This window comes from Epinephelus fuscoguttatus, linkage group LG21 (assembly GCF_011397635.1).
Source record: "Epinephelus fuscoguttatus linkage group LG21, E.fuscoguttatus.final_Chr_v1".
Lineage (NCBI taxonomy): Eukaryota > Metazoa > Chordata > Actinopteri > Perciformes > Serranidae > Epinephelus > Epinephelus fuscoguttatus.
The window spans coordinates 37,132,807-37,380,400 of record NC_064772.1 but is presented as its reverse complement, the minus strand read 5'-3'; the positions used below and the strand labels follow the sequence as shown (position 1 = coordinate 37,380,400).

The following is a 247,594-nucleotide window of genomic DNA, read 5'->3' as shown; positions in this document are numbered from 1 at the left end:
TATATTACATTTATTACAGGGACCATCATCATTGAAGCAGGCAGGGGAATAGCTAAACACAGCAGAGACCGAGAGTGAGTGAAAGACATCGCTAACTGCTAAACTAAGTTGGCTGTTCAGGTTTTATTTCCTCGCCCCTGTAGCGAGTGAATCTGCCTGTAGTGAAACCGGGGCTAACCGGTGCTTCCTCCTCAGGCTCCACTTCACTCAGCTGCCCCACAGACCCGCTGCTTCTTCACACTTTAACCTGAATAACAAACCGGAGCTAGCTGGGAGCGGCTAGCGGAGCGTTAGCCGCAGCATGACCGGAGGGAAGCACAGCCAGTTAGCCTCCGCTAGTCTCTGAGCTAGCCCCGGCTCTCCGTTTGGATCCAACCGGAGCACCGAGCCCTGGTTTGTTATTCAGGTTAAAGTGGGAAGAAGCAGCGGGTTTATCGGGCAGCTGAGTGAAGTGGAGCCTGCGGAGGAAACACCGGGACCGTCTGGATGTAATAGTCCGTGGAGGTGCTGCGGTGCTCGGCTGCACAGATAGGTAACGAGGCGAGTGGGGTGGGGGGTGGAGAGCAGAGGTAGAGGGAGGAGTGGCTCATGACACACTTTGTTTTGCTCTACAGGCAGTGCACAACAACAAACCTAGCGGTGAAATGATTTGGCTTATTGCCCCTTTAAGGTTTCCTGGAGAAAAGGCAGACCTCCCCAGCTCTGTGCGGACTCTTGGAGTTATTAATTGTAACCAATTACTAGAGCAGGTATTATGAGTGTTAGTGGACTGAACAAGCAATGAAGAAATGTAATCAGGAAGTCTGTCAATGAGGGCCTTGTAAATGAATATGAGCATGTGGGAATCACATCTTTGAGCTAGGACTACCCAACTAAATCATACAGAGAGCAGTGATGTGTGGAATAGGCAGCTCCAGTGATAACCTTGAGGGCAGAGTGGTAAATGGTATCTAAAGGTTTAAGCACAGAGGTGAGGGCATGAGTGTAAATAAGATCGCCATAATCTAAAACAGACATAAAAAGAGCTTCAACTATTCTTTCTTCGTGACATGGGAAAATCTGATTTATTTCTGTGAAGGAAACCAATTTTTTGTCCACGTTTTTTGACAAGATTGTCAATATGGAAACTGAATGAAAACTTACCATCGATCCAAAAACCCAGATATTTGTAGACAGAAACTCTTTCAATATAAGAGCCATGTATAGTGGAGATATGAAGATAATGGCATGTGTTACTAGCTTTGGAGAACAGCAACCATTTGGTTATTTCTGCATTCAGTACAAGCTTAAGTTCAATAAATGCTGCCTGAAGGGCGCTGAATGAAGGTTGTAGGTTTTTTATAGCTAATTCAGGGAGTTTGCGACACAGTATAAAATAAAAAAGTATGTCACATTCAGAAATATAAAGTGCATCAGGCCATAATGTTCACTACATCACATTAATAGAAAATAATGATAATAATAATAATAATAATAATAATATGAATAAGCATGTGAAATGTGTACAGTTCATTATTATTGTTGTTTGTTTGTTTTTACAAAAACTAAAATACGTCTGAAAGTACACATTCACATAGATCCATCATATCAACAAAGATAAATCAGCCTGTTTGTTTCCAAAAAAAAAAAAAGTAATCTAAAAGTAGTGGTGGGGTGTAACTAAGTACATGTATTCATGTACTCTACTTTAGTACAAATTTAAGATACATGAGTATTTTCTTTTCAGGTCACTTTATACTTCTCCTCCCTACATACAGAGGGGAATATTGTACTTTTCACTTCACTACATTTATCTGACAGCTTTAGTCACTTTACAAATACTTTTTTTTTGCATAAAAAACATCAGAAGAGTTTATAAAATATGATGTTTTGTTGTAAATGAATCTACCCAACAGTTTGTACAGGTACTGCTGAGACAACTGGTCGATTAATCAATTAGCCGACTGACAGAAAATTAATTGGCAACTTTTTAGATTTATGTGCATAAGGTACTTTTACTTTTTATACTTAAGGTACATTTTCCTAATTATATATCACATTTCAAAAGTTAAAATATGGAATTCGAATTATGAAAATAATTTAAATATGTTTGATTTTTTTTTCATTGTTTTTTGTGTATTTATCATGTTTTAGTTTGCTGTATATTTTCTGTTTGAGAGTCACGTAAGCTTTCTGAAACGGTTTAAACTAAAAGATGCTTTTATTTTGGCGAAAAATCCGGGTACTTCCGGTACAGTGCTGCACATCTTCACTCTTGACGCAGCTGAAATGTTTAGCGCGCAGATGCGGAAGGGTCAGAGCAGAAATCACTCCCTGTGTGATTCAGAGGAGATGATCAGAGCAGAGCTGCTGACAGAGCTGTGTAGTTTCCAGAAGACTCAAACCAGTGAAATAAACCCACAGTGGAGCTGTTGTGTAGCGTCACACTGACTTCAGTCGAAAAACTAATGAATATGTCAACATTTAATATGAAACAAAGAAGAGAGGAAGGACACACAGGCCACAAAGTGGATCTTAGAACTAACCTGGTCCGGTGTCAAAGGCAAGACAACATTCACTCCACACAGACAGGTGTGTAATACAGAAAAAGCCTTTAATGGAGAAACACTCATTAAACACATTAAACACACATTAAACACATGTTAAACACACAAACACTTTAAACACTCATTAAACACACATTAAACACAAATTAAACACACATTAAACACATGTTAAACACATTAAACACACATCAAACACACATTAAACACACTTTAAACACATGTTAAACACATGTTAAACACACAAACACTTTAAACACTCATTAAACACACATTAAACACAAACACATGTTAAACACACGATAAACATGTTAAACACACAAACACTTTAAACACTCATTAAACACACATTAAACACATGTTAAACACATTAAACACACATTAAAGACATTAAACACACATTAAACACGTTAAACACATTAAACACACATTAAACACACGTTAAACACATGTTAAACACATTAAACACATTAAACACACGTTAAACACATATTAAACACTTTAAACATATTAAACACACATTAAACACATTAAACACACGTTAAACACACGTTAAACACATGTTAAACACAATAAACACACGTTAAACACATTAAACACACAAACACATGTTAAACATTTTAAAGACACAGTAAAGACACAGTAAACACACATTAAACACACGTTAAACACATGTTAAACACATTAAACACACGTTAAACACACGTTAAACACATGTTAAACACATTAAACACACGTTAAACACATTAAACACACATTAAACATGTTAAACACATGTTAAACACATTAAACACACGTTAAACACTTTAAAGACACAGTAAACACACATTAATCACACAACAGAGACAGTTTAAAACAAGTACACAAACAAACACTTGTCTTTATCTGGACACATTTTCCCCACAAATACAACATGCTAACGTTATTAGCACAAGCCTATGGCATTTTACATTGTATAAATTAGCATAGCAGCTCCCCAGAACACCTCCCCAGAAATGTAACTACACGTCGCAGTGACTGTAAGCTGAAACCAATGTTAAACACATGTTAAACACACAAACACTTTAAACACTCATTAAACACACATTAAACACAAACACATGTTAAACACACGATAAACATGTTAAACACACAAACACTTTAAACACATTAAACACACATTAAACACATTGAACACACATTAAACACACATTAACGCACATTAAACACATTAAACACACATTAAACACATTGAACACACATTAAACACACATTAACGCACATTAAACACATTAAACACACAGTAAACACATTAAACACATTGAACACACATTAAACACACATTAACACACATTAAACACTTTAAACATATTAAACACACATTAAACACATTAAACACACGTTAAACACACGTTAAACACATGTTAAACACAATAAACACACGTTAAACACATTAAACACACATTAAACACATGTTAAACATTTTAAAGACACAGTAAAGACACAGTAAACACACATTAAACACGCGTTAAACACATGTTAAACACATTAAACACACGTTAAACACTTTAAAGACACGTTAAACACACGTTAAACACATGTTAAACACAATAAACACACGTTAAACACATTAAACACACATTAAACACATGTTAAACATTTTAAAGACACAGTAAAGACACAGTAAACACACATTAAACACGCGTTAAACACATGTTAAACACATTAAACACACGTTAAACACACATTAAACACACGTTAAACACATGTTAAACACATTAAACACATGTTAAACACATTAAACACACATTAAACATGTTAAACACATGTTAAACACATTAAACACACGTTAAACACTTTAAAGACACAGTAAACACACATTAATCACACAACAGAGACAGTTTAAAACAAGTACACAAACAAACACTTGTCTTTATCTGGACACATTTTCCCCACAAATACAACATGCTAACGTTATTAGCACAAGCCTATGGCATTTTACATTGTATAAATTAGCATAGCAGCTCCCCAGAACACCTCCCCAGAAATGTAACTACACGTCGCAGTGACTGTAAGCTGAAACCATTTCCCTCAGTGGAAACAAAGCTTGTATTTATTTTAATTTCACAGATAAGAAACAATAAATTGTGAAGACAATAAAGCCTCCACTAAAATAGCATTTTTGTGTGATTTATCCTGGCTTCATATGTGCTAGCCGCTATGCTAATTTATACAATGTAAAATTCTATGGGCTTGTGCTAATAACGTTAGCATGTTGCATTTGTTTGGAAAACATGTTTAGTATGAAAAAAATCATTGTTGAGATAATTAGACTAATAAATAATAATGATTTCTAAACTGGAGACTGTCTTGCGATGGGATCCCACCAGCCGTGAAGCTGGTTGTTGACATTCTGGGACGCTGTGTCAACTTCAGCCTGTTACATGCATTGTCTGTTTTCAAAATACACTTCTGTTTTCACAGGAAATGTACAGTTTGATACAGTCTCTTTCAAAATAAAAGCACTGTCGTTTTTTTGTTTTTTCCTTCAACAACAAACGGACATGGTAACCTTTTGTGAAAAAAAAAAACTTTACAGTCACACAGGAAGCAAACACCGACCTCCCAGGTGAAAGTCAGTGGTTGTTGGATCCATCCACCTCCCCTCCCTCCTGCCCCACTCGGACTTTCGGTACCTTAACTTTCAATTTTGTTGCGCTGCGTTTTTCCCCTGACGTCATGTATCATGCTTTTCTCATCTGTGTCTGACGCCATAAGTCACTGCCTACGCCGGTTTTCGATGACTTTGGAGTGAGACCAGGTTGAACCTGTGACTTCCACAGACAGACAGACAGACAGACAGACAGTTCCTGCCACAGTAGGTGTCTCCAGGACTCCATCTTGCTGTGATGACACACACACACAGCCTCACAAAGTTAAAACAATATCAGCCCTGCTGTTGCAGCTGGAAATAATAACCTGCATGTTCTCATCTGAATCATATTTATATCATTACTGAACACATTAAATGTAAAAATCGTCAACGCTGCAAAAGACTACGAGTCTCAACCTGTGAATATTTTCCAACTCCAGGCTTTTATTTGCTGGCTGCCTGAGCTCACCTGTGAAAGCTCATTTCATGCTCAGCCAGCACACTGCACCTGAAACAATATAATATATTCCTGCGTATTTGTCAGAGCAAGACTTCCTATCACCTTCAGCCTTGTCAACACATGGCTGCACAGTCAAACTCTCTGTCGCCTCGAGGACTCAAATAACTGTCATAACACAAAGTGAGAGTGCGGGCTAACACGAGGGAGCTGTGTACAGATGGAACAGTCATTTGCATAATGCGATCATAATCTTTATTTACTGTAGTGAGGCTGGCCGGCAGGCTGCACTGACACACAGCTCCACCAGCAGAGGACCAACCAAAAGATGTCACTGTTGCACAAGCCATGCTGCGTATCACGCCTCAGCCTGTCCCCCATAGATGCATCCTGGTCATTGATCACAGGCTGCACTTCTCTCTCTCAGTGTTTATCAGCACAGCTGCTGCCGCACATATTCACCATTCCTTCACTCCACAGCAAACACTGCTCCTGACAGAAGAAAAAACACTTTGCTTTTTTCAAGTCTTACATATTCTTAGAATAAAAATTGCTTTTCTAGGCTGAAGGAGCCAAAGATTCTCCACTGCATTTGTTCCCCTCAAGAAAAACACATCTTTTGTGATCCAATTTTACCTTTTTTATATTCTTACAAAACACACACTGTGAGGGTGCAGCGACAATTATATCACACAGACATCAACATGTCAACATTTCCCCTTCGCTGTCATCATCTGACCCAATAACTCCACGACAGACAAATCTAGGAGGTTACACAGAAAAAAACGAAGAACAGCAAACAAAGAGCTAAATTTATAAATGCAAACATTGCTCAGATCGGTTATGCACCAACACCTCTAAACACATGTCCTTCTATCACACACACATTCTCATAAAGTGCAGTTTAAAAAACAACCAGCAAATCAATTTTGCATTCGGCATTTCCCCATCAGCTGCAGAGGTCCACACATGATGACGAGCTGTTTTACTTCACACGTTCTTCTTTCCTTTGGTGAAGATATTTCAATACAAAGTATGTCACAAACAAATAAATGTAACCATTGTGAGTAATGTGTCTGTAATGGAAGGTTTGCTGTATTGTGTCTGGAGATACATGATGTGACGTCCTTTGCACGAGGTGTGTCGCACATTATTTGCTTTCATACAAAACACTGTGGCTGTTTTAATTGCTCTTTGTCTTACATGTTTAGCTTATGTAGTGTCTATTTGAATGGCCGGGGGGGTTTGACAAGAAGGAAATGGACATTAATCAATTCAGTTTCATTTATACATATACCCAATATCACAACTGACGATTTGACTCAGAGGGCTTTACAACATACGACTCTGTGTTTCCCTCCTCACATCAGATAAGGAAACCTCCCCCAAAAAAACACAGGGGAGAAAGGGGGGGGGGGCTGTGTCATGCACTGAGCACTGTCTCTGTTAACCTGTAAATAAAATCTGAATAAAAAGACCTAAAAGAAGAGGAATATGTTCAAGTGAATGCAGAGGTTTCCATTGCACAGTTAACTTTTATTTATTTTCAGTGAAGTCAGGAAATATGACATATGCTATCGTTGCTATCAGTCTGTAGGAATAATTAGCTAGTAAGAAACTAGGTGTATTACATTGAGTGTCAGACTCAGAATTAAATGAAATTTGTGTAAATCTGTGTTTGAAATGTTTCTGTTTATCATTAATGTTTGTAGAAGTGTTGTTCAGAATATTGGTGGGTTAGGGTTAGTCCAATATTAGAAGAATTCTTTTGGGTCATGGGATTAGAGCTCCTCTCAAAGTAGAATGGATTTTGTTGGGTTAGGGTTAGTAAGCTTCAGGGTTTGTCCAATATTAGAAGAATTTCTTCGGGTTATGGGGTAGGCCTACTCCAGAATTAGAGGAATGTTGGGTTAGGGTTAGGGTAGGGTCGCAGTGCCCTTAAAAGGGCACGGGCTCTCGGGGGCTCATAAATAATTCAATGAAACTTGATGCTCTTAAAACATGACCACAAGGTCCTTGTAGCCCTTTAAAAAAACATGTTAAAAACAAAATAAAAATAAAAATAAAAATAAAAAATGAAAGTCAATTGGACTTCTAGACAGATGGAGCAACAGGAGTTTATAATTTATCAAATATCTCCCGCTCTCCAGGGTCTTCCAATGCAACCTACAAGGGTGGTGAATAAATTATGGAATCATGTGTAAAGAAGGAGGGTTGGTCAAATAAATACGAAGGAAGAATAAATGACATAATAATGAATTTCATAATAATAAAAAATAAATAGAAGTGCCACACAAGTAATAAATAAGTGAATGAATAATCAATAAAATCACAAAGAATAATAAAAAAAATTAGTTAGTCCAGTATTGGAAGATTTTTTTGGGTTACAGGGTTAGAGCTAGTCCAAAATTAGAGTGGATTTTGTTTGGTTAGGGTTAATAAGCGTTAGGGTTAGTCTAAAATTAAAAGAATTTGTTGGGTTAGGGGGTCAGGTCTGGTCCAAAATTAAAGGAATATTGTGGGTTAGGTTTAGTAAGCTTTAGCGTTTGTCCAATATTAGAAGGATTTATTTGGGTTATGGGTTAGGGCTACTCTAGAATTATAGGAATGTTGTTGGGTTAGGGTTTAGGATTAGTAGGATTTAGGGTTAGTTCAATATTATAAGAATTTTGGGGGTTAAGGAGTTAGAGTTAGTCCAAAATTAGAGGAATATCAGTTGCTTAGGGGGTTAAGGCTATTAAGAGTTAGGGTTTGTCCTAAATTAGATGAATTTCGTGCAGTGGGGTTAGGGGTCAGTGCAAAATTAGAAGAATATTTTGGGGTAATGGGGTTAGTGCTAGTCCAAAATTAGAATGGATTTTGTTTGGTTAGGGTTAATAAGTGTTAGGGTTTGTCCAATATTAGAAGGATTTATTTGGGTTAGGGGGTTAGAGCTAGTCCAAAAGTAGAATGGATTTTGTTGGGTTAGGGTGGGTTGGGGTTAGGGTTTGTAAGGGTTAGGGTAAATAAAGCTTAGTCCAAAATTAGCAAACTTATGGTTGGTTCCAGGGTTAGATTTAGTCCAAAAGTAGAACAATTTTCTTTGGTTAGTGAGGGTTAGTAAGGGTCAGGGTTAGTCCAAAATGAGAAGACTATCAGTTGGTTAGGGGGTTAAGGTTATTAAGGGTTAAAGTTAGACCTAAATTAGATGAACTTTGTGCAGTGGGGTTTGGGGTCAGTGCAAAATTAGAAGAATTTTGGTTGGTTGGGGTTAACGCCTGTATGGGTTAGTCCAAAATTATAAGACTTGTCACCTTAGGGTTAGTTAGGTTTGGGTTAGAATGCAGCGCTCTAAATGGGAACCATGGGTGTTAAAAACACAAATTGGTTAACTAAAAGCTCACCATAAACAAATTTCATTGAAAAAGAATTAAATTACATAATAACTGAAGGTTTAAAAGACCACCTGCACAGGTGGGGCAGCCCTGCACTTTACTTTTTATTTGTTTTTGTGTGTTTTTGCATTGTTTCTGTTATTGTATTTTTTGTATTTTATCTTGTGAAGCACTTTGTGAGTACTCTCTGTGAGAAGTGCTATATAAATAAAATTTACTTACTTACTTACCTTAGTCTTTATTTTTATTAAAATTCTCAGGGCTCCCATGGGTTAGTGAGGGTTAGGGTTAGTCCACCATGAGAAGGATTTTGGTGCAAAGGATCCAATTTTGATGAAAGACTTAAAAATTGGAAAATACCACCTCTGGAGGAGAAAAATCATTCTTGATTATCGAAGATTTGTTGAGAAATTTAAATATATTCAACTGGCAGCAGTTAATTCTCAGAGTTTCTACATTTTCAGAGAAGCTTCTCATGTCAAGACCACAAAATATCCAAATGAAATAATAACAGGAAGAAGAGGAGGAGAGGACAAACCCTGGCTCTGTCACTCATGGGGGGGGGGGGGCATTCCCAGCAGTGAGTCTCCTCTTGTATCGACTGATCCCAATAAAGCCAAGCTGTGGATAATCAAGTTGTGACGCATCAACTAAACTGACTGTCAAATTGTGCATTTTCTTTGGAATCGATGATGTTTTACTCCCATCTCACTTGTGTCGATGTGTCATCACGTCGCTTGCTCAAACATCACCAATTATTCCTAATGGACAGAAGATAATCAATACTTATTGATCCATTCTCTCCTCTACAGTAACAATTACTGCGAGTCTTCCATTCGCCTGGGTCAGATTGTTCAGTCTGCACTCAGCGCACGTACACACTCGCATATGCACACACACAGCGCCGCACATAATTATCTATTCAAACACTCCACGGGATATTTTTTTCCGTATTTTCTCTAAATGCACAGTGCCAATGGCATTACAAACAATGTGTCGTTCCACTTTTGGCATTTTGCAATTCAAAGCGATGTGAGCGCTGCCTGAGCGGAATACTGAGGAGCGGAGAGAGGCGTTCCAGCCAGCAGCATTAACATACAGGAAGCCATTATCACATCTGGCCTTTGCAGCCAACAGGAAGGCTGCTGCGTGTGTGTGTGTGTGTGTGTTTGCATGCATGTTTCAGTTTGATTGCATGTTTCTGCCTTGTGTGTCTGTGTTAATTGTTTTCATGCATGCGTGTGTGTGTGTGTGTAAATATATTCATCTACATGGGTGCGTGCTGTGTGAGTGTGTGTCTTTACTGGTGCATATGCAGGAAGCACATGCAATACATGTTTGTATGTGGTGTGTGTGCCTGTGCAAATTACATATGTGTGTGTGTGTGTGTGTGTGTGTGTGTGTGTGTGTGTCTCCCCGTCCCCCACCTTTCAGATTAGAGGATTCTGTAATGGTTCTACAAAGGTCAGGGTTTTTCAGTGGTTGGGATGTAGCGGCAGGCCGTGTTTAAAGGTCACCACGCCACACCATTGCATTATCTCCCTGCCATTTCATACCAGTTTGTCTGTCTGATTGATTTTTAAAAAAAAAGCTTCACCTCCTCCAAGGCTCAGTGAGGCTGCTTTTTCTTCCCCAGTGAAAGCAGGTAGAGTGGAGGAGGAGGAGGTGATGGAGGAGGAGGAGGATGTGTTGTTACTGCTCCGTGAGTGTTTGACCGGAAGAGCCATGTCCAGTTTCTGTGCCTCTGATGGGGATGTTGACGAGAGCTGGTTGCTGTACGGGTGGCTGCGTTCTGTCTGGTTCACTGTGATGCTGTGCGCTCCGTCTGAGCAGGTGTGGAAATCAATCGTCACGTCGGTCAGTGCTCTGGCTTTAACATGCCGCTGGTAAAAAGTGAGGGAGTATTTGTGGTGGTGTGAGCCTGCTCCACGGCACACAGTGGGAGAAGACAAGACCCACAGAATAATTTATTCTATAAATATGTAAACTGTAAACCCTTCGTTAAAAAGAGACCTTCTGTTTTTATTCTAGTTTATTCCATTCCTTTTTATTTTTTATCAACACTTAAAGGGGAACTCATGTTTTTTTCCACCTAGGCCCTATTTTCCGATCTACTTTTGTCTAAATGAGTGATAGGATGTTCAATATGTGACATTTCTCCAGTATGAAGCTAGGGCTGACCTGCCTGCAGCCCGTGAGCGCACGCTATATTAAATAACAGGGCACTCAGACAGCGTCAAACAACGTGAAAATACGACCACTAAAAGTACATTTTTTTCACACAGATAGGCTCGGATTGTTAGTATAATTATCCGACGACATAACGGAAAGGAGAAATGAACGTGTGTGTTTACCCTTAGCTGGATTCAGACTTGTTCCTCTGCCTGTTGCTGCTCCCTCTCTCTCCTCGTCCGCTCTTCGTCCGTGCACAGGTAGTCCAGCTCCTCCAGGATGGCACATACATACGTGCAGTCACCACAAGGTTTGCTGTGTCTCCCAGCACAGTCTCAAGAGCATGGAGGAGACACCAGGAGACCGGCTGTTACACCAGGAGAGCTGGACAGGGCCGTAGAAGGGCATCAACCCAGCAGCAGGACCGCTATCTGCTCCTTTGTGTGAGGAGGAACAGGAGGAGCACTGCCAGAGCCCTACAACATGACCTCCAGCAGGCTACTGGTGTGCATGTTTCTGACCACACTGTCAGAAACAGACTCCATGAGGGTGGCATGAGGGGCCAACATCAGCTTAATCATTCACCAGAGAACACCAGAAATGGCAGGTCCACCATCGGCGCCCCGTTCTCTTCACAGATGAGAGCAGGTTCACACTGAGCACATGTGACAGGCGTGAAAGAGTCTGGAGACGCTGTGGTGAACGTTATGCCGCCTGTGACATCATCCAGCATGACTGGTTTGACGGTGGGTCAGTGATGGTCTGGGGAGGCAGATCCTTGGAGGGTCACACAGACCTCCATGTCAGAGCCAACAGTAACCTGACTGCTGTTGGGTACTGGGATGAAATCCTCAGAGCAACTGTCAGACCTTATGCTGGTGCAGAGGGCCCTGGGTTCCTCCTGGTGCAGTGGGCCCTGGGTTCCTCCTGGCGCAGAGGGCCCTGGGTTCCCCCTGGTGCAGAGAGCCCTGGGTTCCTCCTGGTGCAGAGGACCCTGGGTTCCTCCTGGTGCAGAGGGCCCTGGGTTCCTCCTGGTGCAGAGGGCCCTGGGTTCCTCCTGGTGTGGGACACTGCCCGGCCTCATGTGTCCAGTGTGTGTAGGCAGTTTCTGGAAGATGAATCCAACTGGTAGGAGGCCCCGGCGCAGACCCAGAACAATCTGGAGGGATTATATATCTTGTGTGGCCTGGGAATGCCTCAGGATCGTCTAGAAGGAGCTGGAGAGTGATGCTGGGGACATGGATGTCTGGAATACTTTGCCCCTGCAACCCAGCTTTGGGGAAGCGGTTGAAAATGAATGGATGGATGGGAATTTTGCACTTAAGCTATTTTGTTTACATGAGCTCCAGTTGGCTTCATGGAGCAGATTAATTTGGGCCCAGATTGTTCATTTTTCATCTACATATGTCTTTTAAATGTCGGTCAACACTGACTGGGCCTGTAATACTGGTTGAAGCAGCTCCTCCCACAACAAAATGATGAACTGGTTTGATCTGACATACAAATAACAACAATAATAAACACATTGACGACCTGTCGATATGATCGAGGAACCTCATTACACGAGAGGTGGATTGACCCACAGCTGATTCTTAATAAAAGACAAGTATTGACACTCGGACATATTGGTGTAACCCGGCTAAGACTCCCCATGTCCTCCACTCAGCAGATAACTGGCACACTATCAGGATCACCAGCAGCATAATAATCAGATCAACAATCCCCAGGCCTCCTCCAACAATGGTTTACGTAGATCACTGCTGTCAAACTGCTTTTACACACTGTCACGGCCATTAGCCCACACAGGCCTGAGTGGCTTCTTGCTAAGACGCAACGAAAAAAATCAAAGCAAATGGAAAACATCCACTGTGACTGTTTGCCCTGTGCCACGTCCAAAATGACTAAAGTAGAAAAGCATTACTGACAATTATGGCACAACTCTTGTGTTCGTCGGTTACCAATGTTTTTTTCTCCACCCGCCTCTCCATCCATCCTCTCTGTCTAATGCTGAATGAATTGCTCTTGTCCAGGAAATTGCTGCTAACGGTGGCAGGCAGCTCCAAACATGTTCCACTTAAAGAGAGGGAGAGAGACAGACACAGAAAGAGATTAAATGGGGGAACTTGGCCACCTGGATGAATGCAGGGACTGAACAATTAAAAATCAATTTACCGTCAAAAAGCTTTGCCTTCTAATTAGGACCGCATGCAGGCCAGAGGGGCTTTTCTGTTGAAGGGCACCACTTTTTTTTTTTGCTCCGCACACATTGTTTCATATTTGCGTTAATGTTTTCCCCCTAACTATCCCATTGTTTTTCATCCTCTGCCTACATGCCCTCATAATGATAATGCAGCGGTAAATAGTGTATTATTCAGACACGGACTGGTACAAAGGGCCTAAATGTATCTGCCATATGGAGAGACATTTGTTTTGATTCTCAGCAGGTGTGCAGTGATTGGACCGGTCTTTATTCTGATGGAGATGACAGCGTCTCGCACGGCATCAAACTCAGAGCGCTTGTACTGTACCAACAAACACATAAACGTTGCAGGGAAACAAATAAAAGCACTCTCAGCGCGATGTGAAAAGCCCGATCCAGCTTTCTCATTCTTTATAAGAGGAAGTGAGGATTTGTCTCTTCGCCTGACAGTTTGGTTGGTTGTGTGGCAGCCACGCTGTCGATCCTGTCACAGTGATGGAGTGCTTTGTTTTGACTGGTTTAACCACTATGTTTCATATTTAAAGGAAATGGCAAAGAGGAATACATGCAGTCACACAAACATAATATTCTGGACACTTTGGTCTCAACACTTTTATGCTGTGTGCTCTCACATAGTCAATTTTAATTCTGCACAAAGAAAAAAAGATTGAAACATCACATGTATGAAGCATAGAGAGAGTCACTGTGATGTCATTATGTGTATTTATAGGCAGTGCAGGTGATTTCAGTTCTTACTAAAAACACCTGCTGTAGATGTTGAATGAAGCTATACTGGGAATTATGTGACATCACTAGACCAATCAGAATCCAAAAAATGCAAAGTCCCGTAGAAAGATGTGAAACAAAATCAGCCCCGTCGCCAGAAGAACATCTTGGCATCTTATCATATCAAAATGACAAAAAGCTCTCTGGCGCCCACTCAACTACCACGACACCACTGAGGGGAGTGGATGTGGAGAGACAGAACATGACGTCAGCAGGAGGAGAGCTCGTTAAGTTAGCTGTTAGCAGTTAGCAGCTGGTTCTCATTATCTCTAAGCAGCCAGTCAACAGCTCACCCAAGTTCACTGATTTACACTGTGAAGAGTTCAAGCTGTTCTCATGATGTGTTCACTGTAATCTTGTAAAATGTAGCTTTTGGTGAGAAACTTGAATAAATCAGCTGTTTGAAGGAGAAATGTGTCGATGTTTTCTCAGCACTATAAAACACATATTAGAGAGGGAATGATGATGTATCACGTACAGTAAAAAGGCTTTTTGCTTATTTATTTAAAGATGTTTTTCATGTGACAGAAGGTTCTGTTCAAGGTTGTTTCATAGATGTGTATTATTGAATTTGTGCTCATTCAGAGGTGTGAAGTGTGATGAAGGACTGAATGACTTTAAAACTGTTCATTTATTTTTTATAGTGTAGGTTTATGTGTTTACGTGGAAACAAAAGAAAAATAAATAACAACAAAAAAGTAAAGAAACACCAATATAAAAAACACTGGTATCAACTATTGGTGAGGTTTTTATTTTGAATAATACGTATCAGTATCGGCCTAGAATTTCAAAATTAGGTGCAACTCTAGTTCAATTACAAAGTTCATTTGTACATTTTATTTTTATTTTACCATGTCATACATTATTTTATTGTTTATTTTTCTGAGGGACTTAATCTGTGATTCTTTTTTATTGATTATTGATTTATATGATTATTGTAACACATGATCAACATGTTACTGAAAACTAATTAGCACATATTTTAATCTTAATTTATAATGTTTGCTTGGTTGGTCATTTGCATTTTTGTAACAAACGTGCAGTACTTTGACTGTTGAGCTAGAGCGCGGTGCACAGAGAGGCAGAGTTCAAATGACGTTTTTCGAATGTCAGGGCTTCAGGACACTTGGATAATTACGGATGAGCAGTATGGAGATATTTTGTGGTTTCAATTTTGTGTTTTTGGACGTTAGTCTGGGGCGCCGTCAGCCATTAGGTGTGCTAGTAGCTCCCGCCTTGGATCTCTGCAAGTGATGTGAGGACTCTAAAACTTCACCTGAGCCTCCCTCGGCATATGGGTGAGTAGATAATGGCTGAATTTTCATTTTTGGGTGCACTATCCCTTTAAAATCAAGACGACCTCATGACGGCCATCCAGTTTAGATACTTGTGTTTACCCTTTGATCTTTCCATGTGATCCAGTCTCTAATCTTTAAAAAGTCACCTTACTAACGAGTATTCAGATTTGCTATGCATGGTTCCCAGATGATATTTCCCAACGTTCCTGGTGACCTGCTGACCTTTTCTTCAGCACCATCAGGGGAAATGCCATCTTGGTGCGCAAAACATGCCAAACCCAACCCATCCTCACTGTGACCTCGTCACACGTCCACGTTTGGTCATGGACTTTCCATACATATGGCGTCCAAGGTACCCTGGGTGTGTTGGTTGTTGACATTCTGGGACGCCGTGTCAGCTTCAGCCTGTTACATGCATTGTCTGTTTTCAAAATACACTTCTGTTTTCACAGGAAATGTACAGTTTGATACAGTCTCTTTCAAAATAAAAGCACTACGCTGGTTCAACACCATGAATTGCTGTTTTTTCTCCTTCAACAACAAACATGGTTAGGTTTAGGAAAAAAGAACAGGGTTTGGCTTTAGTATCTTACGGGACGGTCTCGGTCGAAACCTCTCAGATGAAAGTGGATGTTTGTTGGACCCATCCATCACTCCTTCCGCCCGTCCCACTCGGACTTTCAGCGCCTTAACTTTTGTCCTTGTCCGGCCATGTTCCCCCCCTTGGCGCCATTAAACTACAACAGCAACCGGCCACATATCATGCAGACGTTAAAGGATGCCTTTTTTCATTGGTTTCTGACGCCGCAAGTCACTGCCCAAGCGCTGGATTTCAACATCTTCGGAGCGAGACCGGGCTTCAAAACTCAACTGACAGAATTCTTGGTAGAAAAAGCTTAGCACATGATTTAATGAACCCATGACCTTCCTGCAAGCAAATTTTGGAATCCTAGGACAGTAATGGCATGACCTTCCCTACTCCCCCTTCAACTGGTTGCCTTCGTTGGTTGAATTGGTTAGGTTTAGGCAAGAGGAGTGGGACTGGTTAAGATCAAGTTAAGAATGTCAGAGTAAACCAGTCAGAGGTAGAGTGAGGCAGAGTAAGATGGGCCATTTCTTCACCACCTAGGATATTCAAATTTACTTCCTGCAACATGTTTATCTTTACACTGATAGGGCGCTAGAATAGCACAATGGTGAGCCTGTTCCATCCTTCAGCTTCTGTGATGAATATTCCAGTCTCTATAGGCCACCAGAGGGGCTGTGAGCCTTGTTTATTTAATGCATGATAATTTATGATGTGCGGTCTATTCCTCTCACTGAAACCCTGCAGTATGCACAGCTGTCTGGGCATCAATGTTTTCTCTTTGCAGTACCGCTGCTCTGCCCACCACGTTGACTTTGAGAAACAACCCAGCAGACAGAAGTCTATCCGTCAGACAACAGAGACTTTCTGAGCCGCCAGTGTGGCCGCCCACTTACTGCATGTTGCAGTGTAGTGAGGGCATGGAATAGATTTGCACAAATTGAAATATTTTTCCAACCAGAGATCTTTGTTTTGTTTTTTAATCAGGAGACGGTTTCAGTAAATGAAAATATCTCATTAGAATGAATATTGTGCACCTGGAAGTTATGGACGTTCTAGCTCAGGTATAAAACAAAGGATTCAGGGTTTTTCAGCTCCATGTGTACGCAATACTCATGCCAATAAGTCCATGGATTCCTGAGGCTATCCCTTCATAGCACGGCTACGTGTAAAAATGCAGTCAAGTTAATTCAAATGGAGTGGGCATATTCCAAAGGTGCAATCTGTTAAGTGCAAAATTCCCTCTTTGTGTTTCCTCAGAATGTGGTGGGAGGATGCACACTGGTCATTATATGTGAGTTTGTTGATGTAACACTGACAATGAACCAACACTGTGTGATCAGTAGTTTATAGTGACTAACGTTAGCACATTAAGGTAGATGTTATTGTGTAACCGACATGACTGAGTCAGACTTTATGACTTCTCTCTACTTGTGCCACTTAAAGACACGTCGGTATACAGAGTGCATCACTGCTGAATGTAATTTGAGGGGAGCGTGGGACCGGGCTGTGGGATAGACACATGGTTCAGGCCACTTCCTGCTTTTTTTCTTTTCACTGTCATTCCCCAGGATGTCCCAAATGTCACTGCTGCCAACACACACTCTAACAAATGTGACTGCAGTTGTCCACTCCTTCAAGCGTAACTATTCTCAACCTGCTGTTACGAGTTACAAGTTTCACTGTCACGCATCACTGAAGAGTGGGAGTAATTATCAACAGCTCTCAGAGAGTTGCCCTGTAACCTGTGAAATCAGATTAAATCCAAGACTTTGTTTGGCAGAAACAAACCAAAATAGGCTTCACTAAACACTGAGTGAGAAATAAGATACATGAGAACACAGAGAAGCTTGATACAGGGCTGAGATAACGACTTAAAAAAACTAGAATAAAAGTCCTGTGGTTGTATGACTCCGCCCACCAGTCCACCCTCTGGTTTATATGACTCCGCCCACCAGTCCACCCTCTGGTTATATGACTCCGCCCACCAGTCCACCCTGTGGTTGTATGACTCCGCCCACCAGTCCAGTGTCTCTGACAGTCTCCATCCATGTCAGTGAAAACATGGATGCTTCACACACAGAAGATCTATACAATCAGCACAGTTTAAAGATTAGAGTCACCAATTCAGTATCTGACCAAATGTCTCCCCTTCTGTTCCTGAGATATGACGCTGAAAAATGCCCAGAAAACAGTTTTATAAAGATCATTATGATGTCACTGTGAAGTTGACCTTTGACTTTTTGGATATAAAATATCATTGCTTCATTATTTTATCCTGTTAAACATTTGTGTGAAGTTTTGTCATAATTAGCGCAGGAATTATGGCCAAAAACATGTTTTATGAGGTCACATTGACTTTAGACCACCAACATCTAAGGTCATTATTGCGTCCAGTGAGCACTGGTGCCACATTTGAAGAAATTCCCTCAAGCTGTTCTTGAGATATCAGGTTCACAAGAATGCGATGGATGAGGTCACAGTGACCTTAATCTTTGACCTTTGACCACTAAATTCTTACTAGTTTATTCTTGACTCCAAGTTGAAGTTTGTTCCAAAGTTGAAGAAATTCCCCTGCAGCATTCTTGAGATATCGTGTTCATAAAGATGGGACAGATATGTCCAGACAAGCCGAAAATATAATGTCATAATAAATGATAAATTAATGTGTAAAGAGCTCCAACTGTAGCCCTAGCCACTGGCTGTCACCTCTCCCCATTTTTGTAATGGCTTTTGCAGCAGCTATGGTTGTACGTATTGAAGTGACTGATGACTAAAGCCGTGGCTGTATGTCTGTTGCTGCAGCTACAACATTAGCTGTAGCTGTGATCGCGACTGACCTGCTACTGTTTCAGCACATATGAAAGTCACTTTGGCCAAGAGGGTTGTAGGACTTGACTTACACCAGGATTTGAATCTGGTACTTATAGCGATACAACGATTTCATCTGTGCACATTGCCCATATTGCAGCAACAAAGACCTGGTTGAAAATAAGTATCCCTTTAAGAGGGGGTGCAGCTACAACAACTCCATCTTAAATTGTCCAGCTGTCCATTAGTGAGTCTTTGCAGACTGTTTCCTGGCCAAGTGTTCAGAGTTCTCTTTGAGAATGGTGACGAGCTCTCAGGGAAGCAGAAGGTGCGTGTCACGTCCACAACTCTTTGTCATCAGTGATCATCTATCAGTGATCGTCATCTCGTGGGAGCGTCCCAGCCAGCCTGCGCAATATAAATGTGAGAAGGAAAAGTATGCATTCATTCATGTATTTATGATACCTAGCTTCTTTTTTTTCAATGACCTCAAAAATGTTGAGATGGAAATAAGGAATCAGGAATGATTTACAAACCCTAAATATGTGTGTCTGACCTGCAGGCACTAAAGACGTTAGAAAACCATCTGTCAGCTTGTTATTGGAGAGTAGGAGTGATGCGGGGGTCAAACCACAACCTGCGTGGAGGGCTATGATTAGCTTAACGTTATCAGAAAATACCACGGGTTCAGACGGGCCAAAAAGGACAAAGCACTGCTCCAACTGAGGTATTAATAACTACACTACAACACTACAGCTGTCAAGCAGCCTTTAGATGAGAAAGCAGAACGGGATACGTCGTAGGTATATGAATGGAAACATGTGGAACATGCTAACGCACAGTAAGGCATCATCCAGACGTGCTGATCACCAGGATTCTTCTGTAACGTAGCTAATGATGATGTGACAAAACACAACAAGCTTTAGGGGGTATTTGTACTGGTGGCGCACTGGCGGAAGTGAAGCCGTGTGGACGAATGTGTGAATGAAAAGTGGTAACACGTTATGTGACTGTGATTGTAAATTTTACTAGAAAATGCATTTCCTTGGGAAAATGCGTGTGGATGCTGAATCTGAAATGAATTCAAGACTATGGGCTCTAGTTTCCCGGCGCAGCACAGGTGGCGCAGGGTGGCAAACCCTGAGCAGAGCTAGTTTCGAGCAGCGCAACCTGAGGCACGTTCAGTTTGGTAGTTTGGCAGACCGAGGTGCGCTGAGATGGGTGTGGCGGTGCAGCAGGGGGAGGTGTCGACAGATCCAGCTTGGCGCAGTGACAGTTTCGTGCCAAAAGGCTTCGCCAAAGGTGCGCTAAAAGCTCACCAGCTGAAACCAGGTCTACTGTCAGCGCAGGGGGAGTGCAGCCGGTGTAAGCCGAAGTTTGGCTGACCGGCGGACAGTGCACACACGTCACCAGAACCTCACAGGCAGGTTTCCAGAATGTCAGGCACATTAACGATGCAATAAGTAGCCACAAAAACACTATTCAATGCAACTATCTGCAATCAGCACATAAATGTATCTCTATATCGACTGTCCCGTCACATCTGATGTCAGATCAAAGGGGATTGGCACCGTTTGGCACGTTTGGCACGCGTAATGGAAACCCAACCTGATTTGATTAACACAGCTGCAAACTAATGAGTTCACCTCTCAGCCAACCACAAACAGCCACAGCATCAGATAGGGAGTATATATTCAGCATCTGCCATCTTAGAAAAGCCAAAAGAAAAGAAACAGAGTGAGACTGCGAGAGAGAAAGAGAGAGCGTGCGCGCACGAGAGAAACGCAACATTGATTTACAACTGTGGTGACCTCCTCCCAGGCTACCTTTGCATCATCAGCCCGTGGAGGTCTGCTCGCAGTTCCGTATATTCGCACACTGCGAGCTTGGACCTCCCGGACCAAAACATCAGTTTCCTCCTGGGAGAAGTTTGGCCGTCTGACGCTGCTGCTCTCTTCTGCCATGGCGAATTGAGTAAACTCTCATTACGCCTTCGCGCGGTGCATTTAAGGGCGAGGAGAGGGGCTCATTTGATTGGTGTGATGTGTGTAAAACCCACTCCACGCCTTCTCTCCTCCCTCTTTCTGACTTGCGCAGGTAGGAGGGACGGAGGTGGGAAAGAGGAGTAGCTGCGCCAGGCGCACAGTGTGCCAAACTTCCAAAATCCGCCTGGCCACACCGCCTCGCCCGGTCTGCGAAACTAGAGGCCTATGGCTGAAAATGCAAAAATATTAGTAATAGTAGAAGTTGTTCTAGTAGTACTAACTGTTGCAGTTGTTGAAGTAGCAGTAGTAGTATAAGTAGTAGTAAATGTTGAAAAAACTTTAATATCATACAAAGTAAAAATAGTAAAAAGACAAAAATATATCATAGAAATGTTGTCAAAGAGCAAAACATTTTGATGTTTGTATTGTATCTGTAGCATAAAGTATACAGAAGTAGTTAGATGCCAAAAAAATGTCAGGAAAGGGTGAACTAAGTAACCAAAATAAAGATTTTAAGCACGCAGAAGCATCCACACTAATAATATTACCTGAAACAGAGTCTGCAGCAGGTAACCCACAAAAGATATGTAATGGGTAAAAGTGAACTCCATGCGAACAGGCAGTGGGTGAGAACAAAAATACATTTTTTATTTTTCACAATAAAAGGAATAAAAAAAGATGTGCAGTATATGTAATATTTTGACATCTAAATAAATCAATTACACCAGTGTAACCTTTGACCCCGTGGTCACATTGGTCACCGACGTGGAGGACTCCAGCCATGAACCTTTGCAGCCCGAGGATGAGGTGGCAGCCTACATGGAGTTGGGATCCTTTGGAGGTTTGATGGTGGTGGAAGGAGCATGCTAACATGTTTCCTAACCTGGCAGTGATTGAATGATTTCACCATCCAGTCAAAGAGACGTCCAATTCAAGAATGGAGAACCAGCTTCATGTGAGGGACTGGAGCCTGGGGGGGTTTGATCATGGGTGCCACTTGGGTTGCGGGACTTTTATTAACGGGTTTGGGCAGGTATGGTTTTGACTTAGACATAATGACTGGTACCGGTGCAGGTTTTCAAAAATGGACCTGTGCAGGACTCTAACCTGAAATCTTGCTGGTTTCTACTAAAAAGTAATATATTACTGTTACAACCTAAACACTGTTAGGTTGTGACATCAGCTGACCAAAATTCAATGTCAGGACAACGTCTAATGCCTGGTTCACACTACACGATATCAGCCCGATTCTAGCCGGACGTATGGTGTCGGGCTAGATCGTCCGCATGGATCGTGAATGACAATGAGTGTCGTACACGATAATCCATCATTTCATCTTGTGTAGTGTGTCATAGTAGACAGGAAGTTGTTGTGGAGGATTTGATTGTGTACAGTACTTCAAATGTAGCTCCTGCTGTCTGGTGGCGCTTTTTACGTTACTACAGCAACAGTTCAGCTGGCACATGAACAGACACAGTGACTGAAATAATAGTGATAACAATAGAATTAGATTAACCCGATGACGTCACACATGTCGTGAAAGATGACCGGGGATAATTGGTGTGGACCATCGTGTAGTGTGTCATATCTGTCGGCCAAGTCACACCAAGATTTTCTGACTCCACAATCGCGTAATGTGACATAGTGACTGTTGGAACAGACAGAAATCTTGTGTCGTGTGAACCAGGCATAACGTCAACGTTAACTTGATGTAAAATACTAACGACAGATAATATTTTGATGGTTTTAAGTGGTGTTGTTAAGTAACCAAAATCCAACATTTTCCAAAGATCAGCATCTTGTTCAGTCCAGATTCACAATAATTAGAAGCCAACTGAGCCGTGAGTGAAACAGACACCGTCAGAGACAGAGCCACTGTAAACACTCCAAACGGTGAAGCACTAATACCACAAAGTTTCTGTCCATGCAGAACATGGGAGAGCGTTTAAACCTCAGAGGAGGAATTAATAAAGCAGCACAGCAGCATGGGGATTAGGAGTGTTTCCACTGTTGTTCCCCCAGTGAGACTCTCCCCACCCCCAGTCCTTCCATTAGCTTTTTGCTTGAAAGCATCTAAGGCCAATCCACTTGTCCACCTGCTACCTGTGTATCCAGCAATACTCCATCACATTAACATTCACTCTCTTTTATTTGTCGTCTTTCTCAACCCCCCCCCTCCCCCCACCACCACCCACTTTCTCCATCTGTCTCTCTCTCTCTGTCTCTCCCAAGCTTTCTGTCTCTTCAGTGCAGCTCAGATCTATTTACCGGCACAATTAACATTTATCAGTGTTGAATTCATTAAAAATATATCTCAAATGTCATTTTATTTCTTCAGTGGTCTCTTTGTAGACTCAGATTACCTGCAGATTTTTATCATCCCCAGCCAACTTGACCTTTGGGTTTCTTTATTCAGTTTAATGTCTTGTCCCTCCATCCCCATTTCTCTCCGTATCTTTATTCTTTTCCCCTTTACGCTCTCTGTTGCTCTCTCTAATACAGTGCATATTGAATTTGTCTCGTAGTGAAACTAAAATGTTCAACCTATCTCTAAATTCTTGGAGGCCAATACAATACGAATATTGTATTCATAGATTAAATGTGTCTGAGGCTGTAAAAAAGTGTGCCGCAGCCAAATGGTTGCTCGGTGAGGTAAAGACCTGTAGCTGCTGAATTATACACATAAAATCCTCCATTGGCTTGTAAACAGCACCAGCCCATTTCCTTGGACCTGTCTCACCATGAGACATTAGCATGTTACGAAGCTAGATGGGGGTTTTGATCCCATCCCATAAAGTGCCTTGTTTATAACTAGAGCATGCCTGATAATGGATTTTTTGAGGCTGATACAGATATTTGAGAGTTTAAAAAGATAATATTGAATTGGGTGATTTTTTAAAGCATAGACATGAGGACTGCTTAAAGGTGAGGCATAAACAAATCTGGAAAAACATCATATCCTCATATAATGTCCTAAAAATTAGCACCCGACAAAATGCAAGGCATTAAAAGTTCAGACAGACAAGCAGTCAGTGAAGGGAAGCTAAAAATAGTGATGGCCAAATGAAGCCTCATGAAGCATTTTCTTTATTTTCTGAGCCCACTAGATGGCGCTCATGGTTTAAAGAGAGAGGCTCAAAGAATGGCAATTCAGTGTGCTTTCAACCTTTTGTTGAACAAAAAGCGCCATCTAGTGGGCTCAGAAAATAAAGAAAATGCTTCATGAGGCTTCATTTGGCCATCACTAGCTAAAATACAGGAGCACACTCTCACTCCAAAGTTGTCAAAATCCGGCACTTGGGCAGTGACTTGCGGCGTCAGAAACCAACGAAAAAGGCGTCCTTTAACGCCATGATAGGCAGCCGGTTGCTGTTACAGTGTAATGGCACTCCATGTTAAGTTAAGCTGGCGAAAGTCAGAGTGGGGCAGGCAGGAAGGGTGGTGGATGGGTCCAATAAACACCGACTTTCACCCGAAAGAGCGGTGTTTGCGTCCCGTAACATTCTAAAGCCAAACCCTGTTCTATTTTCCAAAACCTAAACACTTCCTTTTGTTGCCTAAACCCAACTGTGTGTGTTGTTGAAGGGAAAAAAAACGTCACTTTGCTGTGTTGTACCGACGTAGTCTGTTTATTTTTAAAGCAACTGTATATAAACGTTAAATTTCCTGTGGAAAAGGAAGTGTATCTTGAAAGAGGAGAACTTGACATGTTGTTCCAGAATGTCAACAACCAACACACCCAGGGTACCTTGCACTAGTGATGGCCAAATGAGGCCTCATGAAGCATTTTCTTTATTTTCTGAGCCCACTAGATGGCGCTCATGGTTTAAAGAGAGAGGCTCAAAGAATGGCAATTCAGTGTGCTTTCAACCTTTTGTTGAACAAAAAGCGCCATCTAGTGGGCTCAGAAAATAAAGAAAATGCTTCATGAGGCTTCATTTGGCCATCATTACCTTGCACGTTGTATGTGGACCTATATCTTCAGTAGCTAGCTAGCTAACCCTACACTTTTCAGGGTTTGATTTTGGTTCTGGAACAGGGACAGAAGGACTCATTTCTGTTTTAATAAGTCTCATTTAACAACTTGCTGAATCACACAGTGTAGCTCCTGATGAGTTGCTCAGAAGTTGATTCAGCTGTTTGAGCTGTTGCACTGCTGTTAAGATCAAGATCAAGATCAAGATGTCAACATGCCAACACAATAATGCTCGACATCAAACCATCACAATCCAGTGCCAATTCCAGCTTTACCTGCCATTATTTAAAAGATTTATAGACACAGGTATAAATTAATTAAAAATAAATAAGATGTTCAGTCACGTTGTGTTGGTCAGTGAGATTATCTGATTTTTTCTGGAAGAAATTGCTATATTCATCTACAATCCACAGAGAAATAAACAGGAAGCAGCAACAGAACAGCTGGAATAAACTATTTAAACACTCAACAGTAGCAATCGACTGTCTTTCATGTTGCTGTCAGAAGCAGTGTACAGGTTACAGGATTAATGTCGACAGTCAACCATCTAATCTTTCCCTAGATGTCCACTAAAGAAATTTCTCTGCACTATCTAATGTGTTAGCTTCTCCTCTTCATCATGTCTGCCTTTATTTTTGCTCTTTACCTCCTCCCCCCATCTTTCCTCTCTGCTCCTCATCCAGAAGGACTCATTATGGCAAACTCAGCCTGTGTTGCACACACACACACACACACACACACACACACACACACACACACACACACACACACACACACACACACACACAGGATCATAGCAGCGCAGTGATGTTTTTAGGTGGCTGGTTAATTATTCAGGAAAACAAAGTGCTGCAGTCCCATCAGCAGGGGATCCAGCCATGTTTAATCTCCATAATGTTTCAGAGGACAAAAATACAAAAAACATAAACATTATCTATGTGTATTTTTTATCTCACCAGATGTTTGGGTCGGGGTTTCCTGGGGAAAGAATGCCTCAAGTGGATGTGAATGCTGACTGTTCTCAGGCGCTGTTTGTACGTTTTCCTATGAAAAGTAAAGTTGATACGTATCCCACGTAATGAGCCAGTAATTCCTACCAGTGTGCTGACGGGAGGTAAGAAGGAAGCGGTCCAATTGACCTATGGCTAAGCCCCGCCCTCAAACGCGATGAGCCAATCACAGTGCGTATAGCCATTCCCATACACTGGGACATTCTCTGCCTGGACGTCCATTGAAATGCATTACAGAAAGTCAGTTTGTTCGGTTTTATGAGCTTTTTCTGAGATTTGAAGTTTAAAAATGGTCAAACGGTGTGCATGGGGTACATGCAACTCTGACACAAGGTATCCTGAGAGGCTGGGCGACCAGGTGTATTTTTACACTTTAAACCACATCTCAAGCGAGAAAAGTGTCTCCTTTGGATAAAGTTGTGTGGTAATGTTAGACCACAACATCAACTCAACGTGAATAAGATTAACAATGATGTCTACATCTGTTCTAAGGTAAGTCAACATTGTGTTTGAGGCAACATATTGTCACTTTGCTGCAAAGAAATATAAAGTTATCTTTAACATCTCTAGCTAACGTTAGCTCCTAGCTGCGTTGTTCATCATGTCACCTTGTTTGCTGGGAGTTCATTAGCCTATTTTGTTCTAGTTTTGTACTTTGGTGATGGTACATCATTGTTAGCTGTTGTCCAAAGGGCTCTAGTTAAGCTAACGTTAACTTCTGGAGCTTAGCTTCATTAACTTATCTGTAATGGCAGAGATAACAAAGGTTGGCAAACGTTATGCTGAATGATTCAGTGTAAATACTGTAGCACCAAACTAACGGAGAGACACTCTTGGTAAAGATGGTAAAAAGGCCGTTATCCTTTTCTCATATTCTGAGCCAAAAACCTTAACTTCAGTGGCACTTTAACTTGTTGTCTTTGATGGTGACGGCAACCAGATGCGGTTCACAAGCGTACACTGTGACCTGTAAATGTTGGCTTGTAATTTAAGCTTTTCATCGACCTTCTCAACAATAAAATGATGAATATATCCCTCCAATGCGTAGTTTAGGCCCTTTTGGTTACTTCTCAATGACATCTGATCGTTATGTCCCCAAAAATCATCAGTTGCCTCCTGTGAAATGTCGTGTACTGTGACACCTGCCATAGCGCCGGGCACTGAATGTTGATAGTTTGTCTGAGTGAGTGGAGGGGGGCGTGGCTTAGCCATAGGTCAATTAGGAGGTGGGTTGAGGTAGGGGATGGGTCACAATACACCGGACTTTTCCCCCTTTCCTAATCCTTAGGATGCACACATTGATACTGATGGTTCTGTCCTTGTAACTTTACAGTCATGAAAAGGATCTGTATCACTTTCAGCCTGCGCAGATGATCCAGTACTCAACACCAGAGTAGCTTTGAATCAGCTGGTGCTTAATGTTCAACATTATCTGATCCAGTTGTGTTAACCCATCAACGGTCAGTGCTGCTAATGTAGCCTAGCATTTTTAAAACCCCCAGAACTTTAATGTGAGTCCTACTATAAATAAAGTGTCTTAAGATATCAAATATCTCAGACAAAACTTGGGGGAAATGCATCTGATGTTCAAGACTTTTAGAATATTCCTGTTGATGGAATTCTGAAGCCATAAAAACACAGAGTCTCTGCAAGTTGATTTGCACATAAAAACCTTGGTACTAAAAACCTATGACGGATTCATGAACTCTGCAGGAAGCTCAGATTTGATCGTAGGCATGTGTGTATGTTCATGAATACCAATCAACCATAAACTGACAGCACGCTCCCACCAGTCAGCAGTTAGCATACACCACCATATTCAGAGGTGATAATTACGATTGATATGTGCATCCTGTCGACCTGTGAGCGTCGAGAAAAGAAAGAAAGAGTGACACTGAAACTGAAGTTTTTTTAGGGGAAGTGGGGTTGAGAGAAACATTTTATTTTCTTCTGTTAGTAGTGGTCTGACAGGAACAGGTAAATCAAAGGCCTGGAAAGAGGTAAGTGATGCTGTTAACACTGTACCCTCTGTTGTAAGAAGCATCCAAGAAGATAAACAAAACTGGCTTTGATATTATCCAAAAAACGCACATGCACACGCACAAACACTTCAAGCAATCAGAAGCAGGTATAAATTTTGTAAAGAAAAGATTGGAGCTATACATATTGATGAATGCCGAAACATGTACATTTCCTTGTGTGAACAGTTCACACACAAATTTGTTCTGTTCACAGCTCATTAGTGAGACCCAAAGAGTCCTGTGTTTGAATATTTCACTCAGTTTGAACATCACATAGCAATAATCACGACCCGGAACAAGCTGGTCTGATACTGTCTGAAGACGATTGTCTCTGTTCAAAGATGGACTCTGGTGTCAGATGCAGATGTCTTTCATGATCGTCCACTGACTCTGAGTTCACCTACAGATAATGTATATGTTTCTGGTGTTGGTTTAGTCTTGTGTGGGGTCGTCGCTGTGTCACTGATGTAGTGTTTTACACAGCTGTCACATGTGATCTCACCTCGGGCCCTTGGCGTGGTGGGATGGGCTCCATCTCTGTAAAGCACACGTGCAAGTGCTGACGCAAAATAGCAATGATTCAAAAGTGTCTGGATTCTCAGTTTACTGCTGACTCTGGGAACAAGAGTTTATGGAGTCAACTACTGAGTCTTTTTTATGTACTGTAGGAAACAGTGAATGAGGGAGTTATTTCAGACACAGCCTATAAATGCAAAGTAAAGACAACAGACAACTTAACGTACAATATTTCATGTCACTGGAGGACAGTTTTCTTGGCCACAAAACAAAGATAGGATACAACCTTCAGTACATGGCTTGGTGCCGCTCTGGCATTGCGCTGCTGTTTGAGTGCACCTGCCGCGTGTCTACATTGAAAATGATGAATTTGAGGGCACAAAAAAAAGCAGCGTGTGTACGTCCCCTTAGCAATCTTAGTAATTGGCTTTTATTTGACTTTACTGAGCCTGAGCCATTATTTGAATACTGGAGGTTCATAAAGAAGAATTAGATTGTACAAAAGTGTCTTTTTCCAGCCACTGACACCCACCTTTGAAACATCCACTGTCCTCTGTGTGCCTCCCTGTGATTGGGTTCTAACCCCACACACCATAAAGCTGGTGTGAACATTTTTTTGTGTCTATGGCAAATCCAAGATGACATGAATTCAGCATAAGTGGACCCTGCAGCTTTTCATCTGCTCGCATTAATGTGTCACCTTTAGTTTTGAAGCTGCATTGTTTGCCAAACATCAAAGTCGGGGTTCAAACACTCAGACAAAAAGCCATGTGTTGCTACCTGCCCGGACTCACTGCAACACAGCCGAGCGAAGCGCTCATCAAAAGACAGGAGAAGCCTTCAGACATCATTAGTCTGGAGTGCTGCACACTGTGTGGACGCGTCAAACACACAGTGTGTTTGGCTGTTTCTGTGTGTATGAGCGTCTGTAACAGTGCTTTGTGCATAGAAGTGCAGACACTTCTGAAATGTGTTTCTGAAAGCTTGTGCATGTGCTTCACGTGTATACATGTGTGCATTGTTTAAAAGACAAATGGTCTTTGTAGGACTGAATGTCGAGCATGTAGGAGGAGTGTGAATCTCCTGGAGCATCCTGAGGACCATGGTGGTGATGAGGAGGTGGTGGGGTGTGATTTTGTAGTACAACAGTTAAAAAAAGAAAGGTGATTGGTAAATATGACAGAAGAACTTATTAACGAGAGAAACCACTCCTGGTCTCAGAGCTCCACTCAAAATCATACACATATCAACCACTAGGGACAGCGAACATGCCCTGAGTACAGTAAGGTACACAAGGTTTAGGAAGCAGCTTTAAAATCTGAAAGGACGCAGCGGTCTTACTATCAACGTGTCCGCGGGACGCACTATTATTTTTGTTACCGATAAAGCTACATTATGAAGATTAAGACTGTATTTAATTCACTGGCGTAGCATGACTTTCCTTACTTTGAAAGCATTTCTTGTGTCACAGAAACCACTTAGCGTGAAGCTTGTGTTCTGGGTATTTTTACCTCTGCCAAGGAGGTTATGTTTTTGCCGGCGTTGGTCTGTTTGTCTGTTTGTTTGTCTGCAAAATAATTCAAAAAGTTCTGGGTGGATTTTGATGAAATTTTCATGAAAGGTTGATAATGGGACAAGGAACAGATGATAAAATTGGTGGTGATCAGCTGAAATGAAGTAGATAAAATAATAAAATGGCGGGAAATCCAAGCTGCTTGGCGGAGGTCTGCGCTCTCTGTGTGCTTTTCTAGTTATCATATTGTTCATCATGTGTCGGTTGTCCTTGTCCCAGTATCCAAGCACGGGAGGGGAATCCATTTATTGAGCCAAGTATGTGCGACTCCTCTACGATAGGTGGAGATATGCCCCCTTTCAGCTTGTTAGTATTGGACCTTTTTCCTGTTGACCTATTACGTCACAGACCAAACAATGGACAAACAAGTTAGCTACGGTTAGCTAGCTGCTAACTGCTACCATGGTGGACAACTTTACAGCTCTGTACATTTGGTCCGTCCAAAAAGTCACGGCTCTGGATGTAGATTTCTCCATGTTGTTACCGGCTTCTTCTTCTCTTACACATTTAATGCTATTGGACTTCCGGGTCAAAGCCCGGGGCGGAAACTGTGGAGCATGCTCAGAGCGCCTCGGCCAGTTTGGGTCTGATTGACTGTACACATGCAGGAGTCACATGATCTGGGTGTGTTAGTCCGACTTTGAGAAATTCGATTTCAGTCAGACATACTGTGTTTCTCCCTGATAATGCAACATTGTGATCATGTGATTTTGCCACTGATCAATACTGTTTAGACTTGTGTCGCTGATGACCCCATGATGCTTTAGGCTACTGTTCAGGGGATGCACCCTGTGTTGAAAAAAAAGATAATCAATGACAGCCACCATTTCCTACCATAAATACCGTATATGTTGCAAAAGACAAAGAAATCTTGTTTTGTTTATGTGTTATGTGTTTGACAAACAAGCAGTAACAGTTCACAAGTATGTGAGACTCCTACAAGCCTTCTCACATACATACATACATTCAAAGGTGCTTCCCATCACTTAAGCTGCTGTTTCCTGATATCTAGATAACCAGTTCTGGGAACATCCCACTGAATTTCCCTCAAACAACCAGCTGTGGGTCGCAGGGACTCACGACACTGAAACTCCATCAACATCACTGAACCAGGGTTGACTGTTTGTTGGAAACAGGAAACAAAAGCGGTCTCCAGTGTAAAAGTCTGAAGTTTTGTTAACCCATCCATCCACCTGTGGACTGACTTCACTCCTGTCATAACCACGACTGCAGGCTTTGTCCCTGTGGGCTGAGATGACTCATCACTAATTGGCTTTTCCATCATGAGCAAATGTGATCTCATCCTGTACACGCGCTGCAAGTAGCTTTCCACACAACAAAATGACACAGTCAGGTTGTCCACACTGATGATGAGGCAGAGGTGTGCTGGTTCTCACCACAGTCAGATCCTGTCACCTCACTCTGACTGCTCGTCTTGTTCCATTCTTCCCTTTCAAACAGTTTCATCAGCTGATGAAAAAGCGCAGAAAACGACTGATTTATGGATCAGAAGTGACCAAATTGTGGTGAAGCACACACTGACCCTCATTTACAAACCCAACACATGACAGAAAACTGGGTGTGTGGTTATTCAACACAAAGCTCAGTATTTTTTAGTGTGGACGTGAGAAGCAACTTGTGAAGCAACAGCTGGCTGAGTTGGAGAATTATTATCACACCATATTCTGACTGGCATCTAAGGACCTGCAGCCACATACAGAATTAATTAAAAATCTATAGCCTTTGAGAAAATATTTTATAAAGGCCTACATTATGCACTCACAGTATCTTCATCTGTGGGACTGGCTCCAGGCTGACCTCAGGCTCTGATTCATCTGAAACACAACACTAAGAAACCTAAGCATGTTTATATAATGTATCATGAAAACATTATAAACAATGAAATTAATTAACCCAGCAACAGTGTAATCATTTAAATACTAGTAGCCCAGGTGATTACATTTTTACTGTTTCTAGATCAGACACAAGAAGTGTGTGTATGGCTCTTACGCAGACCAACATGGCCGCGTTCATCGGTCTTGGTCAATTGCAGATAGTTTCTGCACCCGGATCGCCACTGGCTCGTATGTTAGATTGATAAAAGAAGGTCAGCGTGGGTTTCCTCCAGGTGCTCCCACATGTTCTCCCTGTGTCAGCGTGGGTTTCCTCCAGGTGCTCCCACATGTTCTCCCTGTGTCAGCGTGGGTTTCCTCCAGGTGCTCCCACATGTTCTCCCCGTGTCAGTGTGGGTTTCCTCCAGGTGCTCTGACATGTTCTCCCCGTGTCAGCGTGGGTTTCCTCCAGGTGCTCCCACATGTTCTCCCCGTGTCAGTGTGGGTTTCCTCCAGGTGCTCTGACATGTTCTCCCTGTGTCAGCGTGGGTTTCCTCCAGGTGCTCTGACATGTTCTCCCTGTGTCAGTGTGGGTTTCCTCCAGGTGCTCCCACATGTTCTCCCCGTGTCAGCGTGGGTTTCCTCCAGGTGCTCCCACATGTTCTCCCCGTGTCAGCGTGGGTTTCCTCCAGGTGCTCCCACATGTTCTCCCCGTGTCAGTGTGGGTTTCCTCCAGGTGCTCTGACATGTTCTCCCTGTGTCAGCGTGGGTTTCCTCCAGGTGCTCTGACATGTTCTCTCCGTGTCAGTGTGGGTTTCCTCCAGGTGCTCTGACATGTTCTCCCTGTGTCAGCGTGGGTTTCCTCCAGGTGCTCCCACATGTTCTCCCCGTGTCAGTGTGGGTTTCCTCCAGGTGCTCTGACATGTTCTCTCTGTGTCAGCGTGGGTTTCCTCCAGGTGCTCCCACATGTTCTCCCCGTGTCAGTGTGGGTTTCCTCCAGGTGCTCTGACATGTTCTCCCTGTGTCAGCGTGGGTTTCCTCCAGGTGCTCGGACATGTTCTCCCCGTGTCAGCGTGGGTTTCCTCCAGGTGCTCCCACATGTTCTCCCCGTGTCAGTGTGGGTTTCCTCCAGGTGCTCTGACATGTTCTCCCTGTGTCAGCGTGGGTTTCCTCCAGGTGCTCCCACATGTTCTCCCCGTGTCAGTGTGGGTTTCCTCCAGGTGCTCCCACATGTTCTCCCTGTGTCAGTGTGGGTTTCCTCCAGGTGCTCCCACATGTTCTCCCCGTGTCAGTGTGGGTTTCCTCCAGGTGCTCTGACATGTTCTCCCTGTGTCAGCGTGGGTTTCCTCCAGGTGCTCCCACATGTTCTCCCTGTGTCAGCGTGGGTTTCCTCCAGGTGCTCCCACATGTTCTCCCTGTGTCAGCGTGGGTTTCCTCCAGGTGCTCCCACATGTTCTCCCTGTGTCAGCGTGGGTTTCCTCCAGGTGCTCCCACATGTTCTCCCCGTGTCAGCGTGGGTTTCCTCCAGGTGCTCCCACATGTTCTCCCCGTGTCAGCGTGGGTTTCCTCCAGGTGCTCCCACATGTTCTCCCCGTGTCAGTGTGGGTTTCCTCCAGGTGCTCTGACATGTTCTCCCTGTGTCAGCGTGGGTTTCCTCCAGGTGCTCTGACATGTTCTCCCTGTGTCAGTGTGGGTTTCCTCCAGGTGCTCCCACATGTTCTCCCCGTGTCAGCGTGGGTTTCCTCCAGGTGCTCCAACATGTTCTCCCCGTGTCAGCGTGGGTTTCCTCCAGGTGCTCTGACATGTTCTCCCCGTGTCAGTGTGGGTTTCCTCCAGGTGCTCTGACATGTTCTCCCTGTGTCAGCGTGGGTTTCCTCCAGGTGCTCTGACATGTTCTCCCTGTGTCAGTGTGGGTTTCCTCCAGGTGCTCTGACATGTTCTCCCTGTGTCAGCGTGGGTTTCCTCCAGGTGCTCCCACATGTTCTCCCCGTGTCAGTGTGGGTTTCCTCCAGGTGCTCTGACATGTTCTCCCTGTGTCAGCGTGGGTTTCCTCCAGGTGCTCCCACATGTTCTCCCCGTGTCAGTGTGGGTTTACTCCAGGTGCTCTGACATGTTCTCCCTGTGTCAGCGTGGGTTTCCCCCAGGTGCTCCCACATGTTCTCCCCGTGTCAGCGTGGGTTTCCTCCAGGTGCTCCCACATGTTCTCCCCGTGTCAGTGTGGGTTTCCTCCAGGTGCTCTGACATGTTCTCCCTGTGTCAGCGTGGGTTTCCTCCAGGTGCTCCCACATGTTCTCCCCGTGTCAGTGTGGGTTTCCTCCAGGTGCTCCCACATGTTCTCCCTGTGTCAGCGTGGGTTTCCTCCAGGTGCTCCCACATGTTCTCCCCGTGTCAGTGTGGGTTTCCTCCAGGTGCTCCCACATGTTCTCCCCGTGTCAGTGTGGGTTTCCTCCAGGTGCTCTGACATGTTCTCCCTGTGTCAGCGTGGGTTTCCTCCAGGTGCTCCCACATGTTCTCCCTGTGTCAGCGTGGGTTTCCTCCAGGTGCTCCCACATGTTCTCCCTGTGTCAGCGTGGGTTTCCTCCAGGTGCTCTGACATGTTCTCCTTGTGTCAGCGTGGGTTTCCTCCAGGTGCTCCCACATGTTCTCCCCGTGTCAGCGTGGGTTTCCTCCAGGTGCTCCCACATGTTCTTCCCGTGTCAGCGTGGGTTTCCTCCTTCCGCGGATAGTTTCTCTCCTGCATCCTGTTTGTACTTTCTTCATCTGGTTCATTTCATAGATTCATGTTTGCTTTCAGCCGAGCAAGAGTTGTGTTAAGTTACTGCTGATGAAACCCAACTGAATCAGTGGACATAGTTTTTGGCTTTTCTTCAGTAAAAAAGTCTAATAATACAGCAGGGAGGAAGAGTAAAATCAGAAACAGCCACAGTGAGATGTTGATGAAGAGCTGCAGACAACAGGCTCTTACTGCACCTCTGCAAACAGCTCACCTCCAACAGGTAAACTTCTTTTACCTGCCCTGCGGTGTGACGGAAAAACACTGGCAGCAAAATAATGAGGGACGTTAGCCATGGATCATCCCACTGCTTTAAAACATCATCAACGGCACCGTCTTCAAGCATCCCTGTTGTAACGAGACCAAATCCCTGCCGCGCTGGCCTGACGTGCCAAAACCAAAAAGCCAAGCCAGCATGACAGTGAAAAAAGGGTGCTTGTCTTCCTGTCCTCCTCCTCCCCTTGCCCAGTCTTCCTCCATGAACAGACCTCTGATCAGATATGATCTGACCTTTCCTTGGCTCCTCCTCCACCTCTCCTTCTTTTTCTCTGACTCCTACTTTGCATTCTTCTCTTCCTCCCCTCCTCCTCTTCAACATCAACATCTCTTCCTCTCCTCTCCTCAGTATTCCCCTCTTCCTCCTGTAGTCACTCTTGTCTACAAGTGTCTGTCCCTGAAACATTCTCTCTCCATTCTCCCTCTTTCCCTCTCCTTCTCCTCCTTCAGTCTGACCTCCCTTGTTTGCTCTCTCACTCCGTCCTCTTCTCCATCCTCTCTTTGTCTCCCTTCTTCCTTCTCTCTCGTCCCAGTGTCCCATCAGGCCGAGCCAACCTAATTAGGAGTGTTGTGCCTGTTAGAGGGCTCAAACACCACTCCTGTTTATTGCAATTAGCACGGCCATTAACAAACACTTCACAACACCGGGGGGCGCAGAGCTCTGAATTATTTATAAAATGTAGAGGGCGGGATGGAAAGAGAGGAGAGAGGGGGAAATGAAAGCAGGATGTTGCTCCTGTCTTGGCTTTTGGTTTCCTTTTCTCTCCTCCCCCCGTCACCTCCCTGCCCTCGTTGTACCCCCACACCTTCTCCTTTTCCATTCATCTTCCTTTCCCTAACATTAGAGGGGGAGCTATTAAAGGGAAAGTCTCCTGATTTTTTAAACTAGCTCTGTGTCATCACAGTGTGGGCAGTGTGTGCAGATGAATGCTGTTCCCTCTGTGCCGCCAGCGCCCAAAGATCCCTACCCATCCCACAGGTCTATCAGGTGATTCAAAGTGTGTCATCATTGACCTAGTTTGCACCATCAGTGACACAGAGCTGGTTGAGAATCTGCAAAGTTTCCCTTTAACTTCGGCCCATTGTTTTTCATTCAGAGTTTTGAGGCCTTTTCCTCCCACATGAGGAAAAAGACCACGAGACTTGGCATTTGATCCGAGTCACTGGTACAACTGAGGTGAAGAAGGAGATCTGTTACTGTTTTATCAACACATTCTCACTCCAGTCATGGACTTTCCACGTCCACATATGACGTCCAAGGTACCCTGGGTGTGTTGGTTGTTGACGTTCTGGGACGCCGTGTCAACTTCAGCCTGTTACATGCATTGTCTGTTTTCAACATAAACTTCTGTTTTCACAGGAAATGTACAGGTTCCATACAGTCTCTTTCAAAATGAACACACTACGCCGGTACAACACTGGGAATTGACTTTTGTTTTTCCTTCAGTAACAAACACACGTGGTTGGGTTTTGGATAAAATAACAGGGTTTGGCGTTACAATCTAACAGAGAGTGTTGGACTCATCCATCGTCCCACCATCCTTCTTAGACTTCCACCCCCATAAATTTCATTGTTGTCCCGCTGTGTCCCCCTGATACTGTTGGGCACCATTAAACAATTATGGCTACCGGCTGCATATCATGGTGACGTGAAACGATGGCTTTTGTTCCTCAGTGTCTGACACTGGAAGTCACTCACCAAGCCCCAGTTTCCAATGACTTTGGAGTGAGACCAGGTTGGTTTTATTACACTGAACAAAAATATAAACGCAACACTTTTGTTTTTGCTCCCATTTTTCATGAGCTGAACTCAAAGATCTAAAACATTTTCTATACACACAAAAGACCATTTCCCTCAAATATTATTCACAAATCTGTCTAAATCTGTGTTAGTGAGCACTTCTCCTTTCCCGAGATAATCCATCCCACCTCACAGGTGTGGCATATCAAGATGCTGATTAGACAGTATGATTATTGCACAGGTGTGCCTTAGGCTGGCCACAATAAAAGGCCACTCTGAAATGTGCAGTTTTATCACACAGCACAATGCCACAGATGTCACAAGTTTTGAGGGAGCGTGCAATTGGCATGCTGACTGCAGGAATGTCCACCAGAGCTGTTGCCCGTGAATTGAATGTTCATTGCTCTACCATAAGCCGTTTCCAAAGGCGTTTCAGACAATTTGGCAGTACATCCAACCGGCCTCACAACCGTAGACCACGTGTAACCACACCAGCCCAGGACCTCCACATCCAGCATGTTCATCTCCAAGATCGTCTGAGACCAGCCACCCGGACAGCTGCTGCAACAATCGGTTTGCATAACCAAAGAATTTCTGCACAAACTGTCAGAAACCATCTCAGGGAAGCTCATCTCTATGGTGGCGGTGGGGTTATGGTATGGGCAGGCGTATGTTATGGACAACGAACACAGGTGCATTTTATTGATGGCATTTTGAATGCACAGAGATACCGTGACGAGATCCTGAGGCCCATTGTTGTGGCATTCATCCACGACCATCACCTCATGTTGCAGCATGATAATGCACGGCCCCATGTTGCAAGGATCTGTACACAATTCCTGGAAGCTGAAAACATCCCAGTTCTTGCATGGCCAGCATACTCACCGGACATGTCACCCATTGAGCATGTTTGGGATGCTCTAGATCGGCGTATACGACAGCATGTTCCAGTTCCTGCCAATATCCAGCAACTTCGCACAGCCATTGAAGAGGAGTGGACCAACATTCCACAGGCCACAATCAACAACCTGATCAACTCTGCACTGCGTGAGGCAAATGGTGGTCACACACACTGATTGAACAAGCTCTTCTGGTTCAATCAGGTACATCACAGGTGCATACAGTATATCTCTTGTCTTGTCTTCGACTCAGGTCTAGTCAGCTCCAGTTGGATCAAACAGAGCTCAGCCCATTTAATCAAGGTGTAGTTCTTAAGTGTGTAAAATGACACAGAGTGAGCAGGAGAGGAATCATTGGGTCATAGACCAGGAAGGTCAGTTCATTAGATCACTGTTTATTCAGCAGCACAGCCTCTGAGTCAACATCCAGCATCCTGAGGGAGGCCAGCTGGGGATGAGACAGCGAACGCTCAGTTTATGCTGTTAGACACAATGACTCCTCAGTGATTCCTGTGGGGAAAATGAGGTCATATGCAGGAGCAAAATATGATACAGCAAAGATAAGTATGATGTAAACACAAGCCAAACTAAACACATTTACAATTCACTTTTTACTACCTGCAGTAAAAGATTACGTTTTCATAGTCAAGACGTTAAGTTGATTTTGTTCACCCCTCTTTATGCATGAAGTCAAATAAATTTTTCATTTCACGTGTTTAAACTGTGTGATTTCATAAAACCTTTGTAAAATAAGATGTTTTATCTCTTCAATACTACAAGACACTTCCTTCCTTAAAGCACGCCTACTGTTGCTGCTTCCTCTGCAAGCTGCTTTGCAACCTGCCTCCACCCCAGCTCCTCCTTTTCATGTTGTGTCTGACTTATCAATGTCATTTCTGTTTGTCATCGATGCTGCTCTGTTCTGTTCGCGAAGGTTTTTGCTGCTGCTCTCCCTGCCTTAGGCTTTCCGTGTAGGCGCATGGAAGGGCAGACAGGTGTGCTATCACTGTCTCAGGCTTTCCTTGTTTGCACATGGAAGGGCAGAGAGGTTTGCTCTCTCCACCTTAGGCTCTCTGTGTAGGCCCAAAGAAAGGCAGAGGGGCCTTTTTTTATAAACAAGCTCTATTTTGATCCTTTTCTTTGGCGCTTTATGTACAAAAAAAGTACCCAAAAAAAGTCAGTGTAAATCCACTTATTTTCATCATGAATTCACCCTATTGCCGGCCAAATTTTCTTCTTTTCTTTTGTAATAGACACATATTCTCATAATATTAAGGATTTGTGTTTTAATCCACTAATTATTATGTTTCTGTTGTCAGGTATTGAAGGCCTAGATGGATTTTCTGTGCTCCTCTCCAGATTTTTATGTACAGAATTTTTCTATAGCATTTTCTATGATATTTTTCTATTGTGTATGGATGTATTTTCTATCATTGTGTATGGATATTTTTTGTGTCAGCATTATCTCTGATTGTTTGTTTTCCTACAGAGAAACATGTATTGACCTTCACTATTGTATGCATTTTTCTGTCGTAAAATATAGACAGTCTCTCAGTCTTATTGTATGCTATTGTCATCTACGAGGGTCTTAAGAAGGTTTTGTGATTATTGTATTTAAATTATTATGTATTTTTTGTACTATTCTGTCATTTTCCACCATTTTTGTTGTGGGAGGTCCTTGTGATTGCTTGTTGTGTGCAGCTTGACATGATTGACTTATTGCCCTCTGTTTGCTCAGTCTCTGATTGGCTGCATCTCACAGAGTAGGCTATATCTGCTTGGTGTGTCATTGTGTCTTCATCTCTGCTTGACAAAGGTCTGAGGACCGAAACCTTGCTGTTAATAAAGTACTTTGCAAGTTGAAGGACTTTTGTCTGGACTCTATGCTCCTACGCACCTGTCCACGAAAGTTTTTCAAGGTGTGCATCAGCCTGAACAGACTTTTAGTACTGAGAGCACTACAACATAAGCTCATTAGGGTATAAAAAAGAAGCACATTCTGTGGGGCCACAAAGTCAGGCTCCCATCCAGCAGCTCCAGATGTTTAACCTATGACATCACAGGTTTGATGCTGTCTTCTCCGGTTTCTGACTTTGGGAGAGAGATTCACAAATATGGATTGAACCCTCGTAGGCCATGGACATAACATCTTGGATTTCTTCATTTAGGTAGGGTTCCCCTTTAAGTCAGATTCCTGCACTCTCCTTTTGAAAACCCAAGTCCTTTTTAAAAACCAACACCCACCCATACCTGTAAAGCTCAGTACCAGAACCGACCCGCAACCTGACTAGCACCGCTTATTAACCCCCCCAGGCTCCAGTCCCTCACATGAAGCTGGTTCTCCGTTCTTGAATTGGACGTCTCTTTGACTGGATGGTGAAAACATTCAATCACTGCCAGGTTAGGAAACATGTTAGCATGCTCCTTCCACCACCATCAAACCTCCAAAGGATCCCAACTCCATGTAGGCTGCCACCTCATCCTCGGGCTGCAGAGTTTCATGGCTGGAGTCCTCCACGTCGGTGACCAATGTGACCACGGGGTCAAAGGTTACACTGGTGTCACTGACTTTCAAAATAAAAGGAGCTGCAGCTTGATAATAGTGATTTAGATGTTAGAATATTACACATCTTTTTCATTTGTTTTATTCTGGAAGGTAAAAAATGTATTTTTGTTCTCACCCACTGCCCGCCCGCGTGTAGTTCATTTCTACCCGTGAATTTATATCAACATTTTTTTTTTTTTTTAAAGATCATTTTTATTGGCTTTTTTGCCTTTATTGACAGGACAGAGGGTGAAATGGGGAGACAGAGAGAGAGTGGGGACTGACATGCAGCAAAGGGCCGCGAGCCAGATTCGAACCCACAGCTGCTGCAGCGAGGCAATACCTCTGTACATGGGACGCCGACACTATCCACTACGCTACCGACACCCCATATAAAGATATTTTTAACCATTACACAGCTTTTTGTGGGTGACCTGTCGGAGCAGGACTCTGCTTTAGGTGCATTTAGGATAATATTCACCTTTAAATGCTGGCCTGACTGGGCCTGAGCTGACTTTAGTCAAAGCAGTCCTGTTTTCACATGATTCACGAGCAGAGAACTTTTTGAATTAACAGTGAAAGGTGAAACTGGATTATGGGAACATGAGTACTGTAACAGGAAAATAAAAGTTCATAAAGCTGAGTTGGTCATGACAAATTAACCCAAAATGTAAACCAAAATGTGATAACTCCTGTCTCAGGTCCGTGGTGCTGACCATTTTGAAATGATGGTGATATAATGTGTGGTCTATATTATAGAGGGCCAATATGAAGGCTGTGAAAAGTGCATTTGGTCCACTTCCTGATAGTGGCCATGGTTGGCCTAGGCACACTGCAGATAAAGTGGGGTCTGCTACTCTGCTGGAATGCTAAAATGTTGCAGGATGAGATGGAGGGAGGTTTATCAGCCTGCTCCGAAGAACTCTGGGTTCCACTTCACTGTCCTCTATGAGCTCAGAGGGCAATGGAGCATCTAGAGGGACTGAATGATCCACAGAAACTCCGGGGGCAGAGTGAAATGGCGGCTCATGGACAGCAGCGAGCCTCGGCACATTGCCAACTGGAATCACTCCTAAAAATCACTTTGCCCCCACCTATATGCATATAAATTGTCCTGATAACAATAGCCAGAGCTAATAACTTGAATTGGAGTCATGAGATGAAAGATCCCAGCGAAGACGCGGCTTTAATCAGAAGCCATGATGGATTTCTGTCCCACTGGACAAAACTGAGATGCTGGTATCAGGCTATTGGTCCCAAAGTTTGATTTGAAATGCAGTGCTAATGATTGTCTTTCCCCCATGATGCACACACACACACACACACACACACACACACACACTCTTGTCACTGTAATTATTAGGTGGTTTTTAAAAAAATGGGAAAATGAAGCATAAGAACAAACATCTACATTACTCACACGAGTCTTAAAAAAGTGAAACCCTATTTGACAGTTATTTATGTGAACTACACAGAAAGCCATTCAATGCTTCATTTGTAAAGTGATTAAAAACTCAGTGGGGCACCTGCAATCATGCTGCTAAGTCTGGGAAAGTACGCATTTAATTCTTTCTTATAAATGACAGCAGCACTGTGGGAACCTGTGGGTAACGTCCTCTAAAGATTTTATTAGACTGGCCAATTTATAGTTCCCATGTGTCCTTGGGGTCCACATCAGGCCCCAAGGAACACTGCTCAGCCTTGTGGCCAATTTTTCCCAGGAGCCACTTGCAGTATTGCAGCAAAAGAATCTCCTGCGGCCCAAAAAGCGTTTTCTCCACAAACCACCACTACAAAAGAGACATCTGTGCAGCTATTGACACAACACCTCGAACTGCAAACAAGGTCCCTTTTGACTCTTTTTTTATTTTCAATTTATAATCCTTCGAGAATTTGTATTTGTAAAACTTCCCTAGAGCCAAAAAAAGCTATTTAAAAATTTGTGACATCATTACCAAACAGACTGCACGCGTAGCAAGTGCACGACCGCCCATGCTGCAGTCTCTTGTCCAAAACAGTGCGATCAAGCCAGCCACAGCCACCTCACTACTGTGAGGTTAGTTTTACGTTGCATATTCAACAGACGTTCACTTCTGACCAAGCAGCCTCTTTTTAGTTTCACTGCCATCGCTGTAAATGAAAGGATGTTTTGCTGCCTCTCACAGCAGCTGTAGCGGAGAAACTAATAACTTCATTCACTGGGCCGACTGCCGGCAACTTTTAAGGTGGAACGTTAACTTGTAATGTTACTCAATGCATGAGTTGATGACGTGAATCCATCAGCACACCTTAAATTTCACTGTGACAACTTTGACCATCACTTTAGTTTTTATATGACACACACTTTTAGTAATGACTTTAAAAATATAGATTCATTTGGAGCGGATTATGTGAAGGTCATATATTCTAATCCAGTTTCGTTCTGTGGACGATAAACCCGGTGCAGACTGATAATGGAGGATATACAGCGAGTGCTGGACGGAGCAGTGAGTGACAACAACCCCGCCCACATTTAAGAGGACTGTCTGAACACACCGAGGGTCTAGGTACCATGTCTGAAGGCTTACTGCTGGTTCCAGAGGTGCTGGACTGAAAGGGTTTGGTGGAGACGGGGCTTAAATACTGCAATTTGTATTCGTGGATGAGTTGAGTGTCCATGGCTAATTGACCTATGGCTAAGTCCCGCTCTCAAACGCGATGAGCCAATCACAGTGCGTATAGCCATTCCCATACACTGGGACATTCTCTGCCTGGACGTCCATTGAAATGCATTACAGAAAGTCAGTTTGTTGGGTTTTATGAGCTTTTTCTGAGATTTGAAGTTTAAAAATGGTCAAACGGTGTGCATGGGGTACATGCAACTCTGACACAAGGTATCCTGAGAGGCTGGGCGACCAGGTGTATTTTTACACTTTAAACCACATCTCAAGCGAGAAAAGTGTCTCCTTTGGATAAAGTTGTGTGGTAACGTTAGACCACAACATCAACTCAACGTGAATAAGATTAACAATGATGTCTACATCTGTTCTAAGGTAAGTCAACATTGTGTTTGAGGCAACATATTGTCACTTTGCTGCAAAGAAATATAAAGTTATCTTTAACATCTCTAGCTAACGTTAGCTAAAGTTAGCCTAACGTTAGCTCCTAGCTGCGTTGTTCATCATGTCACCTTGTTTGCTGGGAGTTCATTAGCCTATTTTGTTCTAGTTTTGTACTTTGGTGATGGTACATCATTGTTAGCTGTTGTCCAAAGGGCTCTAGTTAAGCTAACGTTAACTTCTGGAGCTTAGCTTCATTAACTTATCTGTAATGGCAGAGATAACAAAGGTTGGCAAACGTTATGCTGAATGATTCAGTGTAAATACTGTAGCACCAAACTAACGGAGAGACACTCTTGGTAAAGATGGTAAAAAGGCCGTTATCCTTTTCTCATATTCTGAGCCAAAAACCTTAACTTCAGTGGCACTTTAACTTGTTGTCTTTGATGGTGACGGCAACCAGATGCAGTTCACAAGCGTACACTGTGACCTGTAAATGTTGGCTTGTAATTTAAGCTTTTCATCGACCTTCTCAACAATAAAATGATGAATATATCCCTCCAATGCGTAGTTTAGGCCCTTTTGGTTACTTCTCAATGACATCTGATTGTTATGTCTCCAAAAATCATCAGTTGCCTCCTGTGAAATGCCGTGTACTGTGACACCTGCCATAGCGCCGGGCACTGAATGTTGATAGCTTGTCTGAGTGAGTGGAGGGGGCGTGGCTTAGCCATAGGTCAATTCTGACATGATGTAACAACAGTAAAATGGAAAAAGGGTGTGACCAGCCCAGACAGGGAAGACCTCTCTCATGGTCTGAGAGCTGTTTTTATATACGCCCTGAGAGGGTCACAAAGTCAAACCCACTTTCCATCAATCAAACCAAATATCTAAGCAAAACCCTCTTGTAATTCAACCCTGCCAAAATATTGTTTCACTGCTGCTCCCTGGGTTTAAAATGAGAGTAGAGAGTTAAAATCCTGGGTGCTATTTATCACAGCTCTGCAAACCTCACTTCCTTTCACATCAAGGCTGAAGACTTTTCTGTTTGCAGCAGCCTTTCATTAAATCAAATAATCACTCATTTCACACTGTAACTTTTATTCTTGTATTTTATGCCTGTCTTTGAGCTTGTTTTCATTTTCTTTGACCATTCTCTTGACTCTTTAATGAGTTTTAATTGTATTTAAATGTCCTTTTATAACGTGTTTCTTCTGCACTTTGTCTCGATGCTTTTGCTGTTTTATGTGAAGCACTTTGAACTGGCCTGTTGCTGAAATGTGCAGTTGCCTTGTTATATGAGACAAAAAAGAGAGTCTTCATACTCTCCACTTTTATCCCTACATCCCATTCCCCTCAGTCTCCCATTTTCTACTGCTACCCCCCTTCTGTCTGTCTGTCTCGTTCTCTCTCTCCGTCACACAGAGCGTGGGTGGCGGAGGAGGAGGACGTAGCCACCTGGCCGAGCATGCAGGGATCCACATTAGCCTCCTGCTGTGCAAACGCCCTCCTGCATCCAACACCGCCGCTTTAATTGTCATGGAAATCAGGTGCATTTGTGTGTGTGTGTGTGTGTGTGTGTGTGTGTGTGTGTGTTTGTAGTGTGTCTTTGTGCAGCAGCTTCAAGGTGTGTCCATTTGTGTGTGTGTGTGTGTGTGTGTGTGTGTGTGTGTGTGTGTGTGTGTAAATGTGTGTATGCTTCTGTCTCGGTCTGGGCTATATATACATTGTGCATATGGTACGTGGATTTTTCATGGTAATGAAGTGTTTGTGATGTGCATATTTTATTGTTGTTATGCTGCTCTTAAGTGTGTGTGTGTGTGTGTGTGTGTGTGTGTGTGTGTGCGTGTGTCTGTGTGTCTGTTAAAATATGTCTTGGTAAGTGGTATAAAACCCTACTGAAGCTATTTACAAAAGCATTAGAATAATATAAGAATATTATCAAATATTTCATGACTGAAGATAAGAACAAACAACAAGCTAATACAGATGATTTCACTGGTCCTCTTAGATTTTACAGAAACATAAATACCTCAACCTTTCATGTGCATGAAAATCAACATGGCGTTCCAGGCCTACAAATTTGTCCACTTATGCTCTGTTTGGTCCAGAGGAAACCACAGAGGCTGCAGACCAGTTGCACAAAACACCTTAAGTTTTCTCCTTAAGTCTTAATTTCTCCTCAGCTGAGGGACTTACACAGTTACACAGGGTCCCTCAAGAGGTCTCCTTAGATAAGGAAAAACGTTAACTCAGAGAAAGATATATCACAGCGGTAAAAGTTTCCATGGAGATTGTTCGTTTGTTTGAACTCACGCTTGTGACCCCTGTTATCATCCGAAAAAGTTAGCTTAAAGTTAGATAATGAAAAAAACGGCAAAGGAAAAGAAGACAAGAAAACCATACTGGTCAGAGGAGGAACATATTTTACTTCTGGAGGAATACAATCATAGAAAGCACAAACTACAAAGTAAACCTGATCCCCAAATACCAGAAACCCAAAAGGAAGAAGCAACGAAAATGAATTCAGTCTGATCTAAAGTGTAAAATCAAAAGTGTATCCGTCGGGTTCTCCTGGTTGCAGAACACTTCTCTCGGGGTGTGTTCGTTTTTTCATTTAGCACCATAAACTCAGCAGTTAAGACAGAGTCAGAGGAACCTGTAGTGTTTTTCTGTACCTTGCTTTGGTTGCTAAGGTCTTTTGTGTAATGGTCAAGGGATTCCTTAAAGGGATAGTGCACCCAAAAATGAAAATTCAGCCATTATCTACTCACCCTCATGCTGAGGAGTCCTCACATCCCTTGCGGAGATCCAAGGGGGGAGTGGTTAGCACACCAACACAAAGTATCTCCATACTGCTCGTCCGTAGTGATCCAAGTGTCCTGAAGCCCCGACATAAAAAGCTGTTTGGAAAAACGTCATTTGAACTCTGTTTTTAGCCTCATCTTTTAGCTCTGTGGTTACCGTTGTCTCCCCCTGCGGTGCACGTGTCACGTGATGTAAACACGGGTGAGCAAAGCTCATGCTTTCGCTGGTCTCGCGCAGGCACGCACAGAGAGGCAGTCAGAGCTACAGGCTACAATGAGGCTAAAAACAGAGTTCAGATGACATATTTCCAAACAACTTTTTATGTCGGGGCTTCAGGACACTTGGATCACTACGGACGAGCAGTATGGAGATATTTTGTGGTTTCAATTATGTGTTTTTGGACGTTAGTCTGGGGCGCCGTCAGCCATTAGGTGTGCTAGCTGCTCCCCCCGCCGATCTCCGCAAGGGATGTGAGGACTCTAAAACTTAACCAGAGCGTTCCTCAGCATGAGGGTGAGTAGATAATGGCTGAATTTTCATTTTTGGGTGCACTATCCCTTTAAGTATAAGACCAAGACAAAGAGAAAAGCATTAATACTGAACATTTTAAGGAAACCATAAGGAGAAGACTTAATGTTTTGTGCAGCCAATTTTATTATGAGGAAACCTAAACTAGGACTTTAAGGAAATCTTAACTTAAGGTGTTTTGTGCAACCAGCCGCAGTTCCTTAGTGCCAGTGGGCAGTCACTGAGGAATCATGATCTTGTCACTTTGAAATAAAACATGATTCATACTGTACATAACAGTTTATGGGTATGACACCATGGAGAAGCACAGTATCCTGGGAAACCCATGCATCTCCAAAGCGTCAACTTCTCAAGAGCTGAGAACAGCTAGCTATCTTTGCACCTTTGTGACGATTGATTTTTCTCCGACTTTGGGTTTTTAATGTTTTTTTTGCTCAAGGAGAAGCGACATTTTCTTGACCCAGAGTTTGTTTCTGATATGTCATAAAAGCAGCAGTGTTAGGAAGGCAGCTCCGTCATATATGAGGCAGATGGCAGTGATTCCACCATGTTCTACTTTAAAGTAAAGCCCAGCGTGGCGTCCCCATAACTTGCTAACCACTGGCTTTCTGAGTTTAAACATCCTAATAAGTAGAAGCAACCTGCTGCCTCGCCACATGCATCGTACACATCAAACCTCAACTTTCTACATCAGACTGCACACTCTGAACACCCAGCTATGAACACCCCGATATATAACATCTCACACACAAACACACACACAAACATGCACACGCCCAGTAACAGGCAATCTGATCGGCCTCTCGTTGCAACTGGTGCTTCCTTGTTGGAAATTAGAGTGTGGACAGCAGGCTAATGATCAATAGGCAGGCCCACTGGACGGCCACCACTGGGGCTCATTAGGAGCTACATGTGACCACACTGTCACACAGACACACACACGCACACACATCCCCAGAGAGACTTGCTAATCAAACATTGCACCAACGCACACCTCCTCCCACAGCGACCTGAAGACAGCGAGGAAAGAGGCAGAAGGCCGAGGCATTTACCAATCTGCATTTCTGGATAGAAACAGCAGGACAAAGTAAATACTGACAGTGCTTCGCTCCTGATTAAAGTTCACACAGTGGGCACAAAAGTTTTTCTACAGGGCCAAGTTATAATATATATGTGGATTTTATACATGTAAATAAAGGCGATATGTTCACTGAAAAAAAAAGTAGGAAAAAAGAGATTAAAGAGAAGCCAGTGTATTTTTAGCATCGGTGATGTGTGTCCCATTTAATGGCCTTAAAAGATCAATTTGCAGTGGCGTGGCGTGGCGTGGGGAAAATTTTTGAGGAGGCCAAGAGACAAGACCTCTGATCTATGCACATGCCTGTTATCTAACAGACACTTCAACACACGCACGCTCGTGCGCACACACTTGCGCTTACCGATACACAAGCTCTCTCTCTCTCTCTCTCTCTCTATCTGTCTCTCTCTCTCTCCGTCTCTCTCTCTCTCACTCACACACACACACACGGTCCTCCAAAACAACTTACTAATCCATGCAACTCCGCTACCCAAATGCATGACCGGCCGCTTAATACACAGTACAAATTTGATAATCACTAAAAAAATCATTCATTCATAAACTCAATCAGAGAGATGTTTCAAGTTTTATGTTCACATTATGAAGTATCAATACGCTGCATGTATCAAATACATGACTTACAAACCCCGATGTATATACTCGATAATGTTTATAATGTCAAAAGAGACTATGAACAACCTCATCTATTCAGGTAACCTGGCCCTGTGGGCGCTGTCCGGGGTGCTTACAGGAAATGTTATGTATGTAAACAACCGCAATAAAACAGCTCCTTCAGTGGACTGACAACACATACAGCTAAATCCAGGTAAGCAAATAACCACATCAAAAAATGCACAGATAGCCACATAGGCTGTTCAATCAACAGTAAAGTCACAGAGAGAGGGAGTGTACATTTAACTCACCCTATTTGAAGAGGAAGGCCATTCTCCTGTCTTTCTGGGTTGCAAAGTGGTCAATAACTATGTCGTAGAATTTCTCACTGGCCTAGTGACCCAAGGATTGTTCAGCGAGCATGTATCCTTGTCAAAAAGAAGACAGGGCCAGCAAAATAGCCGCTGAATGTTAGCGCTACCAGCTAGCCACTCCGTGCGTCCCTTTTTTCCTCTCCGTCCACAGCTCTAGTTTTGGTGTTGGTCTGCCGTCTGATTTAATTTTAAGTTGCTGCTGTAAAAGAAGTTTCACAAAATTGTTTTTTACCAAAAACTCCAAATCGCCACCCTCCATGACTGCAGTAAAGTTGCTAACAGTTACCTTGGTTACCTCCCGGCGTTCCCTTGGCATAGTCCTGACTAATCACAGTTTGACGTTGGCATGACGATAACCTCATCTGATTGGTTAATATTTCATTTTTTTTTTCACCAAGGGATGCCAACTTGGCCTGGCTTCCCCGCAGACAAGACAGTCTACCGGAGTGCAATGTAAAGTGCAGTACTGTGTTTCACCTCACATTCATTTAGAGGGGCGCTGTTTCACTCATTGTAAAATACTCAGAGAAGAGATGACAGCAACAGCACAGAAGACGTACCGAAACTGTTAAAGTGTTTTTATTAAAATGACAATTACAGTCTGAAAAAACAGAGGAAGCTTGGCTTCCCTTGGCCTCCGGGAGAAAATGCCACTGTCAATTTGTTTTTCAAAAGACAGAAAGAGAAACCCTGGAGTCAGGTTTATCTCAAAATCTGGTTGTATTTTTTGGGTAATTCTTTTGAGTGAATCAACGCTTTAAAATGTCAAAAAATCGAAGGCTTTACAGTTTGTGATGAATCTAAGGGAAACATGGTAACTTTTATTTTGCTGCATTCACATGGAATCAGGCAAACAGCAGACGGCAAACCGGGTGTCATTTAGTGGACGAGAGAAGGACGATAAAACTTAGGCAAGGCCAGCGGAGAATACCGTCCACGGCAACAACAGACAGCAATGCTGTCCAAAGTTAAAATATTTTAACTTTTACTGTTCACCAGCCATCGGATATGACGTAGTTCCAAAACAGAAAAGAAAACATGGCTGAACTCGACAACGAAAAGCTTTTGGTGCAGCAGCACCCAGAATTATATGACCAAACTTTAAAAGCCTACTGTGATGCTTCCAAGAAGGCGTACATATGGGACGTGATTAGCGCAGAGCTGGGTGGAATACCAGGTAGGTAATATGAAAGGTAACGTTATGAATTGCTTTATTAGCTTAGCGAGCTATCTGGCTCATTTTGCCGTCGTGCCGTTCCATCGGACCGCTTGTTTATTTCTCCCGTTCCGTCCAGCAGATGTCTCCCGTCTGCCGCCTGCCTGATTCCATGTGAATGCAGCATTAATCATACACAATACCTGAGCAGAGGGATGCAAATATTAAACATCCCCCCCAAGTCCAACACCGATAAAAACGTGGCAGGAACAATTCTCTTTTATTTTTACACTGCAAGTAGTTGGCGGCTTCAGCAAGGTTTGACACACAGGAGTACATCACCATGTCATCAGTATAAAATGAAATTGTGTAACTGTCAATAAATGCCAGAAAACTGTCCACGGGCTGTCTTCTGATATGCCTATCCATTCAGTAACACCCGTTACACTGTCAGAAGACTAGTGAAGCGCTATACAGGTGCAGTCCATTTACCTCCATGCGTCTTTTCTGAAAGCGTAGACGCAGCTTAAAAATGGTGCTCAAGGGCAGAGTCAAAGGTCTCGGGTCATACTGACATGTGGACAGAGAATTCTCTTCAGTAATTTTACTATATATTGTTACATATTAGTGATTCGTTCTATTCCACCATTGTTTAAATGTCTTCATGATGTTTATTGTTAGGTTGTTCACCTCAGCGAGATATTCACCTACATAGACACCCCTGCCTCCAGGCCACAGAGATGTTGGTTTCACCGATGGCTCTCAGTATATGATGTAGCGAACAACACACAGACTGCTTCCTGCACACAAGGTTGTGTATTTTGTCTGAGCTATTGCTAATGTATTTTTGCACTGTCTTGTTTCTACTCAGACATGACACAGCAAAGCGAGGACCAGAAGGAGAAAGTGATCAGAAAAATGTTGCATGTGTTAAGGTTTCACTTCAAAAGGACTCAAATGCAGCACAGCAGGCAAGTTTTAATGCAGCTGGTTAAAATCATCCAAAACAGGCAGGCAACACAACTGAAGATGGCAGCAAATGTAACTCAAAAACTAAAGTGAGAACAAACCAGGATGGCAGGATGAACAGAGGGAAGCAATCCAAAGGAGAACACAAGAGACCAACACAAGCAGAGAAAATGAAACCAGAAGATGAACTGACAAAGCTCAAAGGAAAAGCCAGGTATATACAAAGAGAGCTAATCACAAGAACAAGACACACCTGGAGTAGGTGGGCATGGGCATGAGGAGGGAAACACAGGTGGTGCTTGTTAAAGTCGAGGAAGAATCCTTAAACTGCTGAAGATTAAGGAGGTTACATGATTGAATCCCGCTGAAGGACTGTTCCAATCTCAAGGATCTTTCAAATTCTAATGAAGACTGAGTGTGAGTGTTTCCTCAGCAGGCGTGACATACCCACAATTCTTTGTGCACAATTTGCCAGAATTGGTAGGTGGGGCCTCTTCAGTGATGCACACATGGGCACTGGCAAGCTTGTTCTAATATGTATTCACCAAATGCTAGGAAGGGGTCTTGCTAGCCTCTGTAGGACCCGGTATAGAAGGACCCATCCTATAGGGAAGCATCCTTGACTTTGAGAAGCACCAAGAGGCGTCTTCCATTTTCCAGTTTTGCACCTCTTTTAGTCCTCGATCCTCAGGCCCAAATCGTGTCAGCATCTCCATCTTGAAGAATGCTTGAATTCCTAAAATGCATCTCAAGGATTGAGGAGGAAAATACACGTCTGTGCAGACTAGACCTCAGTCCCTCACAGTCCTGCATTAGAGTCATCATTCAGTTCAACAGAATAATCAACACCAGAAGAACCACATGGAAATTTCGACCTTCGGTGCTGTGCAGGTGTGTTCTGATCTTACTCTTGTGATAATTCTTGTGATTGTTCTTCGACTTCTTTTCTAATAAATAATATATAAACTTATGATCATCACTTTCAGGATTAAAATATAATGTCTCAGCGTATTCTCAAAGAACAGTTTGTATGATATCCTTCAAATTTGCGCCCCATGAATGACGTAACATCCTTAAAGCCACAGTGTGTAGGAATGTCTCCCATCTAACATTGAAAACATATATTGCATTCAAACACATAGCGCACTCTAGCGCCTCACTGTTTCAAACGCGTATTGCAACTACGGTAGCCGCTGTGTACCAAAAAGCTATGACAACATTGATGAAACCATGTCATCCGATACTTCATGGAGTACTCATTCAGGCTCCTACACAGACACACACGTGACGCGAGTTGACAAACCCCCTCCTCACCATGCTGGCTGTGTTTACAGCGTAGGACTGTTGGGGCGGGTGTAAATCCAAACAAACCAATCACGTCTGGTCTTTTGACAACTGACAAGTGGCTCAGCCTCACACACCTCATCCCTCTCCTCGCATCACTGGCTTGTGACTGCATTACCTTTGTCCTTCAGCAGCTCTCTCCACCTGGGAAAGGCTGCCCTGATGTTGACCCTCGTTTTTTTAATTCGCCGGTCACGCTGCCTTTTTGATTCCCTTTTGCGCTTTCTTGGCGACGAGGATTCCGTCTCCCGTGATGCTGCATGTGCATGATCCTGCAAAATGCTCAAAGAGTGGGACTGTGTTTGAAATTCTCCGGGCAGGCAGTGAGGCGCCTCTTGCTCCTCTCCTTCGGCTCCTCAGTCACGCAGCGCTGACCTGGCTCTCTACGAAAACGCCAAAGGTGGGGCTGTATGTCCCTTACTGGCGGGTGTATTCTCAAGATGGCGAAACGTAATGGAACCCCCCCAGACGACTTGCCCGCACAAAGTACAAACAAATCCGAAATTCTCGAATAAGTCAGATTATTGGTGGAGGTAATGAAACACCAGTGATGACATGTTTATGAATGCAGACATCGATTTTTGCCAGTAAACAACTGAAAATGTTACACACTGTCCCTTTAAGGTACAGTTATTTTTAATTAAGGTTACGGAGGTTAGCTTTAGAAAAAACAGATCCGAAACACACGACTCCAGGGGACCACCACCAATCCACCACCACAACCTGCCTCCTTTAACGCGCTCGTGACTTCCTCCTTTTTGCCTCCTGTCAGCACATTGGTCACGTGATCGCAGGATTTCAAAATATGTGGCATTTAGTACAAATTTGGGAAAAATTTGTGAGAACAGTCTCAATGTCCGTGTAGGCCCCGCCCACATCTGGTTTAAAGCTCACTTTAACAATATATTTTGTTCCTTGCTTTTTTGCCTGATTGTTTTAGTTTCATCCCAGTTTCTATATTAGTAAAATATTTCTTTTCAAAGAATAGACAATTAAAATGTAGTTGACAAAATGTTGAAAGGTATTCATTATCTGTGGCTTGGATTCTATCCATACAACAAGTATACAAATAATTATGTAACCAGATTTTAATGATACAGATGCCAGAAGAGATGATACGACTAAAAAACCACGAGGTTTATTTTCAGTGATCCTCACTGATCTCCTCAGTTAAGGAGTAATGCACTACATGCTTTACTGCCTGAATGCAGGGTATTCTCCAAAACACACACCTCTACCCATCACCTCAGTCCCTGACTCGGCTATCTCCCCACCACCACACACACACACACACACACACACACACACACACACACACCACAGATCCCTATTTAGGCAGGACTGGGGATTAGCGTTGCCCTTTGTGGATCTGACATTCACCAATTGGACTTAATTAGCAGTGCTGAGCCTGCCGCTGACCTTTTGTCATGCTAGCTGTCATTGAAAACCTTTCTGTTGACTTGAATGGTGAATGCTATTTGTTAACGTAATCAGAGCCCACCCTGCTCAGGCTGATGCATATAGCATTGTCTTCTCACTGTCTGCACAAAGGTTTAATGCAAAGATAAGATCCCTGACTAATATATAGAGCCCGTATTGGCTTGTTTTATTTAGTACACTTGAAGCAGATATCCTATATGTCTCTTCTTGTCAACACATTAAGATACACTGCATGTATCCTACCAGTGAGAAGCGTGTGCATATCAAAGGCTGATGTGTCTCCTTCCTCTGTTCCATGGAGCTGCGCTGTTGTTAAAAACCTATTAAAAACACATCAGTGAGGCACACTGTTGCACTGGCTGACGTGTTCCTTCATTTCCATGAACACACACAGGGTAGTTTATTCCGACTCAATCCCACATACGCCATCCTGCTGCCACAAATACTTACTACAGCGCTAAATGTGGAACACTCCGCCATGACAAATAGTCCCCAACAAATGTTCTATTTCCTCCTGTTTATGAGTTTGTTTTTTTCCTCCAATAAATGCAAGTATCAAGTGTCTTTTGTGTGGCAGGATTTTTAAAGGCATGTTTTCATGGATCACGCCTTTGTTTAGAAAAATTTAAAACAAAAATCAGCATCATCCCCAAAGTCAAAATTCCACCTGAATAGAGGTAGGGCGCTTTTATAAGCTAACATATCCTCATAGAATGGTTCATTTTATATCCTACAAATTAGCGCCCCCTGAATGATGTCATGACCTTAACGTAAAGTTATGTATTTTTGTAGCATAAATGGGACTTAAAATAAGAGAAGCTTAGACATAGAGCTGCACATTTGAGGGTGTTTTAATTTCGAGAAAGCCGTAGAATTGATACATGATGACATTTTATAGTGTCTGACAAACAAGCAGTATCAACAAATATGTGTCACACCGACGAGCCTCCCCGTACACTTTCATTCAGGGGAGTTTCCCGTCACTTAACCTGCTGCTTCCTGAATTTAAATAGTCAGGTATGGGAACATTTGCTTCTCCTCACATACCCAGTTTGGTCAAACTCCTGTCAGGTCATCTGGCTGGATGTGCACGACAGTAATTAATGTAAAGTTAGAGATGTTGAGATGTTGTAAGGTTCGGTTAAGAAAAAGAAACATAGTGGGGACATACCTTAAAACCTAACCTAAAGCCATTTTGCATGTTTCACCTTAAACAAGGGAACTGTTGTAACTTGAGCATACATTGTCCAGTCTGCCTGAAATTTCACTTGTTTTATAAAGTTCCAGGCCTGAAGGCATCAACATGCAAATTAGGTGTCATTGTAATTGCGCCACCTACTGGCAACAAGAAGTAAACCTCGTCAGACAATTATCTATTGATTTACATGGAATTTACATGGTGTGGTCTACAAATGATATACAGCAACACGACATATAATCTGCAGCGACACATTGTGGACAAAGAAAGTAGTATAAAATGTATATAGATATACGTACGTGTCTAACTTTCACAGAAATGACAAGGTGCATCAGCTGGCGTCCTGCCAGCACCCCTGCTGGGCGCAAAGGTGCGAGGGCCCGTTCATCGCTGGATAAAAAAGAAACGTCCTGATCTTGTTTTTCAACATCATTTCCCTGTTAGCCAGATAAGGTTAACAAAAGTAGTGACAACATTGTAGCTGTAAGATAATAAGAACTAAAGCCTCTGTTAAGAAAAACCGAGTTGTTCAGGGTCATCTGAAGACTTGCTGCAAGAGTCCAGATGCAGAGCAAGAAATTGTAGTGGTAAAGTTTCTCTGCAGGTCTTGCACTGTGTGTTTGGCAGTTTGCTGAACTCAGAGGCATCAGCAGGAAGTGGCACGGTGTCTTTTTCATCTTTAAGTGGAACAATGAAAATCTTGTGTCTTCCATTATTGGATACGGTTTTAAGCAGTTTTGCGGACTCAGGTGGGATCACTGTAATTTTTTTTTGTCTGGCCGATACAAGACAACATGAAAAAACATTAGTATTCCAATTCCTAATAATACATTCTTACTAACAACATCTTATTTTAGACATGCTTACTACTGGATGTTTGCTTTGTTCAGTCAGTGCTATCACATATTTACCTAAACCTGCCACTAACAGCCTGAGCTTCTGAGACCTTTCAGGAGTTCTGGTCAGCAGTTTTTGGGACTGTATGCACCTGGAGATTGGCGGCCTTTGTGGATGCTGCTGAAATATATTTAAGTGGCGGAGGAAATCTGTGTTTGCCACCGGCTGGTTCTCTTTTTTTGAAGCCCACGAAAAAACCTGTGAAGTAAATTGAAAGTCTTTGCATACAAAATCTAAACAGCCCACATACACTATATTCATTCTAACCACATTGTCATTTTTTTTATTTTTGCCATTACCTACTGGACATTGGCCTGGCAAGGGAGACTGGCAGGGAGACTGGCCCTGATTCTGAACCTGAACTTGATTCTGACCTGGATCCTGAACCTTTCCTGGTGTACAATCTACAGCACGCCAGGGTACACCTGAAACCTGGACTGTCCTGGGTAAACTTTAACATGTGGTAATTCAATTCCACCAACACATACACCACAAGAAAAGCTTCAGATTCCTGTCACCATTTACGAAGAAAATGTTTAAAAATGTTTATGTATTTTGGTGGACATAGCAACGTTTATACGTCCACCTATTGTCTATATGAAGTGTCACTGAGCTCACCCTTGTTTTAAACTGTGTGATTAGCATACCCTACAAGAACTGACTCAGGAAACCAACCTGGCCCAGCACTGACCCGAACTCAGCATGCTGGATGAAATTAGTTGGGCCGTGTCCGGTTGCCCGACTCGGCTGACTCGGCATGAATGACACCCCAGAATCGGCCCACATCAGCTGGCGTGATTCTGGCTGAGGGCACTGCGATCACTGGGCTGTTATCAAAAATGACCTGGCCCAGCATTAACCCGAACTCGGCATGCTGGATGAAATTGACGATGGCCAAATGAAGCCTCATGAAGCATTTTCTTTATTTTCTCAGCCCACTAGATGGCGCTCCTGGTTTAAAGAGAGAGCCTCAAAGAATGGCAATTCAGTGTGCTTTCAACCTTTTGTGGAACAAAAAGCGCCATCTAGTGGGCTCAGAAAATAAAGAAAATGCTTCATGAGGCTTCATTTGGCCATCGCTAGATGAAATTAGCCAGGCTCTGTCCAGTTGCCCAACGTGGCTGAGATTTGGACGAAATCAGCTTGCCCGATTCCGGCTGCCAACACTTCCATGACTGGACCGTTATCAAAAATGACCTGCCTCAGCTCCGGCCCAAACTCTGCACGCTGGAGGAAATAAGTTGGGCCACATCCGGTTGCCTGACTCAGCTGAGACTCAGCATGAATGACTCGCCAGAAGCCCCATACAGTAGCGGCCACCCATACGACCTTGTGTTACCAGACAATCAAAATATTTACATGTGGTGTGGGAGGCAAGTAATGAATGCGACCAAGAGTAAGCTTATTAAATTCTAACCTGTTACACACGAAAGACCCAAGTCAACATCCTTGTACAGGCACCTGGAGCAGTTGGGAAATTGGTGCCTTGCTCAAGGGCACCTCTGAGGTGCCCAGGAGGCGAACTGGCACCTCTCCAGCTACTAGTCCACACTCCATATCTGGTCTGGACAGGGACTTGAGCCGACAACCCTCCAGTTCCCAACCCAAGTCCCGATGGACTGAGCTACTGCCGCCCCAGAGAGAAAAGAACCAATAACGTCAGAGCTTATCAATACTTTGATTTGATCATTTAGCCCTGGGGCTTGTTTGAGTTTTGGTACCCATCCCTTATGAAGATATTAAAGGCTTGCTCAAAGTATTAGCAGCTCTAAAAAAACCCAAAAAACAACTATAAGCACTGACACAAGTTGACCCTCACTCATCAAAGCATTCTGAGTGCCATCTCTATTTTGGCTGCCCGTCGTTCTCTTTCTTGCACACACACACACACACACACACACACACACACACACACGCATGCACAAAGCAAAGAAAGATTCTCATAAAGCCACAGCGTACACTCCACTCTCCAACAACAAAGAAAGAAATGTTGACTCAATGTTCTTTCCACTTAAATGCAATTCCTCCCCTCCCTCTCGAGCTGCTGTTCCTATTACCATTGAATTATTTTGCTTGTGTGGACAATTGCTAAACGCATCAGCCCGGCCTCCTCCGCAGAATCAATTCTGCATGCTTACCAGCTGGAATTTTTCAATTTACACGCCCTGAAAAACAATCCCAAATCACTAATCACTGCAGCATTGTTCACACTGTTTGGCTGGCCGCTGTGCTCTTTGTGTTTTCTAGTCATAGGTTGGCTTAACATTGGACTGTATTCAGCCAGGGAAGTATGTGTAAGTGTCCATGGACTATGTGTGTGTATGCCCGTGTGTGTGTGTGTGTGTGTGTGCGCGTGAATTTGCAGTGGAGGGGGGATTAATTGGGCTGAGAGCAGTGCTTTCTGGATAATGTCCTGCATATGCCAGGGAAATGGCACTGTTGACGGGAGCTTGTGTATTGCTAATATCCGGTCTGAATTTAATTTGGGCTCTAATAATCAGGGACATTATGGCGATGCACTGGAAGAGATTGAGACGGATACGGCTGCCTCTTTGCCTTGGACCAGCAGGCTGAAGGTAATAACATGTTATCAGCTACAGCTGAAAGCAGGGATGCTTGTGGATGGGACTGGAGGTAACGTCAGGATCCAGATCTGACCTGTTAGGGCTCGACTGATATACAATTTTGGAGGCCGACATATATTTTTCAAGTCTCTTTATTGGGTTTTTTAAGGACAGATAATGTGTACATTGCAAAGGCAGCACTCTGTATCCAACATAAAGGCAACTTAAAGTCATGTCTAGTTCAAACACATGTAGAGAAACAGAAATAAAATGAAACAGTACACACTGAAACAACATGTTATATTTAGTATACAAGAGGAAATGAAAAAATGGGTATGGGTAGGATCCAGTCCCCTCACGTCAAGCACATATGAGTCAATTCACTTCTGCTGGGTTGTAGACCGTTTGTTGAGAGAGTTTCCAGATTTTCAGAGAGATCCTCTCCTTGTTAGCAGGTTTACCCTCACCAGTCATTTTATTAGGTACACCTGTTAGGGTGTTAGGGACCATATTTTGATTTCCAAAAAACAGGACACTCGCCCCGGCCATGAGATAGCCTACTTAAATGATACTCACAGTTTACTCAAAGATGCCTTATAATTTTAATATATTTAAAGTTTATTAGACTCACAAGTCAGTCTTTAGACGCTTTGCTTAACTAAAGACTGATGACTTTCTCCCTGATTTTGTGTTTAGATGGGCGGATACAATTTCAGAGTTTAAAAAAACTCCTACGTTGCAGAACCAATAGTAAATCTGCAGGGTGGTCCTTCAGTGGCTCGCTGAACTCTTGTGCTTGTAAACATAGTCCCACTAGAAACACGTGTAGCGGTACAAAATGGCTCAGCCGTGCTCGCAGAAAACACCGTTAAAGTTAGTGGATGTTTGTCGCGTTTGCGGCGACACATTCTCGCCAACTAAAAGAAACAAATAATCTTTTACAAGGCCATGACTCATCCGTCCGGCCGGACTATAGAGGGAATCGCCTTGTTGTTTACAAATACTTCCGGGTAGAAAACCAGCAGAGCTTTTAGCTATATATATAGCCTATATATCACATTTTCACATCACTGTATCACCGTTTGGACTAATCCGATGTTTGTAAAGTCTATAAACACAATGATTGAATAAACATTACTATTTCTGTGTGCATGTTTAGCTGGGCTAACCGTTAGCTGTTAGCCCTGTTAGCTGTTAGCAGTGTCTGTAATAGGTAATAACTCATTAAACGGTCCGTGAAAAAAATATTTTTCCAGCGGATATCTTAGTTACAACATGATTGAGCTAGCAAAGCAGTTTTGTGTTGCTATGTGTGGTATTTATTCAGTTTTGGGAAATCACGATGTCTAGAAAGCATCAGTGGCTGCAGCTGACAGGGACAGCTAACACTAGCAGCAAAGCTAACATCAGGACGTCATCTGTTAAAAGCCTCCCGTTGTCGGATACGACATGAAACTACTCCAGTTAGCTCAATCATGTTGTAACTAAGACATCCGCTGGAAAAAATATTTTCTTCACGGACGAGCACACGTTTGATAAAACGGAGTTAAATCTCTCGGCATCCATTTTCAAGCTCTCTGTGTGTTTGTTTCCTTGTGGACGAGAAAAGGGGTAGCGCACATTTCCGAGAAGGCGTGTCCTGTTCAAAAATGCAAGAGGCGTTGCTTTGTTGCCGGCCGTTTTCACCGGTGTGTTAAACACACTTTAGAAAGGAGTGTCCCCAGACTATCAGAAGGCGGAGATCTCTGATTGTCTGGTGGTGAGACTAAGAGTTTATATGTATGGATAGAAAATTCAGTTATATTACAAAATAATATCTCTCAAAGATAGAAATTCAGATAGGCTTCCCAGAGGTTACTCAACTTGCTTTTATTATGCCTAAAATAATAATCTTTTAACAAGTTTCAATTGTACAAAAATAAAATAAATGTAAAATAAATGTAAAATCTCTGGAATTAAATAATGACAGAAATAATGTCTCTTCTGTATTAGAAAAATCAACTTGTAAAATAATAGCTATCTTTTCAAGTCTTACTGGACAAATAAATAAATAATATGAAATAATGTTCTAAATAATACCTCTTCTGTATTAGAAAATCCAGCTTTGAGCTCCCCGGCACCTTTATTAGACACAGAATCATATGTGCCAGCTTTGCACACGGTGCACTCAGCCTCCCATATATTCTGACCAGGTCAGGACGGTAAGTTGGGAATTTTTTCTGCAGTTCATCTGTGAAGCTGCACTTGAGCTTTGGCATCTTGGAAGCTTAGAATAATGCTGTGCCGCCGCCAGTGTCTGCTGCTTCCTTGTTGTGAGTGTTGGAGATCCACCGATAAGGCAGCCTCTTGGGGATTACGCGCACACACACACACACACACACACACACACACACACACACACACAAGGAAAACCATCAATTTATAAACACCCCCCGGACGCCCTGGACAGGATGTGGACATGTCCGGGCAAAAGAGGACGTTTGGTCAGCCTGTTGGTCAACACCTGTTCAACTGATCATTAATGCAAACAGCTAATCAGCCAATCACGTGGCAGCAGCTCATTAACATTGAGTCATGTAGACATGGTGAAGACGAGCTGCTGAAGTTCAAACGGAGCATCAGAATGATGAAGAAAGGTGATTGAAGTGACTTTGAACGTGGCATGGTTGTTGGTGCCAGACGGGCTGGTCTGAGTATTTACTGGGATTTTCAGCACAACCATCTCTAGGGTTTACAGAGGATGGTCCCAAAAAGAGAAAATATCCAGTGAGCCAAAATGCCTTGTTGATGCCAGAGGTCAGAGGAGAATGGCCAGACTGGTTCAAGATGATAGAAAGGCAACAGGAAGTCAAATAAGCACTGGTTCCAACCAAGGTGTGCAGAAGAGCATCTCTGAAGCAACAACACCTTGTCCAACCTTGAAGCAGATGGGCTACAGCAGCAGAAGACCACACCAGGTGCCACTCCTGTCAGCTAACAACAGGAAACTGAGGCTACAATTGTGGGATTGTATGAGGTACTTTTCCGTAGACAATTTACTGAATACAGTAGATGTCAATCAGCACTCCACCAATTTGAGGAAGCAGGCTGGAGTCCGACACTGAAGCTAAGCAATGTGCTGCTGTGGACGTGGGTCAGGAATAAAATGTATTCTAACCACCTAAAAAATCAATATCAGTTTTAATATACACTGTATTGAGAGTATTTTCACAGTTTCACCTTAAAGAAAAAACCTTTTTCACGTTTTTGTAAAGCAAAATATAGACTTTAAACAAAACAAAACAACAACATTTTAACTAGAAACACATTAATGGCGACGTCACATAGTCAGGAAGATTTATTTGCAATTTGTACAGTAAGGGAACAGTAATAATAATAATTATATATAGGCTATTTTAATATGATATATTTTTGGCTTATGGGGTGATTTTGAAGGAGTAATTAAGTTAATCTTCTTTAAGTGTTATCTTTCCTCCAAAACTGGCATATTAAATTGATATTAAAACACTTTAAAACTTACACCTCAGGAGTTTTTACCTGTCGGGATCCGTCGGGAAACGGTGGAAGGCCAGGTGCGGGGTGTTCCACTGATAGTTGTTGCAGTTAATTGCACTACACTGTTTTCTTCTACTTTTTTCTCCTCTCTCCTTGACATCTTGCATGTTGTCTGGGCGCAACAGTCCAAAATGGCGGTAGCGCCCCTAGTGGCTGTTGGCAAAAATTCTCGCCTCTTGGTATCCATGCTCTTTGCTTGCGGTTTGAAAATCAATCAGCAAAATCATGCACGAGTTTGTAGGAAGTCCCTGAGACAACAGGACAGTGATCCGTATCACAGCTCCAAATCCACAATGGACGACCTCAAGAGGAGCCAGCTGAAGGTTTGGCCACGCCCCTCACAGTCCCCCGACCTAAACATCATTAAACATCTGTGGATAGAGCTCAAAGAGCAGAGCATGAAGACGGCTCAAGAATCTCACAGAGCTAGAAGCCTTCTGCAGGAAGAATGGGTGAAAATCCTCCAAACAAGAAGTGAAAGACCTCATGATTACGTGGGATATATACAAATTTCGGTGCATTACTTTTTGTATTAAATCGTACGTACAGTGCAAGAGAGCAGCCGGTTTAGGCCTGTGGGAGGAGCACCTGGAAAAAGCACCCATGTTGTCAAAGGAGCCGCCTGGCGGGTTCAAACCCCGGTGTCAGTGCTAACTGCTGCACCATCCTGCCGCTGCATCTTGGTCAGAGCAGTGGTTACTATGCGAGCCCTTGAGCATGTTAATGTGATGTTTTTTCTTGATCCTTGCCATTTCCTGTCTGTTTCTTGTAGAAATCTCCAGGCATTGTACCATCGTGCGGTGGGCTGATTGATCGCTCTGTTCGACTCACACTGCCGTAATGTTGTTAAGGAGGCAGTATAACCAATCAGGTGGCCATTTCCCATCTATCCCGTTCCATCTGAGGATTCGTCTTGTTGATGTTACAAAGCAGCTGGTTTAACTGGAAAAAATTCCCCAGACTATAAGATATGACACACACACACACACACACACACACACACACACACTTTATCCTTTTCTGCCAAATTTAATATAACTTTAATCATCATTGATTGTTTCTTTTTCCTCCAAATTTTTAAATGCTTTACAGATTTACAAATTTTACGTTTGCATCTGGCAGATAGAAATACCATCACCACCACAGCTGACGGACTATGTTAGAAAACCCCACAGAAACACATTATGCTACAGGAAGGCTATTCTTGCCACAAAGCAGTCTCAGCTGAACATAGATGTCTTCTCTGGGGGCAGAAACCAAGTATTTAAAGAAACAAATCTTTACATTTACAAAGTGTTACCAGCTCAGGGGGAGGACAAACGGAAATATCAGAAGAAGGTAGTATCTGCTTGAATGTGTCCGTTGTAACACAAAACACCATCATCAGAGTAATAGCCAGTGGCAGCTGGAGTAATTTTCTCCAGGGGGCGCTATACCAAACTCCAAATATACATATAGGCTACCAAAAATCAAGAAAACATGTATCACACCAGTGTATTTAATGTCACCAAAAAGGAGTTCAGATATCCCAAAGCAACAGAAAACAATCTTTATAACTAACCCAAAAAAATCAGAACAGACTTTGTTAAATAAATAAATGAAAACAACAAAAGCAACATAATGATGACATCATGATGACATGCAGTGTAGTGTTTTACTTTTGGTATTGTCTCCCTCAGTCTGTGGACTGCTGAGTAACTGTGATGTCCGGCTGATCAGGTCCAAGCTCTTTCACTTCGAGCTTCTCCTGCAATGTCCTCCTCTCAAATGGTGCTGTTTTTAAAGACTTCACCGTATTTGCTTTCTCTTTCTCCATCTCTATCTCGTTCTCTGTCGCCAACTCTTGCTCAAACTCCGACAGCTCCAATCTCTCGTATTGAAGAGGAACGAACTGCGCATGTGCAACTTACAATGAGAGTCTATGGGCAAAGATTCTTGCACCCCAGGGAGGAAACACGTGACCAATCAGTAACTTTAGACATCGTAGAACATTTTTAATCTACATTTTTATTGCAGATGATACACTTTACTCACTAACTATCAGAGGTGGAAAGTAACTAATTACATTTACTCACTTTACTGTAATTGAGTAGTTTTTTTGTGTAATTTGTAATTTTTTTCAGTAGTTTTTTAAATCTATAATTTTACTTTTACTTAAGTAAATTTTGACTTTAGTATTGCACTTCGCTACATTGGAGATCACATCCGTTACTGAGTAAAAAACACAAAAACAAAAAACAAAAAGTTTTCGGCTAAATGGAAACCAAAATCTCGGAAATCGCTTGTGGAATTGACCCAGAACAAGCGACTGGTGCCGGCGAGTTACTGGAGAGAGAGGTGGAGGAGGGTGGGAGTGCTTCGGCTGAAGCACAAGCAGACGCAGCAGTTGAAATGAACGACATGAAAGTAAACCCTGTGTGCACAGTGTCGTTTATAATTGGCAGTCAGAAAAATGTGGCCTGAGCCGCGCTCTTGTGTGCTCACCTGTGTGTGTGTGTGTGTGTGTGTGTGTGTGTGTGTGTGCGCGCGTGCGCACTGGGGCCGTCGTGCACGATACAGAGAGCAGAGGAGGATTGTAAAGGTGCGACCATGTAGAGACAGAAATGACATGCCGTCGTGTAAACAATATAAGTCATCACGTTATAAAGTGAAATGTTTCACCGTATAAAACGATAAATAGGACATCGTTATGTTATTATATTAATAATAATAAAGGTTTAGTTTATGAAGAGATCAGACGGAGCCCTCTCCTCTCCTCTTATATGCTTTACTCACAAGTGTGTGAACTGACCTGGATATGAAGCTCCAAAGCACCAAATAATATAACGGTAGTTTCTAAAGAGCTGAGGCAAAAAAACTTAAAACAAATCAGAGGTCATATTTCAGCAGCGGAGCACCACCTGCTAGTTGCATATAGGGGAAACACTGTTGCTCAATGGATTTGTTCTGTTTTGGAATACACAGTATTCTTCCAAATTAGTGTTCGTGTATTTTAATATTCAGAATTTCACTTCAACAAGCTCTCTCTTTTTTGACCATGTTTGCATCCCTGAGAATAATGCCCAACAACATTGCTCAAAAAAGTTGCTCTGTGTATCATCAGTCTGACAGTTGTGTTGGTGAGTCAAAATGAATGAGGGCTGTGCAATATTAGACAAAACTGACAATGCAACGACGATTCTGTATACTGCGATATGTACTGCAATATACAGTGTACTGCAATAAGTTGAATAGCTCTGTTTGGAGAGAAGTCAACATTTGGGATTTGGAAAGGCTGTATTTGCATGAAATATACATTTTACAATCAAACTGTCCTCGAAACTGAGAACTTCACAACCTAAAGTATTAACCAGCAAAATAAGTATGGCATATTGCCGTTGACTAATATCATATTGATATGATGAACTTATACTGCGAGTCTCACACTGTGACATTTGCACAAGAACACATTGCCATGGTGATGCTCTAATGATATTGTGCAGCCCTAAATTGAATTGAATTCTATGGTTTAAAATAACCAGTTTGTGGATTGGATTTATGACCCCTGGACCATTTCTGCACTGCAGAGGAGTGACCCCCATCAAGTTGTTAGAAGTAAGTAAGTAAGTAAGTAACTTTAAACCAACTACTTTTTACTTTTACTTGAGTAGATTTTGAGATGGGTAGCTTTACTTGTACTGTATATTTCAGTACTTTTTCAACCTCTGCTAACTATATCATATTTATCTTGCTCATCTGAAAAATTTATATTGCAAAGTATTTTTATTTTTTAAATGTGGGGAGAGTGGTGGGGCGGCGCCCTCTATTGACCAGCCGCCACTGGTAATAGCTCACACAGCTAAGTTAGCTAACTGAGTTGTCAGTTGATAGAGCTCACTAGCAGTAGAACTGGCGCAGCTACTCCTGTTGGTCACATGGCCCCTCGCCTTGCAGGCTGGAACAATGAAGCCAACATGAAAGTGCCAAAAACTGTTGTTCCTCTAATGTCCTCTAGAGGCTGCCGCCAGAAGCCAGTCAGCCCCCATAGACCGTCATGTTAAAATGCAGAAATAAATATGTTCACAGCCTGGTACAAAAACAGTTTTGGTCTCTGTAGCTAATTTCTGTACTGTGGGGGATTTGTTATATAACTCACCTGTTTACATTTTATTAAGATTTAAAGTTACATATCATTAAGGGCAGGTCGCTTTGAGTGACAGGCTGTCGCTAGAAGTGTCCTCAGAGTTTTTGTGATGGTCCTTCTAAAATGAGCAGTGGCTGAATTTGCTATATTCTGTTATGATTGGGGAGTTGATACGCAGATGCTAGCTAGTGCTTACTTTGCTAGCTGGTTGAAATGTTGAGTACCAAACTACTGTGAGTTTTTGACTGACATGGGATTGTGAGCCTCTGATTGGCCACATTAAAAAATGATTGACAGATACCAGGCCTCTCAAACTGGTGCATGCGTACGTCTAAAACTGTGGCTTTCAAACGTGCGCATGCACATGCTTAAAGCAGTGGCTCTGTAGCTCCTGCATGTAGACATCTAAAGCAGCGGCTCTCCGGCTCTGCAGGTGCATGACACTGGAATATTAGTTTACTTGTAACCATGAAAAATGAAGGTTACGAAGCTTTGTGAGGGTTCTGAGAACTTCCAGTGGTCTTGGACAATAGTGCACACACTATGTGTATTAATGCAAGGTCACTGAGGCTAAAACCTGTCCTTTCTTGAACAACTCTCTCTCTCCTGTTGCTTCCTCTAACACCTCTGTCTCCATCCCCCTCTCCTCAGTCCAATAAAGGCCAGGCCAGGCTGGCTTTACCTGAATTGCCCTTCTGGTCCTTGTATGGCCCAAGTGCAAATAATAACACTTTTTATGGTCTGAGTCACTTTTGAATTTTGAGAAAATTGTATTCAACAGCAGGAGAGAGCTCGTGGCTCGAAATGTGTAATTTGGGCTGAAAAAAGAAATCAATCATTGTGACCATGAGGGCTCAGCCAATATAACTTTCTGAAGGCTGATAGTGGGACTCTGGGATTACAAAGGTAAATTCTGAAAACTTAAAAGTGCCCCCCACCACACAACCACCCACCTCATAGCTAAAGAAAAAGACCACTCATTAAGACACAGTAAAACTCTTTAGCATAACTCTGGATCGTACACTATGGATAATCAACAGTCTGATCACGCCCTTTGCATTTACACCTGGCATTTCTCCTCCGCGTTGTGAGCTGATCTCATTTCTTCTGTGCTCTATGCAAAGCAGGTGAGTAGGTGGAAATGTGGCATTATCAACAAAAACAAACATGGCAGGTGCAGTTTGCCTAGGCGAGGTACTGTACAGCCTGAATATACTTTTCATTTCAGGCATAGAGTGTGGCATTTCATTCACCGGAGGAAATAGTGTTGAGCTGCTCTGCAGCTGCACCGAAAGCTTCTATATATGGATGAGAAAGATAAAACATCACACTTACCAGATCCTGAAGGGTTTGTCATTGCATATTCAGTGTTACAGAGACAGGTACACGATTTAACCATAGATTATTAACTGAATAGATTAATGAAGTTATGTTAAACTTCAGTCAGGACGACTCTCTTTATGCTCTCATTCATTCACAAATCTCTCTTGCTCCCCGCTGTTACTCTATCAGCTGACTATGGGCGTCCACTCTAAGTTAAACTAACAACTTTTCTGAAGAAGAAATGGAGTAAAAGGTGACCACATTTAACAACAGCAAATTTATATATCAAAACATCTTTCAACAAACTATCACACAACTTGTGCAGTATAATCCAAGTCGTATTTATCCAGTCGTATGCTAAGTGCTTCCCAAACACATGCCATTTCACAGTTTCTCAAGATAAAGTTTTGCTGTTTTCAAACACGAACCCCTACGACTCCAATTCATCAAGAATTGTATCAGTTTTTGGATTCTTCGTTCACAGTTGAGGCACCGTTTTCTTCATACAGGAAGTGTTGAGTTTGATATGAACACAATGCATTATCTTTAAAAGGGCAAACAGGAGTGAATTAATCATAAATATGTAAAAATACAAAGGGAAAAATAAATACAGAGCCTGTTTCTAATGTAGTCTGTACCCTCTGCAGTTGTGGTGAGTAAAGGTCCCGTCACTATTTTATCATTTTATTCCTTTTAAATTTGTGAACATGAAAGTCGTGAACAACAAAAACAAAATCAAATGTGCTTGACTTTCTGTCGAGTCGAGCAGCATCATTTGTCGTCTACTATGACACACTACAGCTAGTGATGGCCAAATGAAGCCTCATGAAGCATTTTTTTTTTCTGAGCCCACTAGATGGCGCTCCTGTTTTAAAGAGAGAGGCTCAAAGAATGGCAATTCAGTGTGCTTTCAACCTTTTGTTGAACAAAAAGCGCCATCTAGTGGGCTCAGAAAATAAAGAAAATGCTTCATGAGGCTTCATTTGGCCATCACTAACTACACCAGATAAAACGATGGATTATCGGTAAGACACTCACTGTTGTTCACGATCTGAGCCAACAGTTATAATCAAGCTTATATCATGTAGTGTGAACCCAGCATTACTTGTTGTCCTGACATTGAAATTGGTCATCTAATGTCACAACTTAAATGTAACCAAATATCATTGTCTAACAGCATTGGTAGCCCTCAGGTTGTATGTCACCATCCACCCTAACCACCCAGCACAGTACCTAAATGTAACGTTTCAATGACTCAAAGAAACTCTGAAAATAATCCAGGCAGCGATTATGTTGCCACCACAATGTCATTAAAAAACAATTAAGCAATACTAAAACATAATTTCTAGAAGACAGGGTTGCTAAGACCTGCTCTGTACTTTCAGATAGCAGCCTGTAAAACATTTTGGGGTGAGATGGAGCTTTCAAACAGCACCAGGATTTTCACATTGACCCTAAGAACCACAGCTGACCTCTCTTCTGCTGCAGCCCTTTCAGTTCCAAACTAATGTTTCCACAGAGTCTGGCAGCCACGAGACAGCAGTGCCACTCAGATAAATAACAAAATATCCCTCCACTTCCAAGCCCAGAGGATTTCTGAGGCTGAGTCCCAGTTTTGTTACACCCCCCAACCCATATCAAGGACCTGTCAAAAAATAAGTTCCACCTCGATTCACTCAACCTCCTCCTCTTCCTCCCACCAGCCTACCCCGTGCCCGCCTCCTTCCCCTGCTCTGCGCGATAGCCGATTGCTCATGGATAAACACTGCTAATATGTGCCAGTAAGTAATGAGGGGCCGATCAAGCTCCACCACGGCACCAAGAAGTAGCAGAGAGAGAGACAGAGAAGCTGATAGAGAAAAAAGAAGTGGAGTGGGGGGGGGGGTGACAAGAACCTTGACAGTTAATTATCTGGAGAATATGGCAATCAGAGCAGCAATGAGTGTTTCTGAGCGTCTCTCTGTTATTTGGTCCTCGGGGACGTGTCGTCGAATTCATTCGACAGACAATCTGCTGAAGGCTGAAGGCCTCTCAGCTCCTCTCTGCTCAGCTGTGTCCATTGCCAAACCATTCTACTCTCTCTGATTATTCACCTTGACGGAAATTTCTCTCCTGTTGCCTGCAGTCACGCTTTCACACAAATAGCTCCAGGTTTGTTACCACCATCTGTACACACATTAGGGTTACATCAGTCTATACGTTGGGTCCATATGATAATGAGAAAAGAAATGTTTACTGGTTTGTCATCACGCAGATAGATCATGCTGATTTCTGCCTTGACCCCAGTACAATGATGGTGAATGGGATTTTTGTTTATGGTGCTCACTGCATCAAAGAATGAAGACACTCTTCAACACCGCCAAAACTAGCATATTTATAAGAGTAATGCTGATACGATACGGAGAAACAGAACAGATGAAAGGCATTCAATGGCTACCAAATCAGTCCAAAATATTACTAGATACATCTACAATGCATTATGAGAGCATTCAAAGCAAATTATGATGCATTCATTATGCTGTATGACACATAATGCTGACTGATGCACCATATCAACAGTCTGAAAACATTACAGATGTGACTAACAATGAATTTTAAGTGTTATGTGTCTTACGGAAGCTCTTGACTAGTTATAAAGAGTGTTCGCTGATGGGGCTCATAACGCATCATACTGCATCATATGTGATTGTCTGCCATACACTGGAATACTTAAAAGGACCTTGAAAACCCTTTTCAAAACACTGAAGTTTGAAAACCTGCAAAAACTGGGAATCTTGCAGGGTCACTATTTGCAGAATTGTTTGCTTCAAAAAGGAAAAAAAAAAAAGTCGACAGCAATCAGTGCAGCCCCTCGAAATCCCCAGTGAGTAGGTCATATGCTATAGCTAGCTACCTAGCCAGCTAGCTAACCACTGTCCCCGTCCCAAACAGGTTATTTGTAAGCGTTAACTACTGGAATGTTTTCTGTTAACCAGAAGCTGTTTGTATGTTTCATTTAAGGATTTCTGGCTACAAATATATATGATTACATGACACAAACATTTTATACATAAATGAACCCTGTCCTGGGGGTTGGTGATGGGTCTTCTATCAGAGTCCTGGGAGTTTGAGGGTTCTGCACAGTATCTTAGCTGTTCCTAGGACTGCACTCTTCTGGACAGAGACCTTAGATGTTGTACCTGGAATCTGCCGGAACCACTCTCCCAGTTTGGGAGTCACAGCCCCCAGTGCTCCCATTACCACTGGCGCCACTGTTGCCTTTACTCCCCATATCTTTTCTAGTTCCTCTTTCAGTCCTTGTTATTTTTCCCAGTCCTTGGGTTAGCCATCACCAGTTTGTCAGTTTGAGCAGCTGCATAGCTCAGTGGCTAAGACTTTTGTGATCAGGGCAGGGCAACACATATCCAGTCTGGACCCTAAGGCAAGTTTCTTAACGCTGCTAGCCTACCTCAGGATGAGTGAAACTTCAAACGCAAGAGTCATCCCGGCTTGTACATCTCCGAGGTCAACAAGGTCCATGTAAGATGTTGAGGAACCACTGCAACCTGATGAAAAATGGGCTACTGGAACGAGAGAGATGGGCTAGAGCAGAGAATATCTATCTATATGTATATATGTGAGACTGTGGAAAAGTGGCTACCTGCAAGCAGCTAACGTTAGCTGCTAAAATGAATGCTATAAGGCCTACAAGCTAAATGTATATTTCAGCTGAAGATTGCTACCATCAAAATTTATGTATTATGCAATCATATACGGCTGAAGCTAGAGATCCTTAAATGAAACGTACAATAAGCTTTTGGCTACAAAAACAATTCTAGTAGCTAATGTTAGCTTACAAATTGACTGTTTGGATGGGGGCAGTGGTTAATTAGGTAGCTATAGCATATAGCATACTCACTAGGGATTTCATGGGCTGCACCAATTTCTGTCCACTTTTTTTCCTTTTTGAAGCAAACAATTCTGCAAATAGTGACCTGCAAGATTCCCAGTTTTTGCTAAATCTGATTCTGTCTCATGATATATTGTCTTTAGGTGTGAGAGGGTTTCAGACCTCAGTCTTCTGAAAAGTATTTTCAAAGTCTTTTCAAAGTATTCCAGTGGATGGTAGACAATCACGTATGATGCAGCATGATGCATTATCAGCGAACACTCTTTATAACTAGTCAGAAGCTTCCATAAGACACTTTACAGTTACAATTCATTACATTTCACATCTACAATGTTATTTGACTGTTGATACAGTGCATCAGGAAGCATTATGTGTGTTTATGAGTGTAGCCATAAAGCTTAATGAATGCATTATAATTCACTATGAATGCCCTTATAATGACAATTAAAAGGTTTATTCTTTAACCTTATCCTTTGACACCCATTAAATCTGCAAGAAGTAATTCCTCATGTCACAGAAACAAGTTGGGTACACGACATTCAACTTGTTAGCAGACAAACAGTTGCTTGTTTACACATCCAGCAGTTGCAGAGCAATGTTATCATTCATTAGAAGTTTGTGTCCACCTGATGATTGACAGTCCAGTATTCACTCTCTTTTAGCTCTGTTGGACTCCACCAGCTCATGAGAAAAATATCTGTCTCTTTAGCAGCTAAATGCTCAACCATGTTCACCAGCTGCTCTCTGACTGTGTCTGTCTGCTGTTTGCTGCTGAGCAGGTAGAATACAGAGGGTTATTAAAGCTTTGTCTCTGAAAACAGACGCCTTCTGTGGCCATAAATAAATGAGACCAGATAAACAATGAGCTACCAAACTAACTACAAAGCTCCGTAATACCAAGGGGGCAACAAATGCAGTTGATGATTCTCTGTAGGTTCATCACTACGAGTAACAGCTCTCACGTGACACACGTTATTTTAAGGCTTACACTAGACTTTTTTTTTTTTCGACAGCAAATATGGCCGTTGATACTTCAGAATTCTGGCCATATAGAACAACAACTATGTTTTAAATATCCATATAATCATAGTCTACACTTACACGGCAATAAAACGCTTCAAATTAAATAACTTGGATATAAACTAAATGAAGGAGAAGCCTGTTGAATAATATGACCAATCACAGGTTTGTACACCCTGATATGTTAGTTGTTACCAGGCGTGTGAACTGGACTGCTCAACATGGGCGCTGAAAAGAAGTGGGTGGCGCTCCACAAAATAATTGACGCACTTTGCAGCGCTTCTGTGTCCACTGTGAACCACCACGCCTGCTGTCCACCGTCTGGCTCGCCGTGGTTGAGTGAAGAGTATCTCTGGGCTGTTCTTCCAGGAAACCTGCTGCTGACGGTCTTCCTGGAGAACGTGATCCGTGGTGCCGTCACGGAACTACACCAGGCATGCTGAGGACGACCGTGACCGCCGTGGAAGTGGTGTATACTTTGAGGAGGCAGAGACACACTATGTACAGCTTTGGTGGATAAGTAATTGGTAATTAATGTCCATAAATCTGGTCAGCATCAAATAACTTTGTATTTGAGTTGTCTTGGCAACATATCTTATAGGTCACAGAGTATTAGACTATTTTATGTACTGTTAATGAATTGATTTATTTTTGGGCATATTTTTCACCAGACATTTCGGCTGTTGATATTTCATCTGCAGGACAACTGCACGTGATACCGACCAATGACATACTGGCTAACGTAAGCTCTGGTTATTTTATATATTAGAAATGTTTAATGTTTTGTTCGTATGTAGCCTAACTATACAAATTATTAATTTATGCTAAATATTTGTTTTCTTCGTGACACCAGCCCGTGACACTAGGGATATATTTATGATTCCTCCAGGCTATATAGTCACTCAGGCTTTGCTACCATGTTACAAGCCCACAGGAACAGCACAAGTTGACATAGGTGCCAAACCGTAGAGTTACAACTTCCAGGTTCGTCATATGAAGCTGTTGGGCCCAAAAATGTTTTTTCCCATAGACTTACATTGTAAAAAAGCCGTCTGTAAATCAGCAGATACATTGTTTGATTGTTCCAACCCCAATGAAATAATTATTTCACTATTGAACTTCAATCAACATGAATGAATCAATTTGGTCTAATAACATTTTAAAGTCTAGAAGAGCTGCAGGATTAAATCACGTCATCTCCGCTTAAGTTAGTGGAGGGCTACGCTGAAAGTTAGAGTATGCTCTATGGGCTCAATGATACAAAAGATCCAGGTAATTTTATACCTGCGAAGTTACATTTTTATGGCTTTAGGCACTACTAAGCAACTTTTTATGTTGTGTTCACATGAGGCGCAAATATAACAATTTGTGCGAGTGAAATACATTTAAAGTCAATGTAAAGACGCAACTAGACGCAAATTCCCACCGGGCAGCGCGATGGATGCAATGGATGTGAATGACGCAAAATACGCAAAGTGGGACAATTGAAATAGCACGATATGTTTATTTGTCAAGAGTTGACCAATTTGTTCCAATCAGCATTGAGATCCGGGTACTTATGACGCAATGGAAGAATGGTGGACGTTCATTCATCAATTGAACAATTTCTCATAGTTATGACACGAGTTATTCAAGAGAATGAGGCAAGTCAACACAAAATATTCTGGCATTTACACAGGAGTAACGCAACGCAAACATTTGCATCGCGTTTTGTGTGAACACAACGTTATATGAATGAACTTCCAACGTTTTATCCAGTTCTCTTTATTCATTCATTCCTTGTTACAGCATGTCCAGTGCTGGTGATACAAGCTCATTCTGTATTCCACAGATGTACCAATCTTATTCAAACGTAAACAGTTGCCTGTTTTGAAAGCACTGGATCTCTTTAACAGCTTCCATGTGCCCTGCTTGTATTTAGAAACACCCTGGTTTTCTTACGATTTTACTGTTGCAGCAATCTGATTTCCTCACGTGGATCATTAGAGTGTCATCTTCCATCTTGCTGTATCTTGTGAAAGTCCTGCATAATGTTACATGAGTCATGCAGTGAAGGCAGGCTGGATTGATAATTAGGCTGCTCTGATTCAGTCTAAAAAGTGCCTGCTGCTTGCTGCAGGCCTGGCTGCCTCTCCCAAGGATCGCCCCCGGTCACAGCCCTTCATTTGCTGTTTGGTTTACAGCCATTACACGCCAACACACACACACACACACACACACACACACACACACACACACACAGCCCTCTCTACAAATGGCCGACCCTGACCCACAAACAGTCCTAGAGCTGAGGGTCATTTGAGGGGAGAGAGAGACAGAGAGACGTGCCCAGGCAGGCAGGACCTACGGCAGCTGGTAAAGGTCAATCTTCCTGGTCAATATATGGACAGTTTGGACACAAATAAGCACAGAACAATCCCTGGCTGTCCGCCCACTCTCTGAAGCTCATCTACCTTCAGGCCGTAAATACTGACGGTCGCACCATAGGTCTCTGCTGGCTGTATCGGCGGGCGGGGGGGGGGGTCTGAGCACTTGTGGATCTCTGGAAAGTGATAGGAAACAAGTTTGTTGCCTTTTCTTCCTCATTTCTGAATTGTTGTTGCATTTATGTGTTTGTTTACTTTGTTTTGTTCTGGCTCCAAAAACCAAGATGGCAATGGAGGCTTTAAAACAAGAGTCCACAAACCAGTGGGTGATGTCACAGTAGCTACGTCCATTATTATTGATGGCCATTATTTGGGTTGAGCCAGATACTCTGATGAAATGAGTATCGGGTACAGTTCATATACTTTTTATGAGTTCAGTTCAGGCTCTTAAGGAAAACTAGTAGCCAGGGAAGGAATGTTTAAAGTTTCTTGGTGACCCCAGAGTGGCTGACGTTGCACATCGAAGATAACCTGACCACCAGATTTTACAATTTTCCATCTGACTGGGCAGCTTCAGGATGAATTTTACCGGTAAAAATGAATTTGGGTGGGTTGACAAAATTGTGGCTTTGTTTGCAGATGTGGACATGTTTCATGTTTCTTTAGTATTCAGTCTTTTCTGGCTAATGATGTTTTTGAACCAACCTGGAAACTGCAGTAGCTAGAATGCCACTTTACCAGGTGGTCAACCGCCATCTTGTAGTGTAACGTGTATGTGTTGGGCCCAGATGCAGCACACGGGCACAGAGTGACGTTTGGTAATGACGTTTATACATACACGGAGTACACAGGAACTTGGGCAGATGAAGATATTCAGGGAACAGTTCATTCTTTGGGCTCAGAACCCACACACAGTCTCTGGGTTCAGGAGCCAGGGAACGAACTGGGCCGAACCCGGAAGCGGGGCCAAGAAGGAGGACGTGACTCCTCGGACCTGAACATTTCAGTGTGCTAGCAGGTAGAGGTGACAGAGAGGGAGGTAAGTAGAAGCCAGGCAATGGATCCAGGAGTCGACAGATGAAAGGAGAACACACACACACACAAGGCAGCATGTGGCGTGTCTCTCTGGGCTGCAGCAGGCAACACTTGTGCTGAAACGTCATCGCAGGAAAACACCACACAGCCACAGGCAGACGGAAACTGGAGACGTTGAGGCAGAACTTGTGGTCGGGGACAGAAGGCTGATGAGTTTACCAGGAAACAGACGATGTGGACAGGTCAGAGGTAGGCAGGGTCGGTAAGCGGAGATCAGGCAGGTAAGGAGTGCATGTGGGCAAAGAACTATCTGGCAAAGAGTGTGTGTGATGGAGAGGCTTATATACTGGGCTGATTGTCTGATGACATATCAGACAAGCTGTATGAAGCCTTGTATCAACGCTTCAGGCTGCTGCTGCTGCTGGTGGTGTAATGGTGTGGGGGAGATTTTCTTAGTACCAACTGAGCATGGTTTAAACACCACAGCCTACCTGAGTATTGTTGCTGAGCGTGTCCATCCCTTTATGACCACAGTGTACCCATCTTCTGATGGCTACTTCCAGCAGGATAACGCACCATGTCACAAAGCTCACATCATCTCAAACATGACAATGAGTTCACTGTACTCCAATGGCCTCCACAGTCACCAGATCTCAGTCCAATAGAGCACCTTTGGGATGTGCTGGAACGGGAGATTCTCATCATGGATCAACTGTGTGATGTCATCATGTCAATATGGACCAACATCTCTGAGGAATGTTTCCAGCTCCTTGTTGAATCTGTGACACCAAGAATTAAAAAGGGGTCCAACCTGGTACCAGCAAGGTGTACCTAATAAAGTGGCTGCTGAGGGTACAATATACACTGATGCGTCTTTACACAAATAAGAGTTCCACGGATGATGAATTAAATATTTTTAATTGTGTAATATCACTTGTCACATTTGTAGACGTTGTGTTGTCAGTTGAATGGACACAGACACCACCCTGCCTCCAGCCTGCAGCCTGCAGCAGTTGTGTCCCTCCTGCTCCCCGACTGTCCTCTCAGGCTCTGCACATGATTACCTCCTCCTTCATCCAGCTGACCTCTTGAACCACAAGTAGCATCAGAAGCCCAGGTGGAGGTTCTAGTTATGCAAAGCTCTGTGAATCAATGCCAGAGGTCACCAATCGACAACCCGCAGCGGAGCAGCTCTGCCTCCACTTGGAGGCTGCTGCTTGTTAGCGTAACACCCGAGCTCCTTAGTATTACAGGATGGATCGCTGTTACTCATTAACAGGACGTCTGCAGAGGCTCCGCTGAATTACAGACAAGTGCTAACACATTTGATTGATGTGTCTCCCATTAAGGCTTTGTGCTCGTTGGAACATTTTGCATTTTCATTAAGTGAACATATTTTAAAAATATAAATATTAATGATGCCATAATTTATTCAGTAAAGTATTCATTTTTTATGTGTTAATAATTTTACAGGACATTCAAAAGGCAAGACACAGAGAAGGTGATGTATGGAAAGTAAACTAACACTATATCTACTGCAGTTCCTTTATTATAATGTTGTGTACATGTCGCCTGTGTTGCCTTTTTGCCTCGACAGTGAGGAACAAAACTAACAATGTGATGCTTTTTCTGTTTTCAGTCTGATGATCTTCACTTTGTTGATCCATGCGATGAAGTCACATAGATGGACCGGGTCACATGTCAGGGGAGTGTAAACAGATTCTTCAGAGCATGAAGCAATCAACAGATACCGCAGCTTCAACACATCCTCACTCTCACATCTACGTTTGGTCGTGGACTTTCAACGTTGAGATATGATGTCTGATGCCAAAAGTCACTGACCAAGTGCCACTATTCGACGACTTTAGTGTGAGACCGGGTTGGTTTCTTTTCCAGCACGGACAATGAACATGTTCAGGGGTTTACGGCTTCTTTAGTGGGGTGAGGCAGTTTTACAAACGTCATGATATAGACCGTAGACTCTATATAAAGATGGACAATGCGTCTCCACTTAAACCCACTCTACAAAAATGAAGCTAAAATATCACAGATATGGCCGCTGTCATCTTGCGCTGGTGATGTCATTTGGGTTTGTGCTGAATCAACACTATATGTACGATGTAGGCTCTGCACAGATGTGAACCCCATGCTGCCACCTGATGTGCACCTCCCCAAATTAAAACTAGGGATGGATAGAGTTCGAAATTCTGGGCCAGTACAGATACCAAATTTAGCCGCGAGCTGATACCAATGTTTTTGTTGCTTTGTTGTTATTTATTCCTCATTTTGTGCCAGGGAAACATAGAAATCTACACTGTAAAAAAAAAGGCCCACTTTTGGTACTCATGCTGAAGGGCAGAGCTCTTAACTCTGGCCGTCTCTTCTTGATGTTCCGTTCCTCCTCATGCTCTCCTTACTTTACTTCTTGGCACCATTCTCCTGCTGCTCCCAGACTGGTGTCCCTCGCTATCCGGCGTCTTCCATGTTTCTGTGTAGCAGCCATTTTGTCTCTGTCTCCAGCCTCCTCGTGCCTCATTGGAGCTCCTAGGTGCAGATACTTAAGCTAATCAAGTCACTTCTCTTGGCAGGAAGTAAAAACACATTAAAAACAGGCAAATTTAATTTCATAATAAAAGCATGCCGATAAAATCAACACAGAAATAAATAATCAGAAACAATATGTTAAACCATGTAATATAAAATAACCACAGCAAACAATATAGAAGACACAACAAGCATGATATATAAAGATAATACTAAAACCATTTCTCCCTGTTGGACTCTATTAGGCCATGTTTTGTGTGTGTTTAAGGTACCTGGTGGCTTAGTGGTAGAGCAGGCGCCCCATGTACAAGGCTGTTTCCGCAGCGGCCCGGGTTCAACTCCAGCCTGTGGCCCTTTGCTGCATGTCACTCCCCCTCTCTCTCCCCCTTTCACACTCATCTGTCCTGTCAATTAAAGGCTAAAATGCCCCAAAAAATATCTTTTAAAAAAAAAAAAAGCCCAATCAGTGTTTTTTCAGCATTGGCAGTATAAAAACAAAATCGGGGAGTGCAGCAAAATGCCGCCTACCTACTTTTGTTTATACAGAATGTGCCTTTTTCGGGGCAATAGGGGGCGTGAGCAAGTAACAAAACGTGTAGCTCAGCGTGTGACGTAAACAGTGATGTGGGAGGGAAGCCGCGGCTGGTGATTCTCTCGTAAGTCGGCCCGTCCTTCACCGTCCCCGTCATCTGACGGTTAATGGCCTCTTCGTTTGCGAGGACAAGGAGGGCGCGCAATTCCTTGTCTCCCCAGTTGCTCATCTTTACAGTGTCTGTCAGGTTTGTGTTTCCCTCTTGCTACTAGCTGCTCGCTAATTCCTGCTATCAGCTGTTTCCTGTTTATCCACCGCCAGTGGCTCGCACGTGCGGCGTCATCAACAGCTCCTCCCAGAAGTCTTCAGCAGCTCCTCCTGTTGCGGAAGGCCGCCTCGTTCTGTTTAAACCAAAAAGGTTCCACCAATATGTCTACCCTACGAGGCGGAAAATTGGGCACCTTGGATCAACTCGCCAATCCGGCCCTGTGTGTCTAAACACTCGCAGCTTGCCGGCAAAACAGCCCAACATTCGCCGAAAATCTGTCAGTGTAAAAGGGGCTATAGAAACCCCACCGCCAACTATAACGAGAATTAGAGACACAGAAACACCAATGCACAAGTAAAAAAGCTCACAACAATGTAAGCTCTACAGAGAGGAGTGGACATGACTCACTCTGTGTGTGGACTGCAGACAGGACAGGTGTGTTTTCATTACATTGTTTTATTTGTAATTTGTTTCATTGTCAAGATGCATCAGGCTTCATCAGTGGACTGGACCTGGACCTAGAGCTGCTCTGGTTTACAGTAGGACACACACTGTGATGACTGAGTGTGTAAAGACTAAAGCAGCCTAGTTTGCTGGTGATGACTGTGCACAGTTGATTGACACTGAATTTGTTATTTTCCAAAGTTTGGATCCTGACCTGTCCGAGGGTTTAAAGTGGTCACCATTAAAAAAAGTTCCACCACCACCAGCTCATTAAAATGGCTTCCATGCAATTACCCCTGCTGCCCACACATGTAAGTATTACCATTTAAAATGATTTTTTTTTCGCATGAGGAGGTGGCAGTGATATCAATGCGTTTATTTTTGTTTCAACGGGATGCCCTTTATTCAGTTTCCAGTCAGTCGGTGACTAGTCAGAGCAAAATAAGGCCAAAAGATGATGTTGTAACCATCCGTAAGGCAGGAGGAAAACGCTCCTGTCAGGACTGCAGCAGATGGAGGCTGTCCCAGTACAAATTGGGTGAGAGGTGGAGTACACAAGGAGGTGATATCAGGGCTAGTGGTTCAATTGATGGATGGGCAGATGGATGACCTCTTAGTAACATGGATGTACTCACGGGTCAGTGTATGCACTGGAGCCTGGACAAGATTTGTTTTATTTATTTTATTTATGACTGATAACTTTCAGCATTATTTTTATTCACATTCATCTTCAAGTTTAAAGGCGTCCATTTACGAGGAGCTGTGGGTGTGGGAATGAGCTCAGCCCGTGTGCCCAGCGCCACAAAGATCAACATTTATAAGCCAGACTCAGGCGGCTGTGACAGGGTGACACATATCTATTTTATTGTCTGTTTACCATCTGTTTTTTGTCATTTATAGTCTTCATAAATACTTGTTTATCTTTCAGATGTGTTGTTCTGTAACCTGTGCTGTACCATTTACGTGATGTTCTGTACATGTTCACCATGTCAGTTTAAAAAACAACAACATGATGATCCGATGTGCCGATATTATCATGTCTCACGAATGTTCACAAAACATAATTAATTCCAATGAAAACAAAATTTTAAACATCATATTGTTGTTGGAATTTAGTTTAATTAAATGTCATTATTTTGCTCCCAGTTATATCAACTGATCATGTTTACATACCATGCATATGTGCTTGTATCTTATTTTACACATCTACATGTAAAAGAACAATCTCAAAGCCAGTATTCGAGGAATTAAACAAACAATAGATGAATAATGTGCAGTAAACAGGGGAAACAATTCTAAGGAGATCGATTTGTCTCAGTATTATTTGTGTGAAGACATTGACAGTTTGTGTTTAAATGTCCAATCCTTAAATAAAAAACAACTTATACAAATACCAGAAAAAAATATTTATGAACTCAAAAAACTATTTTGCAATTAAAAAACAGATCTGCAAATATACAAAATTGAAAACAAAAGTGTGCGTAGAATGCAAATCTGCAAACGTAGAGTTTCCTTGTTTTATAACTTTAAAACACAAAAATGTGTTTTAAAGTTATAAATGTTAGGAAGATATTCACAAATGCTTTATTTGCTGGTGTTGTTGCAAATGTGCAATGTTTGCATGTTCTCCCTGTGTCAGCGTGGGTTTTCTCCAGGTGCTCCAGCTTCCTCCCACAGTCCAAAGACATGCAGGTTAATTGACCTATGGCTAAGCCCCGCCCCCTCCACTCACTCAGACAAACTATCAACATTCAGTGCCCGGCGCTATGGCAGGTGTCACAGTACACGGCATTTCACAGGAGGCAACTGATGATTTTTGGAGACATAACGATCAGATGTCATTGAGAAGTAACCAAAAGGGCCTAAACTACGCATTGGAGGGATATATTCATCATTTTATTGTTGAGAAGGTCGATGAAAAGCTTAAATTACAAGCCAACATTTACAGGTCACAGTGTACGCTTGTGAACCGCATCTGGTTGCCGTCACCATCAAAGACAACAAGTTAAAGTGCCACTGAAGTTAAGGTTTTTGGCTCAGAATATGAGAAAAGGATAACGGCCTTTTACCATCTTTACCAAGAGTGTCTCTCCGTTAGTTTGGTGCTACAGTATTTACACTGAATCATTCAGCATAACGTTTGCCAACCTTTGTTATCTCTGCCATTACAGATAAGTTAATGAAGCTAAGCTCCAGAAGTTAACGTTAGCTTAACTAGAGCCCTTTGGACAACAGCTAACAATGATGTACCATCACCAAAGTACAAAACTAGAACAAAATAGGCTAATGAACTCCCAGCAAACAAGGTGACATGATGAACAACGCAGCTAGGAGCTAACGTTAGGCTAACTTTAGCTAACGTTAGCTAGAGATGTTAAAGATAACTTTATATTTCTTTCCAGCAAAGTGACAATATGTTGCCTCAAACACAATGTTGACTTACCTTAGAACAGATGTAGACATCATTGTTAATCTTATTCACGTTGAGTTGATGTTGTGGTCTAACGTTACCACACAACTTTATCCAAAGGAGACACTTTTCTCGCTTGAGATGTGGTTTAAAGTGTAAAAATACACCTGGTCGCCCAGCCTCTCAGGATACCTTGTGTCAGAGTTGCATGTACCCCATGCACACCGTTTGACCATTTTTAAACTTCAAATCTCAGAAAAAGCTCATAAAACCCAACAAACTGACTTTCTGTAATGCATTTCAATGGACGTCCAGGCAGAGAATGTCCCAGTGTATGGGAATGGCTATACGCACTGTGATTGGCTCATCGCGTTAGAGGGCGGGACTTAGCCATAGGTTAATTGATGACTCTGAATTGTCCGTAGGTGTGAATGTGAGTGTGAATGGTTGTCTGTCTCTGTGTGTCAGCCCTGTGACAGTCTGGTGACCTGTCCAGGCCTCTCACCCAGTGTCAGCTGGGATAGGCTCCACCCCCCTGTGACCCCTAACAGGATAAGCATTTACTGATAATGAACGAATGAAATTCCACATCTGTTTTATATTTGCAAAATAGTTTTTTGATTTTGCAAAAAAAAATTTGTATTAGTGGAAGGTGTTTTATATCTACAGAATACACATTCACCGGGTTCCCAGGAACATCCTTTAGCCCTGCTACAATTTTTTCCCAGTGGCCACGTCTGTAAAACTGTTGACAGGACACTTCAAACTACAGATAAGGTCAGCTTTGAATCTTTCTACTCTAAAATGTTGAGCCATTGTAGTTTTATATTTGTAAGACCTTTGTTGAGTCAAAAAAAAGCAATTTAAAAATCAGTGATGTCATCACAATGAGAAGTCTGTGAGCTAATCGGGAGCTAGTGGGCGGAGCTGGCAAGAGAAACACTACTGCACAGTGGGACGCATACTGCAAAAGTAAACCCGGAATCTGCAAAACTTTGTGGCGTATGCGCCAGGCGAGCACTGGAGTGAATGGTTCTTATTAAAATCCGTGATATTAACACAAAGATTGTTGATCTGTTCACACACATAATCACACTAATCTATCTCCAACCATTCACCAATCACCAACCTGACCTCAAGAACTCACGTCAACCTAAATACATCTTTTCTGGGTTTGATGGATAATAAAATACAACGACAAATCAATCACAGATGACAGTGTTCCAAACGAGGGGAGATATGATACAGTGCAGGCCCAGAACAGGTTGGATTAACTTAATGATGTAAAAGGGAATCAGATCTGTCGATCAGAGGTAAACTGACAGCATGAGCTAGCCAGAAGTACTGTAGCTCTGATCCTATAAATGATACTAACCAATAGCTATTTTGGGTACAGCCTTGACATTAAGACCCAGATTTTAAAAACACTGTTCTTTACTTTGGTCTGAGAAACATTTTCCCAAATGAAGGTGACACATTATCCTGTGTGTGTGGAAGTCACTTTCAGCAGCACTGACTTGCTTTGTTGAACACGAAGCTTTCAACCTTCCTCCATCCTGCTGCTTCATGGGATTAATTGGCTGCTAATAGTTTATGGATTTTTCTTTTTCCTGTTACTGTCTCTCTCTGTAACAGTTGTTGCCGTACATGTTGCTGTTTAGATATTTGGCCTTGTGGCGCTTCAAACCCAATTCACTGCCTTTTGTAAGGCTGGCTGCTTTGAAAAGACGAGACCTTCCTGCTGAAGAAAAGCTGCCCACGGCCTCATCACACCCCGATGACTGTGTACGTCTCTCTGTCTCTCTCTCTCTGCCGCTCTCTTTCTTCCTGCAGCTCGCTCTGTATCCATCAATGCAACTGGATTCTCAGTCCAATCTGATTTTCAGGCATGAATGTTGGATGAATGCTTTTGCCAAAACATCTCAATACAGACAAGTTAAAAATGTGTGTGTGTGTGTGTGTGTGTGTGTGTGCGTCATATAAATATTTGAAAACCCAGTGCTGGTATTTTCATATTGAAGCTGAATGTACTTTCTGACAGTGTGCTGTGTTTTTAACGCCGACCAATTTACAGGCCCAAAGAACCCAAGGTGCAGATTTTCCTCCGAATTGTTGTAAATTGAAAACCCGTTTTCAAATCGTAGGGTACGATTCAGGAAGATGCCCCAATCTTTAAAATATTTGGAAATGATTTTAGCATGTGCAGGATGATGATGCATAAACTAACACACTGTTGGGAGACACAAACTGGTAGAGCAGCCCATTTTGTTGTTATAGCACAGAAATGAAAACCTTGTCAAGAGCCCTGATTGTGGGGCAAGAAGCCCCTGAGCTCATAACGAGCGTCTATCTAAATAAAACACACTGAGATCCAACCTCTGACCCATGAAGAGATTATCTAGAAGCCTTTTAGCCTTTCCTTCAGGCTAATCATTTTATTTCAAGATGTTGATTCAGAATGAACGCTAGCAAGCTGTTGAAATCACAATAGTACTAACTATATAAAAACACCTATGACCATACTAGAAAATCTAACTAAATGATTTAACGTCACACGAGGCCTCCTCCAAAGTGCTGTAGACTACTAAAACTACAAAATATTAAATGAACTAAAGGTACAATAAAATTAAATAAAGTAGCTACTGTCATAATACAGTTAAATAAAGTACTGTTGTAGTAAATTAAATATTGCAAAAAAGTTTAATAAAGTATTGTCAAAGCGCTGGTGCTATTATTTTGACAGCTTGTCTCGGGTCGGAGGTGTTGATGTTTTTGTTGTGAACTTGAAGCTTCTGGGCAACAGTCAGACGTTAGCAGTTAGCTAACGTCTAAAGTTAAACTGTTGCCGCCTTTAAACGTGAATATTGATTCACTGTGAACTAGAAACTAACAACGCTTCACTTTATGTATTAATAGCACTTACAAGTCCCACTGGTGCTCCATGGTCACAAAATGTGACCAAATACTCGCAGTCTGGAGCCAAATGGTGGATTGGCCATCGGGACTAATCCAGATGGGCCAGTCACCAAGTGGTGGTCAAAGAAAAAAAAAAAGACTAGTGAATGTCAAGCTAGTTGCAGTGTTGCCAAGTCCGCTTATTATAAGCAACTTTGGGCTTGTTTTTCTGTAAAGTCGCTTACAAATGTTGGTAGTCACGGGTCGCGTTTTTTTTTTTTTTGGGCTTGTCTCTAAAGCGTAGATGTTTATTTGGGCTTGTTCCCAGCTCCATAATAATAAGTTGTCAAGCAGATATTTTTGATATGTTATTTAAACGTAGGATAGTTTGTCTTGCCTGTTCCCTCTGTCCCTCCCCTTTCCCCATACACACAGGAGATGGCAGAGTTTTCTCCCACCCGCATCCTGCTTCTAATTGGCTCTGACCCTGATGGCAATGAGTACTAGCCAATCAGAGGCAGAGCAGGGTCATGTGTGTTTTTTCTGGTTAGGAAAACGTCAGTCCTGTAACTAAAAGAAAAAAGTTAGATGAGTGCATATAAAGCAATAATAAATAAAGAATTTGTGAATTCAGGATGATATTTGTGTGTGCAAATTTTAATTATCAGAGGTTTACTGTGTATATAACGTACTTGGTACATCAGTCTATATTTGATATCCCATCTGTTTTCTAATGTTAAATAATGTTAAAAGGTTGTTTAACTCCCTCTTGTGGTCATTGTCCTGAAGCTCAGGGGGGAGAAAAATAAATAAACTGTGTACCGTGGGTACAGTTTTGCAAAACTACGCACAGTTTACTCATCTGTCCACATGGATGTAAATTGGCAATCTGTACCCACAGTTTAAAATCTGTCCCCACGGACTGTAAAACCGTGCACACAGTTTATTTAATTTTCTCTCACCGGAACCTAAGGGGGCTCCATAGAAAAAGTCGCTTGTTTTGGGCTTGTTGCTCATTTGTCTCGCGACATCTGGCAACACTGGCTAGTTGCTATCTGTCAGTGCTGCAACGCGCGTCCCTCCCATGTTGTTTGCTTGCTGTGGGATGTTCAGAGGGAACATAGGTGTCAATCTTATGTTTTGATGCTTGAAGGAGGAGATAAGAGCGGCCTCCTCCAATACTAAAGAGGCTCTCTTTTTTCTTGAAATCTGATTGGCTCAGCTGCAGTCATCAGTCATCATGGTAGACGAGGCTAGTTTGACCGCTAGACAGAAAACATGCCGGTAAAAAGAATGGGTGGCTAATAAATAATAATAATAACAATAATAAAAAAGCCTAAATCTTTACAAGAAGAGGCAGCAGAGTGCTTCAAAAGAACCAACCTGTTTGGCCGCGGCGTGGGTTGACGGGCCGAGGCCAGTGTTGCCAACTTAGCGACTTTGTTGCTATATTTAACGACTAGTGATGGCCAAATGAAGCCTCATGAAGCATTGTCTTTGCCATTCTTTGAGCCTCTCTCTTTAAACCATGAGCGCCATCTAGTGGGCTCACAAAACAATTCAGCGTGCTTTCAACCTTTTGTTGAACAAAAAGCGCCATCTAGTGGGCTCAGAAAATAAAGACAGTGCTTCATGAGGCTTCATTTGGCCATCACTACTAGCAACTCTTTTTCAAAAAAGCGACTAGCGACAAATCTAGCGACTTTTTCTAATAATAATATATATATTTTTTAATATAAATCACTGAAAGAAGGTTCATTTGTAGTTCTAAACATATTCAGGGTGTTTTTTTACTCAGTTTTTGTCTCTTCCACGACGTTATTCCTCTCTTCTACAGCAGCCATTACAATTACATGCATATGAACAATTATGCGAATTAGGCAATGACATCATTTAGCGACTTCTAGTGACTTTTAGGACAGCCAATAGCTACTTTTCTTACTGAGGAGTTGGCAACAGTGGCCGAGGCTGCTGGTGTTGCTAACGACGAAGATGGAGCTGGAGCCGACAGTGCCATTATAGCAGGTGCATTAACGTTAGCTAACGTTCGTGAGTGTGTGATGTGCAAGTTTGGCTTTGGCAAATTGAAGTCATTGTACTGTACACTGTACTAAAAGAAAATATGTACTTGCTTTTTTCCTGTGGATGCATGCAGTTAACATGAGGTGGTGCTCCCAGTCCCAAGGACAATGACGCTGAGGGACAGACTAACCCCAGTGGTGATGTGAAGGCATCGCCTACTATATATTACATTTTAGCCAGAGGAAAACCTTTTTAGTAGTACTAAGTGGGATTTTTTTGTTGTAGTAATAAGTTGACTAAAAGTTGACTGTAGAGCCTGTTGCCCAGTTTATACCTCCTTAGTTCATGGCTGTGAGCCACAGAGATGTAAAATGGACTTACGTAATACAAGAGCAGGGCAGATAATTACATTGTGCATAAAATTAGATGCATTAGGACAAAGTCATATGCTCTTATTTTAAATTAAATAATAAGCATTCATTATTGCATTTATTCAATAGTCTGGAATCAAACAATAACTGCTGATTTTCTTATGCAGTTGATTCTGAGGACAGTGTTTGAGTAGTGTGTGCAAGCATATAGAGGATTATCGGTAGAACAGGTGGGCCGGTGCACCCGAATGTCCCGGGCTGAATTTGTGTCCCAGTCCGCCCCTTAAATTAAAACCATTTCTGCAGTCCCCTTAAACGTGGTAATTTATTCACTGTAGGCTGGAAACAAACTAACAGCTCTTCCGTTCAAATATTTACAGTACTTACAAGTTGCAGTGGTGCTCCATGGTCACAAAATGCGACAGAACAGTGCGATTTGAGCCCTTGAAAAACACCTCGCTTGCTATACTGCTCAGGAGAAAGTGATCTGGATGGTTGGAGGCGTGTGTTTGTGACGCATCATGCTTGTGAGTCTTTAAAAACACAATGTGACCATTTATACTCGATATTCACGGTGTTGTCGTTTCACACATTGCCGGTGGATCAAGCTGCGATACGTCAAGTGTAATCGATACAATGCCTATCCCTACTTTACATTTTTACTTTCAAGGAGAAACATCTTTTTATTTATTTCTAAATACATTAAATGACCACAAATCCCCTAATGTCATATATATTAAATCTTTTTATGTATAATTTAATATAAATACATAGAACACTATTTTGCAGTGACTAAAAATTAGATCATTTAACCATAAAACGAATCACACAGTCACGTTTCATGATAGCAAAGCCTTTCAATGCGTGTGTTGAGAGCATATATTGGTTAGGAGAGGAATTAAACAGAGGGGGCATCTTACCCTGAAGTCTCTTATATATGTGTGTATTTTTTTAAAGGCAGAAACTTTTCAGGAAAAAGAATAAACACATGTCAGGAATCTTTTCCTGCAGCTGTGGTCGGCTGCTGTATATTGGCACTGGATGATATGACTGTCTTTTATCAAACAAAAGGCAAATTTGAAAAAACAAAAAAAAAAAGAAAAGCATAATTGAAATTCTGTTGCTGTGCGGTGACTGCACACTAACTATTCCTCACACACACTCTCACTGATCAGTGATGTGTAGTTAAACATAGTGCCTTTGTCTCCCCTCCATCTTTTTGTATTCCTCTTGCTGTTTTACCTCTAAAAGCACCTGCTGTGGCTGAACAATGAGCCAACAGCAGCAGCAGCAGCAGCAGCAGCAGCTGACATACAGCTGGGAGCCACCAGAGGGCACTACACCGCCATGAAACAGAGCTGGGGCCCCCAGCTCCTCTCCTTTGTCTGCTATACATTAAGAACCATCTCCATCCGAGATAAAACCGTGTATGATTATTTTACCCCCCTCGTCGCCCTCAAAGACGGCGACAATCGCTGTGGAATCCTTGAGAGATTTTAATTTCCTTTGACTCTGGAGATTCACGCGTGTCTAAGGCAGTGGCAGAAATGTAAATGTAATTGCTCTGTTGCTCCACTGAAATGAAGATGCTGCTGAAATGAAGCGTTTGCGTGGCTCGATTTTGTCTGCGCGTGGTCGACTCTCCTCGAATACCAGAAGGAAACAAAACGGAGCCAAATAGAATCATTATCTCACACAAACTGCTCGCGTCAATCGCATCCCATAATTTTTCAATTGTCACCGAGAGAGATTTCCTGCGTGCGGCGTGGCTTTTCAGGCTTTTGGCCTTTCAGTGCAGCTAATGTAAAGAAAAAAATGATGTGAGAGCTTGTTTGATGCTTGTGTGCATTTCATGTCCCTCGCTGCTTTGAAAAACAATGGCACAGTATCACTGGTGTGTGTGTGTGTGTGTGTGTGTGTGTGTGTGTGAGATCTGGACACCTACAGGGAATCTTATACTATCTGACCATTATCTGCGGTTAAAAACAGGGTCCCTCATTCTTTCTGCTCAAATGATTTTAAGCTTTACTAATTGAAAATGTCAGCTTGAAAAGTCAAGGCCTGTTGCGGCGAGTTAAGAGACCAGTTGGCATTAAGAAGACCTTAAATCAGCCCTGAGGAAATTGGTTTCATTTTTCCTCTTGCTTTCATTCTTCAGTTTTCTTTCCCCCCTCCTCCTCCTCTCCCTCCTTATCTTTTTGCATTTTTGTTTCAGGAAAAATTTACAGGCGGCAGCGTCCTCCCCTCTGAGGCTCCGACCAATATATTGGCTTGGCTCACTGGTTCTGGCGTTTCCTTAAAAATGCGATCTGGTCCACTCATTGTGTCGCCTGCCTGCGACGTGATGATTCTCTTGGACGACGGCGTGCGTATATTCAATCGTTTTATTTTCATATCAGCAGATATTGATCGTCTGCAGTGACATGTTTGTTTCTAAGGAGCTTTTGGTCGGTGCTTTTAGTGTCTTGCTGTTTCAAAGTGCTTTCAGCGCTGCAGAAAAATTAAATTGTGGGGATTCACAATAAAAATGCGAAATTTGGGAGGAATGTGGGAAATGAAAACCGTCTAATTTTAATAATATTGATACTGACTCAGTTTTAAGGAGCTTTTTGGTCGGTAGTTTTAGTGTCTTATGAAGGTTTCAGTGTTGTTTCAAAGTGCTTTTCATCACTAGAGAATTTTAAAGGTTGGGAGTTATAATAAAAATGTGAAATGTGTGGGATGAAAACCGTCTGATTTTAGGAATATTAACATGGCTGTGTTTTTGGTTTGAGTCGGCTCAGAAGACACAAGAAAATGGTTTAACATTTAGTCCTCCCAGTGCTGGCTTTCAGAAACCAATATGAGTGCGGCCCTCCCTCGGAGACAAACTACAAAGGAGAGGTGGAATAGGAGGCATTTTTATGACTCATAACACCTTATTACCTTTCCTTGTCTCCTTTCTTCTTCCACAAAGAGGAAAAAAATTAAATGTTGTCACACTTGAACCCCGCACATGGAGGCTTTTGTCGGCTGTGAGTGCTGATCACAGTCGATGATGTGTGGTGTGTCAATGCATATGATTTCCAGCCCCCCCCCCCCACATTGTGTGTTTTCATCGGTCCCGAGGGGCGACTCATTTTCCTCTCTTCCTCCTTCCCCTAATCTTCCCATCATCATCATCATCATTCATTGCTTTATTTCTGATTTTTTTTCCCCAGTAAGCACGTTTTACTGGGTGCTGGTGGAGGTGTTGGCCAAGGGCCGTGAAGCGCACAGCACATCAATTAATGCACCATTACTAGGTGCCAGGGTGTGTGTGTGTGTGTGTTAGTGTGCATGTGTGTGTGTGTGTGTGTGTGACAGAGAGGAAGAGAAAGAGGAGAATGTGTGTGGAGCTCAAATCTAATTATTCTCTGGCTTTCCTCATCGCAGGGACAGAGTCCGTTAGACGGACTGCTGGTGGCTGAAGGTTTTCATTGCGGCAATACCTCTCTCTGTTTCTTTACATCTCTCTTTTTTCTCTCTCTCTGTTCCTTTACATCTCTCTCTTTATTTCCTCCCCCCCTCTGTCTCTCTCATCCTTCCCTGCATCCTGCCTCACCCCACCTTTCTCTCTCCATCTTCCACCTCCTTCGTCCATCCTCCCGCCCCCCCGTCCATCTCTACCTCCGTATCCCTCTCTCTCCTCTCTATCACTCTCTCGCAGATGCCACATCACACCACACGCTCTCCCCTTCTCTCTCTCTCTCTCTCTCTCTCTCTCTCGTCCGTCTGCTCTCTGCTCTCTCATTCGCTCCGCCGGCTCGACGCCGGCTGTCAGTTCATTTGCCGCGGCAGAGCAACAACTGGCTTCTTTCAGCGCTGGGAGCGGAGAGGGGAAGGCGAGAGCAGAGGGAAGAGTGGAAGAAGAAAAAGTGGTAGGGGACGAGAAGGAGAAGAAGAGGTGGAAAAAGAGGAGGAGGAGGAGGAGGAGGAGGAGATCTTTTGTTAAGCATCCATCCCTCCCCTCATCCCTCTCTGGCAGCAGCAGCAGCAGCAGCAGCATCAGCACCACTGCCTCCATCACCACCGCCGCCGCCACCACTCCCGCTGCTGGATCCTCCGTCTCCTGCCGGGATCTGCCTCCTCCTTCTCCTCAGGGAGCTCTTCCTGGAACTGGGAGGGGGAGGGAGATCACCACCTCCCAGCTTGCTGCGGACCCTCGGCAAGGCATCAGGAGGAGAGGAGGAAGGAAGGAAGGGGAGGGAATTTTAGAAGAGGCCGTCAGGAGAGCAGAGGAGAGGCAACACCCTGGGTTACAGGAGAGCAGAGGAGGGGAGAAGAAAAGAGGGTAAGAGGCCACCGTGGCACACAGAGTGGACCTGTTGTCGCAGTTTCACCTTTTCTTTTTCTTTGTCCACTCCTTTCTCCTGCGGTGGGAAATTTATGAAAATATTTTTTGACGATTTTTTTCCTCTCTCTGACTGGAGGAGATTTTTATTCTCATTTTTTCACCCAGTCTTTCCTCCCTTAACGTGCACTATTTCTCTCTTGTAGTTGGTGTGTTCCATCCTCTTCCTCCCCACATGCAGGGTCCACTATTACCATAGTCATAGGACCTGTGGGCAATTAAATCAGTAAAATGAGGAGGCATGTGTGAAAGCAGGGTCATGTAAGTTAAAGGGAGAAGGAAGGAGGAACTGAAGGAAACAAGAACAAAAAAGTTGAAAAAAAAAATACGCAAAAAAAAAATACGCTGGAGAGGGCATTTCACTGCCATCCTCATCATCAGCTTTGCTGCCTCTTCTTCCCAACAACCTGTGGGGCTCTGCGTGAGCTGTGTGTGTGAGGAAGTTTGAATGAAAGCAAAGGTAGGAGAAGATTCCTGCTGTTTGATTTTAGCTGTTGCCCTTGCTCTCAGAGTAATCTGATGAGTCTCGGGGGTGCTTCCACTGAACAATCAATGATACTTGGGCTAGGCGACCTGTGTGTGTGTGTGTGTGTGTGTGTGTGTGTGTGTGTTAAAGAGAGAGAGATGATATCTAGCTGAAGCCCTCAGGTTCTCTTTTCTCTCCCTCTCTACAGATGGCCTGGGCTGGGCCAGGCTAGCCGATGTGTGTATGCGTGTGAGAGTGTGTGTGTTTGGCTGCGGGTGGTAAATCCCAGCTCTCTGCAGCTTGGGGGTGGTTGGGCGGGTGAATGGGTGGGGGTCTTCCTCTTTTTGGCTAAGAGTATGTGTGTGTGTGTGTGTGTGTGTGTGTGTGTGTGTGTGTCTCCTGGGCCGAGTGGTCCAGGCCGGCCGGCTGAGTGCAGGATGAGAGGGGAAATAGAGAAGAAGAGGCTGGGGGGGGGGGGGGCAGGAAGAAAAAAACTTGGATTAGCATCTCATCTGCTTTCTTCTTTTCTTCCTACTTCATCTGTCCGTTCTTTGTTTTACTCTTTCTCCATCCTAGCCCCCTCCTGCTTTCCTTTCCCTTCCCTGTCCAGCGCTCCTCTCAGTTTATCCATCCTGCTTCAGCTCCTCTGCAGAGTTTGAATTTTTCATCCGTCCTGTGTTTTCTGCAGATCCATTCAGCTTTTTACAAAAACATTTAAAATGTATTTTCTCTCCCTGTGAAAGGGAGAAAAAAATGATACTGTTGTTGCTCAGATTTGATGAACGTGTGCAATTCTAATTTAGAAACAGTGGATCTGCGTTGAGGATACACACACACCGACGAGCCTGTTCCTTTCACCAAACCATCTGCGGAGTAATTGTAAATATTGATTAGAGACAACAAATCAATGGAATGATTTTGGATCGGCTTAGCTGGAGCCTGCTCTTTGTATTCAGCCGGCTAGTTCAATTAGAATAGACCGGAATAAATTTGCTTGAACTTTTCATACATTATTAATGGCCTCGCTCCAGCATTTAAACTCATCGCTTTAATTTGAAAATAAAGGAGAGGGGGGGAATCATAATAATGATTGCTGAATTAACATTTAGGAATTCATTTAAAAGGCATTTTAGCATTTTCAATTTTAAGGGGGAAATAAATGGCGTGTCATTTGAAGTGAATGTGTATTTTCCAATATATATCACACAACAGTAATCAGCCTGGAGGACGCCGGAGCGCGGGCTGGTGTGCTGCTGCAAAAAGCGGCACCATTTTTATATAATCAAACAAATTAGTTCCCTGCATGCGCTGCACCCTCCCTCCTTTGGTCTAATCCATGTGTTGATTTCTCTACTTGTGTTGCTGGGTGGGGGTGGAAGGTGGTGGGGGGGTAATGGAGTGTACGGGGCTATTGTCACACCGCGGTAGCTCCCGGTTTGACCTCCCTAACCCCGCATCTCCCTTGTGTGTGCACGCCCCTCCACCCCCCCACCCTCCCCGCCCCTCCCTCATCCCAGATCTCATTACGCCCGGGTAGGACCGGCGCAGGAGCGGTGACGGCAGCAGCCAAAGCTGGATGAGGACTTCCAGAAGACAGGGGGCAACGCTGGCAGGCCGCGGTTCCAGGTAAGATGCTTCCTGTCGGGGTTTGGGCTGCGCCACATCCCCCTCCCCCCGCCCCCCCGTCACCTCCACAGTTTTGTGTAACAAGAGAGAGTGAATCAAGCTAACCTCAGCTTTTACACACCCTTCTTTCTTTTGTTTTTCTGTTTGTCCCCTCCACACACGCTGCTGGCTCGGATTGAAAATGCCACCGTTGTCAATTTTCTCCTTTGCAGAGGAGCCATTGATGGAACCTTGCCTCACGCTGCAGCGAGGCGTCTTCAATCAATGCGACTGCCCCACTTTCTCTATATGTGTATGTGTCTGTTTGCCACTGGAGCCTGAAGGGGGGCTGCCGATGGCCATGGTGGTGATGGTGGTGGTGGTGATGATGATGATGCAATGGCAGTGGTGCTGCTCACGTGGTTTCTGGCTTAGCTCCCCCTTGTTTACTGAAAGACTCTCTTCGGTGACGGGTATTCTTGGGTGGATAATACGGATCACGTTGTTATTGCTTAAGAATACGCGTAGTCGAGGAGAGTCCTCTCTTCGCCCAGCAACACCCCCTCCCCCCATCCCCCGACACCCACCCACCCACCTCACCTCACCCGACTACCCACCCACCCACGGAGGACTGTCAGGATGGGTGAAGCCACACCCCCACTCTCCACCCTTCCAAAAAGAGAAACCTACCTCTTCTTTGATCTGCACTGCAATGTTTCTTTTTTCCCACTTCCTGTGCTGAGCCACGGTTCGAGGGTCAAGGGTGTCCTCATGTCTGTCCCACCGTGCATCTGTCAGTCTGTCTCTGTCTCCGTGGCGATGGACAGCGCTGTGTTTCTGTGTCGTATCTCTGTGTGTGTGTGTGTGTCTGTCGGACATGTTGCTTTTCGAGATTGTTCGGTCTCGCGGAGGACGACTGGCTCTTTGTCTTGTCTGACAACAACTTCTGATCACGTGACTCTATCTGCATGAACAGTGTCTGTTCCCATGTTGCTGGGCCAGCATGACAGCCTGCACACTAACACAGACATGTATATCTGCAGCGAGAGGGCCGGGTCTAATTACTGGTTTGGAGACACATGGGGTCAACACGGGCGACCCTTTAACAAGCAGCAATCTGAACATGTGCTAACGTCGTTTGAAAGTGTAGACCAGAGAGCAGTGCAGAATAAACAAAAGAAAATGCTAACGTTTAGCTCATCAGCTCATGTGGAGCAGCATTTGTGGCCTTGTGGCTCCAGCTTATTTCTAAGCTGACCAAAACCTACAAGGGGGCCCGGGGGCATTAACACATAAATGGGCCCCCAATAATCCCCTCTCTCCAATCTCCCTCTGTACAACGTGCCGCACTACCTGGCCCCAGGTTTGTTAGGTGATCATTTAATTAAACAAATAATTTAGAAACAGGCAACATGTGACCTGAAATAATCAAAGTCTAGAAACTCAATTGTCCTCGCTGGCTCCAGGATTAATAAGTAAAGCAGAACTCTTCTTAAGGCCTTTATTTATTACTTGATATTGTATTTCAATGCTGCATGTTCTATATCATATTTTCTATTTACCACAAACCTCGTAAGCCAAGAGCTTCCGGGGCCCCTGGAGGTCTGGGGCCCCAGGGCAGCTGCCTGTTTTGTGGTCAGTAATCTAGTTGTGCAGAGCAAGTACAGCTGCAGGCATACACTCTAGAAAATGATTTACAGAGTTAGTGGATAACCCTTAAAATCGAGATGTTTGTCAGCATGAAAAAATTACGTTTGTCACATTAACGCGTTTTAATTAGTTGACAATTATTTTAAGAAGTTGTTTAATATCCGAAACATTTTTTGTAATTTTTGACTTAATTGAAATAAATAAGTTAGAATATATTTAATAAAATAATTTGACCAGTAAATATCAGCACAGCTTTTGGATAAATATTAAGTTGGTTCAACTTAATTTGGCTTTTCGAGGTTATCAGATTATAAAAGACTCGTAGGATTGATTTAATAGTTTCAATTGGAGCGACTGAAAAAGATGCGTTACTTAATTTTTTAAAGCTGAATCAGAGGATCCTTTTTTAGAGTTTTTATCATTAAAGAAAAAAAGAAATATATTTTTACCAGAGTTGCTTCTCTGTTAACTTGATTCAAAGTGACTTAGTGCCATTTCAAAAAAATGATTAATCTATTGTTTTGTTTTTTATAAATCAGTTTAACATTTGTTCTATTAAATGTCACAAGATCGTAAAATAAGTTGTTAGAAACAGTCCAAAGACCCCAAAATAATCAGTTTACAATAGTACAAAATGGGGCTGCAGCTAACTAGTCTTTTTATCATTTAAAAATCTGATTATTTTATCTATTAATCTGTTAGTCAATTAGTGTAGCAGATGTTTTATAATAGTAAACAGTCAATGGTGCATCCCAAACCCAAAGGGATTTAAAGTCGTGTCAAACAGAGAAAAGCAGGAAATCTTCAAGAAGTAATTTATTATTAAAATTACTGTGAATCAACGGATCGATTAATTGTTTCACGTCTAACCCTGACTGTCAACACTCTCCAGCAGAAACCATTTTACTCTGGGTGCAACATTTTCAGGCCTGTGACCAAAAAAAAAAACAAAGGGAAAATTTAAAAACCAGATGAAGACCATTTAGTTTGATTTGACTGAAGTTTAGGAGCTCCTGATGGTTTTAACAGCTGTGTCACACTTCATGAAATTTCATTTATTTTACTTAATTTATGGCATTAGAATAAGCAAAATATTGGCACCTGAAGTCCATCAACATTAGCACTGCGTGGATGTGTCGGCCTGTAATAACTGATCAGCTGTATCTCCTCTGGCTGTGGTCACAGAGTGGAACCTCCTCTTACTCAACCCCATGTAGTGCATTTATTACGGGGCTGAGCCGCGCCGCGCCGCCTCCTACCTTCCCCCCTTTACGCTCTTTTTTTATGCAAATGGCTGCTCAAATGTCATTTATCGCAGTGAGGTTTACGCCAAATGCAATACTGCCGCTGAGCCTCTCTCTCTCTCTCTCACACACACACACACACACACACACACACACACACACACACACAGATACAAACAGAGCTGAGGAAACAAAATGTCCACCATGAGTGGTCAACAGCTCAACTTATGCACTGAGGAGAGAGGCGTCTAGATAAACAATTACCCCCGGCTCACATGGTCTATAAGCAGCTCTCTGCGTGCTGACGGCCAGGCGACGCACCATGAATATGGATTCCCTCTCCATGTCTGATGGCACATTCTGAACCTTAACACCCATGTAAAATCCATTTAAACACCTAATAGGATCAACTTGACTCATACAGCCATGTTCTCATACATGTCACTTCCCATGATCATATGCTGGAGATTTCCTCGTCTCGTCTCGTCCCCCCCCCCCCCCTCAGGCTGGTGCAAATCATTTTTTACACGCCTTCCTATAGCTGAATATCAAATAGTGCAGTTGTCATGTGAATCATCCCAGGCAGGAGTTCAATTTAAAGTTAGCCACAGAGTCACTCAGACATGCTCATGACTGCAATTAACACAGATCATGGCGTCATTACCACCGCAGATTATTCAAATAATACAATTATATGTTTAACACAGCAGCTGATAATTACTGCTCCTTTTCTTACAGAAACAAACAAAGCGACATGCTAAAGTGTGTGTAGGAGGACGTACATTTGTGGCGCAAATGAATACGAATCACACACACACACACACACACACACACACACACACACAGTTCCTCCTCTGCATTTGTGTGTTGACTGTTAGAGATGGTGTGGCGTGGACGTCCTCTCGCTGTTTGTCTCCGTGTGTCTCTGGGTTGCTTGTTGTTGCTGCTGCAGGGCCTCGGCTGGCTGACATCACTGCCGCCACATGATCCAGTCGTTTAACATCATGTGAACACTTTATACCCACCTCCACTGATACACTGAGAGCCTTCAGTGATTCACTCGCTCCAGAAACTGTCTACATTTAATCTAAACTACAGGAAGTTCGACACATTAAGCCTTCCTGCAGGCGGCCGCAGGAGGCTGTTGTCTCCATGATCCTGTTTGAAATCAATCTGAAATTAAAAAAAAAAAAAAAAACGTTATGAGCTCGAGCATTTTTTTTGCGACAGAAAGCTAAGACATCTGTGTTTGCGTCACATTGTGACAAAGCGCGGTGACACCACAGTATAGTCCCGTCAGAGCTGCGGGAAATCGTTGTCGACATGATCCTGTTTAAAATCAATCAAAAAATTATATATAGCTAGAGTTTTTTTCTGTCCTCTGTGCCGTCACGTTGTCGATGATGTCATCACGTCGTGCTACATGCGATCCCAAAGACAGTAAAAACATGCTGTGGCGCCAAAGAAGCAGAGAAGCAGGTAGAAAGGAATGTCTTGTATTTGTTTTCTAAGTTTACGACACAAATTAAACACTTGAATACATTATTATGCTTTATTATCTTACAAAACCTTTTTGCTTTTAGCTTGTTCAGATTTTAGGAATAAGAGATATCAAGAAAATACCAGTGTGGGCACCGGGGAAATATTTCTACTGACGATGAAACTATTAAAACGGCTTTTGACTCTGCTTCTAAAAATGAAATAATGCACATATTTCAAATAATTTACTGAGTGTTAAGAAATATTTTACATTTAGAAATCTTTTGGATCGATATGTTTATTTTTTTAATTTTATTAATTTATTGATTTAATAACCTTTTAGCTTACAAATTTTAGGGATACGAAGCATTTGAAAATGACATTGCAAAAAGCAACAGTACCAACGTATGCACAGGCCGACTCTTTCTATGGCATTCATTTTATAGACGCTGTTACAACGACATTCCTGTCACATTTATTGACGTAAAACACGTCCGTTTCTCGACACTCCATCGATGCAACAATAAGCACACACTCACAAAAGGCTTGTCAGTGACGACGCTGTGGTATAAAGTGCTGTCTTGGTGTTACTCTGCGTGTGTGCCAGCCTGTGTTTGGATTGTCTCTGCTCGTCTCCAAACTGTTGTAAAGAGCTGCCACGCTGTAAAACACATTGTTGACAGATAATATCAAATGTAATGGACAATTTCTTTGATGATTTAATGAATTAAGCATTGTGTCCTCTCACAGAGTATTGTAATAGCTGCTGATGGCGGCAGTGAGATGTCTAAACTGCCGGTTATCTCATGTGAATGCCATTTCTCCACGTCTCTCTCTGCAGTCAAAGAGCTGTTGTGGTTGTGCACTAATGTATGCTGCTCTGTACTAATGGCATGCTGCTGCTGCTGCTGCTGCTGATGGTGATGGTGATGGTGATGATGATGATGATGATTGTGATGATGATGATTGTTTTAAAGCTAACCAGGGACGAATGCTGCATGCATTTCAATCATTTCAACCAACAGCAGTGATGTCATTTTCCCCTGTAAGTGTGCCTTATTTCTGTCAAGTAAATGTGGCTGTAAATAAAAATAAATCCCTCTTTTGAAATTAAAATGTGAAATGAAGCTTTAATTAACATCATAAAAGACATATGTGAAAAGAGGCCTTCATCCTCGCACTCGAGGTCTGTTGTAGAGATTTGTTATTTTAAGAAGAAACGCAAGATGAGACTCGAAATTATATTTTTGATGAATTCCTGGATTCAGCAGTGGATTACAGTCATTTTTTGCCTTCTTCATACAAATCCAGGCCTGTGGATGTAAAAGTTGGAACCCTGAACACGTCCTCCTCAGCCTGAGGATCGGCTATGGACTGCTGCCTAAACATTTTTTCTGCCTCCACTTTAAAAACCTCCCGGATCTCGCTCCAGAGGGCCTCTCCCAGCGATCCCACAGACAAACCCAAAGATTAAAAAACTAAAACCCATCTCCTCCTCTGCTCTGCTGTCTCACTGGGAGCTGCACCGGTGCAGTTAGAAGGAGCCTGTCTGGGCTTTTAACTTGCGCCTCAGTTCTTCTCAGCACTCCGACACGAGACTTGAAAATGTAACTTTGAGAAACATTACATTTGATTCGTCCAGATCAATTCAATCTTTTTTTTTTCTTTTTTTTTTTTCCTCATGATGTGCAGACGTTCCTGCTGGAAAATGTGTTAGCTGCAGTGCATCTACACACTCCCACCTTTGGACATTCTCATAACATATGTGTAAAATAAAATAATCTTTTTTCCATTTCATTTTTTCATCACATTTAAACTCACATTATTTTGAGTTTTAACACAGTTTCAAAGTCGGCACTAACAAGGTGAAGCACTTCTTACTCAGGAAGAAACGTACTTTATGATCTTGACTCCAGTTGAGTTGCTTCCTCTGATTCATACTGATCCCATGTATATGTCAAACTGTTCCCTGCGACAGTGAGGCGTATCACAGCATGCCAACTTGAGGACGTCCCTCAGACCCGAGTCTTTCCTTTTCCACCCATTTAGCAGCGCTGTCTTTAACTTCTTCAATTCAGATATGTCCACAGGTCTGTGACGATTCACTCACTCCAAAATTGCCGACATCAGTCTGATTAGCTGCACCTGTGTGCTCAGCTCGTAGGTGCTCCTTCGGTGATATTTTAATTCTGTTCATCACAAGGTGAAAATTACGTTTGACTTATTAACTGAATTGTCTGGGAGTTTATTTAAAGTGAAAGGAGTCGTTCAGAAGCACAGTGGTGTCTATTTTCCATCACTGTGGCAACAGGAAGCTGCTCTGCGGCGGCCTGCTGACAACTAAGGGTGCATTGAAGGGACAAAGTAGTGGCACGTGATAAACTGGGGGGCCGGAGTATTTCATTTTTTTGTTTTTTATTTTTTCAAGTATTTAGAGAGTCATGGCAAAATAAAAATCTGTGAATGAATTTATGATGGATAATCTACTTGTGAACAAAAGCTGTTAAACAGGCGCTGGTTGGTATGGTCTGATTGAATGTAAACTTTCTACCAGTTCAATCACTGGTTCAACCAAATACTGGAGACTACACTTCCTGTGGAGGATAAAGAGCCCAGCTGTGGTTCTCGCACCTTTTTCAATAATGTACCCGGGGCCAGAAAATCATTCAGGCCAGGAATGAATTTTAGAGCGCAAACACTGGTGAGCCAGCAGCTGCACGACACTGTAGTTACGAGCCTCAAATAAAACCAGAGGTACATATCGTGAAGGAGACAATACAACCTTTAACCAATATTTGCTTAATGATAATTTATCGTTTCATAATAATTTCTGATATGAATTAAAATAAATATCTTACCCGCAGGTTGCTCTGACGCACTGAGCATCTCTTTCTCATTTCTCAATACTAGAGCGTCTCCTGCGTCGCTCCTGCCTCCACCTTCAAGAAGAAAAAAGCAAGAGCGCCACATATATCCATATGTGTTATGATACAGGTTTGTGCATCACATGTTTTTTTATTTCTTTCCTCTCACACTGATCATCTGACAACCTCTCAGATTAATTTGGCGACCATCTCTACGCTGGGAACCACTGGATTACACAAGCTGCCTATTATGATGTCATACACAAGAGTTACAATATGTAACCATAATATTTCACAATAAATTACATTATTATCACCTTAAAGGCTACAACTGTGACATTAAACCATATTCCGAATTTTATTGTGAAATTCATGTAAATATTAGGGCTGCAACCATTAGTCGACTAATCGACTATTAAAATAACTGGTGACTATTTTAGTAGTCAACTAATTGATTTGCGTCATTTTTCATAGAGAAGTACTATAAAAGTGGTCAAAATATTCTTATTGAAGCTTCTTACATTCAAATATTGGCAGCTTTACACACTCTCCCATGACGGAGAACTCAAACCCTTTGGCGTGAGTATGAAACAAGACATTAGATGACATCATTTTGGGGTTTGGGAGAGAAAGACCGACTTTTTTCAACATTTTAACACATTTTTCGATGAAATGATTAGTCGACTAATCGAAGAAATAATCGACAGATTAGTCAACAATGAAAATAATCGTTAGTTGCAGCCCTAGTAAATAAAGTAATTTTACAAAAGCAGTTTAACTGTGAGATTACAGTGAGATACAGTAATTCTACAGGAGCATACTGCCAAATCACGGTAATCAGATATACGTTAACTTAAGTTACAGTTAAATTCAGTAATTTACAGGAACATACTGTTGTTTCAATTGTAACTGGCTCAATGTACAGTTGAAGTTACTAATTTTACAGGAGCATACTGTGAAACAGGCATAACTGCTGTGAGATCACAGTATACAGTCACTTCACAGTAATTTACTGTAAAAATGATACAGTAAGTTATGTTAGTAACATAACCAGTAGCCAGTAATTTACTGTAAATGTACAGCAATATTTTACAGCGTAGATAATAACAAATCAGTCAGAGGGACCAAACAACTACTTTACTGCACCCCTTTAACAACATCAAGCTGTTACTTGTGTCATCTTGATGTTATTTAAGGAGAATTTGGAAAAGGCAGGTTAATATTTCCCCTTAAATTTTCCCTTAATTGGCAAACCGGAGGCCAGAATCAGATGGCAGCTTCAGCGTCGTGAGAGTTCACGAGTTATTAAACTAGATTAATGAAAAAACTTTATGTTCACTTGACACAAAAACTCATCCCTTGTGAGCTTGACACCATTTTTGAATTTGGAGTTACGTAACATATTGTGGCGTGTTGGGACTAAATGGGTGGAGTTTCCCATCATGCCTTGAGACAATGTGTTCAAGGCCATGAACTGAAGAGAAGTGTATTTAAATGTGTTGTAAATCACTCCTGTTATGTTAAATATGTTATGTTATGTTATGACATAAAATTCCTGGCAGACATGTGACACATTTATTTTGTGTCTGGTGAACTTTTACGCTACTGTGTTGAACTAAACAAAAAGTTTTGAGTTGAAGCTGTTTCCCCCCAAAATCGGCGACATCTCAGAGCCTTTCTTCTTCTATCTCTCTCCCTCTCTGCTCCCCCCATCCTCTTCGTTCCACCACAATCCCACTAAACGCACCCCCAGCCTCTGCGTGTCTGACTGGCTGCTTCATGGGTATTTGACTCAGCGCAATGCGTTCACGACACTCCGAGAGAACTGATCTTTTTTTTAGCTTTTTAGCTCCATTTTATTAGCTACAGCCTGCAGGCCATTTAGCAGGGTAGGCCACAGGGAAAACTCACAGTACTCCTGACAGCCAATCCAGGCCTGAATGTACCCCCTATAAAATAATGCTTTAATAAAAGTCTCTCACCAGTGCACACTGTTTTTGGCAGAAAACAAGTCTAGGCTACATAAAGAGGTCCAGTGCTGCGCCATCAGTGTCTGATGCACTAAACAAAAACCTTATAAACCTTAAACCAGGGGTGTCCAAACTTTTTTGAATGGGGGCCAGATAAAACAAGGTGAAAATACCTGGGGGCCAACTGATTCTCACATCAAATGGGTTTAAAAAAAAAGTGAGACAAATGCAACCATTTTTATCTTTTAATGAACTATTACTACGTGATGCCTGTCTACAAACTGTATGATAGACCTATATGTGAGGTGAAGGGTAAAAGTGCAAAGTGATCTTGCTCGATTAACCATTATTGTGTAAAGGGCCACATATGGTATATTTTGAAAGTCAAGCCGAGGGCCGATTAAAATTGGTCTGCGGGCCACAATTGGTCCCCGAGCCAGACTTTGGACATGCCTGCCTTAAACTGAAAAACACTGAAATGCATCTTTTCAAGTGTTCAGAATCCATCATCAAATTTATTTATTTATTTTTTTTGATGCAATAACACCAAGGCCCTGATCACACAGACAGCGTTTCAGCAGCTGGATGCTGCTTTCTGTAGCTGATTTTAATGAGAATGAAGCTTTTTGCTCGCTGGTTTTTACGTTGCTATGCACTCCATGTGTCTGCACTCTAGGTGCCTGCTGTTTTTGCCCAAGTCCTCTGAACTCCTCGAGTTAGACAAACTTCAACTCAGAGCGGAAAAGCGTCCCACATCAACTCTGCTTTTTCTGCTTTCCTCTTTTTTCCAGTCGAATAATTTGAGAGGCGGGGCTTGTGTGGTGGTGACAGTTGGTAAACAATGGAGGAGAAACTGGTGGTAGTGGTTGCTGGATACCCAGAGCTATACGACTTTACAAAGCACAGTTAGCACCATCTGAATAGAAAACAGCAGATAAGTGCAGTACTGTAAACGTCCCTGATGGAGGAGAAGCTCCTGGACCAACTGGTGGTACTCCCCATGATCCAGCCTCTTTTTTAGGGTCTCATGTACCCACATGGATCTCTGTTTATCTGCTGACAGCCTCTCACCCTCAACCACAGCTACTATTTACTGTGGGAAAAAAAAAAAAAAAGGTAAATCGATTACACAGGTAGGTTAGGTTAAGGGAGTGATTGGGTGGTTGCCTGGCAACATTAAAAAGACACAGCAAGCATTTTTTTACTAGTAAAAAAAAGGCAGTGCAGTGCCCCTCGTGTTTTGCACCCTGCAAATGCTTCCTGTGTGATCGGGGCCTGAGACTGCAGCTGCATTGAACTGTGTCTTTTTGATAAGGTGCATTTACAATATTGTGATACAGTTATTTTAGGAATTATGCATGAATGATATATTTATAATTAACATATTTAAAAAAACCTCACACACCCTTGTGCAGTTGTCCAAAACACCCCGAGGAGTATGAGTACCTCCATTTGAGGAACGGTGGCGTGTAGCATGCCTCACATGGTGATGTAACTCATCTAACCACATTATATTTCTGACTCTGTGAGATAGTAGAAGAGATGAGACCTCTCCAACCCACAACCAGCACAAGAATCAAGAGGACAGCCTGAGTGTCACACCATTGTTATTCACACCAGATAACTGATCTACTGTCGGCGCCTATTTACATCCTCTTATCGCCACGCAGCACACTACCATATTACATCCTATTTAATTTAGCCCGCAAACACCCCAAGCGTCTTAGTACATTTTATCTCTTGTAATCCTGTTAAAACCGCAGTAATTAGAATCCCAAAACCAACCCTGCTGGACTGAAAACACACACAGCGTAGCCAGGCACAATCCATAGTCTCTCATTAGAAAGCAGCGTATCCACAGATGCAGTATATTTAACAATATCTTCTTTTTTTTTAATTTTACATTTGCTCTGATGGCTCAAGTCCCAGTGGATTCATGAGCCAGCAATATTACATGTAATATTCCAGAGGAGAATGATATTCTTTGTTCGTACTCTATGGGGCAAATTCACATAATTCACTGGCTAAAATTTCAAATATATATGATTGTGAATGTTGCAGTGTGTCACTGACATCACGAGGGAGGAGTTTAAATCCCCGCGGAGGCTCTGCAGCTATTGGTTCACTCTGTGTTCAGGCTACTCATTACTTATTAAGCACACTATTAAGGAAAATTGACGGTAATGATGGGAAGGATAGGACCCAGGCTCATTTGGCAGAAACGCCACAGGAAATATTCAGCTTTTGTACCAATTAATTATGCATCATCTTTACTTTGCTCTCTCTGTAGACTGGGCTGGGTGTAATGTAGCACAGCACACTGGAGTAGCTTAAGATGAAAAAAGAAATACACCACCTTTTGATATGAAACGTGCAAATGCATTTAATCTGAAATACATGTGCAGATAAATATCAAACTGAAGAGGCGGATTTAAACCAATATATTTGGAGTAAATAATAGGCTCATGCTATTTTATTTACAACCCTGTCGGACTGGCAACTTTATTTGGTGTTTTTTAGGTTCATTAATTGTCTGATGTTGTTGCTTTATTGGCCTTTGTTTCTTTAGGTTTCTGCACACAATCAAATCTTAAAAGATGTGTCTGGTGATATTCTGTAGTTTCTTCTTGTCAAAGCCCATGTGCACAACCAAACCAGCACTGATTATATTTGCTACCTGACATGTCTTCTTCCATTGTTGCCCAAAAACTATTAAAAGTTGGCCACATGTTGCACTGGCTGACACATTCCTTCATCATCATGAACACACACTCAGAGATGGGCAAAAATACATAAAAGTGTATTTTGATACAAAATACCCTTCAAATAAATGTATCAAAATAAAATACATGTATTTTGTATTTTCAAATACAGAAAATACTTTTTGTCTTTTTCTTTTTAGCAGCGACCCGCACCTCTATAGGTCACTCTGTTGGTTGGTCCACAAAGCTTTTCGTGAATAACTCAAAAACTCCTTGCCAAAAAATGCTCAAAATTTGCATACTGCAATTACAGACCATACTAACTATACCAGAAAGAATGCCCACGATTCGTCTATATGTAGTGCTCTGTGGGCCACAGTGTCTCTGTAAATAATAATCACTTTTTCTACCACTATTGCAGCCCAAAAAGCAGCAACATTTAGTAAAAAACAACCACATTTCATATCACTATCCCGGCTTGAAAAGCAGCAACATCTGTGTAAACAATAATTGCTTTTCTACCCAGGATATTGGCACAAAAGGGGATATCATGCCTCTATCCTGGCTACAATCATTTTAGAATTTACTTTCCATGATATCTCTTGTTTTAAACATCTTTCTGTATGAAGCATCGTTCAAAAGCTGTAAAAATGGCCTGTCGCTCAATATGATTAGCTAGCTATTAAGGCCCAAAAAAGTCAAACTATCATAAAAACATAAACTTGTATATAAAGCCTCAAGTGTCCTTTCATTACTCATGAATGGGTTTTATTCTTAATATATGTAAAATGTTGTAAAAAACATTGATTTAGTCGGGTCCCCAGGTAGTCATCAACCCTGTTACTTTTAATGAACACACCCCTTCTGAGATAATGGACTGCTCCGAAAGTTGCATCATTTCCTGGGAGTGAAATCAGCTTCCTTTTGTGAACGTGCTGGTGAAAAGACAAATAAGTGTCCTGTTCTTTTCATGATTGTTCTTAGAGTTATATAATGTTTGACAGAGGGGGACAAGCTTATTGTGTCAGCCCTGTTTCCACAAAAGGACACGTTAAAAAGATATTTCTATCTCTATTTCTATTTCTATGAATTTGTACGAATTCCCTCTCAGCTACGAGGTTAATGATCTATACTGATCTATATTAATACACTATCAGCACAATGTCATGTTGAATTAGAGGTTTATGAATGTCCCATTATCTCGATTACACCCAAAGCTGCAACTTAAACTAGCAGTATGGTAACTGTTGTCAACCCTGTTACTGAGGTGTGAGCCCTGTTACCTGTATGATATTCTAGTATAATTCAAAAAATGAAAAGACAAATGTCAAATCAACTCACTTTATATGTGAAGTAAAAGAAACCAGTAATCTACAGAACGAAATGTGGGTATTATTGTTTTGTTTCCATATTCTGTTCTGAAAAAGAAAGATGCTGTGAAAGTGTCAGTTGCACATGAGCATATTCATCCATGGATAAAAAATTAACATCTCAATATTCCCACTGTACAAACACACTCAGTGTAACAAGGGCAGATTTATCCTTCATAGTATATCAGATTTGTTGTAAATATGCATTTAAAATATTTTCAAACACTAATTGGTGTATCATAACAGGGTTGACAAAACACAAAAAAAATAAAAAATAAGATAGCCTGAGATGGTACAGCACCTATTTCTGATAGGTAAAGATCTATTTAATCCAAAAAGGGTCATAAATAGTTTTAAAACAGTACTTTGAAAATCAAACATTAAGAATGGGAAATGGCACGTTTTCATATAATGACCCAGATACACGAGGGCAGTGGTATTCAAACTTTTTGGCACACCAAACTATTAGACAGTATCTCAACACACACCTGAGATACCATTTATTTTTTCCACGTTCAAGTTTTTTGGGGGGAGTTGTTCTGAGGCAAATTGTGATTTGTGATATTGGGCTGTATAAATAAAACTGATTGATTTACCTGTATTTATATCTGTGCACAATAGCCTCTATAATGTGTGTTATCACTTTTATTATGACATAAATGTTTGTTTTAATTCACTAATATCAAATAACAATTGACAACCAACTAGTACTCATGAAATATTCAACCAAAAATGATTCAATAATTCATTTTAAATGTTTTAAAATTACACCAAAGCATCAATAACACACCCATTTAAACGGGGAATAATGTAAGATAATGTAAGATAATGTGATGTGTCACACACCTATAATTCCCACACACAAACGACACCTAATACGTTCCTGTGAGGGTTTTTCAAAATTGAATTGAATTATATTTCTTAGGTAGAGTTGGCCTCATTATTAGGGAATGGGTGCACACAACATACTGATACAGTCTGACTGACTGACTGACTGATGTTTTTTATTTCAATCATTTCAATCATTGCACATTACAATCTTTGCATATTATCTTTGCATTATAGTACACATCATACTTACTCTTTTTTTTAATAAATACTGTAGCTTGAAAAGGAAAAGGCTGAAGCTGTACAGCTTATTTGTGCCTTCCCTTAATCCACCCCATCAATAAATGATTCCAAGAATGGTAACACCAACAAGGAGGAAAAAAAAACGGAAATGTATCCATCAAGAAAACGAATAGTCAATAATTAACAAATGAAACATAGATAAGAGTCACAATACACATTATTAATCCGATTGTGCACCAATTTTACTATACTTTAAGTAGAAATTTAAACTTCTTTTTAAACTGAAAGATATTTTTTTACTTTTTTTCAGTTCTTCCGGTAAACTATTCCATAACTTAACCCCAGTGACAGAAATACACAACTTTAGGTTGTCGGAAATTAAATTCGCCTTCTAAATCATATCGCCTGTCTCTGTCAACAAACATTTTTTGTAGTTTACTAGGGAGTAAATAATTTCTTGCCTTATATACTGCCTGTGCTGTTTTAAGATCCATTACATCAGGGAACTTTAATACCCTTAATTTAGAAAACAGTATATTTGTGTGATGGTTGAACCCTACGTTATTTACAATTCTTATTGACTTTTTCTGCATAGTAATAATAGGTTGTAGGTTACTTTTGTATGTGTTTCCCCAGATCTCAGCACAATATGTCAGGTATGGTAAAATCAGGGTACAGTACAGTGTGTGCAATGTTTTGTGGTTTAATATGTTTCTGATCTTACCTAAAATGCCAGTACTCCTTGCCATCTTCAGCCTGACATGGTCTATATGGGTTTTCCAGTTAAGTTTGTGATCTATTTTCACCCCTAGAAAAGTATAATCATAAACTCTTTCAAGGCTAAAGCCATCTATACTTACTTCTACCTGTATGTTAGGGTGAACTGGTCTGTTTCCAAATAAAATAAACTTTGATTTATTCACATTCAGAGAAAGTTTGTTGTTATCAAACCACAATTTCAGTTTCCTTAGTTCAGTTGTGACATCCCCCAACAGCTGTTGTAAGGGCTCGCCAGAACAGAAGATATTAGTGTCATCAGGAAAAATGACAAATTTAACAATATTAGAGACATTAACTATATCGTTTATGTATAATATAAATAATTTTGGTCCAAGTATTGATCCCTGTGGGACGCCACAAGTGATATCTAAGCATGCTGACCTATACTCACCCAACTGCACAAATTGTTGTCTATTTTCAATATAGCTTTTTACCCAACTAAGCCCCACCCAGTCAATATTGCATATTGAACGGTTTTCACGAAATACCACGGCACACCTGGATTTGCATCGTTGAGAACCACTGCACGGGAGCACCAAATGTGGATTCATCCACTGTTGAAAATAGTCTCCGACAAATGTTTCCTGCTGTTTGAATAATACTTCAGAGACACAACAGTAAGCAAAATTACGGAGCCTTTCTATTTTTTTGGGGGGGGGGGGGGGGGGGGTTTTAATTAAAGTTTTTATTAAGTTTTTAACAACATAGGCAATCTATTGCAATACAATACAACATGTTAAAATTAACAAAACAAATACAATAAGCAACATATCTTGGCACTTTTTTAAAAACAAAAACAGATAAAATTAAAGTAAAAATTTTGCTTTTTATAAACCTTAACAAATCAGACCAGACATAAAATTTCCCTTGGTAATTATCAGTCCTTGCTATCAATGATTCAATAGAGGCAATGTCTGTCATCAGCTTTAACCATTCATCAAAAATAGGTTTCACTCAACTCTTCCAATGGCGTAGAACAATCCTTGAAGCACCGATAAATCCTGCCAGTGCAAGTCCAAACTTTTGTTTGGATATACCTGGTGGTAGAAGACACCTACCTCCTAATAAACACAGCCGGGGAGATTCTGGTAGTGGTTTATGCAATCATTCTCCAGTACATTTGATCACTTGCTTCCATAGAGGAGAAACATATGAACAATCCCACAGTAAATGAGGAAAAGTACCTACTTCCTTTTGACACCTCCAGCAATTACAGAGCATTTCTTTAAAAAATGCAACTCTAGTATAATAACTGTGAGCTGTTTTTACAGACAGTCACAGACAGATCCAGTCTCCCTATACTATGGCAACATTAACCAATAGTGAATATCTATTTTCACTAAATTATTAATTTCATCAGGTCACTGTTACCTGGATATTTCTTCTCTGAGCCTCTCTGTGTCAGAGCTCTGAGGTGTTCCCCTCCTCCTCCCTTGTTTCGCTTCTCTCTCTCATGTGTTTTTCCTCTTTCATTAATCCATCACTGCTAATATGTGTCTGATTAAACTAGTCAGGCCCGGACATAATTTCCACATTGAACATTCACAGACAGCTACGGTAACGTGGATGCGCATGTGTTCTATTCATAGACCCCAGCAGTAAACAGGAGGGCTGGGAGGTGAGCTCCTGCTGCCGACTTTGTGAAAGTGATGCTAAGAGGACGCTGCTGGGTCTGGAGTCAGTTGTATGAGTGCAGACAAAGTACACGTACGAGATGGGTTCATGACAATGTACTGTTGTTTGCATGTTGACGATAACATTGATGATTTTACTCTTGAAATACAAAAACGTGCAACGTAGAAGAGAGAAACATCCCTTTTTTGGTATCTATCGAGTATTGACGCTAGGATCGATCTTCAAAATAAAACTGTAGCCCCTAGTTCTGTGCAGTAAAAAAAACAAAGCGCTTCCTCGACTGCAAATGTGTTATCTGAAACATTAGGACATTTCCTTTAAAACCTGGGTCTTCAACAGGGGGTCCCTAGCTTCTACGGGGTCTTCAGAGTTGCTGTAAATATTGTTTGGTAATTGAATTAAAGTTTTAATTTAATCAATTTTTCCCCCCAAAATTAAAATATGTAGCAGTATACATATCCGTCACATATTGACGTTTGGTCATGGACTTTCCACATCCACATATGTCGTCCAAGGTACCCTGGGTGTTACATGCATTTTCTGTTTTCAAAATACACTTCTGTTTTCACAGGAATTGTACAGTTTGCATACAGTTTCTTTCAAAATAAAAGCACTGCGTTGGTACAACATTGTGAATTGATGTTTTTTTCCCCTGAAACAACCGACACATGGTTAAATTTTGCCAACACAAGCACAGGGTTAGGTTTAGTAAAAAAGGGGTTTGGCTTTACAGTCTTAGGGAAAGCGAACACCAGCCTCCCAGGTGAAAGTCCGTGGTTGTTGGACCAATCAACCACTCATCCTGCCGGCCCTACTTGGACTTCCGCCTTTTCTTTACTTTAGTTGTTCGGCTGCATTTCCCCCTGATGCTGCTGGATGCTGTTAAACAATGGCGGCGACTGGCCACATATCATGCTGACATGAAAGAACTGCTTTATGTTTGGTGTCTGATGCTGGAAGTCACTGACCACTGACGGTTTTTGACAGCTTAACAGAGAGACCAGGATGAATACACATGAACATGAATCCAAGATATTATAACTAAAGATAAAAAAACAAAACTTAACAAGCACAAACAAATGTGTAATACACAACGCTAGCTAACAGCGAGGCCAAGCAGTGAGCTAACATGTTACAGGTACTATCAATTTACATACTATCCAAACTAGGGCTGTCAAAATAATGCATTCATTTCGATGAATTAATCAGAAAAAATGAGGCATTAAAAATATTAATGCGGAATAATCACATTCTGTGGTGCCCTTTGACCTGGTGTGTCATTGAAGGCCACAGTGTCTTTGTCACATGATGGAGGCAGACGAGACGATGCTGTTTGGCCACATGAACATTTACATTTAAAAAAATACCTGGATGAAACTGTTGATAGGAGCACCGTCCTCTGCAATTTCTGCAGTGAGGAATTTTCATACCATTGGAGAACTTCAAGCCTGAAATATCACCTCAGTACAAAGCATTTAGCAGCGAACATGCAGGTCTGAGCTAGCGCCGCCTCTAATGCTAACACTACAGCCAGCTTCGTCGAGCCACATTCAACCAGGCGTTCAAACTGAGTCAGTCTACCTGTGACCGACCAACTCCCTTGTAAAATGGACCACAGATCTGTTTCGGTGGTGGAGGACAGAGGAAAATAATGTGTCTAAAATCCAGCAGCTTGACTACAACACATCTGCCAAAATTAATTAATCATAGCAATTATTTATCACAGTGCATGTAATTAATCAGAAAGCATTTCAACCTTAGTGAAATATTCAGTTTTCTGGGAATTTAAATTTCAAATTTGACAAAAATTCAAGGTTTTCAAACATTTTCAAAGCCTGTTTCTTCATTCATACATTCACGTGGAAACACCATTCAAATTCAAAAATGTTCCACATAGTTCGTATAGCTTATATTCAACTTTCAAATCCCATTCAAACTTTTTGAAATATTCAGACTTGTTTGCAGCTGGGTTTAAAAGACCCTTCTCATGTTTTTACATTTCTTTGTATTCAGAGCTAGAGTGGAGGCTTCAACTGTCAGAACTTTTTAAACATCTCTCTTTAACTCGCTGTCACACCCACAACTTTAACTCTATGGACATAATTTTTGGTCAAAATGGAGTAAAACGCGTGCTCTTTCAAATTTTTATTTATTCTGTATTTCACACCACAGCAGCCTAAACACACAAAGTCCAAAATCACGATGAGTGGTGACAAGTCATGTCATGCCGTTTTTCGACGGGAAAAGTTAAAGGATTACTCGCGATCTTATGTGGAGCTGTTAGCGGGGACTTAGCTGTTTTATAAAAGGTAAGAGTCTCACTCCTACCACTATTGTTGGCTGAGATATACCGTCTAGAAAGTGGGATCATAACTTTCACGTTTCATATGGCTTTATTTGGTGATATTTTATGGTGTTTCTGTGTCATAAACAACATCAGCTATCATAATCACACCTGATTTCAATAAGGTACAATGTTTGAAGCTGGCTGAGTGTTGTTTGATCACTGATAGTACTGTTTTGAAGCAGAGTGACCCACTTGTCATTTGGAGCTCCGCCTGGATCTTCTCATGGTAAAAACACTGTAGAATGGTCATACTTTGAGCAGTCTTCTTCAAATTTGAAACAGGTGTTCATTGATAGTGTGCCTACAGCCCCACAGTGTCATTTACCTGCTCAGATGAAGCCACAGACAGTTATTCATCCTGAAACACATTTTTTATTTTACTTTAGGCAAAATCTTCAATTTTTTACTGACTTCAGAGGCCCATTACTCTGTCTCAGTATCACCTAGAGTGTTTCTGACACTCTCACAAGAAACTTCAGGGAGTTTTCTTTCTGGCAAGACCTCATGCATGCATGTAGTCAGAGCGGTTCAGAAGCTACAGTCATTTTAATCTGGGTATATCATTTTAGGCGTTTTCGCTACAAAATGGGGGTGGAGTGCATTAACTAAGACCAGAAATCTGAAATAATTCCACAGCATTCAGCCAGAGTTGCATTGTAGTGTCAGCTTTTCATCATGCAGCATTCACACCCACAATTTCCTCAGAGAGTGCATTCTCTAGCTGATGTATATTGTCCAGTTAGCTGTATATTATTCCAAGTGTAAAGAAATTCTTGTTAGCCACGATGGATCGTTTGTAACTTTCTGGCACTGACATGCTTTCCACCTCAGCAACAAACATGATGTATAAATAAATACACACATTGCCAAGTATGCACCATAACAGGGTATCTTTAAACATGCCACTTTAGGCCACCCTTTATGTTACTGTATGTAGTGGGAGGTCCCTGCTCCATCATTCTTTCCACTAAAGGGTCCTGAAAATGTTGAAGACTCCTGCTTTAAAACATAATCATTGAAACCACTGTGGTCAGTCTGGTTCTTAAAATCCGCCGGCTCACTCAGTTGTAAAATAGACAGATTGTGTTAAAGCAGTGATTCAGATCTTTACATTTCTAAAATGCATCTATTTTTTTCTCTTTTGCATTATTGTCGCCCACTCGGTGGAACAAAGCGTTTGCCCTGTGCTGTGGCGACGCCAGCATCGTGCTCAGTGACGAGCCGGCGTCAGAGCTGGAACACTGAGGGAGAGGAAGCTTAAAGTGTCTCCTGAGCCGCTCTCTTCCCCTCACTGAATCGTGATAACAATTCTGGCTCTCGTCTTCCTCCACCCCTCCTCCTCCTCCCTCCTCGCCCAACCCACCAACCAACCAGCAGCATAATGTGGTTCCACCAACAAGCTCTGTCTGCAGTATTAATCAATTGGAAATGTGCTGCATTTCCTCTCCCTTCCTGAGACAAAAGCACATAGACGTGTCCTTCTCTCTCTCTTTTTCTTTCCCTTCTCTGATCCCTTCTTTCTACCTCCAGCATAATATTGACTCTAATGAAGGACTCGGTGGAGCTTATATACACAAAATACCTTGCAATTAATAACTACACACCATATCTCTCTCTTATCCACTGAAGGATGCCCTCCAAACCTCCCTTAATGTGTCTGTAATGTTTCTCTTTCCCATTTGTTTTTAGAGTCCAAATAGTGGATGAGGGCTATACTAACAGTATTGTAGCCTTAATAACAGCAGGGTAAGTGGCTCTGCTATCAAACGCCGGCACTCATTTAAACAAGGGCCACTATGAAATGTATCCACATCAGTGGCTCCAAGATAGGGAGCTAAGCAATCTATTTAAAAAGCAATCTATTTCTCGCTGTCGTGGAGATTGCACAGATTGAATGGGGGAGTCCGATCCTCAGCGGACGGCCCTCTCGATCCCACCCTCCGCTCCTCTTTTATCTCGCAGCTCCTCTCCAACTCCTCTGCTTACACAGCAAAGGGAGAAAGCAGGAATATGACGAGCGTTCTCCCCTCTTAATGCATCCAATTAAAACAAATAACCCAAAATGATCTGAGCCCAGATGATAGCTCCTCATAAACCCCCCTCTGCTCGCGTTTTACAGACGACACCGCCGCTGTAAAATGTTCCAACAGGCCAATAAGCTTTGGGTTTTACAGTCGACATAATTTATTTGGATTGTAAGGAGTGTGTGAGTCTGTACCAAAACCTGAAGTCTTTCTCCAAAAAGATTTAATCATGGTTAAATTTCAGTGTTTCAACCTGCTTCTTTTTGTAGCCTTCATTCTTATTTATCATAAGATTTTATTCCCCATCTTCAGTGCCTGAGATACAGGAAGGCTGAGCAGTAAAATCCATTAAGGCGAGTGATGCAGCTGAAAACAAATACATTATTCGGATATGAACAGATAATGTGCTCTGGTCGGATGTGGACAGCGTCCAGATTTTTGCACTAATATTTGTTTTGTTTCCCACAGGCCGGTCATTAGGAATTATGAATAGGGAAACAAAAATATCCAAATTGGGCCCCTCATCCACACCCACTCCAGCAGCACCACCACCCATCCACCCTTAGCCCTAAAACAGGCAATATCAAATAAGCTCTTGGCCTCATAGTCGTGCAGTATGACCCAGAACTCTTTTTCTTTGCCAACATCTTACTCATTTATTTTAAATCAAAGAAACACAATTTATTTTTATAACACCCTCGTCACATTATAACCACCAAGAAATAAACTCACACAATATGCCCCAGTGTGCTTTTCTGACTCTAATCTTCCTGCTGATGGTTTCAACAGTCACACAGCTTTTATTATGTAACCTAAACAACTTACAGCACACAACACATCGTCCTGGTTCTCGCTCAGTGCTGCTCAAAAACTGAAATGTGTCCCATGTGTAAAATGTTATCTTTCTTTTAGGGAAAACAACAACAACAACAACAACAACAACAACAACAGCAAGTGTTTTTTAGCACGCACTGCATGTCATGTGATGAGGAACAACCAATCATATGTTTCCCTTCTCCCATAAATATCAGTCTGTGATGAATATGGAGAAGAAGTTGAATATTTCGGTGCAGAGCTGTCAGAGTGTCACATCTGTCCCACGGACAATCGGCCGACACACAAACAGCTCTTGGAAGAAGATCAGCTCTGCACTCAGGATGTCAGGTAACGAGGCTGTGACACGGTGCTTGTTGAGACTGCTTAGCAACCTCAGACGCAACCTGCCGCCACACTTTTGAAAGTCTGGCCAGCGCCCGACCTCGCGTTTTCCAGGCGGTTAAAGACGCTGCGTGTGTACGGCCCCATAACATGTGGGCTCTCTCTAACTGTCAAACTGGTTCAAATGTCGGTCAGAACATGAAAATATGCTTCAATCATTACTCAAATGTCAACTGTTCATGGTTGCTTGGCAACATAAAGTTCACATTATAGCTAGCTTATGTGCTGCCTCAGTGGCTGAATGCTTTGGTGAGTTCCCTGCAGGTTAGCATTGTTTCATAGTGATCACAGTTTACACACTGACACACTGCAGAGCTGTGTCCTACTCAGAGTGAACTCAGGTGATCTAGGAGAGGTGACTTTAAAGTTTTATTCCATCCAGAGTGCACATGCAGGTCATTTTTCAACCCCTAGTTATAATCACAGCCACAATTACCTCCTATCTTTCTGTGAACTGACTCGTCCTCCTGTCCTTTGAATCCCAGGTGAAGTAACACTGTTGTATTTTAAGCTTATTTTTTGAACAAACACAGTCTGATCATTGGACAGTATTCTAAACCGTGACACGGACAGGAGGCTCAGTTAGCAGCTAGCTCAGTTAGACTCTGGTGTGCTCATTGACTCATTGACAACATTAGCTTACAGTGTATTCTGCAGCAGACACCAGCCACATATGCCTCACATTTTGTGCATGGTTTGTTTCATTGTGAATAGTGATCATGACTGATGATTAATAGCAACCAACCCTCTGGGGAAAATGCAGCTATGCTACATATTTATCAACAATACCGACATGTTTATCATGTTTAAGAAGATAAATGCTACTCACTCAAACTGATGTTTCGTCCTCCAACTTTCCTGTGTCACTGACGGCAGCCCAGGTGTCTTTAAAGGGAGATCTTGATGGATTTTGACACTATAGCGTAATGCTTGATTTGCTCACTTTTATTAACCTAATTTACTGGGGTTGTCCTGGTACTTAATATCTACAGGGGCAATTAAAATATGATTTAGAAACTCACTTTAACTCGTAACCCTTACCTAACAAAACTGTGGTTAATAATGAGGTCCAGACCTCAGTGACCTTGGGGGTCGGCAGCGGTGAAGATATTCTCTTAGTCCTGTTAGTCCACGTCTGTTGCAGACCACAGCCTGTAAGTTTGCTAATATCACAAAATATCTGGATACGTTATTACAATACTGACGCTTGGTCAGTGGTCCAATGCATCAAACTGTGATGCTTTAGGTACCCCTCTAACATCGGTTTGTGACGTTCAGGGAAGTTGTGTTACTTTCTGCTTATTACATGCATAATGTCCTTTCAAATTAAACTTCAATTTTTACAGGAAATGTGCAGTTTCCACTTGTTACATGCATATTGTCTTTTCAAAATAAACTTAATTTTCCAGGGTTCATGTAGCCTGTAGTTTCCACTCAATTTATGCTTCGGCCTACCGTCTTTCAAAATAAACGTACTTTTTCATAGGAAATGGTCAGTTTCCACTCATTACAAGGATGCAGTGTCTCTTCAAAATAAAGTGTCAGTGTAGGATTACTTCGTCTTCATTCAGGCAACAACAGTACGTGCTTCGGTTTAGAAGAAAAGGTCACAGTCTGGGTTGAATAAGTATGTTTGCAACTAATGTAAGGTGACGTATGCTGTGACAGGTGAGATACTGCGTAATGTAGTTTAAAGAAAAAAAACTCTTGACTTCTGGTTTCCCCTGGGACACGAACAGCCATTTCCTGCCTAAAGTTGTTTGACCCATCCACCTCCCCTCCTCCTACCCTGTGCGGACTTTGTCACTCTTTAAACTCTGTCAGTTGCTCTACGGGTCTAATAATGACGCGGCCTGGTGGGCCTCTAACTGACACTAAAACCTAGTTCACATTACACGATTTTCACCGCGGTTTTGATGTCGCAGAGGATCTTGAGAGCCACCTTGGGTCGGAAGTGAGTCGGCAGATAGTCTGCCACGACGAGTCCTCATGTGTGAACAAGTCTACGAGCAAGTCGCCCCCTCGTCTGTGACTGGGACTGGATATCTGGCATGCTAGAAAACTGGAGAAGTGTGACACGACTGACAAAGAGCATCAGCCAGTGAGAGCTGGGATACGTCCCACGTCAGCATGCAGGAGGACGGAAGAAATATGAGGAGGACAAGCCGCAGGGTTGCCAGGTCCGCTTATTAGTCGCGACTTTGGGCTTGTTTCTAAAGTGGAGTTGCTTATTTGGGCTTGCTCTCTAAATGTCACCTTCCTCTATATATATCTGTCGCTTCTTTTGGGCTTGTTTCCATAGCCCTGGTTGCTTGTTTCTCACCCAAGATCTGGCAACACTGACAAGCCGGCAAGCAGCAACAACAACAACAACAACAACAACAACAACAACAACAACAACAATGGTGGCGTCCACAGGATCACGGGGAGCGCGTTGTGTTTGGACCCAGGCCCTGGAGGCAGATCTGATTCAACACTGGCAAGAGTATCCATGCCTTTACGATGTGTCGTCTCCAAGTTTGGTGATGTCACCATGTTATCTGGGGCTCTGTCAGCGAGGGCTCAGTGGAGAAATCTTGTGGTGTGCACACACAAGTCGTAACGCAGTTGGTGAGACTCCCGCTGACAGAAACACACGTCGCCAGGTATGAACACTCAAAAGATTACGATAGTCTCCACGACACAAAATCAGGGTGAAAATCCTGTAATGTGAACCAGCCTTAATCTCTTTAACTCTGCCAGGACGCCGACGTCCTCGCTCCCCTTCTCCTCTGTTAAATGGTATGTCCGAGGCGCGCTACGTCATCAAACCATGTGATGTTTGGTATTGCCGGATTCAGGAAGCTCTCGACTTTTCAAAAATAACATCGTTTTTCTTTTATTTATTCTGTATTTGGCACCAGAGCAGCCTAAACACACAAAGTCCAAAATTGTGATGAGCAGTGACAAGTCATGTCATGCTGTATATTGACGGGAAAAGTTAAAGGATTACTCGCGATCTTATGTGGAGCTGTTAGCAGGGACTTAGCTGTTTTATAAAAGGTAAGAGTTTACTGACTTCAGAGGACCATTACTCTGTCTCTGTATCACCTAGAGTGTTTCTGACACTTTCACAAGAAACTTCAGGGAGTTTTCTTTCTGGCAAGACCTCATGCATGCATGTAGTCAGAGCGGTTCAGAAGCTACAGTCATTTTAATTTGGGTTTGTCATTTTAGGCATTTTGGTACAAAACGGCGGTGGAGTGCAAGGTACATCGGTGCGTCAGTTTCAGACGTTAGTTATCTAAAGAATGTCATCTGACCGTGGCCCTTTACATCCACAACAACTGCTGGTAAGCTGTCTCCTTATCTCCATTCCTTGTAATCAAATCTCAATATGCAAATTAGGTAGACGAAAGTCATGTGACAAATGGAAACAGCCACACTTTCCAGAAGCTGAACTGACAGACGAATGTTACCTACACTTTAAGAGGATAACCAGACCCAGTGGGGAAGCTTACTAGCACTAGCCAGTGCCGCCTGTGGCATAGGCCATATAGGCGAATGCTAACGGCACCGTCATCAATACGGGGCGCCACAAATGGAGGAAGAAAACAAATCTCAATATTTATCTTTTACTATTTCTTAATAATACTATTACTACTATTATCTTATATTAATTATATATATATTTTTGGAAGAGGTTTGCCTGAAGCATCAAACGTGCTAGAGCGGCCACTGGCTCTAGCGCTAGCTCGGCTAGCCTCTGTTGTATAGGTGACACTTGTATTGCACATTATAAAGAACCCTTAAGACTCCACTGAAATGATGCTGCTGTTGATTTTTTTTTTTTTTTTTACTGTTTATTACCTCTTTTCCTCTGCAGAGGAAGCTCCTATGTCTCTTTCTGATGGACAGTTTGAGACGGCAGGATGAGGCAGAGTCAGATGACCTCTTAATCTGTGGATGGATTATTGTCTTAAGAACATGTCGTGCACAGATACACATGCAGATTAACACCTGGGTGAGATCTTATCGCAGCTTCAGATGGACACATGGTCTGATCACATTCTGATCACACTGGGTTCACTGTTTTTCCTGATTCAGATACGATATCCAGACACAGATTGCTTATTAACACCAAGTGGAAATGGGGTCTTGTTGTCAGAAGAAAACCAAAAATCTTTTTTTCTCTTGCTCTTGTTTGTGAAATGAATTTGCAGTGGGCTGATGATGACGCAGTTCCTGATGATTACTTCAGGAGAATATTACATCTTTCTTTAAATAACGCCTATTAGTTTGAATCAAAGTGTTTCATATTGGTTGGTGCTGAATCCAATCTCAATGCAATTACAGCTCTTAAAATAGTGATGCATACTGAATCAGCATAATTAATCAGTGGTGCATTGTGAATGAATCATTACAACCCTACAAACCGGCTCTGTGGGAGTGAAACAATGAGTGGATTCAGCAGAGTCCAGTGGGTCAAAGCTGAATCAGGTAGTGCCTCTGAGTTGTGGCTACAAATGTAACAGTCATCTTTGTATGTGCTGATTAAATGGTTTAGTCGTGATGGTTTTGTGGGTTTATTTCTGGCTGCTTAAATCATAATTGATTTTTCACTACAAAGAAACAATCATAGCTACTTTACAACAGCTTGCCAGACTTCATACCTTTTCGATTCAATGGGCTAATGGGCAAAAACACATTTCTCTGCAGTGCAGCAGTACAGAGGAATAATCTGCCTCAAGCCTGACACTGAGAAGACTATTGCACAAAGCACATTTAAAGTGGTATTAAAGAAATGACTACAAAATATGATGGAGCATGTGCAATTTCAAGTTTATTTTTAACTACGTATGAGCAATGAAAGAACATGTTGACACAGCTACTCCACACGGGGCCCATCTGGGTAGAAAATAGGCTGTAATTTGGGCCCTATATGGGATTGTTCTCATGTTCCACATTGGCCCACATGGGTCTGTTTACCAAAGTGGTCCCTACATGGGGAGCACGGTCTCACTTCAAAATCTTTGAAATCTCGGGCAGTGACTTGCGGCATCAGAAACCAACGCAAAAAGGCGTCCTTTAACGTCTGCATGATATGTGGCCAGTTGCTGTAACGGTGCCTGGCGGCGTCAGGTGGAGACGTGGCGGGACAAGAATAAAAGTTTAGGCAGCAAATGTCCAACTGGGGTGGGCGAGTGGGAGGGGTGGTGGATGGTGTCAAACAAACACCAACTTTCACCTGATAGAGTGGTGTTCACGTCCCGTAAGACTCTAAAGCCAAACCCTGTTCTTTTTTCCTGAACTTAACTGTGTTTTTATTGTTGAAGGAAAAAAAACATTAAATCCGTACAGACGTACACTGAACAAAATTATCATTCATTTGGAGTTTTGTAAGTCCATTATTCACCTCCTTTTAGCTCTGATTTGATCTAAATGATCCGTCTCTTTAGATGCTAAATGCTCCACTATGTCCCTCAGTTTCTGACTGTGTCTCTCTGTTGCTGCTGAGCAGGTAGAATACAGTGGTTTTATCAGAGCTTTATCCATGAAAACAGCTGCATGCTGCTGTTGGAGACCAGAAGGATGATTGCTGTGACACTGACCCAAAACAGTAAAGTTGTGGGCAGTAAAATCAAAATAATGAGCTGAAAGAGGCTAAAAGGCTTCACTCAGGGGAACCACAGAGTTGATGATCACTCTCTGTGGGCTGAGTGAGTGACCCCTTTTACATTACAGTCATTTGATCCAGAGGACACTTGATGTTGTTTCTTAAATATATGTGACATGCTCTGTTAAAATCAGTTGGATACTTCAACACGTCCTCACTGCGACCTCGCCACATATCGATGTTTGGTGACCTTTCCACATTGAGAAACAACGTGCAAGGTACCCTGGGTGTGTTGGTTGTTGACGTTCTGGGACGCCGTGTCAACTTCAGCCTGTTACATGCATTGTCTGTTTTCAAAATACACTTCTGTTTTCACAGGAAATGTACAGTTTGCATACAGTCTCTTTCAAAATAAAAGCACTATTTCGGTACAACACTGCAAATTGCCTTTTTTTTTTTCTTCCTTCAACAACAAACACCCATGGTAACATTTTGCCAACACACGTACGTGGCTGGATTTAGGAAAAAAGAGCAGGGTTTGGCTTTACAATCTCACAGGAAGTGAACATGATCCACCACCGAGTCCTTCCGCCCTACTCGGACTTTTGCCTCCTTAATTTACATTGTTGTCTGTCTCTATAGCCCCTTTCACACTGCCAGATTTTCGGCGAATGTTGGGCCATTTTGCCGGCAAGCTGCGAGCGTTTAGACACACAGAGCTGGATTGCCCAGTTGATCCGAGGTGCCCAATTTTCCGCCTCGTAGGGTAGACATATTGGTGGAACCCTTTTAGTTTAAACAGACCGAGGTGGCTTTCCGCAAAGGGAGGTGTTGTTGATGACGCCGCACGTGCGAGCCACTGGCAGTGGATAAACAGGAAACAGCTGATAGAAGGAATTAGCGAGCAGCTAGTAGCAAGAGGGAAACACAAACCTGACAGACACTGTAAAGATGAGCAACTGGGGAGACAAGGAATTGTGCGCCCTCCTTGTCCTCGCAAACGAAGAGGCCATTAACCGTCAGATGACGGGGACGGTGAAGAACGGGCCGACTTACGAGAGAATCACCGAAGGACTGACCAGCCGCGGCTTCCCTCCCACGTCACTGTTTACGTCACACGCTGAGCTACACGTTTTGTTACTTGCTCACGCCCCCCATTGCCCCAAAAAAGGCACATTCTGTATAAACAAAAGTAGGTAGGCGGCATTTTGCTGCACTCCCCGATTTTGTTTTTATACTGCCAATGCTGAAAGAAGACTGATTGGGCTTTCCTGCTAATTTGCACAATTCCTGTTTAAAAAGGGCTACAGTTTCCCCTGACGCCACCAGGTGCCATTGAACAATAAAGGCATAGGGCGGCGTATCATGTTGATGTGAGGGGACGGCTTTTTTCATTGGTGTCTGATGCCGTTCGTCACTGCCAAAGCGCCAGTATTCAACGACCTCTGAGTAAGGTTGGATATTGCTGAGGCACATTTCTAGATAAACGTAGATTTATGTCAACGTCTTGATGTTTGGTCGAGGTTCTGTTTGATTTTGAATAAAGTCTTGGCTTACAGGATACGAAACTCTTATCACCAAATTCAGACAAATACAGTTTGTAGCTCGTAAAGTTCACGATGACAAGCTATGCAAACAACACTCTAGCCGTACTCAGTGCGATTCAAAACATCCAGATTTACTGGCATGATCAACAAGAAGGACAAATAAAGTTGTGATTTCCTGTCTTCCAAGAGTGTCTAAAGTCTGAGTGTGTCCATTCTTCAATTATTTATATTATTTTAGTCCAATGATCAAAAGAATCAAAAAGTTTTTTTCATAAAATTAAGTTCTGAATATTGTCCTGTGAAGTCCATAGCTAAATGTGAATGCTAACTTTGTTTGTCAAACGGACCTCAGCTCTACTGACATAAATACTACTTTCACATCTTCCTGCGCTGCGTTGTTGGGTATACTTGTTTTTGTTACTATGCTGGCTACAAAACAAAAGTGAGTTTTTCTGTGTATTTTTCACCCCAGGACAGCGACAGGAGTCCAGTGTACAATCCAAGTTTTGAAGGCTAATAGACTCTGTCATGTATCTTTGCAGCCACCGAACTTTAAAAGCCTTTTCCTCAAAATCATGGCTCGGTGACAGTCGTGATGTAATGTGTTGTATTTTGCTTAATATTTGAAGTACAAAAACATCTGATACTATTAGAAAGCTCAGAATCCTCTCTCCAGTAGTGTATAAAACTTAAGATGTTTTCTAGGAGCAGTGTGGCTGAACATGACAAAGCAAATGACATTTTTATATCAGTTTCTGGGATCACAAAGAGAACATTTTAGATACAAGAAGCCCAAACTAGTCTCCTTTACAGAAGGACACCCAGAGGGGATTCAGATTAGTAGTTGAGGGAGTTCAGCATCTGATCGAGATCCATTTTCTTCTTGTGGAGGTTATCCATCTGGGAGGAGACCTCAGAGCAAACCCAGAACACACTGGAGGGATTATATATTCAGTCTGGTCTGGAAACATCTCGGAGCCCTCCAGGAAGAACTGTCCAGGGAGGACGTCCAGGCTGGCCTTTTGCCCCAGTGACTCAGACCTGGAGAAGAAGATAAATTGGATGGATGAAAAATCTTTGTCAGGAAAGGCGATACTAATAACAGAGTGATGGAGTGTTGAGTCTTGTCTGTGGATGATTGTCACACCTGCCTGTACAGCAGAGAAGATCCAGGCTGACACAGGTGGTCTCATTCTTATTAGCTCAGTGGAGGGAATCCTCTCTTTCATAAAGCCTGATTCATTCTAAATTGATTCCACTTGGCAAATACACGTTTAATATTTGATGCAAACAAACTCATCACAGTATTTAGAAAGTGTGTCTGCCAACTGGGATCATTGCACAGGACACTACCCTGTGCCAGAGGAAGGGAAAATGTGTTGAACGCCCGTAGCTGCACCTTGTCAGATAGATAGAGTCACCACTTCACAGCCTCAGACCATCATTTTGTGAATAAATAAAACAATACAGACGTAAACGATTGATTCTGCCCCTGCGTAAATGCTTTGGATACACAGCTACATGAAATGTGTCGTGTTTGCCATCCTGAGCACTGACATATGTACACGTGCTATGTTGCATTCTTCTAAACAAAGGCAGGCATCTGCCCCAGTGGGCCTGTTTTCAGATGGAATAAAGTAGACAACACACAGAAAAACACATGCATATACATACAGTGAACCAGTAGAGTAAGGTTCAGTTCGGTTCAGGGCGATTTTTTTTTTTCATTCCCACAGTGAAAGTTGTGGATGGTGCCAACAGAAGCGTTCCTTAGCGTCCCCATGTTTGGTCCCCCCTCTGTTGGGGTACCTAGCACACAGATCTGGTACTAAAAGGTGGAGCTAGAAATCCTGCAGTCTGATTGGTCAGTAGAGGACGCTCACTCTGGTTTTATGTAACCTCTGTTCATACATCAGTAAACTACAACTATAAAATGAAAGAGAAATAAATAACTTCATTCACTGGGCCGACTGCCGGCAACTTTTAAGGTGGAACGTTAACTTGTAATGTTACTCAATGCATGAGTTGATGACGTGAATCCATCAGCACACCTTAAATTTCACTGTGACAACTTTGACCATCACTTTAGTTTTTATATGACACACACTTTTAGTAATGACTTTAAAAATATAGATTCATTTGGAGCGGATTATGTGAAGGTCATATATTCTAATCCTCACTTCCTGTGGGCTCCAGCAACACTAAACCCCTGAGCTTGCCTGAGAAGGACTAAATGCACAAAGCTGCTATTTTGAAATATCCCATGGAGAGAGACTCTCACTGCAGCCTGTTCTATTTTGTTGTGAAAATGTGGGTGTGCAGCCTCGTTCTGTGGACGATAAACCAGGTGCAGACTTCCATCTGTGTCACCGCTGATGAAACACAAACACAAGTACTGCTGCTGTTGTGTCACTACGTCATCTGTAAAGGTAAACTTTTCCTTTGTTTAAAAAAAAAAAAGTTTATAGCCCAATACAAGTGAACATCAGGAGTCATGTGACTCATAAGACAACAGAACGAACCACAGTGAAAAAACAAATGTCTGTGAAAACATGGTGCCTCACACCCACTGTTCCCCTGACAGCACAGTTTCAATGTGGACACCCTAGTAAAAGGGACAAGGCTTTTAATTGAAGTTTTACAGTATATATGCATATAAAGATTTGTATATTTGTAACAGTGTACATTGTTTTATTTCATTTCATTCTTTTCTAATACAAATATGTGCATGTGTTCTACGTGTGATAATGTGAAGAAGCTGCATTTCATTGTGCTGTAAAATGACACATAAATGAACCTTGTAACCTTGACTGTCCAGCAGCAGCTGTGAGGACACACACTCCCATCATCCTTACAATCACCTGCCCCTTCTCTCCCTCTCCAAACTCCTAACGTCTGGATTCTGTGACCCACATGGACTATAAAAGCTTTAGACTGCCCAGTATTTTGCCTGTGTTGTGTGGCTGAGGGCAGTAGCTAAGGGAGACCAGGACATAGATATATATAATCATAGATGACTCATTGCTGTGGCTACTGTGCGTCAACGTCGCTGCCATCTTGGGGAGGTCACGGCCAGCTGGCTAGTACTGTTGTGTGTGGAGATAAGTCTTCAGCAAACTTGGCGTGCTCACTCAAAAGTCTCAAAGTGTAACTGGGTGCCGGTCCAAAAAATTACAGCAAAGCAGAAAAACCCGACAGCACTCACTAATAAGTATAATACTTTTTAATGTGGTGGATTGAACAGCAGCAGTCGAACGGACATGTTTCAGCTCATAGCCGTCCTCAGTGTCAGGAAATGACCACTTTAGAATGAAAATACAGACAGTGCTTACTGACCCTCATGCCCACAAGAAGTCCAGTGTAGTTTTTAATCCACAAAACTCATTCGGGGTATCGGAGGTGTGACCGCCCCAGGGCCTCCACTAGGGTTTGGTGTTGGTGTTGTTTATGTTCTTTTGTTTCGAGTGCTGGTGGCTTGATTGGTCGTGGTGATTGGAGGCAGCTGGCCACTGTCTCCAGCCCTTTAAAACCCGCCCTCCTGGGAACTTGGTGCCTCTTCTTTTTCCCCCTGGCACCATGCTGCGTTGATTGCATTTACTTGAGTTTTTGTATAGTTTAGTTTGCATTATCTTGAGTTGACCTGGCAGAGTGTTTTCTTGCCAGTTTCTTCTGTTTAATGGAGTAATACTTGGTTATATTGTTTATTCTTGAATTTTTGTTAAAATAAATTACTTATTTTTATGTAACTCCCATGTGTTTCCTTATTTGTGATGGTCTTAGAGCTGGACCATAACAGAGGATAACAGCTAGGAGTGCTGTGTTTCCATGGCAACTCGCGTGAGACTAGCTGATGGCTAGTGGTGGTGCTAGTTCTCGAGTCTGGCGCGAGTTGCCATGGAAACACAGCACTCCTGCAGGGCAGGCTAACTGACCACGGTGAGAAATGATGCTATAAAAGTGGAGTAAATTACGGCTTTTCAAGTCAGTGTTGCATGCCGTGGCTTCAGGGCACTTGGATTACGACGGACGAGCCGTTCCGATGTGTTTGAAATGCATTAGCAGAGTTTTATTACATTTTCAAAATGTGGGTTCCGTGCACTTCAAGTGTAGCTGTTATCCTCTGATACCCCGAACGAGTTTTGTTTGTTTTTACCCGTTTTTTTTTAAATTTCCTAACGCTGAGGACGGCTATGAGCTGAAACATGTCCGTTCGACTGCTGCTGTTCAATCCACCACATTAAAAAGTATTATACTTATTAGTGAGTGCTGTCGGGTTTTTCTGCTTTGCTGTAATTTTTTGGACCGGCACTCAGTTACACTTTGAGACTTTTGAGTGAACACGCCAAGTTCCCTGAAGACTTATCTCCACACACAACAGTACTAGCCAGCTGGCCGTGACCTCCCCAAGATGGCGGCAACGTTGACGCATCACTGAAACGGGCTGAAGCCGTCAACGAAGTATCTACTGTATATGATATCTGTGGACCAGGACACCCTCATGCAGCCAAGCTCGGGAGGGAACTTAGCAATAAGCGCCACATCATGGGGCCTGCTGGGGATCAGCTGAGGAAGAACACGGAGGAGCCACCTTGTGGACCCTCCACTTGCAGGTTGGGTGTAAAGTGGTGTCCTTGACATGCTTATCCCTCTGGCTACAAATCCTACAGAGAGGAGAGCCTACAGATCCAGATCATGCGCGAGGGATCACACATGTCCAGCCCGCACATTCCTCAGGATCCCCCAGGAGGAGCTGGAGGATGTGGCTGGGGAGAAGAATCTATGGAGAGCAACAGGAGGCGTTTTCATTCATCATATTGTGAACAGTCCAGCTGTCCCCACAGGCTGTGTAAAGACTTGTGTTTTACACATGTAAATATAACCTGAAGCACTTTTTTTATGCATTAAATCTATTTTTGACCTGATATGTGCATGACAATGATTGTGTGTTGGGCTCTGACCGCCACTAATGCAGGTGACCTACGCTCAGTGAGGTGCCTGAACACAGACGGAGGACTGAAGCTGCTGCTGCTTTCACTTCACAGCCTGTGTCGACATCGCAACTGAAGCCCGGGCCAGGAGACACAACAGGAAATAGATAAATGACGGATGCTACACTTTGAAGCAAGCACTTAAGGCACAAGAGCACCTTGTAATGGATCATATTGGTATTATTGTTATTGCTATAATTATTGTTTCAGTAGTGGTAATATGTTTTGTCGTATTACATTTTATTCAATTACATTATTATACGATTGACAACAGTGGACCATCATTTCCATCCAGAGCCACACGATGCTGTACCACAACCAGAGACACTCTCAGCATGCCAAAGAGGTAGGCAGATGTGTTACTACCACACAGCATCTATAGGCCTGTGCCTGACGAACGTTCAAGCCACCCAAGGATCTCAATCCATCAGCTGTTTTCTTTAAAGATAGTCTCTCACTCTCCACATTGTAGATCCTGTACTGGTTGAGCGTACAGCTGTGATACTCGACATCATTTAAGCCCTGCTGGCACACGACCGACCTTCAACTTTGAAATGTGGTGGAAATCACGTCAGTTGTTTTCAACATTAAAAAAACATTTAATTGAAATTTTGAAACATTTAAAGTTTTTGAAACGATACTACCAAATCAACATTGATTCATCTTTCAAAATCAAAACATAATTCAGTAGTGATTCAACAGAATCACTATTAATAATATTAATATTAATAAACACTGGGGGGTCTACGGGCTGAGTCTGGCCCAGCACAGGGTGGTGGGTGGCCCGCTGACTGTTTTCTTATTTCATTTCTTTGGTACTTTAAATGAGAGATGTTCCGAACCACAAACTTCCCTGACAATTGAACGAAATTTTAAACTTTCACTAGTCGAATAATCTAAAAGAAAGAAAACACAGATGCTCGAAAAATCATTGCATTCATTTTTAAGAGCCACATGAAATTGTTTCACATTTTTCAATAATCACATAGAGTGGCATACGGATGCAACGACGGGCCCCAGTGCACGTTATTGTGCATGTATTGTCTTGAGACAAATAGAGACTTGACACTGGACAACATCAACGTACATATTACCCAGCAGTCATCACTGCACATCTGGTAAAAATATCTAGAAAGTGAGACATTAATTATTTAATTGAATAGTTTTATAGTATATTCACAGATTTTGTTCTAAGATAGAAACGGCATATGATTTTGTTTTAGATAGCTACTGACAGTTTAAAAAAAGAAAGAAAAAGTAAGCAGATGAATTTGCCTTTTTGAGGACATATAAAGCAAATGGCACCAATTTTAAATTAATAATATCCCTTTTTTTATCATTTATCTTTGAGCACAGGAATATTTCCAAGGTGGCAATCTGAATCACTTGCAAGGGCTTTCTCTATGGGCCCTCCACCACAGGGGCTCCCGGGCGATTGCACTGCCTGCACTGTCTCTTGTCATGCCCCTGACCACTATGTATTTTAAATGCAGATGAAATATCTTACAAAACATGACAACTCCTCACAGAAAAAGTTAACAAATAATGCAAATTTGAAAATTCTTGTGGAAAATAAATCTTTAGGAAACGTGCCTGATTATAACAATGACATTCCTATTGGGTAAATGCATAAAATAATAATAATTTTAATAATAACTGTAACTGACTCTTTTTTTTCTGGTGCCGACTAGCGAGGATAGCAACGTTTACGCACGTCCCTAACATGAATGTAGATGAGGTGCCTGAGTGCACAGGAAAGCGTAATAATAAGGTTTGTTTATCAAAAAAGTGTCTGGGGAGGATCCTCCAGATCCCCGACAGAGGTTCGGGCAAAGCTCCAAATGTCCTCACGTCTTAAAAAAGCCCCTGTGTACATGTGACCTGTGCAGGGTCGCTGCTACTGGCTGCGTGGGGCTGCTGGGACTTGATTGGAAAAAAAACAATGAGTGAGGACAGCAAACCTTGAAAAGTTAAAACAGGCAATACATTTATTTTAAATACTGATAAATTATATTAATGTTTGTTTATTAACTGGCTCCTGGCCTCCTGTCTTTTTGCAAAAGTGGCCCCTGGGCAAAGCAAACTGATCATCCCTGGTCTGCTGAATTCAGAAGTGACAGATGACTCCTGTGGAAAAGATCCTGTAAAATATTCTTCTAGTTTTCTATTAAAAGTTTATCATTTTTCTATTTTTAAGATAAGAAAAAGCAGACAGTTAGATTTTTGGGTGGTCTCTGTCTTTAAGTAGTGCCTTACGTTTTAGTCCAGAGTCCTGCACCACGAAAAACCTGTGTAAATTCCCCAGTAAAAATGAACAACATGCGGTTGGGCAGCGGGTGATTTTTAAAAAAAAATAAAACACAGTAAAAAGCTGTGCAGCATATGTGTAATATTCTAACACCTAAATCACTATTATCAAGCTGCAGTTACTTTTATTTTGAAAGTCAGTGACACCAGTGTAACCTTTGACCCCGTGGTCACATTGGTCACCGACGTGGAGGACTCCAGCCATGACACTTTGCAGCCCGAGGATGAGGTGGCAGCCTACATGGAGTTGGGATCCTTTGGAGGTTTGATGGTGGTGGAAGGAGCATGCTAACATGTTTCCTAACCTGGCAGTGATTGAATGTTTTCACCATCCAGTCAAAGAGACGTCCAATTCAAGAACGGAGACCCAGCTTCATGTGAGGGACTGGAGCCTGGGGGGGGGTTGATCACGGGTGCAGGTTTGACTTAGACATGACGGGTAACAGGTCGGTTCCGGTGCTGAGCTTTACGGACATGGGCAGGTGTGGATTCTCAAAAATGGACCCGTGCAGGACTCTGCTTCAGTCATCAACTTCAAAGTAAAACTCTGAAGGTAAGAAAGTAAAGTGAATTAAACTAGCTAGTTAGTTAGCTGCTGACATGAACCCACAGTTTCTCCTTTGGCTTGCGCGACACACATGAGCACTGCCTCTAATGAGACGGATGTTCGGTGTTGGTTTCTGGCAGGAGTATGGAAACAAAAAGAGTTTATTGGCAAAGGAAAAACAAAATTGCAGGCAGTGAAGGCAGAGAGCTGGACGGCTGGAAGGGTGTCCACCGGTGAAGAGAGACAGATCTCTGGAGGTGACACGAGGGCTGTGCATGTGGAAAACAGCACAAAAACTCACGAGGCACGAAAAATATCAGACGCAACACTGGACAAGAGTACGCTTGGCACTACCGACACAGACAGAACTATCTGGCAGAGTAGTGGAGTGAAGAGCAGGTATATATGGGCAGGTTGATGAGCTGAGTGGAAACAGGTGTGCCTCGTCAGCTGCAGTGGGAAGAGCCAGCCGACCAGAAACAGAAAGGGAAGGGAGAACACACAGAATCCACCCAAAAACCAAAACACAAGACATTCAACCAAAATCAAGGTTAAGAAATGGTTTGGTCCGCTTTAGGGGTGTCTGAGATTAACATTTAAGAGTCTTCCAGGCATGAACGTGGAAAATGTATTGTAATATTTACGGTTACAGGTAAGATGGGTACATACATATCCCCCCTGTTGTTCAAACCATGGCACTACCTCAATAAGAATATCAGAGTTGCACTACTGGGTTATTTTCTTTATTCCTTCATATCATCAAAAGCCCGGTCAGAGATAACATCTATCACCGTGGTGGTCAGCGTCTGTCTTTGCTAACCAGGTTTTCTTCATCAGGCTCTGGGTGTGTTCCCATAAAACAGGGCATCATTTGACTCTATCAGCGCACAAAGTGGACCGGTCGTGCGCCCCTCTTTCCAATAAAAAAGAAGACATATCTCATCAGACTGCAACACTGTTCCTGCAAATAAGGAAAGAGGAATGCTGCCAGACATTGTGCAGCCTCACAAGTTAATATATTTTATTTATCAGTGGGTTTATTTATAACGTGACAGCTGCACGTTCTACAGCTTTTACACTTAAAACTTGATCTAGAAGATTTAAATGTTATACTGCAATGCAGACAAGCAAGCAAAAGAGCAAATAAAGAACTTTAAACTGCACTAAACAAACCAAAGCGAAACAGAGAAAGCAGTGACTAAATCAATGGTAACAACACGTAATAGTCCATACTTTATGATGTGTAAACGTTCCATGCCACAGAAGTCCAGGTCCAAATGCTCCGGAAAATGTTCATTATTGATCACCTCTTGAAAAGAAAGAAAATAGTGGCGACCAGGGTTCTTGAAAAATACGTCAGTGGTTGTTTTTTTTTGCAAATCTTCGGCCTGAGGGAAGTAAGAGGAACTCGGCGTAAAGTGGACGGCTTGCGTCAGCCAAAACTGACTGAGCTTTCCTCAGGGATCTCACCTTGTACAGGTGGGATAGGTCGCTAAGTGGGATGCCAGCGATTCTACCGCAGACTTTATCGATACCCTGCAGTCGGTTCCTGTTTTTAATGGACAGTGACTCAAACCAGCAAATAAAGGAAAAGGTTAAATCTGATTCAACAAAACAGGTGTAAAATTGTGATATTTGCTGCAGGAATAGCTGAAAAGTAGGAGGGGATTCATTCTTCCAAAACAGAAGTATACATTTCTTTGCAACGTATGTTATGGTAATTAATATTCTGCATTTTGTCAGATCTAATTGGGGATGTGACATTGTCATTTAATAGATCCAAACAAGCATTTAAAGTAAATGTTATTTTCAGGACTGATGTTTGAAGTGTTTTAACAGACAGCAACCTCCTTCAGTTTTCCATCTCGGACAGTTGGGTGTTTTGTCTTTGGAAATGTTATGCTTTTTTTATGGGAGTGAGATATAATCTATGGATAAACTTGAAACTAGTTTCCTCGGTGTTGTTACTTGTAAATGGGACATGTATTTTTTCGCAAATGTTTAACCAGATATTTTCATCTAAAACCATCCCCAGATCTTTTTTTACCAAATCTTTGAAATGATTGGGAAGGACGAATGACCTCCTTTGGCTGTAAAATTATAACTAATCTTACATTTAATTGTAATGGAGGACACTGACATACCCTGTACTTCTGATAATTCAAACCTCATTTTCTTTAATAAAAAAGTGAACAACATTCCAGATATGTAGGTATTTTAAAAAGTCTGTGTTGGGAATGTCATGTTAGATGAATAGAATAGATGGAAATACAATTGTATAATCTTTCCAAGCTAAAAGTGTATTAAAAAAAACACTGAGCCATGTTTTTTATCTTCTGAATATAAGAGAGTACAAAGGTAGCAGGATGAAAAAATGACTTCCATTGAGACCCACAGTGAATCTCGTCTCCCCAGCAACCATGAGTTTCGTAATCCGGCTGACCAGAGGTAGTGCTGGAGACTGGGGACAGAGATGGGCAAAAATACATCAAAATGTGTTTTGATATAAAATACAAAATACCCTTCAAATAAATGTATCAAAATAAAATACATGTATTTTGTATTTTCAAATACAGAAAATACTTTTTTTCTTTTTCTTTTTAGCAGCGACCCGCAGCTCTATAGGTCACTCTGTCGGTCAGTCCACAAAGCTTTTTGTGAATAACTCAAAAAGTCCTTGACCAAAAATGTTCAAAATTTACATGCTGCAATTAGAGACCATGAGTAACTATACCAGAGAGAATGCCCATGATTCGTCCATTAACAGCGTGATAGTAGCAAATTTGGTCGCAGCTGTTGCAAATTTGCGCTTGTTTTCTCACAGTTTGGTGTAGGCTACCCTAAAATATTATTTATTGATTCAGATTTAGATTCAGACAACTTTATTGATCCGATGTGAGGCAGTTCATTTGTAGCAGACTCATCCCAAGCGTCAACCACAACATACAATTTCCTATGTTATGCACAGTCCAGTAAAACAGACCACGAGGTCACTGAAGGGCCCAAGTTTAAAAAAACATATAGATAATTTTTTTTTTTTTTTTTTTTTTTTTTAAATAAGTACAAAATATTGTTACATCCAATATTATAAGAATGTGTGGCCTATTATTTTTGTTTTCTGATTCATGGAGAAAGTATTTTGAGTATTTTAAATACAAAATTACTCCACTACAAAGTATTTTGTTTTTGCTTTTTATCGGCCTTATCAAATACAAATGACAGAATACTCAAATGTAATTGAAATACGTATTTTAAATACAAGTAATAGAAATACTGCCCATCCCTGATTGGGGAGACCCAGACCCCCCAGGGATTCTGGTTTCATGAGGGTCAGTGAACTAACTCTTGTTTTTTATTGTGCCAAATTCAGAGATTTTAAAAAATGATGCAGATAAATAACATGGGAACATGTGAAATGTATTCTCCCTGACAGAGATAATTACTGTTCTAATTCAGAGTCCTCTGGTGTTTCATACTCATACAGCCATACACTAGGTTTTGACTTAATCTCCTCGCCTTGCCCATAATGAGCCTTTGATACTGACGACAATATGGTGACATTAGTTCTCTCCAACTCTCTAAATGTGTATCAGTGTCTTTCTCTCTCTCGACAGCATCCCCAGTGAGTCACCACATCAAACGGAGGAGGTCTTCTTCGCCACCTCCATCTCTCGTGATTACACTCAGTCTGTAAGCACTGAGACAACCCTAGGCCAGCCTTCTCACGGTGTGTGTGTGTGTGTGTGCTCTGAAGGTAAGTGCTTGTGACTTGCTCGTTCAGCTGATCTCTGTGCTGTAAATACCTGTATACCGTTTCAGAGTGGGACCCCTGGGTGACACACACACACAGACACACACACACACACACACACACACACACGTCTTACTACAGACTGGTGACACTCTGGTAAAAGGTCTATATGATCTCCTGCTCGTGAGACGCCGCATGCGTTCCTGTGGTGTGTGGGCATCCATTTTGTGAATCAAAGGCTCGTGTCGTGAGTGGGCAGAGGGAGGGCTGTGGAGTGGAAGATGAGCACTGGGCCGCTGCTGAATCACAACCCACGCAGCGATCTGCCATCATCACGTACTTTACCGTTCCTCACAGTTTGGGTTACACTCTCCTCACAGCTGTCATACACTTCACAGATGTAACGAGTAAGAGACTGCTGATGTTAGCTTCATGTCCAAAACAAGCTAGCTACTTTCTAGAACATGACTAACACTTTCTCTCAGCTTATTACAAGGTGAGTAACACAGCATCGTTTGACTTCATTCACATTGTCAGTGACAGAAATGACAGTTTATCTTCAAAGCAAGACCCAATAAAGTTCTGAAGACCTACTAACGTGACTTAGACTTATTACTGCAGGCTTTGGAGCGATCCTAAAACACAGATCTGGTGTGGAGCTGGAGGAGGATACACATTAGTCAAACATAAAAAACAGAATTGTTCTTTTTATCTGAATGCATTAGTTTTTAATTACTGATCAATCAAATCTCTTCGTCTTTGCCATTTTCTTTGATTTCTGTTTCAGTTCATTTTAGTTAGTGTTGATTCCTGCAGATGTTTCAACCTGAAGGCCTCCCAGGAAGGTGAAGAATTATACCCTTCAGTGGTGTACTGGCCATCTGGCATACTGGGTCAAATCCTGGTTGGCCGCCACATCAGTGGGCCGATGGCTCGTCATAAATTTTATGAAGTTTTTACCGGCCGTCCAGTTCTGTCTGTCTTTGTTTCTGTCTGTGTGTGCCTGTCAGATGACTCTGTAACATTTAGAAAAGAAGAAGAGCCACATGATTGAATTTTGATCCCTGTTTAGGTCAGCACAGGACTGAACTGGAAGTAAACCCGCTCGGCTGGCAGAAGTCACTGATGCGCATGCTCTGCTATTCATCCATCCATCATCTATCCTTCCATCCATCCATCATCCACCCATCCATCATCTATCCTTCCATCCATCCATCCATCCATCCATCCATCCATCCATCCACCCATCCTTCTATTCATCTAACCATTCATCATCCATCCATTCCTCCAACCTTCCTTTCTTACATCCATCCTTCTATTCCTCTAACCATCCATCCATCCATCCATCCATCCATCCATTTATTCATTTATCCCTCCACCCTTCCTTTCTTCCATCCTTTATCCATCCATCCATTTATCCATCCATCTATTCCTCTAATATCCATCATCCATCCATTCCTCCACCCTTCCTTTCTTCGATCATCCATCAATCCATCCATCCTTCTATTATTATAATCAATCCTTCATCCATCCATTCCTCCACCCTTCCTTTCTTCGATCATCCATCAATCCATCCATCCTTCTATTATTATAATCAATCCTTCATCCATCCAGCCATCCATCCTTCTGTTCCTCTAACCATCCATCCATCCAGCCATCCATCCATTCCTCTAACCATTCATCATCCATCCATTCCCCTAATAATCCATCATCCATCCATCGCTCCATCCATCCATATGTCCAACCTTCCTTTCTTACATCCATCCTTCTATTCCTCTAACCATCCATCCATCCATCCATCTATCCATTCCCCTAATAATCCATCATCCATCCATCGCTCCATCCATCCATTCATCATCCATCCATTCCTCCAACCTTCCTTTCTTCATCCATCCATCCATATGTCATCCATTCTGCCATCCATCCATCCATCCATCCATCCCTCTGTATATAAGTCAAGTCAAGTCAGTTTATTTATATAGCACATTTAAAAACAACAGATGTACAGTGTTATAAGAGCACGTCCTTGTTAAACCTTTAAAGTCACAGAATAATAATCTGATAACAGTTGCTGAGTCGTTCACCTCATGTCAACAACTAAATAGCTGGTGCTGTATGAAAGGCAGCGTCTCTGCTAAACAACATGAATCATCATTAAAGCTCCACTTGCCCTCCACCTCCTTGGTTGCTGGTCATGATGGCTGTAATGTGATCAACTCAGTGGGTCATGGCGGCTGGAGCTAAAGGCCGCCCTCACTGAACCTAAACAACTTTTCTTCTTCACTTCATCCTTTACTTTTTAACTCTCCTTCCATCCCTTTCCTTCTTTCACTCGCAGGTTAAAGACAAACAGATGGGTGGGTGTTGCAGGCTTCTTTTCAGCGCAGAATTAATTAAGGCTTATGGCAGCTGACGCGTCAGATTCACACTGACCTGCAATTAAGGCGAACACTTGAGTTTGGAGAGCTGGGGATATAGCAGCTGAACGTAAAGTCCTGCCAACTGCAGGGAAAATACATCCTTCTCACTGGGCGCCTCACTGTCATTAAAAGTTGCTTTGGTTACCTCGGATATGTTTTTATGCTCTGCTCTGTGTGATTGTGGGTTCTCGTGCTACTGTATTTGTGAGGAGCATGTTCTCACAAATAGCTGAGAATGTTCCTTCTAAGGTCCGCAGACATTACAGTTAGAGTGAGATTTAAAGAGGAGATCAAACACTGACCAGTATGACTGTGGTTTGTTTGAATTTTATATTTGGCAATATATGTCAGACTTGATATCCACCTAGATTGTATTTCACATTATTGCCAACAGGGCGCAGCCATCTTACAACAAGCTAGTTGGTGATGTCACTGGGACGTTTGTCTCTGTTTGTCCAGTGAGAATTGCTACGTTATGGACAAAACACATCAGTGGCAAATAGTGCTAGTCAAAAAAAAACAAAAACCCTATTATTTTCAAAGCACAACACCACACCGGCGGCAGCTTGACATGCGTTAGCACTCCCGGACGTTAAGGATGGCTCCTGTGCATCATCAAGCAGGCTTTTAGGTCCACCCAAAAAATCCTGGACACAAAAATGGTTTATCAGTCTAACTCCACGATTCAGTTCTAAACCAGGCTGTTCTCACAAAACTTTTATATTTTTTTGAGAAGCAATGGACCCAAATTTGTATATATATATGTGGATGTGATCACATGACCAATACGCTGACAGCAGTCCTGAGTGCTTGTGAGGACGCACGTTGAGGTGGTGGATGGGTCAATAAGAAACAAACTTTCACCTGTAACTTTCTCTGGAGTTGTGTGTTTGGATCCATGTGTACTTTGAGTGAGTTTCTTTTCCTAAACCTAACCTCCGTAACTTCATGTCAATTACATATCTGTATGTTACGGACTTAACATCATTCATGGGCCGCAGATTCATAGGATATCATATGAACTGTTTGATGAGAATGAGGAATGCACGATATTGGATTTTTTGCCGATATCCAGTGTGCCAATACACAACAACTTATTTGGCCGATAACCGATACCGATATCAATATACTTTTTCTCCCGCCTAAATTTAGTGATCGTCAAGTCTCTTCTGTAGTGGAATGAACATCAAATTATGCATGCACACTCTTATCGTGATGGCTCACCAGCAGATACGTTTATTCATTAATTGTGGCTGATTCTTATTCTGATAGTTCATTTTACGATCATCTTAAAGCCGATATCAGCTGATACTGATGATGTGCTAATATTAACGTGTATCCCTAATAAGAATACACTGTCTGCACAGTTGCCAGTATTTTCTAACATGTATATTTTGTTTTGTTGTCTGATTTTGCTTTACCCGGACTTTAAAGTGATGCTTTGCTGATTTTAAATCAGCTTCATATCGTAACATTGTGGGTAGTATTGTGTGAATGAAATATGTTAAACTTCCCTCCATTTCATGGTGTGTCATGTAGTGGATCTGGCCCTCGGGATGTTGCTTAAACTACAGATTGTACTTCCTCATTTTCTGTTAAAGAGTAAACAGTAGTGATGGCCAAATGAAGCCTCATGAAGCATCGTCTTTATTTTCTGAGCCCACTAGATGGCGCTCATGGTTTAAAGAGAGAGGCTCAAAGAATGGCAATTCAGTGTGCTTTCAACCTTTTGTTGAACAAAAGCGCCATCTAGTGGGCTCATAGAATAAAGTAAGTGCCTCATGAGGCTTCATTTGGCCATCACTAGTAAACAGTAAAACTTGGCAGTTCTGATCAAATACAAACCAAGAATCTGTCATCAAGTTTCCTATTTCTTTTCTCTGATGTTCTCAGAAACTCACGGTTTAACTGTAAAACAAAGTTGTTTCTTACTGGCCTGCCGCCATATAGTTTTCAGATGGGCAGCTCACATTAGGTCACCCACCAGCGAGAACATTTATCTGGTTCCAGTGCGACGCAGTGCATTCTGGTAATTGTAGGTTTTCTATTTCTTAAACAAAAGCGAATGCCACAGTCCTTTTTCTCTGTTTTCTCTGGTAGCACCACTTTTAAAAGTATTTGCCTCTTTGTACTGCAAAGACAGCCCAGTTTAATGAAAAGACGATTGTTCAAGCAGTTAAAAACTTCTTTAAATGAGCCCTTTTATTTATAAATAACTCAATTGTATGTTTTTTTTGTGAATTAAACATGACGGTCACTGCACACTGTCCACAAGCTGGATTTAATGCAACAACTCAACATTATCTCTTGGTATTAATTAATGCAATCATGCTACAAATTGTATTTCCACTGTCAGGATGAGCATGTATTTATAAGAGCACAGTACATACAGGGTGCCCTCAGTGTATGGTTAAACAAATATGTCGATGTATGTGTTATTTATTCCTGGCTGTTTCTTGTTAATATATGTACATATGTGTGAAAGCAGATTGTTATGATTGGAAAGCTGAGTTCCTCATTTTTCATGCTAAGTGTGATGTTGTGATGTGAGGAGTTGGAGTGGACCAGCACCCACGGGTGCACCAAGCTTGGAACGTGAGAAATGTGTGAAGATGAAGACAGCTGCTGCTCGTGGACCTTCCTGTTAACACCTAGCTGTCACTCCTACTACGCAAAGACCACACGATACTGTGTTTGTTTCTCCGGGGAATATATGCTGGAATGAAAATAATAACAGGAAAATAACGGTTCCCTTGGAAACACTGTCAACAAAAAGCTATGACTTGAGGGTGACAGCACACAGCTCGGAAAATGTCTGCACTATTTAGCTGCTTCTGATGCTCCAGTCTCAAATTTAAATATACACTCACCCATAGATTGACACAGATGTAAAAATGTTTCCATTAATAAGCCCCACAGGATGTTGCGATGTTGCGATTGCAACAGTTGACGCAAATTCAGCCAATCCCAGTGAATTTGGCACAACCCTGCAACTTTTAAAGGTGACAAATGATTTGTTAATTAATGCTGATGCTGGGTCTTGTTCCATTCTTGTGTTGCTGGATTTAAGCTCTGCATTTTGATACTGTTGATCATGACATCCAGAAATGTTTGTGTTTCCATTAATAATTATACATCTTCATTTTCCCATGTTAATTATGGTGTGCCTCAGGGGTCATTTCTTGGTCCTGTCCTGTTTTCTTTGTATATGCTTCCTTTGGTTACGCCGATGACGTGTAAATGCAATAACTGGATGTCAAAACACTTCCTTCAGCTCAACTCAAACAAAACAGAAATCCTTGTCATCTGTCTCCAACAGATGACTAACCAAATACTGCCCTCTTGTGGCTCATTTGCACAATTGATTAAGCCTGTTGCTAAAAATCTTGGGGTCATTTTTGATAGTGAATTGAAATTTTAGCAGCATGTAACCAAACGTGTTCAGTCCTGTTTTTATCAGCTTAGAAATATTTAAAGAATAAGACCAATTTTTAGTGATAAAGATGCAGAAACATTATACATGCTTTTATATCCTCTCGCCTTGATAACTGCAACAGCCTTTTTAGCTCTTTAGATAAAAAACCCGACATGATTTGGCTTTGCTTTTGGGGAGCTGCAGTGTTTTCCCCCAGGCCTGGGACACAATCACACACTCAGTGACATGGCTAACTGTTAGCATCACATGGCTAACGTTACCCAACATTTGTTAATGGGTTTGTCAACAGAGTCGGGCCCTTTCAGTGTGAGATTGTTGAGACTGTTAAACAGCTGGTGTGGGAGCTAACCAGGCACAAAGCAGGAGGAGAGCAGCTCACAGAGACGGTCCTTCAGCCTAGCCTTGCTCCGAATCAAGACTGCTATGTGTTCATTTTTACATCTTTTACTTGCTCCCACAGTTTTATTGAGAAAAAAAATCACCTTAAAATTGCAAATTTTTTTCGTTTTTTAGAAGAGCTGCCATGAAATCAGGCATTTAGGCCTCAACAATACCCCCCGAAAAACACCCTGCAAAATCCTAGAGACTGTTTACTCCTTTAAAAACTGGCCAATCATGGACGGATGGACAGATGGATATTCTTGTTTGCATAATCCTGTCTAAAATTAAAACCATAATAGCTAGAGAATTCGTCCTATTTGCAACAGAAAGCTAAGACTCTGTCTTCCCAATCATCACGTCATTACATTGTTACCTTACCTTACGGGATTGCAAATGTTGAATTTTGCCACATTTACACCAGAATTTCCCTGTCATGGCCACAGGAGGACACTAATTGCATAATTCTGCTGTTGATTTAAAATAAAACACATCAGAACTCGAATATTTATTCTTTATGCAGCAGAGAGCTTAAGTTTCTGTAAATACTTATCATCATGTTGTACGCTCATAATGACGTCATTGCACTATTAGGTGTGGTGTGCAAATGTGCAGTGGCCCCCGAGGAACAAATGAACACCTTTCACCTCTGCTCATAAAAAAAGAGCATATCTCAAAAACTAAGTAATGTGTAGAATTCAAATAACTTTTCCAGTGTTGATAAATATTGTATTTATGTTTTGTACATTCAAAATCTTTTGGTTGGATATTGTTTGTGTTTTCATGTTGAGGAATCACATGAAAAAAACGTTCGATTTGTATCTATTTAATATACATTTTCAAGACTTTTGTAAATTTTTATGATTAATTGACTTACATAATCTTTTAGCTCAGGTTGTACAGATTTTAGGGATATGAAGCATTTGAAGATAGTCCAAGAAATGACATCACAATAAGCAAAAATACCACTGTAGGCACTGGTAGACCATTTCTATTGCAGAGTTCAAAGGGTTAACACAACGTGTCCACTATATGTGTTTTGTTATTAGTTGATTGAAAGGATGTATTCTGTCATATCAAGGTACACTGTTGTGCATACTATATTGGCTCCTATGTTAATGATATGAAGAAATCAATCTGATCTTCCATAATAATCCCGCTGACATGACAGAGTTAACTTTGAGAAAATAAAATGGGGATAAATTGATTTTTTCTATTGTGATTTTTCTGTAGTCTGAGTGTGCCTCAGCTAAAACGCTATGGGCGAGGTGGTCCGAGCAGAGAGAAATGTATGTACACACAAACTGTTAACACTGTGGAAGCTGTTTGCCTCCATGAATTGCAAATATCACTATATTATTTTCTTTATTTGTTTCGACACGCCCATCCACCACAGTGACCACCACGCCCATAGCTTTTCTGTTTTTGCAAGCTGAAGAATAATCCGGCATTGACGTAATTCCTAGAAACACTGGGATGTTAAAAATATAGCACGATACTTTTTACATACCATTTTTGAAATTTCACAGCAGCGAGTTATTATGTATGTTTCAATGGAAAGCAGGACAAACACATGCACAAGCAATCCACTTCAGTACCCTCCAGTTCACACACTAACAGGATGAGTGACATTCCAACATTGCAGGAGATTTCGAGGAAGTTTCATCATGTTGCCAGAAAACCATGAAGTGGTTGGTGTTGTAGTGGGATACGTATTTCTAGGTTTGACTCCTCTGCCTTGTGTTTTCAAAGTGAAGGTCGTCTCTGGGTGCACTGAGGGAACTGAGAAACACTGCTTTCATGTGTTTTACACACACTTTATTTACCTCTGTTACACAGTCTTTGCTTTGCCTTTATGAATGCTTAAGAACAGAAAATAACAAATGAGACTATCTCCAAGTCAAGAAGTATTAAAGAAACAAACACCCGGCGAACACATCATGGCCTTGGTCAAAAACGGTCACAGTCAGATGCCAAAAAATGACAATGCAATTATGAGGTGGGCTGCCAGTCGTATCCACGTCCAGTAATGGTCCAATCACATCCTGGTATTGCTATGAAAAAAGACAAGGTTGGTATCTTTGTTTTTTTTTTATGCCTCCCTGCTGGCAATAGCCACAGACATACGTCCAGTCCTCATCAATGTGATATCACTTTTAGGGAATTTCTTCAGTTTTGGCACAAAGATCCACTTGGACTCAACAATGAACTGATTAGATTTTGTGGTTGAAGGTCAAAGGGCAAGGTGACTGAGACCTTGCATCCGTCTCATTTTCATTATCGCAACACCACACAAACACCCTCAGGGAATTTTTAAATTTGACACAAACGCCCACTTGGACTGAATTGATCAGAATTTCACTAATTAAAATGGGATGAGTTAACACCATGTAGGTATAGGTGTTTCTGCAAAATGTAATAGTTCATATATAAAACTATGATTTTGTCCTATTTTTAGGCCAACAAAAGTAACTGAATACACTTATATATAATGTAAGAATATTTTTTGATAATTATCAACAAAGATTTAAAGGGGTCCAGAACTTAACCTGAACCTTAGTATTTCTAAAACCCTTGTTATGGCCCTGACCACATTCCTGTTCATACTTTTGCAACTCATCATAGGAGCGACAAAACAAATCACCAATGATGTCAGTTGTTTGAGGCACACAGATCATTAGTAGGTGAGCAAACATGTAAAATGGGGCACTTGAAGTGGGATGGTAAAAAAAATGGCAAATGGACTTGCATTAGCATAACACCTGTCTAGTCTTCCGACCACTCAAAGCACTTCTAAACTACATGTCACATTTATCCATTCACACCCACATTATTACACTGGTGGCCAAGGCTACCATTCACAGTGCCACCTGCTACTCAGTTAGCCATTCACACACACTTACAATTTGGGGTTCAGTATCTTGTCCAAGGACAGTTTGACATGCAGACAGAAGGAGCTGGGGATCAAACCTCCAATCTTCAGATTAGTGGATGACCTGCTCTACTTCCTGAGCCACAGCCATCCAGAAATGACTAATAAGCAGTGGAACAAAACCTGCACAAAAAAAACAACACGCACGGTCCTCTCCGCTCCTCTCACCCACACTTGAGCATCCGTCCAGGGAGGGCTGCGGAGGTCAGGCAAAGCGGGCCGACACTCAGCACATTTACATGCACAGCTTAATCGAGCTATGGTCAAAATTCGATTTTGGCGTCTAATCGGACTTCTGTCCTTGTCCCAGTTTACATGCAACTGAGAAAATCGAATTACTGACGGGAAGGTGTCCTCCTCCTCAACACTAGGTGGCGATATGCGTTGTTTCAGCAGGTTAATACGGCCCCCTTTCCGGTTGACCTATTACGTCACTTAATAATAAACAACTGGAGTCAGGCGGCAGACCGGCAGCAAGATGGCTAATCGTACAGCTTTGTTCATCTCGTACGTAATGTACGTGTTACTGATTGTGCAGATAAGGTGCACGCTATCCCTCGTGGTCATGGTGATTTTGAGAGGCAGACAAGAACGCCGTATGCTGTTGGAGGGCTACAACAATAGCATGTCTTATCTGTTCCGGGGTCATACGCCAGCGCGGGGAGTGTGGAGCATGCGCACATGCATTGTCTAGTTTAACTCCGATTAAGGCGTATACGTGCCGGAGAAAATCGAATTCCAGTCACATTATCTGGGTGTCTTAATCGGAGTTGGAGAACTCCGATATTAGTCGGAGCAACATGTTTACATGCACTTCAGTTGTCCAGTTATAGTCGGATAAAGGCAAAAATTTGTTTTTTTCAAGTGTCATGTAAACGTAGTGAGTGTGTATCCCAGAACGGGTGCTCAAGTGTGGGTGAGAGGAGCGGTAAGGACTGGCAATGGTAATGTATAGTTACCTGGGCTTCATCAATCAAATTACGCGTTACTGCCCAACACTGATTATAACTATTTAATAAGAAAGTAGTATTTGGGTATAGCAAAAAAAATAACAATAATCTTCAGGCTGCAGCCTCCGCTCGGAAAATTAAATGGTCCTAAAACTGTGGTCCTGAAACTGCAGCAAAGTTTTCTAAAACGCAAAGGACAGACTTTTCCGTTTTTAGAGAAAGCGTTGTCATTTCACATTTTATAAGGCTTCATAACATCAACATGCAAATTAGGTGTCATGATGACTGCACCATCTATTGGTAAAGATGGCCAAATGAAGCCTCAAGAAGCATTTTCTTTATTTTCTGAGCCCACTAGATGGCGCTCATGGCTTAAAGAGAGAGGCTCAAAGAATGGCAATTCAGTGTGCTTTCAACCTTTTGTTGAACAAAAAGCGCCATCTAGTGGGCTCATGAAATAAAGAAAATGCTTCATGAGGCTTCACTTGGCCATCACTATCTATTGGCAACAGGAAGTATGTCTTGTCTGACATTTAACTTTTGATTTACATGAAAGTCATGACTTATAATAACTGTGTTCTCCTGTGCCACATAGTGGACACAAGAAGTGGTACAAAATGTGGAATAGGTCATTTGTTCTAGAAGTATAACCATCTCACTCCTGCAGGCTGCGTCTGACTTTCACAGAAATTAAAAGTGTCCTGTCAGCACCCCCGATGGGCGCAAAGGTGCGAGGGCCCGGTCATCACTGATTGCAGCTTTGTCTTGTTTTATTTGTTTTACGTTTAATAGCCTACACTGCTGATTTGACAAAGGTGATTTTAAAACTTTTTCTGTGAGGTTAAAAAGTGGCAGTTATATACATTTTGAGAATTTGTTCATGTTTGGTTTCCTCTGAATAATGACATGTACGCTGTTCCTCTTGATAAAAAGCAAAGATTGCTCATTGTGTCCAAATACAAGCCAAAATATATCTCAATTGTCACCACACTTTGTTGTATAGAGGGTATAATCTCAGCTTGTTCAGTGTCCACAGTCATTCTCTAATTAAAATGTTTAACTGTGAATGCTGTAACACCATCAGCCATAACGATAGCTGATGCTTTGTTAGTGTGGCTGTATTCCTTTGATCTTTGCTAACAGTGATGTTGTTAACGGTACGTCATTAAAAAGAAAAAGTAGCTTATTGTTACTATCAGCAGCAGCACTTTAGTCCTGGAACAGCAGTTAGTATTGTAAAGGATGGCTCTCATTTGGACTGCAGACAGTTATTAAGTCATAGCTTATGGAACACAATATGGCCTGCATATTCAATATCTTCATTAAACAATTACTGTGCCTTTGTTAAATTGGTTGGCCAGCTAATCTTGTTAAGCCATTTGCCTGAGGCCTAATTCCATGGAAGGTGATACAGTGAGCGACACGACTATTTTGAGGCGTCTCTCTTGCTTTCATATCAGGACCCTGGTATTGTGTTTGTAATAGGAAGGCGGCGTTATTAAGATGTAATGTGGGAGTTGAGGAGATATTATATATAATGACTATCTATTCTTATCGTCTATTAGAGGACTCTTGAGATTTATAGGCTGTGTGAGTTCAGTCATGCTGGCAGACTTTCAGCCAAGTATCCTCCACAGCAGAGAAGCAGAATATACCATCCATCCATCCATCCATCCATCTATCCATTCAGCCCATCAGACACCCATCCTGCAAGTCAGCCATCCATCCATCCATCCATCCATCCATCCATCCATCCATCCATCTATCCTGCCAGCCATCCATCCATCCATCCATCTATCCTGCCAGCCATCCATCCATCCATCCATCCTGCCAGCCATCCATCCATCCTGCCAGCCATCCATCCATCCATCCATCCATCCATCCATCCATCCATCCATCTATCCATTCAGCCCATCAGACACCCATTCTGCCAGCCATCCATCCATCCATCCATCCATCCATCTATCCATTCAGCCCATCAGACACCCATTCTGCAAGTCAGCCATCCATCCATCCTGCCAGCCATTCATCCATCCATCCATCCATCCATCCTGCCAGCCATTCATCCATCCATCCATCCATCCATCTATCCTGCCAGCCATCCATCCATCCATTCAGCCCGTCAGCCTCCCATCCATCCATCCATCCTGCCAGCCCGTCAGCCTCCCATCCATCCATCCATCCATTCAGCCCGTCAGCCTCCCATCCATCCATCCATTCAGCCCATCAGACACCCATCCTGCCAGCCATTCATCTATCCATTCAGCCCGTCAGCCTCCCATCCATCCATCCATCCATCCTGTCTGCCTGCGTGCCTGCCAGCCATCCTGCCAGCTGGCTAGATTTGCAGACTCATCCATTGGACAGACTCCTCTCTGAGACTCGTCTGATCATTTCTGACTCATCACCTTTCTTGTCAAGGTGACACATTGTTCAGGCTTTCTAAATAAATACAGGGTGTGGTGAGGAGTCATACAGAGTATGGTGAACATATCGAAGCACCAAGGGCCGTGATCAGTGGAGCCTGTATCAGTGTCAGAGAGAATGTATCAGCTGTGATATCATTTCCATGCAACATGAAGAGTCTTTGCTTATTGCTCTCTGTACTAGAGGTAAGACCTGGCACCTGACATGGCTTACAATGGTTACAGTTAAGGATAAAAAATAATATGTGGGTCATAACTGTTAAGCAGCAACATTTCTGTTCCCATTTATTTCTTCCTCATATATTCTTGTCAAAATGTGTCAGATATTTATAAATGGCTTAAATTATACATTAAGGTCTTTTTAATCACATGACCACTAAATAACACACATTAAAAATGACTTCATAAAATATTCAAAATATTATTCTGTTTTATAAGCCTTTTATCTCCCACTTCATCTTTTCTTGCATTCAAAAGACTACAATTCCACTGTAATACGTTACATACGTTTTTAAAGTGGGAGTAAATTAAGTAAGGTTAGCAGCAACTTCCGTTTTTTTTCATTTTATTTTAATTTAATTTTTATGTTCCATGATGTTAATCTGTCACACTCTTGATGTTGGTTCAAAGTTGGTTCAATCAAAAAAAAAAAAAAAAGGTAAAAATGTTTTTGATAAAGTTATATAAATTCTGTTTACGTGTAAAGTAGCTACCTAAATCCAGATCACTCACAGGGCTATGGCTAATTTAGCTCAAACTGTTCCACTGTGTCAGGTCTAAAACCATTAAACCAGTCCACCCATAGAGAAAATGATTTGATCGCCAGAGCCAATATGTTTTCCTGACAGTTAAACATGTTACTGTTCTTATATGAATGTATTACAGAGTGTTACCATGTTGTGTCTGAGTGGTTTGGGCTTACAGGGTGTCTGTTTGGTCAGTAGTTTGTCCTGTAAAACAACAGTAGCCTCCAGCTTTTTTCAAGATCTGAAAATGTAATATCTGAGACGAGCTGAAATTTAGTTTCAGTGCATGCATGTAACGAATAAATCTGCAGGTGTGGATGTGTGTTACAGTGGGACAGTGGGACAGAGAGCAGCACTGCAGCCTTACAGCAGGAGCTGAATTTCATTGCCTTTGAATTTCACCTGCACGCTCACTTTGGCACAGTGTCTTCTGGATTGAGAGACTTAATGCAGCTGCTGTTGTCATTACCGGTCATGTCAATCTGTTTGTCCATTATAAACGGTGAAGTTACTGCATCAACAAAAGTGCGTCCCTGGGTGGGCTCGAACCACCAACCTTTCGGTTAACAGCCGAACGCGCTAACCGATTGCGCCACAGAGACAGCTGTGTCTCCCAATCACAGAAAACCGGACTGTATCTTTAGGTCCGAACAACCTGCATTTGATTCCGATTGAAGTTGTCAGGTTGGAGATATAACCCTTTTTACTTAACACCTTTTTTCTGCTTGTTGGAGAGCTGGAAGCTTCCATAGGCAGACATGTTGAAGGTGACAGGACACTGTTTTTAAACTCTCTACTTCAGCTGAACTGACTTTGAATCCAGGTGTTTTCTGTAGGACACAACACACCTGATGATTTCTCACCATCATTTTCCTGCTGGTTTCATAACTGATCACAATAACCTGCTTTTTCATTCACAGAACTTCACTGAGTGGGCCTCAACCACCAGCCTTTGTACAGACGGACACACCGACCGCTTGCTCCACGGAGTACTAATGTGTCGTTCGCGAACGAGCCGGCTCTAAGAACCAACTCCCATCGGGGAGAACCGAATCTTCAGCGGCTCCTGCTCAGCTCTGCTGAAAATCCATACAGGCGGGGGCGGGACTTCATTTTGATAGGCACATCATACGGCCAATCACATGCGAGCATAGACTAGGATCATACCATTATGTGAAAGAAGGAAGGGGGGCAGACGCTCCAAAGACAGCGAGACAGGGCAGCTGGATTTAAATGCAGAAGCAGCATCTGATTTGTTTGCTGTGTTCAGCTGTTCATTTAAAGGTTTCATTAAAATGTGAAACAACAGTAACTGTGTAGTTTTTTGTACCGAAAAGAATGGAAAAAAATAATTATAATAATTAGCCTATAAAACACTGAATAAAAAATTGCTTACCAACACACAAACCATTCACAGCTGCTAAATTAGGCTAAAATAGAAGGCTCTGAGTGATACTCAATTTAGAGCTATTTGGGAGCCATGAGAGCCGGCTCCTTTAATGGAGCCAAGCCAAAAGAGCCGAATCTTTGAAAAGAGCTGTAGCCCACATCCCTACACAGAGACCGCTCTTGCCTGGTGTTGAGGGGGAGGAGCCTCGATCTGCAGGCCACACCCACTCGCACTTGCAGTTCACTTCGAAATGTCAGGCTGTAGACCTTCATGTTTATCAATTTACTCTCCTGCTTTTTTCAACAGAGGACGCTGAGCTGATGCAGACATCATTCATACTGTTTGGGATTAATTTCAGGATTTCCTAAATTGTTTTACCAAGCAATCGAATTAAAAGCCGCTGGTTCATGATTAGCACAGGGTTGGGCACCACAGGAGAGCTCAACATTTTGAGAAATATTATTGTTTGCTGTCAAAGCCACAGTCAGATGAGAAGATTAATATCAGGTTCATCTCTGAAACACAGCCTCCATCAGAAGAGAAAAAGAAATATTTCAACAGCTCCATCCATCAAACAGTCACCTGGTTTGTTCATCGCTGTGCAAACCTGCCGACCACACTATGAGACGCTGCTTTCAATCTCTGCACACAGTGGTTGTAGGTCAATAGAAAGCTCGGCCGCGACAGGAACATGTAATGATTCTCGCTGCCTCCAGTCTTTTTGCTGAGCATGTCTCAGTCCAGAGATTTGAACCCACAACACCCGTAGTCATGAGTTTACTCCCCACTGATCACTCTTAGCCCCTTCACTGCTATGCACACACACCGTTCAGTATTTGTGTCTCAGCACTAGCTGCCTGATGAGAGACAAATACACACACACACACACACACACACACACTCATACACAGGCCAGACAAATGATTACAGCGTACAGTCCGTAGCTGGGTGAGGATAAATATTCATGTACCAGCACGCCTACGTACTGTATCACTTTGTCATGCTAAGTCTTTGTCCATGCCCACGTTCACATGCGGCACGGCTCATTCTGTATGCGTTCAGCAAACACAATTACATTACATAAACTCCAGTCAGTCAGCAGCCAGAGGCAGTGTGTCCTCAGGGGGACGCAAACAGTCCTCAAACAAACAGTCCACATGGTCATAAAAGACACCTAGTCGGACAAGTTTTACTTTCTGACTGGTCCTTATTTTACAGGTAGATTATCTTGTTGATGCTGCCTGCATGGCCCAGGCGTGTCCATTCACTGCAGCTCCCCTTCCAGTAGACAACTCCAGTGCTGGTCTGCAGGACTGTGAGGGAACTGCTGCAGACATACAGAGGACACTAAGACAAAGACATGTTGAATCTGCTGTCTGTCCTTCGATTCTGAGGACAGAAACATGAACTGTAAAGTGATTAAAGTGATGATTAATATTGGGTTGGGAGACAGTTACTGCTCGGAGCGAAGGAGTTCAAGTATCTTGGGGTATTTAAAATGGAGCGTGAGATGGACAGGAGGTTTGGCGTGGCATCTGCAGTGATCGGTAGTGATGGCCAAATGAAGCCTCATGAAGCACTTACTTAATTTTCTGAGCCCACTAGATGGCGCTCATGGTTTAAAGAGAGAGGCTCAAAGAATGGCAATTCAGTGAGGTTTTAACCTTTTTTTTTTCAACAAAAAGCGCCATCTAGTGGGCTCAGAAAATTAAGTAAGTGCTTCATGAGGCTTCATTTGGCCATCACTAGTGATCGGGGCTCTGCGCTGGACGGCTGTGGTGAAGAGGGAGCTGAGCCGGGTGCCGGAGCTTTTGATTAACCAGATTATAATGATATATAACAATGTTGATTTTTTTGGCATATATTGAGAAATAGGTGCACATAATGTCCTGCAGTGTGGTCTAAAGAGTTAAAAAGACATTCTCTCCATTTCATCTTGATATTTATCTCCGCTCTCTGCTGCTAAAAGTCGCAGATTGATAAGTTTGATTTTATAAGTTGTATGCAGTTGATACTGGCATACACAAGCATACATATTCCCTTTTACAGGAAGAAATCATGATTTTATTTTGATATAAGAACATGAAGAAATCAATGTTTTTTGGGGTTGTCCATCCGACCATCTGTCCCTCTGTCCATTCATCTGTCCATCCCATTCTTGTGAACAAGATACCTTAAGAATGACTTGACAAATTTCCTTCAATTTTGGCACAAACATCCACTTAGACTCAACAATGAACTGATTACATTTATGTCGTCAAAGGCCACTGTGACCTTGTCTGTCTCATACTTGTGAACATGATATCTCAAGATCACCTTGAGGGAATTTCTTCAAATTTGGCACAAATGTCCATTTAGACTTTGTGTTGAACTAATTAGAATTTGGTGGTTGAAAGTCAAGGTCATTGTGACCATGCATGCAACTCCTTGTCCTGAACGCAATATCTCAAGAAAGCCTTAAGGGACATTCCCTTTGCCAGGTTTGGCACAAATGTCCAGTTGGACTCAAAAATGAACCCATTAGAATTTGGAGGTCAAAGGTCAAGGTCACTGTGACGTAACAAGACATGTTTTTTTAGCCATAATTCAAGAATTCATACACTAGTTATGATTAAATTTCACAAGAAGGTCTAACAGGATAAAATGATGAAGTGATGGCATTTTATATCCAAAAGGTCAAAGGTCAACTTCACCGTGACATCATCATGTTCTGCAAAAACACTTTTCTGACCATTATTCAGCGTCATATCTCGGGAACAGAAGGGGAGACATTTGGTCAGATACTGAATTGGTGACTCTAATCTTGAAACTTGAGTGCTGCATGGAGCCAAGTCCTGACCTCTTAGTTCCTCTGAACAACGTCTTTTAACTGTCCCACAATCGAGGCTGGTGGGTAAGGGGAGATTGTGTCTTTGCGGTAGCTGCTCCGAAGCTCTGGACCAGTGTTCCACTCTCAATCACCCTTTGATAGCTTTTAATAAACAGCCGTTATTTTTTGAAATGTAGTTTTGTTTGCGAATCATATGTTAGTATATTGGGTTTATATATCTTTATGTACTTCCTTATACGTACACAAAAGTCACCGTATGGAGCTGTAAATGCACAGTTTTTGTAAGTGATCTTTAGCTTTCAAATAGTGATGTGATACATAGGGAACAAACATTTTTTTAAATGTACAAATTAGACAGTTAAATGATAAAGGATACGACAGTGAAACTCAACGGCCCCACGAGTCCCCAGTTTGAGAAGCATTTAATAGTGGCTACAGTTAGCAGACAGAGAACACCTCACATCAGAATGCTGTGCCCCCCCCGCTGCATTCACTGTCCAGTCACATAACATACAGTCACCAAAGAAGAACAGAGGTGTTTCCTCTGCTTTGCAGCTTTGCCATCTCCCCACGCTTGGTTCAAAGGTACAGCATTCTCCCTCTGAGCTCCAGCTTCATTGTTTACCAGAAGCTGAACCCCCCTAATAAGCTTTGACACCGTGCAGGCCGCCAGCCTCTGCTGCCGCACAAGCAACGCGGCAAAAAACAGCAAGCTCAGACTGGTGTGTAATGACTGAAAGAAAAGGAAGAAAAGTCTTTGTGTGTGTCAGCATCTCCAGGAAATCGGTTTTCTAATCTGTCTGCCGTTAAGACTACTGTCCTACGCCCACTATGACACACACACACACACACACACACACACACACACACACAACAATGCACATGAACTCACACTGATGCTGATTTCTTCTGGGTTTGGCTCTGTGATAGGCCCATTCATCATGGAAGTAGTTGTGCAGTACAGTGCATCGTGTACACACCGTCTCACACGACACTGCCCTGCTACTTCAGCAGCTGGAGGGTTTTCCTACTTGAGAATTCTGCCTGTATTTATATTCCGACCACACAATAATCTAGTCAGAAAATAAGTCTATCTAAGTGTTTCAACAGTGCAGTGATTTGTGGCAGAGGTAGTGTTTGCTGTGCTGCGTTTTGTCCCACAAATGGCGGCCTGACATCAGAGCCAGTCGTCAGACACACATGCCTTGCAGTGTTTGTTGGAGATCAGTATGCATAATCACTGTTGTCCTGTCCTTTGCCCTTGCAGAAAGAGGGAGCCCATCATCACTGGCTGAAATGCCAAGTCACTGAGTCACCGCAGCTTCCTGTGGTACCTGTAAACAGAGAGAGTCAAGGAGACGCAGACATAAAAAGAGAGGGAGAATGTGACCGTCAGTCCTCTGTCTGACTTTAAACTGACTTTTCGAGTCATAAGCTGGATTTGTGACACATTTTAATGAAAATATTAGTCTCTGGGATTTTAAGGACATCGTGTCTACCTGGGGGAGAATTATTGAGATGTTACAATTGCTGTGAATATCTCATTAAACTCCATGTAGTGCCATTATGATTGTCTACCAACCAAGTGGCTGTGCACACATATCTAAATGTTATAAATTCTCATATTGCTATTTATTTGCCTCAACTGCACAGAGATCAGGGACTTCATTTAAAACAGGCTTATTAAAGACATTTATTTTTAATTTCCCTGTTGATCAAGTAGAGCAGCACAAGGTGCATTGGTTAGCATTGTCACCTCAAATCAAGAGTTTGCATGTTCTCTCTGTGTCAGTGTGGGTTTACTTCAGGTTAATTGGTGATAGTCTGGTGACCTGTCCAGGGTGTACCCGCCTCTCACCCACTGTCAGCTGGGATGGGTCCCACCGCCCCCAACGACAGCTAAGATAAGCACTTATGGAAAATGATTGAATGTTTCACAAGTGGAGTTTATTCATATTTTATTCTAATCTCAGGCCTTGAAATATATTTTTTCCATGTCACAAATATATTGCCCATACAGACCACTCTCTGCTGGGCCACAGTGTGTGGGTAAGTGAGGTGTGTGTCATTGTATTCGCAGATTGTGACCATTTAGTTGGATTTTGCGACCATGGAGCACCACTGCGACTTGGAAATATCATCGACATATGAACTGGAGAGCTGCGAGTTTGTTTTCAGCTTACAACGAGTAAATTCTCACATTTTGCTGCCTGTCATTTAAATTTAACTTTTAACAAGTTTAACAATAGTGTGAGCAGGTGAGGCCTGTGTTTTTGTATCTGCAGGGCTCCAAACCATGATCATTTAGTTGCATTTTGTGACTATGGAGCAACAATGCAACCTGTAAATAAAATTCTAATATAAACTGGAGAGCTGTTAGTTTGTTTCCATCTCACAGATCAAATCTTTGCTAATTGCTACTGCTGACTGGAGGCTTCAAGTTCGCATTATAAACAAGAATTTCTGCCCGAGATGAGCCCAGTGTTTCACAATAAAAGCACCAGTGGTCCCGCTTTGATTTATTTCAATATAAAAATACTTTATTCAACTTTATTATAACAGTACTTTAACTTTATTATGACACTACTTTATCTGTATGTTTTGAAAAAGTAGTTTTGATAGTAGTTTATTAGTAGTTACACTATTTTAGAGGACATTTCAAAATATAGTGATGCAGCCTAAAAATAGTGATATATATATTTATAGGCCCTATCGCCAGCCCTAGTAAGAACTTGTGAACCCCGTCTCCCTCCAGTCCTCCATTTATTAGTTAACATTACCAAGATGAGCTTTCTATATGTCCCCAAATGAACCTGCTTGATAGCAGCAGCTGCTCTGAGGGACTGAACTTTGGAGGCCAGACGGCCCATAGGAGGGAAGGGACCATTGAATCACTTTCACAGTAAATTACTCGGACATTTTTTACAGTAAACTGTTGTGAAATGACAGCTGGATACTGTGATCTCACAATAGCTATACCTGCATATTACTGTGATTGACCAGTATGCTCCTGCAAAATTACTATATTTAACTGTAACCTCACAGTTAAAGCCCACTGCATTACTGTGATAAAACAGTATTGTCCTGTTAATTACTGTATTTCACCGTAATCTCACAGTTAAACTGCTTCTGTAAAATTACTATATTTACCTGCATGAATTTCACATCTCTGCTTTTTGCAGATGATGTGGTTCTGTTGGTGTCCTCACACCTTGACCTCCAGCATGCACTGGGGCAGTTTGCAACCGAATGTGAAGCGGTCGGTAGTGATGGCCAAATGAAGCCCGTGAAGCATTTTCTTTATTTACTGAGCTCACTAGATGGCGCTCATGGTTTAAAGAGAGAGGCTCAAAGAATGGCAATTCAGTGTGCTTTCAGCCTTTTATTGAACAAAAAGTGCCATCTAGTGGGCTCAGAAAATAAAGAAAATGCTTCATGAGGCTTCATTTGGCCATCACTAGCGGTCGGGATGAGCGTCAGCACCTTGAAGTCTGATGCCATACTGCCCTACAAAGGCAAAAGACCTTAACTCACCAGAGTGTGAAACTGAGAAAAATGAGTTTAAAGTTATTTTGTTGTCCTGCCTAATGAGTTGTAGGTAGAACATTGGACATTTGGCATTTTGTTGTTTATAAATGAAGTTATTTATCCACCAAAATTTTTTAAGCTTAAACTTGACCTTTGACCCTTATTTGCAAGTTACTGTATTCTGCCTTTGAATTGTCTGCAGAACAATAATGGATCATACAAAGGCAAAAGACCTTAACTTCTATTTTATTGCCCATTTGGATTTTTATCACTTTGTATAATATTTTCCTGTGATAACAATGATAACCTTAAACTAAAATTTAGTGATTTATGTCTAATTAGGCTTAATATTACATAAACAGAATATTAAAAATAAAAAATAATGAGCATTTGAAGGTTGCAACAGTACATTACTGGATCATTTTAAAACATCATCATTGTACTAATTTGAAATAAAATAACACTTTACCTCCCCACTATTTCTTACATTTGAAAGTTACAGCTGATTTGGCTATGCCAGTAATATGTAGCAATGCCCTTTGTTAAATACACTTGTTAAGTACACTTTATTGAAGCATTGAAGGTGTGTGTCAGAAGTGCTTCAATCACATATACATAGGCATAACACCGTAACTCCAGCGCGGTAAACAGTAACTTCACTTTGGTGCTTGGCAAAACAAAGGCAGAGTACCGTAACTTAATTCGCTTAATGAGTTTCCTCTGTCGTGTGTCTGGGCTCAGCCTTAGAGATAGGGGGAGGAGCTCGAACATCCAGAGGGAGCTTGGAGTAGAGCTGCTGCTTCTTCCTGTTGAAAGGGGTCAGTTGAGGTGGCTCGGGCATCTGATCAGGATCCTCCTGGGCTCCTCCCGCTGGTAGGAGGCCCCGGGGCAGACCCAGAACACATTGGAGGGATTACATATCTAATCTGGCCTGAGAACGCCTTGGGGTCCTCCAGGAGGAGCTGGAAAGGTTCGTTGGAGAGAGGGACGTCTGGGGTGGTTTGCTCGGCCTGCTGCCCCCCGCGACTCGGCTTCAGAATAAGCAGTTGACAATGGATGGATGACTTTCACACTGAAATTCTGAATTTGATTAAATATCACAGTAAAAGTCTGTGAGGTCATAAAAATGTAATTTATTGTAAAATATTACAGTTACATGCTGTAACTTCCTGGAAATAATTTGCAGTGCACATCTCAGTGATTACTCTGGAATAAATCATAAATATTCTTTCTTTTCTTAATTATGTTGAGAATATCATACAGCCACTGTTATTGCTCCGCATGCTTTTGTCTTTATTGTAGTTTATCTTTTGCTCTTCAGTAAATCAGAGGATTGTTTGAGTTATTGTACTTCTAGAACGGTCCCACTGATTGTTAATGTCAGCCTCTTGGTTATTCAAGAGCGCAGCTCAAAGCTTGGCTAATAAGGATGAAAGAGAAATGTGATTTGCCAGTAAAAGGGGAAATCTTTATGGAGCCACTGGGCCATAGTGCGGACGTCAAACCTTTCATTAGTGTCTTCATTTGGGGACTGGTGACAACAGTGGCACGACCTTTGCTAGCTGAACATTGGGCACTTAAGACTGGGGGATGGTGGGTGGCGGGGGCCTTGGATGACTCCTGGCTGCTGCTGCTGTTGGAAATAGCTTTTGCAATCTCATAATAATAGCCATCTTTGGTGCAATTAAATCATCCATTTTTCCCCTTATGGCCTTCACCTCCTGTCACATACATGCCTTGGTTCCACTATCCGCCATAGATTGGGGAGGGAACGGAGAAAAAAGCTGGAGAAGGAGCGCACGGAGGCAGGAGGGGGGATGATGGGAGACAGAGAGAGAGGTCAACAGAGACAGGGAGAGAGGGGGAAAGAGACAGAGAGGACGAGGCAGGCCTTTTGTGTGTGTGCAGATTAATTAGAATCCTTCTGGACTGCCATTAGAGCTCATTAAAAGGAGCCACAGCCATACAGGCATCAAACAAAGAGCTGGGACTGAACCCCGATCCAACCCCCACCACTGTCTGCTCTACTCACAATAACTGTGTGTGTGTGTTTGTGTGTTTGTATGCGCGTGTGTATATATGTATGTGTTGCAGTATGTATAAATGCATGTGTGCATGGATGCATATGTTTGTGTGGGGTTAGACTAAATGCTACCTCTCCTAAACAACCTCAAAGTGTGTGCATGTGTGTGTGTGTGTGTGTGTGTGTGTGTGTGTGTGTGTGTGTGTGTGTGTGTGTGACTGCTAGGTTTGGTATGTAGATGAAGCATTATGTTAATGATATTTTCCCCTCTTTTTGGCTGAGTCTCCACAGGCCCTGTTAGCATAAATGATGCTCCCCCAGCTAGCCAGCGGAGGCTCGCACATCGCCACTAAAGGGATGAATTAGTCCTCCGAATCCCAGATCAGATCCTTGTTCATTTTCAATAAGGATTGGACCAGGGTTCCACATGCATTATGATGAGAGTGTTTATGGGTGCTTATTAGTGGGTGCCCGTGGTGGCACCGAATGATAATGTACTGGAGTTATTAAAGCGACGTACAGAACAGGCCTACGGCTTTGACAATTAGGATAACAACCTGCAAAGCTTTGGGTTTAGAAAATCACTGGTTTTACAAGATCACTGCTTGAATGTGTGTGTGTGTGTGTGTATAAAAGGGTGAAGCTTTGCAGTGTCAACACTGTATCTGAAGTGTTTAAATCTTGCTATTTTCATACTTTAAAAAACAAACAAAAAACAGTACTCTCCAGTTTCTCCAGAACGCATTTTGATTGAGTAAAAAAAAAAAGAGAGTAGAAAATAGCAATGACTCACTGATATAATGACACCAGTAGCAGTAGGTAGGTTATGGTAAATGTAATGTTTAATGGGATGATGTAATATTTGGAGAATACCTGTTAATGCATGAAGTCAATGTACTGGAGCAGTTTTCACACCAGTTCTCACTCTGAAGTCGTCAGGTTAAAGTGTGAAGAAGCAGCGGGTCTGTGGGGCAGCTGAGTGAAGTGGAGCCTGAGGAGGAAGCACCGGTTAGCCCCGGTTTCACTACAGGCAGATTCACTCGCTACAGGGGCGAGGAAATAAAACCTGAACAGCCAATCAGAGTGATCTCTCTCACTGACAAGCTCTGCCGCAGATTCAACATGCTCAATCGGCCGAAAAGTCGCCAACAGGGGTCTGACTAGTGCCAACGGTGTGGGACACACCGCAAAAACTAGGGCGACAGATGCTCACTGACGGCCCGACATATCAGCACCTTTAAGGTGATGTTAAGATCTGGTCTTTCACCTACAGTGTCTACAGCCACAGATACAGCGTGACAGTGGCATCGTCATGTTTATTACTGTGTCAGTACTGGTGTGCTGATGCCAGCCAGTGATACAAGTCCCACCTTGCTGTTGAAACTATGGTCTGTTTACACGTCATAACACACTTTGCACAAGACACACACATCCTGACTGTTTCAATATGCCACCCTGAATCAGGAGAGCTCTGTCTTTGTCCTAAACATTACACGTCTGGGAGGGAAACACGTAGAAGTGAGTTTAATTCCATCTTTGAAATCTGTATGAAACGGTGAAATTGCTTCAGATATCATCCAGTGTAAGGTCTGCATTAGTGGTTGTCTGCTCTATGACCTTAAGTTTGAACACCCCATCAGAGACGTATCCAAAATGACTTTCTCTCATCGTAGAAATGTGGCAAAGTTGAGACCATTTCTCACTCTGGCGCACACTAGAAATGTAATGCACGCTTTTATCACCAGCAGGCCACATTACTCTTCTTTCAGGTCTCCCAGCAAATACTGTTAGCTCTACAAGAAAGTGCATAACACCTTGTTAATTTCTTCGATCAGGAGAAACTGATTCTGAGAGGAAAGAATATTTATTTACATGGGTGAATAAGTGTGAGAAATGTGAAAAGTCTTTGGTGATTAGACCCCATCATGATGTCATATTTCAGGAGGGTGGTGAGGACGTAGATTAGGGAACCCCTCCATGGAGTCTAGACGCTGGGAGGTGGTAACAGTGGAGATGAGATAGAGAAGAACGTCAGGACGTGGATGTGAAGAGGAGTGGGCTTTTTATGAGCTGGTCCTGGAGGAGAGCGCATCTTGCATCTTCCTGGTGGTTCGTTGGTAAGTGATAAAATAGACCTTTACTAAAAGCATGTAGTGTGTGTGTGTGTGTGTGTGTGTGTGTGTACGAAAGAGTTGGTGCCAGCTTACCTCACTAAGTAGCATATTGTAGCAAGCTTGCCAGTTAGCAGGGGTTTATGCAGGGCCATTGCCTCTGATTATCTTTAACATCTTGCTGAGTGCACTGCACTGGGTTGTGCCAGCAGAGCACACACACACACACACACACACACACACACACACACACACACACACACATGCACTGACAAGTGACAGTGGAGCCGGTGGACTTCTTATTACTCTCTTGGCCGAGCTCATTCGAACTGGACTTTTAATCCATCAACAATGATGATCCCGGACCTGTGAGAGAGAGGATGTGTGTGTGTGTGTGTGTGTGTGTGTGTGTGTGTGTGTGTGTGTGTGTGTGTGTGTGTGCATAGATCTGCAGCTTGTAGAGCGGCCCCAGCAGCTCCCTCTCACTTCAGCTCTGTCTGTGTGTTTGGTGCCTCCAGAGGGCCAGTATTTCAGGGTCATCAAGTTTCTATTTCCTTTCTACATCATTTATCTCAGGCTTTGGGGCTAATTGTTTTCCCAGCACCAGCATGGCCAGGGACCTTCTTCTGAAAGGCCACTAAATGCAAGGTGCTGTTAACGTCAGCTCTAAAATTATCAGGAAAACACAAAGATCCCACGTAGAGCTTAAAAAAAATCCTCAAAAAGCATATACAAATATTGTGACCACACACATGTCGTCTATGACCACTTTAAAACAGTGTTGAAATGTCTTTGTGGTGTTGTCGGCCATCTGTCGGCTGTTTACCAGAATTTTGTATGTCTTACTTTTGTCATTAAAATAAAAAAATAAAATAATAGAATAAAAAAAATGAAAATAAAACTTACACATAAGCTTCTCTGGTGGCATTTCTTTTTCTTTATCTAAGCTACTTGGTTTTTGGAATAGTTCCTGCACCACTTTACGATAATATAAACTTGAACACCGTTTTGTAGAGACGAGGGTTGGATATATCTGATCCTAAATACAATGTAGCATCTTAAGTGTTAACATCTGTACGACAATATTTAATGTCTGTTTCAGTTTGAGCGGCTAAAGGAGGGTAGTCACACTCAACTTTATTTGTACTTGTATTTGCGCGAACACAATATGACGTTGCACATGGTCAGTAAGACGGCATCAATGCAGACTCGTTGTTGGAGGATTTTAAACCCCACATGACTCCCTAACATGTAATTTATAGTTCTGCATTGAATCGACGCGTAGGCTACGGCGTAGACTCCATGTCGATTTGGAGCCTATGCCGTAACCTAACGTGCACATCCCCAGAATTGTAACAACACGTCGCAGTGACGCAGACCTCCTGTCTGTCTCTGTAAGCTGACACCATTTCCCTCAGTGGAAACGAAGCTTGTATTTACTGTATTTCACAGATAAGAAACAATAAATTGTGAAGACAGTAAAGCCTCCACTAAAATAGCATTTTAAGTCTTTTGTGTGATTTATCCTTCAGGGATTTATACTTCGTGATTTATCCTGGCTTCATGGAGAGGGAAAGATCGCCGGCCGCTAGGCTAATCAATACAATGTAAAATGCCATAGGCTGGCGCTAATAACGTTAGCATGTTGTATTTGCTTGGAAAACGTGTTTAGTATAAGACAGTTGTTTTGTCAGTGAATGTCGTGAGTTGTGATGGAGCTGAATTTTATAACATTACCTTTGTTACATGTTGCTGTTGTCCCTGGTTTTATATGAGAAGAGGGAAAGATCGCTAGACGCTAGGCTAATTTATACAATGTAAAATGCCATAGGCTTGTGCTAATAACGTTAGCATGTTGTATTTGTGGGGAAAATGTGTCCAGATAAAGACAAGTGTTTGTCTGTGAATGCTGTGAGTTACAGTGAAGCTGATTTGTGTACTTGTTTTTCAAATTGTGTCTATTAAACCACATTTAATATGTGTTTGTGTGTTTTGAATCAACTAAACTTAACAGCACTTCACAGAAACCTCTGCCGCTGACTAGTGTTTTGGAGGTGTAACTGCAGAGTGACACAGAGTAAAAATGGCATAGGCCATGTGCATAAGGTCTGCTCACAACCATAAACCCTCCTTTAAGGATGGCACTCAGTGTGGCGGACCCTTCACATGAAGGCGCAAACATAGTGGGAGTGGGCAGGGAGAGGGTGTAGGGTTTGGTTTTGGAAAGGCCCTTTATTTAGGGTTGAGAACTGAGACACGGTTCCAAATTAGAACCAAGTACATAAGGCCAAGTACTGGGTTCCCTTGGAAAAAATAAAATAAATAAAAAATCAGTTCAGCCTATCTGTTCCTACACATGGCATAAAAATGAATAGGTGCAAACAAAGGCCACATACATGTGCAAGGCCGTGGCTCCTCTAGCTACCTTCCAGGACCTTTTTCCATCTGCCAGGAGTCAGGACCTGTTATGTCATGCATCAACACGACACAAAACGCTTTGTAAACTTTGTAAAATTAAAAAACAACAAGGCATCGTGCAATGCATGCAGGAAGTTCATTAGCTGCAAGCTAGGTTGCACGTCAAATCTGACAAAACATTGAAGGCAGCACGGCATCAGTGTGAACGAGGGTACCGGGTTTGATGTGTTGTGGTCTGCGAGCCCGAGTGTGTCGGCCTCAGTCAGCGCCAGCACATTGCAAGCACCTGCAGGCCTCAACCCGTGACGCACCATTGACTTTGGCTTCAAAGGGAAGGATGACCAATGTGCACTGCGACTGAATGCGCTTTAGTTCCAGCATTTGGGGTGTGGGTTTGCTTTTGTAAGGTTGCCTGTCTACCACAAGGCGTCACTGCTGCTGCCCCAGTATTAGTACAGCTGTTGTGTGTTGGTCAGGGCGCACTTTGACATTAAAGTTTTTCAGTGTACACCTGTGTGTGGATCATACGGTTATATTTACTTCGTGTATGTTGAGTTAACACTTTAAAGAATAAAGATATTTTGTTGATAAGTATGTTGCTGAATATATCAACTCCAAACTAACTATTCAGCATGACTTTATGCTTCGACATGTATTTCTATTTTGTGCGTATGTTTAGCAGGAGATCTGTTTGTTGCAGTTTCGGCTCCCCTCGCCAAAGCTTTCATTGCTCTTAAATGTCTTTCAGTCTGATAACCTCTCAGACTTCACATCCTGCACTCTCAAATCCTCAACTGTAGCTAATTCTCTAAGCACCGACAGCACAAACATCAGCATGAGCTACAGGTGTGGCCTTAACCAGCACGATGGCAGTGCAGCAGCTACATGGCTGAAGAGGTATATAGGTGCTGACTTCCTGTGTGAAAGCCAGCAGTGTTTGACACAGAGATCAAGGTGTCCTCTGTGCTGCTGGGCTGCATGAATACATGCATGACTTAGTGGCCATTATGCCAGAGCAGGTCCCATAGCTTCACACTGATCCCACAGTGTGTAGATATAAGTGTGTGTCCACCACTCTGTGTGTGTGTGTGTGTGTGTTTGTGTGTGTATGATCCAGCTGCTGTGTCGAGGAAAACGGCGTGTCTCTTACCGCAAGGAACCCGAGCACAGCTGATACGCAGCAACCTGGCTGTTCACATTATGAAAATGTTATGGATGATATGGGAATGGCTTTGTTGTTGCAGGCTTTATGGTGATGCTGTGTTATGCATGAGAACTGCACGCCTGTATAATATATAAAGGCTGCTGTCCAGCGTCAGGTCATGGAGGGGGCAGGTTAGTGGAGATGCTGGCTCAGGTCAGGAACTTCCTGCCTGGAACTGCAGCAGCAGGAAGAGGATCTCCAGTAACAGCAGCTGCAGGTAGAAAATGATGACACAGTTATCTGCAAGCGTCTCAAAAACTGTCAACAGTTGATCACAAGCTTGTGGATTATCTAAAAAATAATAATGTTACGCTCCAGATTTGACATGATTGATAGCAAGTTGCATCATCTCTGAACTTGGATGCTAACAGTTCAATGACAAGTAAGTTTCTCTCAACTCCAGTGTACTATTTGTGATGTTTTATTAAGTTTTGACCAGGGGGACAAAAACACAACGTCATTCCTGTTTCCAGTGGGGTTGGGGGGTGCCTATAGCACTATTCGGACTGGATTAGTTTTACATGGGCACGTGGGGTAATGTCACTTTACCACTGGACGTCAGTAATATTAATGGCCAATTCACATGGGATAAGAACTATCAGTAAAACTACCACAAGTGGGAGGGGTAAATCCATTCACGCACCACCGTCCCCTCCTGCCGTCATGTGCGTATGACGTTGCTTCCTGTGCGTACCACACTCAAACCACTGTACCTGAGGTTTCACACGGACTTGTCCGACGTGCAAAACTGAGTGCTTCTTCATGAGCTTCCATGCTTTAAAATCCGCGAAAAAACACTTGTAATGACAAAATATCTACACACATTAGGGCTGTCAAAAGCACCATGAAATTGAGTTCAAATATTTTCGAATTAATTTAGTAGAGTTCGAATAATATTCGAATTTATTATTATTATTTTTTTTTTAACCAAAAAAACACAAAAAATAAGATGCTTATTGCTGACGCAATATGAACGTGACACTCGGATGAAAACACCCGTTCTGACCTCACTGAAGTGCCAGGTATGATCAACTTCTGCCTCGCTATCTGAGCAATGTTTGGATACTTCAGTGCGTAGTTTTCCACCACAGCAGTGGATCCTGGTCGGCTCGTAGTGGTGTCTCATTCTGGTAACGTTTCATCTCTTCTTCAAAAAGGGTAGGCAGGGAGGCAGCAGGTGCAACACTCTCCCTGAATGTCTCCCCGAACAGGTCACACATCGCGGACAGCGCAGCGGGCTCCTCCGTCGGCGCCTCTCCCTCCCTCTGCGTCCCGAAAGGGATTCGGCGTGATATACATTATTGATAGTATTCATTAATTATTAATGATATTCGGATTATCAAATTTAGGTTCGAACTTATAAAAAAATATATATATATTCAAATATATTTCGAACTTTGAATTTTTTTTGACAGCCCTAACACACATATTTGCTGCTGGTCTATTCGCAGGGGATTAGTATTACCTGAGGTAATTGTCCTGGACGCTTTTACAGAAGGTAAAAGTCGCGGTAATGATTACTGACACGGCACATTCGGACGGGACTAAAATCTCTGGTAATTATTACTTTACCCCACGTACCTGTGTAAAACTAATCCTGTCTGAATAGGGCTCAAGTCACCTTTTAGTGCACTGGACTATCAACTGACTTCAATGTGATCCCACCCATAATGCCGTCTTTACAGTTTGAGGACAAGCTGAAGTTTCTTGGTTTGCTTTGCACACTCAGCTCTGCAGATGTAACCCTGGCCTGTTTAGGATGACGCTGTGTTACCATTACAGGATAGCCTGAGTCATTTATTGCACAGTATGTCTTTACTATTGATCTGTGAAGGGACGACTGGCTGCAGCTGCAGGGCTAATAATAGGTCCATAAATCCGTGTAGCGAGTGGTGAGCCAATTTGACGTAAAAGAAGAAAAAAGAACTTACCTTAAACGCCCTTCCTCAGGGGTCAAGGAGAGTCTACAGGCACAGCAGCAGCTCTGTGAGGCTGTACTCAGGCACAATGATGCTTTTAGCTAAATGACAATGTCGTTGGCTTTGCAAATATTTGGCCATAAACATCAAGTGCTGGACAAGATAAAGTTTTTACCTGCTGATGGCATCATGGCAGGTCATTTCATAGTTGTTGAGAAAGTCACAAACCTACAACAAATTACATCTGCTGATGGCACTAGTGGAAAAGTCAGATGACTATTGAAGTCAGTAGAATCCATCCTCTGTTTGTACAAATTGTGTTGGCAGTACATCCAAAAATTGTTGAGACTGTCAGATGGACAGTGACATCTCTAAGTCATGCCTTAGCATGGCTAAAAACCAAGGAAACCATTTTGTTCATGAGTTAATGTCCACTCTTTGCTCAAGTGAAAACACTAAGAGTTAAAAAACAGCTCATCAGACGGCTCTCATTCCAAACCTGTCAGATGCAGTGGGGAACAACCAGATTTGTCAAACACTGGCGCGATGGCATGTCAGTGGATGTTGCAGCACTATGCCAGAGGTTTGTAATGCCACTGGCAACAAGGGATGAGTGAGTACACCATTATCTGTATCTGTGCCTGTATCTGTTCAGCCAACTACATTATCTGTATTTGTACTCAGAATGGGTGAAGTTTGAAACAGAAGTGGGTGGGGCTGAAGTTGGAAATGGATGACACCTATGCTGTGTCTCAAATCACATATTTCTGTTAGTACACTTCAATGTAGTATACTATGGTGTAGTGTGTGAATTTCGACAGGGTAGTGCTGTCTCAAACACGGCCGTTGTGCACTCACCGGAAATGACAACCGCAAATTAGCTAGTTAGCAAACTAGCATTAGCATTTGCGGTACCAAAAAATTACAGACTGCAAAATGGACCCAACAAACACACTGCTGGCTTATGCCTGACAACAATATAGTGGTGTTTAGCACAAAAAACACATGTATTTGTACAATGCAGCGACGTTCATGGTCGCACAGTCCTCGGCCGCCATTTCCAGTTTGAAAAGTGGTCCCTCCCCTTCTGCTACGTAGCCAAGATGGCGACCATTGAGGGCGAGAAGTGTCCATAGTTCCACACTCAACTTCTTGACCGTTTTGAGTGCACCGTCTGGGTACTCATAGTGCACTGCATTTTTCCATACTTCTCAGTGTTAATGCACTTATTCACTCAAAATATAAGTGTAAGTACAGAAGTACGCGATTTTAGACACAGCACTAGTCAAGAGTTTTGTTCTGCCTGACATTTACATGGGTTAGTCAGACGTTCCTGTATTTATAATTTATTGGAAAAGTATTTACAGACAGTTGAGCTTCAGATTATTTTGATCGCAAAAGTAAGAGACTGAACACAGGAACATAAATTATTTTTCTTTGCCAGGAGTACGAATATTGACGCATTTTTCTCAGATTACTCAGACGATCTGCACCAGATACTCGTTTCATCTGAGTACTTGGCTCTGCCCCACTGGCAACCGCTGTATTACAAATTACAGTTCTGTGTTGTAAAGATAACAAGCGCAAATTGACATGCTATACCAGAAAGTCAACATCAGATGCAGGAGGGTACCCAGTGTGTCATATTTAGACGTTAAAGTCCACTGGCAAAGCAGCTGTGTTTATCGAGTTGGGAGAAGAACGCCTTGACCTTAGTCGTGTTCACATCCACTCACAGAGTTTACTTTATATGTAATCTGGGCCGTCCTGTAGGAGTGGGAGGTGAAATAGTTTTAGTTTCATGCCCAGTAATGTGAAGCTTTGACCTGACAATCATTAGCTTGCTTCTCTAGACCCTCTGACATTTGATCATCACTGCCACTAAACAATGCCTTTAGCAGGTGCCAACTTGTTGCTGACCCGATCCTTCAAGTGTCTTCCAGGGGCTTTGAGATGCAGTCAGTAAACAATGCACATTTGTTTCAGATGCACTGTCAAAGCCTTTTGTTTTTCCGATAGTGGAAAGAGACTTTGGAGACCAGGCTGCTTGTGAGAGATGAGTGTGTGTTGGACATTTCAAACACATACAAATACACTGCAGGCAGAAGCTGTTTGATTGACATTGCGCTATTGTTTGAAACATCACATATGGCACTGTACACAACACAATCTGCTTTTTACTTGCAGTCTCCCTTTTTAAGCACCACATGTTAGAGTTTTGGGATTTGTCTGCTGTTGTCACGATTGATTTTGATATTGTGAGTTCTTTTTACAGAATCCAAAAAAAAAAAGAAAAAGATTGAGCACAGAGTCACAAGGCTGTGGGCCTGAAAGTATGCACCATGGGAGTGTATTTACACTAGCTAAAAAGCTAGCTAATAATAATAATAATTATAATGATAATAATGATGATAAAAAGCCAAAAGGGCAAAGGGGCAACTGAGAGAGTCTGAAAGAATCAACATAAAATCAGATACTAAAACACATGGATGAATAATGAGAAAACTGGCTCCCAGACTCAGTCAGCTTCTTTATTTTGTGCACCCAAAGTGGCATCAGTCAAGTTGGACATGTATACGCCAAAACAGCGCCAGGAAGTGTGTTTTAATAAATAGGCAAGATTCAGATTCAGAAAACTGACGTGTGTTTATTACCTTAAAACAGCAGCGTCGGCAGAAACGCTGCAGCGCATTTAGGAAGTGTCTCACAAAACTAATAAACAGACACACCGTGTCTGGTGTGACGGTGCCACAGGATGTTGCACAGAGTAGATTAAGTTCTCTCGCTAAAGGTGCGGACACACCAAAGCGACATCAAAGAACTAGCGGCGACGAAAGCCAACTGTTGCGTCGCTTCACGTCGCCTCACGTCGCCTCACGTCGCCCTGTGTCAGTTGCATTTGAATGCACTACACGGACTACGTCCAACGGCCAAGTAGCACGTACGTAGACGACGCAACAGCTGGCTTTCGTCGCCGCTAGTTCTTTGATGTGCTTTGGTGTGTCTGCACCTCAAGGCTTTTTGTTTTTAGTCGGACGGATGTCGGGAAAACTTGTGGCCACTCCTGGTTAAGAGAAATGAGGAGTCAGCAGTCAATGAGTGTATAAGGCAGTTTTTTTTTTTTTATAAATTCAGCAATTCTGAATCACTCACCACAAGAGATCATTGAGCATGCAGTCATGCACACACAAAATATGAGGTTGTTAGGCCCAGTAGTTTGCAGAGACACACACATACACACACATATCCCCTGCAGGTTTATGCCTGGTGGAGAGAACAGTTAAATGTGTAAATCAGTTCAGACTCATCTACACTGTTGTGCAACATGCAGCTGCCACTTGTTGCAAATGGTTTACACTGTGTACAAAGCCTGATAAGTATTTATGTTGCCATGTCAGTGTGTCTTGTTTTTGTTGAACAGAGAATGCTGCTTGAGTGAGACAATGAGTGAGGTTGAACACAGTGAATTAAGATGAAACATTTCTCACTTGTTGAATGCTAATATCGTCCTGGTACGCTGCCAACGTGACTTCTGGTTCTGCCTGTTTTGTTCAGTTTCTGTTTGCAGCATGCAAAAACATTTTATCTTAACAATTCCTGTCAGACTGAACTGCTGCACTCTGTGGCTCTGTAAGTGAGGAAGAACACTCTCCTCACAAAAATCACCTCAGACGAGCTAAAGCCCGACTGTTGTTTATCTGCTGCTCCTGTGCTAATGAAGCTGCTCTTGGACACTGTATGTGCAAGCTGAACCTGATGTGACCCCTTGGTTGTAAACATGTAGTGGTGAGAGCATAAAGCCACCTCTGTGTTCTGTTCAGGTTCAGGCTGACATACTGTTTAGGATTTTTTAAAAATCAAAATCATATTTTTATCATTTCTCTTTTGCAGGTCAGTTTCTGTGGAACCAGATCAGACTTGTTGATGAGTATGTGTTTTGGGAAATGGATCCTGTTTTTGCGGCCTCCTACAAACGTCGCTGATTTGCTGTCCTATAAGCAGTTTCTCTACGCTTCAGTCCAGACAGACCTTATGACAAGTATCAGTTCAAAAAAGGACCCAGACACAGGGCAGCAGGCAGGTTGAAGGTTCAAACAAAAAGTGATCTTTAATGCTGATTAAAAAAAAAACCAAAACAAAAAAAACTTGAAACAGGCAGTCAACAAAACTCAAAGTCCAAAAGAACAGAGAACCAAAATTAAACTGAAACAAACCAGGAAACCACAGTGAACACAGGAATGAACTGAGGGAAGAAATACAAAAAGGGAACACTGGAGTACAGGCAGGAAATGACACCATGAACACAAGGATGAGCAGAGACGGACTGACCAAGAGCAAGCGGAAACACACAGATATATAGACAGAAAACTAATCACAAGAACGAGACACAGCTGGAGGAGGAAGACATGGGGACTGGCTGACAACTAGGGAGACAAGACTAATACAGAACAGGTGTGAAGGGAAGACTCTGGGAACAGGGAGGGACTAACGAGACAGGTGTGACAGAAAACAGGCGGGAAAACACACAAAAACAGGAAGTAAAACCAGACGTGACACATGAGGAGAGAACCTACAAAATAAAACAGGAAGCAGATTAAACATGAGCGAATAACATGAAACAAAGAACACAAACAGGAAACTCCAAAACAAAGTCCACAAGATAACAGAATGGCTCAGTCCAAGTGTCCGGATTTCACCGCACGTGCAGACTCGTAGACTTTGCAGGGCATTCCCAAGAAGTATGGGAGTGCTTAGGGCTCCAAATCCACAATTCATCCAGTCCATAAGGGACCTAAAGCGGACTGATTGAATTGCCCACAATTCATTGTAATACAGACGTGATGTGGTAGTTTTCTTTTTCAATAGTAGAATTTTTTGAAAAACACTTCAAATGGATCTCTTCCTAGGAAGTTTGAGCGATCTGCATGAAACTGGGTGAACATAATCTAGGGAGCAATATCTAAAGTTCCCTCTTGGCAAAAGTTGGAAAACTTCCTAAAACTGAGCTTCTATAAGGCAATGAATATTGCGGAGGGCGTGGCTCATCACATAAAGGTGTAGAACATCTCAAGGGTTTCACCCATCACCACGCAACTTTGTAGGCATATGACCACACATAATCTGAGGGGACCCCTCCATTATTGAGCCCATCAAACAAAATGGGGGCGCTAGAGAGCTCATTTCTTATCTAGGCCTAACCGCCATATGGATTTTTACTAAACTTGGTAGATATGTAGAACAGGACGCCTCAAGGTGACTGGAGAAATTTAACTCTAATTGGCAACTGGGTGGCGCTATAACAACAGAAAAATGCTTAAAAACTCTACTGTATGGGCTTAAGACCTTGCAGTTGGCGCTCTTTTCTACACTGTAGTGACAACATAAACAAATGTGTACATGTGATGATGCAAGAACAACATCACAAAAGTGAAAGCTGAGCTGAGGGGCGAAGGGAAGGCAAGGCAATTGTACTCAGACAAGGTACGAAGCAATCACACGTATTATGAAAACACCCCTAGAATGATTATTCTGCTGCCAACTCTCTAGAAGAAAGCCACCTGAAAAGGTCTTGTTATGAAAAACCACAGTCCGCCCTGGAAACTGAATGCTACAGATGGTTTAACCAGGTTGTGTTAATTACAACTAAGATACTATCATATCTCAAAATGTGCTCTATGAAACAGTCGAGCAGACCGTTAAAGGACTCACCTTTCATTATTAACTGTGCTCATTACAGGTGTCAGATAATAAGTGTAGTAAAAGACAGCGTCACACACCACACATGAACAGGAGACAGATGTAGAACACTGCTGGTGACTTCCCGGCTTCCTTTTCTTTCTTTGGAGCATTTTGTGGCTGCATCAGACCTGACTTTGTTTTCTCCATTTTCCTGTCTGGGTGCATCCGTAAGTCGATACAAGGCTCCACTAAATGGGTAACTGTGAAAGTCAGCCAGTCAGCTCCTTGGTGAGGTCTGAGGTCTAATGGAAGGCAGAGTTAAAGATAGTTAAGGAGTGTTCTGGAGCTTCACTTACTGATTTTTGGAAAGGCTCTGTAATGTAGAAGACGTCCCCCACAGACGGGAATACTGACGTGTCTGAATGAAAAATAGTGAGTGTGTTTACAAGGTCTTTAGTATCCCGGTTTTGATTGGGTTTTTTAAGTATCCCGTTTTTGTGTTTGTGCATGTAAACACCATATCCCGAATTCAGAAACTGGGATATGCCCTTTTCCCGGTTTCAAGAAACGCGGTTTTGCCACCTGGAGTACTCCGATAGAAGCCGGGATACTGGAGCATGTATACGCCTTATCCCAGTCTCTGACGGCTGCCCGCCGTGTGCACAGGTGCCAGAGTGACGCACCAGATATACAAGCAACATGGCGGCAACGAGAGCTTCCCATTTTTGGAGCGATGAAAAGACTGAATTTTGCCTGAAAATGATGAAAGAACTCAACATAACTACGTGTTTAGACGGCAGAAGACACAGAAATGCCGACCTATTCAAGTCTGTTGTGGACAGGCTACGTGACGCTGGTTTTCCACCTCGCACCGTTGAACAATTTAGGTCGCGGTGGAAAATATTAATATTTATAATAATAATAATTAATAATTAAATATAATTAATAAATACATCACATTTCCCGCTCAATCTGTTGTAAACAAAGACGTAAAAGACATAACACACGCCTGCGCAGATAGGATGCTGTGATCAGAAAACGGGTTACTGGTATTTATCATGTATACAGGGATATGATTAACCGGGTTTCTCTGTGTTCCATGTAAACATCATATCCCGGATATGCCCAAAGCTGGGATAAGCCTCAAAACCGGGATACTAAAGACCTTGTAAACACAGTCAATAATATATTTATAGCTGTGTATTTTTTGAGTGACTTCCATAGTCTGTGTAGCATGTTGTGACAGAGGCCGAGCTCCGTATGGATCGTTGTATATTATATGAAGTTGTTAAACTCTATTGGAAGGATGAATTGTCCAACCAGTCACTGGTTTCTGTATTCATCCTTTTTTTCCCAACATCACCAGTGAGATCTTTTAGGAACTTACTGATCAAAAGGCTGGATCAAGTGGAATAAGTGTGGGGATCATGTTGGCCTTGCCTGCCCAAGGTTTCTGCATAAACTAGGCGTTAAGTGTTGCTATTAGAAATGTCCCAAGCCAATCCTAAGGATCACTATCGGGGCTGATACACAACTGTAATGGCTTCAGGTAAGATAAATTGATCACATGCAGATCCTTTCTTTATGCGTGGTCTGTAACCAGATTAATTATACTAACTTTGGCGCACTTTCACGGCTAAATATGATGCGCTAGGTAACCTTGTGCATTTCTCATTGACGATCTGAGAGATGGTGTCAATTTACGCTCGTTACATGCACTGGGTCTCTTTCATGAAACATGAGCTGGACGAATTTGTATGTAAACTTTTCAGAAAAGGAAATGGACGTGATTTTCGGCATTCGTCAATATGTTAGTAGCTCCGATCTTTTCATAGATGCTAACAAAATCTACACCTGCTTCTGACTGCTTGTAGTGCTCGCGTAAATAAGGACTGCACATAAATATTGCTTGTCATTATTAGAAATTGCAGTTTTAATTTGCATTGTTCTGTTATGTTCACGATACGCAGATGCCTTTGACAAACAACATGACAAAAAATTAGAAATATAACACATTAAAATAAATTAGTTGATCATCAGATTTAAGCTTCAGATTAGGTTTCTTAAAAATGTCTTCATCTTCTAACCGCTTCATCCTCTTGAGGGTCGCGGGGGGGCTGGAGCCTATCCCAGCTGACATCGGGCGAGAGGCAGGGTACACCCTGGACAGGTCGCCAGACTATCGCAGGGCTGACACATAGAGACAGACAACCATTCACACTCACATTCACACCTACGGACAATTTAGAGTCACCAGTTAACCTGCATGTCTTTGGACTGTGGGAGGAAGCCGGAGTGCCCGGAGAGAACCCACACTGACACGGGGAGAACATGCAAACTCCGCACAGAAGGGCTCCCACGCCCGGGATCGAACCGGCAACCCTCTTGCTGTGAGGCGAGAGTGCTAACCACCACACCACTGTGCCGCCCGTTTCTTAAAAATGTAAATGAGTTATTTAAAGCGACTCAGTACAGGTGTTTTCTACATTTTTGACATCCTGTTCCCACTTGATTTATCACTGTACCTTCTGAGTTTGCTCATGATTGATCCAGGTACCCAGGCACCTACCCATGGGGGTGGTAGTGATGGCCAAATGAAGCCTCATTTTCTTTATTTTCTGAGCCCACTAGATGGCGCTCATGGTTTAAAGAGAGAGGCTCAAAGAATGGCAATTTAGTGTGCTTTCAACCTTTTCTTGAACAAAAAGCGCCATCTAGTGGGCTCAGAAAATAAACAAAATGCTTCATGAGGCTTCATTTGGCCATCACTAGTGGTGGTGTGTCTTCCTCAGCCTCTGGTCCTCTACCAGAGGCCTGGGAGTTTGAGGGTTCTGTGCAGTATCTTAGCTGCTCCTAGGACTGCACTCTTGTAGACAGAGACCTCAGATGTTGTACCTGGAATCTGCTGGAGCCACTCTCCCAGTTTGGGGGTCACAGCTCCAAGTGCTCCGATTACCACTGCCTTTACTCCCCACATCTTTTCTAGCTTCTCTTTCAGCCCTTGGTATTTTTCAAGCTTCACTTCTTCCTTCTGCATGATTTTGCTGTCACTCAGGATTGCTGCATCTATCACTACTGCCTCCATGGTCCATGGTCGCAGGTTGACAGGATGCACCTATCCATAGTAATTACCACCTCCTTATATGGTGGTCACTAACCATTCATGGGTGGGGATGTATGCTAAACGCTGACTAGCGACTAGCATCAATTTACGACTTATTGGCCTTCATGAACAAACACACATGCTTACGATGAAATCCGAGTTTTCCATGGCTTAATGAATCCGCCGTAGTTTTTTAGTACCGAGGTTGTTATGTGCATATCTACTCACAGAATATACTAACATTTATTTCATGAATGAGATCCATTGTTTCTTTTTTCAAATATACTTTCTGCTCGGTAGATGTAAACTGTCTTTTTTGGAATAAACTTAAAACATTGGTAAAGCATCTTGTTTTGTGCTTACTCACACACATGTGGTTAGTTTAGAAAAACAAATCATGATTTGGATCAACATTCACATGGGAAGCGAACAGTTGACTCCCAGCTCTAAGTCCAAGGTTTGTTGACCCATCCTGCTCACCCTATAGGGACTCTCCATCTCTTCATTTCACATACAGTCGTTGCTGGTGGTGTTACAACCTGACGCCACCCATCAGCATATCACATCCCCATGAAAGTTTCCTTTTTGCATCAGTGTCTTTCGCTGAAATTGCTAACAGAGCTGCAGTATTTGACGAGTTGGGAATGAGACCTGATGCCAGTACAGTTTTTCATGTGAGGTAATGAGGACAAAGCTGCTTTTAGGAATCAGTGTTCCTGGGACGATGTAAAGCAAAGTCTTTGGATTGTCTGTTCACCCACCGTACAACCACTGCATGCAGTGCGTCCTCCAAAGCTGGTGAACAGCGTCAGCTGACCGGCTGAATTAGCTGACACATTCGTCAAGTTGTTTGGGCCACAGTTTGCCTGTTTTACCAAACCTCAGAATGACCTCTGACCCACTGGCCCTGGCCTATAGGCCAGTGCGTGATCATGGCCTACCCTCAGACGCCATGTTGTCTGTTGGTATTTCCTCACTAAAGGAACGAATAACCTTCTCCGAAGCTTTTAGGTTAACACACATTGTATTTCTCCATCCACATAATAAAACTACAGAGAGTGAATCCCAGGCCTTTGGATGTTTGCTCTTGGCTTTGTCTTTAATCCTATTTTTCCTCTGATGCATTGGTGGTTTGCTGCTGCAGCCACAGCGGCTAATCTGGCTCTGACTAATCTGGCAAGCCTTGTTGTTTTAGTCTGTTTGCTAATTAATGATATGCTATTTACATTCCCCAGGCTACTGCCTTTTGTCTCAGTTTTCAGGTGCTATTACGCGTCAGGAAACTCTGTGTGTGTGTGTGTGTGTGTGTGTGTGTGTGTGTCACAATCAATTCATCACTCATTCAGTGAATCTATCAATACTCTATCAGCCCTTTCCTGTAGTTTAGATGCTTTAATTAAACACTTACAGTGATGAATATAGAAGACAGGTATAAAGAATTAACTGAGTTACTTTAATGTAATGACGACTTCATGTGAAACAAAGTGTTAGAGATGCTTCCAGCCCTTTTCCTGACAGCCTGGCAGTGTTTGTTTTTTACCACGATGTGCAAAGCCTTGCTTCTCTTCTCCCTCTTTCCACAGTAAATGGTCTCCCGACATTTGCATCCCCCCCTCTCAGTAATATAATCTCACTACTTTCTACTTTCTGTTATCACCCCGGAGCGTTCTATTTCAAACGTCGCTGAACACACAGCTGAAAGAGCACACAAGTGCCACATCTCTCATCAGAAAATCAAAAGAAAATCCTACACAAAAAGTGTGGTTTTATTGTTGCTGTCGGGACATCATGCTGTGCCCTCTAACTACACTTTATTACCTGTGAAATGAAAGAATTAATAGGGTGGTGATGACAGGTGTGGCCTAAAGAACGTCTGGACATTCCATCCAGCAGGGCCTAACTGCGGCATGCGAGATTCAGGTTTGTCAGAGCCCCACGTCGACGTCAGAAAATCATCTTTTCACTCACTCTCCCACTGTGAACAGATTAAAACAAGTGGCTTTATACTATGCCACATAGCCTGTGGGATACTAATTGAGGTGGGCTATGGATGTTACTGGTAAAACAGAGGAGAAACAGCTCAAAATGGCTCCACCGTGGATTGGAACAAAACACTGCTAAAGGAAGCTTTGTTGGGTTTTTATGGTTTTTTTCTGTTTGTACCAGGGCTACAGGGAAATAACTTTTCCTATTGTGTTCAGCAGCAGTACAAACAGGATGATTGCAGGAGGCAGGCAGAGCGCCATGGGGAGGAAGCTGCTGCTTTTCTACTTAGCATTAGCATTAAGAGCAAGGAAGAAAATGCAAAGAAAGCATCTCTTGAAACAGACACAGTCACAATAACACAGTGTGTATGTGTGTGTGTGTGTGTGTGTGTGTGTGTGTGTGTGTCTGGGGACCCTGGGCTCTGCAGAGCACAGTGTGTCCACAATGAAGTAAACTCTTGCATTAAATAAGATGCAGCATAACATCAGCAGTGCTGCAGTAGGAATCCAACCTGTGACAGCATCGACAAAACGGACTCACTGCTCTGTTTGTAGCGGTGGAGGTGTCCATGGCCCTCATCTGCTGTCAGTACAGCCAAAGCTTTACGCTACAACTACAACCCTAAAACAGGAGGAAATACAACAGGTTTTCATCCCAAGTCATCACATATCGCTGTTTTTAACAGAAGCACGTGGGTAGGTTTAGAAAAACATCGTGGTTTGGCACTACATTTATATGAGAAGTGAACATTAAAGTCAAGGATTTGTTGGACCCATTTGCCACCCCTCCCACCCACCCTATAGGGACTTTCCAGCTCCTTATATTACAGCGTAATCGGCAGTGTTTCAAACTGATGCAGTTCAATGGCGTATCATACTGTACCCCTAAGACAGGGGCCACCTGTCAAGGCATTGTACTGCTACAACAGGTGCTGTCTGGCCACCCAGCAAAGTGCAACACCACAACGGTTCCGGTTACACATCGACATTAACACCAATCCAGCAAAAAAAAAAAAAAAAAAATCATAAGAAAAAAGTGAAATAATAAGTGAATAAAAAGAATAACCTTTGTGACTGCTCATTTAATGCATTGATCAATTTTATGCTGATGACACTATTATCTATTTCGCTTCCTCATAGTAAAAGAACTACAGAATTCTTGCACTCTGCGTTAAAAGTTTACAAATCCAAACTCATATTTTCCAATGTCAAAGAGCTTCCAGGTAAACAAACTGTTGTATCAAACCTTGAAATTAAAATGAAGTGTCTTCTTCAGGAACAAATCCTGTTTTCTTCTTTCTAGCAAGGAAACACCTGGAAAAGGCAAATATGTTAGCTGCAATAGATTTTGTTGATCTGTTGTTTACAAACGCACCTGCCCATTGTCTTAAAGGGATAGTGCACCCAAAAATGAAAATTCAGCCATTATCTACTCACCCATATGCCGAGGGAGCCTCAGGTGAAGTTTTAGAGTCCTCACAACACTTGCGGAGATTCGAGGGGAGAGGAGGTAGCAACACAACTCCACCTAATGGAGGCTGACGGCGCCCCAGATTCAAACGTCCAAAAACACATAATTGAAACCACAAAATATCTCCATACAAAATATAACATACGTTTTTCCAAACAACTTTTTATGTCAGGGCTTCAGGATGCTTGGATCACTACGGACGAGCAGTATGGAGATATTTTGTGTTTTTTTTGTGGTGCTCTTGAACATTTTAATCTGGGGCGCTGTCAGCCATTAGGTGTGCAGTTGTGTTGCTACCTCCTCTCCCCTCGGATCTCTGCAAATGTTTGGGTGCACTATCCCTTTAAGGCCCTGACACACCAAACCAACTTTAGAAAATTAGCGGTAACGAAGATCCCCTGCTGCATCACCTGATGTTGCTGTGTTTTGGACACAAAAGTTGCACACAAACACACTGTGAAAACTACAGCAGACGGTTAACCACCACGCACGTTCTATGACAGCGCTAGTCTGTAATGCTCATTCATAAAGGGAAACCAGAACACCATATCGACGCTAGTTAGCCAGTTAGCACATTAACAACACAAGAAAGAACAGAGCATATTTACCATGCGCCAGTGAACAATAACACAAGCCATCAGGAAATGCTTTACCTATTGATTTACTGATATACAACTGTTCTGAGGCTGGTTCCTCCATACTCGTGTAGATAATTCATAGAAATCAAAATCAATATGGCCTACATTCTTACAGTGTTATGTAGATTCAGTACAAAGATTGTGTTAGCCTCTCTACTTGGAAAAATGTACAGAAGGCCAGAATGGGACCCCTGGTTAGTGCTTTTGCTTTGGATTATTACCCAGCCAACATTTGTATGTGGGGCCTATGTGGGTAGTAAATGGGCTGAAAAATAGGCCCTATACGAGACTGTCCACGAGTTCAATATTGACCCCATGCCGATAGTCCACAAGGGTGGGTTTACCAAAGAGGGCTCCACATGGGTTATGCTAGGGCTACATGCATTACAACTGTGTGTGAAGCCAAAATGGGCACCTTATCTGGGGTTCACTTAGGTAAACCCACCCTTGTGGGCAATTGGCATAGGGCCATGATGGAACCTGTGAACAATCCCATTCAGGGGCAATATTGCAGCCAATTTACTACCCACATGGGCCCCACATACAAATCTTGACTGAGTATTTAGTATCTTTAGAAAAAGCACTGGTGGCATGGCGGTGCTGTGGTTAGCATTGTTGCCTCATAGCATGAGGGTTCTTGGTGTTGAGTTTGCATGTTCTCCCTGTGTCAGCGTGGGTTTCCTCCAGGTACTCCAGCTTCCTCCCACAGTCCAAAGACATGCAGGTTAACTGGTGACTCTAAATTGTCCGTAAGTGTGAATGAGAGCGCAAATGGCTGTCTGTCTCTATGTGTCAGCCCTGTGATAGTCTGGTGTCCTGTCCAGGGTTTACCCCGCCTCTTGCCCAGTGTCAGCTGGGATAGGCTACAGCCCGCTGCAACCCCTATCTGGATAAGTGGTTATAAAAAACGATTGAATAAGAAAAAGCAATGTCTTGTTGCGTAAGGTTGTAAATCAGATTTGCTTACTCATCAAATAGAGGTGTGCCTCAAGGTTCCACTTCAGGACCACTTCTGTTTTCTGTTTTTATTATTGATCTCTTGGGTAGAACTAACCAGCTACTTTCAGCAAAATAGTGCTCACCCTCTCCCTCAGCTGAGAGTTGGGTAGGATGGGTATCGTGCCTATTTGTCCATGGTAATCATCATATGAGATTGGTAATGGCTATCATTGCTGTTCAAACTGCAAAAGAAAACAAATGTAGCTGACACTTGAACCAGTGAGTGAACCAGCATGTTTGCAGTCACTAATAAAGAGGAAGTCATGGCTTTTGATTGCTGCATCAGATTCACTCTTATATCAGCATGAATGTGCAGAATATATTTTGTCCATTCAAACATTGTTGCAGTGGATCAAGTTTCTGGGTTGAATAATTCCAGTCTGGGCTGGTTGACACACTGGCAGACTTTTGTCCAAAGAGAAACACGCCTGCCAGTGCGCCTACAAGATAGGATGTTCTTGTATGGTAGAATACCAGTTTAGTTGTTTAGCTGTTGTTAATCTGTAGGATACAAAGTTTTAAGTGGAGACAGAATGCCACTGAGCTGAATTAACTCTGGAGAACAGCAGCTACACTTATTGAATAAAGTGACTTAACATTTTTACATAGTTGGTGGCAGCCCCCCCAGCTCAAATCATCTTCCAACAAGTGTATGTGTGTCTGTGTGTGTGTTGCTCTGCCAGCCACCATGGAGTGGAGAAGCTGCTGATTGCTGTTCAGTGTTAAGCTAATGCTAGCCTACAGCTTCACCCCGTCTTTAAAGCTGAGTGGGGCCACTGCTGATTGTGATGGAGGAGTCCAGCTCTCAGCACTCTGTTGGCACGAGTGGATCACAGCTGATTGCTTTTCAGCACGGGAGTAATAGTTTACTGGAGAGAGAGGAGGGGAGAGGGAGTTAGTTTAAATAGTGGTTGATCAAGATTATCTAAGTGCTGTTTCAAAGGGATTAAACACTCAGACAAGACTTTGGCCTAAATATGCAGGAAACTTGATTTGGGAACAATATGTAGGACGCATGTGGTGTGTGAAGCTTTTATTGCATTAGTTGTCAGTTTTACTTAAAAAAGTCCAGACACCATATTCTGATGGCAGTAAACAAAGGAGGAGTCTTGAGTACTTGCAAGGAGGCAGTTTGGGGTGGTTGATGGGTTACAAACCCATCCACCTGACTTTCGACAGGGATTTTCCCCTGAAGTCTTGTGTACGGATCTGTGTGAACTTTGAGTTATTTTAAGGTTCAGCCTCACTATGCTTCTTTTCCTAAAGCTAACCTCACTAACTTTACTACAGATTGACTATCTGGTGACCTGGTGAGGTAAGAACAAGTTAGAGCTACAAACCCTAAAGACAGTGGAGATGGTTGTGGATTTTAGGAAGACTGCAGGCCCACTCACCCCCATCTCATCTTCCTGGGCACCATTTATCACCCAGACTCCATCAGCTCCATCACCAAGAAGGCACAGAAGAGGATGTACTTCCTGTGGCAGCTGAAGAAGTCCAACCTGCCAAAGTCATTAATGGGGCACTTCTACACTTCTGTACGCACAAAGTAAATTCCTTGTATGTGAAAACCTACTTGACAGTCGCCTACATTCCGATCTACCCAAGTGTGTATAGTTTTCACAAGTCTAACCTGGCAACTGACCTCCTGACACATCCAGCCCAACAAGAGCCACAGATAGACGAGCCCGATCTCACTCTGAAGTCGTCAAAATCTGATGCTTGGGCTGTGACTTGCAGCGTCAGACACCAACAAACAAAAGGCATCCTTTAATGTTGGTATGATACGCGGCAGGCTGCTGTTATAGTTTAACGGCACCCGGCAACATCAAGGGAAAACCGGGGCGAGACAAGGACGAAAGTTAAGAAGAGACACAGACTTTTTTCCTAAACCCAACCATGTGTGTTTGTTGTTGAAGGAAAGAAAAGTCAATTTGTGGTGTTGTACTGACGTAGTGCGTTTATTTTGAAAGAGACTGTATGTAAACGTTAAATTTCCTGTGAAAACGGAAGTGTATCTTGAAAGAAGAGAACTTGACACAGTGTCCCAGAACGTCAACGCACCCAGGGTTAGTGATGGCCAAATGAAGCCTCATGAAGCATTTTCCTTATTTTCTGAGCCCACTAGATGGCGCTTTTTGTTCAACAAAAGGTTGAAAGCACACTGAATTGCCATTCTTTGAGCCTCTCTCTTTAAATTATGAACGCCATCTAGTGGGCTCAGAAAATAAAGAAAATACTTCATGAGGCTTCATTTGGCCATCACTACCCAGGGTACCTTACACGTCGTATGTGGACGTGGAAAGAAATGCCAATATATGACGAGGTCGGAGTGAGAATGTGTTTGACAAAGGGAAGCCAGAGAGTATTGAGAGATGGACTGACAGTGTTGGTTCAGGTGTTTTCATGGGAATCGTAGAAGAAGCCTGATGATACGTCCTGGCAGGGCCTTCCCAATCATCCCCACCAAACAGAGAGTGTGCCAGGGCTGACGTCAAACCCGGAAGTTTAGCATCGCACTGGTTCCCGGCAGAGAAAGTGAATGTGATTTTTGCATTGCGTTTTGGATTATGTCAGAAAATAAGCTCTGTGGCTAACACAAGTTTATGATACTTACAGGTTTTGTTCAGCGAGATAATCTTCACATATGAACACCTTTCATACCGCATTTGAAGCTTAAATGCGATTGCCAGAAGTAAAAAGCTAACGTTAGGCTTTAACGGACTACATGACTACTCCACAGTCGCATGACTCTTGACGTCACCGCCACTAAGCTTTCAACTGATTTCGGCCGCTTTATTTTAAAAACATTGTATAATGGGGAAATCGGACTGTTGAAGCTAAATAAGAAGCTGTAATGGCGGACTGCCAGCACTCTCGCCTGTTCGGGGGTGATGACGTTTAATATCCCCGACAGGGTTTGTAGTCGTATTGAGCAACTTGTTAGCAACCGCCTTTTTTACGACACGTAAAAGCTTCAAAATTCACAAGTAGGGTGTTTACTGACGTGTTTTATGTCGTAGAACAAAACCTGAAACTCGCTTAAGCTTTTGTTAACCACAGACCTTATTTGAGGCATTTTACCAAAATGCCATTCAAAAAACGTATTGACTTTTAGACGAGAGAACCGAAAGTGCTAAAAGCGCTAACAGAGTTCCGCGTTTACTGGCACACTCTATTATGAGCTACACAATGCTGTGCACTTCAAAGCCTCCCCATCCCCACCACCCTTCACTCCGTGCCAGTGCACATTTACACATTCAAAGTCTGAACAGTAAATCATGCAGGTTTATGGGTTTATTTGTCTCATTATGTTGCTGTGTCCACCTACTGTATTACGGCAAATCAAAAGATCCTCCCTTTTTAATGCCATGCAGTCAGACATTTGTATTTCTGTAACTGCCAATCTCCTCTCTCTCTCCATCCTCCATCAGAACCTCTTGCTGCAGAGTGGTTTGGCCTTGAACCTGTGGGCTAAAAGCTACACAAAGCTCCACTCCACTGTTGCCAGGACAGTGGAGAGGAAAAGAGCCACTGGAGGAGAAATAAAGAGAAAATCAGTCCGTTTTCACAATTCTCCGTCCAAACCAAATCTCCAGCATCTGAAAACAGAACAAAATCAATACGGCAGACTGTTGCTAACTAGAGACATCGACAATATCTGGTCTGTTACCATTTTCTAAAGGATATTCACTGACAAATGTTAATATTGTTTTCAAGTCCACACAAACACAACTGCATTGCATGAAAGTGTCATAAAAGAGAATTACAGCCAAACCAACCACGGCCCATATGAGGGATACTTTGGTCCTTATTTCCATAGTGGTGTGGTGTGATGGTATGTGCAAAGATGAGTTGGCCTGTTGAAATTTGGCAGTTTAACTGAGGTTTATCTCTCACAATTCAGTACAGAAATACTTCCCATTATACATCCTAAAAAACTTCCAGGAAGTCAAAGGTAAATGGCTTTAAAGGCTGACCAGATGCTAAAAATCTGTGCAGCAGTTTATAACACTGTGGGAACGGATTTCACAACTCTGGAATGTTGTCACTGCATCATCATTTTATCTTGTCACCACAACTGAGAGGTAAACAGTAGAAACACAGCATTCACGTCACAAAGTAATTAACCAGGAATGTTCCATTGCACATTTTTGGAATAAGTTGGCATCGTTGGCAGCCTCCACAAAGTGGCCCCATTCAAAGGCATGTGTGGGCTGTTTTTTTTTCTCCTTACGCACGAGTGCTGCCTTTCAGAATGTGGCCGAACACCGCCGCATCAGGACTGATGCACCCTGCCCGTGTGTGTGTGCCAGCTCAAAATGTGTAGGTTCTACCAGGAAACGTGTCTTTGTTCACGCTATAGTGTCTGATGGATGTGACAGTGGAGATTTACTTCATAATCGTAGTGTCTGAGATCATTTGAACAGCACGACTGGTGTAAAATTGAAGTCACATTATTAAACATTCTAAATCAAGAGTGGTGATGATAGAAGGAGCTTTATATTGTAGTTAATGCTGAATCGATCAGTCTATGTCATATCCATCATATCAGAGGGAGGCGACAGTGACTGGGGTTAGTGACTGAGTGCCTCATCTGAATACACACACACACACACACACACACACACACACACACACACACACACACACACAAACCCAGAGTGTAACAGCATGCTGACAACAGAGTTATCTGCGGAGGCCAGGCAGCGGCAGCAGCAGAGAGCTGCTTCTATCTGCACAGGGAAGCCTGGTGGCTCAGTTGGCAGCTGGCTGCTGCTCTCCGACTCTCCTTAAAGGCAGCTGACACTCTTGTGTGTTTGATGTCGACCAAAAACAAGATGCAGGTGTTTTTGGAGGAAAAACGATATTCTCTCTGCTGACTTCTCTCACTTTCATTCTTAATTTGGAGCCTGTATTTCTCCGGGGAGAGTCCTGCGAGGCTGCTTCACATTTATATTCAGCTGATATTGTTGACATAGTGAGTCTACAGTATAAAATATTCTAATTTTGAAGAGGATGTGGTGATAACTAAAATGAAGAGTGTGTGCTGTTTTAGTGGAGAAGGCTTCCTGAAGTTTGGCTGAGGAGGTTTCACTTTGGTTCAGACTCACTGCAGGTTATCTGATACTTGTCTCTGTATTATCAGACATCAACAAAGGTCTAAAGGCAAGAACACAAAAATGCCAGAAGCACAACAGTCACTGACACTGAAAGTGTGAGGAACCGATTGTTTTTGTAGAGATTATTGTTCGACTGCACAGTCACAGTTTTGAGGAGCTTTGGGGCTCGAAAATTCACTACATTTGGCAGACACGTTACAACTGGCACTAATCGCAAGTTCTGCAGTGACTGGGCTCAGATGTGGGACACCGGCCGAAGGTGGGATTGGCGGCTTTGTGGTTGATATAATGCCAATCTTACAAAGGAGGACCACACTTGTTTGTTTTGCTATGGAAGCTAACGTTAGCTAATGTGCTAAAAAGTTAGCGTTGCAGAGAAATCCAATCTTCCTCTTAATCCCTCCCCAGTTTCTGATGAGGTGGACATGATAACCCTTAATACACATAACCTTATTCATCCCTACAACAGGAAATACTTTTTCCCTAACCTGATATGAAGTGTGCGCTGCACATGTGAGCATTTTTGATGATGGCCTCCGTCCAGTCCTTTGGTCTTATCACATTTAACCATAGCTGTCTTTGTTTTTGTTGACGGGCAGTGGCGGCTGGTTTTGAGCCATGACTCCTTCTATTCTGGCTCCCAATAACACAACAAGACAAACACATTTTAACACTCCTATGGAGCCTACAGCCCTGTGGGGGAGAGGCAGCTGCACCTCCAGCTGATCACATGATGTCATCATGATGTCAGCCCTAAGAAGGGTTTATTGTCTATTGAGCAAACAAGCAACTTGTGAACTGCAGTGAATCCAGTCTTGGATCATCTCTGAGATGCCAAGGATGTTTCAAAACCAGTTTTCAGTCACTGCAGGAGTTTTTATCCACACAATGAACAATACCATCACCACCCCGCACACACACACACACACACACACACACACACACAGTGTGGTTTAGCGGTACTTAAACAGCATAGCCCTCAGCCCTCCTCTCTCCTAAGTGCTGACTAGAAGCTCCAGCAATGATAGTTGAGTCTCAGTGTATTGATTGTACCTAACAGATTTATCCGCATGCAGAGGGCGTGAAAAAGTGCAATCACATGCATTTGTACATGCACTCACATGTGCACACACACACACACACACACACACACACACGTACAGACAAGCAACAGCACAACAGGCACTGCAGTGAAGCTCAGAATGGGTTGTGCTGTAACCCTGGAGCGATGGCCTAATTGTTGTCCAGGTCAGGACAGATCCCACCCAGGTCGGGAGCATCAGTTACAGAAAGCTCTCTGCTGGATGAAATGATGAACAGTGTTCGGCTCCCTGAAGCTAAAACACAGCTTTTAACATGAAATACAGAAAAATCTACGCTGCACAGTCACACATAAGATGAGACCACTGACAGTATTAATTAACCAAATTAAAGGAATAAAACTGACGCGTGGCACGTGATGTCTTCCTTCCTATAATCTTTTTTTGTAAAACTGGTGACTCTTATACCTGCAAAGTGCAGTGCTCAGTGCGGATCACATGCTGCTTCGTATTAACATGAACCCTTTTTTCCGTTATTGTTAAAAGTTATGTTATTAAACACTGAAACAAACAAGAAAGACGTTACTGTTAAAATTAAAATAAGTAAAAGTGAAGATATTTGTCAGTGCAGGGTGAGAGAGGTAACAGGTACAGGTTTCTTTTCCAGTTTTGGAGGCATCTGTGGAAGGTTTTACAAACAGATTTTTCAGACAACTGGTGCACCTCGACTAAGCAGGCAGGAGGCAGAATGTCAGCTGGATGTGCTCAGTCTGGAGCTCACAGTGCTCAGTGTGCACGGTTTGTCTCACAGCCCAGTGAACAATCAATGTAGTTACACACGTGAAACAAAACAGAAGCCAAAACAACTGCGGTCACAGTAGCTACGCTGCCCAAAGACAACTGCACTGATTATAACTGAGCAAGTCTCTACTGGCATCAGTGCAGCAGGTTAACGACGCAGTGCCAGATTTTAGTAGGCTATCAATGTCTACAAGAAAAGTGACGTTACAAAAAAATCAAGGCACACTGCTTCGTCAAGGTGCAGACTAAACATCTAAAGCCAGTCTAGCAACTTTGTGAAGCTGAATTTCGGACATTAACTGTATAAAAGTAAATCTGTGAGCACATTTGCACAGAAAAAAACTTGGTACTAAAAACCAATAAATGCTGCGGGACACTTGGATTTGATTGTAGGCAAGTGTTTTATTTCGTCCTGTTTGTGGTGTGACAGCGACAGGTTTCCTTAACCCCTCTGACTGATGTTCTTTATCTGAATACGCACGTCTGTTGTCCTTGTTATTGGCGTCTCTGCTGGACAGAGCCGTGATCTGTTTGGAGACTAATGACAAGAAAAATGAACCTACAAATGTAGAATAATATATGTAAGCATGTTTTTTTTAAATGGTGGAAGGTTCAGTCAAAGGTGGAACATCAAAGACATGATGGGTTATAGTGTGATTTCCAGTGCCCGCCCAATTGACTCCATTAGAAGTGACTCCAAAGTCTGGCTCCTCGAACGCTGTCACTGTCGGCATGACCTTTTCCTCTTTTAGATTTTCCTTGATTAGCACTAAAGACAAAGTACAGCTGAGGCTGATGGGCTGATGTCATTAGTGCTGCAGGTATTTGATCATAAACCAAAGCATGGGTGAATTAACATGTTGACCTGTCACGGGGGCAGGCAACCTCTGGCTCCTCAGCCCCTCTCCAGTGGCTCCTTGTGGCTTTAACAAAAAATGATATGAAAATGAGTAACGCTTTGTTTAAACATTTTAATTTTCATTTATCATTGTTGTAGGCCTTTAGAAATTCTTACATCCTCCAGCTGTAAGAAAGTAAAACCTATGAACCAAATTAAAAAATTAGAACATTTTGTAAACTAAAATGTGCTCTGTGCCGGCGACAGCTGTGGCCGAAGGCATTACATCTCAGGTAGTCCGTACATACGCCCCATCCTCGTGAACACGATGCCTCAAGAACACCTTAAAGAAATTTCTTCATATTCGGCACAAATGTCCACATGGACTTAATTATGAATTGGTTTTTGGTGGTCATAGGTCAAAGGTCACTGTGACCTTGTCTGTCTCATTCTCGTGAATACAATATCTCAAGAACGCCATGAGGGAATGTCTTCAAATTTGGCAAAAACATCCACTCAGACTCGAGGATGAACTGACTAGATTTTGGCAGTCAAGGGTCAAAGATCAAGGTCACTGTGACCTTGTCTGTCTCATTCTTGTGAACGCGAATTTAGCACAAATGTTCACTTGGACTTTAGGATAAAACTGATTGGATTTCAGAGGCCAAAGGTCAAAGCCAGTGTGACCTTGCATCTGTCTCATTCTGGTGAACCTGATATCTCAAGAACACCTTAATGGAATTTCTTTAAATTTGACACAAACGTTCACTTGGACTGAAGAATAAACTGATGAGACTTTTGTGGTTGAAGGTCAAAGATCAGTGTGACCACACCAAATGTTTTTAGCCGTAACTCAAGAATTCATGTGTTAATTCTGACCAAACTTCACACAAATGTCCAACAGGATAAAATCATGAAGCGATGACATTTTATATCCAAAAGGTCAAAGGTCAGCTTGACTGTGACATCATCATGTTTTAACGTCATATCTCAGGAACAGAAGGGGAGACATTTGGTCAGATACTGAATTGGTGACTCTAATCTTGAAACTGTGCTGATTGTATAGATCTTCTGTGTGTGAAGCATCCATGTTTTCACTGACATGGATGGAGACTGTCAGAGACACTGGACTGGTGGGCGGAGTCATACAACCACAGGGTGGACTGGTGGGCGGAGTCATACAACCACAGGGTGGACTGGTGGGCGGAGTCATACAACCACAGGGCAGTAATGTTAGTTGTAAAATAGTCTTACAAATAATTTTAGCTTAAATGATTTTTTCCATTTAAGCCTTGCTTGTGTCTGTGGATCCATTTTCAATATTTACTAGAAGAAAAGCTATATAATGAATATTTTTTTCAGCCTGGTCTCTGCACAAAAAACAAAAAACATAATTAATTGCAATGTCACAAAATTACTGAGAGTAAAATGTGGTTCTCCGATTTGTTTATTTCAAAGCATTTAATGATATTAATGATGAAAACCTTGTTTATTTTGTTTGTTCCGGATAAACATGATTTGTTCCATCATGTCTTCGTTCTAATTGATTTTCAAATGACATTTTATCACAAAAACTTGTGGTATTTCTATTGATAAATCTGAACTAGCAGTGGTAAATAGCAAATATCTCTGCTGTCTGTATTGCTTGTTATGGCTTTATTGTTTCAAGTAATGTTTTGATCCATCAGAACATTTGAGTGAATGAAAAAAAATATGAACACCACATAAGGCTAATGTGTTTAAAAGGAAGCACAAATAGGAGTAGAGGATGAATGCTGAATAATAAAACCTATTCTCCTCTCTGATTTGGTGCAGAGAGGTTATGCATGAGCATTGCCTTCTTAGATTTTATTTTGCCTCCGTGTTTTAGAACGAAACACAGTCTGAAAGAACACACTGACACACTGCCCTTCCCCGTCAAAAGCTCCTTTTGTCTCCCTGGCTGTTTCTGTGAAAGGACGACAAAAAGAGTTAGGGTGCAAGAGAGAATAAATACACTCAAAAGCGAATCTTGTCTGGAATGTGTTGAACAGTTTAATAGTATTTTAAAACTGTAATTCAGAGCAGTAGTCAGGGTCAAGGCTCACTTCTAAAGCAGAGGCAGAGTGAAAAAAGTTTTCTTTTTAAGTGACAAATTTTAATTTCTATCACAGCCGCATTTCAAGGAACTGACTTTTTTGATTTCACTTTCATTAGGTGCATAAATTAGAACAGCACTTGAGTTTTAATTTTTCTGTCTCGGCTTGCCTTGTTTTTAACCTGCCTGATAATAATATCCCGCAGCTGCAGGCATCAGATTTGTCACTCAAACCGAGGCTCTCTGCCAGCGATGGGAGACTTTACTTGGACAAGAAAATGAAAAAGATGTCGCCATTTTTTTTTTTAGACCTGCTTAACTCAGTGATGCTGTGTTTTCTGTGTGGAACATATCTTTGGGGAGGCAGATCATTTTGTCATTAGGAGGCTCTAATCGAAGGCTTGTGTTTCGGCTGTTACAATATTGTGGAATTACTTCCTCACTTGTCCGTGCAGCAGCAGGATCAGAAGTGAAAATAGACAAGTGACACTATTTCTCAACCAAAGGTGGGAATGGATAACCAACATCACTCCCCAAATAACTGTGGAAATAGATAAGTGACACCATTCCCCAAACAAAACCGAAACGACACCCAAAGCTACTCTGGGTCAAAGCCTGTAGGTTTATTATTGTCCCACAGTCCCGCTGAGCATTTTGATTTCAAATCTTTTTCTTCTAGATGAAGCTGTTTTAAAGCCAGTAAAAAATGTAGAAATAAAACTGGAAATGAACAGATCATCTTTCCAGGACAAGCAGGAAGCAACAAACAAAACAGGAAGCTACTTTCAAAAACATTACCTCATGCTTTGCGGTGCTACTTGTGGTCAAAAACAGGCTAACCTTTAAGGAAAGATCATGGACCTTCAATAATTATTCTAAAGTCAACACTGTCTTGAAGCATGGAGCACGGCGTGTTGTGTTCTCTAAAATAATAAGCCTCAACCAAAGTGATTAGCAGCCTAAACTTAACCGCAGCTCTTGGTAAAGAAGGTCTGCTAACAGTTCTGGTTAGGAAGTGATTACAGAACTGTATTTCTTTTCTATCAAGTTGTGCATGGCTATGGTCCACAGCACCTCTTCAGCCTCAACGTGACCTAATGTCGGAAAGCACAGTGTAGATGCCCAGACGTTAAGTCATGTAGTGTGGATGACCTGATGTGACATCAGCCAGATGACCGGACATGACTGACCAAACTTGGGTTCGTGAGGAGAAGCAGTTGTTTCCAGAACTGGTCATCTGAATAACAGGAAACAGGAAGCAGCTTAAGTGATGGGAAACATATTTTAGTGTGTGTATGGGAAAACTTGTAGGTGAGTCAACTGATACTTGTCATGATGTATCAATTCTTTGGTCTCTCACAAGTAAACCCTCAGATGTACAGTCCTATGTGTTTTGAGTCTCTTTATTCCACAACAAAATTGGTGACGAGGATCGGATTGGTTGTGGAGACGACATCCAGCTTGCTGCATCTCTTCACTCTGCACGAGGAGCACATTGTGGCCACATAAAAAAAGGTAGGTGATCTTTTGATGTTAAATTGTTTATGTGACCTCAGCAGAGTTTGGGGAGATGAAGTGACTGATGTCAAGAATTCTCCAAAAAACACTGGATATTCAATTCTGATTGGAATGAAAACCAGGTCGATAACATTTTAACCATTTGAACTTGGCAATAGAAACGGTCCACCACTGCCTGCCTTCGTATTTTTACTTCTTGTGATGTCATCTCTTGGAATGCTTCATATCCCTAAGATCTGTATATCTGCTGAAAGATTATGTGGGTCAATAAAGTATAATAACTGATTGTAAGAATTGAAATTGTGTTGTTAAAAAAAACACAATATAAAAATGGGGCATGTTTTTACACAAAACATATTGTAGAAACATAAAGAAATATATATAAATGCTCCATAACTTATCTTAAATATGTACTGTACATTATTTAGTTTCTGAGATGCTTATTTTTATGATGGACTGGTGTCACAGCACGTTTTTTGCATTACATGTAATGAAGCGCAAAGATATGATAAAGAGCGTACACCGTGATGACACGGAAGGTGCCTAAGATCTCTGCTGCAAAAGGAATTCATTTTCTAGCTATTATGGTTTTTATTTCAGGATTATGCAAACAACAATTACCTGCAGACACCATGGGGAAACTTGGACCTCATGTTCAGTAAAGTAACGCAAGGTAATTATGTGATTACAGGGAAGACAGAAGCCTTAGCTTTCTGCTGCAAAAAGAGTAAATGCTTTATCTAGTATGGTTTTTATTTTAGATCGATACATATCCAGCATTATGCAAACAGTGATCAATACCAGCGTGATGATGGTGAAATACTATGTAAAAGAATAAATGCTCTCACTATTGTGGCTCTCATATTAAGTAAGTAAGTAAGTAAGTAAAATATATTTATATAGCACTTTTCGCAGACAAAGGTTGCAAAGGGCTTCACAAGGGCTATATGCAACAAGGGAGAAAACATAGTTCAAGTTCAAGATATCTTCATTGTCCCCGAGGGGCAATTTGTGGTGCAGCCAGCAGCAGAACAATAGCAATCCACAAAATACAATAGAGAATAACAATAAATAGTAAAAAAAACATAAAAAGGTAAAGTGCCCACAGTGTGTAACATACACCTTAAAATGGCTCAAAAAAGGCTAAAAATCATCCATTATTTAAAAGGCCAATGGCCGCTGGAACCCAGGACTTTTTAAATCTGCCTGTCCTACATCTGGGCATACAAAATCTGCGTCCAGATGGGAGCGGTTTGAATTCTGATGCCAGGGGATGACTGGGGTCGGACAAGATTTGTTTTGCTTTCCTCAGGGACCTAGTTTTGCGTAAAAGAGAGATGTCTGGCAGTGGAGTACCAGCAATTTTACTGCACACTTTGACAATGCCCTGAAGTCTGCTGCGGTTCTTCAAGCTGATTGACTCGAACCAACAGATAAAAGCAAATGTAAGAACAGATTCAATAAAACAGGCATGAAACATTCTCATGAACCTAGTGTCTATGTTCAAGTTCCTGAGCTTGCGTAAAAAGTACATGTGCAACATAAGGACAAAGTGACCACGAGGGCCACTTTGTTAAAAATGCACAACTAGCAAACCAACTATTACAACACCAACAAAAACATTCATACCCTTTTTAAAGGGTAAAATTTCTCACCCTGAACCCTAATTTCATGATGTGTAGAGGTTAACACAGACATACGGGTCTTTTCTCCATACCTTATGACTAAATGTCGGTATTCTACGTCAAGATGATGTTGGCGTGAGACATCGGGAAGATATTGGATTTTGGTTACCTACCAACACAACTTAAACCCAACAAAATATCAACGTTATCTGTTGTCAGCATTCTTTGTCAGATTGACGACACTTTTAGACGTCCTGACCTTGAATTTTTGCCATGCGACCATCCTAAATTCATCTAAATATCAGCATCTAATGTCGTTGGTGGCCAGCTGGATGAGGTCACCTGGTTGTTCCAAAAGTTAAATGTAAAGTTGGCAGAGCAACTGTTGGTTTTCGTGGGCCGTGCCGATAGTTCAAATTAGTTTCTTTGCAGAACAAAGTTGGAGGAGACAAACCAGTAGGCCTACAATACAAAACTGCAACTATCCACTTCATCTTACCCACCCAAAGAACTTTACACTACTTTTTACCTTCTGAGAGAAAGTCACCAGTATTTGCGAGACCATAAAGGTTCCAAACCAGGAAACTGTAGACATGAGTGGTTTTAGGTCTTCGAACACAACTGTTGTTCATGACAGCACAAGCATTTTCACATTTGATTTCAAGGATGACATAAGAGTGTTTTTCCCCTTTCTGTCTGGTCCAGTGTGTTGATCCTGTCCATGTTATTCCCTTTACAGTTTCAGTCCAAACACTGAGCCTGCACCAAAGAGCCTCAATAAATCTTTAGTCAGGAGCATCCTGTCCTTAACCTCACAATACAATCTGATCTCTTCGCTGCCATTGAGCAGTTTTTCATCTGCATGATCTTGCAGACTATTCTCATAATGTTGTGGATCATGTGTGGTGTATTCATTATTAATATTAATGTATCCATTAATGATGTCATCGTGTTGTGGGAGATGCTGCTGCTTTATTGCACATCAGCTGTGTACTGTTGATGTCAGTATTACAGTGAAGTCTCATTTTGCAGGTCACTGTGGTTAAGCGTGTCAGCCACTGTACTAAAATGTAAATGTAACAACAACTGAGGGCACGATGAAGGGCGCCTGCTGTGATTATGTAGAGGACAATGTGATTGTGCTGCAGCGTAGGAGGAGCAGTAAAGCAGAAGCCATTTGTCACTGAAAAGGCAGCCTGTACTTCATGATGTGTTCACAGATGTCAGGGCCAAGCTGATCAAAACTTCATAAGGTCGTAGTAGTAGAGGTTATAGTAATAACATCCACTGTACCAACGATTCTTTGACTGTTTTGCCCAGTTCAGACCAAAGATTTGTGACGCGATGAAACCATTTTAGAATGTTGCAGAGAAAAGTGTCAGTGGAGTGGACTGATGGTGTGATGGTGTCGCCTGCAAATCAGCTGGTCAAATGGCCAGCGGCTGGTTTTAAAGCACGTCACCTGTTTCAACAGCCAATCAGCTTGTAGTGAAGTCAGCTGGTCAAGTCAAAATGACCTCAGACTGCACAGAAGCATAGTTCAATAAAATTCCCATGAATTCAGCAAGGTGAAATGTTACCTTGTGTTCAGTCTGAACCTACTAAGATATGACACGTGGTGATTTATCATTTAACCATTTCAGATGTTCATGTTTCTTTGTATATATTACTATAATGAGGAAACCTCTGTGTGTGTGTGTGTGTGTGTTCCACGTTTTTCTCCTCACTGACTTGGTCAATCCATGTGAAAGTTGGCACAGTGGTAGAGGGTCATGGGAGGATGCCAATGAAGCAATATTACATCAGTTGGCCAAAGGGGGGCGCTATAGTAACCCATTGAAATGTCAAACTTTGAATGGGCATATCTCATGCCCCGTATGTGGTAGAGACATGAAACTTTGCACAGAGATGCCTCTCCTCATGAGGAACACATTTGCCTCAAGAACCCATAACTTCCGCTTATATAGATTTTCCGCCATTTTGAATTTTTTGAAAAACACTTCAAATGGATCTCTTCCTAGGAAGTTTGAGCGATCTGCATGAAACTGGGTGAACATAATCTAGGGACCAATATCTAAAGTTCCCTCTTGGCAAAAGTTGGAAAACTTCCTAAAACTGAGCTTCTATAAGGCAATGAATATTGCGGAGGGCGTGGCTCATCACATAAAGGTGTAGAACATCTCAAGGGTTTCACCCATCACCACGCAACTTTGTAGGCATATGACCACACATAATCTGAGGGGAGCCCTCCATTATTGACCCCATCAAACAAAATGGGGGCGCTAGAGAGCTCATTTCTTATCTAGGCCTAACCGCCATATGGATTTTTACTAAACTTGGTAGATATGTAGAACAGGACGCCTCAAGGTGACTGGAGAAATTTAACTCTAATTGGCAACTGGGTGGCGCTATAACAACAGAAAAATGCTTCAAAATGGCTAAAATGCGACCGATCGCTGTGGCTCCCCCTGTGGACCAATGTTGGTGTTGTTTCTAATGTTTGGTATGACTAAGTCATGGTATGGTATGCTGTACATAATCACAGAAACTGTCAGTGTGTCATTCTGTCAGTCAGTCATTCTGTCTGTCCCACGTTTTTCTACTCACTGACGTGGTCAATCTATGTGAAACTGCACATAGGCATTGAGGACTGGCATAGGTAGAAGGTGACAAAGCTACCAGTGGCTATGGACTAGTTATCCATAATTTCTTCCATTTGCATATATAAACAAACCAAATGGTGGCAGCCAAGATGGGGTTGAGCTCCTGACCTTTCCATTGACACCTCACTTGAGCCAATAGCAGTGTCCAATGCCGTTGCAATGGCCTCCATATCAACCAAGGCCTGAGCTGAAGAAACACATGTCCTGTTGTTTAAAGGAATTTAAAGAGCCAGCAATTGGCACATTTTGCCCGAGGCTTATGGGTCTTGTAGTCAATGACACTCATCTCCAGAAGAGTTTTTAACCCGTTACTGTCATCTCATCACAGAGTGAAATAAATGTGCATTAATAATTGAAAAAAATGGCTCCCTTTGTTGTTTTAAGGTATATTTCTTTACCTCAGAACCTTAGAAAAACGTGCCTAAAATGGTTATTTTAAGTGATAGTGTTATCTACTTTGAATCTGGACTATGTATTATTATAACTGGTACAAAAAATTCCATTTCAATGGAAAAAAGCAGATATTTATGATCTCTATCTTTTAACATCACATGGAAGAACAGCTCAACAACGTATTGTGGTGTAACAAAAAGTATATGATTATTATAACTAGATATACTGTATAGTTGTGTTTCCACCCAAGAACTTTCAGTACAGCACCTGTAGAGCCAGAAGTTACCTCAACAGACATGGTACCTAGCCCCTAGATGTGTTTAGCATTTGCACAGCGAAATCATAATTTTAATAAAACATTCCACCTTAAAAGTTGCCGGCAGTCAGCAAAGGAAATCTAATTATTTTGTCTACAGCTGCAGCTAGGAGCAGGAGAACATCCTGTTATTTTACAGTTATAGTTTACTAATGTATTTAAAACTTGCCACGGTATGAACAGTGATTATATCAGCTTCACACCTCAGCCCTGAGCAAGTCAGTTCCCTACTGACCAATCAACACAATGCCGGGTTTCTAGCTCCACCTTTCAGAACCAGATCAATGTGCGGGGTACGCCAACAGAGGGGTGATGAAAATGTAGTAATAACGATATTCATAATGGCATGAACAGGATCATATTCATTTTTTGTCATGACGGCAGCAACAGGCTACATACCATAGTTTTCCCATTAAAATTCTGAATGAAACCACTTTTTATATTATTTTATTTTACTTATTTATTTATTTTTTAAAAAAGGAAAAACTTAAGTGTCCAGTTTGTACGGATGGATAACAGATGCAGGGGTTACATGGACCCCAGCAAGAGCAGCTGTTTGCCCACATTTTGGCATGTCAAGAGAAAATAGAAAAGATCAGAAAGAAATGTCAGATGAAGAAGTACGGCTCTCAAAGATGTGGTTACGCTGACTTTCAGGCTGACAATAGAGACACGATCATACATCCAGATTCCTGACAGAAACATCCACATCTGGAGGCTCTTCTCATCCCTCCAATTTATTAGATCCTGGGGAGGCAACTTGGACAGCAGAGATCATATTTTTAATCTCCTCACATGAAATGATTGTCCCCCTCATTCAACATTATGGATGAGATCCCATTAAGGAGCGTGCCAGGTTTATGTGTCACCAATGAAGCAATATGAAAGGAGCCAGGCGAGGAACAAATGCTCCACTCCATCACCGCCAGATAAAAGTAAATGGATCATGTCTCTAATAGTTGGCCCACTTTAAGACAGATTGCTTGTTAAATGATTTGCATGTTGGAGAGGGGAAGAAAGAGACAGAGACATTTAGTCATCTTTTTTAATTTGAGGATATTACAAAGAAAAAAAAATCTTGCATTTGTCTCGTTTTTAGCCCTCATTGGAGCGTGCGTAGACAACCTTGTGGTTATCTTGTCAGTTCAGCTAAAACACAGTGATGTGTTTGGGATTTGTAGACATTTTTAATTGATAGTTTGCTGTCCTCCTGGCAGGGTACCATATGCGCTCCATAGAATTTCAACAGTAATGGATATTGATAGCCAGGCTGGCTGCTTTCACTGTGATGATGGTGTTTGACAAAGCTATTCCCTGACCTTTATTTCTCTCTCAGAGCAACTGTCTTTCTTAGTCATCTGTGCATTTCATTTGGCCTTCTAATGCACAAATTGGAAGTGAATACGGGTTTCAGTTTATTTCGAGGAACAGATACAAATAGGGAATAATGTAGCAATTGGCTTGGAGAAAGCCTAATTATGGGGTTGGAGAGATTTGTTTTTGTGAAAGAAATAGTATGGAGAAGTTCCAAAATGACTCAAAATATCAAAAGAAGAAGATGATGGTTCCCCTGCTGAGACTTCTGGACTTATTTCCAGGGTTCCCATCGTTATAAAATTGGGAAAATGTTTTTCAAGGTCTGGAAATGGTTTGGAATTATCAGAGTGTTTTGGAAAAGTTTTGAATTTACATTGTTTTGGCTATTGTTTAAAATATGTTAATATAAATCCTGAAACATGACTACTGTAACATGAAGCAAAATACATTCCTTGTATTCCTTATTTAAAATCTAGTGCTGCGCTGCGTCATTGTTGAAACATCACTAGTATTTTGCACATACAATCACTTGCACTAGATGTGCTCCCTTTATCCACTGCTCATTTTCATTCACTGCTGCTCATTATTATCCACTTCCTATTATTTTCATTATTATTATTATTGTTATTGTTATTTATCGCCGACTCTTGGATTTTTGTACTTATTTGCATGCCTAGTTATTTAAGTTTTTTAAGTCTAATTTTGAAATCTTTAATCTGACTCTTTTTTCTTGACTGCTGTAACACTGGAATTTCTCAATTATGGGATCAATAAAGGTGAGTCTTATCTCATCTTATCTTATCGAGTGATACACATAGACCAAACCAGCACTGCATCACTGCCAAGGTTGCGCCCCCTTTCGTGGGAAAGAATCACCGTCTCACTTAAGGAAAATGCAGAAAAGCTGTTTTGTAAAGGGTTAACCACAACTTTCATGACATTTCTGGCACATAAGAAACTGAATATTCACTGTCAGTGTGGTAAATCCAGCGTCTTCTAATAGAGTGGTTTGTATGATATCCTACGAATTTGCGCCCTATGAATGACGTTAAATCCTTAAACGTACAGTTATGTAATTAATGTAAAGTTACAGAGGTTAGGTTTAGGAAAAGAAACATGGTGAAGACGTGCCTTAAAATAACCCAAAGTTCACTCACTGTTGAGTTTTCCCTAAGTCCAAATGCTGGTTGCAGGCTGACGGCTGAGCATGCCCAAATGCTCATCTTCTTAAAAAAAGAATCTCCACATCATGTTTTTAACAAGACGAGCAAGGTAAGGAGAAGGGACACTGAGGTAGAGCGGCAATATTAAGCTTATCAATGTACCGTTGCCTCTCTGGAGGCATAGTGTGCTAAAATAATCCTTTGCCATCTTATTATTAGCTAATTATTAGCTAGCTATAGCTAATAATTTTAGCTAGCTAGCTAGCAATTCAGTCGTGGAGACTTGAAGGCGTGGCTGTGGAGGCAGAATGACAGCGGACGAGCGAAGAAGCGGAGGGGAAAGCGGGCCTCGTTTCCCCTTTGGGGGCGTGGCTTTCAGATTATGACGCGTTACGCTCTGTCTCTATCAGCGCATTGTTCATGTGATCGCAGCCTTTCAAAATACACGGGATATGTACAATTCGGATGCATAACTTTTTGTAGAAGAACATACAAACGGTTTGTAAGCACAGCCTGATACATGCTCCAATTTGGCATAACCATGCGTTCTCTTCATCTTTATCAGATGTTGCATTTAGAAAGTGGACCCAAAAGGCATAGTCACTATAAAAGATCTCTGTATAATTTTGCATTGTTTGATCAACCTCAATTGTGTATCTCACTGTCCAAAATGCAATTCTTCAGGTATTTGCAGTTTGAAAATGATGTTTGACAAAATATTCTGTCCTCTGATTTCCTGCTGGAACATAATATAAAATTCAAACTTATGACTGGCCCCTCAGAGGCAAAAATGCTCATTGTGTCTTTTCTATATATCTTTTAAACAAATTAGGACCTGGGAAGAAGACGATGACGTTTAGAACAAAGCCCTTAATAGAATATAATCTTGTTTGGTAAACTCTAGGCTACAACTGATTCAATTCAAAGTTACACATAGGTTACATTACTCTAAGGTTAGACTGCACAAAATAGCAAAACATATAGTTTGTGGTGACTTTTGTTTCAGTTGTATTCTAATGTCTCAACTACTGACCTGGTAACAGCTCTGCCTGGGCATTCCACAACATTAATGCCCACACAGTCATGTTGACTGCCCAGAGAGCATGCTGAAACAATGGAAATCTCAATCATCTTCCCATTTTAAACCTTCTGAGAGAACTGATGGCTCCAGGTGTCACATACCTTTATTTTCTCAGGGATTGGGTGGGATGGGTTTTTTAGGAACTGTCCTTGTCCACTAACCACGAAACACAAAATGTTCAATGTGAAAAAATTTGGGTGTATGCAGCACCCGGGGTGATGGTCTGTAGGTAACAGGTGTGAAAAGATGTCCCATCTGAAAACAGTCCTAGATGCTTATTCTGTCAACCTAGCTCACATCTGGATCCTACAACTCTGCACACTGACATCTTTTCAATTAAGTATCCTGCAAAAAAGAACGTCAACACTTAGTATTTTTTCCCAGGTGAAGGCGTTGAGAGCTTCCACTTCACAGCTTCTCTATCTGAAATCCAATCCACTCTGCTTTAATATGATTTTAATTTGCCGTTCCCCTGAACCATCCATTGGGGGTGCTGTGGTGACTCTCTCCACAGGGTTAGGGTAGGTCACCACGTATGCAAAAACATGGTCGTATGTGTGTGTGTCTGTGTGTCTTATTTAGCATCCAGTCAGATAGCGGGCGAGCAGCAGGCTGGCCCCTTATCAGTGTGTTGCTTCAGTATAATTACAAGACACTGATCAACCTGGATATTGATTCTGTTTGTCTGATCAAATGACAGACGGAGGAGGAGGAGGAGGAGGAGGAGGAGAGGCAGAATCACATGGGAGCAATACATTTGCACATGTTGTGTTCTGCAGGAGTGTGTCTCTGCACAACCAAAACTAGCAAATGATAAGTCCAATGAGAAAACACTTCTTAAAGCATCCTCTGATCCAGGAATGTGATAAGTTTAACGATGGTCATGGGCATCTTCCTAAATTTGGCAGTGTCAGTGTATAGTTTCAGTTTATAAGGCAAGGAACAAAAGCAGAAAACACAGTACACTGGAAATAACACTGGAGACAGGGGATAAAAACATATAACCTGACACTGAAACAGGGAAATACACAAGGAAGGGAGGGTGTAAATGAGGGACAGGTGATAGCAAGGCTTGAGGACAGGTGGAACTAATCAGGGAGGACAGACAGTAGACCTTTTTTGACATGTCATAGTAGGAAAAGCACAGTTGTATTTAATAATTTCAATGCTGACTTCATTGCAAGTATTCCACTGCCAATCACATCAATCAATCAATTCATTTGTCACATGAATTGTAACCCAGTCAGTGCCTTCAATCATACATTAACAAAGACTGTGATGATGAATATAAGTGTATCAGTGGGTGGTCACAGGCAGTGTCTTCATATAGGATCCTTGTGTCCTGAGGGTAGAAGCTCTTCCTGAGCCTCTCAGTGCTGGCCTGGAGTAACCAGTACCTCCTTCCCCAACCTAAATCTGGGTGGCTGGGATCTTCAGTGATCCTCCTGGACTTATACTTGCAGTGCCGGGTGTAAACATCCTTTATGCAGGGTTAAGCAGAACAAACAATTACTCTCCTTGTAGTCCTTTTCGGTGCTGATTCCATACCGGGCAGTTCAGTTCTCCCTCAGGATGCTTTCGGTAATGCAGCTGTAGATACTCCTCAGTGTTTGAGGGAATATGGTAAATGGACTGCACTTATATAGTGCCTCTCTGGTCATCCGACCACCACCAAGGCTACCATACAAGGTGTCACCTGCTACTCAGTTTTTAACACACTGGAACAGCCATCGGAACTAATCTTCTGATTAGTGGACAACCCGCTCTACTTCCTGAGGCATGGCTGCCCCATAATACCAGAACATCCTCAAGGTCTGAGGTGTAATGCTGTCTCTGCCTTGCCTTTCTCACCACTGAGTCAGTATTCAACACCCAGGTGAGGCCCGCAGTATGTGGTGAATGACGGTGGACTTCTCGAGGCACGTTGGTACGACATACTGACCTACACAGCTTGTTGGTCAGCGCATAGTCTGACAGTGTGTTCACACCGGGCGCAAGGCGATTTTTTTGCGCGATAAGATTACATGCAAAGTCATTCGCCTCTTCGCGCAAGTTCAAAATATTGAACTCGAGTGAAATATTCGCTTGATGCTGTGTCGGGGCAGCCTATCAGCGTTGAGATTTTCCTGTCGTCACCGACGTGTTGCTGCCATTGTAGTAAACAACATTCATTCAGGTGACATGTGACTTGCTGGATACAGTGAATATTTATTGATTTTCACACACAAAAAACTCACCGGAGACAGAAGGATATTTATTTTGGTGCTCATTTTCAATGCAGGCTCCACTTCACCGACGGCAACTGGGATGTTCGCCCTCACTGCAGGTGTCTGGGTTATGGAGAACGCAGGTAGCCTTCACACATTTCTCTGCCACATCTGGATGGACCTCAATGGTCAACAACTGCCCCGCGTTGTTCCGAAAATGGAGGACAAGCTAACAATAGCTGTTTGCGGCCACCCTGAGCTTTATGACGTTACGTCCCCAAATTATAAGCTTCAGACCAAGAAAGACCTGGCGTGGAGGAAAGTGAGTGAGGAGGCCTGGTAAGTTTTGAAAATTGATTCCAACTATCGGCTGTACATTTCTATCAGCAAAGTTAGCGCTAGCATTAGCCCCAGTTAGCACAACCGATGTAGCTTGCTTTCCAGCCGGCATACTTACTCTGATTTACTCGCACAAATGACTCGCGTGAATGTCGCAAGTAAAAACAAATATTCCAGCGGTCAAACTCGTGCGAGTAGAGCGAGGCGAATATTTTACTCACGCCCGGTGTGAACACACTGTGAGGATCCACCCACTGATACCGTCTGGTTCTGCTGCTTTCTTGGTGTTCACACACTTTAAAAGCCCCCCTAACATCCTGCTCAGTCAGGGAATTAGGTTTGAAGGGTGCACCCACCCATCCATTAACCTCTGCCTCAGTTGTTTTTGCTTGTTCTGAAAACAAGCATAAAAGTTATTTAGCTCCGTTGTTTAACGCCCTCTATACACTGTGCGATTTTACCAATCTTAAAAGACTATTGCATGACACACTGTGAGAACTTTGGTACGACTTCAAGTTTGATGTGTGAAGACTGTACGATGGCCGTTTACTACTGAATCGCAGGTTACAATGTACATCAATATGCAACGTCATCAGCGTACGTCATCCATCTGCGCCACCATAGGTAGCTTGCTCACCTGGAAGTTGCAGTTCCTCCTCAATTTCCTTCCATGCAGCGTCTTTTTTCTGGCGGTCATGATAGCAGCTGGAGGAAACATCAAATCAACAAGGCTTCTGCTGCCACAGCTCCACCAAACTTTCCTCTTTCTGGGAGTTCCACACACTTCTTTTTGTTCGTTTTACCTCCATGGCAAGTGATCATTTGTTTGGGTTTAGCGCCGGTGTCGTGGTGACCATTGCGTCATTTCGTGCTGCATTTCTATTGGTTGATTAGTAGACGTGGGTCGTAGCAGCTGTCACACTGTGAGATAGTCATCCTAAATTTCTGACACTGTCAGAATTTTATCTCAGGTTATCTTTGGTCGCAAAACGTTGACAACGGCCGTCCTTGAACCTGTCTCACAGTGCGACGTAAGACCACCGTTTTAGAGCCACGGCCAAAGATATCGCCACGTTCCTTCCACGATGGTCATCTTTCGTCTGGGACAGCCCAAAATCGCACAGTGTATACCGGCCATTAGACACATAGTTCTTAGGCCTTGCCACATGCGACCGGGATTGCCTTCCTGGAATTTAGTTCCACTCTCTTCCTGTAGCCTTTTTGCCTCTCACCTTTTACATTGTAGGCAGCTGTTGTTGTCTATTATCCATGTTTCCAAACTGCAGTCCCAATTCGTAGACTGCACTGCATTTGTTTATGGCATCCCAAATGGTTCTGTGATCCATGGTTTCTGATGTGGCATGATTTCAGTGGGGGTCTTACGTGCAGCTGCTTTAAAATTGTTTTACCAATTAAATCCATCACAGGCTGTCATTGATGTTATTGGTGGCATTAATACTCATCCCACCCGTAGTCCTCTGTTCTGTCAGATCGTACAGTACCAGATATTTCTTTGGAAACTGACACAAGCGCAGAGGTCATCCAGTTTAATATCCTTCTAAATTAGCCAGCAGCATCCAAACTGCCTCCTCGGATGTAGATATGTTGATGGACGCCGTGATGGTCTTGCTTGTCCATGTGGTCAGAATCGTGGTTGGTGCCCACCTTCTTCACCTTTTTTACTCTGATTTGAAGAGGAATATTAGAAATAAGGACTCAAGTCACATGACTAGGAGTCAAGTCATGAATTCAATTACTTACGAGTAATGATCATAATGTTGACCCCTCAATCACACTTGTCCGATCAGAAAGGTTGCCCATTTAAACCTCCATCCAATCCTCCAATCCTCCATCATCCCCGTACATATATAACAGCTGTCATCCTGCTGTTGGCTGGCTGTACGCACTCTGCACAACATTCCAACACAGATCAGTGAGCTCATGATGAGAATCAGAGACTGTGTTTTGAGTGCCTTACATGCTATTTCATGCTTTGAAGCAAAAAAGGTTATTGTGGTTACTCAACAATAAGATGCTGAAATATACCTTCTCTATCTAAACCCTCCAACCAGCTCTCAAGAAGGGAGTTTCAAAAAAATGCTGCAGCTTTTGTTAGGGAGCAAGGACCAAATTTTGACCTCGGCAGTCTGAATATGAATGGCTGCAATCAAGCCTTGGAAAACTAGTCATTATCTGCCAGCTTCATCTCCGGCATCTGCTGCTGCTTTCAGCTGACAATGGGCCTCTCTCCTCCCATTGGATTTAGTTGCATTCAGTGACATCACATCAATGTTAGGAGGACTTACTTCCTGCATCGGTTTATTATTGATTAAAATTTTTAAAATTGGATTGTTATGGCAAACTAGACCTGTTGCAGTTTGCTTATCAAGCTGGCAAAGGGGTGGAGCTTTTCATCCGAGACAGAGTGTATAAACATTAACAACCAAAATCACACACAAGACTTTTATTTGCTGACCTTAGTTCAGTTTTTAACAAGATGCAGCTGCATATTTGAAGCTTCTCATTTTGTGCTACCTGATCAGATTATATTTTCACTGTAAAACTTTTTGACAGATAGAATCCAGCAGGTCTTCGTAGAAGGACACGTCTCCACTGTCATTACTTCAAACACTGGCTCTGCTCAGGTCTGTGTCCTCTCCCCCTGATTTCTATTAGATGCAAACAGTTGCAGGACTTCTCAGAAGGTCCTGAAGTCCTGAGGAAGTGCCTTTTCCAAGTTCTCTGATGACACCACTCTGCTGTCTCTTCTTCAGGGCCACCAATCTGACCACGGCTGTGCCTGACCTGCATTCGTCAAATGGTGTGAGGACAATTTCCTTGATCTAAACATGACAAAAACAAGAGAACTAATTATAGATTTCAGGAGGCACAGTGTCACCGATCACTGATATTAATGGACAGGATCTCAAGGCACAGCTGGGGGGAGGAAGGGGTTTGGTTTGGGGACCTCAGAATTGCTTCTCTGCTCTTTGCAGATGATGTGGTCCTGTTGGCTTCCTCACACCGTAACCTCCAGCATGCACTGGGGCGGTTTGCAGTGGTTTGGGTGTGAAGCGGTTGGGATGAGAGTCAGCACCTCCAAATCTGATTTCATGGTTCTCTGCCGGGCAAGGGTGGATTGCCACCTTTGTATTGAGAGCAAGTTACTACCTCAAGCGAAGGAGTTCAAGTATCTCGGGGTCTCTTTCATGAGTGAGGGTAGAATGGAGCGTGAGATGGATAGGCTGTTTGGTGTGGCACCTGCAATGATGACAACTAGCAATTTATGTCCAGTGGCAAAGCAGGATGTGAAATTAGGTTTTCTGTAGTTAAGTGTGAAATAAAGGTGAGGAGGTTTGAGTGGTGGATAAGCGTATGGGTGCAGTAGGTGCTACTGAGTCTCTCATGGACTTGCTTCTCATCCAGCAGATCAGGATCATATAAATTAGAAGGTGTGACACAGCTAATATGAACATCTGGATCTGTTTTTTGTTTTTGCATTGCTAGGCAACATGTAGCTAAACAGTAAGGAGCTCACAGGTCTGAGCTTGAAGGTTTAAATCCTGACAAATTTTGAAACCAGGAGAAAAAAAGAGAAATTTGCTGATTGCTGTCAGTATCAAGAATAGAGAAGAGTGCTGCTGCCACACAATATAATTAAAACTGTCTTTCTCTCTCACACACAGGCTTCTTCGTCCTCCCTCTCCCTCTGTCTCTCTCACACACACACACACACACACATACACACACACTGTCTCTCTCTCACTCACTTACTTTTTACACTGTGACCTTTCCACATTTTTCTTTTCTTGGTCGTAATTTCTCACCAGTCCTCTGTTTCTCTTCATCTGTCTCTCAGACTCAGCGACCAGTTTCACCATCACCATGGTTATATTAATAACCTACCATTCATGCAAAAAACAAATATTTAAAATTATTTGCTCTTTTCTTACTGAGAATATATGCATTTGTTGTCAGTTGTTGGTTACACGAATAACTAGCCAACATATCATCATACAATGGTTTGTATGATATCAAACAAATTAGTGCCCCACAAATGATGCACTTAATATTAAGTTATAAAATGAAGATAGTTAGGGAGGTCAGGTTAAGGCAAGTTAAATTACTGTGCTTAGGTTAGGGAAAAGAAACATGGTGAGGACGTCCCTTGACATGCCTCAAAGTTCACTCAAACAACGTGTCTCAAATTGCATATTTACAAGTACATTAGTTCATTGAAGCACACTAAGTACTTCTTGCGTGGTGCACAAATTTCAACAGGTAGTGTTGTCTCAAATCTTGCACTGCATTACTGTCACTATAGACCCTTTTAGGGCCGAAGTCACAATGACGTCCTTTTATTATCTGGAGGCAAAAGATCCCTCTCCCCCACAGGGCTGTAGGCTCCATAGGAGTGTTAAAATGTGTTTGTCTTGTTGTGTTATTGAGAGCCAGAATAGAAGGAGTCATGGCTCAAAACCAGCCGCCACTGCCCGTCAACAAAAACAAAGACAACTATGGTTAAATGTGATAAGACCAAAGGACTGGATGGAGGCCATCATCAAAAATGTTCACATGTGCAGCGCACACTTCATATCAGGTTAGGGAAAAAGTATTTCCTGTTGTAGGGATGAATAAGGTTATGTGTATTAAGGGTTATCATGTCCACCTCATCAGAAACTGGGGAGGGATTAAGAGGAAGATTGGATTTCTCTGCAACGCTAACTTTTTAGCACATTAGCTAACGTTAGCTTCCATAGCAAAACAAACAAGTGTGGTCCTCCTTTGTAAGATTGGCTTCCTGTGACATCATCCATCCACTGAGTGAGAGCATACGGTACGGCCAGTCTGGTCCCGTTGGTCAGTGTTTACTTATTCAAGTAACACTGGCGGTCCCGGAGAGTGAGTGACCTGACATGGTGCGTTGGTAAATTCAGTCTGACGCTCTACACTAAAATGAGAGCCCTGTTGGTGGAAGAAACGCAGCGTTATATTTCTACATGAATGAACCAACGGTTAAGTTAATCACACATTCACTCCGCTCGGCGCTCTGCTGCTCCGTCTCCACAGACAGAGTGTCCAGAGTGCGCTCTGCCACTCTGAGAGTGCGCTGCTCTGGATAACCCAACGCTACATTCAGACAGCGCTCCCAATTTATCAACGCTCCAGTTTGTGTCAGAGTGCGCTCCCACACTCACAATGAGTGTTTCTGAACGCACCACTCACATCATCTTCCTCCATCGTCTAAAACAAGACAACACAACTTGTTAGCTAGTGCTAGCTAATGTCTGTGAAGAATTGTTTTGCCTCTAGCTAAGCCCCGCCCACAAAAAAAGGTTTGAAAAAGCTGATGAGAATCAACCCTAAAAAATGTCTTGACAGTGTCAGATGAGTCTGAATAACTTTGTTATAGTTCTGACAGTATCTGTAACATAAATACAGTTAAAGTAGAAGTAAGAAAAAAAAGGAGAAGGAAAATGTTCTGGCAGGACCGAGGGTTTGGAGCTCAGCGCTCCGGGAAACTGTGTGAGAATGTTGTGCCGTTGATGGCGGCTGGTGATCGATGGCTTTTATCAGCAGGAGCACACACACCCTCCCTATCTCTGCCCCCTCACTCAGCGCAGGATTAGCCACTGGATACATGGATTATTACACACACACAGTTGCAAATACACTTGTTAACGCACACACACACACACACACACACTTCTGAGAGGGGGGAAAGGGATTAAGTGAGAGAGGGATGTGTGTGTGTGTGTGTGTGAGGGCTGTTGGAGGGAGGTGTGAGTGTGTGTCAAGGGGGATTATGTGAATATAGTTAAGATTTGATGTCAATAGAAATTCTTTATAATTCTGCCTCTTGCCCTCAGAGCACATTTCCATGCTGACTAACGTACAATGGAAAACACAAAGAGGCTTGTCTCCATGCCTGCAGAGCGCAAAGATTACTGTGCACGCTTGTAATCTACATATTATGCTACTGTATGTTGCTAAAGGGCTCTTAAATGGTTTTTCTTAAGTAGATTAGTGTCTTTGTACGTTTATGTGTGTGTGTGTTATCCCTGCATTGTGTTAATGTATGTGTGCATGCTGCTGTGTGTGTGCTTGTATATGTCGATCCTGATATGAAGCACATGAATACAATCAGGAAGTACAGACTACACGCTTAGTTTAAGGTTTGTGTACTCGCTTGTGTTTTTGTGTGTGTGATGGATTCCTGCTGTATCTGTGTTCTGTCAGTGCTTCTGATTTGCAGGCCTTCAAAATGAACGCTTTCGTAAGATAAGAATTAAGCTCAGGATGAATTGCGCATGGTGGAGCAATGAGGATCAGGAGTAAGGTCGCACTATTAGTGGATATGTTTGTAACCACTCTACTGTGTTGTCGATCAGTTTGACCCGTTTCCTTTTTTCCTTTTCCTGTCTGACTTTTCGCCGTCTAGAGTCATGGTTTTTTTAAGGTGTAACATATGGACAAACTGATGTGTTGTTGAATGTCTGTAACAAATTTCTGTATAAATAAAATGATGATATACCTAACCCAAATGTTCTCATTTATTTATTTTCTTTCTCTCACAAAATATTTTGAGTTCTCTCACAATACTTTTGCATTTCCTTGGCTAAGGTATTTGCTAGAATCAGACTGTGGTGCAGTCAATTGCAGTCAAACGAGGCAGTGCTGATCAAACATGAGTCTGTCACTGTATTCCTACTTTGTGACTCAAATGTTTTCAGAAATATATTTTAGTGTAGAGAATGTCTGAGGCCATGGTCCTCTGTCGGAAACTGGTGGTTTCCCCTCTCTGGGTTGGGGGAGAGTTACTGCCTCAAGCGAGGGAGTTCAAGTATCTCGTGGTCTCGTTCACGAGTGAGGGTAGAATGGAGCATGAGATGGATCAGCGGGTCAGTGCGGCTTCTGCAGTGATTCGAGCGCTGCACCGGTCCGTCGTGGTTCAGAGGGAGCTGAGCCAGAAAGCAAAGCTTTCAATTTACTGGTCCATCTACGTCCCAACCCTCACCTATGGTCATGAGCTCTGGGTAGTGACTGAAAGAATGAGATCGTGGATACAAGCGGTGGAAATGAGTTTCCTCTGTGGAGTGTGGGCTCAGCCTTAGAGATAGGGGGAGGAGCTCAGACATCCGGAGGGAGCTCGGAGTAGAGCCGCTGCTCCTTCACGTCGAAAGGAGTCAGTTGAGGTGGTTCGGGCATCTGATCAGGATCCTCCTGGGCGCCTCCTGCTGGAGGTGTTCTGGGCGCATCCCACTGGTAGGAGGCCCCGGGGCAGACCCAGAACACGCTGGAGGGATTATAGATCTCGTCTGGCCTGGGAACGTCTTGGGGTCCTCCAGGAGGAGCTGGAAAGTGTAACTGGGTAGAGGGACATCTGGGGTGCTTTGCTCGGCCTGCTGCCCCCGCGACCCGGCCCCAGATAAGCAGATGAAAATGGATGGATGGATGGATGGATGGATATAGAGAATGATTATGACCCAGCTGGTGGGCGGTGGTAGTCCATTCAACTGTGTCCAACATTAACAATTCAACTAATCAATAAATCATTTATTAGTCATGTGGAATTACACATAATGCGACTCCAGTGAAATTGAGTCTTCTTACACTGTTGCCTGCTGCTTTATCATTGTCCATGTTTCCAGATGGTTCTGGTAATCTATGGTTTCTGGTTGCGGGATGATTTGAAGGTCCACACATCCCGACCCCAACAAGATGGGTGTATGCTCGCTCCTCCCGAACACGGGCAGTGCTGCGCTGCAGCTGCCTTTAGTCAGGGTATAGCAATGATCCACAGCAGGAACAGGACAACACCTCACAGTCCCACCGTCACACCCAGTCCTTTTTCACCGTAAAGCACACGGCTCCTCTCCTTCTCTCCCAGAATCCTCTGCTCTGTTGGATGGGCGTGTACAAAAAGAGCCTCCTGGTTGAATGCCACTGTTTCAGGGAATCAAAGGACATTGCAGTTCCTGGTATCTCGTCGGACACTTGGAGGACATCCAGTTTATTTTACAACACCTGTACAATGGCTAGGATGCTAGTTCAGCTGGTGTCCATTCTCTTCTTGATGTGCAGTGATGTTTACATTTGAAAACACTGACCTTGCTAGCTCACAGAAGTCGGCAGAAGAAGAGTTTACAGACTAATGAGTTGATGTCCTCATCCTGATGAGTGGTTCATACATACAGCACAAATTTAGCAGAGCTGACAGAGAGGCAACTGGAAATATTCGTGTCTACATCATGTCGACCAGTTCACAAACTTTTACAGCTACACAACACACTCTCATATGTTTCTGCTAACATCTGAGGTTAGAAACAGGAAATGCAGTCACAGAATCTTGATTCATATTTGATCAGAGCTGCCTAGTTTGACAGTTTAACCGCTGTTCATGAGCCGCGATTGACATGATTGCGTTACACACTCCTCAGCTCTGATTGGTTGTTTTTGCTCACTTGCAGTTAGGCCATTAAAAAGGCTACAAGGCAATAGAACAGGCAAAGGAGTTTGATTTTTCTTCCCAGATTATCTGTCACATTTAGTGCTGTGCGAACATAGAGACAGTTTCAGCATATGTAAAAAATGATTACTTTCAATAAAGTTATCAACTGTAGCTTTAATGCCAAGTTCAAAGTAAAATACAATGAGCTGGTCCATACTGGGGCCTTGTGCTGGGAGCTGCTAAATGTGACCAGTTATAGCTCAGACAGAATGGAAGAAAAAATGACATTGCAAGAGAATACAAAACGAGAAAATGAAAAAAAATATTGCGAGGCAAAGAAAAAAACGTCTGTGTGACCCTTGAGGAGACTTTGTATAATTTCTCTGTGTTAGCCCAAAATAAATTTTAATCCTGCAAACAAGATGAAATCTCAACACTTAACCATCGACTGGAGGTTTCTGTTTTCAGTTTGAATTTAAGACTAGGCACATGGGATTTATTAAAACAAGTCGAGGCCAGGGTAAAACGTGTGTGTGTGTGTGTGTGTGTGTGTGTCCTGGGTATGAGGGGGCAGGGGATCTTTTTAGAAACAGTCATGTTTAACATAAAGTGGGGGGGCAGGAGCAAATCAGCGGGCCTAATGGCTCATATTAATCACAGTGATTTTAAATGAAAATTCATAAATCTTACATGACAAGCTAATCTTTGAGTTCCACTCGATGAGGGAATTTTTCCCCAAGCTGTGAATGGCTAAGCAGCTCATACAGGCCATATGGCACATTTGCAGCCCTTAACGTGCATCATGCTGATTATGATCAAGGAAAACACACATTCATGGTGAGTGTGTCCTCCCTCGTGAGCGATGCTGTCCCCCCAGTGAGCCAATCAGGAGCGTAGATGTCACCTTGTGGGCCAGACGGGGCAGAACCAGAGCCAATGTGTGTCTAAAATCCAGAGAGGGAAGCTAAGTGGGCAGGACAACCCAAGAACATCAGGGACAGTGCAAGTTGTGAGCATCGGGAGAAAACCAGGAGACACATTCACAGACAAGAGAAAATGCTGTCGGGATAAAAAGTGTTTAAAGGGACATTTCAGGCAATATGTTCTATTAAACACAGTTAAATGAGAAGATTAACCCTTTAAAATTTTAAATGGAGTTCCCGCAGACGGCCATGGTAGATCATTGTTGGCATGATCCTGTTTAAACAGATCTAGAACAGGAACTATAATAGCAGCAGAAAGCTAAGGCCACTGTCTTCCCTGTCATCATGTCATGACCTTACCTGACCTTACGTGCCTTGCAAACATGGTGTTTCATCATAATTATGCTGGTATTTCCCTGTGCTGGCTGCAGCAGGTCTTTGTTTGCATAATCCTGTGTATATCAATCTAAGAAAACCATAATAGCTAGAGCATTCTTTTTTGTAGCAGAAAGCTAAAGGCCAAAACACATAAAAAAATATATGGCTATTATTTTCAATGTACAACCCCACACCAGTGGCAGCTAGACACATGTTGGGGTTCTTGGACACGCTGCCCCATGGCCACTGTCCTATTTCCAGCCTCGTCGCCCCCAAAGTTGAATGCATTTTTCCCCCACTCACCATCTACTTGTACAAACCAGTCCTCATAGCAGCTCCTTTTCTGTCTCTGATGTATAAAGACAACAGCTATAGAAACACTACAGCTGTTGCTGTCTCCTGTGTGACGAAGAATGGCTGAGGAGAGACACGTTGAAGTCAAGAAATATGATCCACAGTCCTGACATAATAAGGACAGTTGCCAAAAAGATATTGCCTGGCGAGTCACAGCTCTGGAGATCTGCTCCTCAGGTGAGAAATCAAGTTTGATTAGGAGCTGTCCATTTACACTAATGCAGAGATAGAAAGTACAGGTCTTTCAGTTAAAGTAGTAGTAACGGTTTGTGGTCATCTGCTGACGTTTGTTTGACGTTGTTTTCAGCTTGAGGCTTCTGTCTTCATCAGACTGGCAGGATGTTTGTACAATCTCCTATGAAAGGTAATGCACCAAAATTTGTACATCTCCAACGTAATCATGAGCCAGTAATTTCTGCGTAACCTAGGTATTTTGGAAGGCTACGATCACGTGACCATTGTCCTGAAGTGAGTAAAGACCGAAGTGGTCTTGGACACAGGTTGGAACGGTGCATGGCTCACAAAACACAGGACTATTACCAGGAGATGGATGTTTGAACCCATTTGAACTCCGAGTGAACTGAAGAGACATTTTAAGGTACGTTTCTCCTAAACCTGACCACAGTAACTTTACTTGATCAAACCGAAAGACACCATGTTTCTTTTTCCGAAACCTATCCACTGCAACTTTACGTTATGGAGGTAATGGCATTTGTGGGGCGCTAATTCTTACTCCCAATTTCCACATACTCCGTCTGCGCCGCGCTGCACAGCACCGTGGATCTGGAGCGACCGACAGCGCGTACCCTCGCCTACTGGATGGGTTTCTGGAGTGCTGCACCGTGTAGCGAAGCCGCAGGCTCACGTGGGAACTGCAAAATCACGCCATAAAAAGCAAATGATAGAGTGTGAGCCAGACCAAAACAATAGTTCATTCAGAAGGAGAAAGAGAGAAAACAAGTTTAACTCGAGATCGCCTTGCTGTTCACATCAACATTACTTCATGATTTTCAAAAAATGGAGAGTTTACAATCTGTGGTCTGTGCATTGTTTTGTATTTTGAAATTTACCGGATGCTGTGTGCGCTCTGTTTCCGGTTTAGTGCAATCTGAGCTACGTGGCTTGACATGCAATGGACGTGCAGTCGCTGAAAAATAGACCTGGCGCGTATCTCTATCTTGACTAGAGATGATACGCCGTCTCATGGTGGTCACTTCCTGTCAACGTTACAGATCAGAAGCACAGGGAGTTGTTGGCTAGAGATGATACGCCGTCTCATGGTGGTCACTTCCTGTCAACGTTACAGATCAGAAGCACAGAGAGTTGTTGGCTAGAGATGATACGCCGTCTCATGGCGGTCACTTCCTGTCAACGTTACAGATCAGAAGCACAGAGAGTTGTTGACTAGAGATGATACGCCGTCTCATGGCGGTCACTTCCTGTCAACGTTACAGATCAGAAGCACAGAGAGTTGTTGGCTAGAGATGATACACCGTCTCATCTAGTTGCACTGGTGCGAACCGATTTTTCAAATGTTGCAGAATGGCACGTTGCAACTAGCTGCCTGTTTCAACTCGTCTCTTTGTGAATCTTTGGTCTGAACGGGGCTTAAAAAGTAAATATCACACTGCTATGATTAAATTCATTCCACTTTCATTTCCACAAGCTTATGAATGCATTGATTACATATGCACTTTATTGTTTTAACATAACATGCTCTAGTAAGTAAACACACCACTGACAGTGTATTCTTTTTAACATGCTGCACATGACGCAGGGCTCCATGATGCTCTGCAGAAATAAAGTTGATGTTTGCTGGATTTTCATACATCCCACTCAACATTGTGACATGAGGTCAACTCATAGTGACATAAATCAACATTCAACCACCACCCTGACCATTAATGTCTTATTGTACATTTGCGGTGGTACAAACCTAATACTGCAACATTTCAATCTCATACCGCCTCTGGCCCACACAAATGATGTGAGGGGAGAAAACGCAATATTAGGTAAATTGTTTGTGAAAGATATCCACATCCTTCTAAGATATTCAATAAAGCCACGTCCGCTTGAAGCTGTGTGTATGACAGAATAATTATCAATTTCCATATGATTAGGATATCAGGGTCGGAAGCAGCATAACAGAAAATGTTTGTTAATGCCCCTGATTAGATCAAGTCTGCGGTGTGTAGCATTAGGAGAATTCGATTTCAAATCCACAGACTTGTGCGTTGGCTGCAATCATGAAAATCTGATGATGTCCATGAGAGTTGGTAGGCATCCTCGATTATTATGTAATATGAGGGAAACAGTGCTGCAAAACTGTGCACATAAGCAAATCGAGAGCAACACTGCAGAGGAAATATTGTAATCAATGGCAGCAAAGGCCCCGGAGTGAGATAAACATCAGCATCCAGAAAGGCTCTGTTCTTGTAAATGTTTTATTTACAAATAGCTTATGGATGCCTCCTGCATTAGATATTGATGTTATAATGGAAGAGTGATTAGAATAATGAGACATTATAGCATGTGACCTTTGCCTAATGCTTATTGAAGTGCTTTCCAGGATTATCTTTGTGCATAATTCATGCAAAACGAACTCAACACTCCAATTACTTTGACAATACAGGCTGTTACAATTTACTATCGTCCTCAGGGTGTCTACTAAATCAATAGTCCACAGGAAATGTGGATTATCATTATTACAATGATACTGTGCATGTTAATATTCTGGAGTTATTTATTTACAGATTTACAGACATCCATACATTTTGTCTTGCTAGCGGCCGGGCCTTATGGGACACAGGTCCACAGAAAGATATCCACAAGAGTGCCACAAGATGTTCAGGCATGCTAGTGGCATGACTCCAGGTGATGGCAATGTCGGTCTATGAGCTCACCTCTCTCTGGGAACTGCCATGACATTTTGTACAGACATGCACTGGTCTTAGAGGTTAAATCCCTCTGGCTTTGGTGATCTCATAATCGTTCCTAGTGTTACCATGGTTCTCTTAGTCCAAAGAATGTGCACACGTTCACCTCGGAAACAATGTGTCTCCGGACTGCAAGGGCCAAATTTTCTAATATTTCATTTTGGACTGGTGGCGGACATTCAGTTGTCTGCTAGCTTCATGTCTATTCACGTCATCTGGGCAACTCGTAACTCCATCACTCCATCATTAGCTGCTTTAAAACTCCAACCTGATGGATATGCCCCTGCAGTGGAGGACTCTCGTGTCCACAGATCTGAAAAGCGCCTCCAGAACTGTCCTGGCTAATTTCTGGTCAGCCTGTTTAGCCTATCCGCACTATTGAAAAGCTCTCGGTACAGTAAATCTCTCCCCAAGTTAAACGCTACCTGTCCGATGATCTTAACCCGACCCTCATACTTTGACCTGGCATCATGACGCTGTCGTGTCAAGTCAGGGTAATGCATTAAAGTTGCACATTTTTTTTGTCATATGTTTTCTGACAGGCACCTTATCATGTGCTTGAATGTTTTGCAGCTGAGCAAGGATAACATGTATTCCTTGAATCTGAGATAACAGTGTTATTCACACACATCCATTTGAATACAAACAGAAGGAAGTGCACGGGTCACCACCGTTAGTGTCATGCACGCACTGTACATTCTGCACAGTAGCTCTGTAATCCTGGCTGCAGTTATTCCAGCTTTGCCTCAGGTCTTTGGCTAGCTGCTCTCATACAACACCTTGTTTTGTTGTTGCCGCAGGTTGAGGTGGCTAGTTGTGAAGGGCTGATTGCTGTGTGTGTGTGTGTGTGTGTTAAACATAAACATGGAAGGTTGTGTGCTCTGCGCTCAGAGGAGAGGATTAGAGGCTGTGATTATCGTGAGCACATGGTCACACACTCAGAGACACAAATCTTGGTAGCAGAGTGGTTATCAGGCGCTGGCGAGGAACCCTCCATCGCTCCCTTCTTCCTTTCAACTAATATTCCTTCCTCCTTGCTACACGTGTCTCATGTCATTGCTTAATTCAGTGCTCATCTCTTCTCTCTCCTCTGTGCCATCTTAGGAGTAAGGGATGCACTGACTTATCAGCCATATCTTGGCATCAGCCAATATCTGCCTTGTTGACTATCATCTCCAATAACAGTGACATTCAGTGATGACAATGGACGATGTTTTTCCGTTTGGTCACATCAATACTGTGCAGGCTAAGAAGTTATCTGCCATCCTGGGGGACAATAGAAAACGTGTTTGAGATGATGTCTTCCCTGGGTTGTCATTGCAAGAAAAGGATGCATTAAACTCACTTTTAAAGGGAAATTTCAGTTTATTTCAACCTGTCTCCTATTGTCCTAAATTTGTTTCAAGTGATTAGTGACATAAAAATAATAGTTAGCATGTTAGCCGTTAGCCTAGATACAGCCGGGGCGCATAGTAGCGTCAGACCTGTTAAAACGTAAGTGAACGGGCAACCTTCAAGTGCAAAGTTAGTCCACTAAACAAGCTTTTTTTCCACAAAGACCGCCTCATATCGTTAGGATAAATGTCAGAGAACATATAGAAATTGGCGACGCAGATGGTGAGGTGGAGGCCTGATTGAAGAAATTGTTTGCACACGCCATTTTTGGCTTTTGTCCGTATGTATATTTTTACTATGGATCCTACGCACTATTTCATAAATGGGACCCCACAACTAACAGCTCACCGAGGTTGTATTGAGTTAAAAAAATTATACATTCAAACTATTTTGAACTTTAGTCCACTTTTGACTTTTGAAGCAGCTTTTTTTAATTAATTTTGGTTCTTCAATTTAAAGGTTATATTAAACGTTGATTCATAAATGTGTGTTTGAATTTGTGTTCATTCTAAGAGAGTGTAATGAAGGACTGAACGACTTGCCTTAGGGTCGCTGGGTGCCAGTCAGGTTGGAGCCTGACAATTTTTAACAGTGAAAGTCGTGTCAAATGCTACAGAGGGTACATGTTAAATACACCTTATGAATTGCATGAACCCTTTAACACTTCCCTGCCAGAGTGTTATGTTTAAGTTGCCAGCCACGCCAGCATTTTTGATCACATTCACTGATTTTTTAAGACCCACAGAATAATCTGTTGTATGAATATGTAAACAGTACATAAAACTAAAGAAGAGACCTTCTGTTTTGAAACACACACAATATAAACACTTGAATTTGTGCATCTTCATAAAAATAAAACATTTCAGACAAAAAGCTGAGAAAAACACATTTTTGTCAGAGTCATTTCAAGTACAAAATCTATTTCACATTTACATTTTTTGTCATTTCCTTATGTCACTTTGAATTGTATAAATGAAAACAATAATAATAATATAATATTCTCTTTGAGGTATAGTGGAACATGTTGTCATGTTCAGTATTCGTTTAGTGTTCTGTTGTCTCCGTCTCCTCTGTGGTCGTCTTGTCCGTGTGTCACTATCGCCGTCATGGAGATCCCGTTTCGTCCCAACAAGCTCCTTTGCTTCTTCGTCCAAATCAGATTCAGACTGTTGATCAAAACAGGAAGTGTCGGAGTCGGAGTCAATCGACATCTCCACAGCTTGCGCAACTTTTCTGTCGGCGCCGGCGTTTTCATGCAGTTTACAAGCTGCTTCATCTCTGTAAAGAACATCTTCTGGGTTTCAGCGAATCTTCTTCTTCATTTGTCTTTGGACACAGCAGTGCTGTTCTATTTCACAAGGTGTGTAACAGCACCCCCTATCTTTTAACAGTGAAAATTGTCGGAATATCTCTGAACTGGTGACTCAAAGGCCCTGGTTGGTTGATTTCCACCCTCTTAAGCAAATCACAAAACCATATCTCTTTAAATGCAACAAAGAATATATTTTATACTTTTATTCTGAAGTGCCGTTTCCTGATGTAGCGTGAGTGAATAAAGGACGGCGACTTGATAGAGTCAGACCTTGAACCAATGCCTAAGGAGGAATCTGAACCCTGTGGCTCGACCAGTTCAGAACCAATGCCCTACAGCATGGCTTTCAAAAGATTAAAGTGACCTGTACCCCAAAAAGAAATGCTACAAACCTGAACTTTACATAGCATATGTCTGTCCGACATGAAGTCCTGACCCTGATGCTTGAGAAACTCTGACTGAGCTTCATAACTGAGAATGACCAAAATGAAATATCCTTTAGAAATAATCTGTGAGCACTCTGTTGTGAGGGCAGTCATCCCGTTCTACTGAGAAGGATTACAGCCAAAGCTGAGCTAAAAGACCTCAATGAGTTACACACACACACACACACACACACACACACACACACACACACACACAGTGACAATAAGGTGACACTCCTTTTGTTGCCAGTAGTCTCTTGTCTCTCTTACATTGTCCTTATTGTCTCTCTACCTCGTCTGTCAAACAGTGACCACATATTCTATTTTCTCGTGGTTGCCGTGATTTATCGGGTCTTCCTATTTCGATTACCAGTGTGTGGTCACTGAGCCTGAGCCTGTACTTGTAGAATTTGTCTCTGCTTAGCAGCCCCATAGCAAAGTCCTGTCGTCGGCTGCTTTCTCATTTTTACACAGAACCAAAAGACGGCTGCATCTTTCCGCTCCAGTGTGTGATTTTACTTTATGAACAATAACAGCAGCATAATGACATACTCATTTACCGTCCATGTTGTATGGCGGCTCATCTTGTCCTCTGCCTGCAGGGTAAGGAATTCCTGAATATCATTGCTTCCTTAATTTGCATAAATTGTCAGCCATTTTTCTTCTTCTTTGAGTTAGCTGCTAACTGCTATCAGCTACTTTTTAAATCTCCTGTGGTGGGTCTAACACAAAACACATCGTCAAAACAAGGCTGTCCCCAACGCTGTGATTATACCTTTAATACAGAACAGCGAGGTGACGTGATGTTAAGATATTCCCGGTTTAAGAGAGGCTTATCTCTGACAGTAGAGAGAGATTCTCTTTTTAGGGCCAGATGACATTCTGGTTGACTTTGGCTTTTAATTTTCTTCTTTTCAGTGGTCTGAAAAGGTTTCTCCGCACTGTGTTATAATTTGATTAACTCTGATTGTATTTGGAGAGCAGTGTTGTTTGAGACTGGTCCGAGTGAGAGGGGGCAGTTACCCTCAAGTACAACTGACAGCAGGGACTCTTTCCTGGGCTCAGCGCTTGGCTGTTAAGGGTGATTTAAGGTGATACAAATTTGAGTGTTCTCTTGTGAATGCTAGTTGTCAGTGGGTCTGTGCCCAGTGCTTTTCTACATGCATTTGTTGGTGATGGCAAACACTGACTGTAGCCTCTGTCTTTCTGCCTTTGCACCTACAAGTGGAATTTCCATTTTCTGCTCTTTTGTTGTTGTTTTTTAATTTACTCATCCAAATGCTGATGTCAGTGAGACAGGTTAAAGGAGTATTTAAAGAACCGGGGTTATCAGGGGAAACACATATATAGTAATTTGTCGTCAGCATAACTGACAATTGACATGGTGACAAATAAAATTGCCAAGAGGAAGCATGTATAAAGAAAAAAGTAAAGGACCTATTATATCCACTTCTCAAGTCAATTGATTAGAATGCCATGATCAATCGTTTCAAAAGCAGAACAAAAACAGGACAGCTACATTGTTTGAATCATTTGAAATTCTCAGGTCATTTACCATAAATTGTTGTTATAATTTTTACATGCAATATGCGTGTGTGTATGTGTATGGAGTTTGGCAAGAGTCACTCTTCTAGTGCTAGGCTAGACTCACCATGTCCTGGCGTCCTTGCTATGTCTATACTTTATTAGGTACACCTGTTCAACTGATCATTAGTGCAAACAGCCAATCAGCCAATCAGGTGTCAGCAGCTCATTAACACTGAGTCATGTAGACACGGTGAAGACGAGCTGCTGAAGTTCAAACAGAGCATCAGAATGATGAAGAAAGGTGATTGAAGTGACTTTGAACGTGGCATGGTTGTTGGTGCCAGACGGGCTGGTCTGAGTATTTACTGGGATGTTCAGCACAACCATCTCTAGGGTTTACAGAGGATGGTCCCAAAAAGAGAAAATATCCAGTGAGCCAAAATGCCTTGTTGATGCCAGAGGTCAGAGGAGAATGGCCAGACTGGTTCAAGATGATAGAAAGGCAATAGGAAGTCAAATAAGCACTGGTTCCAACCAAGGTGTGCAGAAGAGCATCTCTGAAGCAACAACACCTTGTCCAACCTTGAAGCAGATGGGCTACAGCAGCAGAAGACCACACCAGGTGCCACTCCTGTCAGCTAACAACAGGAAACTGAGGCTACAATTCACACGGGTTTTCTCACCAAAACTGGACAATAGAAGATTGGAAAAACCACATTCAGATGGAAGCATGGATCCATCCTGCCTTGTATCAATGCTTCAGGCTGCTGCTGCTGCTGGTGTAATGGTGTGGGGGAGATTTTCTTAGTACCAACTGAGCATGGTTTAAACACCACAGCCTACCTGAGTATTGTTGCTGAGCGTGTCCATCCCTTTATGACCACAGTGTACCCATCTTCTGATGGCTACTTCCAGCAGGATAACGCACCATGTCACAAAGCTCACATCATCTCAAACATGACAATGAGTTCACTGTACTCCAATGGCCTCCACAGTCACCAGATCTCAGTCCAATAGAGCACCTTTGGGATGTGCTGGAATGGGAGATTCTCATCATGGAGATTCTCATCATTCTCTCATGGATCAACTGTGTGATGTCATCATGTCAATATGGACCAACATCTCTGAGGAATGTTTCCAGCACCTTGTTGAATCTATGCCTACATACCTCAGTAAGTACCTAAGGGGTGAATGTATGTACTGAACACAGATATGAGAGAACATCCTGAATTTGTGCAGTTACAATTAAAATCTTTCACTAGCAGAGTTTAGTGAAAGAATATGTCTTTTATAAATTTGCGTGAACTGACCCTTTAATGTCTTATTAAAGGCGGTCATTGTAGTATCGATCCGTTATACGATAAGCAACACAATGCAATCTGTAATCAATAACATTCATCATTTCAGAGATGGAAGACCCTGGCTGGTAATAAGGCCAATATTGGCTCAATATATCAGTCCAGTACTTCCAGTAGCAAGTGTGTATATGGTCATGTGTCTGGGGGGGGGGGTCTGTTAATCTCCTTAGCTTCATTAAAACAGATAGAGGCGGATTAGCAGGAGGTGCATGTAAATGAACATAATTCCAGGAGAAATTGAAACAGCAGCAGAGATAAATACGTCATGAGGGAGAGACAAATATAATCAAAATAGCAATTAATCGAATTCCCCTTACGAAGCATCGCCTGTTATTTGGTGGAATTACAAGCAGCTACAGTGAGCTAATTGGTAAGGCTGATAGTCAGGATTAGCGTTGCGTGTCTTCTCCCCCCTCTGTTCTCCACATCATCTCCATGCTGCCTCTTCTATGTCAGTTCTCCGTCCTGTAATTCTCCTTCACATCTGTCTTCCATGCTTTCATTTTGTTCCGTGATCCGCCAGGTTTCTGTCTCCTATTTCATTCATCTTTTCCCATCCAGCTCTCCTCTGCTTCAGACCTTCGTAGGGTTGAGTTGGACGATTTTGCTACTAAAATAAAGCATCAATATAGAAACAATAATGTTACATTTTGAGTTAAAAATATGAACTGAGCATAATAACGAAATGGCAAAAGAGTGGGATTAACCTTTTTGGCACAAACGTTTTCCCAACAGATGAATGAAGGAGACATATGTAAGTATACTATTGTAAACCACATTTATTTTAATTATCACATACACTTCATTCAAGACAAGACAAGACAAGAGAAGATGGAAATAAACAGTCACAGTAAAAAAGAGGAAAAGTGCAAAATACAGCTATGACAATATGTGAGAGAAAAAAAAACAAAAACAATTTCGAGCACAGAAGACCAGTAAAATTAGCCCAAATTGAAGCCAAATAAAGAAGATGTCTTGATTTTCGTTTAAATAACTTCAAGAGAGTTTCAGTGGAGTTTTAAGATCTAAGGAGTTCCACAGTTTAGATCCATGAAAACAGAAAGCGGCCTCACCAGATCTCTTGTGGGAGCTTCCAAAAGAACGGCAGTGGAAGATCTGAGGGTTCCTGTTTGGGACATCAAACGAAAGGCAGTCGCTGATATATGAAGGTGGTACATTATGCAAGGCTTTGTAGATCAGTAAAAGGACCTTAAAATCGATTCTAGAAGATACAAGTAACCAGTGCAATGATTGAGTCCTCCACTTTGGGCCCAGCAAGTTTGGAGCGGATCACAGGGGGCTTTCATGTTTCTCCTGGAGTCCTTGAAAATTATATATACAGGCAACTCATAAGATCAACCCTGTTTCAAGAAGAAAGGTCAAGGTGCCAAGGTCTCTGGGCTCATGCAACTCAAGTGCTTTTCTTCTCCTCGTTCCTCCAGAAGAGCACGGATGTCCTTGTACTGGCTGCTAATGGAGTCCAGCATAGTATGAAGTGAGCTCCACCGACTCTCCACAGATGCTTATTCCGGATGATTCTGAAGTTTAGTCTACTCAAGTAAGTCACAAGTGACTCAGGAGAGTTGATGTCAGGTTTTCTGAGTGTGGTATGCAACACTGCATTCAAGATGCGTGCTTTGCTACTCAGCCTCATAATTGTGCAAGCAATGCAACAATGTTTGCACCTCTGTCACATTCACTTTTTTGGAGAAGAACTCATCAAGACTGTTTTTATGAAGTGCTCGAATAACTGCTGGTCTGATGTCGTAGTTTTACACAAACTGCTGTCCTATTCAGAAATGCAAAGCACTCGCTCCATCAGCTGCCACTTCTTGATGACATAGTGTTACATTACACAAAGATATCCAGTTTCCCCGAAATTGTTCGTCCACATATCCAGCGTCACTGCCCTGTTACTGCCTGTCAGCTGCATCCTTAGCTCCGGGATTATGTTTGTTTCTGACACCCTCTGTGTATTTCGGCATTGGGGCCGATGAAGCCCTGTGCCAGCTCACTAAATCCATCGCCCCATCACCACACACAGTCTTGAATGATCTAATGTCTGGGACACAAACTTCACAGCTAACAGTGCAATCGCCTCCTTGTCCTTCTGTTTCGGTGGTTGACGTGGTTTGTTTGTTTGTCAACTGTCGCAGCACCTGTGCTCCTGCAGGCGTCAACATGTTTCCTCAGCGACAATGTGCCTATCTTGCAGCATCAAAAGTGAGAACCTTTTGGTACTTTTTGCAAGCAGCAAAGCTGGTGATAATGTTATTCCCCCGCCTCTTTCACACCAAACTTCTCCCAACCGTCTGACCAGTGGCTCCGGGGCGCCTCCTGTTAGAGGTGTTCTGGGCACATCCCTGTGGTAGGAGGCCCCAGCAGACCCAGAACATGCTGTAGAGATTATATACCTCATCTGGCCTGGGGACACCTTGGATGGATGGATGGATGGATGGATGGATTTGGGTTCAAGTTGGCATTAAAATGACAGACCTACTGTCTCTGTTAAGAGTACTTACTACACATTCTCCTCCCAACTCCTCAAATATCACCATTTGGTCTATTGACTTTCACATCTCCATAGGTATCCTCCTGCATCTGTTGTTGATGTTTAGGGACAGCTCCAGAAATGAGTCCTAAAACCCTAAAATGAGTGAGCATTTTTGCAGTGCCAGTTCTCTTGGAACAAAGTAGATGGTGTTTTTGAATGGGTTGTTGGTTAGATGCTTGAAATAAGATCTGTGGTTAAAACAAGCTGAAGAAACATTTAGATTTTGTTCTACGACATTGAATACATCAGTAAATCCCCCACTTGTAAATTTTGAAGCTTATATGTGTCTTAAAAAAGGAAGTTGTTCTGCGAACTGTCATCGCAAATCATAATGGCTGCGTTTCCCAGTTAAGAACGATCTTAAGACTTAAGAGCACAGTTCAGAACGTCTTTGGTAAGAAGGGTTGCTAAGATACGAGTGTTTCCCAGATGCGTCCTTAATGCCCTTCTAGGGTCGCTCTTAAGATCGCTCTTTTAGCAGCTCTTAACTGGAGCTGGCCACTACCGCGGTGCTGAAACTAAATCAATCGATGTCAGGCACATTGATCACCCACCACTTAACCAGCGCATAAGTCACACACAGCGCTGCTACCTAACACACTAATTCCCTGCTGCTGGTGTGTATGTGTGCTCTAATAATTCTAATGAAAAACTAAGACATAAATATTTGTTAATGACCTATTTTCATGACGAAAACAAGACCACAACTAAATAAGAAATCTTGGTAAGAGAATCATGAGGAAATGTATTATATTTAAACAAAAAAACACAGACGTCTTGCTGAGGCCGGTGCCGTCTCCCAGCACCTCCAGGAAGCAGCGCAGCCAGGCACTGCACCTCTGGGCTGAGGGCCAAATTGCACCGGGTTGCCCTCCGGATGTGTGGAGACACTAGTTGATGAGGCGTATCGCAGCACGAGAGTAGCGGGTGGAGCGTCCCTTGATGAGGTTCCAGCTGAGCTCAGTTACACCTGTCAGCTGCCTGATATCTGAATGTCGCAGGTTTGGAGGGTGGATGCAGAGACGGGACCAAGTCACACATGTGCAAGTCTCAAGTAAGTCTCAAGTCTTAACCTTCAAGTCTCAAGGAAGTCCCAAGTCATTTTTTCTTGGGCAAGTCAAATCAAGTCACAGGTTATGTCAAGTCAAGTCAAGTCACCTTATTATTGTAATTTTACCTGCAGAATCTGATCTTAATAAAGTGAAAAGACAAGATATAAGTACCTGTCAGTAAACATTGACTTCATCGCTGCAATATTTACTTTGCAAGGATGACCCCCATGCGTGCGTGCACACACACACACACACACACACACACACACACACTAACCAAGGCAGTGGCCAAAATCACCCATTTAACCCTGTGTTGGTCTTGTGATGAACCGGTCAGAATGCCCGCTCAGGTTTTCTGGGGTTAATGTTAGCAAATAAATTAAAAAACAAGTTCCACCAAACTGACCCACCCCCCCACCCCCGTATCGTATTAAGCTAACGTTAGCTAACTACCGACTAACCAGATAATATTAGCTAATTGACAAGCACTTACTGGGCAGAATGGCTCTTCAAATGACGAACAAAGTTTGAAGTTGTTGCCTGGCTGTCCGACATGTTTATGCCACATGTCTTGCACTGTGCTGTTCATCTTTTGCCGTAATAATGGTAATTCCGAAAGCCGAAGACGATGACTCTCGGTACCCCTCTCGCTGACATGTTGATGCCTATCTGATATAAGAGGGCCTGTTTCTCCAATAAACACATGAGGTACGTAGAGAGGGCATGACTGATTGACAGGGTAGTGATCCAATCATGACAACGCCATTCTCAGCCTGCGCTCCTACCGGGTAATCAACATTATTTTTTAAATTAATTTATTATTAATTGTATATTCTAACCGAAAACATGATGTGAATAACACTCAAGTCATTCAAGTCATCGTGTCTCAAGTCAAGTTAAGTCCTGAGTCTTTAACTTCCAAGTCCGAGTCAAGTCTCAAGTCTTTTTTTTTTTTGTCAAGTCACAACTCGTTTCCCTGCAGAATGAAATTTGTTCTTTTCTGTCACCAATTAATGCTAAACAATATAAATCTGAAGTATAAAATAGATCAAAATATATACGCTGTGCACTGTTTAACATCTCCTTGCTTATTAAAGTGCCTGATGCAGCTGGAGCTGTGAGCGTTTGGTCGCTAAGAAGACTGTTAGGAGTGGGTCAGCTCGTTTTACAACTCCTTCTTAGTGAAAGATCGTCTTAAGCTAAGAGCGATCTGGGAAACACGCTTTTCTTTCACGGGAGGCTTAAGAGCATTCTTAAAGGATAACTTCGGTATTTTTCAACCTGGGCCCTATTTCCCCATGTGTATGTGTGCGTATGATTCATAGGTACAACTCGTTTTAAAACTGGTTCAGTATTGAGGGAGGCGGATGCAGCCGGCAGCCGCGAAACGAGCTAAAATGGCAAATGCGTCCTGTATAAGTTTACGTATTAAAAGTGCTTTTTTTCGCCACTGACTGGTTCAGATCGCCAGTGTTATCTCTGTAAATAGCATACTAAGCGTTTCCCTTACCTCTGGGGACCGAAGTTATCCTTTAAGAAGCTTTTAGTGCTAAGAGCAATCTGGGAAACGCGGCCAATGTCTGTTTAGGTTCAGTTCAGCTTAAAGCGGTTTTAAAATATGCTGTTTGGTTTCTAGATATGCTGCCACTTAAGACAGATTAGAGTAATGTAACGTAAAACACAAAGATATAACTGAATAGAAGGGTTAGCAATAACAACTCTGCTTTCTTTACATATCAATAAGATCCATAAAGATAGTCCTACACTATGGCTGAAGTGATAACCATAATAATCGGGGTATTAAATACTCAGGTATGAAATTGTTTTTGAAATAAAGCTGGATTTTATTTGATTTATAGAAACTTTAAACAAAGTAAAAAGCTTCAGATTTTAGAAAACAGGACATTTGTAGCTCCCTGAAATCACTGTGACTGAACAGCCTCTGTGTGTTGTATTAAACGCAGATGACACTGGCTGTAACTTGAATATGACTGACATTAGAATGAGCATGGGAGTCTAATCCAGCCGTCCTATCCTTGTGTTCCCTTTTTATTCATCTTTTTTCTTTACACTCTCTTCTTCCGTCGGCCTTGTAGACAAACAAAGCTACAGAAGTCATTTGGTTGATTCATATACCCCCTCCCCCCACTGTTCCCTCTGCGTTCTGCACTGATTGTGATGCCTTCCTAAACGGCACCCCGCCGAGGGCGCCAACACACTTTTATGAAAGATCCAGCGTTTTCCCTAAAAGCTAATCATGTTAGACATCAAAGAATGAGGCTGCTGCCTTGATCAAGACACATCTGAAGACACTGCCTGTTGCACTGCTCCTGCTTCTTAGGATTAGGCCTAGCATGTGTCTCTGTGTGTGTGTGTGTGTGTGTGTTTCAGCACAAGAATAAGTGCAGAGAAAAGGATTGGAAATGTATAAAAGAGTCAAGGCCGTGCACAGATATTTAGTGAAGGAAGGGCTCACGTCGACAGAGTGAGCAGCCTTTCTATCTATTTAGAGGAGAATCACAGCTAGCTCGCTGATGGAGTCTACAATGTGTCTTTGACGAACCCTCCATTCTCTAGCATCTGTGACATCATCTGTTGATGTTAATAAATGACAAACAGTGTCATATCACATCTTGCACGGGTACTTTTGTATCCACAAGAGAAACAAACAGCAATTTTTCCGCAATTCTGACCCTGAACACTGACAAGACGAGCAACAAATCACTTCCACTGTGCTCGTCTATGGAGTTACAGAACATGAGGTAACTGTCAACTGTAAAAGTTTTTCGTCCTTTAACTTTACAGGTCCCATAAAATAATATCATTACTTCCATAATTACATTTAGTTATTATCTTGAGCAGTTTAGATGACTTTTATCTCTCATAACAATTAAAACAAAAGCAAATCTGAGTCTCACCCTTAAAGTGTAAACTAAAGCTATAATCACCATAGATTAATGAGAAATAAACACTTATGTGAATCAATAAATATTGTTATTGCGTCTGTTTTATCCAGTGATTTTCGTGTATTCAGTTTTGCTGCACTACAGTATATCTTTAGGACTAATGAATGATGTACAGGCTACTATAAATGTTGCAGTGACAGAGCAAGAAGGACGACATCATTTGTCAGTGCTGTCCAAATCATTAAAAATTACCATCCTAGTTAGGGATACACGAAATTAGATTTTTTTGCCAATATCTGATATGCCCATGTGTCACAACTCATTTGACCAATAAATGATATATCCACTTTTTTTTTTTCCACCTAATTTTAGTGATCATCAAATCTCTTCTGTAATGGAATTAACATCATATTATGCACGTATACTCTTATGGTGACGGCCCACCTGCAGATGGAAACATGAAATACAACACTTTTTAATGTATTTAATATCATTCATTGTGCAAAGAAAAAGCGTGTTGGCCGACTCCGATAGCTCATTTTAAAGCCAATACCAGCTGATTCCAGTGACGTGCCTACATTACCGTGCATCCCTAATTATAACATTACTTTATACAATTGACCTATGGCTAAGTCCCGCCCTCAAACGCAATGAGCCAATCACAGTGTGTATAGCCATTCCCATACACTGGGACATTCTCTGCCTGGACGTCCATTGAAAGGGTCCATGTCACTGGTTCGACAGCCCATTGGTTCGACAGCCCATTAGTCCGACTGTCCGCGGTGCTGAACGGCTCGCGGCAGGTGTATGGTGCGCCGCGACCGGCTTGAGGCAAAGCAGGCTCACGGCTTATGTGTTTGTCACTTTCTTTTTCATTTTAATCCACACCATGATCTTTTCCTGACCCTAACCAAGTGGTTTTTGTGCCTAAACCTAACCAGACCTTAACCACAGGGCATCATGATGATTTCGGAACAACGGGACTTCGGAACAATGAGTTTAATATGGTCGGAACAATGGGCAGTTCCCCATTGAAATGCATTACAGAAAATCAGTTTTGTTCGGTTTTATGAGCTTTTTCTGAGATTTGAAGTTTAAAAATGGTCAAACGGTGTGCATGGGGTACATGCAACTCTGACACAAGGTATCCTGAGAGGCTGGGCGACCAGGTGTATTTTTACACTTTAAACCACATCTCAAGCGAGAAAAGTGTCTCCTTTGGATAAAGTTGTGTGGTAACGTTAGACCACAACATCAACTCAACGTGAATAAGATTAACAATGATGTCTACATCTGTTCTAAGGTAAGTCAACATTGTGTTTGAGGCAACATATTGTCACTTTGCTGCAAAGAAATATAAAGTTATCTTTAACATCTCTAGCTAACGTTAGCTAAAGTTAGCCTAACGTTAGCTCCTAGCTGCGTTGTTCATCATGTCACCTTGTTTGCTGGGAGTTCATTAGCCTATTTTGTTCTAGTTTTGTACTTTGGTGATGGTACATCATTGTTAGCTGTTGTCCAAAGGGCTCTAGTTAAGCTAACGTTAGGGACTGCATGCATGGTTTAGAGCTGAGTTTATGCAGGTCTGATGGCTGGGATAATCAACATATATTAACAAATGCAAATCTTCACAGCCTTCTCTATTAATCAAACATATACTGATGCATAGAGCTCATAGATTTGTCTCTTGCCGTCCATTCCAGGCTTGACAGCAGCTGTCTGAAGCTGCACAGCCTTGTGAAACAAAGCCAGCGTAAAGCCTTTGTTCAGAGACTATCTGCAAGCAGAGATACACTTGCTTTCCCTCTATTACCACCTCATCATGTTGAATTGCTTCAGTATGTTTAACTGAAAATTAAAGTGATTGCAGTAGCATTTTAATAGAATTGGGACTTGTGTGTGAACTCCCCAGAGGTAAAAGAGATTCCACATGAATGGGCCCTCTAACCCACACACACACACACACACACACACACAGTGATGAGCGTGCTCTCAGGTGACACTATTCTGAATCCCATTAAAACGTCTGTGGTTATTATTGTCATTTGATTGGACAGTATTTTGACACTTGCATAATATTATAAAGCTAACAGCACATTGTGTCTGCAGCCCTCAGAGATAATGCTAAATGAGTTGAGGGAGTATCTGCTGACAGTCCTTGACACACCTTGTTTGCCTTGCATATTGCCAGTATTCATCAAGGGTGTGTCAATAAACACATCCCATTAACACGGAGAGGAGAAGGAGGCTTATAAACTGCAGTGATGAAGGTCTGAATGTCCAATTCTTAATGTGTTTATATTAAACGTATGGCTGCCTGTTTGAATCTACCTGTAAGAGTGTCCCACAGTCACACTCAGATGTTTATTGTGCATTAAATGAGTCTGATTTATTATAACCTGAGTCTTATTTTCATAGTTAAGATCATCATTGTAACAATAAATATTGTGTCAGCGACAGTGCTGCAACAAATTAGGATAACATGGGAGAGCAGTTTGATCATAAAACACTTTGTAAATAAACCTAGTTAATCCAGATTTTCTAAACCACTTTATTTAGAGATAAAACAGAGCACAGCACACAGGACAGCGCTTGACAAAGTTGATATCGCACCTCAAACGAATCGCTGGACTGGTTTCAGTCAGCCACAATATTTATCATCCTCCAACTGCTTCTCATTTAATTTGCATTTAACCATGGCTGAGCCTGCAATGCTCTCACGATACAATATTCTCTGATGTCACAAAGTCCGCCACAATATAATTTCGATCAATTCAGGGGCCTGCAATCGATATGAGATGATTTGCCCATTCAACAAATGGGCTTTTTCCATTATCACGCTTGCTGAGTCCAGTCATGCCAGAGATGGACCTTCTCTGGAGTAGGTCCAAAGGCACGGTCTCTGCCCTCTAGTGGGCAAGTGGTGACATTTCGCCGACCACAGCCAACACCTGACTCTTCTCCCCTCTGTCTGCAGGACGCCAGAGAGAAACCTATTTTAAACCCTTGCAAAGGTTTAGTTACTCTCCCTCATTCTGTTTGGTGGCATAGAGGTGTATAGCATTGTTGCCTCTCAGCAAGAGGGTTCCTGGTTCAAGCCCGGGGTGGGGGGTTCTCCCCGTGTCAGCGTGGGTTTCCTCCAGGTGCTCTGACATGTTCTCCCCGTGTCAGTGTGGGTTTCCTCCAGGTGCTCTGACATGTTCTCCCCGTGTCAGCGTGGGTTTCCTCCAGGTGCTCTGACATGTTCTCCCCGTGTCAGTGTGGGTTTCCTCCAGGTGCTCTGACATGTTCTCCCCGTGTCAGCGTGGGTTTCCTCCAGGTGCTCCCACATGTTCTCCCCGTGTCAGCGTGGGTTTCCTCCAGGTGCTCTGACATGTTCTCCCCGTGTCAGTGTGGGTTTCCTCCAGGTGCTCTGACATGTTCTCCCCGTGTCAGTGTGGGTTTCCTCCAGGTGCTTCCACATGTTCTCCCCGTGTCAGCGTGGGTTTCCTCCAGGTGCTCCCACATGTTCTCCCCGTGTCAGCGTGGGTTTCCTCCAGGTGCTCCCACATGTTCTCCCCGTGTCAGCGTGGGTTTCCTCCAGGTGCTCTGACATGTTCTCCCTGTGTCAGCGTGGGTTTCCTCCAGGTGCTCCCACATGTTCTCCCTGTGTCAGCGTGGGTTTCCTCCAGGTGCTCTGACATGTTCTCCCTGTGTCAGCGTGGGTTTCCTCCAGGTGCTCCCACATGTTCTCCCCGTGTCAGCGTGGGTTTCCTCCAGGTGCTCCCACATGTTCTCCCCGTGTCAGCGTGGGTTTCCTCCAGGTGCTCCCACATGTTCTCCCTGTGTCAGCGTGGGTTTCCTCCAGATGCTCTGACATGTTCTCCCCGTGTCAGCGTGGGTTTCCTCCAGGTGCTCCCACATGTTCTCCCTGTGTCAGCGTGGGTTTCCTCCAGGTGCTCCCACATGTTCTCCCCGTGTCAGCGTGGGTTTCCTCCAGGTGCTCTGACATGTTCTCCCTGTGTCAGCGTGGGTTTCCTCCAGGTGCTCCCACATGTTCTCCCTGTGTCAGCGTGGGTTTCCTCCAGGTGCTCTGACATGTTCTCCCTGTGTCAGCGTGGGTTTCCTCCAGGTGCTCCAGCTTCCTCCCACAGTCCAAAGACATGCAGGTTAATTGGTGACTCTAAATTGTCCGTAGGTGTGAATGTGAGTGTGAATGGTTGTCTGTCTCTATGTGTCAGCCCTGTGATAGTCTGGTGACCTGTCCAGGGTGAACCCTGCCTCTCGCCCAGTGTCAGCTGGGATAGGCTCCAGCCCCCTGTGACCCCAACAGTATGAGCAGTTATGGAAAGTAGATATTCCGTATCAGCCGCATCAGAAGTTGTGAGATGTTGCTGCTCAGAAACCCAACATTTCCTTTTTTTGCTGTTTCACAATAAACGTTTTTAAACGCTGTATATTGGGGTGCAGAGGATTTATGATTTGCAAGAGATGTCCACGTCATGGTGGCACTAAAAGAAAAGCCAAAGAATTGTCAAAGTCATTTGATTAATCCTCTGAGGACCATGAATGTGTCTCAAATTTCATACCGTCTTGATGTAATAAAACTATTTCTCTTTACAATGGATGAAATATGCAAGCATGACTAATATTAAAATAATTATATTTATTCTACATTTTAAATAAAATTACAAATTGAACTTTTTGTCTTTTTTATTTTCACTCTGTCACCACTGATCACCTACAATAGTTGACTGCAGTACACCTCAGAGCCTAGTCTACATTGCTACCATCAACCCTGAGGCAGATTTTTTTTTTCCTTGCTCATTTGTATTTCCTCCAGGCCTTCCATAATAGCCTGGATATGTGTGTATGACAGGACTTTAATTGCCTGAGTTAACAAGGTGAGCTCCACTCGGCCACCTTTGCGTAGCGCAAATCATAGCAGGGATATTCAAATCCAATCCCCCATAAACTATTCACCCAAATGGGAAGTGCGAGAGCATAAATCCGGGCAATAACAGCAATATGTGGCGGGATCTAAAGTGGTAAATCCTTAAATGATGTTCTAACGCTGGGCGAGTGGCTTCATTGGGGTGAGGTGACCCCACTCTTCCCAGAGAGGAAGAGAGAAGGAAAAGGACAGAAGAAGAAAATGAGTGGGCAAAGCAGGAGGATTTATAGATTGTCATATAAAACCAGGAACAAATGGAATGGAAATGGAAGAAGAAAAATATTTACAAGGATATTTGTCAGGCCTTTGATGTGTTATAAGGGAATTTAAATGTATTTTACAGCTAAAATCGTATGAAATGGAGTTCCCTTTTCCACTTGTACAAACATGTATTAGCACAATTGTCTTGCTTTGTTTTGAACTGGGATCTTAAGCTTATTACAAACTGAATGTAAGGAACATGTGGAGCAACAGGGAGCAGGTGTTTATGGCTGCAGTCCAAACTGGTTTGAATTTGATCGGTTTGTATATAGTTCTTGAACACCGGGTACTCTAAGGGTTTATCTGAATTTGTAAGCCCTAAACACAGATATGCATTGACTTATAAAAAATACAAAGATGGTAATTCAGACTGCATTTCAGATAGATGGTTTTAAAAGTTAAATATGTTGTGATTTACAACTAGATGAGACGATGCATCATCTCTAGTCAACAACTCTCCGTGCTTCCGTTCTGATCTGCAGCTCTTCAGGCTTATTGACAAGAACTGAGTATGAAGAGGCGAGGACTCAAAAATGCAGGCGATCACCAGGGCAGATCAGTAACAAGTCTTCATTACAGTCCGGATCAGAACACAGGAAGGCAAGCAATCAGGCAGAGAGGCAAAAAACAGGCTGGGGTCAAAAAATCACAAGAAAACTCAATGAAGAAGCAACGCTGGAATGAAGGCGACACAACAGACTGGAGATACACAGGTAATCAGGGGAAACAAGACGCAGCTGCGACACAGGAGGTGGGGAAAGACATCAAGCTGGAAACACTGGGGACTGAGTGAGCCTGGGGAGACAGGAAACACAGGTAAGTAACCAAAATAAAACAGGAAGTGACAGGCTAAAATACAAAAAACTGAAATCAAATCTTCCAGGGATCTTGGGGTGTGACATACAGTCTATGGTCACAGCATAGCATTTTATTTTTAACTTCTATTTTCTATCAGTTGTGGGGGAAACTTATCTATCTATCTATCTATCTATCTATCTATCTATCTATCTGGGACTATATGTAAAAAGACATCCTTAGTTCCACAACCTGACCAGCCGACACAAGATCCACGACCCCACCTGAAAGTGCAATTCCTTTAAAAACCGTGTGCTGTTCAAATATTTCAGTCAGTTAGCCAGTTGAAAGTGGTCATTTCTGAGGCATTTCATACATGTGAAACTGAGATATTATATATTAAAGAGTAATTTGGGAAATACAATTTGAAGGATTTTCTTTTCTTATTCTCATAACATTAAGCAGCACATCTCCACAGTTAACATGCCTGTCACACAAACAAGCTGACACACAAAGTCAACAGGCAGAGAATTAAAACATTAAATTATTCTGAATTTATCATAATGAGGAAAACTCTGTGTGTGTGTGTGTTCCACGTTTTTCTCCTCACTGACTTGGTCAATCCATGTGAAATTTGGCACAGTGGTAGAGGGTCATGGGAGGATGCCAATGAAGCAATATTACATCAATTGGCCAAAGGGGGGCGCTATAGCAACCCATTGAAATCGCAAAATTTGACTGGGCATGTACAGAGATGCCTCTCCTGATGAGGAACACATTTGCCTCAAGAACCCACAACTCGAAGGTGACAAAGCTACCAGTGGCTATGGACTAGTTATTATATATTCATCGTCTGACACCTGTGACCCGACCTGCATGTTTTTGTTTGTTTGTTTGTTTTTCACACCCAGAACCGAACCCACAAATAAAATCAAGACAAACTGTCACTCAGGAATCACTTTTTTTATGGGTCACCCACCAGATACTTGACACAAGTCTTGCATTATTTTTTATTCATTCGTGTCCCATTTCAATACTTTCACTTTCAATAACTTGCATTTAACCCCCTACCCATCTACAGCATCAAACTGCGCCCCTAACGAGCGTCTATCAGGCATGGCAACTAGTGGCACCCAGGACCCCAGCAAGTGTGCCAAACTTTGAAACCAATTTTCGTAGTGGCCAAAACATTGTACCGCATTAACGGGGTCTGTATTGTGGCCCCAAGACTTTTTCCCATAGACTCAAATGGCGAAAGCGACATCTGTAAATGGTAGATGGACTGCACTTGTATAGCACCTTTCTAGCACCCAGTCACACACACACACAGTCACACACTGGTGGCGAAAGCTACCATACAGGTTGCCACCTGCTTCTCAGTGAGCACTCACACACCAATGGGACAGCCAACAGGAGCACTTTGGGGTTCAGTGTGCAGACTGGGGGATCCAGGGATCAAGCTGCTGATCTTCCAATTGGTGGATGACCCACTCTGCCTCTGAGCTACAGCGTTGAGTGTCACAACTCCTGTGAAATGAATGAATGAATTTCACCATCAGGATTTGATCCATTTGGTCTAATAACATTTTGAAAGTCTTGAAGAGCCGTAAGATGAAGTCTTTAAATCCCCATTCACATCAGCGGAGTGCTAAACCGGAAGTTAGCTGCTTGGTCGCACTCAGCAGAGCTAACGGTTTCGCCAGTGAGCGTCTCTCAGCCCAAATGAATAACATGGAGCAGCAGCTGAACCATTTCATATTCATGCACCACTGAGCAACTCTCATAGGAATGAAGGGGCCCCACATTCAATGCTATATCCAGTTCTCCTAATACATCCATGGTAGCATTTCCCTACTGTCGTCCTATTATCAGTGTTAGCTAAAGTTAGCAATTCAGATAGACAACTCCAAACTGCATTTTCCTATGCGCCCCTCAATCATATGGTGGCTCGCTAAAATGGCGCTCAGTCATCAAGACTTTGAGCAGCCCTGGTATAAACACACCTCACCCATCAGTTGGTGTGTAACCTGGCCCCGAGCAGAGGAATCCTGGTGAATCTGTCATAACCTGTAGACCTCCAGATGGTGACGCTGCAGGGTGGCATCATAGATGGAGAGTCATCCTGGGCCCCTTCTTCTTATCCATGTAGGAGCTCTGAAAGTGCTGTCGCTGCTCTTTGGCGCTTCTTTATAGAACCCACAAATCATGTGTGTGATGGAACTTGCTTTTAGCTTTGGTTAGCTGTTTATAAGTCGAAAAGCAAAAGCTGAAAGAGGCCCCATCTTGTCTCATCTGAGCTGATAACACTGTGATGAAGCTTTGCAAAACATGAGTGCCGCCTGCTTATCTTCAGTGATGGATTGCATTTACTGACCAAAGTGGAAGTCTTGGAGTAGTATTGTGTGTCAGTCAGGACTGAATGAGAGTAAATAACCTTGAGGTAAACAGCGAAGGTAATTCAAAGATCAAGGTGCATGCATGTAAAACGTGTTTATTTTCTTTTGCAAATAGTTTGTCCTGTTTATTCTGAAATGATGTGGATGTAGAGCGAGGTTGCTAAGATACTTGGAGGACTGCAAGTGGCCTTTGGCCTGAGATCCTTTTACTGAGGTTCTGCAAAATGATTTAAGTCAGGTTGAGGTGAGACTCAAATGCAGCTATATGAGAGTTTGTCATTCTCTCAGTTTGTGTGTTTCCTTTGACTACACACTGCTGGATGGGTAAAGACATATTAAATTACTCATTCTGTTTCCCATTTGGCCTCAGTCTTTTACAATATATCATAAAAGAGCAACAGTTAAATGTAGCTAGGGTTAGCGTGCTCGAGACACTGACTTCTATCACGTTATTAAATTGTAAAAGACTTTGTTTGCTGCCGCTGTACTTTGCTTAAACGATATATGCAACAGTTTTTTCTTGCATTTATTTTCTGGGTTTGTGTTTTTGACCTGGCATAATTTCTGAATATGCAGCGTATGTGTTTTTAATGTACCGTATTTGTTTGGGCTTTCTGCAGCACCTTTTTTTTCATTTGCAGCACGTTCATGTTCACAATGTTCTTACAAATATTTTGGATGTTTCCCTACGAAAAGCAATGCAAATGTGTACATATCCCACGTATTTTGAAAAGCATCATGTGACCAATGTGCTGATGGCAGTAAACAAGGAAGCAGCCCCGCACGCTTGTAAAGGTGCAGACACACCAAACCGACATCAAATAACTAGCGGCGAGGAAAGCCAACTGTTGTGTCGTCTACGTTGCCTCACGTCGCCCTGTGTCAGTTGCATTTGAACACACTACACGGACTACATCCGACGGCCAAGTAGCACGTACGTTCTGCGCCTGCGTGAGAGAGAGCGGAGTGAGAGAGTGGTACATCCTGTCAGCCGAGGGGTTTCCTATCTGTGCAGCCGAGCACCGCAGCACCTCTACGGACTATTACATCCAGACGGTCCCGGTGTTTCCTCCGCAGGCTCCACTTCACTCAGCTGCCCGATAAACCCGCTGCTTCTTCCCACTTTAACCTGAATAACAAACCAGGGCTCGGTGCTCCGGTTGGATCCAAACGGAGAGCCGGGGCTAGCTCAGAGACTAGCGGAGGCTAACTGGCTGTGCTTCCCTCCGGTCATGCTGCGGCTAACGCTCCGCTAGCCGCTCCCAGCTAGCTCCGGTTTGTTATTCAGGTTAAAGTGTGAAGAAGCAGCGGGTCTGTGGGGCAGCTGAGTGAAGTGGAGCCTGAGGAGGAAGCACCGGTTAGCCCCGGTTTCACTACAGGCAGATTCACTCGCTACAGGGGCGAGGAAATAAAACCTGAACAGCCAATCAGAGTGATCTCTCTCACCGACAAGCTCTGCTGCCAATTCAACACGCTCAATCAGCTGAAAAGCCGGTGAAAAACGAAGTGCCGACGGTGCGGGACACACCGCAAAAACTAGGGCGACAGACGCTCACTGACGGCCCAACTTTGACCCACGGGCCTTAAGGAGGCAGGTTGGTGGATGAAAATCTAAAAAACTATCACCCGGGATTTTCCCTCAGAGTGTTTGGATCTGTGTGAACTTTGAGTGAGCTCTGAATCATTTTAAGTTATGTCTTTACCATGTTCCTTTTCCTAAACCTAACCACAGTAACATTTATTGCCTAAATCTAACCTCCGTAACTTTGTTAATTACGTAACTGATGCAAAGTACGTAACATCATTCGTGCACAAAGTCATAGGAACAAACTGTTGTGCATACAGTTTTTGTAGGATACCATACAAACTGTTCTATGAGAAAACATTGTCATGTTTCAATAGTTTTGGGATTTGCATATGTTTCTGTTTTGAAGCTGCAGCACGTTTCATCAAATGGAAATGTTTTGGGCTATTGTAGCACATTTGCCTTTGTTGGTCTCCATACGAAACGCTCCAAATAGCCTCTCAGTCCCTCAAAGATGTTGCGAACAATTAATGCAGATTCAGCCAATTCCATGCACTCTGTGTGATCTTGTAATTTTATCCAATCACTGCAGCTTTACCACAAATTTGAGTTGTTAAAACCTCATCTCACTCCAAAGTTCAGTGACTTTCGGTGTTAGACACTGAAGAAAAAGCCATTCTTTCACGCTGGGATGACTCATGGCCAGTCGCTGTTATTGTTTAACAGCGTCAGGGGGGAACAGGGCAGGACAGCAACGAAACGTAAGGTGGCATAAGTCTGAGTAGGGCAGGTGGGAGGAGTGGAGGATGGGTTGGACAACCACCGGCAGATGTTCACTTCCTGTAAGATTGTAAAGTCAAACCCTGTTCTTTTTTCCTAAACCCAACCATGTGCACGTGTTGGCAAAATGTAGTGTTTGCTGTTGAAGGAAAAAACATCAATATCGTGGTGTTTTACCCACCGTAGTGCTTTTATTTTGAAAGACACTGTATGCAAACTGTACATTTCCTGTGAAAACAGAAGTGTATTTTGAAAACAGACAATGCATGTAACAGGCTGAAGTCGACACGGCGTCCCAGAACATCAACAACCAACACACCCAGGGTACCTTGGACGTCATATGTGGACGTGGAAAGTCCATGACCAAACGTGGACATGTGACGAGGTCACAGTGAGGATGTGCCATGGCTGAGGTTCGGTAAGGCGCCAGGCCGCAGCCAGGCTGCAGACATGTAACACACATTTGAGTTGTTGAAATGCTGAAATATTTTCTTTATTTGCTGTATAGACCACATATATTTACAATTAGAGAATATAAGAATCACTTTAGGCTGACAGCAATGTTAATATTATTATTTTTTTTTACATTTTGATTTTCATTAAACATTCATTTCCATATAATTTTTAGTCAAAGCCACAGGGAGCCACTGGAGAGGGACTAAAGAGCCTTGTGTGGCTCCTGAGCTGCAGGTTGCCTACCCCTGGTCTAGACCATCTTTTTCAGTTTGAAATACTGATGCAACAAATAGCTTACTGTTGCTCAGCCCCTGATACTACAGGTTAATGGCTACATCACAAGCAGGATGCATGAGAAGACTGTCCACCAGGGCCAGCTCTGTTTGTTATGAACCACGTCAGGAGTGTTTTCCCACTGAAGCTGGATCTGCTGGCCTTCAAAGTCCAACATCTGTCAAACCCTACCTACAAGGCTCATACTGAGTCTCACATACAAGATCTGGCCTTCCTTCCATTAATCTACCTGTCCACCCACCTCTTCATCCTTCATTGAGGGCTGTCTTTTGTAACCATGGAGACAGAAGGTCTTGAGCATAAAGTGCTGCTTTTCTTTAGCTTTCTGTGCAATGTTGAGCATTCACAGTTGACGTGTCCAACCATTTAAGACGTGTTGACATAATGTGAGGACGTTTAGAGACGTTTACCTTGAGGCTCACTGTAGCTGTTCTTTCTTGTAATATTAAATTCCAACACAGTTAACTAGGAAGCACAGAACATGTTCATATCTTGTTAACAGACCAATGTTTTTAGTCACTGCAACTGAAGCTTCAGTGAGTCAGTGATAAGTAATTTGCAGTTCCTTTGGTTCCATCACAATAAAACTAGACTGCTGCTTTGCCAGTGGAAAGCTTTTAAGGGAAGCAGCAGGAAGACATGTTCGTTAATCACTGGCTGTAACTTAACACGGCTCTAATGTAGCTGAGAGATATCCTTTAACAGTAACAAGACTGACACAGAGAGAGCAGCATTTTAATGCACTGTACTGTAGGTTAGCTCATATCACCCGTATGTACGCTCATATGATGTTAAAGGAATGTCACTAATCAACAATCAGCAGCCTTGTGGTGCATTCATGTGCAGTCAGAATAATCTGAAAATGTATTTTATGGCTCACCTGATCAGTTTCCTCGGCTCTGTGTTCTCAATGTGGTGTTTAACCCTCTGAAAATGGACCTCTCGCGGCAGCCATGGGGGTTATTGTTTTTATGATCCTGTTAAAACTTATCTAAAATGAAACACTAGCCCTTTTTAAATAGGAACTGTGCAAATCTGCAGGAAAGCCCAATCAGTCTTCTTTCAGCATTGGCAGTATAAAAACAAAATGGGGAGTGCAGCAAAATGCCGCCTACCTACTTTTGTTTATACAGAATGTGCCTTTTTCGGGGCAATGGGGGGCGTGAGCAAGTAACAAAACGTGTAGCTCAGCGTGTGACGTAAACAGTGATGTGGGAGGGAAGCCGCGGCTGGTCAGTCCTTCGGCGATTCTCTCGTAAGTCGGCCCGTTCTTCACCGTCCCCGTCATCTGACGGTTAATGGCCTCTTCGTTTGCGAGGACAAGGAGGGCGCGCAATTCCTTGTCTCCCCAGTTGCTCATCTTTACAGTGTCTGTCAGGTTTGTGTTTCCCTCTTGCTACTAGCTGCTCGCTAATTCCTGCTATCAGCTGTTTGCTGTTTATCCACCGCCAGTGGCTCGCACGTGCGGCGTCATCAACAGCTCCTCCCACAAGTCATCAACAGCTCCTCCCACAAGTCATCAACAGCTCCTCCCACAAGTCTTCAACAGCTCCTCCTGTTGCGGAAGGCAGCCTCGGTCTGTTTAAACCAAAAAGGTTCCACCAATATGTCTACCCTACGAGGCGGAACATTGGGCACCTTGGATCAACTCGCCAATCCGGCTCTGTGTGTCTAAACGCTCGCAGCTTGCCGGCAAAACAGCCCAACATTTGCTGAAAATCTGTCAGTGTGAAAGGAGCTACTATAAGAGCTAGAACATTGTTTTTGCAACAGAAAACAAAGACTTCCATCTTTGGTGACATCACACTGTCCGCTGAGATGATGTCATTACATAAAGTTATAAGCGGTCCAAGCGATAGTAAACATGCGTTGGCACCCAAGGAGCAGAGAAGCAGGTTGATAGTAATGTCTTGTACACTTTTTTTTTTAAAAAATATACGTTTGTGACACAATTTCAATACTTTTATCAGTTATTCTGGTTTATTGACTTGGATAACCTTTTGGGTTTTAGATTGTGCCGATTTTAGGGATATGAAATGCCAATGTAGGCACTATATTATAATATTTATATAATAGGCTATATATCATATTACATTATATTATTATAAATATTTCTACTGCAGATGGAAATGGCTTTGCTCTGCTAATAAATTGTCTTACTAAAAAAAATACAAAAATATATATTTTTTTATCAGATTTTACAAAATAAACGCAGAAAACATTTTAATCTAAAAGATATGTAAGCGTAGAAAAATAAACAAAATATGTCGGAGGACTCTATGAGTTACTTGAACTGTGTATATTATTTACTTTTTAAGAGATGCTCATTTTTATGAGTAGAGTGCAGAGGCATTCATCATCCAGTCCTCTGGTGCCACCGCACATTTTTGCAGCAAATGTAACGTAGCACAATAACTTCATTACAAACACGCAACATGACGACATGGAAGACAGAGATCTTGGCTTCCTGCTGTGAAAAGAATCAATGTCATTCTCTTTAGGTTTTTTTTTTCTTACATTTGAGATTGATATACACAGGATTGTGCAAACACGATTTCCCATGGTAAATATAAGTACATTTCTGGGGAAGTTCCACTGTAATCATGGCAAAATGCTATGTCTGCACCGTACGTAAGGTAAGATAAAATAAGGTAATGACTTGATGACAGGGAAGATGGAAGCCTTAGCTTTCTTCTGCAAAAAAAAAGAGAAAAGAATGCTCTGGGTATTATGATTTTTATTTTAGATTTATTTAAACAGAATCATGCAAAAAACAGTCTCTAGCGACCGTCCACAGAGGTCTGATTTTAAAGGGTTAAACAATAATGATCTTATGGTTTAGCAAAAGTCACTTATTGTTGGGATCCTTTCCATAATGTGTCAGTTGCAAAAACAAGTAGTGGATGTAAATTGGACGGTGCCAGCATACCTCGAGTGGTTACATTGCAGCCTGTTTTGCCAGTGCTGGCTTGCTAAACACTGGATTGGTATTAAAAATTTGTGTTCCTGTAGTCATTTAGACACAAAAACGTGCAAGGAATAAGGTCCAGGTTTAAAAATCACTTAGTTTTGCTTAACCCCTGATTGGGGAGGGATGCATCCACACCTCTACATTTTGGCCAAAGGGCCTGAAAGAAAACACGTTCACTTACCCAGAGGACATCTGCACCTCTCATGGAGGACAACAAGACTACTGTTGACCTGGACTGTCCTTCTAAGCTGTGGCTGTCCTCCTCAGACTGCTGCAGCCCACAGTGACTGACTCTCCAACTGATACCCACATTACAACGGGATTTCAAATGCAGTTCACGCAATCCAAGTGACCTTGAAGACGCTCTGTCAGTGTGTATGTATTTTAAATGATTCTCTGTCTCCCAAACCAAGCCATCCCTCACCCCGTGTCAGCGTGCTCTTCATTTTTAACCATGTAGCTGTTGATTACTAATGTAAAAAGATAAATGCAAGAAATGTGACGATTATTAAAAAAATATGACATTATTTTCCTTAGTGCATCTTTCAACTGACTCCACAATGGCTTCTCTGCAGTGAAGACTGAATATGGAATCAACATCTTTTTCAGCAGGGTGGATTGTGTATTATTATCTTGTCATGTCAGTTTCATTTCTTTAGCACCAAATCACAACAAAAGTTATCTCAGGACACATTTGATACGGAGCAGCACCATCACCTTTAATTTGATTTGCAGTCACCCAACAAATCCACCTTGAGCAAACGCTGACGATGAGGAAGAACTTCCTTTTAAGTGTCAGGAAGGTGAAACAGAACCAGGCTCTGGGTGGGCAGCTGTCTGCCTCGACCAGATGGGTTGAGAGAGTCAGAGACCCAGTGGGTAGACCACAGTGTACCCATCTTCTGATGGCTACTTCCAGCAGGATAACACACCACGTCACAAAGCCTACATCATCTCAAACATGACAATGAGTTCACTGTACTCCATCATGTACTAAGTCATCATGATGCCCTGTGGTTAAGGTCTGGTTAGGTTTAGGCACAAAAACCACTTGGTTAGGGTCAGGAAAAGATCATGGTGTGGGTTAAAATGAAAAAGAAAGTGGCAAACACATAAGCCGTGAGCCTGCTCCGCCTCAAGCCGGTCGCGGCGCACCATACGCCCGCCGCGAGCCGTTCAGCACCACGGACAGTCGGACTAATGGTATGTCGAACCAATGGGCTGTCGAACTAATGACATGGACCCTGGCCTCCACAGTCACCAGATCTCAGTCCAATAGAGCACCTTTGGGATGTGCTGGAATGTAGTGATGGCCAAATGAAGCCTCATGAAGCACTTACTTTTTTCCATGAGCCCACTAGATGGCGCTTTTTGTTCAACAAAAGGTTGAAAGCACACTGAATTGCCATTCTTTGAGCCTCTCTCTTTAAACCATGAGCGCCATCTAGTGGGCTCAGAAATAAAGAACACGCTTCATGAGGCTTCGTTTGGCCATCACTAGTGGAACGGGAGATTCTCATTATGGATGTGCAGCCAACATGTCATCATGTCAACATGGACCGAGATCTCTGAGGAATGTTTCCAGCACCTTGTTGAATCTATCCAACCTGGTACTAGCAAGGTGTACCTAATAAAGTGGCCAGTACATTTATGTCCCCCATGGAATAGACCCTTTACATCTCTGACACTCTAAGGCTTTTGCTCTAATAGCACCCTTTAAATGTTCTTCTGATCAGGCTCTATGAATAGTTAAGTGTTCTACATTCACTCTGTCCAGCTCATTGATATTGTCCTCACATCAGATCTGGACATTCATGTCAAGGAGGCATAACAGTGAAACAACAGAGCATCTTAAAGCCTGTTATTATCTTCATTATCATCTGAAATGGGGAGAAAAAGCAGCACGTCCTCACTCAGAAAGTGGTTTACTTCCTACCACTCACTGTGTATTTCTTATTTTATTCATTTATTTTATTTTTATCAGTGTGTCAGCAGTGATATTACTGCAACACGTGGGAGCTAGTTAAACTTTGCCTACACATGAGTCATCGGGAAAAGTTAGAGAATGCATGATGAAAAGAAATGAGGGACGAGTTTGGTTCATCCAGGTCACAAGAAGTGTTTTGTTACGTTGGCTGTGACATGAAGGCTTGTTCGTAACATCGGTATTTTACAAAGTAACTTGGTGTTTTTTTGTTTTGGTTTGTTAATCATTTAGAAGGCAGATTCCTGTTACAGTTTCCTCTTGAGTAAAGCTCTTCAGACACATCCATGTACCAATCATACCATACCTATTTACCCAAGAGTGGCACACACCAACCCCAACCAGTGAACCATATTAAACCCTACTGGTGTAGAAGTTAACTTCTGAAAAATGTTCCGTCTGTTTTGCACACAAAAAAGGGAAATTATCTTTAAAGGGGATCACGTTCCTGCATTAATGCTGACAGTAGCTGGCTGATGTATTACTAGTGATGGCCAAACGAAGCCTCATGAATAATCATCATTATTTTCTGAGCCCACTAGATGGCGCTCATCGTTTAAAGAGAGAGACTCAAAGAATGGCAATTCAGTGAGCTTTCAACCGTTTGTTGAACAAAAAGCGCCATCTAGTGGGAAAATAAAGAAAATGCTTCATGAGGCTTCATTTGGCCATCACTACGTATTACACCAGTGTGGCCAGCAGTGGTAGCACACACACACACACACACACACACACACACACACATACACACACCAACTTTTTCAACGCACATTTCCTGTACAGTGATCCAAAAAAACCTAGCATGACAGCCTCACGGTTGTATGCCTCTGAGCAGGATGTGCGTAACTTTTACTAAACCCAATAAAAAACAATAAACATCATCAATCAATGTGTTGTCAAGGCTGTTGCTATGACGCCTTGTCAGTACACGAACAGCAATTATTCCAAAGATCAACAGAAGGCTCACTTTTTCCTTCGTAACCCGCCAAGTGCTGAATATTACATGTAAGTATCAAGATAATATAAAGTTAGAATTTAACCCCAGAGTCAAAAATAGACGTACAGAATTTGTTAAAGAAAAGTCGTATTAATTATAATTCAGTCATAATAATAGTGTACTTTAATGCAAACTTTTGACTTAAAGCGAAGCAGTAAAACTAGTACAAACACACTTTACAGTTTTATTACGTTTTATTGGGTCGTCAAAGAACCGCATGAACAAACAGAGGTCTCACTCTGTCCTCTGTCCAAACAACCAAAAACAGATGTAACAACAACATAAATATGTTTCATAGAGAATAAAAAAGTGTGTGAAGGGAAAATTTAACGTTCAGCTAAACATCAAAAACTACAAAGAGAGCAGAGGAGAAACAGCTGTGATGTTCCCTTCAAATCCATATTTATACATGACAAACATAAAAGTCTCAGCCTCAGTGACATCAAATTTGGCTTATTATAGTTTTCTCTGGAGGTCAGTATTATTTTTGTGAACAGATCGAGAATCACTGTGTTAGTAATCTGTAAATGTAAAACACCTTCCAGATCCGTTTTATATTTGCAAAATAATTTTGAGTTTACAAATATTTTTTTGCCTCCTTTTGAGCTTAAAATGGCGCTCACGTGTTTGATATATTACTCATTACTTGCTCCTCTTTTCAAAAGAGTAACAGTTGGATGTTACACTACCTGTTATATCACTTTTCCATTCCACCCCATAAAATTAGTAAGTGCAGTAACTGCTCCAATGAGAGTGCACACATGGCTTGATATCACAATTTACCAAATAACAATAAACGACTGACCACACTGTTTCTTTATTTGCATAAAAGTATGGGCTGACATCTAGTGTTGGTTTGCCCATTCACTGTTTTCACTTTTTTAATGAAGTCACTTCAGAGTAAAGCAAAGGCCATAATTTTCGACCTATGATTAAAGTTTATTTAAGTCGTGGTTAAAAGTCAAAAACCAATGCAGACAACAATGTACCTTAAACTTGTAAACATTATTTGTGGACTGTAGCTTTATCTTGTCAGCTTTACATGGGATACTGATGGTGTCCCCGAGGTTGAAGTCCAGGACAGCAGCCTCCCTCCAACATGTCTGTCCTGTCAAAGAAACTGAATTTCTTATGTAAGGTCACAATAGTACCTGCTAACTCCTGCTAGTGCTTTCTTTGGGGAATTTACTTTTGTTTTTACTTGTTGAATTTGACTGCCCTGTTGTCTTTGGTCTTGTCTTGAAGTTGTCCAGTTTTTTTTCTCTGTTCTTCCCAGTTTAAAATGACAAATACTGTAAACTGTTACTCACATGTTGAGGGAGGGCATGGAGGTCTTGAAAGTGTTTGTTGAGACTAGACAAGCCTTGCTTGTCACAGAAAGGACAATTAAGCTTTCCTGAACCGCTGTAAAAACAAGAATGACATTTAGAAGGGCCTTGGCCAGGGATGTAATAGAAGTTATTGCATTTGAAATTATGACTCACTTCCCACAGGCCCGGCAGAGGAGGAGGTTTTTCCTGCCTGAATTAATGACTTTCTGCGCGTGTCAGGTAGTGACTCAAATTATGTGTTTTCCATGTATAGGATATTCTCTCTACTTGGCTGACTTGGGAACACCTTTTACCATCAACTGAAAAGGTACAAAAAAGAAGAAAGAACAAATCAACATCCACCTGAGGACAGGGAACAGTAAGTGACTCGAAGTAGCTGGTAGTGAAAACAGGTACCTCAAATCTGACAACATATTACTGTCTGTATGAACCTTAAACATGTGAGACCTGACTACTTTCGGAAGTTCATCAATGAAGGGAAAAACAATGTCACAGAACAAAAATGAAGACATTTCCTGATAGATTTTATTGTCTAACTGCAACTTGCCCATAAACGCACTGATTTTGTGGAGATATCGTCTGCAAAGGACTTTTGGTTCCAAAATTAATAACGTAAACGCCCTTGACCTTGCTCCAGTCCGCCAATGAATTGACTTAGTTCAAAAGGTGGATGGGGCAGGTGCATTCTGAATCATAGGCCAGGAGACCCAGGTCACTCAGTCCCACATTGTCAGCTTCCAGACCATGAGGTGTTGACCCCAGAACAGGCATGAGAGGATGGAGACCCCCTGCTTGTGCAAAGCTGTGGGCAAGTCTGGCATTGGCCACAGGTTTGGCAAGCCCTTCAGTTAGATTGTGCAGAGTGATGGGGTGAACTCAATCAAGAGAGGACAACAGTGGACTAATGAGTCAGAGGAAGCAGAAGCTTAGTTAAAATTAGATAGTAAGTGCTAATACCGTAGGTAACTGGACTTGCTTGCGTTTCTTGAAGACGTTTCACCTCTCATCCAAGAAGCTTCTTCAGTTCTAAATGACTGGTGCGAAGTTGCAGGCTATAAACCCTGTGTGGGTGGCAACCCTTGCAGAGTCGTAGGGGTTACGTGAGCTCTTAGTTTCAGAGTTAAGGTCACAATGTGAGTCCTTGGGGTGGAAGGACAAAACACCCAGACATAAGCAGAGTAATGTAGTGTATGCAGTTCAGACGACGACTTCACACCCATTCACCCCTGGTCCCACCTGACCCTAACGACTCACATGGTGGCCAGGTGGGTCAACGACTCACATTGTGACCTTAACGACTCTGAAACTAAGAGCTCACGTGACCCCTCCGACTCTGCAAGGGTTCCCACCCACACAGGGTTTATAGCCTGCAACTTCGTACCAGTCATTTAGAACTGAAGAAGCTTCTTGGATGACAGGCGAAACATCTTCAAGAGACGCAAACAAGTCCAGTTGCCTACGCATTAGCACTTACGATTATCATGACCTGGATGATTGAGAATCTTCACCAGCAACTTAAAATTAGATTGAACAGTTCTAATTTTGACGAGGAAGAAGGACAAAAAGCTTTTACAGCCTACAGCAGGATGGTCACAGATTAGTCCTGCAACCGCTGCAGGAGGCAGTTGAAGTAGCTTGGGTGTCTGATGCAGACCGAGAACAAGGCTGTAGCGATTACATACCCCACCTGGCCAAGGAACACCTCCTGATCCCACAGGAAGACCGAAAGCACATTGAGGGACAAGGACACCTGGACAACCTTGACATACCGTCCTAAGTGATAAACGTATACTGCTTGATATATGATGTTGCATCGGTTCAGGTGGGGGGCATAAACTTACAGAATATTAGAAATTTTACTGTTGAGCCA

The 247,594-nt window shown here is 42.3% G+C and overlaps 1 protein-coding gene, 1 long non-coding RNA gene and 1 other non-coding gene across 3 annotated transcripts; 2 read left to right on the top strand and 1 right to left on the bottom strand.

Moving 5' to 3' along the window:
• Window positions 1–32,058: 32,058 nt before the first annotated feature.
• Window positions 32,059–231,366, top strand: LOC125881988 (uncharacterized). Its single transcript, XM_049565532.1, has 7 exons — window positions 32,059–32,508; window positions 33,125–33,256; window positions 33,521–33,652; window positions 34,049–34,356; window positions 230,717–230,804; window positions 230,937–231,068; window positions 231,113–231,366. The coding sequence occupies exons 1-7, from the start codon at window positions 32,167–32,169 to the stop codon at window positions 231,152–231,154; spliced, it is 1,176 nt and encodes a 391-aa protein (XP_049421489.1). The 5' UTR covers window positions 32,059–32,166; the 3' UTR covers window positions 231,155–231,366.
• LOC125882035 (uncharacterized) lies at window positions 90,597–93,845 on the top strand. The gene is made up of 3 exons (XR_007448291.1): window positions 90,597–91,121; window positions 93,165–93,273; window positions 93,486–93,845. It is a non-coding gene; the product is annotated as an uncharacterized LOC125882035 (long non-coding RNA).
• trnan-guu (transfer RNA asparagine (anticodon GUU)) lies at window positions 148,159–148,232 on the bottom strand. Its single transcript has one exon. It is a non-coding gene; the product is annotated as a tRNA-Asn (tRNA).
• Window positions 231,367–247,594: the final 16,228 nt, after the last annotated feature.

Excerpts from the sequence above, each read along its gene's own strand:
- LOC125881988 (XM_049565532.1), top strand. The coding sequence starts at position 32,167 with ATGTTCTCCCCGTGTCAGTGTGGGTTTCCTCCAGGTGCTCTGACATGT. Across the intron at positions 33,257-33,520 it reads TCAGCGTGGGTTTCCTCCAG|GTGCTCCAACATGTTCTCCC; the intron begins GTGCTCCCACAT and ends GGTTTCCTCCAG. Across the intron at positions 33,653-34,048 it reads TCAGCGTGGGTTTCCTCCAG|GTGCTCCCACATGTTCTCCC; the intron begins GTGCTCTGACAT and ends GGTTTCCTCCAG.